Source organism: Pseudophryne corroboree, chromosome 4 (assembly GCF_028390025.1).
Source record: "Pseudophryne corroboree isolate aPseCor3 chromosome 4, aPseCor3.hap2, whole genome shotgun sequence".
NCBI lineage: Eukaryota > Metazoa > Chordata > Amphibia > Anura > Myobatrachidae > Pseudophryne > Pseudophryne corroboree.
In genome coordinates, this window is record NC_086447.1 from 653,317,932 (window position 1) to 653,606,289 (window position 288,358).

Consider the following 288,358-nt stretch of genomic DNA (forward strand, 5'->3'; position numbering starts at 1 on the left):
TATTAAACCCACAGTACTCGTGGTGAAGTCCAGCAGGGGGATAAGGCTTTAACATGTAGCCCCTCCCCCAGCCCCAGGGCGCCATTTAGAGTAAATGTTCCCACCCTGGAGCTGCATATCTCTCCCTCACTCCCTGTCAGCATTTGGGCGCCATTATAGTAAGCAGAGCTGATCCTGGAAAAGAAATGAGTACTGGCGCCGGCTGAGATTCAAATATACATCAGACAACTGAATCAATACATAAAATATAAAATTTAAATATTGCTTTTAATAAACTTTCATAAAGGAGATTGTCTTACTCCTCAAGAATAAAAACAATTGCTATAGCACAATGAAAATTAAAAATGCCACAAGTACCCTTCCAGACACAATGTCCACAATCCCTGGCTAGGACATGAATCCACACTTGCCCACAAGTTCATTAGGTTGTAAATGTATTTTACCAGACGTATTTCCGGATAAGGTCCCCAACGGTAAGTTCTTATCATAACGTATATATTCTGATGCGGTTGGGCGTGTTGTGATCTCTGAGATATCTGTGCTCGCTAAGATGTTTGTTTTTTGCAATATATATGCTCCAAATTCCTACTCAAAAAGTTTCTTTCAGCGACTTTTGTCTAAATGTACAAGAAAGAGGCTCTTCCTCCCCTGACTGCACGTCCCTGGTCTGTATGTCCCATTTGTCTATGGTACATGTCAGAGCAGGGACGAATAATAGTCCCTTCCCCTTTGAGCCTGAAGAACTGCCACTATTACTCCTGACTGGAGGAGTGATTAAACCACATTTTGCAGTATCCGTGACTTTTCTGTGTCTGATGGAAGGCTCATGCTAAAATACTGCTGAGGGGGACGTCCTTTGAAAGAAATGGCGTACCCTTGAGTGACTACCTCTAGCACCCAAGCATATGAAGTGGTCTTGATCCAGACTTGTGCGAAGTGAAGAAGTCGGCAACCCACCCTGAGGTCCCACGGGCTGTGGGTTTATCAGGTTTTGCTGGGGGTTGCACATGGCTGCTTAGTCTTGGGCTTAGTAGACTTTGAGGCATATGATTGCCTAGGAAACGCTTGTCCTTTCGCTTTCCTTGTGGACGAAAGGTAAGAAAATTGGAGCTCTTAGGCCGTGGTGTAGAAGCTGATGGGAGAAAAGCTGTTTTGGCAGCCACTAAGAATGCCTCTATTTTGTTTAGTTCTTCTCCAAACAGAATATCTCCCGTAAAGGGTAGTATTCCAGAGTTTCCTTGGAGTTTAAATCTGCTTTTACAAGAGCGTAACCAAATAATGCGTCTTGCAAGCACTGATGTTGCCAACCCCAGCATCAAATAGTGCTTATCTAATGTAAGAAGTCACTTTCTTGATACAATCCAAATATATTCTGCACTCTTTTGATATAACTAGAGGCAATTACTCCTCTATTGCCAGCAAGCAAGATTCAATAGCTTTTGCTGCCCACGAGCCTGCTATTGTAGGACTATTTACAGCACCCATCAGTAAAAAGATAGACTTGAGGCAATTTTCAATGCTTCCATCTCTGGGTTTCTTTAATGATGAAATGGCTGTGATAGGTAAAGTAGATGTTTTTACCAAATGTGTGAAATGAGAATCTCCACTGGAGGAGGAGTCTCCCACCTTGCCCTTTCATCCAAAGGAATAGGATAGAGAGATGAGAGTTGTATAGACAGAGGAATCTTTTTACCAGGGGTATTCCAAGGTTCCTGTCTAATTTCCATCACATGGTCAGAATGTGGAAATTCTGATCTGATCATTTTTTGTCTAAATACATCAGTTTTCCTAGCAACAGACACAGGTTCATCTTCAGATAACTGAAGGATCTGTTTAATTGCATCTATTGATGCCAGTACATCTACAGCAGGGGTGGGGAACCTTTTTTCTACCGAGGGCCATTTGGATATTTATAAAATCCTTCGGGGGCCATACAAAAATTCTCAACTTAAAAAATTACCCTGCCGCCCAGCAGGTCTGCCCCATAGAGGTACTGTGTGTGTGCGCCGGAGGCGCGCGCGCCCAAAAAATGGGTGTGGCCAATTAAAATGAGACGTGATACACATGCCCCCAATAGTGCAGTGCCAGATATACAAATGCCCCTCACAGTGCCAGGTGTACAAATGCCCCTCACAGTGCCAGGTATACAGATGCCCCCACAGTGCCAGGTATACAGATGCCCCTCACAGTGCCAGGTATATAAATGCCCCCACAGTGCCAGGTGTACAAATGCCCCTCACAGTGCCAGGTATACAGATGTCCCCACAGTGCCAGGTATACAGATGCCCCCCCCACAGTGCCAGGTATATAGATGCCCCCCACAGTGCCAGGTATACAAATGCCCCCCCACAGTGCCAGGTATACAAATGCCCCCCCACAGTGCCAGGTATACAAATGCCCCCACAGTGCCAGGTATACAAATGCCCCCACAGTGCCAGGTATACAGATGCCCCCACAGTGCCCCCCCCCCCTTCCGTGCTACTTACCGCTCCTTTCGGGCGGGACACGGAGGAGAGCGCGGCTATGTTGGGCGGCGGCGTGTAGGACTTGAAACCAGCCGCCGGTTCGAGAGCCAATCAGAGCTCGCGGACCAGCAGCCGCGGCTTCTGATTGGCTGCCGGTCCGCGAGCTCTGATTGGCTCACGAACCGGCGGCTGGTTTCAGTTCTACACGCCGCCGCGCTCTCCTCCCTGTCCTGACACTGACAGCTGAGACACGCTGCCGCCGGACTGAGCGGCGACGTGTCTCACTGGGAGAAGCGGGTGGTCCGGAGCAAATGGCTTCGCGGGCCGGAGGTTCCCCACCCCTGATCTACAGTAATAGAAGCTTCCTCCTTTGCTACACATGAATTTGTGACAGAGAGAGTATTCTCTTCACCTTACTCCTCAGATGAACTCGTTTGAGTCTGATATGATAGTGGACTGAAAGGAAGATGTAGTATTTCTAGTTAACCAAGAATGCTGTTTGTTTCTTGGCAACATCTTTTGAAAAGCTGTAGGTGTCTGTGCCAGACTTTGAACTAAACTTGCCAGAGTTTCCACCCAGGGTGGATTTGTATCTGGTACTGGCATAGGGGGACCCATGGCTGGTGTAAGTCTGTCCACCAGAGTACCCAATAACTGTGTAAAGGAAGCCCAAGGAGATTCCTGTATAGGTACAGGTGTAGGTAACTGTCCAGAAGGTGTATAACATTTAACACAGAGTCCATCTTGTACAACATCCTGTGCAGATAACCCCACAGAGCCCATTTTACATGAAAGCAATAAAGGGGTTTCTGACTGTTAGCGACCTTTTGCCTTGTTAGACATAACTGCGTTGCACTCACACACTTTTGTGGCAACAGTAACTACTGTATATAACCAAGTGTAGTATGTGATATAATTTAGCAATTTAACTGCTGCTCAGAATAACCCTGTAAGCACCTGTCTCACAGGGTATAAAGAAAAGTGATATATATATATATATATTGCTATGTATATATATTTGTGTGTGTATATATATGTAACCTAGTTAAGTATTTATTAAGTATTTATTGCTATTATTAATATAATGAATATAGTGGCTTTAAACAATGTATAAATAATATAATTGTATTTAGTAGCTTTATTGTCACTGTTATAAATTAGAAGAAGAGAGAGTATAGATAAATTAATCAACCACCACGATGGATGGCTAAGAGAAACTTCTGGATCTGGAGTCACGCGGAAGAGAAGGGAGCCACGAGCCGGGCAAGGAGAGATGGGGAGCGAGGACAAAAGAAAAAAAAAAGGTTTCACGAGCTGCAGGGGGAGAAGCTATAAGAGGCACCCACAGGCGGCGGTTGAAAGAGGAGAGCCGTTGGACGCGAGTGCATGGCAGGATCGTGAGAGCCGGGAGGAGCCGAGGTCCGTCACCGCTGAGCTGAAGTAACTCACCGCTCAGCCGAGGTCTGTCACCGCTCGCCGGGAGGAGCCGAGGTCCGTCACCGCTGAGCTGAAGTAACTCACCGCTCAGCCGAGGTCTGTCACCGCTCGGTGGGCGTCATCGCTGAAGTCCGTCACCGCTCAGCCGAGGTCTGTCACCGCTCGGCGGGCGTCATCCTGACGGGGATCGATCATCTCTCCTCTAAGCAGCCACGCCAGAGCCGCTGGAGAGAGCAGAGACAGACGACGGAGCTGCTGATCACCGTGCCTATACAGACGACGGAGCTGATCCCAGTGCGGCTACATTAACACTGCCGGAGAGAGAGGAAGAGCTGCAGTGCTAGTGACGTGACGGTGCGGTAAGCGAAATAAATATTTACCGCTATATAGAAAAGGGCCCAGTAACTCCCACTATAAAGAGGCGTCCACACACCAAAGAGAAACCGGCTGGGGACAAATACTTTTAAAGGAGAGAGGAGAGCTGCTATACTGCTCCAGAGGGACAAGTAGGTGCCTAACATATTATCAAAGGAGAAACTAGCCTATTAAATCTACTTAAATACCTGTTAGACATCAGAAAGATAGAGTGACGCACCATAATATCCCCTCACATCAGAGAGACAGAGTGACGCATCATAATATTCCCCTCCTCTCACATTGAAAGCAAGAGTTGATAATTGACAAGGAGGAGTGTCCCATAAACTGTTGCTGCAGGGTCGGGGGAGTATAGAGAGAGTATAGCATTATATTATTCAGCTAGAGTCAAAAAGCGAAAATACCATAATGCACACTCTATGCATACTTTTGAGAGTATCTAAATACTACAATAACGATGGAGATTAAGGATTTATCGGCAACCTTTAAAAGATCCCTTGACTTATACATAATTATATAAGGTTTGCTCCAAAATTAAAGAGAAAAGAAGAGAATTGAGGAAGTGTTATCGGGAGAGGAGAAATTACAAGAATTTATTTAGGTTACCATTACTACGAGAGAACATTATATTATTCAAGGACTCAGTCACAAGTTACTTCAGTCACATTAGCATAAGGAAGAACCATTATACACATAAAATAGACCGTGGATAAATTTACATTATCTTCAGTCCAATTAAGTTCTACATGAACAAGAGGAAGATAAAAATATCCATCTCTGGAAATGGAAAATAAAGACCAGTTTGACTCAAAGGAAATCTTTAGTATACTTTACTACTATTAATACACAGATACCCAGATGCTAAAATAGAGGAGTAGAGGAAAGCGACAAGTTACCCTAAATTGCCCGGAAGGCTCCAGAAATAGTGATAGTGTAACTACCGTACAGTGACAACTGGAACTTTGTGAACTTTGTGTCACTCTCACTACACCAACACTACACCATCCAAGTGGGAGTATTATTATTCCTATTGAACTAAAATTGTATTGCATATACATGAATAGGAAGTGCACTAATGTATGTGGTATAGTATAATAGGAGTACCCGGGTCACTCTGGCACTTTGAGTGCCCCTTTTAGGAAGATTATTTTTTGTATATTGCATGCACGATATTGTTAAAGTAGAGTTAAATGTAGTAAATTAATTGATATTAATTGATGCAACTGTTATGTTAACAATACATTAAAATATTCTTTGTGTTATACTTACCGTCTCTTGAATCCTAATAAAGATAACAGTATAACAGTCCGGAAACCCTGGAAAAGAGAAGAGACAGGTAATTAATTGAATATGTTTGTACATTTTATAATATATTAAAAATAACAACTCTAACTATGTACTAGGTTAGGCTTACTCAAGCGAGCCTTACCAAACACACACACACTAACTAATGACAAGAAGCTTGAGTGGAGGCACAGTTGTGCCTCCACCCTTTGACAATTTAAGTGATCAAATCCAACCATCAGTCTGAAAGAAGGGTTACATATACATACCTCCGAACTTTTCTATTCTATAAAGAGGGACACACTCCCGAAAAAGGGGCGTGGACCAATAAAAGGGGCGTGGCTTCACGGGGTGCCCCGCGATCGCGAGCCACGCCCCGTTTTAGTCAGTGAGGGGGCATGCCCAGTGCCCTATGAGCCGCTGGCATGCCCTCTCTCCCTCTGACTCAAGTGAATAGACGCTGTGCGCATGCGCCCAGCGTCTATTCACCGCTGCTCTGCTAAGCAGGGCAGCGAGAGACAGAGCCTCCCAACTGCCCCCCCACCGCGGGACACTGTGGCCCGCGAGTGGGACAGCGGGACAGTCCCCCAAAAATGGGACATTTGGGAGGTATGTATATATATATATATATATATATATATATATATATATACAGGTTGAGTATCCCTTATCCAAAATGCTTGGGACCAGAGGTATTTTGGATATGGGATTTTTCCGTATTTTGGAATAATTGCATACTATAATGAGATATCATGGTGATGGGACCTAAATCTAAGCACAGAAGGCATTTATGTTACATATACACCTTATACACACAGCCTGAAGGTCATTTTAGCCAATATTTTTTATAACTTTGTGCATTAAACAAAGTGTGTCTACATTCACACAATTCATTTATGTTTCATATACACCTCATACACACAGCCTGAAGGTCATTTAATAAAATATTTTTAATAACTTTGTGTATTAAACAAAGTTTGTGTACATTGAGCCATCAAAAAACAAAGGTTTCACTATCTCACTCTCACTCAAAAAAGTCCGTATTTCGGAATATTCCGTATTTCGGAATATTTGGATATGGATACTCAACCTGTATATATATATATATATATATATATATACACACATACATACATATATCTATATCTATATATATATATATATATATATATATATACATACATATATATATATATATCAGAAAAAAAGATAAATCAGACAGCAGAACTAGCAGAAGTCACATACAATGCAGATAAATACACAATAATAAAACTGTAATGAGCATTTGAACCAACTACTCAACCTGTTTATGAAAGCAAGTAGAATATAAGTGTTTGTAAAAAGATATTTTTATAGGGAGACTGAGCCCAGCATTCCCGGAGACCTGGCTTGCTGCATGCTGAAGATGGCTACCCTGGTTTCTGAGGGAAAGAAGTAGTGTTGTTAAAAGCTCAACGGAGGGAAATCTGCAGTAAACTGACACCCAAAGCTGGGGGAGGAGATGCAGGTTAAGCACCGCCTCTCCTTGCTGGTCTTCCCCCCAAGGTACTAAAGGTCTTTATAAATTTAGTGTATACACTAAAACCTGTGCCTTATATGCCCTGGTGGTCAAGTAGAATCCCTGACCGGAGCCAGTGTCCACGCTAGCACCGTGGTCTGTCTTATGGGACACGTGGCAGATCACAATTTAAATGCCCCCATATGCCAGCCACGCAGTCCTGGGGTCCCCACAGTGAGCGGTGCTAGACGCGGTGTGTAGCCCCTGCCGCAAGTACCCCTCTTGGCATTGGTTGTGCGGGAGTTTCGGCACCAGCGGGGGTTGTGGAGCTGTAGCGCTGGAGTCTGCAGACTTACAGTGCTGACAAGCTCAGAGAAAAAAAACCTTTTAAAATTAAAAGCATAGGGATGCTATAGCAACCCCCTGTAAAGGTGCAAGCCAGCTTCCGGCTGGCACCAATAAAAAACTGACCTTCCTGAGCATGGAGGCAGGGTTATAGGGGAGAGGAGCTGAGTATTCTGGGAAGCTGGAAACTTTACTGTTTGGTGCCGGACTCTTATCCACCACCTACAACCCTGATGTTCTCCCTGTGGTGCGAATCCCGAAGAAGAAAAATATAATATTCTTCCATACTGATACTACAGGTCCCAGCTAGGCCTGTCATGACCAATTTTAAAAGCTACTGAATTTGAAAATCCTATCATAATAAACACATCCCAAGACCCCTATTTATCCGTTCATTCCTTTGGGAAGAGTCGTCTATAGTCCATGTAGTATCCAGGGGTATCCGTTCAGATGGTCCACCACTAATGGTTGACAGTAACATAGTCAACATGGACAAATGGTCAACACATGAAAAGGTCGCCATGGCTTTTTTTAAAAAAAAATAGATTTTTAACTTTTTCATACTTTACGATCCACGTGGACTACGATTGGGAATAGTAACCTGTGCCAAGCGCAGCGAGGCACCTTGCCCGCAGCATGGCGAGCGAAGTGAACCATGCAAGGGGACGCGGTGCACTAATTGGGGTTCCTGTTCATGTTACAGAAAAAATGACACCAAAAACAGTTCACAAATCCATATCGACTCATATCTGCCCCACCATCAGATTTAGATCACTAAAGATTCCCAGAAGGAGATGTTATGCTCAAAACTTATTAACGCTCCGATGTCTGGGGTGAGGGGCCCTTTATCTATTGATGGTGGCTCTCATGTCTGGGGTGGGGGTCCTATTTGCTGCGGCTGTGATGTCCATGTGGGGGGGGGTTACTTTTGGCGACAGCTGTGATGTCTGAAGGGGGAGGAGGGAGAGAGTTGACGCAGGCCCTTGTAATCCTGGTTACGGACTGAGTTGCCAATTATGTGCATCTGTAAACACTGTAATACTGCACCAGGAAAACTTGCACCAGCCTTGTGACAGGTGCAGATTGTCCATCTGAGTATGGCATCCAACGTGAACAACGGAACGTCTGTGTACACGAATATGTCCATAAGATGGACCACCTACATTCGCCTCACTGCCTAGAAGTTTTTCCAAGACATTTCTGATACTGGGCATCTCAATCTCAAAAGAAGCTTTGAATATACACATAGTGTAACACATGCGCCGTAGTAGGTTTTAGGGATGAATTGCTCACAACTGTGAACATTGGCATTACGTGTGGCACTGAAACAGACCCTATACATGTGAACAAGAATATCATTAAGGTGGCTGCCTCACTACATCGTTTTCACTACTGTATGTACTCTATGTAATGTGGCACTAAGTGCTGTAACTATTTTCTCCTAAGTTTTTTTGTTCTTAACTACTTGCCTGGCATGGTCACATCAGTCAGATACACAGTGTTTGCAGCTTCAGGGAAGAGAAACTTCCCTCTGCTGCTGCTCTTAGAAGGACCGGAAGGTCCCTCTGCCTTCCCGCACCCTCTCCTACTGGTTGCCGTGTTGCTGATCATTGCTGATGTGTCACGAATGTGTTCCTCTATGTCTGTATGTGCTCCTGTATGTCCGTATGTGCTCTGGTATGTTAATAATAAAATGCTAATTTACATATTAGAGCTGATTGGCTGGTGTGTTTATCACCTTGCACATATCACTGGTTTATCACTTCCTTATGCCTTCTCCAGGTTAATACATCTGCCCCATAGATTGTAAGCTCCACTGGTGCAGGGACTGATGTGAATGGCCAAGTATTCTCTGTAAAGCGCTGCGGAATATGTGTGCGCTATATCAATAACTGGTAATAATAATAATGTACAGTAGCAGGATGATGTGGCACTCATGACTTACATATTGAACGACTTGATATGGTCATGTAAAATAATTGAAGAACAATGAAGTCTCTTTGGTAGATTTATTGCATTGTGAAGTTCACAGAGCTCACGATAAAAGAATATCATGAACTGCACATTGACACGTTGATTTCATCTTATATACTTTCATCATAGCATTACATGATCTAATCAAATTAACAAGCCAATCATATACATAGACCAATTACATTTCAAATATCAGAATATATTATAATTTATAAACTCCCCTTATGGGGGATTTCCAATTAATTAGCTCAGCATCTTGTGATTATGACTGTTACATTAAAAATATACTTTTACCTTCAACATACTTTCGACTTCCCTTTTCTATAGGATACTAGCTAACCACAGTCTATGAAATACTGTAAAGCTAGACTAACTTCCTTAATTGCTACTAAAATCAAAGTTTCTGCAAACATATAAGAATCACATTTAAAGCAACAGTTTCTTTTAAGCAATAGACAAACTGACATCCAGCTTCCATTTTGTGTATTCACTTATCTATATCATTCCTCTCTCTGCCAATATACTTGGCACTCTAATACACAAATCAGAAGGTTCAATTTCACAATTTCTAATGAGGGTTAGGTAGACGCACAACATAGGAAAAAGGTAGGTTCACGGGGATGGGCCTGGCGCCAATGCTCACCGCACCGGACGGGAATCCCTGTTCTTTTTATAGGAACCTTCTGGTGTTGGCTAAGAGGGTGTTGACACAGTTAGGTGAAACTCGCTTGTATTTCATGTCTAACATACTCATCCTGATTCATTTCTACCCTGTTATCCAGTCCATAAGTAAAATTAACAAGCTGTGTACTTTCCCTACCTGCCTGATCCTCCTCTAAAGCCTGGTATATGGGCTCAGCTTCCTGGAGTTGTAAACTTTCATAAGATTTGCTCATGTCAGCATATACCACCTGTCTTTCCTGCTGCCCCTGACTTGTTCCCTGAGTCACCTGTTCTAGTGGAACCTCATCATCTACCACCACAATGGTCATTTCATGGTGCACTTTCAACCTTTTAAATCCTTTACCACATTGTACACAGACTACTGGTCCACACTTGATGGTAAGATATATGATTCCTACAATCAGTGCAACAAACACAATGTACTGCAATACTCCAGAAAAAAGCTTTGCAATACTTCCTCCTAGCCATCCAAGTGGATCCCAACCTTCACTAGCACCTAACCTTATCATTTCCTGCTGCAACTCTCCCACCTTGCTCAGATGAGCACTTATTTCAGCTCTGTGATCTTCAATATAAGTACAACATTCTTGTCCTACCACTGCACACGTGCCCCCTTCTGCTGCCAACAGCTGATCCAGTGCCATCCTATTTTGTAAAGCCACTTTTCTTACTTGAGCCAGCTCTTCCACTGTCTGATTGATTGAAACGACCAATTCCCCTACCATCTGATCTAGTACCGTTAAGGTTTGGGACACAGCTTTTTCCACCAAATAGATAGTGGACAGAGGAAACAAAGTTCCAGCCGTACGTTCACCATCAGAAAATCTGAAAGATACATATCCTTTTTTCACTTCTCTTTTACTGAGATGTCTTAAATATGTCAGGTCACTTGGCACCAAGTCATGCTCTATAGGAATACTGAGGAGAGTACACATTGTCCTTTAGCACCTAAGGGAATCCATGAGTATGCCCATTTTCCACAAACCCAATACATACCCTTAGGCAGAGGCATCCCAAAAGTTTTGGTATAAATGAGCCTTATGTATATCATAAAGTACCCTGTGTTATTACCATTGGCATCTCCACATGTGCTGTTATCAAGTGTACACCTTTCTCTGTAGTTGGTATAAAGTATCGTTAGGTGTTAATGCCCCATTTGCATCTATGGAATGCCAACAGGTTTTGAGATTCTTGAGGGAGCATCTACCGGACATCTTTACCACAAATGTGGCTCCAGTATAGTTAGTGTACCCTAGGTTTGGGCTTTTTACCTGTAATATTTTTTCCTTGTACACATATGGGTGGGACTTTTCATTAACACTTAAGCAGAATTCAGGTTTCCCTTTGGCTGCAGATACCTGCAGAGCGGGCGCATACAGCAAGCCTGCATCTAAGACATCCAAATATGGGAAGTCTACTATATTCTGTACTTTAGGTGTCTTATTGGCACAACTGCGACTACCATTCTTTCGCTTATGGCAGGACCAATCTCTGTCTATCATGTCAGCTGTGCTTATGTAATGAGCCAGGAGGGGTATACCTGCATCTACACTGATGGGTAGGTGGGTACAAATCCAACATTTGCTTGTGTTGAGAGCCTTTGCAATTTTACTGTGCATTGCTATCATGGAATTACCTGTAAATTCTCCTCCATAATTATTCTTTTGTAAGGCCCTACACACACGTGTCTTGAATAACGCTTCATTGTAAGATGTTACATTACCTGTTTGACTGGTCACATTGTTAACAGACCCTGGAATGTATATACAACACTCAAGCACAATGAGTATGATTGTAATCAGACATGCCCATGAGAGAATGCACCCCCATAGTCCACGGTCTGGCCTTTGGCCTATCAGCATCATCCTGTTTAGCATTGTCTTTGTTGTCCTTTGATCTTCACAGTACTCTTCTAGGAGTTATGTACCCTCCACAGAGATACTGCGTTGGCAAGTGGCTCAAGGGATTATTATGCCCGAACCACTCACTTGCTGGTTTTACTGGTGAAGTGCAGAGGAGTCTTGGAGAATATCTTCCACATGTGCTGTCTCAGGAGGCGTGACTTTTCTGCAGTGGGTGGAGTAGATCCACAAAGTCTTCTCCTTTATCTTAACAGCAGTTGGGGTTGTCAACAAGACTTGGTAAGGTCCTTCCCACCGGTCTGTCAGCGAGCCCGATCTCAGGAAATTTCTGACCATCACCTCATCACCAGGATGTAGATTATGACAAGCACCTTCCACAGGGATTGGTTGTGTGCTGGTCACAGTAGCTTGGATCTTCTTTAGCTGGTTGCTTAATGAAATAAGATAGTTCACAGTTAAATCATTTGTTTTACTGAGTTCATATGCGGGTGCAATAGCAACATTGGGCAATTTTCCAAACAGTATTTCATACGGAGAAATGTTCAACTCCCCCCTTGGTGTTGTTCTGATCGAGTGCAACACTAATGGCAAAGTTTCTGGCCACTGCAAGCTGGTTTCTTTACATATTTTGGCCAGCTTATTTTTAATAGTCCCGTTGCAATGTTCAATTTTGCTGCTGGTTGGCACATCTTTTTAAACACTAGTCCCATAAAATGTATGCCTTGGTTAGATTATATCACATATGCTATACCATATCACATATGGTATACCTATAAATTCCTGTACCAATTTCTGTGCTGGACTTGATGCTCTACCTAGCCACTGAACCTGTCTACACAAACCAATATATGCTAAAACATCCTAACCTTTGGAAGCTGAATGACATCAATTTGTATAACTTGGAAAGGACCAGTTGTCTGGGGAAGATGTGAAGGTATAGTCTTAACTGTTCTTCCAGCATTCCTCTGCATGGGTCAGTCCATGGGACATCTGTGCCAATGCTGGCAAGAGTGATTTTGGGGCAACAGTTTTACCTTCAGAGCTGTGCCACAAGCCTTCATTGCATTTTCCCTCTTTAGTCCTTTCCTGTAAATAACAAGCTTTTTGCATTTTGATTAATGTTTGTTCATTTAGTATACATATATCTTTAGTAAACATGTAAACATTTTTATTACAATTTATTTTCGTGCTGCTACCTTGGCAGTTATTATCAGCTTAGTCAGGGTATGTTAAGCAAGCACGAGGGGTTACACTTTCCTCCCCCCATTCCTCTCTCTGAAACCCATCAGTTTCATTAACCATTTGTAAAGTAGCAGACTTCAAAATATTACATTTGACCAGGGTAATGGTGGTAGAAATAATGAGGACCAGTTCCCATTCTGGTAAGCGTGCCACAGTGTCATGCCGAGTTTTCTGACAAGTTAGTAGAGCTGCTATTATTATTATTTTGCTTTGCAGGGATTTCTGTTAGCATGGTTTGCTATACAATATGAGGTGAAATTACATTATATGCCTTAATTAAAAACTAATATATTTTATTCTTCTCTGGAACTGTCCTGCCCAGCACGGTCTGCAGGTCAAATTAACAACGTATTATCTGCAGTTGGTTTCTACAGAATTAACAAACAATTTCAGCTCGACAGCGCAAGTATCCAGTTGATCAGACTGGACACCTGCCTGTTTCACGCTGAAACGGTCTATGTCTAGGGGTGGTACCTTTCTGTTGCCCACCCAGCCATATTACCAGTGACTTCAGCAACTTTAACTTGTTTCTAACTTTATTGAACACCAAGTTATCTTCATGGTGTACTGCTAAGGTTGTCAAATCCTCTGGGACTTGTGTGCGCCACAGTAGATCATTAATGGTCAACCAATTTTTGATATGCGATCTAAGACCCTCAACAAAAGCAATGGTCAACATTGTAAAAGGTTTCTTGTGATCAAATATCTCTTTTATTTGTCCATAATTTTGTACTTCTGGTTTGAACCTTACCCAATAATCTCTGGTATGTTTTCTCTGTAGGTCTCTGAGAAACATCTTTTCTTACTCTATTTGTATCCTGTGTGTTTGAAATGGATGTTTTCTCACCCTTCTTCTTTAGTGAGTGCCTTTTATTCTTCAGTTGTTAATAAACCAGTAAACAATTGTACCATAATACTATGTGTAAATGAATGTGTCTTATACAGCCGTACTAGCTTGATTAACTTACTTTGGCTTTCTCCTATAATGGTTACATTTTTCTAGGGTCCAGGGCACATGGATTGACCATAACTTGACCTCATCAGTAGTTACTACTCTTAGTGGAGCACGTAAAAGTGTTTGTTGCTGTGCTACCTTACTTCATGTAATTCCAGTTGCAGTCATGTTATCTGGGTGTATGTTGGCATAATTTGCACCCTTTTTTTTTTTTCCTTTCCCTTTTTAAGTGGAACACATTCATTGTCTTCATTTCTCTCTAAACAATGATATCTGTGCTAAATAGGCAGAAAGGGGAATATAACGAGATGTTTCTAGCCATAATGTATATACCTTCCATTCTTCAGCCTTTTTCCCTTAATTTACTTAATTCTATCCACTTGTCTATGCTAAAGGTTCCTATAAATGATCTATCAAGGTATTTTGCATGCCATCTCCTGAGAAATTTCACAGCCACACTCCCTTGTCTCTGATACATCACACTCGCTGGACTGCCGTGCGGGATCTCTAACATAGAAGAGCCCTTCGGTGTGGACATCTCTTGACCCATTGTAATAGCTAATCTTTATTTTACAGTCCAGCCTCAATGTCCAATACAATGGTAAACAGGGACGCTCCCCTTGTTTAGAGAGATATTACTCCACTTAGGAAACCTCACCACCTCGTCAGGTGCCACGGCTCTGAACAGGCACACGTGTTCCACACTCTGCTAAGCTTGGCCTTATAGTGTACAAGGTGCTTTTCACAGTGGGTGAGTATCCCTGATACTATCCAGCATAGGAGAGTTTAACCGGAGCCTCTCTCCTACCTGGGCCCTGTCCAGAATCTGCCGGCGTAAAGCCTCGGCCAATCACACTCATAATCACTCACAGACTTCACGCTTAATTTAGCAAGATATGGCAGGCAAAAGATCCCATAAAATCATTAAATATGATAATGACAGAAATTACAATCTTAACACTCTATACTAATCACTGCATCTGGTAATAAAATGCAGTTAAAATCAATTTGGTTCCATACTCACAATCTCCAAAAAGACTTCAAGGAGTTACAAGCCAACAATAACACACAAAGTCAGCAGACCGAGGCAGGGACACATGGAGCAGAAGTAAGATAACAGCTCTTACCTGTGGCCACTGTTGGTTCAGGTGTCCCGGCTCCAGCCCACCTTCCTTCTTCGTGTGTCAATGTTGGGTTGATCTCGGTGGCACAGACCTCCAAAATGATATGGTCATGTAAAATAATTGAAGAACAATGAAGTCTCTTTGGTAGATTTATTGCATTGTGAAGTTCACAGGGCTCACGATAAAAGAATATCATGAACTGCACATTGACACGTTGATTTCATCTTATATACTTTCATCATAGCATTACATGATCTAATCAAATTAACAAGCCAATCATATACATAGACCAATTACATTTCAAATATCAGAATATATTATAATTTATAAACTCCCCTTATGGGGGATTTCCAATTAATTAGCTCAGCATCTTGTGATTATGACTGTTACATTAAAAATATACTTTTACCTTCAACATACTTTCGACTTCCCTTTTCTATAGGATACTAGCTAACCACAGTCTATGAAATACTGTAAAGCTAGACTAACTTCCTTAATTGCTACTAAAATCAAAGTTTCTGCAAACATATAAGAATCACATTTAAAGCAACAGTTTCTTTTAAGCAATAGACAAACTGACATCCAGCTTCCATTTTGTGTATTCACTTATCTATATCAGACTCTTAATCTTGTGTCAATCTTATGTACCTATGTCTGTATGTGCTTCACTATGTCCATATGTACCTATGTCTATATGTGCCCCTCTATTGGTTGGCGGTCATCCTCACTTCTTGGTAAGTAAACCAATACTACCTCTTACCCTCTCGCTAACGCCCTCCTCATGCAATCGAACTCTGACCTTCCCCTCCCACAGCCAAATTCTAAGAGAGAGAAGATGGAGACAGAGACAGAGAGAGAGAAAGAGAAGGGTGTAGATACAGAGAGAGAGAGAGGGGGGGGTGAGAGAGAGAGAGAGAGAAGGGGAGACACAGAGAGAGAAGGGGAGAGAGGGGTGATGAGAGAGGGGGAGAACGGGAAGAGAGAGAAAGGGGATACACAGAGAGAGACAGAAAAGGGATAAGACACACACACACAGAGAGAAGGAGGAGACAGAAAGAGAGAGAATGGGGAGACACAGAGAGAAAGAGAAGGGGGAAGATACAGAGAGAGAGGGGGAGAGGTGTGTGTGTGTGGGGAGAGAAAGTGAGAGAGAAGGGGGAGGCAGAGTGAGAAGTGGGAGACAGAGAGAGGGGGAGATGTGTGTGTGTGTGCGTGTGTGTGCGTGTGTGTGTGTGTGTGTGTGTGTGTATGAGAGGAGAGAAAGTGAGAGAGAGTAGGGGGAGACATGGAGAGAGAAAAGGGGAAGGCAGAGAGAGAAGGGGGAGACAGAGGGGTATATGCAATTCACGGCGAATCGCGGCAAATTATCGCCGTTTTTTAATTCGACACAATTCGACAGGTGAATTCCGGCAGGTGGCTGCCGGAATTCACCATATTCAATGAAAAACGGATTCGACAGTCCCGCGGGCGAAAAACGGCCGATTTGCCGGATTTTGCCGCGAATTTAAAAAACGGGAAAAAACGGGAAAAACACGGAAAAAAATGGCGTGGGGTCCCCCCTCCAAAGCATAACCAGCCTCGGGCTCTTCGAGCTGGTCCTGGTTCTAAAAATGCGGGGTAAAAATTGACAGGGGATCCCCCGTATTTTTAAAACCAGCACCGGGCTCTGCACCTGATGCTGGTGCAAAAAATACGGGGGACAAAAAGAGTAGGGGTCCCCCGTATTTTATACACCAGCATCGGGCTCCACTAGCTGGACAGATAATGCCACAGCCGGGGGTCACTTTTATACAGCGCCCTGCGGCCGTGGCATTAAATATCCAACTAGTCACCCCTGGCCGGGGTACCCTGGGGGAGTGGAGACCCCTTCAATCAAGGGGTCCCCCCCCCCCAGCCACCCAAGGGCCAGGGGTGAAGCCCGAGGCTGTCCCCCCCATCCAATGGCTGCGGATGGGAGGCTGATAGCCTTGAGTAAAATGACAAGAATATTGTTTTTTCCAGTAGTACTACAAGTCCCAGCAAGCCTCCCCCGCAAGCTGGTACTTGGAGAACCACAAGTACCAGCATGCGGGAGAAAAACGGGCCCGCTGGTACCTGTAGTACTACTGGGGAAAAAATACCCAAATAAAAACAGGACACACACACCTTGAGAGTAAAACTTTATTACACACCTGCCGACACACACATACTTACCTATGTTGACACGCCGACTGCCACAGTCTCCGACGATCCGGGGTACCTGTGAAAAAAATTATACTCACCTCAATCCAGTGTCCGGGAGATAATCCACGTACTTGTTAACAAAAAAAAACGAGACCTTTCTGTGACAGCTGTCACTCTGAGAGGTCTCTCTGCATTCGGGGATAGGGGTCCCATGTGTAAGCATGGGACCCCTTTCAGTCCGTTGGTCGGGTGTCCGGTTTTTTTTTTTTAACAAGTACGTGGATTTATCTCTGGACCCTGGCTGAGGTGAGTATATTGATCTTTTCTTTTCAGGTATCCGTGGATTCTACTTGGAGAAGAGGACCGATGTCGGCGTGTGAACATAGGTAAGTATGTGTGTGTCGACGTATGAAATAAAGTTTTACTGTCACTGTGTCTGTGTCCTGTTTTTATTTGGGTATTTTTTTCCCAGTAGAACTACAGGTACCAGCGGGCCCGTTTTTCTCCCGCAGGCTGGAAAAAACAATATTCTTGACATTTTACCAAGGCTATCAGCCTCCCATCCGCAGCCCTTGGATGGGGGGGACAGCCTCGGGCTTCACCCCTGGCCCTTGGGTGGCTGTGTGGGGGGGACCCCTTGATTGAAGGGGTCTCCACTCCCCCAGGGTACCCCGGCCAGGGGTGACTAGTTGGATATTTAATGCCACGGCCGCAGGGCACTGTATAAAAGTGACCCCCGGCTGTGGCATTATCTGTCCAGCTAGTGGAGCCCGATGCTGGTTTTAAAAATACGGGGGATCCCCTGTCAATTTTTCCCCCGCATTTTTAGAACCAGGACCAGCTCGAAGAGCCCGAGGCTGGTTATGCTTTGGAGGGGGGACCCCACGCCATTTTTTTCAGGGATTTCACCATTCCATCTATTAAAAAAAAAATATATATATATATATATATATATAATTTTTAAAAATATATAAATAATACTTGTGCCTCCAAAAAAGACAAACCAAGTACCTAATCCCTTCTAATATAAATAGATCTGATATTACCATGAAAAAAAAAACACAAAAAAAAACATGTTTTAAAGTTTTTTTATTGGTTTCACCCTCCAAAGTGTGGCGGATTGAAAATGACGAATTTGCTGTCTAAAAGCACTGCTGTCGAATTTCCAAACTTGAATTGAATATGCTTTTGTCGAATTGCAGCACTTGTATCATTGCAGAAAAGTCGAATTTGCAAAAAGTCGAATTTCAAAAAGTCGAATTTTGAAAGTCCGTTTTTTTGACGGAAAGCACTGAATTGCATTGACAATTTTTTTTTTTTTTTGGCGAAAATGACCCGAAATTCGACAATTTCGGGAATTCGACCGCAATTGCATATACCCCAAAGACAGAAAGAGAAGGGGGAGCACAGGGAGAGAAGGGGAGGATACAGAGAGAAAGAGAGGGGGCAGAGAGAGGGGGAGAGTCAGAGAGAAAGAGTGGGGAAGAGACACAGAGAGAGAGAGAAGGGGGGAGACAGAGAAAGAGTTGAGACAGGCATCCCCTAACCACCACCACTACCCCACCCCCCCCACCCCTCTCCCCATACAACTCCTCTCTCTCCCTGTACAGGCAGGACTTTGTACCTTCAATAGCAGTTAGTCCCCCTCATTAGCGCTGGCAGGAGCGGGTCCCCGTCATTTGGTTTTCGCAGCGCTCAGCCCCAACAACAGCACACAGCAGCATCAAGCCTCTTAGCACTGGATACATACAGAGGCGCAGGGAGTGCATTCTACTGCACTGCACTACTGGAGTGTATGTGGGCACTAGATGGGTTGGAGGGGGTGAGGAAGGGAGTGGGCGGGGATTCGGTCACTGATGGTGACAGAAAAAAATTCACTGGCACTTGATATGGCTTCCCTGTTTGAATTCTTGACTGTGCTGAAGCCCCGCCTCTGGAACTTCCACTGTTTCCCATATAAAAGTCACCCATATGAACACTACTAAATAACCAAATATTGGATTCTGATGTTATGAATTGGTTCCAAGCCCTAGAGAAAGGCTGATGTTCTGTCTTGGGAACCCTTGGGATTCTATTCCCTGTGAATCAATTTGGGAGATGGGCTCTTGCTCAATTATATAGATTTTAATGCGGCCATAGGTGATTCCATGGGGAGCCATTTGTGATGCCTCTAATGTAAAGGTTGTTTTGGTGACCCCTTCTATGACCTGGCACTGCCAGAGGCCTCTCATACTATAAGGATGTACACCTATTGGTAAAGAGCTATAAGTTAACTAGGAGATTAGAGACTCTAGGTGCATGATTACTGGGAGGGAAGACTTGTGATTCATGATGTCACTACACACACACACACACACACACACACACACACACACACACACACACACACACACACACACACACACACACATTAAAGTGTGGGGGGGGGGATGAGGTGGAACTGAGTTCCACCACCTGTAATGGTAGGGGGAACTAGTCCCACCATCTCCATTGCCCTGCACAGTAATTCCAACAGAAGAGCCCATCCCATCATCTGCGTCAATCGATGATACAGTCGGCACTAGTGTTGCTGATGAGCTGCAGCCACCTGTCCTTCCTCCATGAGTTCCACCACCTCACCAGGACCACTTTAAGCCCTGTATATACAGTGTGTGTATATATATATATATATATATATATATATACAGTGGGGCCAAAAAGTATTTGGACAGCCAACGATTGTGCAAGTTGACCCACTTAAAAACATGAGAGCAGTCTGTAATGACAGATCTAGAGAACATCTGCGTGGAAGACTGGGCCAAAATACCTGCTACAGTGTGTGCAAACCTGGTCAAGAACTACAGGTAACGTTTGACCTCTGTAATTGCCAACCGAGGTTATATTACAAAGTATTGCGTTAAACTTTTTGATTGTCCAAATATTTATTTTCCACAAGAATATACAAGTAATTGTTTAAAAATCATACAATGTGATTTCATGTATTTGTTTTTCTTTCAGATTCTATCTCTCACAGTTGAAGTGTACCTATGATGGAAATTACAGACCTCTCTCATCTTTTAAAGTGAGTCAACTTGCACAATCGGTGGCTGTCCAAATACTTTTTTGCCCCACTGTATATATATATATATATATTTTTTTTTAATATATATTTTTTAATGAACATACATACTGTATATAAAGCATAGCTTTAATATCTTTATATCTATACCACTCAACACCTCTACCTCCTCCATTTACTATTCCTGATCCACCTCCCATCTCTTTATCATGTGAGCTGTAAAGGACAGGGTCCTATTCCCTGTTGTTCTCTACCCAACAATAGCCATGTCACCAGTGCACCGACTCGTCTCCTGCTCCTCTTCAGTGACTTTTCTCTCCCATATGTCAGGTTGGGTGTGAATGATTAGATCTACACTAATAGCTCTACCACTAATGGTAGACATGCATTAGACCAACAGGGTCAAAAGGTCAACATGGAAATGGTCGGGTACAAAACAAGGTAGACACAATTTTTATATTTATTTTTGGGGTGTTTTGTCACTTTTCTGCCACAAACAAGCTCCATTAGTGTACCACGTCCACTCGCATAGATCGCTTCACTCGCCATGCTTCGCGCAAGGTTCCTTGCTCTGCTACTGCTGCGCTCGGCACAGGCTACTATTCTCAATTGTACTCCATGTAGATGGTAAAGTACGAAAAAGTTGAAAAAAACAATGAAAAAACTTTTGTCCACCATTTGTATGTCTACCATTGTCATGTTGATCTTTTGACCCTATCTTCCTTTTGATCCTGTCAACCTTTTGAACTGTCTGCCTTTTGCATGTTGACTTTTTGACCCTGTCGACCTAATGCATGTCTACCATTAGTGGTCAACCTATTGACTTTAGACCTTTTTAGTGTAAACCTATAGACCAGATACCCGTTAGGTTCAGGATCATTGAGTACTGAATTGGCTCTCCCTCCTGCAACGCAATACTGTTTGCTCCTCCATAGTACAGCAAGATGCTCTCTGCATGCCCTTGATCTTTGACCTACACTGACTGTGGCGTTATAGGGCCTAATTCAGACCTGATCGCAGCAGCAAATTTGTTAGCTAATGGGCAAAACCATGTGACCTGCAGGAGGGGCAGACATAACATTTGCAGAGAGAGTTAGATTTGGGTGGGTTATTTTGTTTCTGTGCAGGGTAAATACTGGCTACTTTATTTTTACACTGCAATTTAGATTTCAGTTTGAACACACCCCACTCAACTCTAACTCTCTCTGCACATGTTATATCTGCCTCCCCTGCAGTGCACATGGGGGGTCATTCTGACCCGATCGCATGCTGCAGTTTATCGCAGCGGTGCAATCGGGTCAGTACTGTGCATGCGCCGGCGCATGCCAGACTGCCGAAGGCCGTCATTGCCCAGCGATCGCCTCTGCCTGCCTGATTGACAGGCAGAGGCGGTTGCTGGGCGGGAGGGGGCTGTATGGCGGCGTTAAGCCGCCATTTAAGGGGCGCGGTCCGGCCAATGCAGCTGCTATGACCCTGGCATCAAAGAGGTTCTCCCGGCCAGCTGCAGGAGCTGCTCTGGCCGGGAGGTACTCCTGAAATGCTGTGCAATGCTTTTGCACTTCTGCGGGGGGCGGCACTGACATGCGGGGAGGACTAGCCCTGTGCTGGGCGTCCACCCACTTGTCTGAGTGCCTGATCGTATCTGTGCTAAATTTAGCATAGCTACGATCAACTCGGAATGATCCCCATTTGCTAATAAATTTGCTGCTGCGATCAGATCTGAATTAGGCCCATAGTCATTTTTGTACTTATATAATTATTGTTAGCTGTTGTGTATTGTACAAATGCTCTGTTAGTTATTCTGCAATTTTTGATGTTGTACTCCCTGATACAGGACTATAGACTTGTGGAGATTTTTAAATAAGAATGTATAATAATTATTATTAATAATAATAATAATAATAATAATAATAATACCTATATACATCATATTATGTTTTTATTACATGTGAAATTATTTCTTGTTAAACTTTGTCAATATTTCAGAAACCTAAAAGTTTCTTAAAGAATATGCTGCATTGCAAGACAGAATAACAAATACACCTAGCAGATGACTGGGCAATATACTTATTCTTTATGGCTTGTTAGCTTGAGTAGGAAAATATTGTTGTCACAAGACTGGGTTTTGATGTTCCCGGAGGTTCTTCAGATGAAGAGATGGAACTGGAGTGTAGGATTAGAACACTTGTCTTAAGTCTGAGGCGACTGACATTTAGGATGAAACTGGATTAATAATAGAACAAACTCCGTGAGGTAGACTTGATTAGTACTGTATCAGCTGGTACTGGAGAAGGCAGAATTGATATATAGGAACTGAAAACTGGACTAAAGTGCTGACTGGACTGGAACAAGGATGATGTCACTTACTGCATAGACTGGAACTGAAGTGAAGTGGAACCAGACTGTAACCAAACTGAAGTGCTGACTGGCTGGAACCAGAATGATGACACTTCTTGCATGAACTGGTACTAAACTGGAGTAGAAACAGACTGGAATGCATTGGGACTGGGTTTGGAATAATGCTGAACTGGCTGGTACTGGGAGTATTGCTGGACCGACTGGAATCGGGAGTATCACTGGACTGTGTGGAACTGAGAGACTGGACCGACTGGACGGGGAGACTGGTCCGGCTGGTACCAAGAGACTGGACCGGCTGGGACTGGGAATACAGCAAACAGCACCACTTGTAGGTAGTTGTTCTGGAGCTAACAATGCTAAACCGAGACCTGGAAGTGTAGCAGGCAGCGACGTTGTTGAGGCCATCTGCTAGTACCAGTTGTCGAAGTCAAAACTATTACATAAAAAGAATATACAAACTACACACATTATGAGTCGCTATACTTGCATATACGCGCAGCGAGCACAGCAAAATATGGTAACACACGCATTTACACGGACATGCCACAGAGATGGATTCGACGCTTATTTCATACAGTACATAATTATAATAATATCAAGCGCCAGACATCATGATGATTTAAAATTATATAATGAAGTAATGTCATGTATGTGTATTATTTGAACGAAGCAAGATAGACCTGTCATATTTACTATTAAAGCAACCAGATTAATGTGTAGATTAATTTGATACTTGTTATTAAGTTGTAGGACATTGCAACAAATAGTTATGATTAAATGTATGAAAGGTAAAATCACTTTTATTAGAACAATAGATATTCCAAACAGGTAGTGGACATGAAGCTTAGGCCAGCCCCTTTGGATGTCTTCAAGGCTGAACCTGTTGAGCATATACAAATAGACTAGTGACTCATCATGAATGAGAAAGTCCCCTCCCCCAAAAACTAGATAACACATTGCTGAGCACACAGGAGGCAGTTGCTGTTTTGTCCCAGAGGATGATGGAGTTGCTGCCAGACCAGTTCCTGTATTTATTTGCTGAAAGGGAGAGATATAAGATGCATTGAGGGAATGGTATTGTATAGCTGGCCTGTAACTGTATGTAACTGCATGTAACTGTATGTATTAACTGCTTACTGTGTGAGTTGTAACCATGTAATTATGTGTATATTGTACATTGTAATATATTGAATCCATATCCTTTTAATAACAAATATATACATAAATGAGCTTTGGAACTCAGATAATGTGTGGGTGTATTGTTTTCTCTAATGAGATGCAGTGTTTTGCTATGTATAGCGCACATTCATGGCACATGGTAATAAGAGGTGCAGGCGTTTACAATATATATTAGAGCGGGCATGTTAAATATTTTTAAGGAAACAATTTGGCATTCACACAGTGAAGATCCTTTTTATTGCTATGCAGTAATAGGACAGCTGAGTCAGCTGACTGGACTGAGGCCTGCAGTTGGTGAGATACATGCTGGAGATCATGAGGTGCAGCAATGACAGATAATATCACAGTACTGCACACAGGTGCTTGCGTAAACTTGAGGCGCACAAATAGTTAACAGCTGGTCTGTGATCACTGCTGCAATCTGTAGTCTGCACAGGTGCAAAATTAGCCTGGGAAAAGTGCTGCCATAATAATAAAGTCTTAAGGTGGGTACACACTGGCCGATATATCGGCCGTTCTATTTAACGGCCGATATATCGCGGGTCCGTCGGCCAGTGTGTATGGGTGATATGTCTGTGAACTCCGTCGTTCACAGACATATCGCATCGGCCTCGCAGCACAGCCGACGACCAATATATCTTCTGATATACTGGCGCATCGTTGTGTGTGCACGGACGACCAGACGGCCACCCAGGGGCGCCAGAATGATTTCACGCTGGGGGGGACCAAGTTAGAATTTAATTTTGGCGCCCCTGCTGCGGTGCCGGTCTCTCTCCTTCTACCCTCCCCTCCCCCCTGTCAGTGTGGGGGAGCGCTTACTTCTGCATCCCCGTGGGCGGCGTCTACTTAAAAAGTAGTTTACTGTATCAGGCAGGGTGCGGTGTCCCTTCTTTACTAGCTGGCTGTCTCTTCACTGATGTATTACTGGGAGGAAGCGTGACATTCTGGGGCTACAGCCACGCCTCCTCCCAGTAATACATCAGTGTGAAGAGACAGCCTGCCAGTAGAGAATGGACACCGCACCCTGCCTGCTACAGTAAGCTACTTTTGAAGTAGAAGCCGCTCATGGGGATGCGGAAGTAAGCGATACCCCGCGCCTCCTTCATGTTTGGGGGGGTCAAGCTGCCCCCTTGCCCCCCCTGTTCCGACGCCTCTGCGGCCACCCGTACACATGCTGCGGCAGCCGGCGATGATTGACAGCTGAACTGGCTGGGCGTGTGTACATGCCCGCCCAGTTCATGACGTCAGTCCCCGATGGATCGGGCAGTGTGTATGCACAGCACACTGCCCGATCCGTCCATAGATATATCTGCAGATCAATTGATCTGCAGATATATCTATCAGTGTGTTCCCACTTTTACACAGAAGGTACAGCAGCTTGAAAACTAGAATGCTCAGTATGTACTGGAGTCAGAGAATGAAACAAAAAGTCAATAAGGAATTCTGAAGCAAGGATGAGTGATCTGAGGAAATCCTGGCCTGAAGGACAGGAGGCTGAGGTAAGTCACAGGGCTGGTTACTACAACATAGGAGATTTAAGTCAGGTTCATGACAATTGGCATAGCCTTGTTGTGTGGTGCCGATGCCATCTGCTGGTGTATGTAACAATCACACGTACCACTTTGGTATATAAATAACTGTATTAAAGGTGAGTTGACTACAGTTCACCATATCTGGGTGCCTTTTCCCTGTTGGGAAGAGTCTGTGTAGCTTGAATTTTCTGGGATTTACTATATAGGACAAAAAAACATTTCTGCATGATGTAAGTATCCCAGCTATGTATAAAAGGGTTAATGGAGAATATAACGTCAAAGATATTCTTCATTAATGCCAAAATTCTACAACATCACATTGTAGAGCGCAAGCTATTGCTCTGCATTATATGATGCAGTTCTTTATTCCAGTCGAAAACTGCAGGAACAGATGGATCTCGTCCAGTCAGTCTTTGCAGGCGAATGAAGCGCCTCACACTCTCCTCCCCTCATTTGGCAATTAAATTGCCTGTGTTCTTGGCAGTGTAATTACAAAACTTTGTAAAACATATTTATATATATATATGGTGGACATATGTATATGTGCAGGGCCTCCATCGGTGGGGATTGCAGTACCTGGCCCTGACAGAGAGGGGACCCACCTCTGCAGCTGTGAACAAGGATATCTATATAGAAATGTTTTCAACAAAATGGCTGATGCCACAGAGGAGACAAAAAAAAACATGACAATATAGATGAACAAATACATAGGAACAAGGAAGCATCATGTTTAACATAAGTCAGAGAGAAGGCACACCAGGATTGCACACCTGCAATGGAGCCGCCTCAGATGATCTGAGGCGGCTCCATTGCAGGTGTGCACTCCTGGAGTGACTAGATGATCCGTCCGCCTAGTCATGCTGGGAGTGCACAGAGACGCTCCCATTCTGAGTGTCTCTGTCCGGGCACGCGGACGGAAACGCCTTCCATTGACACGACTAGCGTAGCTCCATCTGTATGTTTGCAGGATCATGGCAGACCAAGACGCACACTGGGAAACTCCAGATGACAGTGGTTAGGCAGGGCTACAGTATATATATGTGTCATAGGGAGGTTGCAGGGGAATATGTGTGTGAGAGGTAGGTGGCTGGAACAGGGCATATATGCAGGGGCGGATTGGGATGCCACATCAGCACCCGTTTGACTGGTCCCGACATCCCCTCAGTGACCTTCACGCTCCCCTTCGCCAAGCTCAATGGGGATCAATGGGGCCCGCCCCCCTTACTGCAGGCTGCGACCACCCCCTGCCTTTCAATGCGGAGGTGAAGCCCCATCCCCCTTACCACAGGCCGTGGCCACCCCTGTGTCCAAACTCCTTTGGACCATGCAGGGAAGAGACGGGTGAGCTGCTGGAGGACAGGGACCCATCATTTACACACAGACTGTCCTTCCTGTGTGAGCCTGCATTCAACATGGAGGGATTGACGGCAGCCGGGACCCAGGAGCTGCATCGAGGAGGAGGTGAGATCCTTGTTCCAACTTATTTTGTTTGAATGAGTCCCTTCCACTCCCATCCTAACCACTTCTTCCCACCACTACTCCCATCCTGCCCCCCCTGCTTCCCCCTTCTATTACTACCAGCCTGCCCCCTTGCTCTCCACCACTACTACGTTCAGTCTCCCCCCCGCTCTGCACTACTCCCATCCTGCCCCCTGCTTCCCCCTTCTATTACTACCAGCCTGCCCCCCTGCTCTCCACAACTACTACCCCAGTCTGCCCCCCGCTCTGCACTACTGCTACTCCCATCCTTTCCCCCTGCTCCCCCCTTCAGTTACTCCCAAACTGCCCCCTGCTATCCACCACTACTACTTACAGTCTGCCCCCTCTGCTTTGCCCCCATTGTAACTCCACCCCCAGGGAGCTCTGCCTATTTTGTCAGTTCTGGGCCCCACAATTTCTGACGGCAGCCCTGTATATGTACACTGTATATAGGGCCTAATTCAGTAAGGATAGCAAATTCAGCATAATTTGCTATTCTTTTGCATGCATGCTGGGGGCCGCCCAGTGCTGGGCAAGGCCGCCCAGCATGCTGACCCGCGCCTCCCCCCCCCCCCCCCCCCCCCCCCGCTACAAGCAGAAATTGCTATCACCTCGCAATTTCTGCTTGTCAGCAGAAACTAAGGTTGAATCCTGCAGGCACAGCTTAGTCCCGGTGCCATCTTACCTGTCATGGCGGCTGCCCCCGACACGCCCCCATTCGGCGCACACAACCCACCATTCAGGTTGCCCCCGCAACGCTCTGTTTCCTCCCTGAAAACGGAGCATTGCCGCCCCCCTCCCGCCTCTGCCTGATTGACAGGCAGAGGCGACCGCATTTTCTGCACACCCCCCCTCCGCAGAAAATGCGGACGCATGCGCAGTAGGGCACACTGTGCATGCACCCGTGGCACCCCCGCAATAATTCTGGGTGGATCGCGATTTGCGATCCAACCTGAATTAGCCCCATAGTCCTTCCCAGCGCTGGTCTCCCTTGTATTCATGTTGCTTGCTCCCACATATTTTTTCTTTTTCTTTACAAGACTAAGAAGGTAATTAGGGGGTTAATGTACAGAAAATATTTCATGATGTCAGGGCTAAGTAATAATGGAGATTATAAAAGTAATTTTTGTAAAGGGGCTAATAATATTAATTACATTCAATTAGGTTGTTACATCGATGCTGAAGTAATCATTTTTAATAAAGGTTTAATTGTTGCTGAAGGAATATTTTAATACAATCAAAAATTCTTTTAATTTTAAGATGGTCACATTCCTATTATATTATATGGAAGTCACTGTGATGCTCTCTGCTTTATATGGTGGTCATTATGATGTGCTCTGCATTTTATAAAAATCATATAGATAGAGGGTGTCCTTCCATGTTATATACATAGCATTATCTAATGGTTGTGTCTATGTTTCCTTCGTGCAAAGGACCTGGACGTGACAAAACGAGTGGGCAGGAGACAACTTCCGCCCTTACAGCTCCTAAATGTTTTCTTCGTTCTCCGTTCGTTTGGGGTATTTTTTTTTTTTTATGCAGCACTGGACCCTCGCGGGCTCGCTTCGCTCACCACGCATCGGGCTCGGTGTCTCGCTTCGCTCGCCACACTTTTCTATTCTAAATAGATTGTGACATTGACCCAGGGGGTTATGGGAAAGGTCCTCTGCACGAAGAGAATCTAGACGCAACCATTATCTAATGTCGGAGAGAAAGACAGACTGCCTCAGAATGGTATAAATTTGGAATAACATGGGTTCCTAGCAGAATGTTTGTTACTGCCAGCTAGAAAACTAAGAATCTTGAAACACATTAGTGATAATATTAAGAGGGACTGCATCTGTAGAAACGTACGTAATGCTTAATTCAACAAATAAGAGTGAACTTGGAGAGCACAGGGCTAGGTGTTCCTGAAAAATGCTTGTAGCTGGGGTGCCACTGAAACCAGAAGTCATAAATTTGTACGTAAATACTTATAAAGGGACGGGTTAAGTCTGCAAGCTGCTCTGTGCCACTCCACTTCCTCTCAGTGCACCGCCCTCTAATTCCCGTAGCTATTCTTTTTTTTTTTTTAGTAATCTTTATTGTTTTCTTAATAAAAAACTTATAATAATAAAATTTGAATGGCTTTATAGGTTAGCAATTTTACATATGCACACGTTTTATCATCTTGACATTATCACATATCTTCATTTGGCATACTTAGTAGTCCCATTGGGTGTTCTTTGCATGTAAACTTCTTTGGATCTTTTTTTTTTTTTTTTCATTTTTATAGGACATCTCCTTCATCTACTGATTGTATTTATTAATTAATTCCAGGAGGCCAATATATATTCTGTTTTCATTAACATGTTTTGTGTGTATCCTGCTCTGCTTTCTCTATAAGTGATACTATAAACTATACCATTGTGCACGATTTGTGTTTTATTGTTTAATTATATATTGTAACCGTTGGTATATATATCCATTGTAGTCCATATATGTGAATAATATCAGTGTCTTCAATAAATATTTATTTATTTCTATTGTGTAAGTGCTCATTTGCATTTGTGAAAGAAAGATAAAAAAGAAAAGTTTAATTATGTGTTGTTTAACAAATTATGTGTTTAATGTTTCCTCTTTTTTTATTATAATTTATATTTATATAATTTATTATTTAATTAAGTGAATATATGTGTATGAATATATATGCGCAAGAGCCAGGATAGAATATATATGGCCTCCCTTATAATAATATTATCAAACACATTAATTAAGCTACAGTATTTCATAAAAGACAAAAGATTATCTTATTTCTGCAACAGAACACCCAATTCAAGTATACACATAATGCATATTAATAATTTTAGTGTTTTGTCAGCTACCACCCTTTTACTCCAATGCAGTGCGAAGGTATGCTAACCCCTCCTAGACAGACAAACCTTACATCCAAATACAAATTAATATACTCTTACTGATTCCACAAATTACCTTCTAGTGTATTGTATCTACGATCAATCACCTCACAAGTATGTTCTATATTGTGGCACCCACGGTAAAATATGGAGATTCCATCCACTTCGACAATATTTTATTAAATTTAGTGCTAGCGTTCCTGCACATGTAAACATATCGCTCATATTTAATTGAAGACTTAGTTAATGCCCAAAAGGAGGAAAACTCCGGACCAGCAGGCGCCATCAATGCACGTGCAATGATTATTTTAGCCAGTGCGGATACATTTTTAACATATATCACATCCGATCAGGCAAAAACTCCTTCTACATCGGCTCCTACCACGCACATTTTAGGTGCCAGTAGTATGGGTGCAATCCCAGTAGATTCTAGTGCCCTTTTTATCTCAATCCAAAATTTCTGAACGTTCACGCAATCCCATATTAGATGACATAAGGTACCCACTCCATATGTGCATTTAGGGCAGATGTCCTCCATATCTAGCCATCCTCACTGTTGAAATCTAACACAGGTAGTGGCTACATGGGGGAGTTCTCTAGCCGCAGACCACTCATCATCATTCTTAATGCCTAGATCTTGCTCTCATTAAGCACGGATAGCTGCTAGGGAATCCGTATGTCGGTTGTTTAACAATAGTGAATACATTAGAGAAACAGCCTTCTGCTGTCCAAGTGCAGACAGTAAAATACGAATGGGGGAGGGAGTCAGATTCAGAGGGAAATCCCCAAACTGAGCCTGAATCGCGTGTCGAATTTGCAAGTACCGAAAAAAGTATGATTGGGGTAAAGCATACTCATCTTTTAATTGCTGGAAGGACTTCAGCACCCCCAGCAGACTATAATTGACCCACAGAGTATATACCCTGGGCCCTGACTCCCCACACTTGATTACCATCCATGCCTTGCAGCTCCGTTAGCTGGCTTGAATACCAAAGAGAAGTCTCTGGATCCATTTCAGAAAAGCCAACTACATCCTGTGCTTTCTGCAAAAATTTTAATGCCTGAGTAGGAGGACGTCGAGGAGGTGTCTTATCGCTTAATAGTAATTGCAGATGAGTGCAGCCTGGTACCAATTGTTGTATAAAAACAGAGTGAAGAGAATCAGCACTATTATCCTGGATCCATAGTCTAACATGTGCAAGATGCGCAGCATAATAATATAATTTAAAATTAGGGAGGGCTAATCCTCCATCAACTTTAGATCTAGTTAAGGTATCTAGCTTAATCTGGGGGCGTTTGTTAGCCCATATAAGTGAACTAAGCATGCTGTTCAGTTTCCTAAAGAAAGAAGAGGGAAGGTACACCAGAGACTGCTGCAAATGTATAGAAGTTTAGGGAGTACCACCATTTTAATTAAATTGAATCACCCTGTAACAGTTAATGGGAGCTTAACCCAGGTTTTGGACCTATCCTTGATGTATGATAATATTGGTACGAGATTAAGTTCGTAGTAGTCATGAGGGTTGCTATTGACAGTACGGTAATTCCAAGATATTTAAATTGGGATACCCAACTTAGAGGAAGAGAAACCATGGGTGACGCAGTAGGGGGTCCTCTCAGTGGCATAATGGCCAATTTACTCCAATTGATAAACCCGAATAATTGCTATACTCCTCAAAAATTGATAACACTAATGGCATCGATACCCTATAGTCCTTAAGAAGAAGGAGAATATCATCAGCATATAAACCTACAGTGTCCTCTCTAGAGTCTCTTTCTAGACCCCTGATACCTGAATGATTTCTAATAAGGCAAGCCAATGGTTCAATTGCTAATCCGAACAGTGTAGGAGACAGGGGGCATCCATGCCCAGTGCCTCTAGCTAAAGAAAAAGAAGAGGACGTAAAGCCATTTACAGCTATTCTAGCTCTAGGTTGTTGATAAAGTAACTGTACCCACTTCAGGAATATAGGGCCAAATCCCATACATCTCATTACCTCCCACAGGAAGGGCCACTCAACAGAATCGAATGCCTTATTGGCATCCAAGATACCAAAACAGAAGTGGACTCCCCCCGCTGTGTGAGGCCTGAAAATGGGTATACGCCCGACGGAGGTTGGTGCCAGTAGACATCCCTGGCATGAAGCCAGTCTGATCTGGATGTATAACAGATTGTAAGCTTGCGAGCAGGGCCCTCCTACCTCTATGACTGTTTGTTTATTACCCAGTTTTGTTTTATCATTGTGTCCAATTGTAAAGTGCAACAGAATTAGCTGCGCTATATAAGAAACTATTAGTAAATAAATAAACAGAAAAGATTACAGAATTTAGATGAATAGCCAGTACCTTAGCTAAAATTTTAGTATCCGTAGGAATCAAGGATATAGGCCTATTTGATTCGGGCAGTTTAGGATCTTTGCAATGTTTAGGCAGCACAACAATAATGGCCTCCGACATAGATGTTTGAAAAATCCCTTCCTCAAGTATATTATTAAATAAAACAAGGAGCCTAGGGATCAATACCTCTGTACTCAACTGGGATGCCATCATAGCCAGGTGCCTTACCCCCTGGAATGGTCGCCAGAGCGCCTTGCACCTCCTCCACTGTAAATCGGGCATCCAATAGATCTTTCTCGCTAAGCGTAAGCTGCATTAATTGTGCAGAAGCCACAAACAACTGCAGAGCCTCTAAAGTACACCTTAGACGGGATTTATATAAATCCCTACAGGAGAGAAAAACATCTGCTATATAGCTGGAGTAGTAAAAACTGAGTTCCCTGTTTGATTTACCAATTCCTTAACTGTCGCATCCTGCCCCTCCACGGAACAAGATACGCTAGGAAACTACCTGTTCTATCAGAATGCATATAAGATTTGTGAGAGTTGAATGTCAAACTGCGCATATTGCAATCAGACTGAAACTCTAGCCAATTAGATTGGGCCGTAAGCCATCTATCCCTAAAGGTAGTGGTTCCATCTAATATATAGCTCGCATCTAGTCTTTGATGCTCTGCCTCCAGCTCCTGCCCTCTCTTCCTGCTATTTGCTTTTAAAGGAGCAATACGCTTTATTAAAGTGCCTTGTAGGAAAGCCTTGAATGCATCCCATACTATAGCTTTATAGGTAGTACCCTCATTATCCCCAAAGTAACCCTCCCATTGGGCCTCCACTTCCTGATCTGCCCCCATCTGAAAGAGCAATGCCGGGTGCAGTTTCCAAAATATCTGGCCTCTCTGGCTCTCCATATTAACCTTCATGGATAAAGGTGAATGATCTGCCACTCCCCTGGATTCATAATGAACATCTTGTATCCTAGGAACCAAAGATGTGGATACTAAGGCAAGGTCAATTCTAGAAAAGGAATTATGAGTATTAGAAAAACAAGAGAATTGCTTATCCTGCGGATTTGCCATCCTCCATACATCATTAAGGGGTATATGCAATTGCGGTCGAATTCCCGAAATTGTCGAATTTCGGGTCATTTTCGACCAAAAAAAAAAATTCGCCTATGCAATTCAGTGCTTTCCGACCAAAAAACGGACTTTCAAAATTCGACTTTTTGAAATTCGAATTTTTGCAAATTCGACTTTTCTGCAATGATACAAGTGCTGCAATTCGACCAAAGCATATTCAGTTCAAGTTTGGAAATTCGACAGCAGTGCTTTTAGACAGCAAATTCGTCATTTTCAATCCGCCACACTTTGGAGGGTGAAAACAAATAAAAAAATTTTAAACATGTTTTTTTTTGTGGTTTTTTTTTTGGGAATAGCAGATCTATTTATATTAGAAGGGATTAGGTACTTTTTTTTTTTTTTTTGGAGGCACAAATATTATTTATATATTTTTAAAAATATTATTTTTTTTTTTTTTTTTTTTTATTGCTGGAACGGTAAAATCCTAAAAAAAAATGGCGTGGGGTCCCCCCTCCAAAGCATAACCAGCCTCGGGCTCTTCGAGCTGGTCCTGGTTCTAAAAATGCGGGGAAAAAATTGACAGGGGATCCCCCGTATTTTTAAAACCAGCACCGGGCTCTGCGCCTGGTGCTGGTGCCAAAAATACGGGGGACAAAAAGCGTAGGGGTCCCCCGTATTTTTAACACCAGCATCGGGCTCCACTAGCTGCACAGATAATGCCACAGCCGGGGGTCACTTTTATGCCGTGCCCTGCGGCCGTGGCATTAAATATCCAACTAGTCACCCCTGGCCGGGGTACCCTGGGGGAGTGGGGACCCCTTCAATCAAGGGGTGTCCCCCCCAGCCACCCAAGGGCCAGGGGTGAAGCCCGAGGCTGTCCCCCCCCATCCAATGGGCTGCGGATGGGGGGGCTGATAGCCTTTTGTGATCATGAAAAGAATATTGTTTTTTCCAGCAGTACTACAAGTCCCAGCAAGCCTCCCCCGCAAGCTGGTACTTGGAGAACCACAAGTACCAGCATGCGGGAGAAAAGCGGGCCCGCTGGCACCTGTAGTACTACTGGAAAAAAAATACCCAAATAAAAACAGGACACACACACCGTAGTAAAAAGTAAAAAAGTAAAACTTTATTTCATACGTCGACAAACACATACTTACCTATGTTCACACGCCGACATCGGTCCTCTTCTCCATGTAGAATCCAGGGGTACCTGAAAATAAAAGATCAATATACTCACCTCAGCCATGGTCCAGAGATAAATCCACGTACTTGTAGAAAAAAAAACAAAACGCAAATACCCGCTCCATGCCGGACTGAAAGGGGTCCCATGCTGACACATGAGACCCCTATCCCCGAATGCAGAGAGACCTGTCAGTGACAGCTGTCACAGAAAGGTCTCTATAGCCAATCAGGAAGCGCATCGCACAGCCCAGTCCATTATATTCAATGGTGGGAACTTAGCGGCTAGCGGTGAGGTCACCCGCCGGTCAGCGGCTGACCGCGGGTTAACCCCACCGCTACCCGCAAAGTTCCCACCATTGAAAGTAATGGAGCGGCTTTGCGATGCGCTGTCACAGCACAGACAGCGCACAGCCAATCAGGTGAGCGCCACGGAAGTAGCGCTTCCTGATTGGCTGAAGGGACTTCAGTGACAGGAGTCACGTGATGTCCCGGGATTCGGGAGAAAGGGGTCTGATGTGAAAGCATGGGACCCCTTTCTTAGTCCGGTATGGATCGGTGTTCGTTTTTTTGTTTTGCCAAGTACGTGGATTATCTCTGGACCTGGATGTACCTCTGGACGCTGGAAGGTGAGTATAATTTTTTCACAGGTACCTCGGATCGTCGGAGACCGTGGCAGTCGGCGTGTTAACATAGGTAAGTATGTGTGTGTCGGTAGTGTGTAATAAAGTTTTACTATCAAGGTGTCTGTGTACTGTTTTTATTTGGGTATTTTTTTTCCAGTAGTACTACAGGTACCAGCGGGCCCGTTTTTCTCCCGCATGCTGGTACTTGTGGTTCTCCAAGTACCAGCTTGCGGGGGAGGCTTGCTGGGACTTGTAGTACTACTGGAAAAAACAATATCTTTTTATTATCACAAAAGGCTATCAGCCCCCCCATCCGCAGCCCATTGGATGGGGGGGGGGGGACAGCCTCGGGCTTCACCCCTGGCCCTTGGGTGGCTGGTGACAATACTAAATTCTTTTGTCGTATAAACAACCCTTAATGAAGTCTAAGAACACTGTACGCTGTTCACTTAAGAAGTACCGGAAGGGTACGCTAGTTGCGTAACGATCGCTCAGCCGTAGGCGAGACGCTCAAGCGTCACGTTCGCTCACGGCCCAGTGATCACAGGACAGTACGTTGTTGGCTATGACTAGAGAAATGATTCGCTATGGCGTAGCGGACGCTCGAGACCACGAGGAGATCACCAGCGGCGCAGACGCTCACAACGCTATACCTTTATGTCTAAACCTTTTACCAAGGAAATACACAGAATACCTTAATGTGAATACAGGGTGTAAGTGCAACCTTGTGTACCCTGACTAACTACAAAGCTGCTTGAGCGTCACCGACGCTCAAGTGAACACAACACTATAGGAAATACACAGATACGGGTTTAGGGTCCAAAGCCTATTAACTGTATTATATCTAATATACTTGTAAAAGAGAATAACAGTACAAACGATACACTACAATATAACAGATTCTTCCTAACCAATATACAATACTATCTAATACAATTCAATACTAGTCTAGGGGAGATGTGAGAGAAAAGAGAAAGGAGAGAGAGAAATGGAAAGAGATGAGAGAAATTGGCTCACAGTAAGACAATGATTACGGAGAGAAAACTTACGCACAAAGGGTATGATCGCATGCGCCTCGATATCCAGCTCCCGATTATCAGCAAGAAAACCGTTGATGAGAGTGAAGTTGGATATGGTCGGCCTGCCTATTTATGCCCCACACACAATGCAATCTCATAGTCCCTACAATCCCATTGTCCATTGGATGAAGGAATTCGGCCCCGTATCATAACAAAAGGTCATAGGTTGATTCATACAGGTGGGCTGTGACGATTTCCAACAGCTCAGGTGGGTGGGAAACTGGGTTTCCCGCCGCATACCTGAGTATGAGTAAATAATAGAAATGGACATAAACTTCTTATGTCCATAACTATCCGCACGAGCGATTTAATACGCTCCAAACCAACACCGGAATATTGTTAATTAAATACTCTTCCGATGGGTACCAAACACTGCTATATGATTCCTGTTAGACCCTTCGTACAATACAAAGAGGGATTCCTCCGTTCAGGGACGTTCTATATTAACCAAACTTTCAGGAACTATTAAAAGGATCATGATCTATAAACTACATTAATTATGAAAATGTATAACGAATGAGTCGCACGCTACGACTACATAAACTCTACCGTAAATACGCATACCGTGCGCCCGCGGGTGCACGCTATTGCGGGTATGCGCCTTCACGGGAGAGCGTACGCATGCGCAGCGCGGACCAGCGTGAGGTGCAAATATGGCAGCATGTATAGGGATATTTTTCTGACTTTGACAGTCCACCCTTTGGCAGTCAATAATAACTGCCACCTTCTAAAACATTTCAAAAGGAGAAAAATATATGTCAGGGGTTAATTCATTTCCATGGTTGGGTAGGGGAAGAGAGAGGAGTAGGTGTGAAGAGGGTATGACCTAGTGAGATAGCAGAAGCATGTGTGTATGAGTCCATGTTTGGGGGGGGGGTCATGTATCATCGTGCCGTACGTGTTGTAAATCAAGCTTCGAGGTATTGCGAAGTATACATTTGAATTCCTTCTTATCCTGTGGTACAGGTCTGTGGATGGGCTGTCAAACTTTACCGAGCTCTTTTCGGATTTTTGAACAAAATGGGGAGCACATTTTAGTTGATGATACATGAATGGGGGAATATGTGATTGCTGATATCTGTGCCTGTATTCCCTATACTATGTGTGTTATTACCTGAGGGTTGTAGAGATGAAGATGAAGAACACTTATGGAAAATGCAATGATATTCTATGTCAGGTAAATGTACATCTGTCGTCGAAGTTTTGTTCGGTATCAGTTGAAAGTCGTCTTCTTTGCGCTGTTTTGCTCCTTAGGCATGAGCAACAAGCTTTGTCAGTGCCATCAGATTTACAAAAAATGTTGGGCTAGCGTGAGTTTAAAAATACTAGGGAAACTGGGGATCCATGGCAAAGTTCATCAAGTGTCCATTTCTCAAGTGGTCAAAACTCTTTCTTTGGTCCATCCGTTGTCTGTATAGCGTCTCGTCAACTTCCTCGTCCAAGGGGGTCTTGTTATCTTGGAGAAAAGCAGAAAAACAGGTGAAAGAAACGGACCGTATAATCGCATTTTCATCACATCCTGGTTTCTATTATTGGGTCATAAATCAAATCCAGGTTAATTACGGTTTCCTCACTCCTCAAGCTCATCACTTTTGTACTTTGTTTGCACCTCATTAAAGCCTGCCCGCATCTAAATATCAATCCAATAGATATAACAACACCCAAGATACATAGTAGAAACTTTCCAACATCCATTATGACTCCTTGAGCCCAGTCTCCTAAACCGGAGAACCAATTTCGCGGGTTCAACCATGACACCCAACCAGTCAGCTCATTACCTACAGCAGCAAGAGTGAGATTGTGTTTTCGGCGAAATTCCCACTTCAATTGGAGAATATCGTCCATCTTTTGGTCTATGACCTCTACCGGATCCTCGGTGCTATTTGTGATATACGTGCAACACTTCACGCCGTACTGTGTTGCCAATGTAACACAATATCCTCCTGTCACTGCTGTGAGGTAATTAAGAACCATTCTATGCTGTACCAGTTCTGTTTTATAAGCTTGGAGTTCTCTTCCAGTGTATCTAAACGTGTCATCATACATTTCAGTGATATTATCTAACAAATTGGCGAGTGCGGAAATGTATCTATAATTCATCACTCCTCGAGCGGTGCGAGTGAAATCTAACGCTACCAGAACCTGAATCCCGGTGGATTCATGGATAAGATCAGAGGCCGGATGCTCTAACCTTTCTGACAGTTGTCTTTTAACTCGGTGCTCGTAATGGGTGTGAGTATAAGGAGCTTGGGCACCACGGTGTATGTCCTTCATTTTGTCATGTGTTACAGTCATCACTTCAGGCAATACTTTTCCAATATAACACAATCCTTCAGAGTTTGGGGCAAGCCACTTGTACGCCTTTCTCCCGCATATGAAATATGCATCATCGGGGAGGACATATGGGACGGAGAAGGACATTACCATGTTACACACCTTCCAGGTGAACTCTCCTGACCCTAATTCTTCCATCTGCTTAATGCACGTATCAGTTTGTACGATATGTGCACAGTATCCTGGTGATACCTCTCCAACTCTAGTAATCCTATTTCCTAAGGTATATCGATACCGGAAAGATTTTCCTCTACTGGCTATGTGGCGTACAAGCTCTGTATCTGTAGGCATTCTATCTGCTCTATGCGAAAAGGTCATGGTAAGGTTGCTCCATGACACTTCCCAATTTCCCGGCTTACGGGGATTGGAGATATTAAAACATAAGAGGGACCTATCCACATGGTATTGGTGGAGCTTCAAACTAGGAGGGCTGGAGATGTTAAACCTCCGGTCCACCGGTCTCCCACCACTTAGCTCAAGTACCTCCCCTAACGTTAAAGGAAATGGTACTAGCCCTGATTTGCTATGACCCTGAGGTACTTGAGAGCATACCCAACAATCTGTTTGGTTTAATACGTTACCCACTAAGGAGTGATAGTCACTCAATGGATGCCGGTCCATATGGATATTAAAACTGGATTGGCATTTCTTTATGCATCCATCTTCAATCAAATTGTCACAAAGCCTACAGATACAGTTTTCTTCAGCTAACAATCCGTCACAATTCCTTCTATGATCAATGCTATCGGATCGTTTTCTGATACTCGCCTTTGCTTGTTGGTTTGGTTGATCTTGGAAAACTACGCCTCCATCACCATAATCGGAACCCATTCCAGAACCTCTTTCGACCTCTATGGTACTCTCGCCGGAACAGACTGCTCTGGTCAACATCATGGTTAACATCAAAATCCGGATCACAGTCTCTTGGGGCAAGTCCATCTTTGAGGGGAAAATAGAGAAGAATGAGAAGGGGGAAAAATAAATTTCAAGGAAGAGGGGATGGGAAGTGGAGAAAAACAATAAAAGGGATTGGGGAGTCGACAACTGCTTTCGGTCTTCAAGGCTCAGGTGCCGCCTCAGTCCTCCTGGAACAGACACTCCAGTGATACAACCTCTACCGTCTGTTCCTTATCACGGGACTTCTCTGGATCAGCAACCTTCTTGCAGTGGGATGAATGGACCCAAGTCTCTCTCTCAGCAACCTTCAATGCTGTGGTGCTAGTCAATAAGACCTGGTATGGTCCTTTCCATCTATCAATAAGACAACCTGAGCGTAGAAAATTTCGTATCATTACATAATCCCCAGGTTCAATGTCATGACAATTACTATCTGGTAAATCAGGAATCACCAACTTCAGATTATCATTTTGATTCCTCAACTGCTTACTCATGTTAATCAAGTATTTTACAGTTACTTCATTGTTACATTTCAAATCATCCTGAGGGTTAATCATGACATGCGGTTGTCGACCAAACAGAATTTCAAAAGGGGACAGGTTAAGAGGGGACCTGGGAGTGGTTCTGATGCTATACAAAACAATGGGTAAAGCTTCTGGCCACGTCAATCCTGTCTCTGCCATTACTTTACTCAATTTATTTTTAATAGTGCTGTTCACTCTTTCGACCTTCGCACTCGCCTGTGGACGGTACGGAGTGTGCAGCTTGCTATCAATTCCCATCAACTTACACATTCCTTGAAAGACATCACCTGTAAAATGGGTACCCCTATCACTTTCGATTATCCTATGGATACCATATCTACACACAAATTCCTGTACAATTTTCTTAGCTGTAAACATAGCGGTATTTGTAGCTGCTGGAAATGCTTCGACCCAATTCGAGAAAACATCTATACAGACAAGTACATATTTCAAATTTCGACATGGGGGTAATTGAATGAAGTCAATTTGTATTACCTGGAAAGGGCCGCCGGCAGGTGGGATATGGGATGGTTCTGTAGGTATTGCTTTTCCAATATTCTTTCTCAGACAGGTAAGGCATGACATTGCTCTTTTACTCGCATGAGAGGAGAATCCTGGGGCGCACCAGTATGCTCTTACCAATTTGCACATCCCCTCCTTGCCTAAATGAGTTAGCCCATGAGCTGCTTCAGCCAGACATGGAAGGTATGCCCTGGGGGCCACTGGTTTACCATGTCCATCCGTCCAGAGCCCTGAGGACTCCTGGCCATATCCCTTTGCCTTCCAGACTGCTCTTTCCTGTGTGGAACACAAATTCTGCATCTCACACAACTTCTGTGTGTTGATGGTATTAAATACCATCAGTTGTGTGGTGTCTGTCTGTATGGGGGTAGCAGCTGCAAGCTTTGCGGCTTCGTCTGCTCGGCTGTTACCAAGGGATATTGGGTCTTGACTATATGTATGTGCTTTACATTTGATAACAGCCACTCTGTCGGGTTCCTGTATCGCTGTTAGAAGCCTTTTTATATAAGCTGCATGCGCTATCGGTGTACCAGCTGCCGTCATGAAATTTCTGAGGCGCCATAGGGCTCCGAAATCATGTACTACCCCGAAGGCGTATCTAGAATCGGTGTAGATATTGGCTGACTTACCCTTAGCCAATTCACATGCTCTGGTTAGGGCGACCAGTTCAGCAACCTGGGCTGAGTGAGGTGGGCCTAGCGGTTCCGCTTCTATGGTGTCTTGGTCATCTACGACTGCGTATCCAGTACACAAGTCTCCCGAGTCTGACTGTCTATGACAACTACCGTCAGTGTAGAACGTGAGTTCTGCATCTTCCAGTGGATTGTCACTGATGTCAGGCCTTGCGGTAAAATTTTGGGTCAAATATTCCATACAATCATGTGTATCTTCCTTTGTATTAAATCCTCCTTCCCCATCACTCTCACCTTCCACCCTTTGTGTCTGACCAGGCACACCTGGGAGAAATGTTGCAGGATTTAATGCGCTGCATCTCCTTATGGTGATGTTTACTGGGGCCATTAATGCCAATTCCCATCTTGTAAACCTTGCTGATGAGACGTGTCTGGTTTGGGCAGAATTCAATAAGGCAGATACCGCATGTGGTGGAAGGAAATGATCTACCGAGGTAGGGATGGCGCTGACATGTGTTGTAGGTCCTCAAGCAGCTGAATTGAAGAGGGTTAGTCAAACCCTTTTAATGGGACAATAGAAGGAGATGATTCAGCGCTAGTGACTAGTTCAAATATATTTAAAATTTATTAAGAACATACATTTCATTGTATATATACATACATTACACTGTTGCAACAGGTGAAAAATAGTGGTACCACAAAACAATTAGAAAAAATTAATTTAAAAAAATTATTAAAAAAGAAAAAAATTAAATAATAAAAAGATCCAAAGATATGGGCCTGAATCAACACTGCTTATTGGTTGAAGAAATTCTTGAGTTGCTGGGTATATAGCATAGTTTATAGCAAGGTGCCTTATCCTAGGGAAATAGGTGGACGGTGTATTACCAGATAGCTGTAGTGAGTCCTCCACTCGGTTAGCACTCCGTAATCATGGGGTTTTTTTCTTTCTCACTTGTTTGGTCGTCCTGTGCAGGAATGAATGTGGGAGATGAACCCTGGCAGGTCCTGAGGCAATGTCCTCCCAAAAGTTATTCCATGCAAATCACCTTTCCCAATGGTGTAAGGCCAGCAGGTCTTGTAGTTTAAAAAACCCAGTCTTGGTCACCAACGCGTTTCACTGCTAGGTGCAGCTTTCTTACACCATTGGGAAAGGTGATTTGCATGGAATAACTTTTGGGAGGACATTGCCTCAGGACCTGCCAGGGTTCATCTCCCACATTCATTCCTGCACAGGACGACCAAACAAGTGAGAAAGAAAAAAACCCCATGATTACGGAGTGCTAACCGAGTGGAGGACTCACTACAGCTATCTGGTAATACACCGTCCACCTATTTCCCTAGGATAAGGCACCTTGCTATAAACTATGCTATATACCCAGCAACTCAAGAATTTCTTCAACCAATAAGCAGTGTTGATTCAGGCCCATATCTTTGGATCTTTTTATTATTTAATTTTTTTCTTTTTTAATAATTTTTTTTAATTAATTTTTTCTAATTGTTTTGTGGTACCACTATTTTTCACCTGTTGCAACAGTGTAATGTATGTATATATACAATGAAATGTATGTTCTTAATAAATTTTAAATATATTTGAACTAGTCACTAGCGCTGAATCATCTCCTTCTAGATACCGCATGTGGTGTATGGATTGTGAGGTTGTGGCCTAGCACGACATCTTCGCTTTTTGTCACTAGCAATGCTATCGCCGCAACGCTACGCAAGCATGTGGGGAGGGATCGCGCTACCGTGTCTAGCTGAGCGCTGTAGTATGCAACTGGCGTGCTGGCGTCACCGTGTTTTTGGGTTAGTACACCTGCTGCGCAACCAGCACTTTCTGTTCCGTATAGTTCAAAGGGTTTCCCATAGTCTGGCATACCTAGTGCTGGCGCCTGCGTTAGGCACTGTTTGAGTCTCTCAAATGCTGTTTCGGATTCGTCAGTATGCGAAATCCTATCAGGTTTGTTTGAGGAGACCATTTCCTGCAAAGGTAACGCCAATATGGAAAACCCTGGGATCCAATTACGGCAATACCCACACATTCCTAAAAACGTCCTGATCTGTTGCTGGGTTTGTGGTAGAGTCATGTCTCTAATTGCTTGGATTCTATCAGCGGTCAGGTGTCTCAGTCCTTGTGTTAGACAGTGTCCCAAATATTTTACCCTAGTTTGGCATAATTGCAACTTGTCTTTGGAAACCTTGTGACCTGTGTCTGAAAGATGAAACAGGAGCTGTTTCGTATCCTTCAGGGATGCTTCCAATGAATCAGAACACAGTAGTAAATCATCCACATACTGTATCAATACTGATCCACTCTCTGTTTGGAAAGACTGTAAACAATCATGCAAAGCCTGAGAAAATATGCTTGGACTATCTATGAAACCTTGGGGTAACCGAGTCCACGTGTATTGGACTCCTCTGTATGTGAATGCAAACAAATATTGGCTGTCAGGGTGCAGAGGTACCGAAAAGAAAGCGGAGCAGAGGTCAATAACAGTGAAAAATTTGGCAGTGGGAGGAATTTGCATTAGGATGACAGCTGGATTAGGCACTACGGGGAACTGACTCTCAACTATTTTGTTAATCCCCCTTAGATCCTGCACGAGCCTGTAACCCCCCCCCCCACTCTTTTTAACAGGGAAGATGGGACTATTTGCTGTGCTGGACGTTCTTACTAGAATGCCCTGTTGTAGCAAGCGTTCTATTACTGGGAAAACTCCTAACTCCACCTCTGGCTTCAGAGGATACTGTGGGATTTTTTGGAGCTATCCTACCATCTTTTACTTGTACAACTACTGGAGCTACGTTTGCCATTAATCCAGTGTCCTGTCCATCTTTTGTCCAAAGTGACTCTGGTATCTGAGATGTCATCTCTTCTACTTGGGATGGATTCCTATTTGTCATAATGGTATGTGACATTAATTTTGATGGGGAGTCTAACATGTCTCGCACTTCCTGAGCGTGATTCTCAGGGATGTCCAAGAATACACCTTCAGGAGTACAATAAATGACGCAACCCATTTTACATAGTAAGTCTCTACCCAGGAGATTAGTTGGTGCAGATGCAGCCAGCAAAAAGGAATGCTTGGTATGCAAAGGCCCTATTGTAATCTCGGCTGGTTTGCTAACAGGGTAGTGCTGGACTACTCCTGTTACTCCCATGGCTGGAATGGTCCTACCAGTGGTTCTCATGCCCACTGTCGAATTTATCACTGACTTGGCCGCCCCTGTGTCTACAAGAAAATTTAAAGTTTTACCTGCCACGTTGATTGCAATCTCTGGTTCACTTCCAAGACTGGCAATCAATTTAACTGGTTGCAGATTACAGGTATGGCCACACCCCTATTGGGTATGCTGACCTCCCTGAATCCCGCTGGCAGCAACTACTTGTGAGGGAGTTAGTTGGGAACTACCAGAGGCATGCCAGTCTCTGTTCGGGGGATATCTTTTTGTTTCTCCTGTATGTGGCTCAAAACTCCGCCTCTGTGGACCCTGCTCCCAATGTCGTGTGTCGTGTCGTTGTCTAGGGGGTTGAAAAGATCTTTGTACACTCTTTGTTCTACAGTCTCGTGCATAGTGTCCCTGTCTGTTACAAGAAAAACATGTTATTACACTTGCCTTACCCACAGGATTCGGTGGTACATACGCAGGCTGCCTTGTGGTCAGCGCCTGTATACTTACTGACATCAACTTATCACTTTGCGACTCCCTGTGCCTAGTGATGTTTCTGTCGTGATCAATAGCAGCCTCTCTCAATGTGGACACCGACAGACCTCGCCAACATGGTTGCGTGGTCTGAACCCTAGTCTTTAATGTTTCCTTTAAACCATCCATCAGTACAGATACTGCTACGTCTTGATGGTTTGGGTTGGTCTTAATGTCTTCTATTCCAGTGTACTTTGCCATTTCTAATAGTGCCCGGTGGAAATATTCTGCTGCCGTTTCGGACTCTTTTTGTCTAATGGAGAATATCTTGTTCCATTTAACAACGGCTGGGAAATACTCCTTTAGCTGTAAATTTATCCTTTTTACATTATCCTTGTTGTACACGTCTGTAAGCGGTACATCTTTATCCAATGCACAGTCAGCTAAGAATTGAGTTGAGTCGACATTGGAAGGTAAACAAGCTCTCAGCAGTATCTGCCAATCCTTGTTGTTGGGTTCTACAGTGTTACCTAGATCCCTGATGTATTTTTGGCTAGCAACTAAGTCTTTCCTGGGGTCAGGAAATTCGGACACTATTGTTCTTAATTCCATTCGGGAAAATGGAGTGTACATGGCAATGTTCCTTATGGGAGTGGCTCCAGACACATCTGTTTTTCCATTGGGAACTGCTATTACCCTTACAGGAGCAATTCTAACAGCCTCTTCCTGTGTAGATTCTACAGCTTGTTGTGGTACAATTGTTTCAGTGTAGTGCATGGTGCCGTACTTACCCGTTGACACGACCTCACCTATCCCTCCGCTAGGGGCCTTCGCTAATCTCGTGGGTGTTGCTGTGCCTACTGTGGTCTCTGCTATAGTGGCTGCGAGAGAGAGAGCTGAAATTGTTGCTGAATCGTCTTCTTGATCACACTCCTGAGGAAAGTTCAAAACAGGGTACAACTTGCACGGGTTAATAATTGCATGAGTTACTTGGTTAACATCATTAACATTTACAGGGTTACTAAGTGTTTGTGTTTTACAACCCAGTGCGTTTCTCTCCGCAATCAACTTCTCTCCTGCTATATATGGTGGTGGCGGGGCTGTGGCAATCAATTTTCTGTTAGGGCCAGCCCCCGCCGCCAGAGCCAAACCTCTCTGTATCTCACCTTCCTGGTGCCATAACTGTAAATAATCATGATGCTGAATTCGTCTCTTTGTTGATTTTATGAGACATATCCTCCTCCTTAAATTTTGTAACACTTCTGGACTGAAGCTACCTATTCTTGGGAATTTGTCCCTGTCTTGTACAGTCATTCTCTCCCATTCATCACATAAAACCTCTGTGTGACTTCCGTATTTTTCACACATGATGTATCTTGCCGACCCGACTGGTCGGTTCTCTGAATCAACCCGAACCGAGGTTGATCGCCCCCTACCTGAACAATTGGCCCCCATAATCTGCAGGTGTTGCTTACTACTCCTTTGATCTTTATATCACGGTCTTCAGCAAACCCTTACAGCAAACCAAATTATTCAGAATAGGCCGGCGGTGGCGGTTTACCGAGTACCCCACTCACTCGCCCACCTCGACCAATACGACCTGATCACACCGACATGGTGCTGGCGTACTCGATACAGGGCCCTACCAGAAAGAACCTTCTGTTTACTGGAACATATGAGGGTTACCCGCAGGACACTTACTCTTTCCAGTAAAGGTGGGGTTGTTAGATAGTTCCTGAGTGACCAGCGAACTTCCCTTTAAAAATAAAAAATTACACAAATCACGTCAGAATGTACAAATAGCGTTTGTGACCACTTTACTCTAATGGTATTAGGTCAGATTACTAACTACTGCACACAATTACGTGCGGTACAATCGTTCAGTACATAAGCACTACCTGTTATGTACTGAGAGATCAGTGGAATCGATGTTTCCGGCCGCGATTCCTTCAGCAAGAGCTTATGGCCTATATGGGTTCTGCACCAACCCCCGGGGTTGTGCCTCTTGTACCTTTATAGCGGACCTCTTTGTCTCCTTATGACCTCCTGGTCTTGTCTGTACGACCTCCTGGTCTGACCTCCTGGTCTTGTACTGGTCCGCTATACTCTAATGCTCAAATATTATGTTTAACCAGGGATGCCTCCCTAGCCACCGTGTATGTCACTTACACGTGTGTCCTACCCGATTTCTTTTGGTTCAACCTCTAAGTTGTATAAACTTGTATACAAAAAAAAAACACACTCACTCAACACATGTACACTTTCATTTATATATCTATTTCTGCGCAGAAATTTTTCTTCAGCCCAGCTGTGTTACCAATTAGGAGCAGGATCTATTAAACTAAATTTCAGATTTTCCAAAAATAGATTTGCGTTATTTACCGCGTCGCGTTATCTATCGCTGTGCGTTAATTATCGCTTTGCATCAATTATCGCTTTGCGCTAATTCGACTTTTCGTGACTTTGAGCTACGTGGGCGTAACCGGACGCTACGTTGCGTAATGTACGCTGCGTGCGTCTGCCTTTGGATTGCGTACGCTAGTCTTTGTTAGAGACACGTGTACGCAAAACAAAGATCCACCGTAACACAATTTCTACTTTTATCAATGTAGATGATCCCTGATCATCTACCGCCCACCACACTGACTGCCTTATCTCCCAGACAAGCCGTGTGTTGGTCTATACTTTAACTATTACCTCTATTATGAAATAACAGCAAATCTCTTTTAGCACTTTCTATCAACTATAAAAAATTGGCAAACAGGAATAGTGATATACGAATTTGAAAAAGAAATGCAGATATATGTATGCGTGCGTGTATACGCAAGACAGAAGAGAAATAAACAGTTTTAAAAGACACAAGCGTTTTGTTCTTACTTCCGGTTCCCGGATTCCTTCAGCACTCTTTATCTAAGCGAAGCAGACGCTTATCCCGTCAGCACTGCGAGACAACCTCCCACCCTTTGCTGGGGGATAATGTCTGCTGATCTACCTAGTGCAGATGTGAGAAGGACAGGACGAGTCCCCAATTGACAATACTAAATTCTTTTGTCGTATAAACAACCCTTAATGAAGTCTAAGAACACTGTACGCTGTTCACTTAAGAAGTACCGGAAGGGTACGCTAGTTGCGTAACGATCGCTCAGCCGTAGGCGAGACGCTCAAGCGTCACGTTCGCTCACGGCCCAGTGATCACAGGACAGTACGTTGTTGGCTATGACTAGAGAAATGATTCGCTATGGCGTAGCGGACGCTCGAGACCACGAGGAGATCACCAGCGGCGCAGATGCTCACAACGCTATACCTTTATGTCTAAACCTTTTACCAAGGAAATACACAGAATACCTTAATGTGAATACAGGGTGTAAGTGCAACCTTGTGTACCCTGACTAACTACAAAGCTGCTTGAGCGTCACCGACGCTCAAGTGAACACAACACTATAGGAAATACACAGATACGGGTTTAGGGTCCAAAGCCTATTAACTGTATTATATCTAATATACTTGTAAAAGAGAATAACAGTACAAACGATACACTACAATATAACAGATTCTTCCTAACCAATATACAATACTATCTAATACAATTCAATACTAGTCTAGGGGAGATGTGAGAGAAAAGAGAAAGGAGAGAGAGAAATGGAAAGAGATGAGAGAAATTGGCTCACAGTAAGACAATGATTACGGAGAGAAAACTTACGCACAAAGGGTATGATCGCATGCGCCTCGATATCCAGCTCCCGATTATCAGCAAGAAAACCGTTGATGAGAGTGAAGTTGGATATGGTCGGCCTGCCTATTTATGCCCCACACACAATGCAATCTCATAGTCCCTACAATCCCATTGTCCATTGGATGAAGGAATTCGGCCCCGTATCATAACAAAAGGTCATAGGTTGATTCATACAGGTGGGCTGTGACGATTTCCAACAGCTCAGGTGGGTGGGAAACTGGGTTTCCCGCCGCATACCTGAGTATGAGTAAATAATAGAAATGGACATAAACTTCTTATGTCCATAACTATCCGCACGAGCGATTTAATACGCTCCAAACCAACACCGGAATGTTGTTAATTAAATACTCTTCCGATGGGTACCAAACACTGCTATATGATTCCTGTTAGACCCTTCGTACAATACAAAGAGGGATTCCTCCGTTCAGGGACGTTCTATATTAACCAAACTTTCAGGAACTATTAAAAGGATCATGATCTATAAACTACATTAATTATGAAAATGTATAACGAATGAGTCGCACGCTACGACTACATAAACTCTACCGTAAATACGCATACCGTGCGCCCGCGGGTGCACGCTATTGCGGGTATGCGCCTTCACGGGAGAGCGTACGCATGCGCAGCGCGGACCAGCGTGAGGTGCAAATATGGCAGCATGTATAGGGATATTTTTCTGACTTTGACACTGGGGGGGGGACCCCTTGATTGTAGGGGTCCCCACTCCCCCAGGGTACCCCGGCCAGGGGTGACTAGTTGGATATTTAATGCCACGGCCGCAGGGCACTGTATAAAAGTGTCCCCCGGCTGTGGCATTATCTGTCCAGCTAGTGGAGCCCGATGCTGGTGTTAAAAATACGGGGGACCCCTACTCTTTTTGTCCCCCGTATTTTTGGCACCAGCACCAGGCGCAGAGCCCGGTGCTGGTTTTAAAAATACGGGGGATCCCTGCCCAATTTTTCCCCTGCATTTTTAGAACCAGGACCAGCTCAAAGAGCCCGAGGCTGGTTATGCTTTGGAGGGGGGACCCCACGCCATTTTTTTTTCCGGGTTTTTCCCGTTTTTTCCCGTTTTTTAAAATCGCGGCAAAATCCGCCAAATCGGCCGATTTTAGCCCGCGATTCTGGCGAATCCGTTTTTCATTGAATATGGTGAATTCCGGAAGCCACCTTCCGGAATTCACCTGTCGAATTAAGTCGAATTAAAAAACGGCGAAAAATTGCCGCGATTCGCCGTGAATTGCATATACCCCTAAGACCGATACTATGTATAAATGCAGCAAAAAACAATGGTCCAGTGAGAGCTTTAGGGTCAGAGAACCCCCTCCATTTATCAAGGGAGTAATCCATCAAATTATTAAAATCGCCCAAACAAATAACAGGAGTACCCAGTGATAAAGCCATAAATGCTGCAGCTTTCTTAAGAGTTTCATAAGAAAAAGGGGGAGGGACTTACCTGGCCATAATGAGAAAATGGCTAGAATATAGTCTGCAGGAAATAAATACATATCTTCCACACGGGTCAATCACCACCGAATCCATCACAAAAGATACTTTTTAATCATAACAGAGACTCCCCTGGAGTGTGTACTATAGGCAGCATGGTATGTCCACCCCACGTATGGCCTTTGTAACAACAATAATGTACTGCCTTCTAAGTGTGTTTCCATAAGGCAAACCACATCTGCTTTATATTGCCGAAGCATTTTAAACACCAATGGGCGCTTAATTCTGTCATTCAAACCGCGGACATTCCACGTCAAAATAGTTAACTGCAGCATGTTGCGAGATGAAAGGCAGAAAACCAGAATAGTGAAGAAATCAACTTATAATCATGTTGGATAAGCATCACAACTTCAATACAAATCAGCAAGAGCACATTATACGTACAACACAAAAACATAAACCTTCCATCCCACCCCGCATACCTCCCCCTTCCTAGGTACGCTCATTCCCCCCCCCCCCCCCTAGCTAACAATAAAACCAGAGGGCAATCTATGTACCAGCCACCATGCCGCGGGAGCCCCCCAGTCCCAGTCCACATCTTGAAATCACATCTCGGTGCTTAATGGATAATCATTACTCTCTCAAGCTAGGTCACTCATTTACATATATTACCCAATGCGAATATATCCAATTATAACAGCATAGCGTATGGCAAATTTAAAGCTTGGAGCCTTCGTTTTATAGGGATAAATTGTGCTCGATCCTTCTGGACCAGAGCAACAAAGTCCGGGAAAGTTGAAACACGCACCCCGTTCCACATTAGAGGGCCTTTAATATGCCCTAACCGTAATACAGCATCTCTGTCTTTGTAGTGTAATAGCTTTGCAATCAAAGTGCGAGGTGGAGCACCCGGGGGCGGTGGGTGGGTTGGAACCCGATGGGCCCGTTCCACTGCAAACTGCGGTGTGAAGGTGTCCCTTCCATATAACTCAACCAGCCACTTTTCCAAGAAAGATTCTGGAGATGTACCCTCCTTCTCTGGCAGGCCAAGAAATCTGATATTATTTCTGCGCAAGCGACCTTCCATGTCCAAAAGCTTACTCTGTATGGTTGCAACTTGAAAATTTTATGTAGACACGTTTTCCTTGAGCGAGCCAATTGAGTCGTCAATATTGGATATACATGTCTCGACCTCCCCCACTCTCTCACCGATGCGCTGGCCATCTTGGCGTAGTAAAGATAAATCACTTTACACCTGATCTATTTTATCTGAATCTGTTTTTCACTTCCAGCTATCGCCTCCATCACTTGTTGCAAAGAAATAGTGGGTGGTTATACAGATTCAGCAGTGGTAAAGGAGGTGAAGGCCCCTTGAGAGGGTGTCCTGGGCTCAGAAATTGGTGCCGTATTCTGGGCTGCAGACCCACGAGAGAATCTCTCCAATCTAGCAGCAGCTTCTGCAGCCTGCTGCTGCGTCTTCCCCATAATACCCAATGGGAGAGGGGGCTTTCACTGCTTTATCCTATTTTCAAAATTATTATACACACTAATTGAACAACCCACAGTTAGCAAGGAAATACTGTGTACTTATTCTCCTCCAGTTATCCCCCAACAGGAGAGCAAGCAGGAGAGCAGATGCAGGAGGTTACAAAGTTTCACAAATTCAAGCTCACTTATCCCTTGTGTCTGCAAGGTAATATTTATATATAAAATACAAGTACTCACGAGCATATATGCCTCATAGGAAAAGCAAATGCAAGAAGGGCACTACCGCGGCTCCCTTGAGACTTCGGCCCATGCTTGTCTCCACGCTCCTCTCACAAGCTTGTATTTATATCATCCTGTTTCTCCACAGGCTATCAACAAAAGGCTCTCCCGCCATGCATAGCATCAATGCGGCCTCCAACGATGTTTATCTCATGCCGGTCGGCTCTCTCACAGTCGCACCGGCAGTGTAATCTCCCATTTCAGGGCTGAACGGTGACCGCCACCATGTGTCCAAGCAGGCGCTCGCTCGTCTCCCGCCGGGCGGCTCTCTCACAGACGCCCTGGAGCGGGGCCAGCAGGAGCAAAGAGTCACAGTGCTCTATCGAGCAGTATCAAGGGCAGCTCCCCAGAAAGTCACGCAGCCTCTCACAATCAGACGACCCCCACCAGCAGAGTAAGTATGAACCCAGCGCTGCTGCGACACATCTCAGATACTAATCACCAGATATCTGTCCGCAGCTCGTGCTCGGCCGCCGAACACAGTGGGAAGAATTACCAAATGCCGGGAGTCGCCGGGCACGGTTTAAATGTCTCCAAGTTCCTCCCGAGTTTACAGCGTGTAGTCAAACTCCTCAGAAGGATGCTCCTCTCAGAGGTCTTTAGGGCCCCATACACTATAGCGATAATGCCTGATTTCATCCAATTTCGGGCATTCGGGTGAAATCAGGCATTTTGGAGGCGTTTCCGATCCGCGTTCCTGTGAGAGTATGTGTCGGGTCCAATAGGTCGCTAGTGCTGCACTCGTGATATATCGTAATCGCCTGGAATCGTATGGAAAAAGGTGTATTTTTTGTGCCTGCGATATATAGCCTGCAATATATCATAGAAACATAGAAGCATAGAATTTGACGGCAGTTGGCCCATCTAGTCTGCCCCTTTTTTTTTATCCTTTAGGTAATCTCAACCCTTTTGGAACCTTAATTAATTCTTTGTAAGGATATTCATATGCCTATCCCAAGCATGTTTAAATTGCTCTACAGTCTTAGCCTCTACCACCTCTGATGGGAGACTATTCCACTTATCCACTACCCTTTCTGTAAAATAATTTTTCCTTAAATTTCCCCTGAACCTGCCTCCCTCCAATCTCAGTGTATGTCCTCGAGTTCTAATACTTCTCTTCCTTTGAAGAATGTTTCCCTCCTGAACTTTGTTAAAACTCTTGGTATATTTGAAAGTTTCTATCATGTCTCCCCTTTCTCTTCTCTGCTCCAAACTATACATGTTAAGATCTTTTAGCCTTTCCGGGTACGTTTTGTGATGTAGGCCATGCACCATTTTAGTTGCCCTTCTTTGCACACTCTCTAATGTATCGTAGGAAGTTTGACTGGCATTCTCAGGACACTCCCATCAGCGGCAGCAGCAGCAGCGACGCAGCAGGAGAGCTCATCAGATAAATCCAATCAAATCTGATATTTTATTAGCCCAAGTATGTATTCCCACACTGACCACCAATCACTGTCCACCTAGCACACTGTCCACTAATGTAATCACACTGACCACCAATGTATTATAAGTTGTTGTTCACATTTTATTTATTTCGGTGTTTAAAAACTAATTTTAACCCCCAAATGGCCATGTGTTTTCACCGCCACTGTACCCCCATGCTGCACCTTGTGTTTCTGTGTCCAAAAAGTAATTTTAACCCCCAAATGGCCATGTGTTTTCACTGCCACTGTACCCCCATGCTGTACCATTGATGTTTGTGTAATGAGGAAAGTATTTACAACATTTTTTTTATTTAATAAACATATATTATACAAATTTAAACACCATTTAATCAAATTTTTTTTTACCATATAACCATATACCTTAAGTAAAACCAAAACATAACAGTTTGTGCACCACTTTTTTTTCATTATAGCATACCTCCCAACTTTGCCCTTGCAGTAAGTGGGACACACGTGCAAAGGGGGTGTGGCTTTGCGGAGGACCCGCAATCGTGAGCCACGCCCCATTTTCGTCACTGAGGGGGCATGCCCAGCGCTCTGTGAGCCGCTGGCATGCCCCCTCTCCCTCTGTCTCCAGTGAATAGACGCTGTGTCTCTCTGCTAAGCAGGGCAGCGAGAGACAGAGACTCCCAACTGCCCCCCCCCCCACCGCGGGACACTGCGGCCCGCGGGTGGTACAGCGGGACAGTCCCCAAAAAATGGGACTGTCCCGCGAAAATCGGGACAGTTGGGAGGTATGTTATAGATATGTCTCTAGATTCAGACATAGACTTCATCACCGGCCTACTAGAAATGTACCGTGGACTGGAGTGTTTATGGAAGATCAAAGCCTAGGGCTATTCTGATAAAGGCCCTCATTCCGAGTTGATCGCTCGCTAGCTGCTTTTAGCAGCAGTGCAAACGCTAGGCCGCCGCCCTCTGGGCGTGTATCTTAGCTTAGCAGAAGTGCGAACGAAAGGATAGCAGAACTGCTACAAAAAAAGATTGTGCATTTTCTGAGCAGCTCGAAACTTACTCCTTCCTTGCGATCACTTCAGTCTGTTTAGTTCCTGCTTTGACGTCGCAAACACGCCCTGCGCTCGGCCAGTCAGTCCCCCGTTTCCCCAGGCACGCCTGCGTTTTCACCTGACACGCCTGCGTTTTTTAGCACACTCCCGGAAAACGGTCAGTTACCACCCAGAAACACCCACTTCCTGTCAATCACTCACCGATCAACAGAGCGACGAAAAAGAGTCGCTAGTCCTTGTGTAAAAATGCATAGTTTTGTGTGAAAGTACGTCGCGCGTGCGCCCTGCGGCCCATACGCATGCACAGTTTTGCATTTTTTTAACCTGATCGCTGCGCTGCGAAAATTGGCAGCGAGCGATCAACTCGGAATGAGGGCCAAAGTGCGACGGTGTGCGGCCTTGGAGGAGCTAGTGAAGTACTGCAGGCCCTTTGTGTCCGCTGCTGACAAAGAATGGGTCAAGAAAAAGACACAGAACCTGCGTACTTTGGGGGTCATGTCAAGTTGATCGCTCGCTAGCAGTTTTTAGCAGCCGTGCAAATGCATAGTCGCCGCCCACGGGGGAGTGTATTTTCGCTTTGCAGGAGTGCGAACACCTGTGCAGCAGAGCGCCTGCAAACACATTTTGTGCAAAACAAGACCAGCCCTGTAGTTACTGATCCTGTGCAATGATTGCTGCGACGAGTGACACGGTAATGATGTCATATACCCGCCCAGCCACGCCTGCGTTTTTCCAACTACTCCCAGAAAACGGTCAGTTGACACCCATAAACGCCCTCTTTCTGTCACTCTCCTTTCGTTTGGCTGTGCGATTGGAATCGTCGCTAGAACCAGTGCAAAACCACAAAGGCCTTCGTACCCGTACGACGTGCGTGCGCATTGCGGTGCATACGCATGCGCAGATTAGCTGCTTTTTTTTAATGATCGCTATGCAGTAAACAACGGCATCTAGCGATCAATTCGAAATGACACCCTATGTTCCTGAAAGAACACAAAAAAATGGAACAGTCCAAAAGGTCTGGAGCAGGTTCTTCCCAGATTTACAAGACCTCGCTCTGGTACTACCCCATGCTGGAGTTTGTCCTGGACCAGGAGGCTACCCAGACAGGTTTCAGCCCTCAGACTGCCACACCAGAGCCTGAAGACTGTGACCTATCTTTGTCTGCATCTGTAAGTATATTTTTTTGAATACGTTTTTAAGTATTGCAAGTTCCATCATCAGTCCAACACAGTACACTAATTAAATGTGGGCCTCCTGCCAATCGACTGTACTCACCCCGTAAAAATAGGCCAGGTACTCATCTCGGACCTGTTTTGCCTGTAGACTCGCCCTAAAATGGAGTGGAGGTGGTTCCACAGAGGAAAATGGTAAAGTCTTGTCTGGGTGTTCAGGGTTTGGGTCTCCTGGTGAATCTCTGGGCAGTGTCCTATGCTGGATGGTTTTGCTGCGCAAATAGTTATGCAGGACACAGCACACAGTGGCGGATCTTGCCACGGGCAAGCAGGACTTTTGCCCGGGGCGCCGCCTTCCGGAGGGCGCCGGCGCCATCCGGAGGGCGCCGCACCATGGCAAGATCCTCCACTGTCAGTGTGCGGCCCAGCAGTGTCCCCCCGCTATGCCCCCCCTCCCGCTGTGAGAAGGGAACCCCTTCGTGGCGCTGGTCCTCCCCCGCTCTGAAGGGAATCAGACGCTAAGCGTCTAGTTTTCCTTCATGGAGAGGACCTTTGGTGTGCGGTGCGCGATGACTTCATCGCGCACCGCACAGCATTGTGGCATAGACGCTAGGGGTCATAATTGACCTCTAGCGCTTATGCTGTGCTATGGGAGAGACGTCATGACTGACGTCTCTCCCATAGATCCGAGGAGAAGAGCGGTGCCGGTCTGCAGGGTCTGGAAACAGGAGCGGGGTACAGTAAGTATACTTTTTTTTTTCTTTTCTTTTTTCCCCCAGCGGCGCTACAAATGGGGGGCGTGACTGACCACGCCCCCATGTTAAGCCACACCCCTAAATTTTGCCCGGGGCGCCGAAAGGGCAATAACCGTCCCTGACAGCACACAGTCACCACCCAATCTATAGCTATTAGGAATATGCGGAAGCTGCTAGACAGGATGCCAAAAGTGTTCTCTACAATTCGTCGTGCCCGGGATAGCCTATAATTGTAGATCTCCTTTGTCAGGTGCCTTTGGGGGTACGGCTTCATAATGTTCTCGTGGAGTGCGAATGCCTCATCAGCCACGAAAACAAACTTGGGGCCGTGCTGGTTTTGCTCCCTAGATGGCAAGTTCAGGGTCTTTGTGGTGAGCCACTCATAGAAGGTGGTATTCTTCAGCGACCCACCATCTGATGCAATCCCCGAGTGCCGGATACCTATTGGGAAGTGTGTATTATATATATATATATATATATATATACATACATACACACATATACACACTTCCCAATAGGTATCCGGCACTCAGGGACTGTATAAGAGAATGCTGGAGACGCTGGTGGCAATCAACATTTCAGGGGGTTAAACCCTTTATCAAGACCCTTGATAAAGGGGTAAACACCCCAAAACGTTGATTGCCACCAGCGTTTTCTTATACAGTCCCTGAGTGCCGGATACCTATTGGGAAGTGTGTGATTGCAGAATCAGGGCACCGGGGCACGTTGCTTTAGCTGTTAGAGTGCTGGACAATAAAGATTTTATATATATATATATATATATATACATATATATATATATATATATATACATACATACATATACATACACACACACAGTTGCAAGAAAAAGTATTTTCTTCCTGGATTTGTGCATAAATTGGTCATAGAATGTGTTCTGATCTTCATCTAAGTCACAACAATGAACAAACACAGTCTGCTGAAACTAATACCACACAAACAATTATATATTCTCATGTTTTTATTGACCACACCATGTAAACATTCACAGTGCAGAGTGGACAAACTATGTGAACCCTTGGATTTAATAACTGGTTGACCCTCCTTTGGCAGTAATAACCTCAACCAAACATTTCCTATAGTTGCATATCGACCTGCACAATGGTCAGGGGAATCGTTCTCTTGAGGTCATGCCACAGCATCTCAATCGGTTTGAGGTCAGTACTCTGACTGGGCCACTCCAGAAGGTGTATTTTCTTCTGTTGAAGCCTTCTGTTGTTGATCTACTTCTGTGCTTTGGGTTGTTGTACTGTTGCATCACCCATCTTCTGTTGAGCTTCAATTGGTGGACAGATGGCCTTAAGTTCTCTTGCAAAATGTCTTGATAAACTTGGGAATTAATTTTTCTGTCGATGATAGCAATCTGTCCAGGCCCTGAGGCAACAAAGCACCTCCAAACCATGATGCCCCCTCCACCATACTTCACAGCTGGGATGAGGTTTTGATGTTGGTGTGCTGTGCCTTTTTTTCTCCACACATAGCGTGTGGAGTAACTCAACTTTGGTTTCTTTTGTCCACAGAATATTTTGCCAGTAGTTGAATATTTAGGTGCTCTTTTGCAAACTTCAAACGTGCAGCAATGTTTTTTTTTTTGGACAGCAGTGGCTTCCTCCATGATATCCTTCCATGAACTCCATTCTTGTTCAGTGTTTTATGTATGGTAGATTCGTCAACAGAGATGTTAGCATGTGCCAGAGATTTCTGTAAGTCTTTAGCTGACACTCTAGGATTCTTCTTCACTTCATTGAGCATTCTGCACTGTGCTCTTGCAGTCATCTTTACAGGACACCCACTCCTAGGGAGAGTAGCAACAGTGCTGATCTTTCTCCATTTATAGACAATTTGTCTTACCATGGACATCAGGGCTTTTAGAGATACTTTTGTAACCCTTTCCAGCTTTATGCAAGTCAACAATTCTTAATCTTAGGACTTTTGAGAGCTCTTGTCTGCGAGGCATGGTTCACATCAGGCAATGCTTCTTGAGAATTGCAAACTCAAAACTGGTGTGTTTTTATAGGGCACGGCAGCTTTAACCAACACCTTTAATCTCATCTCATTGATTGGACTCCAGGTTGGCTGACTCCTGACTCAAATTAGCTCTTGGAGAAGTCATTAGCCTAGGGGTTCACATACTTTGTCCACCCTGCACTGTGAATGTTTACATGGCGTGTTCAATAAAAACATGAGAACATAAAATTGTTAGTGTGGTATTAGTTTCAGCAGACTGTGTTTGTCTATTATTGTGACTTATATGAAGATCAGAACACATTTTATGACCAATTTATGCACAAATCCAGGAAATTCCAAAGGTTTCACATACTTTTTCTTGCAACTGTATATATCTCCAAGTTGTGATATTTTTTTTTACATTTTTATGTGCCATGTTGGCAAATAATTGCATAAAGTTCTATGTGCCATGTTGGCAAATAATTGCTAAATTTGCACAGTTGTTTTAAAGGAAAAAAAACAACCTTTCTTCTATAAACAGTTTAAAAGTAACTAAACAGGTGTGGTGTGTATTTTATTTACCTTTAAATACTGGTCCTGCAGCACCTACACAATGGCCTTGCAGGTGTCAGGGAAGATCCGACCCAAAGCCGGGGGGAAGATGAGGGTCCCAAACTTCATGTCCTCCAACGACCGTCCTGTAGCCGGGAACCTCAGAGTAGCAGTCAGCCTCTCCTCAGCAGTGATGGTCCTCCGCATCTTGGTGTCCTGCCTCTCGATGTAGGGAGTCACAAGGCCCAGCAACTCCTGGAGGGTAGCGTCATCCATTCGCAGATAGTTCTTATAGTCCTCGGGTTGTTCTGCCTAATCTCGGTCAGGAGCGACATGTGATCTCTGCCTTTTTCGTTTCAGATCCCTGTCACGTTTCAGCTTCAGATAGCCATAGGCTAACAGAAGTGAATACCTTTAGGAATCCATCACAGAACAGGATAAAAACCAAACAAAGCAAAGCACACTAGCAATGTGGAAGGTATAAACCTGCCTCACTAATCACAGAGCAGCAGTGTGCACATGGCTAAAATGGCTGCTGTTTATATGGCTATTTGGCCCACTCCAGCCAATCACATATTCTATAGCAGCAGTGTGCACAGGCTAATGGCTGCTGCTATTTATATGCCTATTAGAGCCAGCCCCCCGAGCACCCTAATCCAGCCCATCAGATATATCTTATGGTACATGTGAATGCATTGCAATAAATCGCCTGCGATATGTTGCCGCATGACATATCGCGTGCAAAAAAAAGTCACACATGTACCAAATCGTTTGAAATCGTATGGAACCACTCCCGGGAAGCTCCAAGGAGAGTTCAAGGAAAATCGCCTCCGACTTCAGCCTCAGACATATTGCTGTAGTGTATGGGGCCCTTTGCTCTCTCTCACACTGAGCGAGCAGACACCGGGGCAATGCTGCAGTAGCGTCTGTCAGGTTTTCAGGTGTCCCAGAGTGTAGGAAGGCATCCAGCAGAGCGGCACACGGCAGAGTATCACTCTCCCCCCACACATGGTGCGAGCGGGCAGGTGGTGGAAGAATGCAGCAGCGGCACCTGTCAGCGTATGCCGCCACATGTCTCCGCAGTCCTCCCCCTTCTTCCTCCGGCCAGTTCTCCTCAACACTCCGGCAGAAGCTGGCTCTCAGGCTCCGGCGGGAGCTGGCTCTCAGGCCACCAGACAGCTTGAATACAGCGCTGGATGAAATCCAAAGTGGTTTTAATCAGGATGTGGGACCAGGGAGCTCGCACACCCGTGTCCTACGTCCTCGCTGCCATGGTCACGCCCCCCACCCCCCCTCCCGTGGCTATGCTTACCTTACCCTTCCACAGCAGGTCTACTCCAGCTAGGGTCTGTCCTGTCTCCTTAGTAACACATGTTGGAGACGGGACAGACCTTTGGAGATTATATAGATCTTTAGAATTTGATAACCAATTATATATTTTTTAAGATTACCTGAATGGTTCACGTGCCTATAGGTTTATGCACTTGGCTTTAATTTTTTTTTAAACGTTTTAACGGTTTGCAACAGGTGACTGACAGGTCCCCTAGAATCAAGCTAGACTACATAAGGGATAATCTGGCCCATTATGAATGTAGACAAACCAAACCCAATCATTTTTTAGTCGATGCTATGTTACACATTATGGGCCTCATGCGGACTTATTAGCAAAGGGGGGGAAAAAAGCAACTTACCTTATCAGTACCATGTGGCACAGCATGGAGGCAATTTTATAATGAGCATATAGATTTAAAGTTGCGAAGGGTGTGTCCAACTACTTAGTTCAATTCTAAATTTTACGATAAAAACAAAAGCTACCCAGCTTGTGTTCTACATGCAGAAACAGCCAATCACTTCCCTGCATGGTAACATTTGGGGTGGGGTTTGAGGTCTTAAAAGATTTTTTATTTTTTTATTACAAGGCCTGATTAACGAGCTAGGTGTAAACCCAAGAGCTCTTACTATACATCTGCTTATTTTTTAATAATAAGCAAACTTTTGTAGTGATTCTTTAATTAGCATATAGACAAGGAAGAGTAACCAGTCTATTCATAAAGAAGTTTTTATAATATAGTATCAGTTTTACCTACTGCGAACTAAGGTTTGATATTTGTTATCTTTGCTATTTATGTACATTGGTAGAAGTATTTAAGTGCTTTTTATATTTCCTATGAACATGGCAGATTGTCTTTTTGATTTAACAGAATCTTTTTTTTTTCTTCCATACTATTGATTAGTGCCACAGTTGTTATTATCTTGGGTTCTGTATTTAATTAGCATGCTTAATCATGTTTAAAGTATAATTAAGCATAACATTAACTATAAACAAACATTGTATTTGCATTCTGCCATCTTGTGGGAGCAAGTCTGTCTTGACTACTACCCATACTTATTACCAATTATTTAGGCTGAACTAATAACAAGCCACACCAGATTCCATTGCATGGTTTATATATTTAACTTGCCAAACACTTACTGTATACCTCTTTAACACCAAAAACCCAGGTTCAACCTGTTTTCGACACTGTTTCAACCTTGGTCAGACACAGTTTGCACTGGATATTGATCCCGGGTTATTCCCAGGTCAGCCCTGCATGTCACTCATGGTACCTCCCTTAAGGCGGACCTCTGCACACACAGCTAATCAGCAGCTTTTAAGCATAACTAGGGGTAGAGATGTTTACACTGCATTGTTACCAGGGTCGGATTCCTTGGTCACGCGACCTGGGTTATTTTTCAAGGGCCCTTTAACACCAAGCAACCTGGGTAGACCCAGCAATAACCTGGGTCAAAAGCTTGGTGCATTGGGGGTAGTACTGTAGGATCCAGCATGGTCACTTTCATTCGGACAATACCAAGTTATGAGACACATGACAGTCATGAAAAAGCGCTGCTCAATCTAAAAAAAAAAATATTCTTTAATTTTTTTTTTATTAAAACAGACAAAAAAAAACCACATACATACAAAAACATTGTTTTAGACAAATACCCGAGGCTAATTGCCGTAAAGATGTTAATTATATCCTTCTAACACAACATTTAAGTATAGCATGCGATTTTTAATAGGGTCAAACACAGTCCAATTCTCATATCATGCGTGTTAGATGTTAGTTTGCATAAAGCTTTGTTAGGCATATGCTATCCCCACTTTGTCAGGAATGTATTATCATTTTTTTATATAGCGCAGCATATTACGTTGCGCTTTACAATTAGAATTGATGTTCAATGTCTTTGGTGTTAGATAATCCGATAAAATAAAAATAAGATTTCTCTGACGTCCTAGTGGATGCTGGGAACTCCGTAAGGACCATGGGGAATAGACGAGCTCCGCAGGAGACTGGGCACTCTAAAGAAAAGATTAGGTACTATCTGGTGTGCACTGGCTCCTCCCTCTATGCCCCACCTCCAGACCTCAGTTAGAATCTGTGCCCCGCCAGAGCTGGGTGCTCCTAGTGGGCTCTCCTGAGCTTGCTAGAAAGAAAGTATTTTTTAGGTTTTTTATTTTCAGTGAGATCTGCTGGCAACAGACTCACTGCTACGAGGGACTGAGGGGAGAGAAGCAAACCTACCTGCTTGCAGCTAGCTTGTGCTTCTAAGGCTACTGGACACCATTAGCTCCAGAGGGATCGAACACAGGGCCCGACCTCGATCGTCCGTTCCCGGAGCCGCGCCGCCATCCCCCTTGCAGAGCCAGAAGAAGCGACGAAATCGGCGGCTGAAAACTCCTGTCTTCATTAAGGTAGCGCACAGCACTGCAGCTGTGCGCCATTGCTCCCACTGCACACCACACACTCCGGTCACTGTTGGGTGCAGGGCGCTGGGGGGGGGGGGGGCGCCCTGGGCAGCAATTAGATTACCTTTTGGCACAAAATGCACATAATACAATTTATAAAACTGTATATGTGCAAAAAAACCTGCCATTAATATTATACAAAATGCGGGAGAAGCCCGCCGCTGAGGGGGCGGGGCCTTCTTCCTCAGCACACCAGCGCCATTTTCTCTTCACAGCTCCGCTGGAAGGACGCTCCCCAGGCTCTCCCCTGCAGTATCCATTACATCAAGGGTAAAAAGAGAGGGGGGGCACATAAATGTAGGCACAATTGTGATAATAAGCAGCTATTGGGAAAAATCACTCTTTTTAGTGTAAATCCCTGTGTTATATAGCGCTGTGGTGTGTGCTGGCATACTCTCTCTCTGTCTCCCCAAAGGACTTTGTGGGGTCCTGTCCTCAGTCAGAGCATTCCCTGTGTGTGTGCGGTGTGTCGGTACGGCTGTGTCGACATGTTTGATGAGGAGGGTTACGTGGAGGCGGAGCAAGGGCAGATAAGTGTGGTGTCGCCCCCGACGGGGCCGACACCGGATTGGATGGATATGTGGAAGGTTTTAACCGACAGTGTCAACTCCTTACATAAAAGGTTCGATGACGCAACAGCGTTGGGACTGCCGGAATCTCAGCCCGCGCCTGCCCAGGCGTCTCAGAGGCCATCAGGGGCTCATAAACGCCCGCTAGCTCAGATGGTAGACACAGATGTCGACACGGAGTCTGACTCCAGTGTAGATGAGGATGAGACAAATACACAGTCTACAAAAGCCATCCGATGCATGATTACTGCAATGAAAAAATGTATTGCACATTTCTGATATTAACCCGGTTACTACCAAGAAGGGTATTATGTTTGGGGAGAAAAAGCAGCCAGTGACTTTTCCCCCATCTGATGAATTAAATGAATTGTGTGAGGAAGCGTGGAGTTCCCCCGATAAGAAACTAGTGATTTCTAAGAGGTTACTGATGGCGTACCCTTTCCCGCCAACGGACAGGTTATGTTGGGAAACATCCCCTAGGGTGGACAAGGCGCTCACACGCTTATCAAAAAAGGTGGCACTGCCGTCTCAGGATACGGCCGCCTTAAAGGAGCCTGCGGATAGAAAGCAGGAAGCTATCCTGAAGTCTGTGTATACACACTCAGGTACTATACTGAGACCTGCTATTGCTTCAGCATGGATGTGTAGTGCTGCAGCCGCATGGTCTGATTCCCTGTTAGACAACATTGATTCCCTCGACAGGGATACTATTTTGCTAACCGTAGAACATAGAAAAGACGTCGTCTTATATATGCGGGATGCACAGAGGGACATTTGCCTGCTAGCATCTAGAATTAATGCGATGTCCATATCTGCCAGGAGAGTATTATGGACTCGGCAGTGGACAGGTGATGCTGATTCTAAAAGACACATGGAGGTGTTGCCTTATAAGGGTGAGGAATTGTTTGGGGACGGTCTCTCGGACCTCGTATCCACGGCAACAGCCGGGAAGTCAACTTTTTTACCTCTGGTTCCCTCACCGCCTAAGAAAGCACGGTATTATCATGTACAGTCCTTTCGGCCTCAGAAAGGCAAGCGGATCAGAGGCGCATCCTTTCTGCTAAGAGGCAGGGGTAGAGGAAAGAAGCTGCACCAGGCAGCCAGTTCCCAGGAACAAAAATCCTCCCCCGCTTCCTCTAAATCCACCGCATGAGGCTGGGGCTCCACAGGCGGAGCCAGGTGCGGTGGGGGCGCGTCTCCAAAACTTCAGCAACCAGTGGGTTCGCTCACAAATGGATCTCTGGGCTGTACAAATTGTATCTCAGGGATACAAGCTGGAGTTCGAGGCGGCTCACCCTCGCCGTTACCTCAAATCAGCCTTACCAGCTGCTCCCAGGGAAAGGGAGGTAGTATTGGCGGCAATTCACAAGCTGTACCTCCAGCAGGTGATAATCAAGGTTCCCCTCCTTCAACAGGGACGGGGTTACTATTCCACAATGTTTGTGGTACCGAAACCAGACGGTTCGGTGAGGCCCATTCTGAATTTAAAATCCTTAATCCTTGAACACTTATATAAGGAAGTTCAAGTTCAAAATGGAATCGTTCAGGGCGGTTATTGCAAGCCTGGAAGAGGGGGATTTTATGGTGTCGCTGGACATCAAGGATGCTTACTTGCATGTCCCCATTTACCCACCTCACCAGGAGTACCTCAGGTTTGTGGTACAGGCTTGTCATTACCAATTCCAGACGTTGCCGTTTGGTCTGTCCACGGCACCGAGAGTATTTACCAAGGTAATGGCCGAAATGATGATACTCCTTCGGAAGAAGGGAGTTATAATTATCCCGTACTTGGACAATCTCCTTATAAAGGCGAAGTCCAGAGAGCAGTTGTTAGTCAGCGTAGCACTTTCTCGGGAAGTGTTGCAACAGCACGGCTGGATTCTGAATATCCCAAAGTCGCAGCTGATTCCTGCGACGCGTCTGCTCTTCCTGGGCATGATTCTGGACACAGAACATAAGAAGGTGTTTCTCCCGGTGGAGGAGACCCAGGAATTGTCATCTCTGGTCAGGGACCTCCTGAAACCAAAACAAGTGTCGGTGCATCACTGCACGCGAGTCCTGGGAAAGATGGTGGCTTCTTACGAAGCAATTCCCTTCGGCAGGTTCCATGCAAGGATCTTTCAGTGGGATCTGTTAGACAAATGGTCCGGATTGCATCTTCAGATGCATCGGTTGATCACCCTGTCCCCAAGGGCCAGGGTGTCTCTGCTGTGGTGGCTGCAGAGTGCTCATCTTCTCGAGGGCCGCAGATTCGGCATACAGGACTGGGTCCTGGTGACCACGGACGCAAGCCTCCGAGGATGGGGAGCCGCCACTCAGGGAAGGAACTTCCAAGGACAGTGGTCAAGTCAGGAGACTTCACTACACATAAATATACTGGAACTAAGGGCCATTTACAACGCCCTGAGTCAAGCAGAGCCCCTGCTTCAAAACCAACCAGTGCTGATTCAATCAGACAACATCACGGCGGTCGCCCATGTAAACCGACAGGGCGGCACAAGAAGCAGGATGGCGATGGCAGAAGCCACAAGGATTCGCCGATGGGCGGAAAATCACGTGCTAGCACTGTCAGCAGTGTTCATTCCGGGAGTGGACAACTGGGAAGCAGACTTCCTCAGCAGGCACGACCTCCACCCGGGAGAGTGGGGACTTCATCCAGAAGTCTTCAAGCAGATTGTAAACCGTTGGGAACGGCCTCAGGTGGACATGATGGCGTCCCACCTCAACAAAAAGCTAAAAAAATATTGCGCCAGGTCAAGGGACCCTCAGGCGATAGCTGTGGACGCACTAGTGACACCGTGGGTGTACCAGTCGGTTTATGTGTTCCTCCTCTTCCTCTCATACCCAAGGTACTGAGGATAGTAAGAAAGAGAGGAGTAAGAACTGTACTCATCGTTCCGGATTGGCCAAGAAGAACTTGGTACCCAGAACTACAAGCAATGATCTCAGAGGACCCATGGCCTCTGCCTCTCAGACAGGACCTGTTGCAACAGGGGCCCTGTCTGTTCCAAGACTTACCGCGGCTGCGTTTGACGGCATGGCGGTTGAACGCCGGATCCTAACGGAAAAGGGCATTCCAGATGAAGTGATTCCTACGCTGATAAAGGCTAGGAAAGATGTGACAGCACAACTTTATTACCGTATATGGCGAAAATATGTTGCTTGGTGTGAGGCCAGAAAGGCCCCTACAGAGGAATTCCAGCTGGGTCGATTCCTGCACTTCCTACAGTCAGGAGTGACTATGGGCTTAAAATTTGGATTCATAAGAGGTCCAGATTTCGGCCCTATCTATTTTCTTTCAAAAAGAACTGGCTTCACTGCCTGAAGTTCAGACGTTTGTTAAGGGAGTGCTGGATATTCAGCCCCCTTTTGTGCCTCCAGTGGCACCTTGGGATCTTAACATTGTGTTGGATTTCCTGAAATCCCACTGGTTTGAGCCACTTAAGACCGTGGAGCTTAAATATCTCACGTGGAAAGTGGTCATGCTATTGGCCTTAGCTTCGGCTAGGCGTGTGTCAGAATTGGCAGCTTTGTCATGTAAAAGCCCTTATCTGATCTTCCATATGGACAGGACAGAATTGAGGACTCGTCCCCAATTTCTCCCTAAGGTGGTATCAGCGTTTCATTCGAACCAACCTATTGTGATGCCTGCGGCTACTCGGGACTTGGAGGACTCCAAGTTACTAGATGTAGTCACGGCTTTGAAAATCTATGGTGCCAGGACGGCTGTAGTCAGGAAAACTGACTCGCTGTTTATCCTGCATGGACCCAACAAGCTGGGTGCTCCTGCTTCAAAGCAAACTATTGCGCGCTGGATCTGTAACACGATTCAGCAGGCTCATTCTGCGGCTGGTTTGCCGCATCCTAAATCAGTAAAAACCCATTCCACAAGGAAGGTGGGCTCTTCTTGGGCGGCTGCCCGAGGGGTCTCGGCTTTACAGCTTTGCCGAGCTGCTACTTGGTCGGGTTCAAACACATTTGCTAAGTTCTACAAGTTTGATACCCTGGCTGAGGAGGACCTTGCCTTTGCTCATTCGGTGCTGCAGAGTCATCCGCACTCTCCCGCCCGTTTGGGAGCTTTGGTATAATCCCCATGGTCCTTACGGAGTTCCCAGCATCCACTAGGACGTCAGAGAAAATAAGAATTTACTCACCGGTAATTCTATTTCTCGTAGTCCGTAGTGGATGCTGGGTGCCCGTCCCAAGTGCGGACTCTCTGCAATACATGTATATAGTTATTGCTTAACTAAAGGGTTATTGTTATGAGCCGTCTGTTACTGAGGCTCAGTTGTTGTTCATACTGTTAACTGGGTATGGTTATCACGAGTTGTACGGTGTGATTGGTGTGGCTGGTATGAGTCTTACCCTGGATTCCAAATCCTTTCCTTGTTGTGTCAGCTCTTCCGGGCACAGTTTCCTTAACTGAGGTCTGGAGGAGGGGCATAGAGGGAGGAGCCAGTGCACACCAGATAGTACCTAATCTTTTCTTTAGAGTGCCCAGTCTCCTGCGGAGCCCGTCTATTCCCCATGGTCCTTACGGAGTTCCCAGCATCCACTACGGACTACGAGAAATAGAATTACCGTTGAGTAAATTCTTATTTTTACTCACCGGTAAATCTATTTCTCGTAGTCCGTAGTGGATGCTGGGGACTCCGTAAGGACCATGGGGAATAGACGGGCTCCACAGGAGACTGGGCACTCTAAGAAAGAATTAGTACTACTGGTGTGCACTGGCTCCTCCCTCTATGCCCCTCCTCCAGACCTCAGTTAAGGAAACTGTGCCCGGAAGAGCTGACATTACAAGGAAAGGATTTTGGAATCCAGGGTAAGACTCATACCAGCCACACCAATCACACCGTATAACTCATGATAACATACCCAGTTAACAGTATGAACAACAACAGAGCATCAAACAGATGCCAACATAACATAACATAACCCTTTTATTAAGCAATAACTATATACACGTATTGCAGAAAGTCCGCACTTGGGACGGGCGCCCAGCATCCACTACGGACTACGAGAAATAGATTTACCGGTGAGTAAAATCTTATTTTCTCTAACGTCCTAGTGGATGCTGGGGACTCCGTAAGGACCATGGCGATTATACCAAAGCTCCCAAACGGGCGGGAGAGTGCGGATGACTCTGCAGCACAGAATGGGCAAACACAAGGTCCTCCTCAGCCAGGGTATCAAACTTATAGAACTTTGCAAAGGTGTTTGAACCCGACCAAGTAGCTGCTCAGCAAAGTTGTAAAGCCGAGACCCCTCGGGCAGCCGCCCAAGAAGAGCCCACTTTCCTTGTGGAATGGGCTTTTACCGATTTTGGATGCGGCAAACCAGCCGCAGAATGAGCCTGCTGAATCGTGTTACAGATCCAGCGAGCAATAGTCTGCTTTGAAGCAGGAGCACCCAGCTTGTTGGATGCATACAGGATAAACAGCGAGTCAGTTTTCCTAACTCCAGCCGTCCTGGCTACATAAATCTTCAAAGCCCTGACTACATCAAGCAACTTGGAGTCCTCCAAGTCACGAGTAGCCGCAGGCACCACAATAGGTTGTTTCAAATGAAAAGATGACACCACCTTCGGCAGAAATTGCGGACGAGTCCGTAATTCTGCCCTGTCCATATGGAAAACCAGATAGGGGCTTTTACATGACAAAGCCGCCAATTCTGACACACGCCTAGCCGAAGCTAAGGCCAATAGCATGACCACTTTCCACGTGAGATACTTTAGCTCCACGGTCTTAAGTGGCTCAAACCAGTGAGATTTCAGGAAACTCAACACCACGTTAAGATCCCAAGGTGCCACTGGTGGCACAAAAGGGGGCTGAATATGCAGCACTCCCTTTACAAACGTCTGAACTTCAGGAAGCGAAGCCAGTTCCTTTTGAAAGAAAATGGATAGGGCCGAAATCTGGACCTTAATGGACCCCAATTTTAAGCCCATAGTCACTCCTGACTGTAGGAAGTGCAGGAACCGGCCCAGCTGGAATTCCTCTGTAGGGGCCTTCCTGGCCTCACACCAAGCAACATATTTTCGCCATATACAGTGATAATGTTTTGCTGTCACGTCCTTCCTAGCCTTTATCAGCGTAGGAATAACTTCATCCGGAATGCCTTTCTCCGCTAGGATCCGGCGTTCAACCGCCATGCCGTCAAACGCAGCCGCGGTAAGTCTTGGAACAGACAGGGCCCCCGTTGCAACAGATCCTGTCTAAGAGGCAGAGGCCATGGGTCCTCTGTGAGCATTTCTTGCAGTTCCGGGTACCAAGTCCTTCTTGGCCAATCCGGAACAATGAGTATTGTTCTCACTCCTCTTTTTCTTACGATTCTCAGCACCTTGGGTATGAGAGAAAGAGAAGGAAACACATAGACCAACTGAAACAACCACGGTGTTACTAGTGCGTCCACAGCTATCGCCTGAGGGCCTCTTGACCTGGCGCAATACCTTTGTAGCTTTTTGTTGAGGCGGGATGCCATCATGCCCCGGGTGGAGGTCGTGCCTGCTGAGGAAGTCTGCTTCCCAGTTGTCCACTCCCGGAATGAACACTGCTGACAGTGCTTGCACGCGATTCTCCGCCCAACAAAGAATCCTGGTGGCTTCCGCCATCGCTACCCTGCTTCTTGGGCCGCCCTGGCGGTTTACATGAGCCACTGCGGTGATGTTGTCGGACTGAATCAGCACCGGTTGGTTGCAAAGCAGAGGCTCCGCTCGACTCAGGGCGTTGTATATGGCCCTTAGATCCAGGATATTGATGTGCAGACAAGCCTCCTGACTTGACCACAGCCCTTGGAAATGACTGCCCCCCATCCTCGGAGGCTTGCATCCGTGGTCACCAGGACCCAGTCCTGTATGCCGAACCTGCGGCCCTCGAGAAGGTGAGCACTCTGCAGCCACCACAGAAGAGACACCCTGGCCCTGGTGGATAGGGTGATCAGCCGATGCATCTGAAGATGCGATCCGGACCACTTGTCCAACAGATCCCACTGAAAGGTCCTCGCATGGAACCTGCCGAAGGGAATGGCTTCGTATGACGCCACCATCTTTCCCAGGACTCGCGTGCAGTGATGCACCGATACCTGTTTTGGTTTTAAGAGTTCTCTGACCAGAGTCACGAGCTCCTGAGCCTTCTCCGCCGGGAGAAACACCTTTTTCTGGTCCGTGTCCAGAATCATGCCCAGGAAGGGCAGACGAGTCGTAGGGATCAGCTGCGACTTTGGAATATTAAAAATCCAGCCGTGCTGTTGCAACACTTCCTGAGAGTGTGCTACGCTGATCAACAACTGCTCTCTGGACCTCGCCTTTATGAGGAGATCGTCCAAGTATGGGATAACTGTGACACCCTGCTTTCGAAGGAGCACCATCATTTCCGCCATTACCTTGGTAAATATTCTCGGTGCCGTGGAGAGACCAAACGGCAACGTCTGGAATTGGTAATGACAGTCCTGTACCACAAATCTGTGGTACTCCTGATGAGGTGGATAAATGGGGACATGCAGGTAAGCATCCTTTATGTCCAGAGACACCATAAAATCCCCCTCTTCCAGGCTTGCAATGACAGCTCTGAGCGATTCCATCTTGAACTTGAACCTTTTCAGGTAAATGTTCAGGGATTTTAAATTCAATATGGGTCTGACCGAAACGTCCGGTTTCGGAACCACAAACATTGTGGAATAGTAACCTCTTCCCTGTTGAGGGAGGGGAACCTGTACCACCACCTGCTGGAGATATAATTTGTGAATTGCCGCTAACACTACTTCCCTTTCTATGGGGGAAGCAGGCAGGACTGATTTTAGGTAACGGCGAGGGGGAGTCGCCTCGAACTCCAGCTTGTATCCCTGAGACACAATCTGTATAGCCCAGGGATCCACCTGTGAGCGAACCCACTGGTGGCTGAATTTTCGGAGATGCGCTTTCTTAGGCTGTGAGCGAATATATGGCAAAAAATTTTACTTCCCAGCTGTAGCTGTGGAAACTAGGTCCGAGAGACCGTCCCCAAACAATTCCTCACCCTTGTAGGGTAAAACCTCCATGTGCTTTTTAGAGTCGGCATCGCCTGTCCATTGCCGAGTCCACAGGACCCTTCTGGCAGAAATCGACATTGCATTTATTCTAGAGCCCAGTAGGCAAATGTCCCTCTGGGCATCCCTCATATATAGGACAGCGTATTTTATATGCCCCAGGGTCAGTAAAATAGTAACCTTGTCCAAGGTATCCAGTTCCTCAGACAGTGTATATGTCCATGCTGCTACAGCACTACACATCCAGGCCGACGCAATTGCCGGCCGCAGTATGGTACCTGAATGTGTATAAACAGACTTCAGGATACCTTCCTGCTTCCTATCCGCAGGATCCTTTAGGGAGGCCGTATCCTGTGACGGCAGGGCCACCTTCTTAGATAAGCGTGTCAGAGCTTTGTCTACCCTAGCGCATCCTGTCCGTTGGCGGGAAAGGGTACGCCCTAAGTAACCTTTTGGAAATCAGCACTTTCCTATCAGGAGAATCCCAAGCTTTTTCACATAACTCATTTAACTCATGTGAAGGGGGAAAAGTCACCTCTTGCTTTTTCTCCCCAAACATATAAACCCTCTTGTCAGGGACAGGGTTTACCTCTGATATGTGCAATACATCCTTCATAGCTACAATCATGTAGCGGATGGCTTTAGCCATTTTAGGTTGCAATTTTGCATCATCGCCATCGACACTGGAGTCAGAATCCGTGTCGATATCTGTCAACAATATGGGATAGTGGGCACTTCTGAGACCCTGACGGCCTCTGCGCTGTAGGATCAGGCATGGGCTGAGACCCCGACTGTCCCAAGGCTTCAGCTTTATCCAACCTTTTATGCAAGGAGTTTACATTATCATTTAACACCTTCCACATATCCATCCAATCAGGTGTCGGCGCCGTCGGCGGGGACACCTCATTCATCTGCACCTGCTCTGCCTCCACGTCAAACATGTCGACACAAGCGTACCGACACACCACACACACAGGGAATGCTCTATATGAGGACAGGACCCCCACAAGGCCTTTTGGAGAGACAGAGAGAGAGTATGCCAGCACACACCCCAGCGCTATATGACCCAGGAATCACACAGTAACTTAGTGTTTACCCAGTAGCTGCTGTATATATGATTATTGCGCTAAATGTATGTGCCCCCCCTCTCTTTTTACCCTCTTTCTACCGTGAGTCTGCAGGGGAGAGCCTGGGGAGCTTCCTCTCAGCGGAGCTGTGGAGAGAAAATGGCGCTGGTGAGTGCTGAGGAAGAAGCCCCACCCCCTCAGCGGCGGGCTTCTGTCCCGCGATTTGGTGTAAAAAATGGCGGGGGCTCATGCATATATACAGTGCCCAGCTGTATATATGCTGCTTTTGCCAGGAGGTACTCAATTGCTGCCCAGGCCCCCCCCCCCCCTGCGCCCTGCACCCTACAGTGACCGGAGTGTGTGGGTTAGTGTGGGCGCAATGGCGCACAGCTGCAGTGCTGTGCGCTACCTCAAGTGAAGACAGGAGACTTCTGCCGCCGATTTTGAGGTCTTCTTGCTTCACTCGCCGGCTTCTGTCTTCCAGCTCTGCGAGGGGGACGGCGGCGCGGCTCCGGGAACGGACGACCAAGGTTAAGTTCCTGTGTTCGAACCCCCTGGAGCTAATGGTGTCCAGTAGCCTAAGAAGCGGAACCTAGCCGCAGTTAGTAGGTTTGCTTCTCTCCCCTCAGTCCCACGTAGCAGAGTCTGTTGCCAGCAGAAGCTCTCTGAAAATTAAAAAACCTAACTAAAAAACTTTCTTAATAGCAAGCTCAGGAGAGCTCACTAAAATGCACCCAGCTCCTTCCGGGCACAGATTCTGAGGTCTGGAGGAGGGGCATAGAGGGAGGAGCCAGTGCACACCAGTAGTACTAATTCTTTCTTAGAGTGCCCAGTCTCCTGCGGAGCCCGTCTATTCCCCATGGTCCTTACGGAGTCCCCAGCATCCACTAGGACGTTCGAGAAAAGTATTTAGGACTTCCGTTAGGTCAGTTTGGGTTAAGGAGGGGTTAATGTGATTTTAATACGGAAATGTCCTGTTAAAAATGTGCATATATACTCTCAGTTCCTTAATAAAAAGATATGAGGAATATTCTCCTCTTTTGCTGCTGGTCACAGCACTTTTGTAGAACAAAAAAAAAGGAACAGCTGTTTTGTTGGCATAAGATTATATCTCACAAGTCTGCTTCTGGTGCTGCCAGGCTTTGCAGTTTGATAAAGTTGGCCAGGGCTTCCCGCACTTACAGGACTTATCTGTGAACAATTTAGGGCATTAAAATCTCCTTCCTCCATTTCCCAGTTTAGATGACATTCCTGAAAAGGCAGAGAAACGCGTTAACGGCTTCCTCAGATCGTTTTTCCATCTCCTCTGGTGCCCTTTTTATAGCACCCTCCGTGCTCCGGTTCGCACATGTGCTGTTTACGCTATGCTTTCCAAGCTTCAGTTGCAGTCTCACCCATATATAAACTTTAGTGGCAGCCATCTTTGATTGCAATTCAAGCCTCTAGTTCAATCGCCAATGTAAATAGATGTTGCGGCGGCCATCTTAGAATAAGGCTTGGACAAAAGAGTATGGAATATACGGCAGCCAACTTTAAGGGCCCCATACACTACTGAGACATGTCCATCCCACATGTAGCAGGAGATCATCCCGGCAGCCTCCTGGGTGGCAGGATCGTCCAAGATACATCGTATGCTGTCCTTTTGCATACGATATATCTTGGGCGATCCCAGCCATGCCGCCAGGTCGGACCTGATTGAATGTGCAGCACATTCAATCTGGAAGATCCGATGCTCACGGGGGCCGCGCATCGGATCGGATACACAGCCAAAGTGCCCGATTTCACCCAATATATCGGCCTGAATTGGGTTGAAATCGGGCATAATCGTTCTAGTGTATGGGGCCCTTTAGTTCTAATTCAATCCTCCATAAAGATGGCTGCCGTATATTCCACACTCAGAACGGGATTTGAAAGAATTTTTTTTAGATTGATTGAGCAGCACTTCATGGCTTACTTTTTGTATCTCATAACTTACTTACAAGGAGGTCCACGATTACCTCCAAATAAAAGGAGCAGCAGCCCAATTAATATAGTATTCATTGCTGTCAATAAGTGTAATTTACCACCACCCAGGTAAAATTCTGTTTGTGGTATTTACATTCTTGTTTGCCTGGTCTCACACTGAACTCATCTCCATTGCCATTACTTGGCATCATGTATACTTAATCTAGGATTGTGTTTTAGATTCTTGATACTGCTACTTTATCTGTGTTTACATAATCTTTGATTAATCATTGCTGGCACATGCCTAATTATCCTCCAGTGGCTGGCAAAATGGGTGTAATTTAGTAAATTTAATATGGAAAAATGCAGACAGAAATAGCGGTATCACAAATATGTAGAGATGTAAGTACCTACGCATCGGTAACATGAGTGCTAACAGAAAAATGTAAACCCCAAAATATAAAGATTCATTGTACCATTTAACATAAATAAATTGCATCCAAACATATCAAAATAAATTGCTCAGTTGGATGAATGAAAAATGCTCATATTTAAAGTAACCAAATTCATCTAACAATCTAGTTTGAGAAACTTTAATCTGTGCTCCTAATGTATATAAACAGTCATTTTATTTGACAAAGAAGGTGGACTTGACAGCGCAATAAGTAATTAACCCCATATGAGCAAAAGACCACTGCACTTTCTGCCAGAACTAGTGTGTCCTGATGATCTTGCAGTAACAAGCGGCCAGCAAAGCATACAGTAGCTGCATCATTCCTACACAGAGTTCAATATAGAATGGCAGATCTCATGAAAACTTTGCTGAAAATCACCACTGGACTTCCATAGAGAATGTATGTAGTAGAATCCAAACACTACTGCACAGTGTCTTCTCCTTCACTGCATACTGTGTATTAACATACTGCAAGACTAGATGATGAACATATGGAAATTTTATTGTTAATGAAAATCTACCCATAGTGAATTTTTAACATCCACACAAACCCTATATTATAATACATATATATTATATGGTATAATGTATATTTATTTATTTATACACACTATATACATATACACAAAGTATAATCTAGAATAAAGTACACATACTAGATGCTGTAGAATGAATTTAATATATTTGTGGGGTTACAGTAAAAATGACAGGTAAGAGCATTTCTCTCCTTTTTGTACATTTACAGTATAATACAAAAGTAAAAAGATGTAACACTTTGTTACCAAAGGGAAGTACAAGTTGTCCCGGAAAAACAAGAAACTTTAAAAGTATCTTGGTAGACCACAAAATTAGTAATTCTGGTTGAAAGTAACCTATAGAAAAAAAAATTAATACTGGGATGGTAATATAGAGTAAAACACAAAGTGGTGATTATATCGGGAACAATTTTCAGAAACAAAAAAATAGAATGTTGTAGATTGAAGGACTATTTTTTCAGACTTATTTTATTCTTACAGGTGCAAGCAAACACCACCGTTCACATGATTAGCACGGCTACCATACATTGGTCAATGGCATGACTTCAAATAGGGCCCCCTGTTTGGAGTTTGTAGTAAGTAGGTTTCCTCCAAATTAACTCTAGTTTGTATGTGTCCATGCAATAGGGAAAATGGATTGTGAGCTCAGCTGGGACAGAGAGAAGAAGATGTACAGTACTATAGCAGCATAGGTCTTCCTGTTTCGCCTCTTATTGAAGCAATAACGTTGAGATGTACATCTCGGCCACCAGAGTAGGACGACAGAAATGTTTCCCATCTGGCGATCCACCTACCACCAATAGTGCATCAGTCTAGTGCCTATGGGCAGTGTCTTGCCTCCAGGCTGGCCCCACTGTGCATGTGCAAGATCTCACAAACATTACAAGATCTCATATGCAGCCCAGACCACCAAAAAGGGATGTACACAAAAGTGCGCTAAATATTTTTAACAACATCTGAATAATTGTTTTACTTTTGTATGGTGATGGCAAAATTGTTAAATCTTTACCAATAACAGAGAAAAATGATTTTCTCTATTTTATCTGCTTTCTTGCATACCAAAGTTCATGGTGTAAAACAGCACTGGTTGTAATAAATTTGACACTTCTTACAAAATATTGTCTTTAAAGCGCTGCAGTTGTGTGCGTGCTATATAAGTGTTAAGTTAAAAAAAAAAAAAAAAAAGTTAAATGTTCAACTATTTTCTATTAAAAAGGGGATTATCTATTGCAATACAAATACGTGGTCTGATTCTGCCACTTGCATGAACACCAGACAATTTTACAAACATCCACTTTGGCCACACACTTCAAATGTGACTGCGGCCTGCCAGTTTCCATGACAGGCCATTAACAGTACGTGGTCATCCATCTGTCTGAAAAACCTGATTGATAAGGATTTAATAGATTCAAATTGCAATATTATTAGGGATCTTTGCAGTGTAGAAGCTGAAAATGCTGCCATACTAAGCACATGACTTTGGTTGCAGTGTTGAAGCGTGGCCAGCATTGCATTAGATTTCATTAATAAAGTGTATTTTACTACAAAAGTACTGCAACTAGATAAAAACCAGGTAATATGCAGAATTAGACCAAAGAATAACATTAGCAATTCAACAAACTGAAGAAAATATCAATAATTTAAAATAATGCATTTTGTAATAAAAAGTTATTAAAAGGAGTTCAGCACAGGCACTTCAAGTTTATATGCACATTTCATTCTAGCATTCTTCATCATCAATGGCTCAAGAACTATGCCCTTACATTACTACCTAGCAGACAAAGAAATAATCTTTGTACTATGTCATGACACTAAAGGACCAATAGTTTTAAACAGCAAGTCAATTCATTTACTCTAAAAAGGACTATTTACATATGCTCTATGCTTAAAGTGAGTACAGCAACTATTCACAATCTGCAATATCCATCCACTTTCCAAACTGCTCTTATAAATGTAGTATATACCATTTTAAATTTTAAAGTTATTTGAGGCCTGTCAGCAAATGTACATTTGCTGTAACTATTAAATGCATTTCCCCATATGCCTATTTTACAGATCTTGCAGTGCACTGTCTGCTAAACACCATAGGGCTATGAAATGGTGTCATTATTAGTGCTTTTTTGATCATGTAACCTCAATATTCCATTACCACAATCTGAACACACTATCACACAGGTCCTCAAACTCGGTCTTCAGGACCCCACACAGTACATGTTTTGCAGGTCTCCTCACAGAATCGCAAGTGAAATAACTGGCTCCACCTGTGGACGTTTTAAAATGTGTCACCGAGTAATTAATACACCTGTGCACCTGCAAAACATGCACTGTGTGGGGTCCTGGGGACCGAGTTTGAGAACCACTGCACTATCATAAAGTAGATGCAAAGCTGGGTAAAGACTCCAAGATTCTGTCCAATCTGGCTGGAACAAAAAAACCTGGTAATGTATGTAAGCAAAATAACAATCGATCATTTGCTCCTAAACATCGGATAAATTGGTTGAATCAAACTTATTCGAACGATCGGTTTTGTCAGTTTCAGTGTTTGGGAGCAAATGGGTTGATTGCCATTTGCTCCTATCTATACATTACTAGTTTTTCATTCCAAGCAGCCGGATTGGACAGAGAATCTTAGGGTGAGTACCCATCTTAACCTTTATGCCGGGGTGTTAAGACATTTAAGCAGAGTTTACATTTTTGTATTAAAAAGTCTACTCTAGGTTTCAAATCATCACAAGGCATTTTACCTTAATGTGTACCTTATAACAAAACAAATGGGTACAAATAGATTTTAGAGTTACTTTCAGGAGGATAATTCGTAAAAAACAAACAAAAAAAAAACCCCAAACATTTCATACAAGAGTCCCGTTTCATAAAAGCATTGGCAACACTGGTCTATGTGCAGCAGACCAGTGAATAATTCTATGTTTACTGATTTGGTACATCATATTATAGAATCATACATATACTTTTATCATTATTTACATTCACAACATAATACAGCCCAGACTCAGCATACACTGTTATCAGGACATATACTTTATACATATAAAAAGTAACTAGAAGCACTGCTGGTTCAGATCTTTCAGCAGACTTCTTTCACAACTTCATCAGATGACTTGTTCAGCTCAATTCTCACAGACTTTTCACCTAAAAAATAAATAAAAATATATAGTAATATGTAAAATTCTTTAAATAGCAACTCAAGGAACAATGGTCCAAATAGGAAAGAAGGAAAGAAAGAAAGAGAAAAGGAAATGAAAGGAATCAACTCCTGTCATTTTTATTTAAACAGAGCCTGTTACATGGCAGTTAGGAAGCCGATTGGCTGGTCACTTATCACTCTTTATCCACCTCATCACTTTTTAAGGCTTAGACCCAAATGTATTAAGCCTTAACAAGAGAGATGGATAAAGAGTGATAAATGACCAGCCAATCAGCTTCCTAACTGCCATATCACAGGCTGTGTTTGAAAAATGGCAATTAGGAGCTGGTTGGCTGATCATCTATCACTCTTATCCGTCTCCACTTTGTCTCTTGTTGGGCCTTAATACATTTGGGCCTCTGCGTTAATAGGCACTTTTTTGTACATACCTTATATTATACTAGTTATATTCTATTAAACCCTTTATCAGCTAATGTATGCTATGGCTACAGTAGTCATTTTGTTAAAATCACGTTTGCAAACATATAGGGGTCGATTCAATTGTTGCCATCGCCCCTGCTGGACATCTATGCTAATGGACGTCTATCAGCTATTGAATGGTTTCTCCGATAGACGTCCATTAGTACTTAATGTGCCCGAGAGATCTGGTTTTGCAACCTGTCTAACAGCACCTGATTGGGTGCCCAAAGCTAGACTTTTGACGCCCCAAACTATGTACTTTAACATTTTTTTCCCCTTTCACCTCTGTAGGCTGCGACAACAAATGTGAATGTCGCGACTAATGGGCATTTGTTGGAGGAACAATTGAATAGCTCAGATAAAGGACCATTAGCACAGACGTCCAGCAGGGGGCACCGGCAACAACTGAATCGACCCTGTAGACCACATCTACAAACATATAAAATATTATGCTCATAAATATGAACCGATAACATTGACATAAAAGAACATGGTAAACAATGCAACTTTACATCTGCAGCCTGCATGCAACTCCAGCTAATGAATAAATTCCCCTTGCAGTCCAATAGTCAAGCCTGTAGTAGATGAGATGCAGATTAGGAATCCGCAGTACAGATGCAATTTTCTGTTAATATTATGCGCCAATGAAAATAAGAATTTACTTACAGATAATTCTATTTCTCATAGTCCGTAGTGGATGCTGGGGACTCCGTAAGGACCATGGGGAATAGCGGCTCCGCAGGAGACTGGGCACATCTAAAGAAAGCTTTAGGACTATCTGGTGTGCACTGGCTCCTCCCCCTATGACCCTCCTCCAAGCCTCAGTTAGGACACTGTGCCCGGACGAGCGTACACAATAAGGAAGGATTTTGAATCCCGGGTAAGACTCATACCAGCCACACCAATCACACCGTATAACCTGTGATCTGAACCCAGTTAACAGCATGATAACAGAGGAGCCTCTGAAAGATGGCTCACAACAATAATAACCCGATTTTTGTAACAATAACTATGTACAAGTATTGCAGACAATCCGCACTTGGGATGGGCGCCCAGCATCCACTACGGACTATGAGAAATAGAATTATCGGTAAGTAAATTCTTATTTTCTCTAACGTCCTAAGTGGATGCTGGGGACTCCGTAAGGACCATGGGGATTATACCAAAGCTCCCAAACGGGCGGGAGAGTGCGGATGACTCTGCAGCACCAAATGAGAGAACTCCAGGCCCTCCTCAGCCAGGATATCAATTTTGTCGAATTTTACAAACGTATTTGCCCTGACCAAGTAGCTGCTTGGCAAAGTTGTAAAGCCGAGACCCCTCGGGCAGCCGCCCAAGATGAGCCCACCTTCCTTGTGGAGTTGGCATTTACAGATTTTTGGCTGTGGCAGGCCTGCCACAGAATGTGCAAGCTGAATTGTACTACAAATCCAACGAGCAATAGTCTGCTTAGAAGCAGGAGCACCCAGCTTGTTGGGTGCACACAGGATAAACAGCGAGTCAGATTTCCTGACTCCAGCCGTCCTGGAAACACAAAATTTTCAGGGCACTGACAACATCTAGCAACTTGGAGGCCTCCAAGTCCCTAGTAGCCGCAGGCACCACCAATAGGTTGGTTCAGGTGAGACGCTGAAACCACCTTGGGGAGAAACTGAGGACGAGTCCTCAATTCCGCCCTGTCCAAATGGAAAATCAGATAAGGGCTTTTTCAGGATAAAGCCGCCAATTCTGACACGCGCCTGGCCCAGGCCAGGGCCAACAGCATGACCACTTTCCATGCGAGATATTTTAACTCCACAGATTTAAGTGGTTCAAACCAATGTGACTTTTGGAACCCAAAACTACATTGAGATCCCAAAGTGCCACTGGAGGCACAAAAGGAGGCTGTATATGCAGTACCCCTTTTACAAACGTCTGAACTTCAGGGACTGAAGCTAGTTCTTTTTGGAAGAAAATTGACAGGGCCGAAATTTAAACCTTAATGGACCCCAATTTCAGGCCCATAGACACTCCTGTTTGCAGGAAATGTAGGAATCGACCCAGTTGAATTTCCTCCGTCGGGCCTTACTGGCCTCGCACCACGCAACATATTTTCGCCAATTGCGGTGATAATGTTTTTGCGGTTACATCCTTCCTGGCTTTGATCAGGATAGGGATGACTTAATCTGGAATGCCTTTTTTCCTTCAGGATCCGGCGTTCAACCGCCATGCCGTCAAACGCAGCCGCGGTAAGTCTTGGAACAGACAGGGTCCTTGCTGGAGCAGGTCCCTTCTTAGAGGTAGAGGCCACGGATCCTCCGTGAGCATCTCTTGAAGTTCCGGTTACCAAGTCCTTCTTGGCCAATCCGGAACCAAGAATATAGTGCTTACTCCTCTCCATCTTATCAATCTCAGTACCTTGGGTATGAGAGGCAGAGGAGGGAACACATACCCTGACTGGTACACCCACGGTGTTACCAGAGCGTCTACAGCTTATTGCCTGAGGGTCCCTGGACCTGGCGCAATACCTGTCGAGTTTTTAATCATGTGGAAGACTTCTGGGTGAAGTCCCCACTCTCCCGGGTGGAGGTCGTGCTGAGGAAGTCTGCTTCCCAGTTGTCCACTCCCGGAATGAATACTGCTGACAGTGCTATCACATGATTTTCCGCCCAGCGAAGAATCCTTGCAGCTTCTGCCATTGCCCTCCTGCTTCTTGTGCCACCCTGTCTGTTTACGTGGGTGACTGCCGTGATGTTGTCCGACTGGATCAACACCGGCTGACCTTGAAGCAGAGGTCTTGCTAAGCTTAGAGCATTGTAAATGTCCCTTAGCTTCAGGATATTTATGTGAAGTGATGTCTCCAGGCTTGACCATAAGCCCTGGATATTCATTCCCTGTGTGACTGCTCCCCAGCCTCGCAGGCTGGCATCCGTGGTCACCAGGACCCAGTCCTGAATGCCTAATCTGCGGCCCTCTAGAAGATGAGCACTCTGCAACCACCACAGGAGGGACACCCTTGTCCTTGGTGACAGGGTTATCCGCTGATGCATCTGAAGATGCGATCCGGACCATTTGTCCAGCAGGTCCCACTGGAAAGTTCTTGCGTGGAATCTGCCGAATGGGATTGCTTCGTAGGAAGCCACCATTTTACCCAGAACCCTTGTGCATTGATGCACTGAGACTTGGCTCGGTTTTAGGAGGTTCCTGACTAGCTCGGATAACTCCCTGGCTTTCTCCTCCGGGAGAAACACCTTTTTCTGGACTGTGTCCAGGATCATCCCTAGGAACAGAAGACACGTCGTCGGAACCAGGTGCGATTTTGGAATATTGAGAATCCAATCGTGCTGCCGCAACACTACCTGAGATAGTGCTACACCGACCTCCAACTGTTCCCTGGATCTTACCCTTATCAGGGAATTGTCCAAGGAAGGGATAACTAAAATTCACTTCCTTCGAAGGAATATCATCATTTCGGCCATTACCTTGGTAAAGACCCGGGGTGCCGTGTTCCATACGGCAGCGTCTGAACTGATAGTGACAGTTCTGTACCATAAACCTGAGGTACCCTTGGTGAGAAGGGTAAATTTTGACATGAAGGTAAGCATCCTTGATGTCCCGAGACAACATGTAGTCCCCTTCTTCCAGGTTCGCAATCACTGCTCTGAGTGACTCAATCTTGAATTTGAACCTCTGTACGTAAGTGTTCAAAGATTTTAGATTTAGAATCGGTCTCACCGAGCCGTCCGGCTTCGGTACCACAACAGTGTGGAATAATACCCCGTTCCCTGTTGCAGGAGGGGTATCTTGATTATCACCTGCTGGGAATACAGCTTGTGAATGGCTTCCAAAACTGTCTCCCTGTCAGAAGGAGACATCGGTAAAGCCGACTTTAGGAAACGGCGAGGGGGAGACGTCTCGAATTCTAATTTGTACCCCTGAGATATCACCTGAAGGATCCAGGGGTCTACTTGCGAGTGAGCCCACTGCGCGCTGAAATTCATTGAGACGGGCCCCCCACCGTGCCTGATTCTGCTTGTAAAGCCCCAGCGTATACTGAGGGCTTGGCAGAGGCGGGAGAGGGTTTCTGTTCCTGGGAACTGGCTGATTTCTGCAGCCTTTTTCCTCTCCCTCTGTCACGGGGCAGAAATGAGGAACCTTTTGCCCGCTTGTCCACGAAAATACTGCGCCTGATAATACGGCGTCTTCTCATGTTGAGAGGCGACCTGGGGTACAAACGTGGAATTCCCAGCTGTTGCCGTGGCCACCAGGTCTGAAAGACCGACCCCAAATAACTCCTCCCTTAATAAAGCAATACTTCCAAATGCCGTTTGGAATACGCATCACCTGACCACTGACGTGTCCATAACCCTCTACTGGTAGAAATGGACAACGCGCTTAGACTTGATGCCAGTCGGCAAATATTCCGCTGTGCATCACGCATATATAAAAATGCATCTTTTAAATGCTCTATAGGCAAAAATATACTGTCCCTATCTAGGGTATCAATATTTTCAGTCAGGGAATCCGACCACGCCAACCCAGCACTGCACATCCAGGCTGAGGCGATTGCTGGTCGCAGTAGAACACCAGTATGTGTGTAAATACCTTTTAGGATACCCTCCTGCTTTCTATCAGCAGGATCCTTAAGGGCGGCCATCTCAGGCGAAGGTAGAGCCCTTACAAGCGTGTGAGCGCTTTATCCCCCCTAGGGGGTGTTTCCCAACGCACCCTAACCTCTGGCGGGAAAGGATATAATGCCAATAACATTTTAGAAATTATCCGTTGTTATCGGGGGAAACCCACGCATCATCACACACCTCATTTAATTTCTCAGATTCAGGAAAACTACAGGTAGTTTTTCCTCACCGAACATAATACCCCTTTTTTTGGTGGTACTCGTATTATCAGAAATGTGTAAAACATTTTTCATTGCCTCAATCATGTAACGTGTGGCCCTACTGGAAGTCACATTCGTCTCTTCACCGTCGACACTGGAGTCAGTATCCGTGTCGGCGTCTATATCTGCCATCTGAGGTAACAGGCGCTTTAGAGCCCCTGACGGCCTATGAGACGTCTGGACAGGCACAAGCTGAGTAGCCGGCTGTCTCATGTCAACCACTGTCTTTTATACAGAGCTGACACTGTCACGTAATTCCTTCCAACAGTTCATCCACTCAGGTGTCGACCCCCTAGGGGGTGACATCACTATTACAGGCAATCTGCTCCGTCTCCACATCATTTTTCTCCTCATACATGTCGACACAAAAGTACCGACATACAGCACACACACAGGGAATGCTCTGATAGAGGACAGGACCCCACTAGCCCTTTGGGGAGACAGAGGGAGAGTTTGCCAGCACACACCAGAGCGCTATATATATACAGGGATAACCTTATATAAGTGTTTTTCCCCTTATAGCTGCTGTATAGTTAATACTGCGCCTAATTAGTGCCCCCCTCTCTTTTTTTAACCCTTTCTGTAGTGTAGTGACTGCAGGGGAGAGACAGGGAGCTTCCCTCCAACGGAGCTGTGAGGGAAAATGGCGCCAGTGTGCTGAGGAGATAGGCTCCGCCCCTTTTTCGCGGACTTTTCTCCTGCTTTTTTATGGATTCTGGCAGGGGTTAAATGCATCCATATAGCCCAGGAGCTATATGTGATGCATTTTTTTGCCATCCAAGGTGTTTTTATTGCGTCTCAGGGCGCCCCCCCCCAGCGCCCTGCACCCTCAGTGACCGAAGTGTGAAGTGTGCTGAGAGCAATGGCGCACAGCTGCAGTGCTGTGCGCTACCTTGTTGAAGACAGGACGTCTTCTGCCGCCGATTTTCCGGACCTCTTCTGCCTTCTGGCTCTGTAAGGGGGCCGGCGGCGCGGCTCTGGGACCCATCCAAGCTGGGCCTGTGATCGTCCCTCTGGAGCTAATGTCCAGTAGCCTAAGAAGCCCAATCCACTCTGCACGCAGGTGAGTTCGCTTCTTCTCCCCTTAGTACCTCGATGCAGTGAGCCTGTTGCCAGCAGGTCTCACTGAAAATAAAAAACCTAATCTAAAACTTTCACTAAGAAGCTCAGGAGAGCCCCTAGTGTGCACCCTTCTCGTTCGGGCACAGAGATCTAACTGAGGCTTGGATGAGGGTCATAGGGGGAGGAGCCAGTGCACACCAGATAGTCCTAAAGCTTTCTTTAGATGTGCCCAGTCTCCTGCGGAGCCGCTATTCCCCATGGTCCTTACGGAGTCCCCAGCATCCACTTAGGACGTTAGAGAAAATACAGATACAAATGCATAATACTATGAATACTACTATACATGATGATGAAGTTAAAAGGATTCTACCAAGATGATTTGTTTAATTTAGAGCGTCAACACTTACATCCCAGTTCCATCATCGGTTCTGCCTCTCCAAGCACAAAATGTGTGAGACTCTATTGGGTCGATTCAAGTCAGCAACAGTTGAATAGCGCCGGGAATTAGCTCCTGGCGCTATTCAATACAGCGACTAGGTACCCTCAATTGTTGGGAATTCTTCTCTCAGCCCCGGGGGGTGAGAGAAGAAAACCGACAAAAGAGCTGCCGCGCGGCCGGCGCGAGGCTGATTCTGTCGGGAATCAGCATCGCCGTGGGTAGTTAAGTCGGAGAATGCTCGTTCTCCTGACAAAACTACCTGTCAAGTCGACGAGAACGGGCATTCTCCGACTTAACTTTAGCTGAATTGAATAGCGTCGGGAGCTAATTCCCGGCACTATTCAACTGTTGCTGAATTGAATCGACCCCTATAAAGGCATAGATGCGTACACTTTCTTTGTTTAAAAAAAAAATAATAATATAGCTTTCCATCATAAAGATCATGGGTATCCGGTCTCCAGGTCCACAAGACTTAAGCCGACAGTGTCTAGGTCGACAGTAAGTAGGTCGACGTGAGTTTTTCAGTTTTTTCCCCATTTTATGACCTTTTTCATACTTTACGATCTACGTGGACTACAATTGGGTACGGTAACCTGTGGTGAGCGCAGTGAGGCACCTTGCCCGATGCATGGCGAGCAAAGCGAGCCATGCGAGGGGTCACTGTGCACTAATTGGGGTTCCCGATCACTGTAGGGAGAAAACAAAAAAAATTAAGTGAAACGCCTCATGTCGACCTTATGTCATGTCGACCTACAACACGTCCTACTTACTGTCGACCTAACTCTTGTTGACCCTCCATACCACACCCAAGATCATGATATTCGAAGTCACTAGCTTAATGAACTTTTCTATTAGTTTGCGACAGTGAACTGAAAGTCATCCTTTCCTCCATGTAGTGTAAAAATATTTACGAGCATCTGGGGATTTTACCAATTAATATGGGATTTGATTGGATGCACTAACAAGAGTTCCGTGAGGGGAGGTTCGCTAATTTTGGCGGTGAGGTGGCAATGTTCTGACCATGACAACAACAGCAGTTTGCTGGCATCGCCTGGAATTTAATTACCAGCTAACCGGTTCAGAAAGTTTGCATTACACTGGCATAGTACTCCTTTGGGCAAGCATCTGCTTTTATCTTTAAACAGTAATTGTTCTGTGATCACTAGTACAGCCTATAGCTCTGGGCATGGTCATCCTGCAACAATCCAATCCTGCCAACGCAGAAGAAGCAAGAATTTCGGCATAGGAGAAAACGTGCTACAGTTCTCATCACCAGGTTTGGTATCATTACAGACAGTATGTTACAATAATATAATATAACAGAAACTGGAGGTGGTGCATCCTAGGAGTCAAATGAGCATATACAAATCATCTAAGTTTGTACGACACATTCATATAAAAGTTGATGAATGACTCATATGACCTTTGTTTTCTTATGTTTGCAAGACTAATGCCTGTATTCCTCACTGTACTCACTAAATTAGTATACTTTGGTTGCTACACAACGTATGCTCCTCTAAAGTTCTTTATGATATCTCACAACTTATATCAATGGCTCTCAAACTTCCTCCTCGGGACTCCACACAGGTCACCCAGCAGCTGCACTGTGTATCACCAACTGTCACATTTTTAAAATCCACAGGTAACCTGCAAAACATGAACCGTGCGGGATCCCAAGGACAGAGTTTGAGAACCTATGCTAGATCATTCAGAACAATGCATGTACTTCACCCCAATAGATTAGAAAACACTCAAATTGGTAAAGAGGAGAGAAAACGAGTGGGCACAACCCACTTAGAATACACTCCATACTCCCCTCAAGTATGGAGACACCTATAACCCAAAAAAATAGAGTGCTTCCAATATCATCAAGCAAATCTGCATAATGATGAGGCTGTCACAACTGTGTAAACATGATACAATGGCGTCCAGGGGAACAACCACTTTTCTGCACTACAAAAAAAAAAACAAAGCTAGGGCTGCCTATTTATTTCTGATAAGAAAATAAGTATTTCTTCCTGCACTATATGGAAAGTCTAAATAGAAGGCACTGATGTTTTAGCATGCATATTGGAGGTCATATCTATAAAGACCACATTGTCAATACTTAAATCTGGCTGATTAAATGCTTGCAGCTCTGACGACTGATGTACAGAAAGTATTTCTGCAGAAATGTTTACACACATTTAAACACTTTATTAAATAGGATAACTTTAAAACCAGGGTTAAAGTGCATTTAATGTAATCTCTCTCTCTATCAATGAAGATCCAATCCATGCCAAAGAACCCCAACCACCACTGAGTTTCCCCTTAGCTATGCCTTGCAAGAAACCTATTTATGAATCACAATGGGGGGCATACAGGGACATACCATATAACAACTGCAGGAAACGCACAGAGTGCTTACCATGGACTCAAGGGACTACTGCTGAATCTCATCCCACCAATCTGTAATTATTCAGTGAACACATAGCCTCACAACAGAAGTTCACTTCCTCCTGCATATGCTAGCAAGACTACTGAACAATGCAACATTATATATAAAAAATATACACACTATTTAACAAACATACCAAAAAAGAAAAACCCAGTCAAGACCAATTATAAGCAGTTCTAGTGTTGTCAAAGCCGAAAAAACACAGTCCGAATTGAGCATCACAAAAGATTTTCTGAAGCCATAACCGTAAGTCACACAGCAATTATCACTGATGACATCACCAGAATATTTAAAACATTAAATTTCAGCAATGAAAAGACAACACACAATCCAGTTATTAATCGAAATTAGCAGTTTAAATGTCTCATGTATACTAAAATGAAAGCATAGCAAACCCCCCCCCCAAAAAAAAACAGAATTGTTTTGTGCAGCAAAATGTATCTAACCTTTTGACTCAAAAGTAGCCATCTTTTGCAGAAATTTACTAAAGGCCCGTACACACTGGTCGATGTATCGGCCGTTCTCTTGAACGGCCGATACATCGCGGGACCGTCGGCCAGTGTGTACGGGCGATACGTCTGTGAACTCCGTCGTTCACAGACGTATTGCGTCGGCCGCGGAGCACAGCCGACAGCCAATATATCTAACGATATACTGGCGCGTCGCTGTGTGTGTACGGGGCGGCGGCCGGCGGTGATTGACAGGTGAACTGGCAGTTCATGACGTCAGTCCCCCGACGAATCGGGCTGTGTGTATGCACAGCACACTGCCCGATCCGTACATAGATATATCTGCAGATCAATTGATCTGCAGATATATCTAATAGTGTGTACCCACCTTAACTCACACATTGGTGGCATTCTTTAAAAAAAATGGAAATCAAATAAGGTCAGACTTGATGGGCCTAGAGGTTCTTATCTGCCGCCAAATTCTATGTTTCTGTTTCTATTGTTTGGGAGTTTTTTCCCCAACACTGCTGCAGACGTTCTCACAAATGTGACTGCAGGCCATTCCATGATTTGAAGCCAACTGTCTTGTTCTTTTCCTCAAAGGTAGTTTGGACATAGCCTCGAGGTATGTTTTGGATCATTATCGCACAAACTAAAAGCTAAACTTAAGGCCAGTGCTCACCGGCAGATGTGGGGAGAGATGTGTGCTGAGCGGTTCGCTCAGCACACATCTCTCTCCCCGCTCAGCACAGCACGATGTGTGCTGAGCGTGCAGGGGGAGACGGAGATTTAAAGCAGCGATCGCTCCGTGAGTACCCCCCTTTAGGTTGCCAGACAAACAAAATGCCAGCCCTGGGCTTCTGGCTAAGGAAATAGGCAAAGAGAAGGCAGCAGCCCCTCTTGCAACCAGGAGCAGCACTGGCCACCACGGGCACAAAACGTACTCACCTGATGCAAAGGAAAAAGTTGAACCTCCAAAGAGAAAGACGCTATAAAATGTCTGAAGAGCCCTAGTCACATTACACAGCTGACCCTGTGCTAGCAACTGTGGGTGGCTATAAAAAAATAAATAAAAAAATAAACAAACATTTCAGACAACACCAAATATGGTGTCAAGTCCAATATCCATAACCTAGTATGCAACGTGGCTGTATTGCATGACATGCAGATTTCCATATATATTTAGTGTTTGACTCCATATCGCATGTATCTGCACTAGCCCCATTCCAGGCACAGAAAATATGCCTGGAACGTACAGATCTTTGTGTAGGTTTACTTCTTAATAGGTCACAATTAGGTCTACATGGCCAAGATATGCTCATGCCACACAGACACTGAATCAAGTCCTTTAATGGTATATTTACTAAAGCGCCCGTTTTCAAATGTGGAGATGTTGCCCATAGTAACCAGATTCTAGCTATTATCTTCTGTGGCTCTCTCTTTATTCAAATGTGGCTCCCAACAATCAAAATCATGTGACCACAACAGATACAGAAACCACTGCACTCCAGCCAGACACGCAGCACCACTACAGGGACAGAAAACTGAAGGAGCCAGATACTAGAGGTGAGACACCCACCAGCAAATAGAGGACACATTAGGGGCTGCTGCAATTGCACGAGTTGGTGGGTGGGCTGTAGTGATACATGACAGTGGGCTAGAGTGACACATGGCAGAGCAGGCTGGAGACACACAGGAGGGTCCTGGCAGGAGTGACGTGGGAGGGTGCTGGAAGTAGTGACACATGGGAGATATGGCTGGAGTGACATAAGAGGATGGTAGCAAGCAGGGGTTAAAGTGGGCCGGAACGGGGCGGAACTGCGTTCCGGCACTTGTAATTGGAGGCGGAACGCAGTTCCGCCGCCGTCCCGGCCACCTTTTCCAAGTAGCTGTCTACAAAACAGTACTAACAGCAGCACTCGTACTGTGTACTGTCTGTCACTGTTCTGCCGCGCGCGCCCCCCCCTCCCCCCGCAAAGTGTACTAAGTGAGCTGCACTGCACTCACAGTCAATCAGGGGCAGGGCTGCTGCTTATGGTCACCACGGATGCGATTCACTGTCCTGGCTGGCGCCCGTCCCCCATCACCGTCTTACTGGCTGACAAAGTTCCCGACTCCGCCCCCTTCTCTCTCTGCTTACTGTTGCTGCGGGCGCTGATAGTAGCCGTAAGGACATAGGATAGTCTCATAAGCAGAGAGAGAAGGGGTCGGAGACGAGCACTTCTGCAGCCAGTAATGCGGGGAGAGGGGACAAAGTAATACAGGGGCCGGAGTTGGGCACTGTGGCAGCCAGTAACACGGGGAGAGGGGGCGGAGTAATACAAGGGGCGGAGATGGGCACTTCGGTGCTTCACTACCACGGGGCTGGGGTTGCGGGCGCCAGGGTGATGAGGTGAATCGTGTTCGTGCATGGTGAGCAGCACTGAGTGACTGTGACTGCTCATCTCACTGTCTCAGCCTGAGACAGCAAATGAGCTGTATATAGTGTCTGTGTCATTTTAACTTTGCGCAAGCTAAGGCTGGCTTCTTCTTGGTGGGCTACCGTTGATGCTACATTCAAGTGGCCTAAGAGACCTTTTACGCCACGGGGTGGAGCCACGACACAAGGTTGAGGAGCTAGGCCAGCGGGATAGGTCCTCTACTATCCACGCCACCAACTATTACCTTTAGTAATCAGGTGGCGAGCGAAGCGAGCCTGTGTGGGTACTTTTCAGGGTACCCTGTTCGCCCGTATCTCCTCCCCTAGTGACGTCAGAATGTCCCTTCTCCCACTCCGATTTAGAACAAACCTTACCATTATGGCTGTGCTGTGGGTCTGCCCGCTCATGTCACTAGACGTGGTGAGAGGGGGTGGGCGGTACTAAAGATTAACCCGCCCCACCTCTAGTCCCTTTCTGGTGGCGGGAAAGAGACGTGATGTCATCACGTCACCTCCTCACGTATCCTTGTCTCCTGATGTGAGGAGAGAGAAAAGCCACACCACCCTTACTGAGAGTGCCCATGCAGACGCTGAATGAAGGGCGAGAGACTGGTAAAAGTTAAAACCAGGGGTTAAAGCGAGCCGGAACGGGGCGGAACTGCGTTCCGTCAGTTCCACTTGGAGATGGAATGCAGTTCCACCTCCTCCGACTCACCTCACCCGATGTTAGCCCGGCGCTGCAGGAAGATGCCGAGCACCCACTGAGAGTGTTTTACAAGCGGGCGCCCAGCTCCCTCTCCACAGCAGAAGCCAGAGGCAGGAGCTCACTACTGAGCTCCGGCTTCCGGCTCTGTCAGTGTGCGCTATGGGAGAGATGTCATGACGTCTCTCCCATAGCGCTGAAGAGCGGACACCCAGAGGACTGCAGTGGTCGGACGCGGGAGCGGGGCACGGTGAGTATGGTGTGGGGTTGTTTTTTTTGTTCATATGTGTAGCGGCGCGTCTACTGGGGTTAACTACTGGGGGCAAACTACGGGGGGGAATTACTACAGGGGCATTACTACTGGGGGCAAAACTATAGGGGCATTACTACAAGGGGGAAAGCTACTGGGTGGCATTACTACAAGGGGGCTAAACTACAAGGGGGCTAAATTATTGGGGGATTACTACTTGGGGGCATTACCAGTGGGGGCTAAACTACAAGGGGGCATAATTACAGGGGCTAAACTAAAAGGGGGCATAATTACAGGGGCTAAACTACAAGGGGGCAAACTACTGGGGGCATTACTAATGGGGGCTAAACTACAGGGGCTAAACTACTGGTGGCATAACTGCAGGGGGCATTACCACTGGGGGCTAAACTACATGAGGGCTAAACTATGGGGGGTATTACCACTGGGAGGCTAAACTAAAGGGGGGTAAACTACTGGGGTCATAACTGCAGCGGCATTACCACTGGGGGATAATAAAGCCAGCCTAGTCCCAGATCTGCTGCAGCAGCACTCAGCCTCCTTTGCCGTCCTCAGACCTCTGCACGCCCACAGCCTCCTCCTCTGCAGTATCTCCGAGTCCCACAGCCTCCTTCACCCCACGCCTACCACAGCCTTCTCATCCAACGCAGACCACTGCCGCTACTAAACAGGTAATCTTACCCTGCTGCTTTTCTCTCTCCCTAGGCCCTACTGTATGTCCTCGCCCCCACTCTGTCACTCTCCCTGTCCCTGCTGTCACTTTCCATGTCCCTGCTGTCACTCTCCCTGTCCCTCTGTCACTCTATAATGTGAATTTCGGCTCATACTGTGTGCTATAATGTGAATTTCAGCTCATACCATGTGCTATAATGTGAGTTTTCGGCTCATACCGTGTGCTATAATGTGAATTTCGGCTCATATCGTATGCTATAATGTGAATTTCGGCTCATTCTGTGTGCTATAATGTGAATTTCGGCTCATACCGTGTGGTATAATGTGAATTTCGGCTCATACCGTGTGCTATAATGTGAATTTCGGCTCATACTGTGTGCTATAATGTGAATTTCGGCTCATACTGTGTGCTATAATGTGAATTTCGGCTCATACTGTTGGGTATAATGTGATTTTCGGCTCATTCTGTGTGCTATAATGTGAATTTCGGCTCATACTGTGTGCTATAATGTGAATTTCGGTTCACTCCGTGTGCTATAATGTGAATTTCGGTTCACTCCGTGTGCTATAATGTGAATTTCGGTTCACTCCGTGTGCTATAATGTGAATTTAGGCTCATACTGTTTGGTATAATATGGAACAGGCACCAGTAAGGGGTCCTACTATTGTGGTGCATAATGTGTTTAAGGCGTATATGGCGTGGTAAACTACACGGAAGGACACGCCCCCTTCTGAGTGGCCACGCCCCCTTTTCCAGAGCGAGCGCGCCTTCGGCGCGCACATAATTACAGCCTTCACTTGTCCATACTCGCACTTCAAAATTTCCACCTCAACCACTGGGTGCTACTACTGTGGACATTATTACTATTGTGTGACCACCTTACTATTGTGTGACCACTACCTTTATTGCATGGGCGCCGTGGGTGGTGGTGGGGGGGGGGGGGTGAGTTCCACCACCTCTCTATGACCACTTTAAGCACTGGTAGCAAGAGTGACACATGGGAGAGCTGGCTTGAGTGACACAGCAGGGTCCTGGCAGTAATGACACATGGGAGAGCTGGCTGGAGTGACATAGGAGGATGGTAGCAAGAGTGACACATGAGAGCTGGCTGGAGTAACACAGCAGTGTCCTGGCAGTAATGACACATGGGAGAGCTGATTGGAGCGACATGGGAGGGTGGTAGCAAGAGTGACACATGGGAGAGCTGGCTGGAGTGACACAGCAGGGTCCTGGCTGTAATGACACATGGGAAAGCTGGCTGGAGCGACACAACGGGGTCCATGCTGTAATGACACATGGGAGAGGTGGCTGGAGTGACACAGGGGAGTGCTGGCAGAAGAAGTGACTCATGTGAAGCTGGCTGGAGTGACATAGGAGCGTTCTAGAAGGAGTGACACATGGGGGAGCTAGCTGGAGTGACAGCAGGGTGTTGGCTGTAGTGACACACGGGGGAGCTGAAGTTTATTATGTGAATCTGGCTTTTTCAATTATTTTATGTGAAAGTGGCTTTTTTAATGGATATGGCTTTAAAAAATGTCTTATGTCATTCTGGCTTTTTCAATGTATTTTATACCAGGGGCGTGGTAAGGGGTGTGGCAAGCACAAGGCCACATTCCATTTTTTGTATGCGCGCCTTTGGCTCAATGTGGGCTCTTTGACGTACCTAACAAGGTTTATTGGCTCCTTGTCATTGACTGGTTGGCCACCGCTGTTCTAGAAGGTGCTAGATAAATGGTAAGTAAGTAGAATCTTATTGGTTGCTATGGGCAACTTCTCTACACTTGAAAACCTCCACTTTAGTAAATATACCCCGTAGTATCCATCAGAGTTAGAATTAGTCAGGACAAGTATAGAGAACACAGAAGCAAAGAGTACTGAGCGTTTTGACAACCAGTGTCCAGCATTAATGAACATAGGGCAGTGGTTCTCAAACTGTGTGCCGTGGCACCCTGGGGTGCTGTGGGACACTTGTATGGGTGCCTTAGGTTGGTGGTCCAGGATAAAGTCAAACTATTTATTGTCCATGTAATAGGCTAAACCTAAACCAGCTGGTGGCTGCCAATCATAAAATATGTGGACAAGCAGAAGCAAATCTTGCACCTTACCACATACTTGAACCTAAAGGATGACAAACATAATTTACTTATTTTAATATATTTCTAAATTTCTCAAAAAGAAACTTGGCCTAGGGGTGTCGTGAAAAAAAAACGGGGGCGCAGCGATTCAAAAAAAGATCGAGAACCACTGGCATAGGGATATTTCTCTTACGTCCTAGAGGATGCTGGGGTCCATTTTAATACCATGGAGTATAGACTGTTCCACAGGGGCCTTCGGCACTTTAAGACTTTTTAACAGTGTGAACTGGCTCCTCCCTCTATGTCCCTCCTCCAGCCCTCAGTTTAGAAAATGTGCCCGGTAGACTGGATGCACACCAGTGGAGCTCTACAGAGTTCTGCTGGAAGAGACTGTTAGGTTTTTTAATTTTACAGGGAAGCTGCTGGCAACAGCTTCCCTGCTTCGTGGGACTTAGGGGGAAGGTAGGGAGGGAGGGGGGGGGGGGGGGGGCGGGGGGAGTAGGAACCAACTTCTCAGTTAGTTTAATGGCTCTGCTTCCGCTGACAGGACACCATTAGCTCCTGAAGGGCAGTGAACACAGCCCTTGACTGGCTGCTGCTCACTCCCACAGCACTGCCGCCACCCCCTAACAGAGCCAGAAGGCTGGTAAGTATTTACCGGAGACCTGCAGAGAGGGGCCCTCCGGTCATCATGGCGGCATAAAGGTACCAGCGCAGGGGAGCCGCTGGTGTACATACCCCTGCCAGTATAAATATTATATTACTGTGGCTGAACCGCGCCATTACAGGGGGCGGGGCTTCTCCTCAGAATTACTTGTAACACTTAAATCGGCGTCTGTGAGAAAATTGCGCACGAGCGCTGATCCTGAACGCTGCTTCTCCTCACACATCGCTGATACAAGTACCAGGGTGTCAGAGGGGAGGGGAGCACATCATTTATTGAAGTCTGTGGGCTTCAGATTGGATATAAAGCGCTGTGTTGGTATATATTATATATATTTTCATTGTATGCAATACATATAGGGCGCGTGGTGTGGGCTGGCAATTCCCTCTGACAGACATTAGTGTAGACCTGTCCCTATTAGTTCCCATGTGTGTGAGAGTGTGAGAGAGTGGTGTGACTGTACACGCGTGTACCATGTCTAGAGAAAGCTCTTCCCCAGAGGAACCCATTTTAGAGGCACAAGAGTGTTCTGAGCCTGTGTGGGTGAGAAAGCTGCAGAGTAATATGGCTAAACTAGCGACGGAATTCTCTGAGTCTGAGGAACAGACAAAGCATTGGACACAGTCTGTGGAAGATGCTCTATTTGCTGATTGTTCCACATCATCCACTCGGGACCCCTCCAGTTCCCAGAATAGGTCCCTGGCCCAAATTATGCAAAGGGACACTGACACAGATTCCGACATCGACACTGGGGATTTGAGGGTGGTAGACCCCAAACTGGCTAAGAGCATTCTATGTATGATAGTCGCTGTTAAAGAGGTGTTGGAATTTCCTGATCTCCACCTGAGGAAAAAGATTTAAAAAAAAAAAAAAAAACAGGTGGTGACTTTTCCTCCGTCTAAGGATTTAAATACATTTTTTGAGGAATCCTGGGCTAACCCAGAAAAGAAATTTGCTATCCCTAAAAAGGTTCCCTGAAGAGGATAGGCGTAAGTGGGAGTCACCCCCAATAATAGACACCTCAGTCTCAAGGTTGTCAAAGAAAATCATTTTACCTGCCCCAGGGTCAGCTTCATTAGAACCTGCTGACCGCAAATTAGAGACGACTTTAAAGTCCATCTATGTTGCTACGGGTATGTTGCTCAAGCCCACAATTGCTTCTGCGTGGGTAGATAACACAGTTGATTGTTAATATTGACATGGTCGATAAAGATGACATGCAGCAAATTCTAGGTCATATCAAAGATTCTGCAGGTTACTTGGTTGAGGCTATGAAGGACGTAGGCTTACTGGGCTCACGGGCCTCTGCTATGGCGATTTCAGCCCGCAGGGCGCTCTGGATACGCCAATGGATTGCTGATGCAGAATCCAAAAGAAATATTGAGGCGCTCCCCTACAATGGTGAGGCCCTCTTTGGAGAGAAACTAGATGCCACGATATCAACTACTACATCTGGCAAATCAGCATTTCTGCCGTCAGCAGCTACACCGGCTAAAAAAAAAAAAAAAAGTATATCATTCTCATACTATGCAGTCCTTTCGGCCCAACAAGTACAAAAAGGCTAAAAGTACCCCTTTTTCTTCACAGGAAAAGGGAGAAGAAAATAAGAATTTACTTACCGATAATTCTATTTCTCGTAGTCCGTAGTGGATGCTGGGGACTCCGTCAGGACCATGGGGATTAGCGGCTCCGCAGGAGACAGGGCACAAAAGTAAAAGCTTTAGGATCAGGTGGTGTGCACTGGCTCCTCCCCCTATGACCCTCCTCCAAGCCTCAGTTAGGATACTGTGCCCGGACGAGCGTACACAATAAGGAAGGATTTTGAATCCCGGGTAAGACTCATACCAGCCACACCAATCACACTGTACAACCTGTGATCTGAACCCGGTTAACAGCATGATAACAGCGGAGCCTCTGAAAAGATGGCTCACAACAATAATAACCCGATTTTTGTAACAATAACTATGTACAAGTATTGCAGACAATCCGCACTTGGGATGGGCGCCCAGCATCCACTACGGACTACGAGAAATAGAATTATCGGTAAGTAAATTCTTATTTTCTCTGACGTCCTAAGTGGATGCTGGGGACTCCGTCAGGACCATGAAGATTATACCAAAGCTCCCAAACGGGCGGGAGAGTGCGGATGACTCTGCAGCACCGAGTGAAAGAACTCCAGGTCCTCCTCAGCCAGGGTGTGTCCCTGACCAAGTAGCAGCTCGGCAAAGTTGTAAAGCCGAGACCCCTCGGGCAGCCGCCCAAGATGAGCCCACCTTCCTTGTGGAATGGGCATTTACATATTTTGGCTGTGGCAGGCCTGCCACAGAATGTGCAAGCTGAATTGTACTACACATCCAACTAGCAATCGTCTGCTTAGAAGCAAGAGCACCCAGTTTTTTGGGGTGCATACAGGATAACAGCAAGTCAGTTTTCCTGACTCCAGCCGTCCTGGAAACCTATATTTTCAGGGCCCTGACAACATCTAGCAACTTGGAGTCCTCCAAGTCCCTAGTAGCCGCAGGTACCACAATAAGCTGGTTCAGGTGAAACGCTGACACCACCTTAGGGAGAAACTGGGGACGAGTCCGCAGCTCTGCCCTGTCCGAATGGACAATCAGATATGGGCTTTTGTGAGACAAAGCCGCCAATTCTGACACTCGCCTGGCCGAGGCCAGGGCCAACATCATGGTCACTTTCCATGTGAGATATTTCAAATCCACAGATTTGAGCGGTTTAAACCAATGTGATTTGAGGAATCCCAGAACTACGTTGAGATCCCACAGTGCCACTGGAGGCACAAAAGTGGGTTGTATATGCAGTACTCCCTTGACAAACTTCTGGACTTCAGGAACTGAAGCCAATTCTTTCTGGAAGAAAATCGACAGGGCCGAAATTTGAACCTTAATAGACCCCAATTTGAGGCCCATAGACACTCCTGTTTGCAGGAAATGCAGGAATCGACCGAGTTGAAATTTCTTCGTGGGGCCTCCTGGCCTCACACCACGCAACATATTTTCGCCACATGTGGTGATAATGTTGTGCGGTCACCTCCTTCCTGGCTTTGACCAGGGTAGGAATGACCTCTTCCGGAATGCCTTTTTCCCTTAGGATCCGGCGATCAACCGCCCTGCCGTCAAACGCAGCTGCGGTAAGTCTTGGAACAGACAGGCCATGAGTCCTCTGTGAGCATCTCTTGAAGTTCCGGGTACCAAGTCCTTCTTGGCCAATCCGGAGCCACGAGTATAGTTCTTACTCCTCTACGTCTTATAATTCTCAGTACCTTAGGTATGAGAAGCAGAGGAGGGAACACATACACCGACTGGTACACCCACGGTGTTACCAGAACGTCCACAGCTATTGCCTGAGGGTCTCTTGACCTGGCGCAATACCTGTCCAGTTTTTTGTTCAGGCGGGACGCCATCATGTCCACCTTTGGTCTTTCCCAACGGTTCACAATCATGTGGAAGACTTCCTGATGAAGTCCCCACTCTCCCGGGTGGAGGTCGTGCTGAGGAAGTCTGCTTCCCAGTTGTCCACTCCCGGAATGAACACTGCTGACAGTGCTATCACATGATTTTCCGCCCAGCGAAGAATCCTTGCAGTTTCTGCCATTGCCCTCCTGCTTCTTGTGCCGCCCTGTCTGTTTACGTGGGCGACTGCCGTGATGTTGTCCCACTGGATCAATACCGGCTGACCTTGAAGCAGAGGTCTTGCTAAGCTTAGAGCATTGTAAATTGCTCTTAGCTCCAGTATATTTATGTGGAGAGAAGTCTCCAGACTTGATCACACTCCCTGGAAAATTTTTCCTTGTGCGACTGCTCCCCAGCCTTTCAGGCTGGCATCCGTGGTCACCAGGACCCAGTCCTGAATGCCGAATCTGTGGCCCTTTAGTAGATGAGCACTCTGCAGCCACCACAGAAGAGACACCCTTGTCCTTGGAGACAGGGTTATCCGCTGATGCATCTGAAGATGCGATCCGGACCATTTTTCCAGCAGATCCCACTGAAAAGTTCTTGCGTGAAATCTGCCAAATGGAATCGCTTCGTAAGAAGCCACCATTTTTTCCCAGGACCCTTGTGCAATGATGCACTGACACTTTTCCTGGTTTTAGGAGGTTCCTGACTAGCTCGGATAACTCCCTGGCTTTTTCCTCCGGGAGAAACACCTTTTTCTGGACTGTGTCCAGAATCATCCCTAGGAACAGCAGACGTGTCGTCGGAGACGGCTGCGATTTTGGAATATTGAGAATCCACCCGTGCTGTCGTAGAACTACTTGAGATAGTGCTACTCCGACCTCCAACTGTTCTCTGGACCTTGCCCTTATCAGGAGATCGTCCAAGTAAGAGATAATTAAGACGCCTTTTCTTTGAAGAAGAATCATCATTTCGGCCATTACCTTGGTAAAGACCCGGGGTGCCGTGGACAATCCAAACGGCAGCGTCTGAAACTGATAGTGACAGTTTTGTACCACGAACCTGAGGTACCCTTGGTGAGAAGGGCAAATTGGGACATGGAGGTAAGCATCCTTGATGTCCAGGGACACCATATAGTCCCTTTCTTCCTGGTTCGCTATCACTGCTCTGAGTGACTCCATCTTGATTTGAACCTTTGTATGTAAGTGTTCAAATATTTCAGATTTAGAATAGGTCTCACCGAGCCGTCTGGCTTCAGTACCACAATATAGTGTGGAATAATACCCCTTTCCTTGTTGTAGGAGGGGTACTTTGATTATCACCTGCTGGGAATACAGCTTGTGAATTGTTTTCAATACTACCTCCCTGTCGGAGGGAGACGTTGGTAAAGCAGACTTCAGGAACCTGCGAGGGGGAGACGTCTCGAATTTCCAATCTGTACCCCTGGGATACTACTTGTAGGATCCAGGGGTCCACTTGCGAGTGAGCCCACTGCGCGCTGAAACTCTTGAGACGACCCCCCACCGCACCTGAGCCCGCTTGTACGGCCCCAGCGTCATGCTGAGGACTTTGGCAAAAGCGGTGGAGGGCTTCTGTTCCTGGGAATGGGCTGCCTGCTGCAGTCTTCTTCCCTTTCCTCTATCCCTGGGCAGATATGACTGGCCTTTTGCCTGCTTGCCCTTATGGGAACGAAAGGACTGAGGCTGAAAAGACGGTGTCTTTTTCTGCTGAGATGTGATTTGGGGTAAAAAAGGTGGATTTTCCAGCTGTTGCCGTGGCCACCAGGTCCGATGGACCGACCCCAAATAACTCCTCCCCTTTATACGGCAATACTTCCATGTGCCGTTTGGAATCTGCATCACCTGACCACTGTCGTGTCCATAAACATCTTCTGGCAGATATGGACATCGCACTTACTCTTGATGCCAGAGTGCAAATATCCCTCTGTGCATCTCGCATATATAGAAATGCATCCTTTAAATGCTCTATAGTCAATAAAATACTGTCCCTGTCAAGGGTATCAATATTTTCAGTCAGGGAATCCGACCAAGCCACCCCAGCGCTGCACATCCAGGCTGAGGCGATCGCTGGTCGCAGTATAACACCAGTATGTGTGTATATACTTTTTAGGATATTTTCCAGCCTCCTATCAGCTGGCTCCTTGAGGGCGGCCGTATCTGGAGACGGTAACGCCACTTGTTTTGATAAGCGTGTGAGCGCCTTATCCACCCTAAGGGGTGTTTCCCAACGCGCCCTAACTTCTGGCGGGAAAGGGTATAACGCCAATAATTTTCTATCGGGGAAAACCCACGCATCATCACACACTTCATTTAATTTATCTGATTCAGGAAAAAATACAGGTAGTTTTTTCACACCCCACATAATACCCTCTTTTGTGGTACTTGTAGTATCAGAAATATGTAACACCTCCTTCATTGCCCTTAACATGTAACGTGTGGCCCAAATGGAAAATACGTTTGTTTCTTCACCGTCGACACTGGAGTCAGTGTCCGTGTCTGTGTCGACCGACTGAGGTAAATGGGCGTTTTAAAGCCCCTGACGGTGTTTGAGACGCCTGGACAGGTACTAATTGGTTTGCCGGCCGTCTCATGTCGTCAACCGACCTTGCAGCGTGTTGACATTATCACGTAATTCCCTAAATAAGCCATCCATTCCGGTGTCGACTCCCTAGAGAGTGACATCACCATTACAGGCAATTGCTCCGCCTCCTCACCAACATCGTCCTCATACATGTCGACACACACGTACCGACACACAGCACACACACAGGGAATGCTCTGATAGAGGACAGGACCCCACTAGCCCTTTGGGGAGACAGAGGGAGAGTTTGCCAGCACACATCAAAACGCTATAATTATACAGGGACAACCTTTATATAAGTGTTTTTCCCTTATAGCATCTTAATATATATAATCATATCGCCAAATACGTGCCCCCCCCCCCTCTCTGTTTTAACCCTGTTTCTGTAGTGCAGTGCAGGGGAGAGCCTGGGAGCCTTCCCACCAGCATTTCTGTGAGGGAAAATGGCGCTGTGTGCTGAGGAGAATAGGCCCCGCCCCCTCTTCGGCGGGCTTCTTCTCCCGTTTTTCTGAGACCTGGCAGGGGTTAAATACATCCATATAGCCCCAGGGGCTATATGTGATGTATCTTTTAGCCAGTATAGGTATTTCATTGCTGCCCAGGGCGCCCCCCCAGCGCCCTGCACCCTCAGTGACCGCTGGTGTTAAGTGTGCTGACAACAATGGCGCACAGCTGCAGTGCTGTGCGCTACCTCATGAAGACTGAAAAGTCTTCTGCCGCCGGTTTCTGGACCTCTTCACTCTTCGGCATCTGCAAGGGGGTCGGCGGCGCGGCTCTGGGACCGGACTCCATGGCTGGGCCTGTGTTCGATCCCTCTGGAGCTAATGGTGTCCAGTAGCCTAAGAAGCCAATCCATCCTGCACGCAGGTGAGTTCACTTCTTCTCCCCTAAGTCCCTCGTAGCAGTGAGCCTGTTGCCAGCAGGACTCACTGAAAATAAAAAACCTAACAAAACTTTTACTCTAAGCAGCTCTTTAGGAGAGCCACCTAGATTGCACCCTTCTCGGCCGGGCACAAAAATCTAATTGAGGCTTGGAGGAGGGTCATAGGGGGAGGAGCCAGTGCACACCACCTGATCCTAAAGCTTTTACTTTTGTGCCCTGTCTCCTGCGGAGCCGCTAATCCCCATGGTCCTGACGGAGTTCCCAGCATCCACTTAGGACGTCAGAGAAAAGGTAGAAAACCTACAACACCCTCAGGCTCCCAGGAGCAGAAGTCAGCAACTACTTCTGCAAAAGCCACAGCATGACGCTGGGGCTCCTCTGTGGGAGTGCGATCGGGTGGGGGCACGTCTACTATTTTTCAGCCAGGTCTGGTTTCGCTCAGACCTGGATCCTTGGATTTTACAAATAATATCCCAAGGTTACAAGTTGGAATTTCAAGACCTTCCCCCATGCCGATTTTTTAAACCAGCCTTGCCAGTTTCTGCTCAAGACAGCACAAATGTCCTGAACGCAATACACAAATTATGTCAAGACAAAGTAATTGCCTTGGTTCCTGCCGAACAAAGGAATCAAGGCTTTTATTCAAGCCTGTTTATAGTACCGAAGCCGGATGGCTCGGTCAGACAGATTTTAAACCAAAAATCTCTGAATCTTTATTTGAAAAGATTCAAATTCAAGATGAATCCTTGAGTGGTGATTTCCAGCTTGGAGGAAAAGGAATTTCTGGTGTCAGTGGACATCAAGGATGCTTACTTGCATGTCCCCATTTACCCACCACATCAAGCATACCTGAGGTTTGCAGTTCAGGATTGCCACTACCAATTCCAGACATTACCATTTGGGCTCTCCACGTCTGAGAATATTCACCAAGGTGATGGCGGAGATGATGGTTCTCCTTCGCAAACAAGGAGTCAACACGGTTGAATCATCAACTTTCCAAAATATCAGTTGGAACCGACAATGAGGTTATTATTTTTTGGGAATGATACTGGACACCGAGGTACAGAGAGTATTTCTACTGGTGGAAAAGGCTCAGGAGATCCAGAGCATGGTCAAACAACTTTTGAGACCAAGAACAGTATCAATTCATCAGTGCATTTGCCCGTTGGGGAAAATGGTAGCGGCTTACGAGGCGCTACAATATGGCCGATTCCATGCCAGGGTCTTCCAGTGGGACCTACTGGACAAGTGGTCCGGGTCGCATCTCCACATGCATCAAAAGATAATCTTGTCAGCAAAAGCCAGAATTTCGCTCCTGTGGTGGCTACAAATATCTCACCTCCTGGAGGTACGCAGGTTCGGGATTCAGGCCTGGATCCTGGTGACCACGGATGCAAATCTCCGAGGATGGGGAGCAGTCACGCAAGGCGAAAGCTTCCAAGGAAGGTGGTCAAGTCAAGAAACTGGCCTTCACATAAACATTCTGGAGTTGAGAGCTGTGTACAACAGTCTTCATAATGCGGCACACCTTCTTCAAGGTCGTCCCATACAGATCCAGTCAGACAATGTAACGGCAGTAGCTTACATAAACCGTCAAAGGCGGAACAAAAAGCAGAGCGGCAATGGCAGAGGTGACAAAGATACTCCTCTGGGCAGAAAGACATGCAAAAGCTCTGTCGGCAATTTTCATTCCGGGAGTGGACAACTGGGAAGCAGACTTCCTCAGCAGACACGATCTCCATCCAGGAGAATAGGGCCTCCACCCAGAAGTCTTTGCGGAGGTGGCAAGTCGTTGGGGCGTTCCTCTAGTGGATATGATGGCATCACGCCTCAACAAGAAGCTTCAGAAATATTGTTCCAGGTCGAGAGACCCACAAGCAATAGCGATAGATGCACTGGTGACCCAGTAGGTGTTTCAGTCGGTGTATCTGTTCTCTCCACTTCCACTTATTTCAAAAGTTCTCAAGATCATCAGAAGAACTGGAGTTGGAGCAATACTCATTGCTCCAGACTGGCCAAGGAGGGCTTGGTTGGTATCCAGATCTTCAAGAGTTATTACTGGAAGATCCTCAGCCTAATCCTCTTTGCGAGGACCTGCTTCAGCAGGGGCCGTTAATTTATCAGGACTTACCGCGGCTGCGTTTGACGATATGGCTGTTGAGTGCCAGATCCTAGCCCGTAAGGGTATTCACAATGAAGTAATTCCCACACTTATTCTGGCCAGGAAATGGGTAACGTCCAAACATTACCATCGTATTTGGAGAAAATATGTATCTTGGTGTGAATCCAAGAAGTCTGCTGCGGTGGAGTTTCTATTAGGACGACTTCTCCTATTTCTACAGGCGGGTGTGGATGCTGGATTGAGATTAGGATCTATCAAGGTTCAGATTTCGGCCTTGTCAGTTTTCTTTCAGAAACAATTGGCTTCTCTTCCTGAGGTTCAGACGTTCGTGAAGGGGGTTCTGCGCATCCAACCTCCCTTTGTGCCTCCTGCGGCAACATGGGATCTTAACGTGGTGTTGCAGTTCCTTAAATCGGACTAGTTTGAGCCTCTACAAGAGGTAGAGTTGAAGTTTCTCACTTGGAAAGTGGTCATGCTGTTGGCCTTGGCCTCAGGAAGACGAGTGTCTGAGTTAGGAGCTCTGTCACAAGAGTCCTTACTTAATATTTCATGAAAATAGGGCTGAACTAAGAACACGTCAGCACTTTCTTTCGAAGGTTGTGTCTTTTCATATCAACCAACCAAAGGTGGTGCCAGTGGCGTCTGACACCTCAGCCGTCTCAAAGCCTTTGGATGTCGTCAGAGCGTTGAGGACTTATGTTGCAAGAATGGCTAGGAAAAGGAAAACAGAATCTTTGTTTGTCCTCTATGACCCCAACAAGATAGGGGGTCCTGCTTCTAAGCAGACTATTGCGCACTGGATCAGGGGTACCATTCAGCACGCTCATTCCACGGCAGGATTGCAGTTACCGACTTCGGTAAAAGCCCACTCTACAAGGAAAGTGGCTTCGTCCTGGGCGGCTGCCCGGGGTGTCTCTGCTTTGCAAATCTGCCGAGCTGCAACTTGGTCAGGTGCAAACACGTTTGCGAAGTTTTATAAATTTGACACCTTGGCTGCTGACGACCTAAAATTTGGTCAGTCAGTTCTGCAGGAACATTAGCACTTTCCCGCCCGTACTGGGAGCTTTGGTACATCCCCATGGTACTAAAATGGACCCCAGCATCCTCTAGGACGTAAGAGAAAATAGGATTTTAATAACCTACCAGTAAATCCTTTTCTCGTAGTCCGTAGAGGATGCTGGGCGCCCGCCAGTGCTAATTTTTTCCTGCTGATTACGTTTATCTTTTTGCACACGTGTTTAGATGATTAACAGCTGTTGCGTTATACATGCTGGTTGGCAGGAGTTATGTTAAAGGCCATGTTAGCCGACATGTTGTTTGGTGTATGGTGTGAGCTGGTGTAAATCTCGCCACAAGTTTATTAGTAATTCCTCTCTCGAGAATGTCCATCTCCTCGGGCACAGTTCCTATACTGAGGTCTGGAGGAGGGGCATAGAGGGAGGAGCCAGTTCACACTGTTAAAAAGTCTTAAAGTGCCGAAGGCTCCTGCGGAACAGTCTATACCCCATGGTACTAAAATGGACCCCAGCATCCTCTACGGACTACGAGAAAAGGATTTACTGGTAGGTTACTAAAATCCTATTATTTCTGATCAGAGGCTCAAGTCCTAGCTGAAGCAGCTATCCCACAAATCATTTCTACTACATCCAGTTTACATTGGATCAATTAGTTAAAAAATGGTGACATTTGTCTGATAATTTAATATTTGCAAGTATTTATACATTTTGGCTTATTTGTACATTAATAACTCGCATTCAAGTTTCACTTAATTCTAGCACACAATATTTACAAAACGTGAGAATCTCGATTTTCATCATCCTACATAAAAGGCTAACGCTGCTCCTCACCTCTATGGGTGGGGTGGGGGTGTTAAGTGTTTTGCACGCCAGAACCCACTAGATGGTGCCCGACGGAGCAACGTAAGTGTTGCTCTATTTAGGTGTGGACAGCTGCCTGCACCGACATTACTGTTACGTTGTTCCATCATTTTGATGGGCTGGTAACTAGTATTTTATAATATAATTATATCATACTCCCATGGCCATTCAATATCTTCCACTGCATGGTGAAAAAGTTCTCAAAAATCCACTGTTTGCTACAATTATATAGGGACAAATGGCAGATTACAATGGACAGGGGTAACTCGTATGCCATTGTGAAAGATTATATACTTGAGTAATTTTTTTTTTTTTTTAACTCTTTATTTATACCAGGAGAAACAAAAAGTTAAACATTACTGACATAGTTGTACATGAAAGGAAGAGATACAGTCTCCATGGAAATTTTTCGTTCAAATAGTTTTACGTAATTAACAAAACAATCAAAGATGACCCCTATACGGGGACCTTATACATAAAAGAAAGAGAAAAGAGAAAAAAAAAAAAAAAAAAAACACGGAAGAGGAAAGAGGGGGGAGGGGGAGCAGAAAGAGAAAGAAGAGGGGCAGATGCAGAAAAAAAAAAGAACAGAGCCGATCTATGACATGGGAAGGGAAGCACAACGAATGATTCTAAGAACAATGCATACACATTACAATAACGAAATATACATTCGGGCTAGACATCGCTCAGTAATCAATAAGGATCAGGGAGGGCGTGGCGACGCCCGGAGGGAGGATCCAGGTACAACACGGTCAGGAACTCAGAGGATGGGGACAAAGGAAAAAACGGTTTGAGCATCAAGTTGGAGGAGACATCATAAGCAGCCAGGGGCCCCAAACCAGTTCAAATTTGTGAGGACAGTCATGTAGGTAATAAGTGATCTTAACCATATTAGCAACGAACCAAATATAATTATTCAAAGCTGGAATAGTAGGAGCAGCGGAGGACTTCCAATTTTTGGCTATTAATGATTTAGCAGCTACCAATATGTGCGAGAATAGTTTATTCAATAGAGGGTCAAGATCTGGGTGTGGGCAGGCCAATAAAAACATCCACGGGTCAAGTTCGATTGCTAAACCAGATATGGAGTTTAATATGTCACGTACTCTATTCCAGAAGTGAACAATACGTGGACAGGTCCACCAAATATGGAAGAGAGTTCCACGTTGGCCGCATCCCCGCCAACAGACCGGGGTGGCAGAAGGGAACATCCTAGACAGTTTATCCGGGGTATAATACCACCTATAATATAGTTTATAGGATGTTTCCTTGAGTCGGGTAGAGATAGAGCTTTTAGCAATACCCTCCCGGACTTCCTCCCAACAGGCATCGTCTGGTGGGGGACCCAGGTCCCTCTCCCACTCCCGCTTGAGTAATTATTGAAGATTACAATACAATGAACATAACCACCGGTAAATAAATACATGAAATTGGGGCATTTTCAATTAGGATTGGATTTCTTAACGTGGAGTTTAAAAAACAAAAAGAAACCCTTGTAGAACACCTAAAGTAAACAGTTGGTATTAAAACTGAACATCTCTTGTAGTTGTAAAACCAATGCAAACTAAGGCAGTTTGGGAACAGCTTTTCATTATTCATTAAATAACTGCTCAGTCACATTACTCTCTACCAGATATACTTGGCAAGAGAGTCATGTTCTATATTAAAAATTGACATCTTTCAAAGTTAAAAAAAAAAACCCATGGAGGAGAGTAAAAAACTCTTCTGTAGCTAGGTGGAAAAATGTAAAAATAAGATTTTACTTACCGGTAAATCTATTTCTCGTAGTCCGTAGTGGATGCTGGGGACTCCGTAAGGACCATGGGGAATAGACGGGCTCCGCAGGAGACATGGGCACTTTAAGAAAGAATTTAGATTCTGGTGTGCTCTGGCTCCTCCCTCTATGTCCCTCCTCCAGACCTCAGTTAGAGAAACTGTGCCCGGAAGAGCTGACAGTACAAGGAAAGGATTTTGGTAATCCAGGGCAAGATCCATACCAGCCACACCAATCACACCGTATAACTTGAGATAAACATACCCAGTCAACAGTATGAACAACAACAGAGCAACAGGTCCACCCTGATGCAATCATAACATAACCCTTATTTAAGCAATAACTATATACAAGCATTGCAGAAGAAGTCCGCACTTGGGATGGGCGCCCAGCATCCACTACGGACTACGAGAAATAGATTTACCGGTAAGTAAAATCTTATTTTCTCTAACGTCCTAGTGGATGCTGGGGACTTCGTAAGGACCATGGGGATTATACCAAAGATCCCAAACGGGCGGGAGAGTGCGGATGACTCTGCAGCACCGATTGAGCAAACACAAGGTCCTCCTCGGCCAGGGTATCAAACTTGTAGAACTTTGCAAAAAAGTGTTTGAACCTGACCAAGTAGCCGCTCAGAAAAGTTGTAATGCCGAGACCCCTCGGGCAACCGCCCAAGAAGAGCCCACCTTCCTAGTGGAATGGGCCTTAACTGATTTTGGCAGCGGCAATCCAGCCACCGAATGAGCCTGCTGAATCGTGTTACAGATCCAGCGAGCAATAGTCTGCTTTGAAGCAGGAGCACCAAACTTGTTGGAAGCATACAGGATAAACAAAGATTCTGTTTTCCTGACCCTAGCCGTTCTGGCTACATAAACCTTCAAAGCCCTGACTACATCAAGCAACTCGGAATCCTCCAAGTCCGTAGTAGCCACAGGCACCACAATAGGTTGGTTTATACGAAAGGATGAAACCACTTTCGGCAGAAATTGTGGACGGGTCCGCAATTCTGCTCTATCCGCATGGAAAACCAGATAGGGGCTTTTATGTGACAAAGCCGCCAACTCTGACACACGCCTAGCCGAAGCAAAGGCTAATAGCATGACCACCTTCCACGTGAGATATTTCAACTCCACCGTTTTGAGTGGTTCAAACAAGTGGGATTTCAGGAAACTCAACACCACGTTAAGATCCCAAGGTGCCACTGGATGCACAAAAGGGGGCTGAATATGCAGCACTCCCTTTACAAACGTCTGAACTTCAGGTAGAGAAGTCAACTCCTTTTGAAAGAAAATGGATAGGGTCGAAATCTGGACCTTAATGGACCCCAATTTTAGGCCCAAATTCACTCCTGACTGTAGGAAGTGAAGGAAACTGCCCAGCTGGAATTCCTCCGTAGGGGCAATTCCTGGCCTCACACCAAGCAACATATTTTCGCTATATACGGTGATAATGTTGAGCTGTCACGTCCTTCCTAGCCTTTATCAGCGTAGGAATGACCTCATCCGGAATGCCTTTATCTGCTATGATCCGGCGTTCAACCGCCATGCCGTCAAACGCAGCCACGGTAAGTCTTGGAACAGACAGGGCCACTGTTGCAACAGGTCCTGTCTTAGAGGCAGAGGCCACGGGTCCTCTGTGAGCATTTCTTGCAGATCTGGATACCAAGTCCTTCGTGGCCAATCTGGAACAATGAGTATTGTTCTCACTCCTCTTTTTCTTATTATCCTCAGCACCTTGGGTATGAGAGGAAGAGGAGGAAATACATAGACATACTGGAACACCCACGGTGTCACCAGGGGGTCTACAGCTATCGCCTGAGGGTCTCTTGACCTGGCGCAATACCGCTGTAGCTTTTTGTTGAGGCGGGATGCCATCATGTCCACCTGTGGCAGTTCCCACCGACTTGTAGTCTGTGCGAAGACTTCCTGATGAAGTCCCCACTCTCCCGGGTGGAGGTCGTGTCTGCTGAGGAAGTCTGGTTCCCAGTTGTCCACTCCCGGGATGAACACTGCTGACAGTGCGCTTACGTGATTTTCCGCCCAGCGAAGAATTCTGGTGGCTTCCGCCATCGCTACCCTGCTCCTTGTGCCGCCTTGTCGGTTTACATGAGCCACTGCGGTGATGGTGTCTGACCGAATCAGAACCGGTTGGTCGCGAAGCAGGGTCTCCGCTTGACGTAGGGCGTTGTATACGGCCCTTAGTTCCAGGATGTTTATGTGAAGGCAAGTCTCCTGACTTGACCACAGACCTTGGAAATTTCTTCCCTGTGTGACTGCTCCCCACCCTCGGAGGCTTGCATCCGTGGTCACCAGGACCCAGTCCTGAATGCCGAATCTGCGGCCCTCGAGAAGGTGAGCACTCTGCAGCCACCACAGGAGAGACACCCTGGCCCTGGGGGATAGGGTGATTAACCGATGCATCTGAAGATGTGATCCGGACCACTTGTCCAGTAAGTCCCATTGAAAGGTCCTCGCATGGAACCTGCCGAAGGGAATGGCCTCGTATGATGCCACCATCCTTCCCAGGACTCGAGTGCCGTGATGCACTGACACCTGTTTTGGTTTTAATAGGTTCCTGACCAGTGTCATGAGCTCCTGAGCTCTCTCTATCGGGAGATAAACCCTTTTCTGGTCTGTGTCTATAATCATGCCTAGGAAAGGCAGACGAGCCGTAGGAACCAACTGCGACTTTGGAATATTTAGAATCCAGCCGTGTTGCCGTTACACTTCCAGAGAAAGTGCTACACTGATCAGCAACTGCTCTCTTGATCCCGCTATTATGAGGAGATCGTCCAAGTATGGGATAATTGCGACCCCTTGCTTCCGCAGGAGTACCATCATTTCCGCCATTACCTTGGTAAATATTCTCGGTGCCGTGGAGAGACCAAACGGCAACGTCTGAAATTGGTAATGACAATCCTGTACCACAAATCTGAGGTACGCCTGATGAGGTGGATAAATGGGGACATGAAGGTATGCATCCTTTATGTCCAGAGACACCATAAAATCCCCCCCTTCCAGGCTTGCTACGACCGCTCTCCGCGATTCCATCTTGAACTTGAACCTTTTCAGGTATATGTTCAGGGATTTTAAATTCAATATGGGTCTGACCGAACCGTCCAGTTTCGGGACTACAACATGGTCGAATAATAACCCCCTCCTTGTTGAAGGAGGGGAACCTTGACCCCCACCTGTTGAAGATACAATTTGTGAATTGCAGTTAACACTATTTCCCTCTCGTGGGGGGAAGCCGGCAGGGCCGTCGGTGAGGGGGCATCTCCTCGAAGTCCAGCTTGTATCCCTGAGACACAATATCTATTGCCCAGGGATCCAACAGGGGGTGAACCCACTTGTGGCTGAAATTTCGAAGACGTGCCCCCACCGGGCCTAGCTCCGCCTGTGGAGCCCCAGCGACATGCGGTGGATTTTGTAGAGGCCGGGGAGGACTTCTGTTCCTGGGAACTAGCTGTGTTGTGCAGCTTCTTTCCTCTGCCCCTGCCAAGAAAGGACGCACCTCGGATTTTGTTTCTTTGTGATCGAAAGGACTGCATTTGATAATGTCGTGCTTTCCTAGACTGTGCTGGAATATAAGGCAAAAGATCAGAATTACCAGCTATAGCTGTGGAGACCAGATCCGAGATCCCTTCTCCACACAATCCTCAGCCTTGTAAAGTAAACCTTCCATATGCCTCTTAAGTCGGCATCACCTGTCCATTGCCTGTTCCACAGGACACGTCAAGCAGAAATACACATAGCGTTGACTCTAGAACCCAGTAGACTAATGTCTCTTTGGGCATGTTTTATATCTATATATATATATATCTATATATATCTATATATATCTATATATATCTATATATATCTATATATATATATATATATATATATATCTATATATATATATATATCTATATCTATATATATCTATATATATATATATCTATATATATATATATCTATATATATATATATCTATATATATCTATATCTATATATATATATATATATATATATATATATATCTATATATATATATATATATATATATATATATATATATATATATATATATATATATATATATAAGATTTTACTCACCGGTAAATCTATTTCTCGTAGTCCGTAGTGGATGCTGGGACTCCGTAAGGACCATGGGGAATAGCGGCTCCGCAGGAGACTGGGCACAACTAAAGAAAGCTTTAGTACTACCTGGTGTGCACTGGCTCCTCCCACTATGACCCTCCTCCAGACCTCAGTTAGGATACTGTGCCCGGAAGAGCTGACACAATAAGGAAGGATTTTGAATCCCGGGTAAGACTCATACCAGCCACACCAATCACACCGTATAACTCGTGATACTATACCCAGTTAACAGTATGAAATATAACTGAGCCTCTCAACAGATGGCTCAACAAAAACCCTTTAGTTAAGCAATAACTATAAACAAGTATTGCAGACAATCCGCACAGCATCCACTACGGACTACGAGAAATAGATTTACCGGTGAGTAAAATCTTATTTTCTCTGACGTCCTAAGTGGATGCTGGGACTCCGTAAGGACCATGGGGATTATACCAAAGCTCCCAAACGGGCGGGAGAGTGCGGATGACTCTGCAGCACCGAATGAGCAACCTCTAGGTCCACCTCAGCCAGGGTATCAAACTTGTAGACTCTTGCAAAAATGTTTGAACCCGACCAAGTAACAGCTCGGCAAAGTTGTAAAGCCGAGACCCCTCGGGCAGCCGCCCAAGAAGAGCCCACTTTCCTCGTGGAATGGGCTTTTACAGATTTAGGGTGCGGCAGTGCAGCCGCAGCTTGTGCAAGTTGAATCGTGCTACAGATCCAGCGAGCAATAGTCTGCTTAGAAGCAGGAGCACCCAGCTTGTTGGGTGCATACAGGATAAATAGCGAGTCAGTTTTCCTGACTCCAGCCGTCCTGGAAACATATACTTTTCAGGGCCCTGACTACGTCCAGTAACTTGGAATTCTCCAAGTCCCAAGTAGCCGCAGGCACCACAACAGGTTGGTTCACATGAAAAACTGATACCACCTTAGGAAGGAAGTGGGAACGAGTCCTCAATTCCGCCTTATCCATATAAAATACAGATAAGGGCTTTTGTATGACAAAGCCGCCAATTCTGATACACGCCTGGCCGACGCCAAGGCCCACAGCATGACCACTTTCCACGTGAGGTATTGTAGCTCCACGGATTTAAGTGGCTCAACCCAATGCGACTTCAGGAAATCCAACACCACGTTGAGATCCCACGGTGCCACTTGAGGCACAAACGGGGGCTGACTATGCAGCACTCCCTTAACAAAAGTCTGAACTTCAGGCAGTGAAGCCAGTTCTATTTTGGAAGAAAAATCGATAGAGCCGAAATCTGGACCTTAATGGAACCCAATTTTAGGCCCATAGTCACCTCTGACTGTAGGAAGTGCAGAAATCGACCTAGCTGAAATTTCTCCTTTGGGGCCTTCCTGGCCTCACAGCACGTAACATATTTCCGCCATATGCGGTGATAATGGTTTGCGTTCACTTCTGTCCCAGCTTTAAATAGCGTAGGGATAACTTCCTCCGGAATGCCCTTTTCCTTCAGGATCCGGCGTTCAACCGCCAGGCCGTCAAACGCAGCCGCGGTACGTCTTGGAACAGACAGGCCCCCTGCTGCAGCAGGTCCTGTCTGAGCGGCAGAGGCCATGGTTCCTCTGAGATCATTTCTTGGAGTTCTGGGTACCAAGCTCTTCTTGGCCAACCCGGAACAATGAGTATAGTTCTTACTCCTCTCCTTCTTATTATTCTCCTTACCCTGGGTAAGAGAGGCAGAGAAGGGAACACATACACCGACTGGTACACCCACGGTGTTACCAGAGCGTCCACAGCTATCGCCTGAGGATCCCTTGACCTGGCGCAATATCTTTGTAGCTGTTTGTTGAGGCGGGACGCCATTATGTCCACCTGTGGCCTTTCCCCACGGTGTACAATCATTTGGAAGACTTCTGGATGAAGTCCCCACTCTCCCGGGTGGAGGTCGTGTCTTCTGAGAAAGTCTGCTTCTCAGTTGTCCACTCCGGGAATGAACACTGCTGACAGTGCTAACACATGATTTTCCGCCCATCGGAGAATCCTTGTGGCTTCTGCCATCGCCATCCTGCTTCTTGTGCCGCCCTGTCGGTTTACATGAGCGACCGCCGTGATGTTGTCTGACTGGATCAGCACCGGCCGGTGTTGAAGCAGGGGTCTAGCCTGACTTAGGGCATTGTAAATGGCCCTTAGTTCCAGAATATTTATGTGTAGGGAAGTCTCCTGACTTTTCCATAGCCTTGGAAATTTCTTCCCTGTGTGACTGCCCCCCAGCCTCGAAGGCTGGCATCCGTGGTCACCAGGACCCAGTCCTGTATGCCGAATCTGTGGCCCCCTAGAAGATGAGCACTCTGCAGCCACCACAACAGCGACACCCTGGCCCTTGGAGACAGGGTTATCCGCCGATGCATCTGAAGATGCGACCCGGACCACTTGTCCCACAGATCCCACTGGAAGATCCTTGCATGGGACCTGGCGAATGGAATTTCTTCGTAAGAAGCTACCATCTTTCCCAGGGCTCGCGTGCATTGATGCACCGACACTTGTATTTGTATTAGGAGGTCTCTGTCTAGAGACGACAACTCCTTGGACTTCTCCTCCGGGAGAAACACTTTTTATCCTGTTCTGTGTCCAGAACCATACCCAGGAACAGTAGACGCGTCGTAGGAACCAGCTGCGACTTTGGAATATTCAGAAACCAGTCGTGCTGTTGTAGCACTTCCCGAGATAGTGCTACTCCGACGAACAACTGCTCCCTGGACCTCGCCTTTATAAGGAGATCGTCCAAGTACGGGATAATTATTTCGGCCATTACCTTGGTAAATACCTCAGGGCCAGGGACAGACCAACGGCAACGTCTGGAAATGGTAATGACAATCCTGTACCACAATTTTGAGGTACTCCTGGTGAAGAGGGTAAATAGGGACATGCAGGTAAGCATCCTTGATGTCCAGTGATACCATGAAATTCTCCAGGCTTGCGATAATCGCCCTGAGCGATTCCATTTTGAACTTGAACCTTCGTATATAAAAGTGTTCAAGGATTTCAATTTTAGAATGGGTCTCACCGAACCGTCTGGTTTCGGTACCACAACATTTTGGAATAGTAACCCCGGCCTTGTTGGAGGGGTACCTTGATTTCACCTGCTGGAAGTACAGCTTGTGAATTGCCGCCAGTACTACCTCCCTTTCTCAGAGGGCAGCAGGCAAGGCTGATGTGAGGTAACGGCGAGGGGGAGTCGCCTCGAACTCCAGCCTGTATCCCTGTGATACTACTTGCAGAAACTAGGGATCCACCTGTGGGCAAGCCCACTGGTCCCTGAAGTTCCCGAGACGCGCCCCCACCGCACCTGTCTCCACCTGTGGAGCCCCAGCGTCATGCGGTGGACTCAGAGGAAGCGGGGGAAGATTTTTGATCCTGGGAACTGGCTGTCTGGTACAGCTTTTTCCTTCTTCCCTTGCCTCTGTGCAGAAAGGAAGCGCCTTTGACCGGCTTGCTTTTCTGAAGCCGAAAGGACTGTACCTGAAAATACGGTGCTTTCTTAGGCTGTGAGGAAACCGGAGGTAAAAAATTTTCTTCCCAGCTGTTGCTGTGGATACGAGGTCCCAGAGACCCTCTCCAAACAATTCCTCACCCTTATAAGGCAGAATCTCCATGTGCCTTTTAAAGGCAGCATCACCTGTCCACTGCCGGGTTTCTAATACCCTCCTGGCAGATTGGACATTGCATTAATTCTGGATGCCAGCCGGCAAATATCCCTCTGTGCATCCTTCATATATAAGACGACGTCTTTAATATGCTCTATGTTAGCAAAATATTATCCCTGTCTAGGGTATTAATCTTATCTGACAGGGTATCCGACCACGCTGCAGCAGCACTATTTATGCTGAGGCAATTGCAGGTCTCAGTATATAACTTGAGTGTGTATATACAGACTTCAGGATAGCCTCCTGCTTTTTATCAGCAGGCTCCTTCAAGGTGGCCGTATCCTAAGACGGCAGTGCCACCTTTTTTGACAAACGTGTGAGCGCCTTATCCACCCTAGGGGATATCTCCCAACGTGACCTATCCTCTGGCGGGAAAGGGTACGCCATCAGTAACTTTTTAGAAATTACCAGTTTCTTATCGGGGGAACCCATGCTTCTTTACACACTTCATGCATTCATCTGATGGGGGAACAAAACACTGGCTGCTTTTTCTCCCCAAAAATAAAACCCCTTTTATGTGGTACTTGGGTTCATGTCAGAAATGTGTAACACATTTTTCATAGCCGAGAACATGTAACGGATGTTCCTAGTGGATTGTGTATATATCTCAACCTCGTCGACACTGGAGTCAGACTCCGTGTCGACATCTGTGTCTGCCATCTGAGGTAACGGGCGTTTTTTGAGCCCCTGATGGCCTTTGAGACGCCTGGGCAGGCGCGGGCTGAGAAGCCGGCTGTCCCACAGCTGTTACGTCATCCAGCCTTTTATGTAAGGAGTTGACATTGTCGGTTAATACCTTCCACCTATCCATCCACTCTGGTGTCGGCCCCACAGGGGGCGACATCCCATTTATCGGCCTCTGCTCCGCCTCCACGTAACCTTCCTCATCCAACATGTCGACACAGCCGTACCGACACCGCACACACACAGGGAATGCTCTGACTGAGGACAGGACCCCACAAAGTCCTTTGGGGAGACAGAGAGAGAGTATGCCAGCACACACCAGAGCGCTATATAATGCAGGGATTAACACTATAACTGAGTGATTTTTCCCCCAATAGCTGCTTGTATACATATATTGCGCCTAAATTTAGTGCCCCCCCTCTCTTTTTAACCCTTTGAGCCTGAAAACTACAGGGGAGAGCCTGGGGAGCTGTCTTCCAGCTGCACTGTGAAGAAAAAATGGCGCCAGTGTGCTGAGGGAGATAGCCCCGCCCCTTTTTCGGCGGACTTTTCTCCCGCTTTTTTATGGATTCTGGCAGGGGTAATTTATCACATATATAGCCCTGGGACTATATATTGTGATGATTTGCCAGCCAAGGTGTCTTATATTGCCCTCAGGGCACCCCCCCCAGCGCCCTGCACCCATCAGTGACCGGAGTGTGAGGTGTGCATGAGGAGCAATGGCGCACAGCTGCAGTGCTGTGCGCTACCTTGTTGAAGACAGAAGTCTTCTGCCGCCGATTTTCCGGAACACTTCTTGCTTCTGGCTCTGTAAGGGGGCCGGCGGCGCGGCTCCGGGAACGAACACCAAGGTCGGGTCCTGCGGTCGATCCCTCTGGAGCTAATGGTGTCCAGTAGCCTAAGAAGTCCAAACTACCACCTGTTAGGTAGGTTCGCTTGTTCTCCCCTTAGTCCCTCGCTGCAGTGAGTCTGTTGCCAGCAGATCTCACTGTAAATTACAAAAACCTAAATATACTTTCTTTCTAGGAGCTCAGGAGAGCCTCTAGTGTGCATCCAGCTCAGCCGGGCACAAGATTCTAACTGAGGTCTGGAGGAGGGTCATAGTGGGAGGAGCCAGTGCACACCAGGTAGTCCTAAAGCTTTCTTTAGTTGTGCCCAGTCTCCTGCGGAGCCGCTATTCCCCATGGTCCTTACGGAGTCCCAGCATCCACTTAGGACGTCAGAGAAATATATATATATATATATATATATATATATATATATATATATATATATATACACACACACACACACACACACACACACACACACACACACACACACACACACACACACACACACACACACACACACTAGGGTCTCAATCTCTGCTGATAAGGTATCTGTCCACGCTGCTACAGCGCTATAAACCCATGCCGACACAATCGCCGGTCTGAGTAGTGTCAAAGTACTTTTACTGCATGCTATCTGCAGGATCCCTGAGGATAGCTGTTAAGTCAGCGCTACCTTTTGGGCAAACGTGACACCCTAGGGGAAGATTCCCATCGTATCCTGGCCCTAGTAGGGAAAGGATACTCCCTGAGAATTCTTTGTGGGAAGCTGCAGCTTCTTGTCTGGAGATTCCCGCTCTTTCTTCATGAGAGGAGGGAAATTTACCTCAGCTTTCTTCCCCTTAAACATGTGTACCCTTGTGTCAGGGACAGATGAGTCATCAGTGATATGCAAAACATTTTTTATTACAATAATCATATATTGAATACTTTTCTGCCAGTTTTGCCTGTAACTTTGCATTATTGTAGTCGACACTGGAGTCAGACACCGTGTCGATATCAGTGTCTATTATTTTGGATAGTGAGCATTGTGAGACTCTGAAGGTCTCTGCGACATAGGGACAGACCTGTGTAGATTCACTGTCTGTTCTCTAATCTTTTGTGCAATAAATTTACCTTAGCACTTAATTTCACATATCCAAACAGGTGTCGGCGTTGTCGACTGAGACACCACTCACACACACATTTGCTCCATCTCCTCCTTAGGGGAGCCTTTTACCTCAGACATGTCGACACACCCGTACCGACACACCACACACTCAGGGAATGCTCATCTGAAGACAATTCCCCCACAAGGCCCTTGGGAGAGACAGAGAGAGTATGCCAGCACACACTCCAGCGCTATAAACCCAGGAATAACACAGTAACTTAATGTTAACCCAGTAGCTGTTGTTTATATAGATTTTTGCTCCTAATTATGTGCCCCCCCTCTCTTTTTACCCTCTTCTACCGTGTATCTGCAGGGGAGAGCCTGGGGAGCTTCCTCTCAGCGGACCTGTGGAGAAAAAATGGCGCAGGTGAGTGCTGAGGAAGAAGCCCCGCCCCCTCAACGGTGGGCTTCTGTCCCGCTTAAATATACATTTTCTTGGCGGGGGCTCATACATATATACAGTGCAGGGACGGATCTAGACTTTTCTTTAGGGGGGGCGGTTTACTGTTTAATCTTGACTCCTCCCTCTACAGTCCCAACTCCTCATCAGCAATCCTAACTCCTCCTCTCTAAATTCTGATAACTATTTAGGTGAGACTGAGATAGAGCTTTGTGCTTGTTCTATGTACATGTGACTGTGCTATGGGGTAATTGCATTTATTAGCCCTAGTACCCACACACCAGCAAGTGAGGGGCAAATGCTCTGTTACCCTTGCTCTCCTGGCTCCTCTGTGCTGCTGTGTTATAAGCTGCAGCACATCGTTCTGCTTCAGGCTCTACCAGGAGAGCTCTCTTCTGCTCAAAAGTGGGCGTGGCTATGACTTCGCCGCCCCCCCCCCCCCCCCTTAGATCCGGCCCTGATACAGTGCCCAACTGTATATATGTGTACTTTTGCCAAACGAGGTCCATATGCTGCCCAGGGCGCCCCCCCCTGCGCCCTGCACCCTTACAGTGACCGGAGTATGTGAGGTGTGTGGGAGCAATGGCGCACAGCTGCAGTGCTGTGCGTTACCTCAGTGAAGAACGGAGTCTTCTGCCGCCGATTTCGAAGTCTTCTTGCTTCTCATACTCACCCGGCTTCTGTCTTCCGGCTCTGCGAGGGGGACGGCGGCGCGGCTCTGGGATCAGACGGCGAGGTTGAGATCCTGCGTACGATCCCTCTGGAGCTAATGGTGTCCAGTAGCCTAAGAAGCAGGACCTAGCTTCAGAGAGTAGGGCTGCTTCTCTCCCCTCTGTCCCATAATGCAGGGAGTCTGTTGCCAGCAGAGCTCCCTGAAAATAAAAAACCTAACAAAATACTTTCTCACAGCAAGATCAGGAGAGCTCACTGAAAAGCACCCAGCTCGTCCGGGCACAGATTCAAACTGAGGTCTGGAGGAGGGACATAGACGGAGGAGCCAGAGCACACCGGAATCTAAATTCTTTCTTAAAGTGCCCATGTCTCCTGCGGAGCCAGTCTATTCCCCATGGTCCTTACGGAGTCCCCAGCATCCACTAGGACGTTAGAGAAATAGCAGATATCTAACTATAGTTTTAAGCATCAAAACTCCCTATCATACTACCCTATTTTTCATACAGGCTGAGTCTCTCATATCCAGAATTCTGAAATCCAGAATATTTTGAGTGCAACAGAGTGACTCCTTTGCTTTCTGAAGGTTCAATGTACACACACTATTTCTTGCACAAGATTAAGAATAATTGTATAAAAATCACCTTCAGACTATGTGTATATGAAACATAAATGCATTGTGTGTAGACTTGTGTTGCATCCGCAAGACATTAGGTAAGCAGATATTCCAAAATATGGAGACTCATGGGAGACTCAACCTGTATAATGAAATACTGATTGGCTTCTGCTTCACTTGGCCTCCTCTTGCATACTGACGGGATGACATGTATAACAACCAATTGGAAAATGAGGTAGAGATGAAGAGGAATACAATAGGCATTGCGTGGTCTCCCTCTCTCCATAAATGGGGGGGGAGCAGTAGGACTGAGAGGCAGATGTATTAAGATTGGAGAAGTGATAAAGCAGTGATAAGTGCAAGGTGATAACGCACCAGCCAATCAGAACCTAGCTGCCAATTTACATATTGAAGCTGATTGGCTGGTGTGTTATCACCTTGCACTTATCACTGTTTTATCACTTCTCCAGGCTTAATACATCTGCCCCCGAGTATTATATGGAGGAGTTTTGGATTACATGTGACATGAAAGAGCTTAGACATGTGCAGGTCTTCTGGAGCACTAAGGACTTGAGAACTACTGCAAGTGGCAAATGGCGAAATTTTAGAGCATGTGAGCTATGTGGATGAATGATTGGGGTCAACCAGATCGTTTTGGGGCTAATTTTAAAATATTAAACTTAAGGTTGATGTGTTTCCATTTGAAGCTTGGATGGGCCACACATGCAGCTCTTGAAGTATATCAGGTTCTCTCACCACACATTTGGAGACTGTATACTTATCAGAAGGCATTACAGGAAAACAAAATAAAAACTTTTTTTTTTTTTTTTTTAAATACTGATGACGTTTCATAGATGTGCTCATTTCCACTAAAAAAACAACTTTGCAACAAATTGAATTAAGGTGTGAATGAATGCTATGTTTCTATAAACCCTGGATAACACTAGGAATAGCTACAGATAACAGTGCCCATCAGCGCCTCTACAAATACCATAGTAGTCAGGCTGAAATTTGCGTTCATGAGGTTTGTTGCTCATAAGGTTTCATCTGGGACCAATCTACATGCATTTAATGTACTTCCGCAAATCATGAACCCAATACTATACTGAACCACCTTTAGAGCAATAAATCTGAGCAGGAGTCATAACTGTGTAATAAATCTTTAAAAGGAGCAAAAGAAAAATCACTATACAGCCACAACAATTCTCCACACTTTAACAAACCACTTCCCCATAGCCACAATTATACATCCTGTGTTTTGGAGAAAGTATGTCAGACAGGAAGTGTGTGTTTTCTCTAAGCTGGTTGCACGCCACGCTGCTGGGTGATTTCATTAATGCATGAAAGCTTTCCTGCATTAATGAATACAGTCTGAGCATGCTTTGAAGGAGTCATCAATGCTCTCTTAAAAACAAAGTATCATGCTTTAAACAGTGGTTAACCAGAACTGCTTGCACCTTTAACGCAACAGATGAACCTCAAAATTGCATAGTAGTCACATTTTTCTTCATTTTGCATTTATTTTATCTGAATGGAAGACAAGTACCATTTTGATAATGGGATACAATGACAACTATACTTTTAAGGAGGATTGGTTATTCCTTTATGTTATGCCCCCTACACATTAGGAGACCCGCCGCAGAGCTGCGGCAGACGGGCGACCCAGCAGCCGAGGGGAAGGGGTGGGCGCTCACCCGGCTCCATAGCAGTGCATGCCAATATGGACGAGATTGTCCATATTGGCCTGCATGCATAAGCGACACGGCACCAATGATGAACGAGCACGGGGCCGCGCATCGTTCATCGTTGCTGCCTACACACTGAACAATATGAACGAGTTCACTTAGATCTTCAAGTGTGTAGGGCCCCTTACTGGTCGCACATAAGACAGAAGGAATTTATGCAGTATACATTGTGAAACCAAATTGTGAACAACTAAATATTCTCCATTAAGTGCATTAGCCTTGTATCAAAATAAATAAGGCCCCCTCCAATTTGTAATCACAGCTGTTGCATTTTAAACACAGGTCCTTCATTTATTATAGCTGAAGTGACTGAGGAAGGAGATGCCAAGAGGAAGCAGTGCTAGCATGGCCGAAAATATCCCCAGACAGCAGAGAATAAAAAATAAATTAGCGTCAGCTTCCCTAAGCCGACCGCCAAGTCCCATACTTTAGTCACCATGGTAACCTTGTTGGTTAATGGCTTAAATAACCCCTCATGTATATGCTTTCTTGAGGGGAGGGTGTAATAGTTATCTGAAATAGAAGTGAACAACTGAATCAAATGTTTAAAATAGGGGAATTTTTACATTCAAAAGTTTTTAAAAATGTTATGATTATAGTGTACAAATAAAAGCTACCCAGGATTTGTGAGCTACATACAAAAGCAGCAAGTATTAAGCCTGCATGCAAAGAAAAAAAAAGTGCACCCCTTGTATTGCAGCATTGCTTTTTTTTTTTGCTATGCTTACAACAAAGGCCCCGATTCAGATCTGATCGCTGTTGTGCAAAATCGCACTGCAGACGATTATCGAACGACTGCGCATGCACCGCAATGCACACATCGCCAAACAGCGACAGGATTGTGCCAAAATTTTGATTCCACAGACGTTCGCAAGGTGATTGACAGGAAGAGGACGTTTATTGGTGGTAACTGACCAATTTCTGGGAGTGTCAGGAAAAACGCAGGTGTTCCCAGTCGGGTGTGCGACATCAGCTCCGGACCCGATCAGCCTGATTTTTTCACACTGGTGGAGTAGCTAAGCACAGACTGGGAAAAACATTCGATGGCGAGTGTGATGCGAACGATTTTGCAACTGTCCGTTGACTGAGGGGTTTTTCGCACAGCGTACACATGCAATCGCACACTTGACCGGGCAAATTTTCACTCCCCCTGGGCGGCGACTATCTGATCGCAGGACAGCAATCATGTCTGAATCGGGCCCAAAGCCTCATGACGGCATGAAAGGGAGGAGAAGTGAACAGAGGGAGATGGAGGGCACAAGTGTGTGGCAACTAAGGTTGGGAATACGGGCTGCAACCTTAAAAGATTTTTATTAAGGTTTACATGCAGATTTATTTTGATAGATTTGAAATGTTGTTAATTTGCTAAACAGTATTCAACTTAACCAGAAAAAGAACACAAATGGTACAGTAATAGGTTATACTCTTTAGAAGAGAATGCGCTCAAAAAGGACTAGTGGACAATACATTTTGGCCCAGGACAGGTTCAGGAACGCAGCTGCTGATTACAGTATATCATAGTTAATGAGAGGTCCAGGAATAGAGCTCCTGCTGCACAATAGCATTGAGTGTAGTAAAGGAGAAGTGATATGTTTGTGTGAGGACAGAGGTGAGAGAGAAGGGAGAGGAGATGTTGCCACAGGCTCCATCCTAGAAGCCAGTATTCCACAACAGACTCATTTGTTTGCTCTTCTCATTCTTTATGTAGCATACCTCCCAACCATCACGAATATGGTGGGACAGTCCTACTTTTCAGGCATTGATTGGGTGGGCGCCTAGGTCCCAATTGCCACTTCATAAAAGTTAGCATTTATGCTTCTGTTTAAATCCTTCACCACCTGATGTCGTCACGAAAAACATGTTTTTGCTGCTGTGATCCTCAAAGAGGGATCAATGTACTGACATGGATGTTGTTATTGTTGTAGCCAACACCACACATGTATGTTTTTCAGCAAAGATTCCACATTATCCATGTTAAATCTCTAAAGAATTTACATTTTACCATCTCTCCTCACTAGTGTAATCTTCCACTACCCCTAAGAGTTAACTTTCTGAATCAAAATATCTATTTTCCACCTCCACATTTGACCAGCCTGCCCTCATTTTCTCCTCAACTCCAAGCAGCTGAAGTGTGTCCGGTGCCTCATGCAACATCACCCAGGGCACGTGCCCTGCTTGCACCTCAATCTTGGCTTGTAACATCACACGATGCCTCAACAATACCATGGGTGTATCTATAATGGATGCAGTACAGGATGTGTGGTGCACACAGACTTCTGGGTACAGGAAAGCCCAGCACCCAGACACTGCTGTCACAAATGCCAGCAAGCAGTCCCCTTGGCAGGCTTCACCATCTTTAAGTTTCAACTTAGCGTTTAGGCTGAGCTTTAGTCACACATGTAACTGACAATTACCTGTTTGATACTTTTCTTTAGCCCGTGCTCTTTCGTCTGCATCAAAATACCAGACAGTTATTGCGTACCTAGATAGAGAAGAAAGCACACACGAACATCAGTAAGACTTCTCACAGTGCTGAAGAGATACAATAACACGACTAATGTAGACTGTAGCCAGTGAGTAGCATCACTGTTGGACCATGGTGACTTTTGTGATGATCTAAAGTTTCCCACTATAATTATCCTATGACTGGTCAACATCTCCCAACATGATACCACACAGTGTCCAAATGCAATAATGCACAGCACAATAGGGGTGTGTTTTTTTTTCTGCAGCTGATCATACTATCAAAGTTACATTGCAAACCATTCAGAATTATTAGGTAGTGATGTAGGACCTACATGATACAGCATATATTATATAGACACCCCTCTGGTGTCTACTGCCCAGATGGCTCTTGGCTGCAGAGGTGGTGGTGATGACATGCTAGAGGTCTTGAATGGTCATTTACTGACCAAAGCCAACAGACTGTTACGTGACAACTCTGCCTTCAATGCTTTACTGTAGTTAGCTGACGATATAGGCACAATGAGTGCCCTTTTGCCTAAATAAAATTTTTATATATATTATAACATTATATACATTATATACATATATATACATATACATACACACAGGCTCTGGAAACAGCAGTGATAGGATTAGACATTTTTTGTGGAGCCTCCTCTACTAACCGTTAAGAGACGGGGGTGGGCTGGGTTTGCGCCTGCCCGCTGGGGCAATACCAGCTCCCCTGTCTGTCTCAAGACGCCAGTGGGGCACAGACCTCATGTTTGCAGCCATTAACAGACCAGTACTTTGTGCAGTGGCAGACTCAAGTCAGATCAGCTCATATTCCTGGTGACAGACTGATCGGCAAACAAAACGTTTTGTGCTTGCACCCCAGGCTAAACTTTGACAGCCAGCCCCGGCATGTGTTGACCATTTGAACCTGTTGACCATATGAATGTCGAACATTTGATGTCGACCTCTCCACTGTCAACCTATCATCCGGATACCCTATGAAACTGGCAAGGTCTAATAAATCTCTTTACATGTAAATGGCTGGAACTATAGCACAGTCAAAGAAAGACCACACTTCACCTCAAAGAGATAGACAGTAGAAATTTGAGGAACAGCACAACCCTAATAAATCCTGGACAGGATAACAGACCTGACCCAGCACTTCTACCCAACAAAAAAAAAAGTGCAAAGTATTATACGTGGGCCTGATTCAGAGTTGTACATGCCTCCTTCCGTGATTTGCTGTTGCATCTCCAGATGCACCATCAGATCACGCACAAAATTTGCATACATTTTTTGAAGACCTGGCAACTTTGAAAGCCAGAAATCAGTTAACAGGTGATCTTTAAACCAGGTAAGCACACTTGCGTAGTTGTTTTGGTGACTGTCTCACCTTTAAAAGCCATAAGTGTGGCAGGTAAGCTTTAAACCAAGTAAGCACATTTTCTCCCATGAGAAAGTTTCCAGGTGTCAAAAAAATCTGTGAAATTTTATGTGATAAGAGTAGGACTCGCAGTGAAATTGGGTCCCGTGGAGTGGGCTGTAAACTTAAATGCATTGTACAATTCATGAACTAAAAGCCCATTGGTTTATCCAGTTGTATATTAAAGCATTACAGTGAATGAAACTACTAAAGGAGTGCAGGGTTCTCTGTATATGTATATTTGAGTAGGTGGTCACAGACCACCACACCCCAGCCAAGGGGTGGGGAGTACGTGAGTGCACCCCTCTCCTGGGAATGGCGACTGCTATGTATGTATGTATGTATACAAAATACTTGGAATACATGTATGTTTTAGGTTTCTTTTGTTAATCAGTTAAAAAACAAACTAAACATTACTCAATTTAAAAATAATAAATAAATGAAAACTGGCAAATAAAATAAATTTACCTTGTAGCAAAGGCGGGCTGAACTTCATGAGGGTTGCGACGATCCGACCAAAAAAACAATAGTCTATCAAATTTTGGTTCAATATCAGCAAACTGAGACTTGCCTTCAGGGAAAATTCTCAACACACCTCCATTTACCTACATAAAAAGGAGTGAATTCAAGAACAAAACTAGTTAAATACATGTAGTAATATAAGTGCTATTTTCTATGGTTTTAACATTTACTTCATCCACGGTCAGTGATTTAACCAGATTTGAAAGGTCAATTTTATTAAAACCTAGAAAGTTTTGCAAGAAAATTGCCATTTTCTGCAGCAGGGTACATTGGTTTCCACAGGTAAACATTGGGGTGTAGAAATGGTTCTGGATCCCGGCACCAACAGGCTAAAGCGTTAGACTGTCCCAGGATGCATTGGGGCCTCTATAACCCCGCCTCCAGGCACTGTGAGCTCAGTTTCGAGTTGGTGCCCGGCAGAGCAGGTTCCTTAACAGGGGGGCTGCCCTGAAAAAGCTTTATATATTAGAAGACTTCAAGGGCGGCAGCACTTATATGTCAGAGTGACATTCTGTGCTGCGGCTCAGTCACCACCCCAGCGGCATCGCATACTCCCGCTGGCTCAGTTCCTGGGTACTTGTGGCGGGGACGCTCCGGCATTGGTCGCAGCTCGCGTGGCTGCTACAAAGGAAGGTGGTAAGAGGGTCCCCCAGGTGGGACCTGGCATTAAATTGTGTTCCGATCGCAGTCTAAAGGACCCCACTATATTCATCAGGACATAGGAGTACAGGTCGAGTGTACTAATGCCCACTTTAATAAGACTCCATAGTACCAGGTGGCGAGGACCAGCATAGGGGAGACGCTGCTTGACCTGTAGCCCCTCACCAAGGCGCCATCTACTACTGGTATTCCCGCCCTGGAGCTGCCTCACTGTCCCTCACTCCCTGACTGAGATGCTGGGCGCCATCTTCTAAGTATAGCTACGACTGGTCTCTGGGACTGCAGGGCAAGGTCTCCCCTGTAAATCTGCCTGTACATCAGCGCTGTGATAAGTATTCTACATGTCGCTATAAAGACAGCGTTAGTTAAGAACAAGTGTACCTGTGCAAGAATATATTGTACTAGTATTCTGATATATACATCTGGTCTCAGACCGCGCTTTGTGTATCCCAGCTTTAGCCATCACTGTATTCTGTACACTAAGGGACTACGTGCGTCTGGGTCACATATATAGTGCTTCACAGTATTCACCGTTAAGTGTATTTTACTGTGTACTCAGTCACATAATACCGGATTTATTCACTGGTGTTGTGTACTGTGGGGGTAATTCCAAGTTGATCGCAGCAGGATTTTTTTAACAATTGGGCAAAACCATGTGCACTGCAGGGGAGGCAGATATAACATGTGCAGAGAGAGTTAGATTTGGGTGTGGTGTGTTCAATCTGCAATCCAATTTGCAGTGTAAAAATAAAGCAGCCAGTATTTACCCTGCACAGAAACAAAATAACCCACCCAAATCTAACTCTTTCTGCACATGTTATATCTGGCCCCCCTGCAGTGCACATGGTTTTGCCCAATTGCTATCAAAAATCCTGCTGCGATCAACTTGGAATTACCCCCTGTGTACGCAGTCACATACTAGGGGATTTATTTGCAGGTATTGTACTCTGTCTGGCTGTATCGTACTAATACGCTCTGCTGTTATATATCTGAAAATGTCTAACAAAAAGGGCGGGAAATCAGAATGCTTCTGCATCATGCAGTGCATGCGCCAAGGATTTGCCTGAGGAGGAAGTTTTGTATGAGGGTCTGTGTACTACGTGCCATACATCTCCCAGTCAGTCCGCAGCTCCTGTAGCCAATCAGGAGCCACCTTGGGCGGCGTTCTCATCCATGTTAAAAACGCTTGTGACACGCCTTAAGCCCCCTATGGGACCTCCTGTTCCATTACAGTCGCATATTGTTTCTATGGTAAATCCGCCTTGGGTGGATAATTTGTCTACCCAGTTGCAGCAATTGAATCAATCCTTGGTTAGACATAAGACTGCCTCAAGTCACTCATCATGTCACGGAGTCATCCAAGCAGGCTACTTCCTCCTCAAAATCCACTAATCTCTCAGAAGATTCTTCTGATGACGATGGGGAGCATACTGTCCCGTCAGACACTGACAGCTGCTTATGACGAGGAATCTACAACACAGGTTGATGTCCCTGACGATGATTCCACTACAGTGTCTAAGAAACCCGATAAGTTTAAACGTCAGAAGGGAATTAAAACATTGTTACCACATTCTGACCATTTAGTGGACGTACAACGAGAACCCTGGATTACTCCAGGGAAGAAATTCTCCCCATCTAAAAAGATGGTAGCTCGCTATCCTCTCCCTGCAGAGTTGTGTAACAAGTGGGAAAATTCACCGCCGTCGGATTCCCATGTCACCCGCTTGGTGGTGTCATTTACTCTGCCTGTCACCTCACTAAGGGCACCGACAGATAAGCGTGTGAAGGGATGCCTGAAGTCTATTTACTCCCTTACAGGTGCTGTACACAGACCCACTATAGTAGCCTCCTGGGCTGCAAAAAGGTATTGAAGCATGGGTTCAGGCATTAGAGGATGAGTTGCCCCTGGATATATCAGACAATGCCAGACAATTCCTGTCTCATATTACCACCGCCGCCTATTACATACAGGAGGCGTCCTCTGAGGCAGGTGTATTGGCAGCAACTACGTCCAACCTGGCTCGCCGTATTCTGTGGTTGAGGTCATGGAAGGTGGATCTGGACTCCAAAAAGACCTTGGAGGTACTACCTTTTAAAAGGGAGACCTCTTATTTGGGGAAGACCTCAATACAATTGTGGCTGACTTAGTGGCTGCTAAAGACTGCTGTTCTCCCTAATACTACTCCTTTGACACAGAGGGCAAAAGGTACCACTTTTTGCTCCTTTCGACCTCAAGGGAAAGCAAAAGGTCAGGCATACCCGAGACATTCTCGTGCTTCCAAAACCATTAAGCCCAAGGCAAAACAATCTTGGGAAACCAGTCAGCCTGCTTCTAAACACAACAAGCTTGCCGCATGACGGGGCGGCCCTCCCCCTGGGGGAACCCAGGGTGGGAGGCCGACTTGTGATTCACCCAGGTCTGGTTACAGACCACTTCAGACTCTTGGGTGCGAGAAGTTGTCTCTCACGGGTACGCAGTCTCTTTCAAGAGGAGTTTCCCTCGCCAGTTTTGCACCACGGTTATCCCTTCAGATCCATTAAAGGCACAAGCTCTACAATTGGTTGTGCGTTCCCTCCTGGAGACAGGAGTGGTGGTGCCGGTACCTCTATCCCAGACAGGTAGAGGATATTACTCGACCCTGTTTCTAGTACTGAAACCCAACGGGTCTTTCCGGCCTACACTCAATCACAAATCACTGAACAAGTTTGAGAGAGTGTCCAAGTTCTGTATGGAAAACCTGCACTCTATTGTACTGGCCACGGAACCTGGTATCCCTGGATATACAAGATAGTTACCTGCAAAATCCTATTGCCATATCGCATCAGCAATATCTGCGGTTTGCTATTGGCAACCTCCACTATCAGTTCCAGGCTCTGCCATTTGGACTGGCCACGGCTCCTCGGATCTTCACAAAGGTTATGGCCGTGATGACGGCTCATCTCCGTCGCCAGGGACTTAGGATGTACTCCTCAGTCATCTACAACTGACGGTAAACTTTCTACAAGCCCACACGTGGCTCAAACTTGAAGAAGTCCTCGCTGGTCACAGCTCAAAGCATGGTGCACCTGGGGACACTGCTGGACACACGCAGTCAACGGCTGTTTCTCTCTCCAGAGAAAGTCCTGAAGCTTCAGGACAGGATCTGATACTTCCTCTCTTGCCCAAGAGTGTTGATACACTTGGTGATGCAAGTACTAGGCCTAATGGTGTCGGCTTTCGACATGGTAGAGTACGCTCAATTTCATTCCCCACCCTCTGCAGAGGTTAAGCCTTTCCAAATGGGATGGCCAACCTCATCGGACCAGGTCTCAAATGATCTCCTTGACTCCGGGGGTTCGTCTGTCGCTGACCTGGTGGCTACAGGACCAGCAGTTGAGCAGGGTCTGTCCCTTCTGGATTCCCAACTGAGTCCTACTGACTGTGGATGCCAGTCTGAGGGGTTGGGGCGTGGTGTTGGAGCAACACTCTTTCCAGGGTCGGTGGACCAAGGAGGAAAAACTCTCCCTGATAAACATTCTGGAATTGCAGGCTGTGTTTAACGCTTTGTCTCTCGCCCTGCCTCTGCTACAGAACAGGCCTGTTCAAGTACGGTTAAACAACGCCACCACGGTGGCATACATAAACCATCAAGGAGGCACTCGAAGCCACATGGCAATGATGAAAGTGTAAAAAAATCCTTTGTTGGGCAGAACACTATCTACCAGCAATATCGGCAGTGTTCATTCCGGGAGTCCTCAACTGGGAAGCGGATTTCCTCAGTCGTCAGGACGTGCACGCCGGAGAGTGGAGTCTTCATCAGGAAGTCTTTTCAACTCCTAGTGGACAAAGTGCCTACCAGATCTAGACCTGATGACATCTTGACACAATCACAAAGTTCCGATCAAGGACCAGGGATCCTCAAGCAGCATTCGTGGATGCACTGGCAATTCCATAAAACTTTCGGCTGCCCTACGTGTTCCCTCCAGCGTCTCTCCTGCCCAGAGCGCTGTGGAAGTTCAAACAAGAAAGAGGAATACTACTTCTAGTCACACCAGTGTGGCCCAGACAGCACTGGTTCTCAGACCTGCAGGGTCTATCGATGGAGCGTCCTCTTCTACTTCCTCAACGCCCAGACCTCCTTGTTCAGGGCCCTTGTGTCTACCCGGACCTGCCCAGACTGGCTTTGACGGTGTGGCTCTTGAAGCATCACTCCTGAAGGCCAAAGGATTCTCCAAGGCGGTTATCCAAACTATGCTGAAGGCCCGCAAACCGGCATCTGCGCGGATTTATTACAGGGTCTGGAATTCTTACTTCACCTGCTGTGCTGCTTAGAATTATGATGCATACAAATTCAGAACTTCCAGACTTCTGGCTTTTCTGCAACAAGGCCTGGACTTAGGCCTTCGTCTGGCCTCCCTCAAAGTTCATCTCTCTGCCTTGTCGGTGTGGTTTCAGAGAAAAATTGCGTCTATTTCTGACGTTCATACTTTCACTCAGGGCGTACTGTGGATTCAGCCTCCCTCTGTCCCTCCTGGGGCTCCATGGGATCTGTCTGTTGTCCTGCAAGAGTATCCATTTGACCCTCTTGAGTCAGTGAACCTTAAATGGCTCACACTCAGTCTTATTCCTACTGGCTATTGCCTCTCCTAGGAGGGTGTCAGACCTAGGCGCTCTGTCCTGTCGTCCACCGTGACCAGACTGTTTTTTAGAACTCACCCTGGTTATTTGCCTAAAGGTGGTGTCATCTTTTCACCTTAACCAAGAGATTGTGGTTCCGGCCTTCATCTCTTCTGATTTGTCCTCTAAAGAGCAGTCTTTGGAAGTGGTACAGGCTCTCTATTAGGAGGTCAGATACCCTTTTTGTACTTTTTAGTTTTTACAAACGTGGCTGGCCTGCGAATAAGCAAACCTTGGCCAGATGGATTAGAATGGTGATTGCACAAGCCTATGTGCAGGCTGAACTTCTGCTTCTATCAAAGCCCATTCTACTCGGTCTGTTGGACCTTCTTGGACGGCGCGTCTGCTGAACAATTGTGCAAGGCAGCTACGTGTTCCTCAGTGAACACGTTCATTAGGTTCTACTCCTTCGATACTTACGACTCCCAGGATACTTCCTTTGGACGCCGGGTTCTCATACCAGCTACGGTGCGCCCCTCCCATGAGGAACTGCTTTAGGACATCCTCGATGTTTCCCTGTGGAAACCAATGTACCCCGCTGCAGAAAAGGAGATTTATGGTAGACTTACCATGGTTAAAATCTCTTTCCGCGAAGTACATTGGTTACACACAGGGAACACACTCTTACGCACCTAGCTTCTATGGGTTTGTATAGCATTAGCCGCTGGTCACTTCTCCTGTCGTGAGAACGTGGTTCTATGTGACCAAAATCTGCCTTCTCTTACCTGTTCCTGCTTGGACTGGTTAACGAAACTGAGCTCACAGCGCCTGGAGGCGGGGTTATAGGGGAGGCCTTAATGCATACTGGGACAGTCTAAAGCTTTGGCCTGTTGGTGCCTGGATCAAGATCCATCTCTACACACCGATGTTTCCCTGTGAAACCATTGTACCACGCAGAAAGATTTAATATATTTTAAACACCTGCTGGGATAATCAATCATGATAATAATCCAATAACAAATATAATTTGTAATTTCATGGTCACCAAATAAAGTTAAACAGAACACATGTCAACAGAGACATTGTAGACTCCACCTATTGAGTATTACTTCATTATAGTAAGACCTGTAAAGTCAATAGCAACAGGTATATTGCAAGTAGAATGTTAGCGTTACTGAGGAACACCCTGATGTTTGCAGCAGCAGTAGAGAGGAGTCTATTAACTGCAGTGTTACATGTAGCGCTATATAATATATCTATAGAGATATTCTCCATTAATACACTCCACCAAGGACTCCTCATACATGAGTAACAAGGTGGGGGGAAATAAAATATTATCATAGTGTATGATTTGTCCCTGAAGACGGGGTGTAGTCCCCGAAACGGCGTAGGACTCTAATAAAGCCATCTTTATTTCATCAATCCGTCTGCTGAGTGCCGCTGACTTCCTCTTCACATTGCATGGATCTTGCTACAGATCGCAGAGGGCACCGCAGCAAGTATTTTGTTATTTACCCATTTGAGTGCCGAACCTTACCGCTACATAAATAAATATATATATATATATATATATATATATATATATATATATATATATATATAGTGTTATTTTTTTATTACAGAAAATTTTTTTTCTATGATTTCAACTTTTGTTTAAAACATTAATGCAAAGAGGTAAAAAAGTTTTAATGAATAAAATATATTTATTTATTTATTTATGAAATCCTGCATTAATGCTTTCTAACAGTCTTTGGTTTGATTTATTTTACGTCTTTCAAGAAACCCCATTTTTGAAAAACGTATCATTTCTATTACATCTGAATGTATGTAGATAGACTAAACATTAATACATAATCGCTTGTGACCGATTTTTATAGTAAATCCTGTAAAACATTTTTCCTTTGCTTTCTATCCTCCTTTTGTACCTTAAAACCCATGCTATCTGCCACTCAGGGTAACAGCATATTACATGCTTTTTCTTCGCTAACTTAGACTATCTTCTACATCATACTACTTATAACGGAACCTAGCCCTCGATTTCAGCTACCCTGATGCTTATATCAGCATCATGTCCATTGATGCAGAAATATTTATATACCTTGTACTTGTCCTATATTGTCTTGTACTGTAAGTCACTGTTCTTGTTTTGCTCATTTGTTTATGTACTTTGTTAGGCACTGCGGAGCCCTTGTGGCGCCATATAAAAAAAAAAAAAAAAAAAAAAAAAAAGAATACATACAAAGTACAGAGATAGTTTAAAATTGAAACCCCCCCCACCCCCCCCCCCCCCCAAAAAAAAAAAAAAAAAAGTTAATGTTAATTATGTTAATTAAAATCGGAGTAGTAACAAGAAAATGCAAAAGCATTTTTTTATTATTTTTTTTTAGAGAAACACACGCACAAAAAGGAGGAGTTAAACATTAACCTGGGCATGCCATTGGAATTAAACACTTTGAATAAAACCACTAGTTTAGTGCTTTTTTACAGAACTCACAACATAATAAAAAAAACAAAAAAAACACATTTGGCTTAAACCACCCATCCCTGATGGATAACCAGCATACTACTTCAATGCAGAAAGACTTTAATCCATTAGGGAGGCATCATGAAAATTATATTAACCCCCCATCCCAAAATGCCATGATATCAATCATAAAAACGTAACTGCAGTCAGCAATCTGGCTTTAATAAATCACCCATCTACAATACTCACAATTCCATAGTCAGACGATATAATTTTGATTATACTGGATTTTTAACGCAAACACTTGTTTACCTGTAGGTTTCTTATATTTTTATAAAAATTGTTTACTGAATGGACATCATTGCCATGTCACCATGGTGTGTTGGACCTGAGAATCTGCCTGGTTGAGGTGAGGCTGTTCTCTGGCTTTGTCCACCCATTGTGTCTGGCTGCCACATCGCTTCCGCTTGCCGCGGTTAAGCCATTGCTTCACTTATGGCAGCATGATGCACACTGTGCTCCCACAGCTGTGGGATGTGCGCTTTGCGTTCCACGTGCTGGAAGGAGATGGGCAGCTGTTCTTATATAGATTTTCAGTGCATTGCACAGAGCTCTGACTGGTTTAGTTAATGTGTGTATTGGATTGGTTAATAGATTAATTAATCCAGGTGTTATTCATACCCATTATTGCTATACATTGGCCCTCTATTGGTATTTTGTTTAAGCAGTCCTTGAGGAATTGTGACAATTCTTAATGGAAGACTGTTAAACTCAGATTGCTGATGCAAATTAATTATAAATTATATGCCATTTGCATTTGTTTTGTTGTTTTTTTTATGCCATTTTTGGGGTGCCTAACTAATGGATTAAAGTATTTTATACATTGAAGTGGTATGCTGGTTATCCATGTATGATGAGTCCATGAATACAAGCTCCACCAGGGGCTCATCTATATACAGTGCATCTGGAAAGTATTCACAGCGCTTCACTTTTTCCACATTTTGTTACATAACAGCCTTATTCCACAATGGAATAAATTCATTTTTCCCACTCAATTCTACACACAATACCCCATAATGACAACATGAAGTGTTTAAGATTTTTGCATATTAAAAAAAAAAACCCCAACAACTAAGAAAATCACATGTACATAAGTATTCAAAGCCTTTGCTCAATACTTTGTTGATGCACCTTTGGCAGCAATTACAGCCTCAAGTCTTTTTGAATATGATGCCATAAGCTTGGCACACCTATCTTTGGCCAGTTTTGCCCATTCCTCTTTGCAGCACCTCTCAAGCACCAGCAAGTCGGATGGGAAGCGTCGGTGCACAGCCGTTTTCAGATCTCTCCAGAGATGCTCAATCGGATTCGAGACTGGGCCACTGAAGGACATTCACAGAGTTGTCCTGAACCCACTCCTTTAATATCTTGGCTGTGTGCTTAGGGTCGTTGTCCTGCTGAAATATGAACTGTCGCCCCAGTCTGAGGTTAAGAGCGCTCTGGAGCAGGTTTTCATCCAAGACGTCTCTACACATTGCTGCATTCATCTTTCCCTCTATCCTGACTAGTCTCCCAGTTCATGCCACTGAAAATCATCCCCACAGCATGATGCTGCCACCACCATGCTTCACTGTAGGGATGGTATTGGCATGGTGATGAGCGGTGCCTGGTTTCCTCCAAACATGACACCTGGCATTCACACGAAACAGTTCAATCTTGGTCTCATCAGACTTTCGTTTCTCATGGTCTGAGAGTCCTTCAGCTGCATTTTGGCAAACTCTAGGTGGGCTACCATGTGCTTTTTTACTAAGGAATGGCTTCCATCTGGCCACTCTACCTAACAGGCCTGACTGGTGAATAGCTGCAGACATGGTTATCCTTCCAGAAGGTTCTACGCTCTCCACAGAGGAATGCTGTAGCTTTGACAGAGTGACCACCGGGTTCTTGGTCACCTCACTAACTAGGGCACTTCACTCCCGATCGCTCAGTTTAGACGGCCAGCCAGCTCTAGGAAGAGTCCTGAAGTTCTGAACTTCTTCCATTTATGTATGATGGAGGCCACTGTGCTCATTGGGACCTTCAAAGCAGCAGATATTTTTCTGTACCCTTCCCCAGATTTGTGCCTCGAGACAATCCTGTCTCGGAGGTCTACAGACAATTCCTTTGACTTCATGCTTGGTTTGTGCTCAGACATGCACTGACAAGTGTGGGACCTTATATAGACAGGTGTGTGCCTTTCCAAATCATGTCCAACCAACCGAATTTACCACAGGTGGACTCCAATTAAGCTGTAGGAACATCAAGGATGATCAGTGGAAACAGGATGCACTGAGCTCAATTTTGAGCTTCTGGCAAATGCTGTAAATACTTATGTACATGTGATTTCTTAGTATTTTTAATAAATTTGCAAAAATCTCAAAAAACACTTTTCACATTGTCATTATGGGGTGTTGTGTGTAGAATTTCTTCTAATTTGGAATAAGGCTGTAACACAGCAAAAATAGGATTTAAATTACCTACCGGTAAATCCTTTTCTCATAGTGCGTAGAGGATGCTGGGGTCCACATTAGTACCATGGGGATGTACCAAAGCTCCCAGAACGGGAGGGAGATCGCAGAGGCTCCTGCAGAACCAATTGACCAAACTTAGGTCCTCAGAGGCCAAAGTATCGAACTTGTAGAACTTTGCAAACATGTTCGACCCCGACCAAGTAGCTGCTCGGCAAAGTTGTAAACGCTGAGGAAGAACCCACCTTACGAGTAGAGTGGGCCTTAACAGACGTAGGACACGGCAAGCCTGCCGTAGAATACGCATGCTGGATAGTGAACCTGATCCAGTGAGAGATCGTCTGCTTAGAAGCAGGACACCCAATGTTCTTGGGGTCATACAGGACAAACAGAAAGAGTCCGATTTTCTGTGACGAGCAGTCCTCCTCACATAGATTTTTAGAGCCCTTACAACATCTAAGGACTTTGATGAAATTGAGGAGTCAGTCGCAACTGGCACCATAATAGGATGGTTGATATGAAATGTAGACACAACCTTCGGAAGAAACTGCTGACTTGTCTGAAGCTCAGCTCTGTCTTCAGGAAAGATCAAGTATGGGCTTTTACATGACAAAGCCCCCAACTCCGACATACGTCTAGCAGAAGCTAAGGCCAACAAAGGGACAGCCTTCCACGTGAGAAACTTGACCTCAACCTCCTGTAGGAGTTTCAAACCAGTCCGACTGGGGGAACTGCAATACCACGTTATGATCCCAGGGTGCCGTAGGCGGTACAAAGGGAGGCTGGATGTGCAGAACTCCCTTCAAAAAAAGTCTTAACCTCAGGGAGGGCAGCCAACTGTTTCTGGAAGAAAATGGATAGAGTCGACCTTTATGGATCCTAACCTCAGGCCCATATCCACACCTGCTTGCAGGAAGAGGAGAAAACGTCCCAGTTGAAACTCCACCATAGGAAACTTCTTGGACTCACAACAAGACACATTTTTTCCAAATACGATGGTAATTTTTAGACATTACTCCTTTCCTAGCCTGTATCAGGATAGGAATAACCTTGTTTTGAATGCCCTTCCGAGCTAGTATCTGGCGTTCAACCTCCATGCCGTCAAACGTAGCCGTGGTAAGTCTTGATAGGCGAACGGCCCCTGCGGCAGCAGGTCCTCCCGAAGAGGAAGAGGCCTCAGCTCTTCTAGCAGTAGATCCAGAAGATCCGCGTACCAAGCCCTTCTTGGCCAGTCCGGAGCAATGAGGATTGCCTGAACTCTTGTTCTCCTTAGGAGTTTGAGAACTCTTGGAATGAGTGGAAGTGGAGGAAACACGTACACCGACTGGAACACCCATGGAGTCACTAGGGCGTCCGCCACCGCTTGCGGGTCCCTCGACCTGGAACAATACAGCTGAAGCTTCTTGTTGAGACGAGAGGCCATGTCGATTTGGGGTACGCCCCATAGATCTGTTACCTCCTTGAACACCTCCGGATGGAGACCCCACTCCCCTGGATGGAGATAGTGTCTGCTGAGGAAGTCCGCTTCCCAGTTGTCTACTCCCGGAATGAAGATTGCTGACAGCGCCAACGCGTGTTTTTCTGCCCAGAGGATGATTCTTGTTACCTCTGACATTGCAGCTCTGCGTTCCGCCTTGTCGGTTTATGTAAGCCACTGTCATTACTTTGTTCGACTGTACTTGAACGGCCCGATTTATCAGAAGACGGGCCGCTTGGAGAAGACCGTTGTATACGGCTCTTAGTTCCAGAATGTTTATCGGCAAGCCGACTTCCAGACTTTACCACCTTCCTTGGAAGGTTTCCACTTGAGTGACTGCGCCCAGGCCCGAAGACTTGCATCCGTGGTTCGAAGGATCCAGTCTTGAATCGCGAACCTGCGGCCCTCCCGAAGGTGAGGTAATTGCAGCCTTCAGAGGAGTGAAATCCTGGCCTTTGGCAACAGACATATTCTCTGGTGCATGTGTACATGGGATCCCGACCACTTGTCCAGGAGATCCAGTTGGAAGGACCGAGCGTGAAACCTCCCATACTGCAGAGCCTCGTAAGAGAGGCCACCATCTTCCCCAGAAGGTGAATGCACTGATGAACAGACACCCGGGCTGGCTTCAGGACATCCCGGACCATTGATTGCATCACCAATGCTTTTTCCTCTGGAAGAAACACCCTCTGCACCTCCGTGTCGATGATCATTCCCAGAAAAGACAACCTCCTGGTTGGTTCCAAATGTGATTTTGCGATATTCAGGATCCAACCATGTTCCTTGAGAAGATGGGTCATGAGAGCTATTGACTGAAACAGCTTCTCCTTGTACGATTCCTTTATCAGCAGATCGTCCAGATACGGAATTATGTTCACCCCCTGTCTGCAGAGGAGAACCATCATTTCCGCCATCACCTTGGTGAAAACCCTTGGTGCTGTGGAGAGGCCGAATGGTAGGGCCTGGAACTGAAAATGACAGTCCAACAGAACGAATCAGAGATAAGCTTGATGCGGCAGCCAAATAGGAATGTGGAGGTATGCATCCTTGATATCCAGGGATACCAGGAATTCCCCCTCTTCCAGACCTGATATCACTGCCCTTAGAGACTCCATTTTGAACTTGAACTCCCTCAGAAAGGGGGTTTAGTGATTTTAAGTTCAGAATGGGCCTGACTGAACCATCTGGTTTCAGTACCACGAAAAGGTTTGAATAGTAACCTGTGTTCTGCAATTGAGGGACTGGTACAATGACCTGTGCCTCCACCAACTTCTGGATGGCTCCCTGTAGGGTAGCCCTGTCTGCCAGCAAAGCTGGCAAGCCCGATGTGAAGAACCGATGAGGGAGATCTTGAAATTCCAGCTGGTACCCCTGAGACACAATATCTAGTACCCAGGGATCCAGGCCGGACGACACCCAGACGTGAGTGAAATGTCTTAGTCTCACCCCCACTGGCCCTACTTCCAGGCTGCGCTGTCCACCGTCATGCGGAGGACTTTAGCGCACCTGAAGCAGGCTTCTGTTCGTGGGAAGCTGCCACAGCAGGTTTCTTGGATTTTGGTTGAGCCCCTCCAAAGAAGGTGTTGGCCGGTTTGGTCTTTCTTGGTTTAGAAACCCGAAAGGACCGAGATGCAGGTGAGGAAAAAGGTTTCTTCGTAGCAGGAGCTGCTGAGGGAAGAAAAGGGGACTTACCCGCTGTAGCCGTGGAGATCCACGCATCCAATGCTTCCCCAAAGAGAGCCTGACCTGTGTAGGGTAGGGTCTCCACGCCTCTCCTGGATTCTGCGTCGGCAGAACACTGGCGCAGCAACAGTCCTCGATGAGCTGAGATGGACATGGAAGAAATTCCTGCTTCCATTGAACCCAGGTCTTTCATGGATTCCACCATAAAACCTGCAGAATCCTGAATGTTACGGAGAAACAATTCAATGTCACTCTTCTCTAACGAATGCAAATCCTCAAGTAACGTGCCTGACCACTTTACCATAGCTTTGGAAATCCATGCACAGGCAAAAGTAGGACGGAGTATCGCCCCTGAAGCAGTGTATATGGATTTGAGCATAGTATCAATCTTGCGATCAGCCGGCTCCTTTAAGGTGGTTGATCCTGGGACAGGTAAAACCACCTTTTTTGAGAGTCTGGATACAGACGCGTCCACTATGGGTGGGTTTTCCCATTTCTTTCTATCCTCCTCCGGGAAGAGGAAAGCAACCAGAACCCTCCTAGGGATCTGGAATTATTTCTCTGGATTTTCCCATGTTTTTTCAAATATAGCATTTAATTCTTTGGACGCAGGGAAGGTTAGCGAGGCTTTCTTATTGTCCGTGAAGTAAGCCTCCTCAACCTGTTCAGGTGTTGAGTCAGTAATATTCAACACATCTCTAATAGCCTCCATCAACTGCACCCCTTTTGCAAGAGATGCGGCCCCCCCTGAGCAAGTCCCCATCACCATCTGCCATGTTAGAGTTGGTATCCGTGTCGTCTTGCATAATCTGGGCAAGAGCATGTTTGTGGGAACCCACAGAGGGGGGGGGGGGGGGGGCTGAGGTAACAGAACCAGACCACACAGCCATAGAATTCTGTAAGACCTGAGTTGCAGATTCATTCTGAGCAACCCTAGCAGAAATCTGAGAAATCATAATTTTGATAGAGGATAACCACTCCGGCTCCCTTGCTGGGATCTGCGCTACAACAGTGCATTCCTGATTACATGGAATGAGATCATCCTGAGAGGACATGTCCTCAGCTGCATATGACACAGAGTCCCTGGACATAGCTGACTGGAGACACCAAACCACACACACACACACACACACAGGGTAGGTTAGACACACAGTTTTCCCCCTGAGAATGGCAAGAGAGACACAGAGATCAAAGCCAACCCACTCACAGCGCTGTTATATATAAAGGACACCCCTTATCAGCACCCACTGTGTACTGTAATATTTGCACAGATCTAATTCACCGCCTCCCCCCCCCCCCCTTCTACAACCCCCTGGTACCGCACAGGATAGCTGGAGTTGCTTGGACGGATTGCTCTGTCAGCGTCTGCGTACGGGAACTGCAGGCAGGAAAATGACGCTGAACGCTGCTGGGTCCGCTCTGAGGAGAAGCTCCGCCCCTTGAAGATGGTGCGTCTTCCCGCACAAATTCTTTATACTGGCCTAAGGACTCAGTCGCAAGGCGGGGGATTCCGTCCCCTGTTGAGCGTCCGAGTACGGAGGATTGTGGCGCTAGTCTGGGGATTCAGTCTCCGGTTAGCGTCTGTGACCAGTGCAGGGTATTAAGTCGCTGGCTCAGGACGCCCCTCAAAGCGCCAACACTGTGCCGCTGAGACTTCCCGGAGCGCAGCCGCACAGAGCTGCGGCTCCTACCCTTGTGCCGCCATATCTCGCCTCTTTTGATCTTCTGGCTTTGTAAAGGGGTGGCGGCATGCTGCCGGGGTGAGCGATCCCCTGTAGCGGGGAACGTTTGATCCCCTCAGGAGCTCAGTGTCTTGTCAGCGGAGATCGTGGCTCAGACCACGCAGGGCGGACACTACTCCCCACCCTTAGTCCCTTGAAACAGGGAGGCTGTTGCCAAAATAAAACTTACTAAAGAAGCTCTGTAGAGCTCCCCTAGCTGTGACCGGCTCCTCCGGGAACATTTTCTAAACTGGGTCTGGTAGGAGGGGCATAGAGGGAGGAGACAGCCCACACTCTCAAAGTGCCAATGGCTCCTAGTGGACCAGTCTATACCCCATGGTACTAATGTGGACCCCAGCAACCTCTAGGACGTAAGAGAAATGTGGAAAAAGTGAAACTCTGAATTTCTGGATGCACTGTAAACATATACTATATGACCAGCATTCAGTGTATATAATACACATATACAGTACTGTGCAAAAGTACTAGGCAGGTGTGGAAAAAATGCTGCAAAGTAAGAATGCTTTCAAAAATAGAAGTGTTAATAGCTTATGTTGATCAATTAACAAAATGCAAAAAGTGAATGAACAGAAGACAAATCTAAGTCAAATATAATATTTAGTGTGACCACCCTGTGCCTTCAAAACAGCATCAATTCCTCTATCTACACTTCCACACAGTTTTTGAAGGAACTCAGCAGGGAGATTGTTCCAGACTAACCACAGATCTTCTGTGCATGTAGGCTTGCTCAAATCCTTCTGTCTCTTCATGTAAACTCAGACAGACTTGATGTTGAGATCAGGGCTCTGTGGGGCCAATATCATCACTTCTGGGACTACTTGTTCGTCTTAACACTGAACATACTTCTTATACTCCTTTCAGACGCAAGACCCAGGAAATACCCATGTCTATCAACTCGGGATTTTCCCAGGTCTCAGTTTGAGACCCCAATTCACACATCAAAAACCCAGGATATTCCCAGGTTGGATGTGTTCACACTGAACCCGGGTCTGCCCTGGAATCTGAAAAGTATTTAAACGTGAAACTTTCACGTGTATTATTCAGCCTTTGCTATTTGTTAATGGCAAATATGTTGATTTCCTATTTAAAAACATTTTTCTTTCAAGCTGTGCTACTTTCAAGTAATTATTTAATTACCAAAGGTGATACCATTTACATTCCCCCTCTCACACCCAGCTATCAGCCAGAATAACCAATCCTCAGTGTCAGATCTGCCTCTCTCATGTGTGAGCTTCATGTAAGTATACAGCATTTGCATAGTCTGCTGTGTAATGGTTTAAATTTAGCTGGATTATGTTATAGCCATTAGCCGAACAGCCAATAATACCCCTTTCACACCGCACAAATAATAAGATTTTACTTACCGATAAATCTATTTCTCGTAGTCCGTAGTGGATGCTGGGACTCCGTAAGGACCATGGGGAATAGCGGAAGCTTTAGGATCAGGTGGTGTGCACTGGCTCCTCCCCCTATGACCCTCCTCCAAGCCTCAGTTAGGATACTGTGCCCGGACGAGCGTACATAATAAGGAAGGATATTGAATCCCGGGTAAGACTCATACCAGCCACACCAATCACACCGTACAACTTGTGATCTGAACCCAGTTAACAGTATGATAAAACGAAAAGGAGCCTCTGAAAAGATGGCTCACAACAATAATAACCCGAATTTTTGTAACAATAACTATATACAAGTATTGCAGACAATCCGCACTTGGGATGGGCGCCCAGCATCCACTACGGACTACGAGAAATAGATTTACCGGTGAGTAAAATCTTATTTTCTCTGACGTCCTAAGTGGATGCTGGGACTCCGTAAGGACCATGGGGATTATACCAAAGCTCCCAAACGGGCGGGAGAGTGCGGATGACTCTGCAGCACCGAATGAGAGAACTCCAGGTCCTCCTTAGCCAGGGTATCAAATTTGTAGAATTTTGCAAACGTGTTTGCCCCTGACCAAGTAGCTGCTCGGCAAAGTTGTAAAGCCGAGACCCCTCGGGCAGCCGCCCAAGAGGAGCCCACTTTCCTTGTGGAATGGGCTTTTACCGATTTTGGCTGTGGCAGGCCTGCCACAGAATGTGCAAGCTGAATTGTACTACAAATCCAACGAGCAATCGTCTGCTTAGAAGCAGGTGCACCCAGCTTGTTGGGTGCATACATGATAAACAGCGAGTCAGATTTTCTGACTCCAGCCGTCCTGGAAACATATATTTTCAGGGCCCTGACAACGTCAAGCAACTTGGAGTCCTCCAAGTCCCTAGTAGCCGCAGGTACCACAATAGGTTGGTTCATGTGAAATGCAGAAACCACCTTAGGTAGAAATTGAGGACGAGTCCTCAATTCTGCCCTGTCAGAATGAAAAATTAAGTAAGGACTTTTATATGATAAAGCCGCCAATTCTGACACACGCCTGGCTGAAGCCAGGGCTAACAGCATCGTCACCTTCCATGTGAGATATTTGAAGTCCACAGTGGTGAGTGGTTCAAACCAATGTGACTTTAGAAAACTCAACACAACATTGAGATCCCAAGGTGCCACTGGAGGCACAAAAGGAGGCTGTATATGGAGTACCCCTTTTACAAATGTCTGAACTTCAGGCATTGAAGCCAGTTCTTTCTGGAAGAAAATCGACAGGGCCGAAATTTGAACCTTAATGGACCCTAATTTTAGGCCCATAGATAGTCCTGTTTGCAGGAAATGGAGGAAACGACCCAGTTGAAATTCCTCTGTAGGGGCCTTCTTGGCCTCACACCACGCAACATATTTTCGCCAAATGCGGTGATAATGTTTTGCGGTTACGTCCTTCCTGGCCTTGACCAGGGTAGGGATGACTTCATCTGGAATGCCTTTTTCCCTCAGGATCCGGCGTTCAACCGACATGCCGTCAAACGCAGCCGCGGTAAGTCTTGGAACAGACAAGGCCCCTGCTGGAGCAGGTCCTTTCTCAGAGGTAGAGGCCACGGTTCGTCCGTGAGCATTTCTTGAAGTTCCGGGTACCAAGTCCTTCTTGGCCAATCCGGAGCCACGAGTATAGTTCTTACTCCTCTCCTTCTTATGATTCTCAGTACCTTTGGTATGAGAGGCAGAGGAGGGAACACATACACTGACTGGTACACCCACGGCGTTACCAGGGCGTCCACCGCTATTGCCTGAGGGTCCCTTGACCTGGCGCAATATCTGTCTAGTTTTTTGTTTAGACGGGACGCCATCATGTCCACCTTTGGTTCTTCCCAACGGTTTACTATCAGGTGGAAGACTTCTGGGTGAAGTCCCCACTCTCCCGGGTGGAGGTCGTGTCTGCTGAGGAAGTCTGCTTCCCAGTTGTCCACTCCCGGAATGAACACTGCTGACAGTGCTATCACATGATTTTCCGCCCAGCGAAGAATCCTTGCAGCTTCTGCCATTGCCCTCCTGCTTCTCGTGCCGCCCTGTCTGTTTACGTGGGCGACTGACGTGATGTTGTCCGATTAGATCAATACCGCCTGACCCTGAAGCAGGGGTTTCGCTTGACTTAGGGCATTGTAAATGGCCCTTAGTTCCAGAATGTTTATATGAAGAGATGCTTCCATGCTTGACCACAAGCCCTGGAAATTTCTTCCCTGTGTGACTGCTCCCCAGCCTCTCAGGCTTGCATCCGTGGTCACCAGGATCCAATCCTGAATGCCAAATCTGCGGCCCTCTAGTAGATGAGCACTCTGCAGCCACCACAGAAGAGACACCCTTGTCCTTGGCGACAGGGTTATCCGCTGATGCATCTGAAGATGCGATCCGGACCATTTGTCCAGTAGATCCCACTGAAAAGTTCTTGCATGGAATCTTCCGAATGGAATCGCTTCGTAAGAAGCCACCATTTTTCCCAGGACCCTCGTGCACTGATGCACTGACACCTGGCCTGGTTTTAGGAGGTTCCTGACTAGCTCGGATAACTCCCTGGCCTTCTCGTCCGGGAGAAACACCTTTTTCTGGACTGTGTCCAGAATCATTCCTAGGAACAGTAGACGTGTCGTAGGAATCAGCTGCGATTTTGGAATATTTAGGATCCACCCGTGCTGACGTAACACTACCTGAGATAGTGCTACTCCGACTTCTAACTGTTCCCTGGACCTTGCCCTTATCAGGAGATCGTCCAAGTAAGGGATAATTAAGATGCCTTTTCTTCGAAGAAGAATCATCATTTCGGCCATTACCTTGGTAAAGACCCGAGGTGCCGTGGACAACCCAAACGGCAGCGTCTGAAACTGATAATGACAGTTTTGTACTACAAACCTGAGGTACCCTTGGTGAGACGGGTAGATTGGGACGTGGAGATAAGCATCCTTGATGTCCAGAGACACCATATAGTCCCCTTCTTCCAGGTTTGCTATCACCGCTCTGAGTGATTCCATCTTGAATTTGAACCTCTTTATGTAAGTGTTCAAGGATTTCAGATTTAAAATTGGTCTCACCGAGCCGTCCGGCTTCGGTACCACAAACAGCGTGGAATAATACCCCTTTCCCTGTTGTAGGAGGGGTACCTTGATTATCACCTGCTGGGAATACAGCTTGTGAATGGCTTCCAAAACTGCCTCCCTGTCGGAGGGAGACTTTGGTAGAGCAGACTTCAGGAACCGGCGAGGGGGAAACGCCTCGAATTCCAGTTTGTACCCCTGCGATACTACCTGTAGAATCCAGGGGTCCACTTGCGAGTGAGCCCACTGCGCGTTGAAATTCTTGAGACGGGCCCCCACCATGTCTGAGTCTGCTTGTAAAGCCCCAGCGTCATGCTGAAGACTTGGCAGAAGCAGGGGAGGGCTTCTGCTCCTGGGAAGCGGCTGCATGGTGCAGTCTTTTTCCCCTTCCTCTGCCCCGGGGCAGGAAGGAATGGCCTTTAGCTCGCTTGTACTTATGGGAACGAAAGGACTGAGTTTGAAAAGACGGTGTCTTTTTCTGCTGATGTGAAGTGACCTGGGGTAAAAAAGTGGATTTTCCAGCCGTTGCCGTGGCCACCAGGTCCAATAGACCAGCCCCAAATAACTCCTCCCCTTTATACGGCAATACTTCCATATGTCGTTTGGAATCCGCATCACCTGACCACTGTCGCGTCCATAACGCTCTTCTGGCAGAAATGGACATAGCACTTACTCTTGATGCCAGGGTGCAGATATCCCTCTGCGCATCACGCATATATAGTAATGCATCCTTCAAATGCTCTATAGTTAACAGTATATTGTCCCTATCCAGGGTATCAATATTTTCAGTCAGGGAATCCGACCACGCGACTCCAGCACTGCACATCCAGGCTGAAGCGATTGCTGGTCGCAGTATAACACCAGTATGTGTGTATATACTTTTAAGAATATTTTCCAGCCTTCTATCTGCTGGTTCCTTGAGGGTGGCCGTATCAGGAGACGGTAACGCTACTTGTTTAGATAAACGTGTGAGCGCCTTATCTACCCTAGGGGGTGTTTCCCAACGCGTCCTAACCTCTGACGGGAAAGGATATAGTGCCAATAATTTTTTAGAAATTAGCAGTTTTTTGTCGGGGGAAACCCACGCTTTATCACACACCTCATTTAACTCATCTGACTCAGGGAAAACTATTGGTAGTTTTTTCACACCCCACATAATACCCTTCTTTGTGGTACTTGTAGTGTCAGAAATGTTCAATGCCTCCTTCATTGCCGTGATCATGTAACGTGTGGCCCTACTGGACATTACGTTTGTCTCCTCACCGTCGACACTAGACTCAGTATCTGTGTCTGGGTCGACCCACTGAGGTAACGGGCGTTTTAGGGCCCCTGACGGTGTCTGAGACGCCTGGACAGGCACTAATTGATTTGCCGGCTGTCTCATGTCATCAACCGTTCTTTGCAAAGTGCTGACATTATCACTTAATTCTTTAAATACGATCATCCAGTCAGGTGTCGACACCCTAGGGGGTGACATCACTAACCCAGGCAATTGCTCCGCCTCCACATCATTTTCCTCCTCATACATGTCGACACACACGTACCGACACACAGCACACACACCGGGAATGCTCTGATAGAGGACAGGACCCCACAAGCCCTTTGGAGAGACAGAGGGAGAGTCTGCCAGCACACACCAAGCGCTATATATATATATATATATATACAGGGATAACCTTATATAAGTGTTATTCCCTTATAGCTGCTGTTTATATAATTTTTAGCTGCCAATAGTGCCCCCCCTTCTCTTTTTTACCCTGATTCTGTAGCAAGTCTGCAGGGGAGAGTCAGGGAGCCGTCCTTCCAGCGGAGCTGTGAGGGAAAATGGCGCTTGTGTGCTGAGGAGATAGGCTCCGCCCCTTCACGACGTCCTTATCTCCCGCTCTTTTCTGTAAAAATGGCAGGGGTTAAAATACATCCATATAGCCCAAGAGCTATATGCGATGTATTCTTTTGCCAACCTAAGGTATTATCTGTTATATTGCGTCTCAGGGCGCTCCCCCCCAGCGCCCTGCACCCTCAGTGACCGGAGTGTGAAGTGTGCTGAGAGCAATGGCGCACAGCTGCGGTGCTGTGCGCTACCTTAGTCTGAAGACAGGATCGTCTTCTGCCGCCGATTTCACCGGACCTCTTCGCTCCTCTGGCTCTGTAAGGGGGCCGGCGGCGCGGCTCCGGGACCCATCCAGGCTGAACCTGTGATCGTCCCTCTGGAGCTAATGTCCAGTAGCCTAAGAAACCCAATCCACTCTGCACGCAGGTGAGTCCGTTTCTTCTCCCCTTAGTCCCACGATGCAGTGAGCCTGTTGCCAGCAGGACTCACTGAAAATAAAAAACCTAAAATACACTTTTATTCTAAGCAGCTCAGGAGAGCCACCTAGCCTGCACCCTTCTCGTTCGGGCACAAAAATCTAACTGAGGCTTGGAGGAGGGTCATAGGGGGAGGAGCCAGTGCACACCACCTGATCCTAAAGCTTCCGCTATTCCCCATGGTCCTTACGGAGTCCCAGCATCCACTAGGACGTCAGAGAAAACCCAGTATTGACCCGGCATATTGCTGGGTCGACACGGGGCGGTGTGAAAGGGCCATGGTCGAACTCCCGAGTCTCCTGACCCGGTAATTCATCCCAGGAATAAAGCAGTGATCTTCCCGGGTTGAATACCAGGTCAGTGGCAGCATGAACGGGCTCCCGGGTCGCATCCCGGTCACTACATAGGGAAGAAAAGGCGCGGAGATGAGCTCATCTCCCAGCACCGCCTCTGCCCCCTGTCGCTAAGGCAACCGGCCTGGCATACTGCTGGGTCGGTGAAGCCAGCAGTTAGGTCCAATGCCGGATCCCACCCAGGAAGGATGCGTTTCCAATTCCCGGGTGGGATCCGGCATTGGCAGTGTGAAAGACACTTTTTCCAACCCGGGTCTAAAAACCTGGGTTGGATGCATTCACACTAGAGGCGAGCAGGGTTGTCGACCCGGGTTGTTTCTGTTCACACATAGCAAAAACCAAGGTTGAAGCACGTTTATGGGCAACCCAGGTTTTTGCTGTATGTATGAAAGGTGAATTATTGACATTTCCTGTATATTTGGGGTCATTGTCCTGCTGCAGAATAAATTAGGAACTAATCAGACTCCTCCCTGATGGTATTGCATGATTGATAAGTACCTGCCTGTATTTCTCAGCATTGAGGACCCCATCAGTCCTAACCAAATCCCCAACTCCATTTGTTGAAATGCAGCCCCAAACTTGCAAGGCTCCTCCACCATGCTTCACTGTTGTCTGCAGACACTCATTACTGAACCACTCTTCAGGCCTTGCGAACAAACTGCTTTCTGTTAAAGACGTTTCCAGAACACCTGCTGCCATTTTTTCTGCACCCCAGTACCTATGTTTTGGTGCATAGTTGAGTTGCTTAGCCTTGTTTCCATGTTGAATGTATGGCTTTGTCTCTGCATTTCTTCCATGAAGACCACTTCTGACCAGATGTCTCCGAACAGTAGATGGGTTCACCTGGGTCCCACTGGTTTCTGCCAGTTCTGAGCTGATGGCACTGCTGGACATCTTACAATTTTGAAGGGCAGAATGATGTGTCTTTCATCTGATGCACTAAGTTTCTTCGGCTGAGCAATGCGCCCACGGTCCTTAATGTTGCCTGTTACTTTGTGCTTCAATGCTGATAAATACAGGCATATACTTTTCCATCATGCAATACCATCAGGGAGGCATTTGATTGACTCCAAATTTATTCTGCAGCAGGACAACCTCAAACATACTGCCAATGTCATTAAGAACTATTTTCAGTGAAAAGAACAAGGAGTCCTGGAAGTGATGATATGGCCCCTCACAGATCCCTGATCTCACCACCGAGTCTGTCTGGTATACCATGAAGAGACAGAAGGATTAGAGCAAGCCTATACCCACAGAAGATCTGCGGTTAGTTTGGAGCAAGCTCCCTGCTGAGTTCCTTCAAAAACTGTGTGCAAGTGTAACTAGAAGAATGGATGCTGTTTTGAAGGCAAAAGGGAGTATTTTTCCTACACATTTGCATTCCAAAACAATGTAATAATATAACATATATCCACATACAAATACAAGGTGTGCATTAAGTTTACAGATACACACAAAGGGGGGAATTCAAATGTTTGAAAAGTCGGTTGGGTGTCTGTTTTTTTTTTCTGTCTATTAGAAAACAGACACACAAATGACTTTTCAAACATTTGAATTTCCCCCAAAGAATTACATTTACAAAGTGAAAAAAAAAAATTTTTCTTCAAAGTATTTGCCAGAGGAGTTTATGCAAAGCTGTGTATGCCGGAACAACTTTGTGAAGCAGCTGGACCAGTCCAAAGCAGGTATATCTTCTGCATGTTAAATGAAAGGTCTCCACTACAACTTCCGGTGACTCAAAAAGCCCACGTATCTTGCGCTTGATTTGTGGGAACACAGAAGTTGCAGGGGGTCAGATCTGGACTGTACAGTGGATCACCAAGCTACTGGATGCGTTCACAGCCAGAAAATCCACCACTTTCCTGGGCTTGTGGGCAGGTGCAGTGTCGTGATTGAGAAGGGCACCATGAGTGCAAGATCCCGGACGGCGCCTGGAAATTACTTCCAGCACATGCGGCAGGCCCTGGTTGGCATACCAGTCCCCAGTGACTGGTGCACTACTACATAAGTGAAATAGCTACATGACCAGTCTTGGCCACAAAAACAGCTACCATCTGCCGGACCATGCTGCACTCACATCAGAACTTCTATGGTGGTGCACCTTCAACTGGGGTCCACTGAGCCAGCTGTTTAGTCTCAGGGTCAAAAGGTTTCCAAGTTTCCTCTCCACTGATGATCTTCCAAACAGAGTTTGAGCGACCACCATCAATCCTGGTCAGCATGTTGCGGCACCAAGTCACCTGAGCACTTCTGCTCTTGTTAGCTGCTGGGTCACCCAGCGTGCAGAAACCATGCTCAGGCCAAGCTTTTCATGTAGTATTAAGTGGGTAGATCCCAATGAGTGCCTATATCCTACTCTAACTGGACCACAGTCACCCAAGTATCCACCTCAATGATCCACCCAGGAGCAACGTTGTCCGCTGTGATTGCAGAAATTCAGCAAACCACTCAAACACTGTGGTTCGGTACGGCGCTTCCTCTCTAAAAGCAGCTCGTAGTCGTTCAACACTCTCCTGCTGCCACAGACCACTTCTGTGGTTCTAGAAGACCATGGATCTCCAGTGGCCTCTGTTGAGTTCCATAACGAGTATGTGCCCCTTTTCCAATAGACTGCACATCTGTTAACTTATTGCACACGCTATATATATATATATATATATATATATATATATATATATATATATATATATATATATATATATATATATATATATATATATAAATAAATAAATAAAAAGTACAAGGAGCAATTAACAGGATCATTCTTGTAACTGGCTGGACAAGCTCAACTCACAGATCACGACTTATAAAAAGGAACTGGTAGCTTTTAAAAAGCGAAAATTTGAAAGATTCAATCAAGACTATACAGAAATGAGAGTGTATACAGATGGCTTTCAGGAAGTCAGGAAGGAAATTATACTGGAAAGAGATGGCCTAACAATCGAAGAGGACGAGGGTTTAAAGAACGTACCACTTTCAGTGAAATACCTTCCTCTTCAGGTGAAGACTCTGACATTGATGGGCCGTCAACATCTGGTGGAAAGCCCCCTTTGGGAGTCAAAACCTGTGCTGGACACGGGGGAAGAGGAAACACACGAGGAGGGGAGGCCAATGCAGGCAGAAAAGGAAAAAAGAACAACAAGTTGAAGAAGTAGTCTTCAAACTTTCGAGGCATGTATTATCTGAAGCCGAAAAATCTGTACTCAAAAAAGGACTGGGTTTTGTGCCCACAACCCCATTTGAGCCACTTGAATGGAAGGTGGATCAGTTCAGATTGGGCAGACAACCGAGACTGAGGGAATTTTTTTTAATGACAAGGATAATCCAGAAGATCCTGATAGAGGGTTCACATTCAGGAGGAAGTCACAGTTTGACCCTACATCCAATAGCATTGCTATACAAAGCTTCATGAAGTTCTTAGATACACAGGTGGTAAATGATCAGAAGATGCCCAAACCCCATAGAAATAACCTGACCAAAGAAGAATGGACAGCATTAAAGGGACTTAGCAGCAATAACAGTATTGTAATCAGAGCTGCAGATAAGGGGGGAGGGGTGGTATTGATGGACGTTGATAAATATTGTGAGGAGATTTATAAGCAGTTATCTGTAGAAAGTGTCCATCTGCCATTATCTTCTGATCCCACCAACCAATACAAGGCAGATATAGATGCTATTTTGGATAGGGCCAAGAAGGATGGCATCATTGATACTGACACTTGCAATTTTTTGAAAGTGGATACACCGAGGGTGCCGCTCCTATATACGCTCCCTAAGATCCACAAGAGTATGTGTGATCCGCCTGGACGGCCGATTGTTTCTGCAAGGGATTCACTATTTAACAACATATCAAAATTTTTAGATCTTATCTTCAGCCTTGCTTCCAAGCTGGTAACACATACTTAAAGGATACTGCAGATTTATTGCTCAAACTGGGAGAATTAGGAGAATTGCCTCAGAATACATGGATGTGCACCTTAGATATTAATAGTTTGTATACTAGCATCCCTCATTCAGGAGGTCTTGAGGCAGTAAGGATGCTACTGAGGGAAAACCCATTATATGAGGGTCCGGATTTAGATTTGTTTCTTGAATTATTGGAATTAGTTCTTAAGCGTAACTATTTCTATTTCAATGGTCGGTATTATAATCAATGCTCTGGGTGTGCCATGGGATCTCCCGTGGCCCCTGTGTATGTCAATGCTTTTATGTCAGTATTGGAAAAAACTTTGTTCTTTAACCGAGAGGTAAGGGATTGGATAGTTTTACAAACGCTATATAGATGATGTGATTTTATTTTGGAACGATACCTATGCAGAATTACAAAAATTAATTGAACAAATTAATGGTTTAGACTGTCCCATTAAATTCACCTATACTATCAGTCGTGAAGAGATCACATATCTTGACGTTAGAGTTAATTTAGATATTGATAATATCCATACAAAAAAAACGGACAGGAATACGTTATTGAGAGCTGATAGCTTTCACCCTCAGGCCACCATTAACAGCCTTCCATACTCTCAGTTCCTGAGAGCTAGAAGAATCACCAGCGATGAAACTGTATTTGAACAGAACCTGGAGATGACTAAAAAATTTAGAGGGCGTGGGTATAGAGAGGACATCATTAGATCTGCCAGAACTAAAACCAAGATACAACCTAGGGAAAGTACTTTGAAGAAAAAAATTAAAGGATAATTCTAACAAAACTTTGAATTGGGTACATAGGTATACTGTAGCGCACAATAAGATCAGAGAAAGCAGCACCAATTTGTGGCCGGTAGTTCAAAGTGACATCAAGAGTCTTAAACACTCCAACATTAGACATTGTTCTCAAAGAGGTAAGAACATTCGTGATTGGTGATGTCGGCATGTACCGTCCAAACAGTTACAATCTCTAGATGGTGTGAGCAGACGCAGTAACGGTTGCCACAAGTGCACTACCTGTGGCCATATGACAGCGGGGGAAATATTTTTTCCATCCGCACACTGGCAGCAGATATGAAATCAGACACGCTCTCACATGTACCAGTTCATTAACATTTATTTGATTAAATGCCCCTGCGGGTTATGTTACGTGGGGAAGACCATACGGACATGTCGTGAGCGTATGGCCCTGCACAGGTCCGCCATTAGAGCGGCACTGGGTGGCAAAGGATCTGATCAACCCATCGCCAGACATTTTAAAGAGTCCAAACATAGTATGGCCAACTTGCGTCACATGATCATTGATCATGTTCCAGATGATGGAAGACAGGGTGACAGACACAGAAACTTACTGCAATGTGAAGCCAAGTGGATTCACCTTCTAGATACAGTGAAACCAAAAGGGCTCAACGATCAATTAAACCTAAGTGTGTTTCTTTGATGTGTCTTAATAGATAGAATTGTTTAGTGATGAACATCAGTATAACCGGTTCTGTATACTATTTTTTGCCTTGATTAATGAGTTTCCTCAATTAGTGACAGAGCCGAGTGTTATTTTATGTTTTGTAATGATTTTAACATGTTTGTTTTTTGTTTCACGTTATTTTGGGGTGTTTTATGTTCTCCTTAGACTCCATGGATCTCCTGATCCCGTTGACGAGTGGGATGTCTGTCGACACTGGGGTACTGTACTGGGACACACTGACATGATCACTGCGGGCAGTGCAGGAGGACCAGTGCTTCCGGCAACGATCGTGGGTCACCATAGCAACGTGCAGTAATTGGAGGCGGTGTGAGCAGAGCGCTGCACCCGGAAGACGGAGGGAGTCCGTGGCGTCGTGGAGAGAGGTAAGGGTATTTAAGCTGTACACTTATGACTGTTAAACTGTGTTTGTTATTACGCTTGACAAAGGCTATTAAAAGCCAAAACGTCGCTGCAAGCTTCCTGGGAGCTGTGTTTTATTGCCTGAATGAGACCGTAGAGTGCCATGACTTGATTAGATATAGATAGATATAGATATAGATATAGATAGATCTATATCTATCTAAGAGATTTTAAACCTACCGGTAAATCTTTTTCTCCTAGTCCGTAGAGGATGCTGGGGACTCCGTATGGACCATGGGGAATAGACTGGCTCCAAAAAGAACTTTAGATATGGGTGTGCACTGGCTCCTCCCTCTATGCCCCTCCTCCAGACCTCAGTTAGAGAAACTGTGCCCAGAGGAGACGGACAGTACGAGGAAAGGATTTTTGTTAACCTAAGGGCAAGATTCATACCAGCCCACACCATCCACACCGTATAACATGGAATATACGAACCAGTTAACAGTATGAAACAAAACAGCATCAGCCAACGACTAACCCTTATGTAAGCAAAAACTATATACAAGTCTTGCAGAAGATAGTCCGCACCGGGACGGGCGCCCAGCATCCTCTACGGACTAGGAGAAAAATATTTACCGGTAGGTTTAAAATCTTATTTTCTCTTACGTTCTAGAGGATGCTGGGGACTCCGTAAGGACCATGGGGATTATACCAAAGCTCCAAAACGGGCGGGAGAGTGCGGATGACTCTGCAGCACCGATTGAGCAAACATGAGGTTCTCGTCAGCCAGGGTATCAAACTTATAGAACTTTGCAAAGATGTTTGAACCCGACCAAGTAGCAGTTCGGCACAGCTGTAATGCCGAGACACCTCGGGCAGCCGCCCAAGAAGAGCCCACCTTCCTAGTGGAATGGGCCTTTACAGAATTTGGTAACGGCAATCCAGCCGTAGAATGACCCTGCTGAATCGTGTTACAGATCCAGCAAGCAATAGTCTGCTTCGAAGCAGGAGCGCCAACCTTGTCGGCTGCATACAGGAAAAACAATGCCTCTTTTAATAACCCGAGCCGTTCTGGCCACATTAATTTTCAATGCCCATACCACATCAAGGGACTCGGAATCCTCCAAGTCCCGCGTAGCCACAGGCACCACAAAAGGCTGGTTCATATGAAAAAGATGAAACCACCTTGGGCAAAAATTGAGGACGAGTCCGCAACTCCGCTCTACCCACATGGAAAACCAGATAGGGGCTTTTGTGAGATAAAGCCACCAACTCAGACACTCGCCTAGCCGATGCCAAGGCCAACAACATGACCACTTTCTAAGTGAGATACTTTAATTCCACCATTTTAAGTGGTTCAAACCAGGGAGACGTAAGGAACCGCAACACCACGTTAAGGTCCCACGGTGCCACTAGAGGTACAAAAGGAGTCTGGATATGCAGCACTCCCTTCACAAAAGTCTGTACTTCTGGGAGAGAAGCCAATTCCTTCTGAAAGAAAATGGATAGGGCCGAAATCTGAACCTTAATGGAGCCTAATTTTAGGCTCAAATTCACTCCAGTCTGTAGGAAGTGAAGGAAACGGCCCAGATGGAATTCTTCCGGAGGAGCATTCCTGGACGTGACAAGATACATACTTCCGCCATATACGGTGATAATGGTTTGCTGTCACGTCTTTCCTAGCCTTTATCAGAGTAGGAATGACCTCATCCGGAATGCCCTTTTCCGCTAGGATCCGGCGTTCAACCGCCATGCCGTCAAACGCAGCAAGTCTTGGAACAGACAGGGCCCCTGTTGTAACAGTTCCTCTCTGACAGGAAGAGGCCACGTATCTTCTGTGAGCATTTCCTGCAGATACGGATACCAGGCCCTTCGCGGCCAATCTGGAACAATGAGAATTGTCTGTACTCCTCTTTGTCTTATGATTCTCAATATCTTGGAGATGAGAGGAAGAGGAGGAAACACAGACCGACTGGAACACCCACAGTGTCACCAGGGCGTCTACTGCCACCGCTTGAGGGTCCCTTGACCTGGCGCAATGCCTCGGTAGTTTCTTGTTGAGGCGTGACGCCATCATGTCTATCTGAGGCAGTCCCCACTGACTTGTAATCTCTGCGAAGACTTCCTGATGAAGTCCCCACTCTCCTGGATGTAGATCGTGTCTGCTGAGGAAGTCTGCTTCCCAGTTGTCCACTCCCGAAACGAAGACTGCTGTCAGAGCGCTTACATGATTTTCTGCCCAGCAAAGAATCCTGGTGGCTTCTGCCATTGCCACTCTGCTCTTTGTTCCGTCTTGGCGGTTTACATGAGCCACTGCGGTGATGTTGTCTGACTGAATCAGTACCGGTAGGTCGCGAAGCAACTTCTCCGCTTGACGAAGGGCGTTGTATATGGCACTCAACTCCAGGACGTTGATGTGAAGACAAGCCTCCTGGCTTGACCAGAGACCCTGGAAGTTTCTTCCCTGTGTGACTGCTCCCCAACCTCGGAGGCTCGCGTCCGTGGTTACCTGAACCCAGTCCTGAATGCCGAACCTGCGACCCTCTAGAAGGTGAGCACTCTGCAGCCACCACAGGAAAGATACCCTGGCCCTGGGGGACAGGGTGATCATCTGATGAATCTGTAGATGTGACCCGGACCACTTGTCCTGAAGGTCCCATTGGAAAGTCCTCGCATGGACCCTGCCGAATGGAATGGCCTCGTAAGACGCCACCATCTTTCCCAGAACTCGAGTGCAGTGATGCACAGACACCGTTTTTGGCTTCAATAGGTCCCTGACCAAATTTATGAGTTCTTTGGCCCTTTCCATCGGAAGATAAACCCTTTTCTGGTCTGTATCCAGAATCATGCCTAAGAAAGGTAAACGAGTCGTTGGAACCAACTGTGACTTCGGGATATTGAGAATCCAGCCGTGCTGTTTCAACACCTTCAGGGAAAGTGATACTCTGTTCAGCAACTGCTCTCTTGATCTCGCTTTTATTAGGAGATTGTCCAAGTATGGGATAATTGTGACACCCTGCTTGCGCAGGAGCACCATCATTTCCGCCATTACCTTGGTGAAAATCCTGGGGGCCGTGGAAAGCCCAAACGGCAACGTCTGAAATTGGTAATGACAATCCTGTACAGCAAACTTCAGGAACGCCTGATGAGGTGGATATATGGGAACATGAAGGTATGCATCCTTTATGTCCAGGGACACCATATAATCCCCCCCTTCCAGGCTGGCGATAACCGCTCTGAGCCATTCCATCTTGAACTTGAACCTTTTTAAGGATAGGTTTAAGGATTTTAAATTTAAAATGGGTCTGACCGAACCGTCTGGTTTCGGGACTACAGACAGGGTTGAGTAATACCCCATCCCCTGCTGAAGCAGGGGAACTTTGACCACCACTTGTTGAAGACAAAAATTTTTAATTGCATTTAAAACTCTCCCCCTCTCTGGGGAAGAAGCCGGTAGGGCCGATTTGAAAAACCGGCGAGGAGGCACCTCTTCGAATTCCAGCATGTAACCCTGGGAAACCATTTCTATTGCCCAGGGATCCACCTGTGAGTGAACCCAGACGTGGCTGAAAAGTCGAAGACGTGCCCCCACTGGGGCGGACACCCTCAGCGGAGCCCCAGCGTCATGCGGTGGATTTTGTAGAGGCCAGGGAGGACTTCTGCTCCTGGGAACTAGCTGTGGTTGGCAGCTTTTTTCCCTCAGCCCTTACCTCTGGCAAGAAAGGAAGATCCCCGTACTCTCTTGGGTTTATGCGACCGAAAGGACAGCATCTGATAATGTGGCGTTTTCTTAGTCTGTGAGTAAACATAAGGCAAAAAAGTTGATTTACCTGCCGTAGCTGTGGAAACTAGGTCCGTGAGACCTTCCCCAAACAATTCCTCACCCTTGTAAGGTAAAACCTCCATATGCCTCTTCGAGTCGGCATCACCCGTCCATTGTCGGGTCCATAGTGCTCGTCTAGCAGAAATCGCCATAGCGTTGGCTCTGGAGCCCAGTAGGCCAATGTCCTTCTGAGCATCTCTCATATATAGAACAGCATCTTTAATATGACCCAGGGTCAATAAAATGGTTTCCTTATCCAGCGTATCTATATCAGCAGATAAGGTATCTGTCCACGCTGCTACAGCGCTACAAACCCAAGCCGACGCTATCGCCGGTCTGAGTAAGGTACCAGTATGTGTGTAAATTGACTTCAAGGTAGTCTCCTGCCTGCGATCAGCAGGATCCTTGAGGGTTGCCGTATCTTGAGATGGCAGCGCTACCTTTTTGGATAAGCGTGTCAACGCTTTGTCCACCCTTGGGGAGGATTCTCACCGTATCCTGTCCTTAGCCGGGAAAGGATACGCCATAAGAATCCTTTTGGGAATCTGCAGTTTTTTGTCTGGAGATTCCCAAGCCTTTTCAAATAACTCGTTCAGCTCATGAGATGGGGGAAAGGTTACCTCAGGTTTCTTTTCCTTATACATGCGCACCCTCGTGTCAGGGACAGAGGGGTCATCTGTGATATGCAACACATCTTTTATTGCAATAATCATAATGAATACTTTTAGCCAATTTTGGCTGCAACTTTGCATCATCATAGTCGACACTGGAGTCAGAATCCGTGTCAGTATCAGTGTCTACTACTTGGGATAGTGGGCGCTTTTGAGACCCAGAAGGTCCCTGCGACATAGTGAAAGGCAGGGCTCGACTCCCTGTACATTCCCTGGACTCTGCTTTGTCCAACCTTTTGTGTAATAAATTCACATTTGCATTTAAAACATTCCACATATCCAACCAGTCAGGCGTCGGCGTTGCTGACGGAGACACCACACTCATTTGCTCCACCTCCTCCCTAGAAGAGCCTTCCGCTTCAGACATGCAGACACACGCGTACCAACATCCCACACACTCAGGGAATTCTCTATCTGGAGACAGTTCCCCCACAAGGCCCTTAGGAGAGACAGAGAGAGTATGCCAGCACACATCCAGCGCCAATGACCCTGGAAAAAATACCCAGATAGCGCTTTTATTATATTATATTCACTGCGCCAAATTATGTGCCCCCCCCTTCTTTAAAACCCTCTGTCACCGTGTTCAGCAGGGGACAGTCCGGGGAGCCAGCTTCTCAGCGGTGTGCTGTGGAGAAAATGGCGCTGGTGAGTGCTGAGGGATCAAGCTCCGCCCCCTCAGCGGCAGGCTTCGGTCCCGCTCGATTCCTTTTAAAAACTGGCGGGGGATCTCCAATATACAGTGCAGAGCCTATATATACTTTTTTTGCCAGTCCAGAGGTTTAAATTGCTGCCCAGGGTGCCCGCCCTGCACCCTTACAGTGCCTGCCGTGTGTGTGTTTTGTGTGGGAGCAATGGCGCGCAGCGTTACCTCAGTGAAGATCTGAAGTCTTCTGCCGCCTCTGAAGTCTTCTTATCTTCTCATGCTCACCCGGCTTCCATCTTCCGGCTCTGTGAGGACGGCGGCGGCGCGGCTCTGGGACTAACAGCTAGGAGAGACCTGCGTTCCGACTCCCTCTGGAGCTAATGGTGTCCAGTAGCCTAAGAAGCAGGGCCTAGCATTTAAGAAGGTCTGCTTCTCTCTCCTCAGTCCCTCGATGCAGGGAGCCTGTTGCCAGCAGGCTCCCTGAAACTAAAAAAACCTAACAAAAATTATTTATTTCAGGAAACTCAGGAGAGCTCCCTGTAATGCACCCAGTCTCCTCTGGGCACAGTATCAAACTGAGGTCTGGAGGAGGGGCATAGAGGGAGGAGCCAGTGCACACCGGATATCTAAAGTTCTTTTTAGTGCCCATGTCTCCTGCGGAGCACGTCTATTCCCCATGGTCCTTACGGAGTCCCCAGCATCCTCTAGGACGTAAGAGAAATAAATAATATATATATATATATATATATATATATATATATATATATATATATATATATATATATATATATATTTTTTTTTTTATTTTTTTTTTTTTTTTTTAGGATTTTGATACCTACCGGTAAATCCTTTTCTCCTAGTCCGTAGAGGATGCTGGGGACCACATCAAGACCATTGGGTATAGACGGGATTCGCAGGAGACATGGGCACTCTTAAGACTTTTCATTGGGTGCGAACTGGCTCCTCCCTCTATGCCCCTCCTCCAGACCTCAGTTATAGGAACTGTGCCCAGGGAGACGGACATTTCGAGGAAAGGACTAACTTTGATACAAGTGGTGAGATACATACCAACTCACACCCTCAACCATGATTCTGCAGCACCGATTGACCAAACTTTAGGTCTTCATCGGCCAAGGTGTCAAACTTGTAGAACTCAGCAAATGCGTTTGACCCTGACCAAGTAGCTGCTCGGCACAGTTGTAATGCAGAGACCCCCCCGGGCAGCCGCCCAGGATGAGCCCACCTTCCTGTGGAATGGGCCTTCACAGACGTCAGTAACGGCAATCCAGCCGTAGTATGAGCTTGCTGAATCGTATTTCTGATCCACCGTGCAATAGTCTGCTTGAAAGCAGGACACCCAATCTTGTTGTGAGAATACAGGACAAACGGGGCCTCTGTTTTCCGTATACGAGCCGTTCTAGCAACATAGATTTTCAAAGCTCTAACCACATCTAGAGATTTTGATTCAGTGAATGTGTCAGTAACTACTGGCACTGCAATAGGTTGGTTTATGTGAAAAGATGAAACCACCTTAGGAAGGAAATGTTGTCGAGTTCTTAACTCTGCCCTATCTTCATGGAAGATCAGGTATGGGCTCTTGTGAGACAAGGCTCCTAATTCAGACACCCGTCTTGCAGATGCCAAAGCCAAAAGCATTACCACTTTCCAAGTGAGAAACTTCAACTATCTTTTTTAGAGGCTCAAACCAATCCAATTGAAGGAACTGCAATACCACGTTAAGGTCCCATGGTGCCACTGGAGGCACTTATATAAGCTGGATGTGCAGAACCCCTTTCACGAAGGTCTGAACCTCTGGAAGAGAGGCCAATTGTTTTTTGGAAGAACACTGACAAGGCCGAAATCTGAACCTTGATTGATCCCAATCGGAGGCCCGCCTCCACATCATCCTGCAGAAAAAAAAAAAAATAGAGGAAATGCCCTAAGTGAAACTCTTCCGTAGGAGCTTTCTTGGATTCACACCAAGACACATTTTCTCCAAATACGGTGGTAATGTTTCGACGTTACTCCTTTTCTGGCCTGAATAAGGGTGGGGATGACTTCCTTGGGAATACCCTTCCTGGCTAGGATACGGTGCTCAGCCATGCCGTCAAACGTAGCCGCGGTAAGTCCTGGTACACACACGGCCCCTGCTGCAGCAGGTCCTCTTGAGGAGGAAGAGGCCGAGGATCTTCTATGAGCAACTGCTGAAGATCTGGGTACCAAGCCCTCCTCGGCCAGTCTGGGGCAATGAAGATTGCGCGAACCCTTGTTTTCCTTATGATCCCAAGTACTTTTGAGATCAGCGGAAGTGGAGGGAAGACATACACTGACAGGAAAACCCACTGGGTCACCAGTGTATCCACTGCTATTGCTTGAGGGTCTCTCGACCTGGAACAGTATCTTTGAAGCTTCTTGTTGAGGCGAAGACGCCATCATGTCTATTTGAGGAACTCCCCAAAGACTTGTCACCTCTGCAAAGACTTCTTGGTGGAGGCCCCACTCTCCTGGATGGAGATAGTGTCTGCTGAGGAAGTCTGCTTCCCAGTTGTCTACTCCCGGAATGAATATTGCCGACAGAGCCTGTAGATGTTTTTCAGCCCAGCGGAGGATTTTTGTCGCCTCTGCCATTGCCGCTCTGCTTTTCGTTCAGCCCTGCCTGTTTATGTACGCGACTGCTGTTACACTGTCCGCCTGGATCTGCACGGGACGGTCTTGAAGAAGATGTACCGCTTGTTGAAGGCCGTTGTAAATGGCTCTTAGCTCCAGCACGTTTATTTGAAGGCAGACTTCCTGATGTGACCAACGTCCCTGGAAGTTTTCTCCCTGAGAGACTGCTCCCCAGCCTCGGAGACTTGCATCTGTGGTTACCAGGACCCCGTCCTGAATCCCGAACCTGCGTCCCTCTTGCAGGTGAGAGCTGTGCAACCACCACAGGAGCGAAATCCTGGTTTTTGTCGACAGGATTATCTTTCGGTGCATGTGTAGGTGTGACCCCGACCACTTGTCCAACAGGTCCCACTGAAATACTCTGGCATGGAACCTGCCAAACTGTATGGCCTCGCAGGCTGCCACCATCTTCCCCAACAACCGCATGCACTGATGGATCGACACACTCAATGGTTTCAATATCTGTTTTACCATTTTCTGGATTTCCAGAGCCTTTTCCAGCGGAAGAAATACTCTGAAATTCTGTGTCCAGAATCATGCGGAGGAAAGACAACCTTGTCGTCTGTTCAAATTGTGACTTTGGGTAATTTATGATCCACCCGTGTTGTTGGAGTATTGACAGAGAGTGATATGTTTTGTAACAACTGCTCCCTGGATCTCGCCTTTATCAGGAGATCATCCAGATAAGGAATTATATTGACTCCTTTCTGACGAAGGAGGACCATCATCTCCGCCATCACCTTCGTGAATACCCTCGGCACAGTGTAGAGACCGAAAGGTAACGTCTGGAACTGGTAATGGCAATCCTGAACAGCGAATCTCAGATAAGCCTGGTGAGGAGGATAAATGGGAACATGCAGGTAAGCATCCTTTATGTCCACCGACACCAAATAGTCCCACTCCTCCACACTGGCAATCACCGCCCGAAGTGATTCCATCTTGAAGGAAGCAATTCAGGTCTTTTAGATTTAGGATCGGTCTGACCGAGCCGTCCGGCTTCGGAACAACAAAGAGGCTTGAATAAAAACTCCGCCCTTGTTGTGACAACGGTACCAGGACTATGACCTGGTCTTGACATAATTTTTGGATTGCCACTGTTACTGCCTCTCTTTCTGGCGGAGAAACTGGCAAGGTCGATTTGAAAAATCGGCATGGAGGAACAACTTGAAACTCCAGTTTGTATCCCTGGGATACTGTTTGCAACACCCAGGGATCCAGGCCAGACCGAATCCAACCCTGGCTGAAGAGTTTGAGACGTGTCCCCACCCGAGCGGCCTCCCGCAAGGGAGCTCCAGCGTCATGCTGAGGATTTGGCAGAAGTAGGGGTAGATTTCTGCTCTTGGTAACCTGGAGCCGCTGTGGGCTTCTTTCCCCTTCCTCTTCCCCTACCTGCAAAGAAAGGGGAACCTCTCGTCTTTTTGTATTTATTGGGCCGAAAGAACTGCATTTGTGGGTGATAGGTCTTTTTTTTGCCGGCGCAGAGGGCAAAAATGTTGACTTACCTGCAGTAGCCGCCGAGACTAACGCATCCAGGCCATCGCCAAATAAGGCCTCACCTTTATATGGGAGCGCCTCCATGTTTCTTTTGGAATCTGCATCCGCGTTCCACTGGCGAATCCACAGCGCCCGCCTAGCCGATACTGCCATGGTAGCGGCTTGTGAACTCAAGAGTCCAATATCCTTCATTGCTTCCAGCATGTAGGCGGCAGCGTCCTTAATATTCCCTAACTTAAGGAGTATCTCATCTTTATCAGTCGTGTCAATCTCTGATGACACGCATTCTGACCATTTTTCAATAGCGCGACTCACCCATGCGCAGGCAATAGTGGGCCTGAGCAGCATACCATTGGTAACAAATGGATTTCAATGTCATTTCCATTTTGCCGTCTGCCGGCAAAATCTGTCAGAGGGACACAGTATAGGAGCAGCCAGTTCACAATCCTAGCGCCAGTATGCTATGCCTGTGAACACAGAATGCCCACAGCCAAACAGCGCTTTTAAAAAACAGTAATTCACACTATTAATTGCACCACAATCGCTTTGTGCCCCCCTTTAATAGCACCCTGTACTTGTCAGAAGTGGAGGAGAGGACCAGCGTGTTCTCTGCAGCCTGAGGAGACAGAGAAAATGGCGCTGAGTAATGTGCGGTCTGCCTGAGGAAGAAGCTCCGCCCCCGCAATGGCGTGTCCTTACACTCAGCATACAGCATGATATTTATACTGGCGGGGGTAGGGCTGTGCCAGCGGCATCTTATGCCCCCTTTTAGCCAGTTTGAGGTATATTTCTTGCTGCCCAGGGCGCCCCCCCCCCCCGCGCCCTGCACCATGCAGTGCCTGTGTGTGTGTGCAGCAATGGCGCGCTGCGCTCCTGCCAGCCGCGCCGTACCTCAGCCGTCACTTACTTGATAGAAGCTCATTCTTCTCATACTCGCCTGTCTTCTGACTTCTGGCTCTGCGAGAGGGGTGACGGCGTGCTGTGGGAGTGAGCATCTAGACACGGCTAGCGTTCAGTACCCTTCAGGAGCTAATGGTGTCTTGTCAGCCAGAAGCAGAGCCATGAAACTCTTTAGGAAGTTGGTTCTGCTTCTGCCCCCTCAGTCCCACGAAGCAGGGAGTCTGTTGCCAGCAGTTCTCCCTGAAAATAAAAAACCTAACATAAGTCTTTTCAGAGAAACTCAGTAGAGCTCCTCAGAGTGCATCCAGTCTGCCTGGGCACATTTCTAAAACTGAGGTCTGGGAGGAGGGGCATAGAGGGAGGAGCCAGTTCGCACCCAATGAAAAGTTTTAAGAGTGCCCATGTCTCCTGCGGATCTAGTCTATACCCCATGGTCTTGATGTGGTCCCCAGCATCCTCTAGGACGTATGAGAAATTTATATACACACACACACAAATATATACACACACACACACACACACACGTGGCCTAAAAAAACAAAAACAAAAAAAAACTCCACCACACACACACTAAAAACACAGTAGATCTCAACAACATTAAGAAAAATTAAGGTACAAGTCATTAGAAGTAGCATGCATCAAACATACCTTTGCATCCCAGTTAGCATTCAAATAGTATATACAAGTAACACATCTTCCATCTGCATTAGGGTTGTCAACATGTCGCACATAGCCAGTTCCTTTGCCCGGGTAACAAGCCACCATCGCCTGCAAAGAAACAAAACGCTTATTACCGTGAAGCCTTCTCATACAGTTTACCATAATCTTTTATGCTTTGCTTCAGCTGTTAACTCCTGCTGAAAGATGCCACTTCAATGTGCAAAGCTGCAGAGTTCCAGGTCTGAAGTGAGGACGTCTGATAACTGGAGCTTCTATGCAGCACTCATCATCTGGACTAGCAACGACAGAGCAAGCTGATTTTTAGATTTCTTCTTGTAATACAGTATTTACTTTAGTAGTGCACAAGAGACATCAGCTTCATAAGTAGACTTTTAATCTGTTACCATCTATGGTCTCCTGCTTTTAATATATGCCAATGGTTCCCAAACAGGGTGCCTAGGGGCACTTGCAGGGATGCCCTGGGATGGTGGTCCAGGACCAATAAAAATGTTATAGTTAATGTGATAGGCTTTGGCTAATCCAGACTGTCAGACCACTTCCATCACATTGGGGGTTATTATGGAGTATTTTTTCCTAATCGGAGACTGGCCTTGGAGAGGCTGCATATTGTGGAATTTAATCAGAATCATCTACTAAGCCCAGACTGTGGACCTAGAGCAGTCCCTTTTCCAGCCACAGTGTAGAGTGTCAGGGGCTGCCACATTGTGGGTTGTTCCCATTAAACCTCACTATCTGTGGTGGTATGCAGGTGGGCTACATCCTTTGCACAGTCTGAACGGGGGACACCGACTTTTGTATACTTGTTCTTTCTTATTGTAAACACTGACCTATCTGCTTGATGCATGTATGCTAGAATGTGGTCCGTGTCATATTTATCATGTCTTTTGTCTACTGTATTGTTTCTGCTTCAGAATTAATAAAAACAATTACAAATCTACACACTGATCTGTACTCCAGGAAAACTCAGTGAAACCTCATTGCTTACAGCCCTTGCAGATAATCTGTATTTCATTTAATTAAGGATGCTGGTTTCAGCTTCTTTCTGCTTATTTGTGTATCAAAAGACTAAACCATGGGCATGTTCTTAATATTATATGTCCACCCTAATGCAAAAGGTAAATATGTACATTTAAAACATCGAAAGACAAACTCCAGTAAGGCCGGCTACTCACCAGAACCACCTGCAATCGGGCTGAGTTCTCTTAGCACCGGACCATAACAGATCGCCAGTACACATCAGAAGACTTAAGGTTCATATACACTGACCGTTTTTGGCCAGCGTGTATGAACAGCGATGATCGCTGGCCTGAAAAGCGCTCAGTGCATATACACCGAGCGCTTTTTCATGCTGCCCAGAGATGTCAGCATGGGTGAGCGGCTTTCCATAGCAGGACGCTATGGAAAGCCGCTCTCCCCCGCCGTTCATCTACTGGTAATACCAGTAGATGAACGGCGGCCGCCAGCGATGAAGCGGGAGCGTGCATCAGCGCTCACCGCTCGTTAGGGCATACACACTGGGCGGCTTAAAGCAGCTCAAAACACCAAAAGTGAGCTGCTTTCAGCTCAAAATCGCCCAGTGTGTATGGGCCTTTATACAGCTTTCAAATGGCAATGCCAGGTTGCACCCGGGAATATTGGAAATGGGTCCTTCCCGGGTGCGGCCCATCACTGGACTTTTTCAGGCTGGCTTCCCGAGGTCAGATTGCCATCACGGACTGAGGAAGAGGGTGAAAGGAAGAAGGAGGAGGCTCCCTGCCAAAATACACACACACTATATATATCTATATCTCCTGTATATATCCAACATAAGATGATCCAACGGAGGTGCCTGAATTAAATATGGATGCCTGATCCAAAAGCGTGTCTCCTGTCAATATCTGCAGAACTGGTGTGCAGAAAAAGAAAAAGGGGCTATCAGTACCTCTGGAAAACCAAAACAGGTCAATAACCCACCCATGGTGTATCGGTCACTGCAGTTAAGAAAAAGATGATGTCATCTTTCAGAGCCCAGGGGAGCGTCCAGGAAGCGTTTGAGGAAGGCAGCATGGCTACTTGGACAGACCAGGAGGTGAGAGAGTTGCTGAGCATTAGGGGAGAGGAGGAAATTATGAGGCAGATCACAGGCACAGTTAAAGATGCAGTGATTTATAAAAACATCTCCAAGATGCTGGAAGCCAGAGGAATCATCCGCACACAGCAGCAAGTGATCAACAAAATGAAAACTCTTAAAAAGCATTTCATGAAAGTGCATGACAACAACCGGAGAAAGAGCAGGTTTGGCCGTATCGACTGGCAGTACTATGACATCTGTGCAAATATCTTTGGACACACAGCTCTCTGCAGTCCGGTGAGTGTCTTCCAGTTCACAATACACTGCTACAGAAGGCACTCCAGAAAAGACACAGACAAGCAGTGACGTCTGCCCGTCATCACCGTTGTTAATTGACGACACACCCGAGGACAGCGACATATCCTCCCACCCGTCCATTAACACATCTAGAAACGACGACAGCATAACTGCAACCATTGAAGAGGTCGTGGATGCTCAGACCAGTGACAGTGGGACTGTACAAAGCGTCGTCACAGTCACCCCAACTTTGCAGAAAAACAGTAAGTACATGTTTACAATTGATAAAGCTGATTTATATACAGGAATGAAAAGCTATACCTTCAATACACTTTAACCTGAAGCCGCTGCGGCCTTTGTACACCGTTTGCGTACAGAGTCCCGTACCGTGTACGGACTTTGTGTACAAACGCCACGCTGGGGGTACAAAGTACACACAGCGCTACACACCCAGAGTAGCTAGTCGCTCATTTTGTATTTCTTCTCTTCACAGTTTACAACGTACCGCCTAGAAGGAAGAAAGTGAGCAAAGCGGAGCAAGTGGCTAAAGCCATGTCAAATGTCATTGTTGACCAACTCCGAGAGATGGACGCTGCAATGTCCGCACAGGAGGATGCAAGGCTCGACAGGTTTCTAGAGGCAGAACGCCAAATGCATGATTCATTTCTTACCCAAGTCATGACAATGCAGGAACGCATGAGTAGAGAGCAGTGTGAACGTCACAGGGAATTGCACCAAATGAACATGGCGTTCTTTGAGCAATACCTCAAGAGCACCAACCCAACACCACAACTCACAATACCCTGAGCAGGGTTTTTCCTCATTTAATCCTGGCCCATACTATGCCCCAAATACTGCACCATCTAGCGCGCAAACCTCAGTTTACTGTATTGCGCAATTTGCCCTGAAACACAGTGAAAGTTCTTTTGTTGTTAAATAACCACAGTGTGGTCAGTGTTTATGCACAACTGTTTGTGCATTCTTTAATTGTTTTTCTATGTTCTGTTCTGTTTTGTATAGTGTCTACATTAAAGCACTTTTTATTTATTTTTGACACAGTAATAATATATTGCAGGGACACTGTAGTTTATGGTGTTGTTTCTACAAGCCTACCAGTGTTTTTTTTTATTTTATGCCAATCAAAACTTGATTGCAAATCTATGCATAACATAGCCAAATGTGCGTAACAGTAGACCATGTTTTCAGTGTTTTCTACATTGTTTCTCCATATATACACAGTTGCTGGCAATGTGTTTTTTTGGGGGGGGAAATCATAAAAAATGAAACCAAATATCAAAGGTGAAATAAAAAAATTTAATTCGCCAAACAGGTTATGTTGATTCTTCTTCACCCCTCCCTTTGTTGACTAGTGTGACCTCACCTATGTGTGCCAGAAAAAGGCCATTTCTAATTACATACATATGCATTTGCAGGGATATCCCGGGATCAGTGTGAATGGGGCTGTCCCGGGTCGATCCCAGGTCTTAGTGCAGTGTGAAAGGGGTCAGTCCCGGGAATGCATCCCGGGAAGCATCCCGGGAGTGACCCGGGAGTGCGAGTGTAAAAGGGGTATAAGAAACGGCGGGCCACCGGTTGCTCGCTCTGACCAGTTTCTAGTGCCAATTTGATAGACTAACGATGAGCTGCCATGTGGTCTTTAAATTTGCATTGAGTTTTCCCTATATAGGAAAGTCCGCATGGATAAGTTATTTGGTAAATAACATACATGCTCTCACATGTCAGATGATACGGAATTACATATTTCTATCCACTGTGTGGATGGTGGAAAGTGTCCCCACTTATGTATCTGCATGTAGTACAGGAGCATCTGGTGTTCCCTCTAATTTTCCTAGGGATAATCTGTTTCATCCTCACATTAGTAGAAACAGAGAGGTCGTTTTTCACCAAGATTCCTTGGCCCCAATTTATCAACTAGTTTTTTTGCTGGAAACTCGTTTTAGGTGGTAAATGGGACCAATTGCTATTTATCAAGGTGAATAGTGCTGCTAACTAGCAGCGCTATTAGCCTTTCATTTTCCCTATACTGCTGCACAATAAAGTGGATTTAACAACGAGCGCTATTTCTGAAATAGCGCTTGCTTACCTATACTAGCCGCGCCTGCTCCGAGCAGACGTTAGGACATCGCTGCAGAAGAGTCCGTCCAGCTCCCCCCCTCCTGTAGCAATCCCGGCATGCATCACAGCAGCCGGGATGCTACAGAGACAGGACTCCGCTGCAGCGTTGTCCATCCTTCGCTCCGACTCCCCCGTCCCGCAGCAATCCAGCCATGCATCACGCCTGCTGGGTTGCTATAGAGACGAGTAAACAAAAATGGCCACCGCACCCGGAAATTACTTCCGCACATGTGCCGGGAATTAGCATAAACCTGCGCATGCGCGGTAGGAGGCCGATCCGGGTACACAGTACATTCATCAGCGCTGATGTAAGGTAAACATCAGCGATGACGCTGCAAATACAGCATTCGCTCACAGTGGCATAAGCTCTTCTTAAATAGAAGAGTGCGATGCCACTATACCACGGCGAGTGAAAATAGGATTTTAAATTACCTACCGGTAAATCCTTTTCTCGTAGTCCGTAGAGGATGCCTGGGTCCATATTAGTACCATGGGATATAGATGGGTCCACCAGGAGCCATTGGGACTTTAAGAGTTTAACAGTGTGGGCTGGATCCTCCCTCTATGCCCCTTCCACTAGACTCAGTCTAGAAACTGTGCCCAAGGAGACGACATACTTCGAGAAGGAAATACACAGATAGGGGCGAGATTCATACCAGCTCACACAACAAGGCAAATCCAGCCAACAGGCCAGAGAACTCAGCAACAGCTGAAACAGTACTGAAAACAGGAACGAACACAGAACTTACCTAGGAACCAGAAAGTACTGAACCAAATAACCACTGCAGGATAAAGAAGCGCTGGGCGGGCGCCCAGCATCCTCTACGGACTCCGAGAAAAGGATTTACCGGTAGGTAATTAAAATCCTATTTTCCCTTACATCCTAGAAGATGCTGGGGTCCATATTAGTACTATGGGGATGTACCAAAGCTCCCAGAATGGGAGGGAAAGTGCGCAGGCTCTTACAGAACTGCCTGACCAAAGTGGAGGTCAGAGGCCAAAGTATCGAACTTGTAAAACTTAGCAAACGTGTTCAAACCAGATCAAGTAGCTGCTCGGCAAAGCTGTAAGGCCAAGACACCACGGGCAGCCGCCCAGGAAGAACCCACTTTACGAGTAGAGTGGGCCTTAACTGATTTTGGACACCGCAATCCTGCCGTAGAATAGGCATGCTGGATGGTGAAACTGATCCAGCAGGAAAGCGACTGCTGATAAGCCCAATTTTCTTGGGATCATAGAGGACAAACAGAGTCAGATTCCCTGAGAAGAGCAGTCCTCTTCACATAAATCTTCAAAGTCCTCACAACATCCAAGGCCTTTGATGCAATTGAGGAGTTAGTAGCCACTGGCACCACAATAGGTTGGTTGATATGAAAAGCAGACACAACCTTAGGAAGGAACTGTGGACGAGTCCTGAGTACCGCCCTATATTCATGGAAGACCAGATAGGGACTTTTACAGGACAAAGCCCCCAATTCCGACACACGTCGAGCAGAAGCCAAGGCCAACAAAGTTCTCTTTCCATGTGAGAAACTTGATTTCAGCCTCCTGTAGAGGCTCAAACCAATCCGATTGCAAGAACTGCAACACCACATCAAGATCCCATGATGCAGTTGGCGACACAAAACGGGGCTGGATGTGCAAAACCCCTTTCAAAAAGGTCTGAACCTCAGGGAAGACAGCCAATTGTTTCTGGAAGAAAATGGATAAAGCCGAAATCTGGACCTTGATGGAGCCCAATCTCAGGCCTAAATCCACACCTGCTTGCAGGAAAAGAAGAAACCGTTCAAGTTGAAACTCCACTGTAGGAAACTTCTTGGATTCACACCAAGACACATTTTTTCCTAAATGCAATGGTAATGTTTAGACGTTACCCCCTTCCTAGCCTGTATCAGGGTAGGAATAACCTCGCTCAGAATACCCTTCCGAGCTAAGATCTGGCGCTCAACCGCCATGCCGTCAAACATAGCCATGGTAAGTCTTGATAAGCGAACAGCCCCTGTAGCAGAAGATCCTCCCGAAGAGGCAGAGGCCTTGGATCTTCCAGCAGTAGATCCAGCAAGTCCTCCTTGGCCAGTCCGGAGCAATGAGGATTGCCAGAACCCTTGTTCTTTTTACAAGTTGTAGAACTCTTGGGATAAGAGGAAGTGGAGGGAACACCTACAAGGACGTGAACACCCATGGCATTACTAGTGCGTCCACCGCCACTACCTGTGGCGACAGACGTATCTCCTCTGGTGCATATGTAGGTGAGATCCCGACCACCGGTCCAAGAGATCCAGCTGAAAGGACCCAGCATGAAACCTTCCATACTTCAGAGCCTCGTAGGAGGCAACCTTCTTCCCCAGAAGGCGGATGCACTGATGAACCGATACCCAGGCCGGCTTCAAGACATCCCGGACTATTGTTTGAATCACCAAAACTTTCTCCACTGGTAGAAACACCCTCTGCACCTCCGTGTCGAGGATCATCCCCTGGGAAGACAGCCTCCTTGTCGGCTCCAGATGAGACTTTGGAAGGTTCAGGATCCAACCGTGCTCCTTAAACGGATGCGTCGTGAGAGCAATGGATCTTAACAACTTCTCCCTGGACGATGCCTTGATCAGCAGGTCGTCCAGATACAGAATTATGTTCACCCTCTGCTTGCGGAGAACCATCATCTCTGCCATCACCTTGGTGAAGATCCTCGGTGCTGTGGAGAGACTGAATGGCAGAGCCTGAAACTGATAGCGATCGTCTAACAGTGCAAACCTGAGATCAGCCCGATGCGGCAACCAAATGGGAATGTGGAGGTACGCATCCTTGATGTCCAGGGACACCAGGAACTCCCCCTCAGTCAGTCCTGAGATAACCGCTCGCAGAGACTCCATTTTGAATTTGAAGTCTCTGAGATAAGGGTTCAATGATTTCAAGTTCAGAACTGGCCTGACCGAACCATCCAGCTTCGGTACCACAAAAAGGTTCGAATAGTAACCTTTGTTCAACTGATGAGGTGGAACTGGAACAATGACCTCTGACAATACCAATTTTCGGATAGCATCCAGTAAAATAGCTCTGTCTGCCAGCAAAGTCGGCAAGCCTGATTTGAAGAATTGGTGCGGTGGAAGAGTTTGAAACTCCAGCCTGTTCCCCTCGGGACACAATATCCTGTATCCAGGCCGGACGACACCAAGACGTGGCTGAAATGCCAGTCTCGCTCCCACCTAACCTACTTCCAGGCTGTGCGGTCCACCGTCATGCTGAGGACTTTGGGGCACCAGAAGCAAACTTCTGGTCCTGGGAACCTGCGGGAGCAGGCTTTTTGGATTTGGTACGACCACCTCTCAGGAAGGTGAGAGAGGGATTGCTCTTTCTAGTCCTACTGGGCCGAAAGGACTGCGACGTGTTGGGAGAGAGAAAAAAAAAAAAGCTTCTTCGTAGCCGGTGCAGCTGAGGGGCAAAATGGAGACTTACCCGCTGTAGCTGTGGCAATCCACGCATCTAGTGCCTCCCCAAACAGAGCCTGACCTGTATAGGGTAGGCTCTCCACACTTTTCCTGGATTCCACGTCCGCAGACTATTGGCGCAGCCAGAGACCCCTGCAAGCCGAGACAGACATGGAGGAGATTCCAGCAGCCATGGAACCCAGATCCTTCATGGATTCCACCAGAAACCCTGCAGAATCCTGTGTGTTACGTAAAAACAAATCAACGTCACCTTTATCCATCGTAGTCAAGTCCTCCTGCAGAGTGATTGATCACTTTGCTATTGCTTTTGAAATCCATGCACAGGCAATAGTAGGCCGCAGTATCACCCCTGAAGCCGTATATATGGATTTGAGCGTAGCATCCACCTTGCGATCCGCTGGGTCTTTCAATGCAGAAGATCCCGGGACAGGCAAAACCAGTTGTTTTGACAGACTGGAAACAGAGGCGTTAACTATAGGCGGGGACTCCCATTTTTTTTCTATCAGCCACCGAGAAGGGAAAAGCAACCAGAACCCTTTTAGGGATCTGGAATTTTTTTCTCCGGGTTTTCCCAGGCCTTTTCAAAAATGGCATTTAATTCCTTAGAAGCAGGGTAGGTGAGAGGGGCTTTCTTACAGTCTGTGAAAAAAGCCTCCTCAACCTGCTCAGGAGGTGTGTCAGAAATATTTAACACATCCCGCATGGCCTCAATCATCAACTGCACCCCCTTAGCAAGTGATGCCATACTCCTTGACACATCCCCATCACCGTCTGCTGTGTCAGAATCGGTATCTATCATCCTGCGTAATTTGGGCAAGAGCACATTTGTGAGAATGTATGACAGGGGGCCCCGGGGGAGCGGTATCGGACCATACTGCCACAGAGGACTGCAATACCCGAGTTACATGCTCAGTCCTTGCAACCCTTTCAGAAATCTGAGAAATAGCCCCCCTTAGAGAGGCTAACCACTCCGGTTCCCTAGCTGGGATCTGCGCTACCACAGTGCAATCCTGATTACATGGGATGGGATCTTCCTGAGAAGATATATCCCCTGCAGCATATGAGACAGAGTCCATAGACATGGTTGCTTGCACATGCCACATACACACAGGGTAAAGGGCAGACAGAGTCTCTCCCCCCCCCCCCCCAAAAAAAAAAAAAAAAAAAAAAAGGTAGAGACACAGATTGGAGCCAACCCACTCACAGCGCTATACAGGTATAGGGAGACCCTTAACCAGCGCAGACTGTGTCCCTTAATAAGGGACACAGTCTATACACATACTCCCCTCCCTTCTACAACCCCCTGGTAACGTACAGATAGCTGGAGTTGGTCTGGAGGGACTGCTCTTCACAGGCAGCGTGTCTGCAGGCAGGAAAATGGCGCTGAACGCTGCTGGGTCTGCTCCGAGAAGCTCTGCCCCCTTAATGGCGCTGTCTTCCCGCTCTTCCAAGATTATACTGGCCTGAGGATTTTCTGCTGGCTGAGATCAGAGGACCCCAACAGGCTTTCTGGTCAGTGTAGGGTTAAGGCGCCGGCTCAAGGCGCCGCACCATGTACCGCTGAGCCACCCGGAGCGCAGTCAGTACTGCGCTCCCTACCCTGTAGCCGCAATATTCATATCGGCTCCCCGCTTGATGACTCACTCGCCACACTTCAGCTCTGCAAGGGGGTGGCGGCATGCTGCAGGGGTGAGTGTTCCCCTGTGGCGGGGAGCGATCTATCCCCTCTGGAGCTCAATGTCCAGTCAGCGGAGACAGTGGCTCAGACCCCGCAGGGCAGACACTGCTCCCCCACTCAGTCCCTCGATGCAGGGAGGCTGTTGCCAGCAGCCTCCCTGTAAAACAAACTGTAAAAAAACCTTTTACTAAAGAAGCTCTGTATAGCTCCCCTAGCTGTGACCGGCTCCTCTGGGCACATTTTATAAACAGAGTCTGGTAGGAGTGGCAAAGAGGGAGGAGCCAGCCCACACTATTAAACTCTTAAAGTGCCAATGGCTCCTGGTGGACCAGTCTATACCCCATGGTACTAATATGGACTCCAGCATCCTCTAGGACATAAAAGAAAACTGTATTTACCACTTCACTTAGTACTTCTTGATAAATAGGGGCCCTTGTTTGAAGGATTGCACATTGTGTATGCACTATATTGATTGTTCTGGGGATGAAGGGAAATTGGGACGAGTATTGCGCTGTTTGCATTTAGTCTAGTGTGTACCCAGGGATCAGTATGAAATACCTACAATCAAAATCCCAACAACCATTGACAGACTGTCAAAATCCCGACATTTAAAATGTCGTCAGGTCAAAAAGTAGACGCGAGTTTTCATTGTTTTTTGGTGTGTATGTCGATATAGGTTGACATGGACAACGTATAAGTGTATGGCTGTGTTCACCATGCTTCGGGCACGGCAACTATTATATTCCCCCACCAGGACCACTGGGATGGTAAAGTATGAACACTTAGTTCATCATGATTTTTTAATTGAAACCGAATTGACTTTTTCACCTGGCGACATTTTAGATGTCAGTATTTTGACCTTGTCAGTATTTTAAATGTCGGTATTTTGACCGTTGGTCAATGGTTGTTGGGATTTTGATTGTAGGTAAATTGACTGCATCCCTGTACCCAGCATAAAAGGAGGAAAAGCAAACATACATTCACTTAACATGGCCATTTACTATGTTACGGAGACTGGCCTAACTATTAGATAACTTGTGCATGAAGGTCACTTTCTAACCACACTTACAGGCTCCCGTTGTCATGGAGCTCATGTGTGAAAATTCATATAAACTTTATCGCTATCACTATAGATCTCCATGGGGAATGGCAGAATAAGGTGTTTTGTTTTTTACGCTAGGTAACACTATTCTGAGATGGCTTTCCCTATGCACAGCAACGGAGACAAGTTAAGCAAGGAGAGGCTTTGCTGGATCTCCGGCCGTGCACCTCATATTAAAATGCCGCAAACACACCTAGTCAGCCGTGCAGTGATTGCTGGCCAGCTGATAGCAGCCTTATCCAAGTATATACTGCTGCGAGAAGCAGCCACACAAAATGAAAAAGGTATCACCGGCTGGGGATTATAGGGTCGACACAACACCAAGTAACTTTGTACCTTGGCAAACCACATTGCACCAAAGGTTAGGAAGACTTAAAATATGCAGATATATGGGATTTGAGAGGGGCATTCCCCAGCCCAAATCTAAATTGCAGTATAAAATTAAAGCATTTCAGCATTTGTAGGCTACAGTCAAAAGCTGTCAGAATTTACCTTGCACGCGCAAAAAAATAAATAAATAAATATAGATATATATATATATATATATATCTATCTATCTATCTATCTCTCAAACGTATAACCGGCACTCACACTTCTGTTGCCATCCTGCCGAGGTGCACATTGGTAAAAATCAACATGTAATCCAAAAGTACGGCACTCTACGGACTTATTCAACCAAATAAATGATTCAAATAGTCTTGCTTATCTTAGCAACGTTTCGGCTTTTTTATTAGCCTTTTTCAAGCAGCTGCTTGATGCTGCTTGAAAAAGACTAATAAAAAAGCCGAAACGTTGCTAAGATAAGCAAGACTATTTGAATCATTTATTTGGTTGAATAAGTCCGTAGAGTGCCGTACTTTTGGAATATATATATATATATATATATATATATATATATATATATATATATATATATATATATATATATATATATATATATATATATATATATATATATATATATATATATAATGCAACAAGTCCGGCACTCACTGTTACTTGATATACTGTCCCCGTTGCCTTCCGCAAGATACAGCTCACACTGTTATGTAAAAAGGGTTGGGAACGGCGGCACTCAGGAATAAAGACACAACCACAGCCAGTAGTATATATATCTGCTGCGGTCCGGAACTCCGTGTAAGCCTTGGAAATTATCTGTCGCTGGTGCCCTCACAACGATTAATCAAATAGCCATTCCATGGTGCGGCACTCGTGCTGGTCTCAGTAATAAATGGACCTTAGTCCTTCTTGCTTCAACGTTTCAATTTATTTACATTGTCATCAGGAAGTCCTGATGACAATTTAAATAAATTGAAACGTTGAAGCAAGAAGGACTAAGGTCCATTTATTTCTGAGACCAGCACGAGTGCCGCACCATGGAATGGCTATGGCACTCCTCCTACTGGACTCAGTTGCTCCGGTGCCTCCAGAACACGTGTAATGTAAACGGGCAAAAAAAGGCTGCGGCACTCGGAGGCTTGATGCAACAATTATGGTGTATTGAAGGAGGAGTTTAGGTGATATTTTCAATACACCATAATTGTTGCATCAAGCCTCCGAGTGCCGCAGCCTTTTTTTGCATATATATGTATGTATGTATGTATGTATGTATGTATGTATGTATGTATGTATGTATGTATGTATGTATATATATATATATATATATATATATATATATATATATATACATACACACATACACACATACACACACATATATATATATATACATACACACACATATATATATATATATATATATATATATATATACATACATACACACACACATATACATACACACACATATATACATATATATATATATATATACATACATACATACATACATACATACATACACAGTTGTGCTCATAAGATTTTTGTCAGAGAATATGAATGACTCAAACTTTTCTTTTAATCATGGTTCGTAGTTAGGTGAAAGCATTTGTCAAACAACTGTGTTTACTCTTTTTAAATCATGACAACAGAAAGTACCCAAATGACCCTGATCGCCGCCCAGGACGAACCCACTTTCCTTGTAGAGTGGGTGTGGAATGAGCGTGCCGAATGGTACCCCTGATCCAGCGCGCAATAGTCTGCTTAGAAGCAGGACCCCCAATCTTGTTGGGTCATAGAGGACAAACAAATATTCTGTTTTTCTTATCCTAGCCATTCTTGCAACATAAATCCTCAACGCTCTGACAACATCCAAGGATTTTGAGACGGCTGAGGTGTCAGAAGCCACTGGCACCACCATTGGTTGGTTGATATGAAAAGACGACACAACCTTCGGAAGAAAGTGCTGACGTGTTCTCAGTTCAGCCCTATCTTCATGAAATATTAAGTAAGGACTCTTGTGTGAGAGAGCTCCTAACTCAAGACACCCATCTGCCTGAGGCCAAGGCCAATAGCATGACCACTTTCCAAGCGAGAAACTTCAACTCTACGTCTTGTAGAGGCTCAAACAAGTCCGATTTAAGGAACTGCAACACCACATTAAGATCCATGGTGCTGCAGGAGGCACAAAGGGAGGTTGGATGCGCAGAGCCCCTTTTACGAACATCTGGACCTCAGGAAGAGAAGCCAATTGTTTTTGAAAGAAAACGGACAAGGCCGAAATCTGAACCTTGTTCGATCCTAATCTCAATCCAGCATCCACACCCGCCTATAGAAATAGGAGAAGACGTCCTAATTGAAACTCCACCGCAGGAGACTTCTTGGATTCACACCAAGATACATATTTTCTCCAAATACGATGGTAATTGTTGGACGTTACCCCTTTCCTGGCCAGAATAAGTGTGGGAATGACTTCATTGGGAATACCCTTACGGGCTAGGATTTGGCGCTCAACAGCTATGCCGTCAAACGCAGCCACGGTAAGTCCTGATAAACTAACGGCCCCTGCCGAAGCAGGTCCTCGCGAAGAGGAAGAGGCCGAGGATCTTCCAGTAATAACTCTTGAAGATCTGGATACCAGGCCCTCCTTAGCCAATTTGGAGCAATAAGATTTGCACGAACTCTTGTTCTTTTGATGATCTTGAGAACCTTTGGAACAAGCGGAAGTGGAGGGAACAGATACACCGACTGAAACACCCACTGGTTCACCAGTGCATCCACTGCATTTGCTTGTGGGTCTCTCGACCTGGAACAATATGTCGGAAGCTTCTTGTTGAGACAAGATGCCATCATGTCAACTTGAGGAACGCCCCAACGACTTGTTACCTCCGCAGAGACTTCTGGGTGGAGGCCCCATTCTCCTGGATGGAGATCGTGTCTGCTGAGGAAGTCTGCTTCCCAGTTGTCCACTCCCGGAATGAAAATTGCCGACAGAGCTTTTGCATGTCTTTCTGCCCAGAGGAGTATCTTTGTCACCTCTGCCATTGCCGCCCTGCTTTTTGTTCTGCCTTGACGGTTTATGTAAGCTACTGCTGTTACATTGTCTGACTGGATCTGTATGGGACGACCTTGAAGAAGGTGTGCCGCTTAATGAAGGCTTTTGTACACAGCTCTCAACTCCAGAATGTTTATGTGAAGGCGAGTTTCTTGACTTGACCATCTTCCTTGGAAGCTTTCTCCTTGCGTGACTGCTCCCCATCCTCAGAGACTTGCATCCGTGGTCACCAGGATCCAGGCCTGAATCCCGAACCTGCGTCCCTCCAGGAGGCGGGAAATTTGTAGTCACTACAGGAGCAAAATTCTGGCTTTCGCTGACATGATTATCCATTGATGCATGTGGAGATGCGACCCTGACCACTTGTCCAGTAGGTCCCACTGGAAGACCCTAACATGGAATAGGCCATATTGTAGCGCCTCGTAAGCCGCTACCATTTTCCCCAACAGGCGAATGCACTGATGAATTGATACTGTTCTTGGTCTCAAAAGATATTTGACCATGCTCTGGATCTCCTGAGCCTTCTCCGCCAGTAGAAATATTCTCTGTACCTCGGTGTCCAGTATCATTCTCAAAAATGATAATCTCATTGTCTGTTCCAACTGGGATTTTGGAAAGTTGATGATCCAACCGTGCTGTTGAAGCACCTTCAAGGATAATGCTATGTTCTGGAGTAGCTTGTCCCTGGATCTCGCTTTTATGAGGAGATCGTCCAAGTATGGAATTATGTTGACGCCTTGTTTGCGAAGGAGCACCATCATCTCCGCCATCACCTTGGTGAATATTCTCGGAGCCGTGGAGAGCCCGAACGGTAATGTCTGGAATTGATAGTGGCAATCCTGAACCGCAAACCTCAGGTATGCTTGATGTGGCGGGTAAATGGGGACATGCAAGTAAGCATCCTTGATGTCCACTGACACCAGAAATTCCTTTTCTTCCAAACTGGAAATCACGCTCTCAAGGATTCCATCTTGAATTTGAATCTTTTCAAATAAAGATTGAGATTTTAGGTTTAAAAATCGGTCTGACCGAGCCATCCGGCTTCGGTACCACAAACAGGCTTGAATAAAAGCTTTGGTTCCTTTGTTCGGCAGGAACCAAGGCAATTACTTTGTCCTGACAATTTGTGTATTGCGTTCAGGACATTTGTGCTGTCTTGAGCAGAAACTGGCAAGGCTGATTTGAAAAATCGGCATGGGGAAGGTCTTGAAATTCCAACTTGTAACCTTGGGATATGATCTGTAAAATCCAAAGATCCAGGTCTGAGCGAAGCCAGACCTGGCTGAAAAATAGTAGACGTGCCCCTACCCGATCACACTCCCGCAGAGGAGCCCCAGTGTCATGCTGTGGCTTTTGCAGAAGTAATTGTTGACTTCTGCTCCTGGGAGTCTGAGGGTGTTGTAGGTTTTCTACCTTTTCCTGTGAAAAAAGGGGTAGTTGTAGCCTTTTTGTACTTGTTGGGCCGAAAGGACTGCATTGTATGAGAATGATATACATTTTTTAGCCGGTGCAGCTGCAGAAATGCTGACTTGCCAGATGTAGTAGTTGATATCATGGCATCTAGTTTCTCTCCAAAGAGGGCCTCACCATTGTAAGGGAGCGCCTCAATATTTCTTTTGGATTCTGCGTCAGCATTCCATTGTCGGGTCCAGAGCGCCCTGCGGGCTGAAATCGCCATAGCAGAGGCCTGTGAGCCCAGTAAGTCTACGACCTTCATAGCATCAACCAAGTAACCTGCAGAGTCTTTGATATGACCTAGAATTTGCAGCATGTCATCTTTAATCGACCACGTCAATATTAACAATCAAGTTATCTGCCCACTTTTCAACTGAGTTACCAACCCACGCAGAAGCAATTGCGGGCCTGAGTAAAGTACCCGTAGCAACATAGATGGACTTTAAAGTAGTCTCTAATTTGCGGTCAGCAGGTTCTTTTAATGAAGCTGACCCCGGGGCAGGTAAAATATTTTCTTTGACAACCTAGAGACTGAGGTGTCTATCATTGGGGGTGACTCCCACTTACGCTCATCCTCTTCAGGGAAAGGGTATGCTACCCACAATCTTTTAGGGATAGCAAATTTATTTTCCGGGATAGCCCAGGATTCCTCAAAAAAAGGTATTTAAGTCCTTAGACGGAGGAAAAGTCACCACCTATTTTTCATTTAATTTAAAAATAATCTTTTTCCTCAGGTGGAGGTGTTGTGTCAGGGAATTACAAACACCTCTTTTATAGTAACTATCATACATTGAATGCTCTTAGCCAGTTTGGGATCTACCCCCCTCAAATTCCCAGTGCCGACATGTGTCGGAACTTGTGTCAATGTCCATTTGCATAATTTGGGCCAGGGACCTTTTCTGGGAACTGGAGGGGTCCCGAGTGGATGTTGTAGGTGAATCAGCAGATAAAGCATCTTCCACAGACTGTCTCCAATGCTTTGTCTGTTCTTCAGACTCAGAATTTCCTTGCTAGTTTAGCCACCCACACAGTCTCATAACACTCTTGTGCCTCCAAAATGGGTTCCTCTGGGGAACTACTTACTCTAGACATGGTACACGCGTGTACAGTCACACTACTCACACACACGGGAGCTAATGGGGACAGACCTACACTTATATCTGTCAGAGGGACCCAGAGGGAATTGGGGTTTATACCACGTGCCCTATATGTATTACATACAGTGAATATACATATATACTAAGACAGCGCTTTATATCCAATTATGTAAATCCCGGAGAATTCAACTTGTATCAGCGATGTGAGGAGAAGCAGCCTGTAGCCTCGGCGTCTGAGGAGAAAATGGCGCCAAATGAGTGTTACAAGCAATTCTGAGGTGAAGCCCCGCTCCCTGTAATGGCGCGGTTCAGTCACAGTAATATGTATACTGGCAGGGGTAGTGTACATCAGCAGCTCACATGTATGTACATTTTGCCAGTGAGTGTAAGGATTCATCATGCCCCTCAGAGCGAGCGAGCGGCGCCCCCCCCCGCGCCCAGTGCTGAGACACATGTTGCTGCGCAGCGTCCTGGTACCTTTATGCCGCCATGATGACCCGAGGGCCCCTCTCTGCAGGTCTCCGGTTAATACTCACCAGCCTTCTGACTTCTGGCTCTGTTAGGGGGTGGCGGCAGTGCTGTGGGAGTGACCAGCAGCCAGGCAAGGGCTGTGTTCAGTACCCTTCAGGTGTCCTGTCAGCGGAAGCAGAGCCATTAAACTAACTGAGAAGTTGGTTCCTACTTCCCCCACTAAGTCCCACAAAGCAGGGAAGCTGTTGCCAGCAGGTTCCCTGTAAAATAAAAAACCTAACAAAGTCTTTTTCAGTCAAACTCAGTAGAACTTCACTTATGTGCAGCCAGTCTCCCGGGCACATTTTCTAAACTGAGGTCTGGAGGAGGGGCATAGAGGGCGGAGCCAGTTCACACTGTTGAAAAGTCTTAAAGTGCCGAAGGCTCCTGCGGAACTGACTATACCCCATGGTACTAAAATGGACCCCAGCATCCTCTAGGACGTAAGAGAAAAGTCTTTATATAAAAACAATTTTTAATCCATAGTCATAGATTGATAGAATGACAAGTCAATTAATTGGACACACACCAGAATGCTTATGATGGTATAATGGAGATCCCTCCTCACCTTAACGGTGTGAGCTCTAGGAGGAATCTTTGAAGTAAAGGGATAGTGTACAATAATTATTGGTAAACCCTACGTGTTTCATCTCCCTTCCTGACTGCTGCTTACAAACGCCTAACTGATTCGCTGAATTGACAATACTTCAAGTGTCAACCACTGGATTTTTTATCTTATATCATTGGTCCTGTATGCAAATCAGTTTATTGAGACGTGTCAAAAATAGGTTTCTGATTTTTCCTATTTTCGGTTTTATTCTCGATACTGGTTGCCACCAGTTACTTTGGATTTGTTGTTTCTATAAACGGTGGTTAATTGTCTCCACATTAATTATGGCCTCAAACACACCAACTCTCATTTAGATTTAATGCTGTTCACATCCTTAATTTGGATCCAAATTACGTATGCGATATACTGATTCCTAGCGAATTATCTCCAATAATCACGAGTTCCTTTAGTGGAATCCAACACGTCACACTTTTAGACATTTTTTACCCCTGAAGAAGTCCGACTGGACGAAACGCGTAGGGTTTACCAATTGTTGTACACTATCCCTTTGCTTCAAAGATTCCTCCTAGAGCTCACACCGTTAAGGTGAGGATCTCCATTATACCATAAGCAGCATTCTGGTGTGTGTCCAATTAATTGAATTGTCATTTTATCAATGTATGACTATGGCTTAAAAATTGTTTTTATATAAAGACTTTATTAAACTGTGATTTCTTTCTGGTGAGAGGGTTTCTCTATAGGCCCCAATCAGGAGCCCACTAAAAGGGAAAAAACACAAGAGAAGCTCCTCCTACCAATCTGGAATTGATCAATTTTCAACCAGTTTTATTGTTACAACGCACTCCGTATTTATTGTTTGTCTCTATTTTTAAGTTTCTACTAACAGGGGAGCTTTCAGTAGTGCGGCTCATTCTCAGCGCAGGAAGGGTATTGTGTTTCTGAATAGAGATAGATAGAGAGAGATATAGATTATATATATATATATATATATATATATATATATATATATATATATATATATATATATATATATATATATATTTTTATTTTTTTATTTTTTCATTCTATCCAAAAGCAGTCGTCACTCGTCAAAAACAGCGCCAGTACACCATGAGCGCGGTGCTGGTCACCATGGAAACACATCATTGCGTTCCACACTGCTCCACTTCCGCGTTCCATGTGTCCAGCTACAGCGTACTACCCTATGGGAGCACTCCCCCACTGCAGGCAACAGGAGTGTGAAAACTAGACATAAAAACCATATACAAAAAGACGTAAAAAAATTATGCAACAAATACAGAGGAAAACAATAAAGCAGCTGACAAAACATCACAATTAGACATCCAACAAATATATAGTTTGCACAAAAATTACAGCATATTCCAATTTATTTTCTCTTACGTCATAGAGGATGCTGGGGACTCCGTAAGGACCATGGGGTATAGACGGGCTCCGCAGGAGACATGGGCACTCTAAGACTTTAGAATGGGTGTGCACTGGCTCCTCCCTCTATGCCCCTCCTCCAGACCTCAGTTAGATCCTGTGCCCAGAGGAGACTGGATGCACTGCAGGGGAGCTCTACTGAGTTTCTCTGAAAAAAGAATTTTGTTAGGTTTTTTATTTTCAGGGAGCACTGCTGGCAACAGGCTCCCTGCATCGTGGGACTGAGGGGAGAGAAGCAGACCTACTTAAATGATAGCCTCTGCTTCTTAGGCTACTGGACACCATTAGCTCCAGAGCGTCGGAACACAGGTGTCGTCCTCGCTGTTCGTCCCGGAGCCGCGCCGCCGTCTTCCTCACAGAGCCAGAAGATAGAAGCCGGGTGAGTATAAGAAGAAAGAAGACTTCACAGGTGGCAGAAGACTTCAGATCTTCACTGAGGTACCGCGCAGCGGTCACGCTGCGCGCCATTGCTCCCACACTCACACACACATAAGGCACTGTAAGGGTGCAGGGCGCAGGGGGGGTGCCCTGGGCAGCAATAATAACCTCAAGGGACACTGGCCAGCATAATAGATACTGCGGAGGCAGTATATTACAAAACCCCCGCCAGTATAAAGAATTTGAGCGGGACCGAAGCCCGCAGTTGAGGGGGCGGAGCTTGATCCTCCAGCACTAATCAGCGCCATTTTCTCCACAGCAAGCTGCAGAGAAGCTGCTCCCCGGACTGTCCCCTGCTGAACACAAGTACAGAGGGCAAAAACGAGGGGGGGGGGGGCATTTAATTGGCGCTGTAAGTGTATTATATATCTATAAAAGCGCTGTACAGACTGGGACTTTGTTCCAGTGTCCAGTGGCGCTGGGTGTGTGCTGGCATACTCTGTCTCTCAAAGGGGCCTTATTGGGGGGCTGTCCTCCTATTTGTATATCCCATTGTGTGTGGGCGTGTCAGTACGTGTGTGACGGCATGTCTGAAGCGGAAGGCTCGTCTAGGGAGGAGGCAGAGCAGATGATTGTGGTGTCTCCGTCGGCACCTGATTGGTGGGACATGTGGAATGTTTTAAATGCAAATGTGACTTTATTACATAAAAGATTGGACAAAGCAGAGTCCAGGGAAAAAGCTGGGAGTCAATCCATGGCTTTGACTGGGTCACAAGGCCCTTCAGGGTCTCATAAACGTCCCCTTTCCCAGATAGCAGACACTGATACCGACACGGATTCTGACTCCAGTGTCGACTATGATGATGCGAGGTTACACCCAAGGGTGGCCAAGAGCATTCATTATATGATTATTGCAATAAAAGATGTTTTGCATATCACAGAGGACCCCTCTGTCCCTGACACGAGGGTCTGCATGTTTAAGGAAAAGAAACCTGAGGTAACGTTTCCCCCATCTCATGAGCTGAACGCCTTATATGAAAAAGCTTGGGAAACTCCAGACAAGAAACTGCAGATTCCCAAGAGAATTATTATGGCGTATCCTTTCCCCTCACAGGACAGGTAATGATGGGAATCCTCACCCACGGTGGACAAGGCTTTAACGCACTTGCCCAAAAAGGTGGCGCTACCATCTCCAGACACGGCAGCCCTCAAGGATCCTGCTGATCGCAGACAGGAAACTACCTTAAAATCAATTTATACGCATACGGGTGCCTTGCTCAGACTGGCAGTAGCGTCGGCATGGGTGGGTAGCGCAATTGCTGCATGGGCAGATAACTTGTCATCTGACATTGACACCCTAGATAAGGATAGCATTTTGTTGACCTTGGGTCACATTAAAGACGCAGCGTTAAATATAAGAGAGGCTGCGAGGGACATTGGGCTGTTGGGTTCAAGAGCCAATGCCATGGCAATTTCTGCTAGACGGTCCCTGTGGACCCGCCAATGGATGGGAGATGCAGATTCAAAAAGACATATGGAAACTTTACCTTACAAAGGTGAGGCTTTATTTGGGGAGGGCCTCGCGGACCTGATTTCCACGGCTACCGCGGGTAAGTCTTTTTTTGCCTTATGTTCCCCCACAGCAAAAGAAAACACCTCAATATCAGATGCAGTCCTTTCGGTCGCATAAGTTCAGAAAGGGTCGAGGCTCTTCCTTGATCGCCAGAGGTAAAGGTAGAGGGAAAAGAATGCCTGCTACGGCTAGTTCATAGGAACAAAAGTCCTCCCCGGCCTCTACAAAATTCACCGCATGACGCTGGGGCTCTGCTGAGGGAGTCCGCATCGGTGGGGGCACGTCTTCGACTCTTCAGCCAGGTCTGGGTTCAGTCGGATTTGGATCCTTGGGCGATCTAAATTGTATCCCAAGGCTACAAGCTGGAGTTCGAAGAAGTGCCTCCTCGCCGATTTTTCAAATCGGCTTTGCCAGCTTCTCCCCCAGAGAGGGAAATAGTTTCAGCTACCATTCTAAAGCTCTGTCAACAGCAAGTGATCATCAAAGTTCCCCTAATGCAACTGGGAAAAGGGTACTATTCAACCCTGTTTGTGGTCCCGAAACCGGATGGCTCGGTCAGACCCATTCTGAATCTAAAATCCCTGAACCTGTATTTGAAAAGGTTCAAATTCCTAGACATAAAGGATGCATACCTTCATGTCCCCATTTATCCCCCTCATCAGGCGTACCTGCGATTCGCTGTACAGGATTGTCATTACCAGTTTCAGAAGGTAATGGCGGAAATGATGGTGCTCCTGCGCAGGCAAGGAGTCACAATTATCCCATACTTAGACGATCTCCTGATAAAAGCGAGATCGAGAGATCGATTACTGAAAAGCGTGTCGCTCTTCCTGAGAGTGCTGCAGCAACACGGCTGGATCCTAAATCTACCAAAGTCGCAGTTGTTTCCAACGACTCGGCTATCATTTTTGGGTAGGATTCTGGACATGGAAATGAAGAGGGTTTTTCTCCCAATGGAAAAAACCCCAGGAACTCCAGAACATGGTCAGGGACCGGCTAAAACCAAAAAAAGAGTGCCAGTTCATCAATGCACTAAAGGGGTTCACTACGGCTGGCCGGCGGTCGGGCTCCCGGAGACCAGCATCCCGGCGCCGGGAGCCCGACCGCCGGCTTACCGACAGCGTGGCGAGCGCAAATGAGCCCCTTGCGGGCTCGCTACGCGCGCCACACTATTTTATTCTCCCTCTATGGGGGTCGTGGACCCCCACGAGGGAAAATAAGTGTCGGTATGCCGGCTGTCGGGCTCCCGGCGCCGGTATACTGAGCGCCGGGAGCCCGACCGCCGGCATACAGAAAACCACCCCACTAGAGTATTGGGAAAAATGGTGGCGGCCTACGAGGCCATCTCCTTCGGCAGGTTGCATGCGAGATCGTTTCAGTGAGACCTTCTGGACAAGTGGTCGGGGTCCCATCTACAAATACATCAGAAAATAAGCCTGTCCCCCAGGGCCAGGGTGTGTCTCCGGTGGTGGCTTCAAAGTGCTCACCTCCTAGAGGGTCGCAGGTTCAGCATTCAAGACTAGGTTCTAGTCACCACGGACGCGAGCCTCCGAGGATGGGGAGCAGTCACACAAGGAAGACATTTTCAGGGACTGTGGTCAAGCCAGGAGGTTTGTCTACACATCAACGTGCTGGAATTAAGGGCCATATACAACGCCTTCGACAAGCAGAGAATCTTCTTCGCGACCTACCCGTTCTGATTCAGTCAGACAATGTCACAGCCGTGGCGCATGTAAACCGCCAGGGCGGGACAAGGAGCAGAGTGGCAATGGCGGAAGCCACCAGGATTCTTCGCTGGGCGGAAAATCACGTAAGCGCGTCGTCAGCAGTCTTCATTCTGGGAGTGGACAACTGGGAAGCAGACTTCCTCAGCAGACACGATCTCCATCCAGGAGAGTGGGGTCTTCATCAAGAAGTTTTCGCAGAGATAACAAGTCGTTGGGGACTTCCCCAAATAGACATGATGGAATCATGCCTCAACAAGAAACTTCGGATGTATCGTTCCAGGTCGAGGGACCCTCAGGCAGTAGTGGTGGACCATGGGTTTTTCAGTCGGTATACGTGTTCCCTACACTTCCGCTCATCTCAAAAATATTGAGAATCATAAGACGAACAAGAGTGCAGACAATACTCATTGTTCCAGATTGGCCTCGAAGGGTCTGGTATTCAGATCTTCAGGAAATGATCGCAGAAGATCCGTGGCCTCTTCCTCCCAGGGAGGACCTGTTGCAACAGGGGCCCTGTGTGTTCCAAGACTTACCGCGGTTATGTTTGACGGCATGGCGGTTGAACACCAAATCCTAGCTAGGAAAGGTATTCCGGGGGAAGTCATCCCTACTCTGATCAAAGCTAGGACGGAGGTAACGGCGAGGCATTTTATGTGTCTTAGTGTGAAGCCAAGAATGCTCCGACGGAAGATTTTCAGCTGGGTCGTTCTCTCCATTTTCTACAGACAGGAGTGTCTTGGTGTGAAGCCAAGAATGCTCAGACGGAAGATTTTCAGCTGGGTCGTTTTCTCCATTTTCTACAGACAGGAGTGGATATGGGCCTAAAGTTAGGCTCCATTAAGGTGCAGATTTCAGGCTTATCTATATTCTTTTAGAAGGAATTGGCTTCTCTCCCAGAAGTCCAGACTTTTGTAAAGGGAGTGCTGCACATCCAACCTCCTTTTGTACCCCTCCAGTGGCACCGTGGGACCTTAACGTGGTGTTACAGTTCCTTAAGTCACACTGGTTTGAACTAGAGATGAGCGGGTTCGGTTTTACTCGGTTTTACTCGGTTCTCAAAACGGCATCTAATTGGCTCACGGATGTCACGTGTTTTGGATAGCCAATAAGGGTCGGTTTTGAGAACCGAGTAAAACCGAATCCGCTCATCTCTAGTTTGAACCTCTTCAAACAGTTGAATTAAAATTTCTCACTTGGAAAGTGGTCATGTTGTTGGCCTTGGCATCTGCGAGGCGGGTGTCCGAATTAGCGGCCTTGTCTCACAAGAGCCCCTTTCTGATTTTCCATTTGGATCGAGCGGAGTTGAGAACTCGTCCTCAATTTCTACCTAAGGTCGTTTCATATGAACCAACCTATTGTGGTGCCTGTGGCTACGGGTGACTTGGAGCATTCCAAGTCCCTTGATGTAGTCAGGGCCTTAAAAATTTATGTAGCCAGGACGGCTCGAGTTAGGAAAACAGAGGCACTGTTTGTCCTATATGCGGCCAACAAGGTTGGCGCTCCTGCTTCTAAGCAGACTATTGCTCGCTGGATCTGTAACACGATTCAGCAGGCTCATTCTACGGCTGGATTGCAGTTACCTAATTCGGTAAAGGCCCATTCCACTAGGAAGGTGGGCTCTTCTTGGGCGGCTGCCCGAGGCGTCTCAGCATTACAGCTTTGCCGGGCAGCTACTTGGTCGGGTTCAAACACTTTTGCAAAATTATACAAGTTTGATACCCTGGCTAATGAGGACCTCATGTTTGCTCAATCGGTGCTGCAGAGTCATCTGCACTCTTCCGCCCGGTCTGGAGCTTTGGTATAATCACCATGGTCCTTACGGAGTCCCCAGCATCCTCTAGGACGTAAGAGAAAATAAGATTTTAAACCTACCAGTAAATCTTCTCCTAGTCCGTAGAGGATGCTGGGCGGAAATTCACACATTCAGATGTTATATGTGAATTTCACTAGGCCATCACCCAGGTTATGATTCTCCAGCAGGGTTATCAACTCCTGCTTCTGCCCCTGCCAAAATATCAGCAGGTCATCTATAAATGGTGTATAAAATACGATATGACTGGCAATCTGTGGGCATGAAAAAAAGGTTTGCTAGCTTTAACACTAATTTACAGTGAAATTCACATATAACATCTCTGATGAGTGTGTGAATTTCTTGGATGTATCCATCAGTATTTGTGAAGGCACCATTCAAACAAGTTTATACACTAAGGATACAGATAGGAATAATCTATTACACTACAATAGTGCCCATCCTAGAGCACTTGTTAGAGGTCTACCATATTCACAAATGTTGCGGACCAAACGCATCACAACTGACATGAAGCTTGCAGAGCAACAGATCAATACCTTGATTGATAAATTCCTTAGCAGGGGGTATCATCTTAATGCACTATTGGAAGCCAAGGAAAAAGTATTGCAACACTCTGGGTATAGTTATGTGAAAGAACGGGAGTCACAGAGTATACTACCATGGGTAAATAGATATAATCAAGCTAGTCCTAGCATCACTACAAAAAGTAAAAAAATGATGGCCCATTATACAATCTGACCCTGAGTTGCCACTAGCGACCACTAGAATTATGCCTTGTTATACTAGGGGAAGAAGCCTCGGGGATATATTGGTCAAAGACGACATCTCCAAGATCCAGGGATCTGATGCGCTTAGTGAGGTACGGCATAAATTTGGATGTATACGTTGTACCTGTACCACTTGCCAATTTATGCTAGCTGGTAGTACATTTAATCATCCTCTATCAGGAAAAAAAATAAGATTTTACTTACCGGTAAATCTATTTCTCGTAGTCCGTAGAGGATGCTGGGACTCCGTAAGGACCATGGGGAGTAGACGGGCTCCGCAGGATAAGGCACTTTAAGAAAGCTTTGGACTCTGGGTGTGCACTGGCTCCTCCCTCTATGCCCCTCCTCCAGACCTCAGTTAGGGAAACTGTGTCCAGAGGAGATGGACAGTACGAGGAAGGATTTTTGTAAATCTAAGGGCGAGATCCATACCAGCCACACCAATCACACCGTATAACTTGTGATAAACTACCCAGTTAACAGTATGAACAACAACATAGCCACGGTTCAACCGATAAACTATAACATAACCCTTATGTAAGCAATAACTATATACAAGTCTTGCAGAAGAAGTCCACACTTGGGACGGGCGCCCAGCATCCTCTACGGACTACGAGAAATAGATTTACCGGTAAGTAAAATCTTATTTTCTCTAACGTCCTTGAGGATGCTGGGACTCCGTAAGGACCATGGGGATTATACCAAAGCTCCCAAACGGGCGGGAGAGAGTGCGGATGACTCTGCAGCACCGATTGAGCAAACAGGAGGTCCTCCTCAGCCAGGGTATCAAACTTATAGAACTTTGCAAAGGTGTTAGACCCCGACCAAGTAGCTGCTCAGCACAACTGTAATGCCGAGACACCTCGGGCAGCCGCCCAAGAAGAGCCCACTTTCCTAGTGGAATGGGCCTTAACCGATTTCGGTAACGGCAATCCTGCTGTAGAATGCGCCTGCTGAATCGTGTTACAGATCCAGCGAGCAATAGTCTGCTTTGAAGCAGGAGCGCCAATACAGAACAAACAGAGCTTCAGTCTTCCTGATTCTAGCCGTTCTGGTCACATAAATCTTCAAAGCCCTGACCACATCCAGGGACTCGGAATCCTCCAAATCCCGTGTAGCCACAGGCACGACAATAGGTTGGTTCATATGAAAAGATGAGACCACCTTTGGCAGAAATTGAGGACGAGTCCTCAACTCTGCCCTATCCACGTGAAAAACCAAGTATGGGCTTTTATGTGATAAAGCCGCCAATTCCGAAACACGTCTAGCCGAAGCTAATGCCAACAACATAACCACTTTCCACGTGAGGTATTTCAGTTTTGAGTGGTTCAAACCAAGGTGACTTGAGGAAATGTAACACCACGTTAAGATCCCAAGGCGCCACCGGAGGCACAAAGGGAGGCTGAATATGCAGCCTACCCTTCACAAAAGTCTGTACTTCAGGAAGAGAGGCTAATTCTCTTTGAAAGAAAATGGATAAGGCCGAAATTTGGACCTTTATGGACCCTAATTTTAGGCCCAAAGTCACTCCTGTTTGAAGGAAGTGAAGCAGACGGCCCAAATGGAACTCCTCCGTAGGAGCAGCTCTGGCCTCACACCAAGAAACATATTTCCGCCATATACGGTGATAATGTTTTAACGTCACGTCTTTCCTAGCCTTGATCAGGGTAGGAATGACTTCCTCCGGAATTCCTTTTTCCGCTAGGATCCGGCGTTCAACCGCCATGCTGTCAAACGCAGCCGCGGTAAGTCTTGGAACAGACAGGGCCCCTGCCGCAGCAGGTCCTGCCTTAGAGGAAGAGGCCACGGATCTTCTGTGAGCAACTCTTGCAGCTCCGGATACCAAGTCCTCCGTGGCCAATCTGGAACAATGAGGATTGTTCTGACCCTGCTCATTCTTATTATTCTCAACACTTTGGGTATGAGAGGAAGAGGAGGAAACACCTAGACCGATCTGAACACCCAAGGTGTCACCAGAGCGTCTACCGCCTGAGGGTCCCTTGACCTGGCGCAATACCGCTTTAGCTTTTTCTTGAGACGGGATGCCATCATGTCGATTTGAGGCAGTCCCCATCGATCCGTGATCTGTGCGAATACTTCTTGATGAAGTCCCCACTCTCCCGGATGCAGGTCGTGCCTGCTGAGGAAGTCCGCCTCCCAGTTGTCCACCCCCAGGATGAACACTGCTGATAGCGCGCTTACATGGCCTTCCGCCCAGCGTAGAATCCTGGTCGCTTCTGCCATGCCACTCTGCTCCTTGTTCCGCCTTGCCGGTTTATATGAGCCACTGCCGTGACGTTCAGAACCGGTTTTCTCCGAAGCAATTCCTCCGCTTGACACAGGGCGTCGTATATGGCCCTCAACTCCAGGACGTTGATGTGGAGACAAGTCTCTAGCATTGACCAGAGACATTGGAAATTTCTTCCCAGTGTTACTGCTCCCCAGCCTCGGAGGCTTGCGTCCGTGATCACCAGGACCCAGTCCTGAATGCCGAACCTTCGACCCTCTAGCAGGTGAGCACTGTTCAGCCACCACAGGAGAGATACCCTGGTCCTGGGAGACAGGGTGATCCTTTGATGCATTCGTAAATGGGACCCGGACCACTTGTCCAAGAGGTCCCATTGATAGGTCCTCGCATGGAACCTGCCGAAAGGGATGGCCTCGCATGAAGCCACCATCTTCCCCAGGACCCGCGTGCAATGATGCACTGAAACCTTTTTTGGTTTTAATAGGTTCCCGACCATGGCTATGAGCTCCTGAACCTTTTCGATCGGAAGAAAAACCTTTTTCTGGTCTGTGTCTAGAATCAGGCCCAAAAAGGTCAGACGCGTTGTAGGGACTAGCTGGGACTTCGGTATAATGAGAATCCAGCCGTGTATCTGCAACGTCTTCATGGACAGAGACACGCTGTCCAGCAACTTCTCCCGAGATCTCGCCTTTATGAGGAGATCGTCCAAGTATGGGATAATTGTGACCCCCTGCTTGCGCAGGAGCACCATCATTTCCGCCATTACCTTGGTGAAAATCCTAGGGGCCATGGAAAGCCCAAACGGCAACGTCTGAAATTGGTAGAGACAGTCCTGCACTGCAAATCTCAGGAACGCCTGATGAGGGGGGGGGGAAATATCGGAACATGAAGGTATGCATCCTTTATGTCCAGGGACGCCATCCAACCCCCCCCCCCCTCCAGGCTGGCGATGACCGCCCTGAGTGATTCCATCTTGAACCTCTTCAAGTACAGGTTCAGAGATTTTAGGTTTAAAATGGGTCTGACCGAACCGTCCGGTTTCGGAACCACAAACAGGGTTGAGTAATATCCCTCTCCTTGCTGGAGATGAGGAACTGTGACAATCACCTGTTGAATATACAATTTTTGGATTGCCGCCAACACTAGCTCCCTCTCTGACGGGGAAGCCGGCAGAGCCGATTTGAAAAACCGGCAAGGAGGCAAGTCTTCGAATTCCAGCCTGTATCCCTGAGAAACAATCTCTAATGCCCAGGGATCCACCTGCGAATGAACCCAGACGTGGCTGAAAAACCGAATACGAGCCCCCACTAGATCTGCCTCCCCCCGGGAAGCCCCAGCGTCATGCGGTGGACTTTGCAGAGGCAGGGGAGGACTTTTGCTCTTGGGAACTAGCTGTGTGCAGCTTCTTTCCCCTGCCTTTCCCTCTGGCAACAAAGGACGATCCCCGTACCTTTTTGTTTTTTTGTTTTTATTGGAACGAAAGGACTGCATTTGATAATGAGGTGCCTTTTTTGTATGCTGCGGGGGGACATAAGGTAAGAAATTCGACTTACCAGCCGTAGTGACAAGGTCCGAGAGGCCGTCTCCAAACAACTCCTCCCCTTTGTAAGGCAAGGACTCCATATGCCGCTTTGAAATCGGCATCTCCCGTCCACTGTCGGGTCCACAAGAGCCGCCTAGCAGAAATGGACATAGCATTTATTCTGGAGCTTAATAAACAAATGTCTCTCTGAGCATCTCTAATATGCTCTATGGTCATTTGAATAGCATCCCTATCTAAGGTGTCAATCTCCGTAGATAAGGAATCTGCCATGCCACAACCGCACTACAAACCCAGGCCGACGCCATAGCCGGTCTAGCAATAGTACCTGAATGAGTGTAAATGTGCTTCAAGGTAATTTCCTGCCTGCGGTCAGCAGGTTCCTTGAGGGAAGCCGTATCCTGAGAAGGCAGTGCCACCTTTTTGGACAAGCGTGTCAGCAACTTGTCTACTTTAGGCGAAGATTCCCAGCGTATCCTATCAGTTTGTGGAAAAGGACACGCCATAAGAATCCTTTTGGGAACTTGTGGTCTCCTATCCAGAGATTCCCAAGCCTTTTCGCACAATTCACTTAGTTCAAATGAGGATGGAAAGGTGACTTCAGGCTTTTTCCCTTTATACATGTGTACCCTCGTGTCAGGGACCGGGGGTTCTTCAGTAATATGCAAAACCTCTTTAATGGCAATAATCATGTACCGAATACCTTTTGCCACCTTCGGCTGTAATTTTGCATCTTCATAGTCGACACTAGAGTCAGTATCTGTGTCGGTTTCTGTGTCATCGATCTGGGATATGGTGCGCTTCTGAGACCCCGAAGGGCCTGGCGCCACAGGGACAGGCATGGACTGGCTACCTGACTGATCCCTAGCTTCTACCTTGTCTAACCTTTTATGCAATAGATTGACATTTGCATTCAAGACATTCAGCATATCCACCCATTCCGGTGTCGGCGTTGCCGACATGACATTCAAGCACTCCCCCTCCACATTAAGCGAGCTTCCCTCGTCAAACATGTCGACACGCGTACCGACACTTTACACACACAGGGAACCCCTTTCCTGAAGACAGTATCCCTGTCAAGGCCCTTTGGAGAGACAGAGAGAAAGAGTATGCCAGCACACACCCCAGCGCAATGATCCTGGAGACCAACACAAAATGCTTTTCCCCAGCAGCGCTGTATAATATGTTATCGTCCAATTATGTGCCCCCCCCCTCTCTTTTAAACACCCCTTCACCGTGTGTAAGCAGGGGAGAATCCGGGGAGCTTCCTCTCAGCGGTGCCGTGGAGAAAAAATGGCGCTGGTGAGTGCGGAGGGAGAAGCCCCGCCCCCTCGGCGGCAGGCTTCTGTCCCGCTCAAACTTACAAAAATATGGCGGGGGCTCTTTTATATACATGTACATTGTCTTTTGCCATAAGAGGTGTTTATATTGCTGCCCAGGGCGCCCCCCCCTGCGCCCTGCACCCTTACAGTGACCTGAGTGTGTGAGGTGTATGGGAGCAATGACGCACAGCTGCAGTGCTGTGCGTTACCTCCGTGAAGCTGAAGGCTTCTGCCGCCTGACGACTTCTGTCTTCTGTTCTTCTAGCTCTGTGAGGAGAACGGCGGCGCGGCTCCGGGGGTGGACGCCCAGTAAGAACCTGCGTTCACCCCCTCTGGAGCTAATGGTGTCCAGTAGCCGAAGAAGCAGAGCCTATCTTAGACAAGAAGGTCTGCTCCTCTCTCCTCAGTCCCTCGATGCAGGGAGCCTGTTGCCAGCAGTGCTCCCTGTGAAAAGTAGAAAAAGTAGAGAAAAAATACAAACAAAAATGCTTTCAGGCAGAGAACTCAGGAGAGCTCTCTGCAGTGCACCCATCCTGCTCTGGGCACAGTGTAAAAACGGAGGTCTGGAGGAGGGGCATAGAGGGAGGAGCCAGTGCACACCCAGAGTCCAAAAGCTTTCTTAAAGTGCCCTATCTCCTGCGGAGCCCGTCTATTCCCCGTGGTCCTTACGGAGTCCCAGCATCCTCAAGGACGTTAGATTAGATAGATTAGATAGATTAGATAGATATATATCTCAAAAGTATGGTTGGTGCGCTACTTCCCTTCTTAACCAGTATAGTATATTCAGGAAATGTCTTAGATTTATCAAACTTGCACTCTGGTTCCACAGGATGCCCTGCAGACGGCAGCTCAGTCCTTCAAGGTGTCACTAGGTTTAGTGACAAATAAATCTGGAAAAACAAGGAGGGGACAAGCGCCTAATAGTGCAGTAACTTCACACCAATTTTGGTTATTTACAATGAAGTGTCTATAGGTAATCTGCGTACCGGAAATTTGATTTTTAGTAGGCACATCAAAAATATAGCAGCTGATTCCTCCAATTGATTATCTGCACCACAACTGGTCACCAGGTTGAGCGTCAATGGATATCTCAATGAGGATATCTTCCAGTCGGTCTATTCGCAGGAAAGCGGGTCTGTAATCAACCAGAGCGAGAAACGCCTCTCATAGTGCAGAAATTACTTTTCAAATATATTGGGGCTCACACAAATCGATTGGTGTTTATATTATGGTACGCTTAATACCTAACAGCATTTCATTAAAGGTCTTTTTCAAGAATGATCGTCCTCCATGGAGATAGAGAGTCACAGGCTAAAAAACATAGGTTTTAATTCATATACTAAGAGTGGTCATAAAAATACTTTTAAAAAAGAAAAAAAGTTCATAAAGCTTATCTGGATAATCCAATATTTTTTCAAGCAGTCCGGGGTATGTCCACACTCCTGAGGAAGCCTTGATAGGTGAAACGCGTTGAGGACCTGTTCTGAACACCCCTGACCCGGGCATTCACGGTGGACATACCCCGGACTGCTTGAAAAAATATCGGATTATCCAGATAAGCTTTATGAAATTTTTTCTTTTTTAAAAGTATTTTTATGACCACTCTTAGTATATGAATTAAAACCTATGTTTTTTAGCCTGTGATTCTCATTTATGCACGGCGAATTACGAAGTGTGATATTTTCTATCTCCATGGAGGACGATCATTCTTGAAAAAGACCTTTAATGAAATGCTGTTTGGTGTTTATATTATGGTACGCTTAATACCTATCGATTTGTGTGAACCCCAATATATTTGAAAAGTAATTTCTGCACTATTTTTGATGTGCCTACTAAAAATCAAATTTCCGGTACGCAGATTACCTATAGACACTTCATTGTAAATAACCAAAAGTGGTGTGAAGTTACTGCACTATTAGGCGCTTGTCCCCTCCTTGTTTGTTTAATAATTATATATATATATATATATATATATATATATATATATATATATATATATATATATATATATATATATATATATATCCATACAAAAAAGCACGGCACTCCCAGGACTCTTCTGCAAAAACGCCTTTATTGGCGGTGTTCTATCATAGAACACCGCCAATAAAGGCGTTTTTGCAGAAGAGTCCTGGGAGTGCCGTGCTTTTTTGTATGGATATGTAGATTGCTGCACTAGGCACCTGGATCAGTTGTAACTGCAGCGTGGAGTGCCGGCTGAGTTGGAGCAATATATATATATATATATTATATATATATATAGCATTTGCGACCCTTTGTGTTGCAACAGTCTGTTCCAGGTGCACAGTTAATTGCTTTCATTTCCTTGCTCCCGTCTAAGAATCTGCCCGTATATTGAAGATCCCTACATCATACATTTGAAAGCGATACGAACAGCAATATGTACTAGGGATGGCCATCAGTGAGGTTGGCATCGATGGCATTAACCAGACAGTTTAGCAAATTGAAGATTTGCGCATGTGAAGAGAACTACCTTGGAGAAGGCAATTTTCTTTGCACATGCAGCACTTCCTTATTTCATTTAGGACATGGTGGTCGGGCCAGAGGAGGAGCCTTGATCAGCATCCTGAATCCCTGACACACATACAATATGCTGGCATGCCAATGGCCAGCATTGTTCTAGAGCTGACTTGACAGGCTCAGTTGTCAGTCAGCATCCCTGCACTGCCCACAGCTTCAGCACTAACACACAGCGCAGCACTGTGTAAGGGAAGGGGAATACATAAATACATCAGGCCTACGGCTACCATTGATGGCGGGAATCCATCTGGTTCCCCATCACCAATGGTAAAACTACAGTATTTGACATTGGCCAGTGACCATTGATTATTGCCATCCCTAATATGTACCAAAACTATTCCTCTGACTGGGACCCATTCTGCTCTCTCTCACAGTGAATGAGATGGGAGTGGTCAACTCGCTTATTAATCAAAATTAGAATTAATTTCCAACTGCAAAAACAGCGGAATCCGGTCTTTAGGCCGACACTCATTAGGTCTACCACTATTGGTCGACATGGTCTATAGGGCCACATAGTCACTAGGTTGACATGGACAAGGTCAACCTGGAAAAGGGTCAACATGAGGGTTTCAAAATAATGTTTTTTACTTTACGATCCACGTGGACTACAATTGGGAATCGTAACCTGTGCCGAGCGCAGCAGTAGCGGAGCGAGGCAGCTTGCCCGAAGCGCGAGCCATGCGCAGGGATACAATGCACTAATTAGGGTTCCCGGTCACTTTACGAAGAAAATTTAAAAAAAAAAAAACACCACACACACCACAAAGAAACTCATGTTGACCTTTTTCCATGTCAACGTAATGACCGTGCTGACCTATATCAGGTGCAGACGCTATGATCCACACCCAAAAGCAGCCCACATAAGCTTCTATGTTTGCTGCTGTGCAAGTTGGATTTACTAAGTTTCGGAATGCAATGTATTCTGGAGCTTGGTCCCGGCAGATAACTCCACCTTAAGATGGTGTTTACCCATAGTATACTATGGGCTAACATTTTGCTTAACATACAGGAGAAGGATCCTTTAGAATAGATCCTTCTCAGTCAGCCCCACTGATGTATGCACACCAATGTTGAATTCAGAAGCAAAGTTATAGTGGTAGCGTGAGCAGGGGCAGACCTTTTTTGAAGCCCTGTCCCAGAGCCCCAACTTTGGTTAAATGCAAGTGGTCATTTTCATGACCGCATTGCGAGTTGGGGCAACATTTATTTACAACTACAGTTTATAGGTGGTTGTTTGGAAATATGCCCTAAAACCCCTTAACTAAACAAGGTTATGTCCTCCATACAGTGGCCCCCATTTATCAAGCAGCTAAAAGTGAAGTAGCAAATACAGTTCTCACTCGTCGTGGTATAGTGGCATCGCGCTCTTCTATTTAAGAAGAGCCTATGCCACGGCGAGCAAATGCGGTATTTGCAGCATCAGCGCTGATGTTTACCTTACATCAGCGCTGACGAATGATGTGTGTAAGGAATATGGTAGTTTTCGGCACATGCGCAGTAGTAATTTCCAGACGCGACGTGATGCATGCCGGGATTGCTGCAGGAGGGGGAAGCCGGAGCACAGGACGGACTCCGCTGCAGCGGTGTTATAACGTCTGTTCGGAGCAGGCGAGGCCATTATAGGAAAGCGAGCGCTATTTCAGAAATAGCGCTCGTTCTTAAATACAGTTTAGCGTGCCACAGTATAGGGAATATGAAAGGCTAATAGCGCTGCTAGTTACCTTGTTAAATAGCAATTGGTCCTATTTACCAGCAAGGAAACTTTGATAAATGGGGGCCAAGTATGTTAAAAACAGCAGTCAGTTTACCGCAGTTTCTCATTGTATCACTAACACCATCTATACATGGTGTTATTGGTACAGGCAATGAGAGCAAAGTCCTCCATGCTTTGCCAAGTCTCTGCCGAGTGGCATTGCGATCACATGTGGGTGTATATAATTAAGCACTGTTGGGGAAGGGGGTGACGGGGAGAGAGGGTATAGGCTCCCACCTTGGTTCTGCCGTTTATCCTGAAGTTGCCCAGCTTGCCCCCGCAGTGGCGGATCAGATCGTCCATGCTGTTCATCAGGTGGCCGATGGTCTTGCAGCCCGCCTCCTTGCCCTCCACCCAGGTGATCTGGTCCCCGCGGATGTCCCGGGAGGAGTCGCTCTTCTGGCTGACCAGCTGGCCGTCTGTGAAGCGCCCCGTGCTGTGCAGGGCCCGCACCTCGCCGGCGATCCTCTCCCCCACCTCCGGGCCCAGGAAGTCGTCCAGCACACAGATGCCGTGCTTGTTCATGCAGGGGATGATGTACTCCTGAGCCAGCTTCTGCAGCAGCGGCTTGGTGTGCCCGTTGGGCCTCCCCGCCACCCCCCTCCTGGCGGCGCTGCTGCCCCCTGCCTCGCCCGACGTCTGGGTATAGTCTTCCTCCTTTATCGCCCTCAGGGTGGCTCCGCCGACCACCACCTCCCGCTGCTTGGTGTCGGGGCCTGCAGGCACCGCTGCCGCGTCCGGCCTGCTCGGGGCGGCTCCTGCGGTCACAGCAGTCTCGGCGCCCGACGGTTTCGGGAGCGGGGAGTGCGAGTCCCCGTGTGAGTCTGTGTGTGCGGGAGCCGGCTGCGGGCTGTCACCGGTGGTGCTGCTGCTGCGGGCGGCGGGGCTGTCCCCGGCCGCGGGTCCCTTGCACACCAACTTGTGCTTCTTCCAGTCCTGCCGCTGGTGCTCTTTGCTGCAGTAGAAGGAACTCCGGCAGCGGCCGCAGCGCAGCAGGTTCTCCATCTTGCCGCACAGCTCGCAGTATTGCTGGTCACTCTGGCTGCTGCCCTCCCCGGCCGGGCCACCTCCTCCGGCCATGACGACCGCTCCTTCTCCCCCGCTGCCCGAAACGGCAGGTCGCTGTGCGGGTAAGGAGAGAGTAGCGCCCCGCTGCTGGCCGCTATGCGGATACTGGGAGCAGCGATCCGGCTGCGTCACCCCAGCAGCGGCCGCACACGTGTGCTGCTGCCTGTCACTCCGCCAGGCTCGGAGCGTAGCTCATATCAAGGTACGGGCGCTGCACATAGGAGTAGACCGGGTTCCGTATTAATGCTCTGCTGCTGGCTGTACGGGCCGGGGACTTTCTGTGCTGGGGTCACTGCCCGGGGCCATTACCCGTGATGGGACCCCCCTTGTTGCTAGATCTGCCCCAGTACTACCAGCGAAGACCTTTTGATGACATCAAAGTCATGTGACCAGCTCCCGATCTTTGAACCATGTGACCGCCCCATTATGAAACGCTGTGAAAGTAGCGGACGAATTGAAGAGAGAGAGACGTGCCGCCTCACCTGGTGCAGTGGCAGCAGCAGCGCCTCTGTATATTTACCAAGGCTGCTTATTATTATCGACAGCATATATTTTTTTGTTTAGTGATACTATCAAATATGCCGCTGGCATTTAAGCCTCGGTGAGGTCCTGCAACATGACCCTCTCCAGGAGGGACAGAATGCTCTGCTCCTGGACTGCCCTCTTAATTTATGATTGCCCTCACCTGTGCTGAAACACCTTTGTTATCCATTAACCTGTTCAATACAGGTGAAAACAATCAAATTAAAAGTCTGGGAGCAGAGCATTGTGTCCCTCCTGGACAGGGCCGGTGCAAGGTTTCTCGGCACCCTAGGCAAGACTTCAGGGTTGGTTCTATATCGGAGGGGCTGAAGGGACCTTGTGACGTATTGAGGGGAGGAGCTACGGGCGAACAGGGTACCCGAAAAGTACCCTCGCGGGCTCACTTCGCTCGCCACGCTTCGGGCACGGTGGCTCGCTTCGCTCACCACCTAATTACTAGTAATAGTTGGTGGCGTGGATAGTAGAGGAACTATCCCGCTGGCTTAGCTCCTCCCCCTTGCGTCATAACTCCTCCCCCTTACGGAAAAGGTCCCTTAGCCCACTTGATTCTAGCATCTACCAAGACTTCAGCTTGCCCCCACCCCCCCACCATAACACCTATCAGCCACCACAGGAAAAAATAAAACACATTGGCATCCACAGGAAAAAATAATAACAAACACATTGACCCCTTTCAGGAAAAAAAGAAAAAAAAACACATTGGCTTCCACAGGGTAAAAGAAACACACATTTGCCCTGACAGGAAAAACCAAAACACAATGCTCCCCAGTACATAACTTGCATTTAGCCCTTTATTATTGTCAGAACAGCAAATTAATGAGCTCCTGCTAAGTACAAAGGGAAAATGTGATGGCTTCTCCAACATATGTGCAAGGCCCTATCTTAGTATCAAAATTATTATTTCTCTAACGTCCTAAGTGGATGCTGGGACTCCGTAAGGACCATGGGGAATAGCGGCTCCGCAGGAGACTGGGCACAACTAAAGAAAGCTTTAGGACTACCTGGTGTGCACTGGCTCCTCCCACTATGACCCTCCTCCAGACCTCAGTTAGATTCTTGTGCCCGGCTGAGCTGGATGCACACTAGGGGCTCTCCTGAGCTCCTAGAAAGAAAGTATATTTTAGGTTTTTTATTTTATAGTGAGATCTGCTGGCAGCAGACTCACTGCAGCGAGGGACTAAGGGGAGAAGAAGCGAACCTACCTAACTGGTGGTAGCTTGGGCTTCTTAGGCTACTGGACACCATTAGCTCCAGAGGGATCGACCGCATGGAACCGGCCATTGATGTTCGGTCCCGGAGCCGCGCCGCCGGCCCCCTTACAGAGCCAGAAGCAAGAAGAGTCCGGAAAATCGGCGGCAGAAGACATCAGTCTTCACCAAGGTAGCGCACAGCACTGCAGCTGTGCGCCATTGCTCCTCATACACACTTCACACTCCGGTCACTGAGGGGGGGGGGGGGGCGCCCTGAGCAGCAATAAAAACACCTTGGCTGGCAAAAATATCACAATATATAGCCCCAGAGGCTATATATGTGATAAATACCCCTGCCAGAATTCATTAAAAAGCGGGAGAAAAGTCCGCGAAAAGGGGGCGGAGCTATCTCCCTCAGCACACTGGCGCCATTTTCTCTTCACAGTGCAGCTGGAAGACAGCTCCCCAGGCTCTCCCCTGTAGTTTTCAGGCTCAAAGGGTTAAAAAGAGAGGGGGGGCACTAAATTTAGGCGCAATAATTTTTATACAAGCAGCTATTGGGGGAAAAATCACTCAGTTATAGTGTTAATCCCTGCATTATATAGCGCTCTGGTGTGTGCTGGCATACTCTCTCTCTCTGTCTCCCCAAAGGACTTTGTGGGGTCCTGTCCTCAGTCAGAGCATTCCCTGTGTGTGTGCTGTGTGTCGGTACGGCTGTGTCGACATGTGGGATGAGGAAGGTTACGTGGAGGTGGAGCAGAGGCCGAAAATGGGATGTCGCCCCCTGTGGGGCCGACACCAGAGTGGATGGATAGGTGGAAGGTATTAACCGACAATGTCAACTCCTTACATAGAAGACTGGATGACGTAAAACAGCTGTGGGACAGCCGGCTTCTCAGCCCGCGCCTGCCCAGGCGTCTCAAAGGCCATCAGGGGCTCAAAAAACGCCCGTTACCTCAGATGGCAGACACAGATGTCGACACGGAGTCTGGCTCCAGTGTCGACGAGGTTGAGATATATACACAATCCACTAGGAACATCCGTTGCATGATCTCGGCAATAAAAAATGTGTTACACATTTTTGATATGAACCCAAGTACCACATAAAAGGGGTTTTATTTTTGGGGAGAAAAAGCAGCCAGTGTTTTGTTCCCCCATCAGATGAGTGAATGAAGTGTGTGAAGAAGCGTAGGTTCCCCCAATAAGAAACTGGTAATTTCTAAAAAGTTACTGACGGCGTACCCTTTCCCGCCAGAGGATAGGTCACGTTGGGAGATATCCCCTAGGGTGGATAAGACGCTCACACGTTTGTCAAAAAAGGTGGCACTGCCGTCTTAGGATACGGCCACCTTGAAGGAGCCTGCTGATAAAAGCAGGAGGCTATCCTGAAGTCTGTATATACACACTCAGGTTCTATACTGAGACCTGCAATTGCCTCAGCATAAATAGTGCTGCTGCAGCGTGGTCTGATACCCTGTCAGATAATATTAATACCCTAGACAGGGATAATATTTTGCTAACATAGAGCATATTAAAGACGTCGTCTTATATATGAAGGATGCACAGAGGGATATTTGCCGACTGGCATCCAGAATTAATGCAATGTCCATTTTGCCAGGAGGGTATTAGAAACCCGGCAGTGGACAGGTGATGCTGCCTTTAAAAGGCACATGGAGATTCTGCCTTATAAGGGTGAGGAATTGTTTGGGGATGGTCTCTGGGACCTCGTATCCACAGCAACAGCTGGGAAGAATTTTTTTTACCTCAGGTTCCTCACAGCCTAAGAAAGTACCGTATTTTCAGGTACAGTCCTTTCGGCGGGTCAAAGGCGCTTCCTTTCTGCACAGAGGCAAGGGAAGAAGGAAAATGCTGCACCAGACAGCCAGTTCCCAGGATCAAAAATCTTCCCCCGCTTCCTCTGAGTCCACCGCATGACGCTGGGGCTCCACAGGTGGAGACAGGTGCGGTAGGGGCGCGTCTCGGGAACTTAAGGGACCAGTGGGCTTGCCCACAGGTGGATCCCTAGGTTCTGCAAGTAGTATCACAGGGATACAGGCTGGAGTTCGAGGCGACTCCCCCTCGCCGTTACCTCACATCAGCCTTGCCTGCTGCCCTCGGAGAAAGGTAGTACTGGCGGCAATTCACAAGCTGTACTTCCAGCAGGTGAAATCAAGGTACCCCTCCTTCAACAAGGCCGGGGTTACTATTCCAAAATGTTGTGGTACCGAAACCAGACGGTTCGGTGAGACCCATTCTAAAATTGAAATCCTTGAACACTTATATACGAAGGTTCAAGTTCAAAATGGAATCGCTCAGGGCGATTATTGCAAGCCTGGAGAATTTCATGATATCACTGGACATCAAGGATGCTTACCTGCATGTCCTTATTTACCCTCTTCACCAGGAGTACCTCAAAATTGTGGTACAGGATTGTCATTACCAATTCCAGACGTTGCCGTTGGTCTGTCCCCGGCACCGAGGTATTTACCAAGGTAATGGCCGAAATAATTATCCCGTACTTGGACGATCTCCTTATAAAGGCGAGGTCCAGGGAGCAGTTGTTCGTCGGAGTAGCACTATCTCGGGAAGTGCTACACCAGCACGGCTGGATTCTGATTATTCCTAAGTCGCAGCTGGTTCCTACGACGCGTCTACTGTTCCTGGGTATGGTTCTGGACACAGAACAGGATAAAAATGTGTTTCTCCCTGGGGAGAAGTCCAAGGAGTTGTTGTCTCTAGACAGAGACCTCCTAATACAAATACAGGTGTCGGTGCATCAATGCACGCGAGCCCTGGGAAAGATGGTAGCTTCTTACGAAGAAATTCCATTCGCCAGGTCCCATGCAAGAATCTTCCAGTGGGATCTATGGGACAAGTGGTCCGGGTCGCATCTTCAGATGCATCGGCGGATAACCCTGTCTCCAAGGGCCAGGGTGTCGCTGTTGTGGTGACTGCAGAGTGCTCATCTTCTAGGGTGCCGCAGATTCGGCATACAGGACTGGGTCCTGGTGACCACGGATGCCAGCCTTCGAGGCTGGGGGGGCAGTCACACAGGGAAGAAACTTCCAAGGCTATGGAAAAGTCAGGAGACTTCCCTACACATAAATATTCTGGAACTAAGGGCCATTTACAATGCCCTAAGTCAGGCTAGACCCCTGCTTCAACACCGGCCGGTGCTGATCCAGTCAGACAACATCACGGCGGTCGCTCATGTAAACCGACAGGGCGGCACAAGAAGCAGGATGGCGATGGCAGAAGCCACAAGGATTCTCCGATGGGCGGAAAATCATGTGTTAGCACTGTCAGCAGTGTTCGTTCCCGGCGTGGACAACTGAGAAGCAGACTTTCTCAGAAGACACGACCTCCACCCGGGAGAGTGGGGACTTCATCCAGAAGTCTTCCAAATGATTGTACACCGTTGGGAAAGGCCACAGGTGGACATGATGGCGTCCCGCCTCAACAAACAGTTACAAAGATATTGCGCCAGGTCAAGGGACCCTCAGGCGATAGCTGTGGACGCTCTGGTAACACCGTGGGTGTACCAGTCGGTGTATGTGTTCCCTTCTCTGCCTCTCTTACCCAGGGTAATGAGAATAATAAGAAGGAGAGGAGTAAGAACTATACTCATTGTTCCGGGTTGGCCAAGAAGAGCTTGGTACCCAGAACTCCAAGAAATGATCTCAGAGGACCCATGGCCTCTGCCGCTCAGACAGGACCTGCTGCAGCAGGGGGCCTCCCACTATTTTAGCTTAGCAGAAGTGCGAACGAAAGGATCGCAGAGCGGCAGCAAAAACAAATTGTGCAGTTACAGCGTAGCTTCAGACCTACTCAGCGCTCGCGATCATTTCAGACCATTCAGTTCCGGATTTGACGTCACAAACACGCCCTGCGTTCTCCCAGCCACGCCTGCGTTTTTCCTGGCACGCCGGCGTTTTTTCGAACACACCCTGGAAACGGTCAGTTGACACCCAGAAACGCCCACTTCATGTCAATCACTCTGAGGCCGCCATTGCGACTGAAAAGCAACGCTAGACCTTGTGTGAAACTACATCGGCCGTTGTGAAAGTACTTTGCGCATACGCATGCGCAGAAGTGCAGTTTTTTCACTTAATCGCAGCGTACATTTTAATCTAGCGATCAACTCGGAATGACCCCCATAATCCCAACCCCTCATTGGAAAGTATGCTAACCCTCTCCCCTCCCCTTCCTGCAGTCTAACCCTCCCTTCCTGCAGTCTAACTCTAATTCCCCCCCTGCAACCTAACCCTACCCTGGTGCCTAACCGTAACCCCCTCCCCCCACAGCCTAACTGTAACCCTCCCCGGTATACTTACATTCAGTATGCTGACTCTTGGGATTCCGGCATCGGGATTCTGAGCGTTGTCGGGCAGCTTATTTTTAGTGTGTGCAGTTAGATTTCAGTACTAATAAATGGCAAAAAACATAGAACACGACAAACTGACAAATACGTTTTCTGAGCAGCAGGTACGGATGTCTTTTTCAGCCATACACTATATATCTTGTGATATACTATGTTGGTTCATTGACAACAGTTTTTATGTTGCAAATATAGGGCAAATGTGGCACCCCCTGGAATGTGGAACTGCAAGTCCCAGCATATCCTGCCAAAAAAAGAAGCAGGGCATACTGGACAATGTAGTTTCACACCAGCTACAGCTGACACATGGAAAAAAAACTCCACTACCTACTTGCAAGGAGGAGTAACCATCAGACGGAGAAGCAATCAGTCGGCATCCGTCACAGCCTATGGACCTACAGGTCTTCCGTAGGTCTGTAGGACAAAGTAAAAAAAAGTCTGTAGTAGTATCACATGCTGGTGTTGATCCCACAGTGACAGTTGGATCAGGCTGCAGATGCATAAACCACTGGTCCACTTTCTGTAGATGAGGCGGACCAGGACATAAATGACGGAGCGGCCTAGGGCATATGTGACATTCTGCCCCCCCCCCCCCCCCCCCAGTGCAGCCCGCCTGTTGCTCAGGGGGGGGGGGGGGGGGTGCTCGGTGCTGCCACTGAATCTGCCTATACTCTCAGCAACTGCAGGCCTTTTGTGATACAGTATGTGTGCAGGGAACTTCTTTAACTGGGTGTACTACGGTATGGCAGTGCTCTGGATCCCAGCGCCCAGCATACCGGCGCTGGGATCCTGACCGCTGGTATACCGGCAGCAGGGCGAGCACAAAAGAGCCCCTTGCGGGCATGGTGGCGCTCGTTATTCTCCCTCCAGGGGGATTGTGGACAACCCAAAAGGGAAAATGGTTGTCGGTATGCCGGCTGTCGAGATTCCGGCATCGGTATGCTGAGCGCTGGGATCCCGACAGCTGGCATATCAAATGCCACACCTTTAACAGAGTGTGAGGTATAGCATTACAGGTACTGGATGTTTCCCAGTGAGCCCTGTAACACATACACAACTACTCACACTGAGGTCCACACACACTCATACTGAGACACACACAGTGACACTCATACTGAGACACACACACACACTGACACTCATACTGAGACAGAGGCACACACACTCATACTGAGACACACACACACTGACACTCATACTGAGACACACACACACTGACACTCATACTGGGACGGACACACAGTGGCACTCATACTGGGACGGACACACAGTGGCACTCATACTGAGACACACACACACTGACACTCATACTGAGGCAGAGGCACACACACTCATACTGAGACACACACACACTGACACTCATACTGAGGCAGAGGCACACACACTCATACTGAGACACACACACACTAACACTCATACTGAGGTAGAGGCACATGTACACTCATACTGAGAAACACAATGACACTCAGGGGCGGATCCAGAACAAAATGACAGGGGGGGGCACCATGACAGAGGAAATGAGGGGGAGGTACTTTAGAGCGCACATAAGACGCACATGCTCCATAAAAGTGGGTTTGGCCTTGAACAATAGGTGTGGCTTCAAAGAGAATGCCATATCCATGAGGCAGTGGGTGACGCCACAGAATGTGACATGGGGAGGTTGTTTGTGACATGGGGAGGTTGTTTGTGACATAGTGGATGACAGGGAGAGATAGTGGGTGACAGGGAGAGGCAGACAGGAGGGAGAAGTGATGGGGAGAAATAGTGGGAGACAGAAAGGCAGTGGGTGACAGGGAGAATGTGACGGGGAGAGGCAGTGGGTGATGTCAGGTAGAGAGTAAAAGGCAATGGGTGACAGGAGAGAAAAGTGATGGGGAGAGATAGTTGGAGACAGAAAGGCAGTAGGTGATAGGCAGTGGGATCTATATATGGGACACCGGTCTAGATGGGAATGGGGCAGAGAGATGGTGGTGGGAGGGGGAAACACTAGGCTGTAGAAGGGGTACACTGGGCTGAATGAGGGGAGATGGGGGGCAGGGGGCTGGGAGAGGGGAGACACTGGGCAGGCAGGGTGGTAGATACTGGGATAAGGGAGTTAGTGAGATGGTGGGGGACACTGGGCTGGATTGGGGGGCCCAGGGCACTATGAATGGGGAGGCACTTGGCAGGATTGGAAGGGGGCAGTGAAAAGGGTAACACTGGGCTGGTGAGGAGGGATCAGTATGTCTAGACTCACTGGGGGGTTCTAGATGGGAGAGCAGTGAGATGGGAACAGTGGGCTGGTTGGGGAGGGAAGGGGAAACATTGGGCTGGCAGGATGGGAGATACTGGGGCTGGGGGCAGTAAAAGTGGGGGCACCAGGCTGGAGAAGGGGGCAGAGACTGAGAGAGCACTGGTCTGCTGCGGCTGTTTCTGTCTGGACATGCGAGTGCAGCACCGCACACTCACTCAGTAGCCCTTCCCCAGTGTCCCTGCTTCCACGGTCCCCAGCTCAGCTCCATCACCCCTGAACTGCCAACTCAGGTGCAGGGATCTGTCTCCTGTGGCGGGTCCGGCTGACTCCATCAGGCGGCAGCTTGCTCCATCTAACAGACGGCGGCATTGACGGCTCTCACTCCCCCGCAATCAGCGTTCCGCGGAGCCCCTCCTCCCCCGTGTACTAGTGCAGCCAGGGAGAGGGTGACACTAAAGTCCGGATTAAGCCCAGCCCGCGAATTAGAATGCAGGAGGCGGAGCTGGGCTGTTCGTTCCTAGGTAAGCTGCTACAGGAAGAGACGGCCTCATTGTGCAGTGCAGCATTTAAAAAAAACACCTCCTAAATGACAGGGGGGGGGGGGGGGGGGGGGGGGCACGTGCCTTGGTGCCCCCCCCCCCTGAATCCACGTATGATGACACTGATACTGAGTCAGAGGCACACACACACTGATACTGAGACACACACTCAGACACACACACACTGATACTGAGACACACACTCATACTGAGACACACACTGATACTGAGACACACACACATTCATACTGAGACACACAGATACTGAGACACACACTGATACTGAGACACACACACTGATACTGAGACACACACTGATACTGAGACACACACACATACTGAGACACACACTGATACTGAGACACACACACTGATACTGAGACACACACACACACTCATACTGAGACACACACTGATACTGAGACACACACACTGATACTGAGAAACACACACACTGATACTGAGACACACACTGATACTGAGACACACACTCATACTGAGACACACACTCATACTGAGACACACACTGATACTGAGACACACACACACTCATACTGAGACACACACTGATACTGAGACACACACTGATACTGAGACACACACTGATACTGAGACACACACACACTGATACTGAGACACACACACTGATACTGAGACACACACACACACTCATACTGAGACACACACTGATACTGAGACACACACTGATACTGAGACACACACTGATACTGAGACACACACACACTCATACTGAGACACACACTGATACTGAGACACACACACTCATACTGAGACACACACTGATACTGAGACACACACACTGATACTGTGACACACACACACATACTGAGACACACACACTGATACTGTGACACACACACACACACACTACCACAGTAGTTACCTCCAGCTTATATCACAGGAGCAAGTCTGAAAGAGCAGGCAGCAGAGCCATAGACAGACCCGGCGCCGAGGACCAAGCATACTCGGGGGCGTGGCCTAATCACGGAGGTGTGGCCACACCCCTTTTATGAAAGGGGGGGGAAGCCCCATCAAGCAGCAGGCTATGGAGCCGGCCTGGCAGATGGGGGACACAGGGATGGCCGCGGGGGAAACCAACTCTCTGCTCCCACTGCATAGCGGTGCGGCGGTGAATGAAAGAACTCCGGGTGGTGCATATTGTCTAGCTGCCTGTCAGTCAGCTTAGTTAGCATCGTTGCAGGACTACCCGCAGCGCTGCTATGTGTCTCCATGCCGCTGGGTGCCTTGCTGCTGCTATTGCATGGGGGCTAGTACAGGGCGAAGGGGGGGAGAGCGGGTTGGCGGCTAACTGTCAAAACCACCAGGGCTCCTGACAGCCTCAGCATACCGCCCCCTCAGGTCCTAGCGCCCATAGGCAGCTGCCTAAAGCTGCCTAATGGAAGCGCCGGCCCTGCTCCTGGAGAGGGTCATGTTGGGAGGTATACTGCCATGTCCCTCTTCGTGACCGTTTCTAGCTGCAGGCAGCAATCTGTTGTGTAATGCGCATGTGCAATGGTTGTCTGCACGTGCACATTACCCTTTCACCTGGTGGGGACTCAGCCAAGCCTGGAGGACTTCGCTGAAGCTGGAAAGGTTCCTGAACCCCCATTGCTGGCAAGAACTGCTAACATACCGTTAACGACATCTATACAAGTGTGAGGGATACAGAGTAGATGTAGTAAGTGTCGGTGTGGGGGAGAAGCGGAACATGCGCTCGCTAATACCACTTCTTCCCCGTGTATGAATGCCGCATTGTGTTCAGCCCTTCTGTAGCGGTGCTGCTATCTACAAGATATAGCGCGCCAACGTGATGGGCAAAGTATGAATGGTCAGTGGTACTGCCTGTTCCGACACCTGCTATCCGTTTTGACAGCTGCAGGTGTCGTTGCCTCATCACAGCAGGGACAGCTCTGTCCCTTGCTGTGGTCCTCCGTAAGGACCATGGGGTATAGACGGGCTCCGCAGGAGACATGGGCACTATGCCCCTCCTCCAGACCTCAGTTAGATCCTGTGCCCAGAGGAGACTGGGTGCATTACAGGGAGCTCTCCTGAGTTTCTCTGAAAAAAGAATTTTGTTAGGTTTTTTATTTTCAGGAAGCACTGCTGGCAACAGGCTCCCTGCATCGTGGTACTGAGGAGAGAGAAGCAGACCTACTTAAATGACAGCCTCTGCTTCTTAGGCTACTGGATACCATTAGCTCCAGAGGGAGTCGGAACGCAGGTCTCCCCTCGCCGTTCGTCCCAGAGCGGCGCCGCCGTCCTCCTCACGGAGCCGGAAGCTAGAAGCTGGGTGAGTATAAGAAGAAAGAAGACTTCAAAGGCGGCAGAAGACTTCAGATCTTCTCTGAGGTAACACGCCATTGCTCCCACACACAACACACACGGCAGGCACTGATGGATGCAGGGGGGTGTAGTACGGCTGACCGGCGGTCTCCTGACCGCCGGTCAGCTTACCGACGCCGGGATCCCGGCAGCATACCGACGCCGGGATCCCGGCGGGGAGGGGCGAGTGCAGCAAGCCCCTTGCGGGCTCGCTGCGCTCGCCACGCTGCGGGCTCGGTGGCGACCTGCGGTCGCCACGGGTTCTATTCCCACTCTATGGGTGTCGTGGACACCCACGAGTGGAAATAGTCCCTGTTGGTCGGCATGCCGACCATCGGGACAGTGACCCGTCGGGCTGGTGGAGGAGGTCATGTGACTGTCGGTCAGCTGACCGGCGGTCACATGAATACCACCCGATGCAGGGCGCAGGGGGGGTGCTCTGGGCAGCAATTTTAAACCTCTAGGACTGGCTAAAATGAATATATAGGCTCCGAGGGCTGTATATAGTAAATCCCCCGCCAGTATTTAAAAAATACGAGCGGGACCGAAGCCCGCCGCTGAGGGGGCGGAGTTTGATCCCTCAGCACTAACCAGCACCATTTTCTCCACAGACACTGCAGAGAAGCTGGCTCCCCAGACTCTCCCCTGCTGAACACGGTGACACAGGGCAGAAAAGAGGGGGGCAATTGTAAGGCGCAGTGGGTGTATTATATGCACATAATTATATAAAAGCGCTATTTATCTGGGAATTGGTTTTCCAATGTCAGTTGGCGCTGGGTGTGTGCTGGCATACTCTCTCTCTGTCTCTCCAAATGGCCTTATTGGGGATCTGTCTTCATATAAATATCCCTGTGTGTGTGGGGGTGTCGGTACGAGTGTGTCGGCATGTCTGAAGCAGAAGGCTCTTCTAAGGAGGAGGTCGAGCAGATGATTGTGGCGTCTCCGTCGGCAACGCCGACACCTGATTGGTTGGACATGTGGAATGTTTTAAATGCAAATGTGACATTATTACATAAAAGGATGGACAAAGCAGAGTCCGGGGGAAAAGCAGGGAGTCAATCCATGGCTTTGACTGTGTCACAGGGCCCTTCAGGGTCTCAAAAACGTCCCCAACCCCAAATAGCAGACACTGATACCGACACGGATTCTGACTCCAGTGTCGACTACGATGATGCAAGGTTACATCCAAGGGTGGCAAAAAGTATTCATTATATGATTATTGCAATAAAAGATGTTTTGCATATCACAGATGACCCCTCTGTCTCTGACACGAGGGTACACATGTTTAAGGAAAAGAGACCTGAGGTGACATTTCCCCCATCTCATGAGCTGAACGCATTATTTAAAAAAGCTTGGAAAACTCCAGACAAAAAACTGCAGATTCCCAAAAGAATTCTTATGGCATATCCTTTCCCGGCACAGGACAGGGTACGGTGGCAATCCTCGCCCAGGGTAGACAAGGCTTTGACGCGCTTATCCAAGAAGGTGGCGCTACAGTCTCCAGACACGGCAGCCCTCAAGGATCCTGCTGATCGCAGACAGGAAACGACTTTAAAATCAATTTATACACATACGGGTGCTTTGCTCAGACCGGCAATAGCATCGGCTTGGAGATTGTTGCGCGGTAGCAGCTTGGACAGATACCTTGTCAGCTGATTTTGATACCCTAGATAGGGATACCATTTTATTGACCTTAGGTCACATCAAAGACGCAGTCTTATATATGAGGGACGCTCAGAGAGACGTCGGCCTACTAGGTTCAAGGGTCAACGCCATGGCGATTTCTGTTAGGCGAGCACTGTGGACCCGCCAGTGGACGGGTGACGCCGACTCAAAAAGGCATATGGAGGTTTTACCTTCCAAGGGTGAGGTTTTATTTGGGGAAGGTCTCGCGGACCTGGTTTCCACAGCTACCGCGGGTAAATCTACTTTTTTGCCTTATGTTCCCCCACAGCAAAAGAAAACGCCATAGTATCAGATGCAGTCCTTTCGGTCGCATAAGTCCAGAAGAGGTCGGGGCTCTTCCTTCCTCGCCAGAGGTAAGGGTAAAGGGAAAAGAATGACTGCTACAGCCAGTTCACAGGAACAGAAGTCCTCCCCGGCTTCTACTAAATCCACCGCATGACGCTGGGGCTCCACTGAGAGAGTCCGCTCCGGTGGGGGCACGTCTTCGACTCTTCAGCAACGTCTGGGTTCAGTCGGACGTGGATCCTTGGGCGATGGAAATTGTATCCCAAGGCTACAAGCTGGAATTCGAAGACGTGCCTCCCCGCCCCTGTGTCTACAGCAAGTGATTATCAAGGTTCCCTTAATACAACAGGGAAAAGGGTACTATTCAACCCTATTTGTGGTCCCGAAACTGGATAGCTCGGTCAGACCCATTCTAAATTTAAAAGCCCTGAACCTGTACTTAAAAAGGTTCAAGTTCAAGATGGAATCGCTCAGGGCAGTGATCTCCAGCCTGGAAGGGGGGGATTTTATGGTGTCACTAGACATAAAGGATGCATACCTTCATGTCCCCATTTATCCTCCTCATCAGGCGTACCTGAGATTCGCTGTACAGGACTGTCATTACCAATTTCAGACGTTGCCGTTTGGGCTTTCCACGGCCCCGAGGGTTTTCACCAAGGTAATGGCGGAAATGATGGTACTTCTGCGCAGGCAAAGAGTCACAATTATCCCGTACTTGGACGATCTCCTGATAAAAGCGAGATCAAAGGAACAGTTGGAGAAAAGCGTGTCGCTCTCCCTGAGAGTGCTGCAGTAGCATGGCTGGATCCTAAATCTACCAAAGTCACAGTTGGTTCCAACAACTCGGCTGTCTTTCTTAGGCATGATTCTGGACACAGAACAAAAGAGAGTTTTTCTCCCGATGGGAAAAAGCCCAGGAACTCCAGAACATGGTCAGAGACCTGTTAAAACCAAAAAGACTGTCAGTCCATCAATGCACTCGAGTACTGGGGAAAATGGTGGCGACCTACGAGGCCATCCCCTTCGGCAGGTTTCATGCGAGGACTTTTCAGTGGGACCTTCTGGACAAGTGGTCCGGGTCCCACCTTCAAATACATCAGAAAATAGGATTTTGGTACTTACCGGTAAATCCTTTTCTCCTAGTCCGTAGAGGATGCTGGGGACTCCAAAAGGACCATGGGGTATAGACGGATCCGCAGGAACCTGGGCACACTATAAAGACTTAAACTGGGTGTGAACTGGCTCCTCCCTCTATGCCCCTCCTCCAGACCTCCGTTAGAAAACTGTGCCCAGGAGAGATGGACATTTCGAGGAAAGAATTTATAATTTAACCACAGTGAGTGTTATACCAGCTCACACCACAAACATACCGCCAGACATGGCCTTCAACAGAATACTAGCCCACGGTATGAAAAACTGACAGCACTATGCTGAAAGAACAGGTAACACAACCTGTGTCAACCCAACCAATAATACGAAACCACATGCCATGGCATGAACACCGTCAGCAATAACCTGACAGAGAAGAAACACCACAAAGTGCCACCAAATCAATAACTGCAGACACAGTACGCACTGGGACGGGCGCCCAGCATCCTCTACGGACTAGGAGAAAAGGATTTACCGGTAGGTACCACAATCCTATTTTCTCTTACGTACTAGAGGATGCTGGGGACTCCAAAAGGACCATGGGGTCAATACCAAAGCTCCAGAACGGGCGGGAGAGTGCGTACGACTCTGCAGCACCGATTGAGCAAACATGAGGTCCCCACTGTCAAAGTCGAAAAATATTGTAATCCACAATGCCTTATACTAACCCCAATGCACATGCCCGCTGCTCGTGCATTCAGTCTGCCGTACGTGCACATGTCCGCAAATTGCGTACACTCGCTCCGGCGATTACGCGCGGTATATGCGTATTTACGGTAGAGTTTATGAGCTTGTAGCGGGCGACTCGTTTATAGCATAGTTAACTAATATAGTGCGTTTTGTAGATAATGGTCCCCTTAATAATGTCTGCGAGTATAATTAGTGTAAATTGTTCGTGGACTCAGGCATTCCTCTTTGCATGATACGAAGGGTCAGGCAAAGGTTGAACGGTGGTGTCTAGTATCTAACTGAAGAGTATTTTATTAGAAACATTCCGGTGTTGGTTAGGAAGAGATTAATCGCTCCCGCGAATAGTTATGTTTAAAAGTAGTTTACAGACATTTACTGTATTTGCAGTTCATTATCCATGCGGCGGGAATCCTGTGGATACCTCCCACCTGAGCAGTTTGAAATAGTCACAGCCCACCTGTTCAAATCCACCTATGACCTTTTGTTATAATGCAGAGACACATTCCTGTGTCCAATAAACAATGAGATTGTAGGGATCATTGTATTGTACTGTAGGATGTGTATATAAAGACCACCATAGCTAGACCAGCACTCACTTCTCTCTACAAAGGTTTTCATGGTGAAAAGCTGAGGGCTGGTTTCCAGATAGCGCCTGCGAGTCATTCCCACGTGTGTAAGTTTCTCTGTGGCCATTTCGTTACTCTGTGTGTATGCAATTGTTCTCTTTTTGTTATCCTTTAAGTGTTTGCCATTTATTCTCTGTTTATGTGTATTTGCGATCGTTCGCTATTGTTTATATTTCTGTTTAGTTATTCTGTTTTAGGTATTAATGTTAGGTCTGTAGTGTATGAGCTGTAACTGTTTTCCCCTTTTTACGTACGAAATATCATCTATAAAGGTGTTGGAACCTTAGCAAGCAGTGTGTGTTTCACCAGTCATTATAGAGGGTTTCTGAGCGTCTCAATCGCTCAAACAGCTTTCACATAACAAAGGTTAATCATCGTTACATTGTGGTAATATTACAGTACTAAGGTTTACAGTATAAGCATACCCTTACAGTGTTCATTGAAAAAGGTTTAAAGGTTAACAACTGTGTGTACGCTCGCTGAGTGTATTCCATACACTCAGCGCAGCATGTGTACGCAACGTGCGTACCACGTACGGTTCTTTATACGCAAACTGCGTATAAAGTACGCAGCACGTGCACGTGGTTTAGCGGCCATTATGGCTACACGGTATTAAGTATATAGCTTATGTTAAAGGGTAGATATTTGACTCTATCACCATCATCCAGGGTATCAAACTTGTAGAGCTTATCCAAGGTGTTTGAAACCCGACCCAGCAACCGCTCTGTAAAGTTAACCCGCCGAGACACCTCAGGCACCCGCCCAAGAAGTGCCCATCTTCCTAGTAGAATGGGTCTCCCCCGACTTCGGCAACTGCAATCCAGCCGTAGAACTAGCACAGCGAAACGTATCACAGATTCAGCGTGTAACAGCCTGTAGAGACGCAGGCGCCCCAAACACGCTGGGAGCATACCGGACAAACAGCCTCCGTTTCCCCAAACTGAGCTCAATTGGCGATATAAATCTTCAAAGCCTTGACTACATCGAGAGACATTGAATCAGCCAATACCGAAGTTACTACAGGCATCAACCCAGGCAGGCTTTTGATAAACCCTGAAAACCCTTTTCTACAGAACTACTATTCGAGTTCTCAATTCTATCCACTTGGAATATCAAACAGGGCTCGTGTAAGACAAAGTCGCCACCTCCGATAACCGCCTTGCGGTCGTCCAAACAAAAACATGACCACTCTCCTAGAGAGAAACTTTAACGCAACCTTTTATAAAGGTTCCAATCAGTGTGATACCCTAGCAACGCAACACCAAGTCCAGAGTCCACTGTGTCAATGGTGCACAAATGAAAGGTGGATGTGCAGTACACCTGTCCCGAAAGCCTGAACTTCCAGAGAGGTGGCAAATGCTCTTATAAAGAATATCTATAAGGCCAAACTGCCCTAAAAAAGAGCCTAACCCTAGGCCCGTATCCACCCCTGCTTGCAAAGAGTGGAGCAAAACAACCCAGCTGAAAAACTTCCATAGGAGTTTTCTAGGATGCATACCAAGACACATATATATAAGCCAACTGCAGTGGTAAACCGTTGCCTTTACTTCCTTTCTAGCCTAAAGAAGGGCGGAAATGACCTCACTGGGTAAACCCCGTCAGTTAGAACATGGCAATAAACCGCCACACCATCAAACGTAGCCTCGGCAAGTCTTGATGCACGGCCGAAATTTGCTGTAACAGTTCCACCGGTAGAGGAGGAGGCCACAGAACTACTATGAGCAAACCCTGAAAAACTGGAAACCAAGCCCTCCTTGGCTAGACCGAAGCAAAGAGGATCGCCCGAACCTTTGTTCTTCTTACGTGTAGCACCCTCCGAAAGAGCGAAAACGTAGAGGACGCCAAGACCGACTGAAAACATCCAAGGCATCATGAGGGCATCGCCTGCCATAGCATGCGTGTCCCTTGACCTGGAACAACATCCCCGAGGCCTCCCGTCGATGAAGTCACGAACATATCCAATTGAGGCAGTCCTCCAAGACTTGTCACATCCGTGAAACTTCTCGATGACGGGTGTACTTTTCCCGGATGGAGCTTGCGCCTGCAGGGGAAAGTCATTTCTCCGTCGTTTAACTCCAGAACGACGCCTGCTAATAAAGCGTTTACTGAAATCAAAAAAGTTTATCGCAGACAAACTTCCCAGCCTGACCGTTTTATCTGGAAATACGTCCCATGTCAGGACAGCTCCCTCTAGAAGGTGAGAACCGAGTAGACACCACATGAGCGAAGCCCCGGGCAGTAGGACTAAATTCCGGTGCAAGTGTCGGTGAGACCCGGACCCCATTACCAACTGGACCCTCGAAAAGCACTCTGGCATACGACCTGGTCAACCACAAGGCCCCGTAGGCCGCACCCACCTGCTTCATAAACAGAATCTAATGATGGATTGTCACAATCAAACTGATCAGACTCCGGATCCTCCGACCTCCTTCCACAGGAAAACCCGCAGAACCTTAACCAGTCAGTATCTACCCAGACACCCACTTGTAGACACTGCGTCGCCGTGAACAACAGTCATTCCCTGTGTTGAAGAACAGTCAGGGAGAAACAACTGTCTGCACCCTTTGTTACTTGACCTCGCCTCAATCAGGCGAATGTCTCAGAGCAGAATGACAATGGCTCTTACTATAGAAGGAAAACCACCATACCGCCCACACTCTGGTGAAATGGTAAAGATAATCCTGCATATCAACCCAGGTAGGCTGAACTTTGAGAAAAAACGGATTTAACCCCTTTTCTCTGACGTCCTAGTGGATGCTGGGTACTCCGTAAGGACCATGGGGTATAGACGGGCTCCGCAGGAGACTGGGCACTCTTAAAAGAAAGATTAGGTACTATATCTGGTGTGCACTGGCTCCTCCCTCTATGCCCCTCCTCCAGACCTCAGTTAGTATCTGTGCCCGGCCAGAGCTGGATGCACCCTAGGGGCTCTCCTGAGCTTCCTAGAAAAGAAAGTATTTGTTAGGTTTTTTATTTTCAGTGAGATCTGCTGGCAACAGACTCACTGCTACGTGGGACTGAGGGGAGAGAAGCGAACCTACCTGCTTGCAGCTAGCTTGGGCTTCTAAGGCTACTGGACACCATTCGCTCCAGAGGGATCGAACACAGGCCCAGTCCTCGTTTGTCCGGTCCCGGAGCCGCGCCGCCGTCCCCCTTGCAGAGCCAGAAGAACGAAGAGAAGTTGAAAATCGGCGGCTGAAGACTCCGGTCTTCATTAAGGTAGCGCACAGCACTGCAGCTGTGTGCCATTGCTCCCTTAGCACACCACACACTCCGGTCACTGATGGGTGCAGGGCGCTGGGGGGCGCCCTGGGCAGCAATTAGATTACCTTACTTGGCGAAAAGCACATAATACAGTCTGATAAACTGTATATGTGCATTAACCCCCGCCATTAAAGTACATAAAAGGACAGAAGCCCGCCGTTGAGGGGGCCGGGCCTTCTTCCTCAGCACACCGGCGCCATTTTCTCTTCACAGCTCAGCTGGAAGGAAGCTCCCCAGGCTCTCCCCTGCAGTATCCTGGTACACAAAGGGTAAAAAAGAGAGGGGGGCACATAAATTTAGGCGCAAAACTGTGTATATAAGCTGCTATAGGGGAAAAATCACTCAGTATAGTGTACATCCCTGTATTATATAGCGCTGTGGTGTGTGCTGGCATACTCTCTCTCTGTCTCTCCAAAGGGCCTGGTGGGGGAACTGTCTTCAAATAGAGCATCCCCTGTGTGTGTGGTGTGTCGGTACGCGTGTGTCGACATGTCTGAGGTAAAAGGCTCCTCTAAGGAGGTGATAGAGCGGATAAGTGTGTGGGAGGGTGTCTCCGTCAACAACGCCGACACCTGTTTGGATATGTGTAAGTGCTGAGGTAAAATTATTGCACAAAAGGTTAGGGAACAGAAAGGAAATCTACCCTGGTCTGTCCCTATGTCACAGAGTCCTTCAGAGTCTCTCTATGTTCACTATCCAAAATAACAAAGTATCGACACGGAGTTTAACTCCACTGTCGACTACGGTAATGCAAAGTTACAGCCAAGAGGGCTAAAAGATATTCAATATATGATTATTGGAATAAAAGATGATTTGCATATCACTGATGACTCATCTGTCCCTGACACGAGAGTACACATGTTAAGGGGAAGAATGCTGAGGTAAATTTCCCTCCTCTCATGAGGAAAAAGAGCGGGAATCTCCAGACAAGAGACGGCAGCTTCCCACAAGAGAATTCTCAGGCTGTATCCTTTCCCCACTAGGGCCAGTATGTGTTGAGAATCTTCCCCTTGGGTGTCCTGTTTGCACTAGCTATTCTCAGGGATCCTGCAGATAGTGTGCACATTCTAGTATACTACCCAGACCGGCGATTGTGTCGGCATGGGTTTATAGCGCTGTGGCAGCGTGGACAGGTACCTTATCAGCAGAGATTGAGACCCTAGTATGCATATAAATATTTTAAGATGCTGTCTTAAGTGATAGATATATAATTATAAAGCATGCCCAAAGGGACATGAGTATACTGGGTCCTAGAGACAAAAGCTATGTCGATTTCTGCTTGACGTGTCCTGTAGAATATACATTGGACAGATGATGCCGACTTAAGAGGCATATGGAAGGCTGAGGATTGTGTGGAGAAAGGTTCTCGGGCCTGGTCTCCACAGCTATAGCTGGTAATTCTGATATTTTGCCTTATATTCCTGCACAGCCTAGGAAAGCACGACATTATTAAATGCAGCTTTTCGAATAAAGAAACAAGAAAGTCTGAGGTGCGTCCTTTCTTGTCAGAGCCGTGGCAGAGGAAAGAAGCTGTACAACACAGCTAGTCCCCAGGAACAGAAGTCCTCCCCGGCCTCTACAAAAATCCACCGCATGTCGCTGGGGCTCCACAAGCGGAGCTAGGCCCGGTGGGGACACGCCTTCGTAAGTTCAGCCACAAGTGGGTTCACTCCCTGTTAGATCCCTGGGCAATAGAAATTGTTTCGCAGGGATACAGGCTGGACTGTGAGAAGATGCCCCCTCACCGAGGACCCGGCGGGCTTCCCCCCAAGAGAGGGAGCCAGTGTTAACTGCAATTCGTAAATTGTATCTTCAACAGGTGGTGGTCAAGGGTCCCCTCCTTCAACAAGAGGGTGTTATTATTCGACCATGTTATAATCCCGAAACCAGACGGTTCGGTTAGACCCATATTGAATTAAAATCCCTGAACATATACCTGAAAAGGTTCAGGTTCAAGATGGAATCGCTAAGAGCGGTCATTGCAAGCCTGAAATGAATCGGGACATAAGGGATGCATACCTTCGTGTCCCCATTTATCCACCTCATCAGGCGTACCTCAGAATTGCGGTACGGGATTGTCATTACCAATTTCACCAAGGTAATGGCGGATATGATGGTGCTCCTGCGGAAGCAAGGTGTCACTATTATCACATACTTGGATGATCTCCTCATAAAAGCGAGATCAAGAGAGCAGTTGCTGGACAGCGTATCACCTTCTCTGGAAGTGAAACGGCAACACGACTGGATTCTATATATTCTAAAGTCGCAGTTGGTTCCTACAGCTCATCTGCCTCGCCTAGGCAGGATCCTAGACACAGACCAGAAGAGGGTTTATCTCCCGATAGAGAGAGCTCAGGAGCTCATGACACTGGTCAGGAATCTATTGAAAACCAAAACAGGTGTCAGTGCTTCACTGCACTCGAGTCCTGGGAAGGATGATGGCATCATACGAGGCCATCCCCTTCGGCTGGTTCCATGCAAGGACAATGGAACTTACTGGACAAGTGGTCCGGATCACATCTTCAGATGCATCGGTTAATCACCCTATCCCCCAGGGCCAGGGTGTCTCTACTGTGGTGGCTGCGGAGTGCTCACCTTCTCGAGTGCCGCAGATTCGGCATTCAGGACTGGGTCCTGGTGACCACGGATGCAAGCCTCCGAGGGTGGGGGGCAGTTACACAGGGAAGAAAATTCCAAGGTTTGTGGTCAAGCCAACAGACTTGCCTTCACATCAATATCCTGGAACTAAGGGCCATATATAACGCCCTAAGTCAAGCGGAGTTCCTGCTTCGCGACCAACCGGTTCTGATCCAGTCAGACCGCAGGGGCTCATGTAAACCGCCAGGGCGGCACAAGGAGCAGGGTGGCGAGGGTAGAAGCCACCAGAATTCTTCGCTGGGCGGAGAATCAAGTAAGCGCACTGTCAGCAGTGTTCATTCCGGGAGTGGACACGACCTCCACCCGGGAAAGTGGTGACTTCATCAGGAAGTCTTCACGCAGTTTTGCAAATTGATGGAAACTGCCTCAGGTGGACTACATGGCGTCCCACCTCAATAAAAAGATAAAAAAAGGTTTTACGCTGGGTCAAGGGACTCTCAGGCGATAGCTGTGGTCGCACTAGTAACACCGTGGGTGTTCCAGTCGGTCTATATATTCCCTCCTCTTCCTCTCAGACCCAAGGGCTGAGAATTGTACTAAACGGAGGAGTGTGAACAATATTCTTTGCTCCGGATTGGCCAAGAAGGACTCGGTACCCGGAACTGCAAGAAATGCTCTCAGAGGACCCATGGCCTCTGCCTCTCAGTCAGGACATGTTGCAACAGGGACCCTGTCTGATCCAAGACTTACAGCGGCTGCGTTGGACGGCATGGCGGTTGAACGCCGGATCCTAGCGGAAAAGGGCATTCCGGATGCAGTTATTCCTACGCTGATAAAGGCTAGGAAAGACGTGACAGCAAGACTTTTTCACTGTATATGGCGAAAATAGGTTGCTTGGTGTGTGGCCGGGAAGGCCCTACAGAGGAATTCCAGGGGGGTTGATTCCTGCACTTCCTACAGTCAGGAGTGACTATGGGCCTAAAATTAGGATCCATAAAGGCCAAGATTTCAGCCCTATCCCTTTTTCTCTCAAAAAGAACTGGCTTCACTGCCTGAAGTTCGGACGTTGTTACAGGGGTGCTGCATATTCAGCCCCTTTTGTGCCTCCAGTGGCACCTTGGGATCTTAACGTGTGTTGGATTCCTAAAATCCCACTGGTTTGAGCCACTTAAGACCGTGGAGCTAAAATATCTCACGTGGAAAGTGGTCATGCTTTTGGCCTTAGCTTGGACTAGGCGTGTGTCAGAATTGGCGGCTTTGTCATGTAAAAGCCCATATCTGATCTTCCATATGGAAAGGGCAGAATGGAGGACTCTTCCCCAATTTCTCCCTAAGGTGGTATCATCGTTTCATTTGAACCAACCTATTGTGGTGCCTGCGGCTACTAGGGACTTGGAGGATTCCAGAAGTTGCTGGACGTAGTCCGGGCCCTGAAACTTTATGTTTCCAGGACGGCTAGAGTCAGAAAAACTGACTCGCTATTTATCCTGCATGCACCCAACAAGCTGGGTGCTCCTGCTTCAAAGCAGACTATTGCTCGCTGGATCTGTAGCACGATTCAGCTTGCACATTCTGCGGCTGGACTGCCGCATCCTAAATCAGTAAAAGCCCATTCCACGAGGAAGGTGGGCTCTTCTTGGGCGGCTGCCCGAGGGGTCTCGGCTTTACAACTTTGCCGAGCTGCTACTTGGTCGGGTTCAAACACTTTTGCAAAATTCTACAAGTTTGATACCCTGGCTGAGGAGGACCTTGAGTTTGCTCATTCGGTGCTGCAGAGTCATCCGCACTCTCCCGCCCGTTTGGGAGCTTTGGTATAATCCCCATGGTCCTTACGGAGTACCCAGCATCCACTAGGACGTCAGAGAAAATAAGAATTTACTCACCGGTAATTCTATTTCTCGTAGTCCGTAGTGGATGCTGAGAGCCCGTCCCAAGTGCGGACTCTCTGCAATACATGTATATAGTTATTGCTTAACTAAAGGGTTATTGTATGAGCCATCTGTTGAGAGAGGCTCAGTTATTGTTCATACTGTTAACTGGGTATAGTTATCACGAGTTGTACGGTGTGATTGGTGTGGCTGGTATGAGTCTTACCCTGGATTCCAAATCCTTTCCTAGTAATGTCAGCTCTTCCGGGCACAGTTTCCCTAGCTGAGGTCTGGAGGAGGGGCATAGAGGGAGGAGCCAGTGCACACCAGATATAGTACCTAATCTTTCTTTTAAGAGTGCCCAGTCTCCTGCGGAGCCCGTCTATACCCCATGGTCCTTACGGAGTACCCAGCATCCACTACGGACTACAAGAAATAGAATTATCGGTGAGTAAATTCTTATTTTTCTGCCTTTACAAGCTGGAACTCCTTGGCCTGAAAGATTCCATCCTATAGTTCCCCTTCGTAAGCAGAACTTTTATTTTTTAACGGGGATGGCAGGATAAAGTCCTGAACCGGACGCAGCTCTGATAAGGCGTCGCTTACTACCTCCCCGACCAGAGGGGAATCGGTAAGAACTATTAGAAAAAAAAAAATATTGACGGGAACCTTTGTAACTCAGAATGTCCCCCTATGGATTCTATAATCAACTCACAGGTCTTAAACAATTCCTGGACTAACCGAAACTTAGTCGACGAGACCCCACCGGAGTGGGATCTAGCCAGATAGACTCAGTGACCTGTGGCGGATGCGCTAGAAACAGCAAACAAGATCCGCTTCTGCGAACCAAACAAGGCTGCAGAATTCTTACCTTTTCAACTTCAACTGTCTGCACAGAAAAATAAAAAAGTAACGGTATCGAACGAGTAAACGACTGCATCCTACAAAAGGAATGCGTCCCCAACTGTTGCGAAGGAGACTAACTCACGAAGTTAGACTCACCGGTGGTATTCCCCGAGATTGACTGAACTGAGGTATCGCAAACCGCTTATACCGACCCTCTAGTATCTCTCGGAGGCAACCTCAGCACCTTCCCGGTTACACATCCCGCCGTCACTCGGCAACCAGCTGCAATGTTACAGAGTAAAAACAACAGAGGCAACCTTACCCGCTCTCTGTAAGGTAATTTTATCGGATGTCTTTCCGAACATAACACTCCCCCCTATACATGCAGTGCAACAAGGTATAGAAATAAAATATCACTTAACTTCCCGTGTATGATCCTTAACGACCGGGCTCCGCATCGACCAGGAGTTAACTGCCCCAATGATCTCTCCGCGTCAGGAAGAGAATAAGCCTTCGGACTCCTTGAGAGACTCGAATACCAACTCGTCACAGCCGAACTGGAGCCTAATCAACAGAGCGACCAGCACATGAGAAGAAATACTATTATATCAGCATTCATGGATATACATAATGTAATACACCATATGACACACATATCCGAACTATGCATATATAAATAAATACATATATATATACATATACAGAATTGGATTGTCCAGACCCGTTAGGTCCCCAGTGACAGTAATGTGTTCCGAATGTGCTGACATGCCCCAGATGTGGATGTACCAGGAACGTTATGGCCGACAGAAACTTAGTAGATGTCGACAGCAGGGAATAGTAAGCGGGTAAAAAATAACAACCTTGGAACCCCGAGGGGTCTGAAGGAAGCGTATATAAATTCAATAACACTCCCACTATCTATATCTATAATTACATATACTGGTACCCGGCCATAACATCCTGTCAATCTTTTTACCCAGTAATACCGTTGATGCCGACAGGGCACCCACCAACAACTGTGTCTCCCATGGCGTGTCTACTCTTATAAGCACACAAACACCAACCTTCTACTACTTAATGTCCCCACAGCAGCTTGTAACCAAGCCCTCACACATGTCAACATACAGGTCGACTAACCGATAGTGGGTATTATATATGAAAACACTGAAAATCATAACACAACAAGGATTATGCGACCATTATAAACAGAGTGCTATATATCTGCCATATAGCACTAAAAAACACTGTGCCCCCCCCCCCCCCCCCCCTCCATACTATAAAGCAATGCTTTGGCGGGGAGCTGCAGAAAATGGTGCTGACTCTGTTGTGAGAGCTAAGCTCCGCCCCTAATCGGCGCGCTAAAGCCCGCTCAACTAATATGTCTATATTGAGCTGGGGGGATGTATATATTGCCTCAAATGAGCCATATAGCAATCGCTGCCCAGGGCGCCCTCCCCCCTGCGCCCTTGGAAGCCGTTGGTGTGTGGGAGCAGGGGCGCCGCGGTACACTGGCGGGGGAACATACCCGGCATCCGAGCCTCTAAGTATGCCCCTCCGCCAGCTAAGCACTCCGAAATATGCCCCCAGGGCGCTCCCCCCCCCAGCACCCTGCAACAGGCGCCGGTAAATATGAGCAGGGAGGGCAGCACTACCGCTGCTACTCCCCCCATTCTGCAGCACACTGGCGGGGTGACCATACCCGGTGCCCAGGCACCTAAATCTGACACCCCCCCCCCCAGTGAAATCAACCTCAGCAACATGCTGCCCAGGGCGCTCCCCACCAGCGCCCTGCACCCTCTGAGTGCGTTGGTGTGTGGGAGCATGGAGGGCAGCCTGACCACTGCATGTTACCTCCGTTACTGAAGTCTTCTGCCGTCACTGAAGTCTTCTTTTCTTCCAATACTCACCCGGCTTCTTCTGGCTTCTGTGAGGGGATTGACGGCGCGGCTCCGGGAACAAGCAGCTAGGCGCACCAAGTGATCGAACCCTCTGGAGATAATGGTGTCCAGTAGCCGAGAAGCAGAGCCTTTGAACTAAGAAGAAGTAGGTCCTGCTTCTTCTCCCCTCACTCCCACGATGCAGGGAGCCTGTAGCCAGCAGGTCTTCCTGAAAATAAAAAACCTAACATAAAGTCTTTTAGAGAAACTCAGGAGAGCTCCCCTAGTGTGTGTCCCATCACTCCTGGGCACAAAGTCTAACTGAGGTCTGGAGGAGGGGCATAGAGGGAGGAGCCAGTTCACACCCAGTTTAAGTCTTTATAGTGTGCCCAGGTTCCTGCGGATCCTTCTATACCCCATGGTCCTTTTGGAGTCCCCAGCATCCTCTAGGACGTAAGAGAAAATAACCCTGTCCCCCAGGGCCAGGGTGTCTCTCCTATGGTGGCTGCAGAGTGCTCACCTTCTAGAAGGTCGCAGGTTCGGCATTCAGGACTGGGTTCTGGTGACCACGGACGCGAGCCTCCGAGGATGGGGAGCAGTCACACAAGGAAGGAATTTTCAGGGACTGTGGTCAAGCCAGGAGGCTTGTCTACACATCAACATCCTGGAACTGAGGGCCATATACAACGGCCTACGACAAGCGGAGAATCTTCTTCGCAACCTACCGGTTCTGATTCAATCAGACAACGTCACAGCCGTGGCTCATGTAAACCGCCAAGGTGGGACAAGGAGCAGAGTGGCAATGGCGGAAGCCATCAGGATTCTGCGCTGGGCAGAAAATCACGTAAGCGCTCTGTCAGCGGTATTCATTCCGGGAGTGGACAACTGGGAAGCAGACTTCCTCAGCAGACACGATCTCCATCCAGGAGAGTGGGGACTTCATCAAGAAGTTTCTCTAACGTCCTAGAGGATGCTGGGACTCCGTAAGGATCATGGGGATAGACGGGCTCCGCAGGAGACATGGGCACTTTAAGAAAGACTTTGGATCTGGGTGTGCACTGGCTCCTCCCTCTATGCCCCTCCTCCAGACCTCAGTTTGATACTGTGCCCAGTGGAAACTGGGTGCTTTCAGGGAGCTCTCCTGAGTTTCCTGTAAAAGAAAGTATTTTAGTTAGGTTTTTTATTTTAGGGAGCCTGCTGGCAACAGACTCCCTGCATCGAGGGACTGAGGAGAGAGAAACAGACCCACTTCTCTGAGTTTCAGGGCTCTGTTTCTTAGGCTACTGGACACCATTAGCTCCAGAGGGATCGGTACGCAGGTCTCACCCTCGTCGTCCGTCCCAGAGCCGCGCCGCCGTCCTCGCAGAGCCGGAAGAATGAAGCCGGGTGAGTATGTGAGGAAAAGACTTCAGAGGCGGAAGAAGAAATGATCTTCATAAGAGGTAACGCACAGCAGTGAAGCGGTGCGCCATTGCTCCCATTCACCTCACACACTCCGGTCACTGTAAGGGTGCAGGGCGCAGGGGGGGCGCCCTGGGCAGCAATAAACACCTTAGGTGGCAAATGCACATATATACATGTACAGCTGGGCACTGTACATGTATATAAAAGAGCCCCCACCATGTTATTTGTAAAATTGTGCGGGACAGAAGCCCGCCGCCGAGGAGGCGGGGCTTCTCCCTCAGCACTCACCAGCGCCATTTTTTCTCCACAGCACCGCTGAGAGGAAGCTCCCCGGACTCTCCCCTGCTTAACACAGGGTGAAAGAGGGTTTTAAAGTAGAGGGAGGGCACATAATTGGCGCATACACATTATATATAAGCGCTACTGGGTAAACATTCTGTGTTTTTTCCTGGGTCATATAGCGCTGGGGTGTGTGCTGGCATACTCTCTCTCTGTCTCTCCAAGGGGCCTGGTGGGGAACCTGTCTTCAGAAAAGAGCTTCCCTGTGTGTGTGTGGTGTGTCGGTACGCGTGTGTCGACATGTCTGAGGTTGAAGGCTCACCTAAGGAGGAGGGGGAGTGTATGAATATTAGGTCTCCGTCGGCAGCGCCGACACCTGACTGGATGGATATGTGGAATGTTTTAAGTGCTAATGTTAATTTATTGCACAAAAGATTAGACAAAGGCTAGGGTACAGTCAGGGAGTCAACCCATGTCTGTCCCTATGTCGCCGGGGTCTCAGAAGCGCCCACTATCCCAAATAGTTGACACAGATACCGACACGGATTCAGACTCCAGTCTCTACTACGATGATGCAAAATTGCAGCCAAGGGTGGCTAAGTGTATTCGATATATGATTATCGCAATTAAAGATGTTTTGCATATTACTGAGGAACCCTGTCCCTGACACGAGGGTACACATGTATAAGGGAAAGAAACCTGAGGTCACCTTTCCCTCCTCACATGAGCTGAACAAATTATGCGAAAAAGCATGGGAAACTCCAGAAAAAAAACTGCAGATTCCCAAAAGGATTCTAACAGCGTATCCTTTCCCGTCACAGGACAGAATACGGTGGGAATCATCCCCTAGGGTAGACAAAGCTTTGACACGCTTATCAAAAAAGATAGCGCTCCTGTCCCAAGATACGGCTACCCTCAAGGATCCTGCTGACCGCAAGCAGGAGGTTACCTTGAAGTCCTGATAATGTCGATATTATCTTAAACCATAAAGCTATACCTTTAAACACACGTTTACCATGGAGCCGCTACGGCCGCTAAACTTAATATGCACTCTACGTACCTTTTACGCTATTTGCGTAATGAGTCCCGTACCATGTACGGACTCTGCGTACAAACGCCGCGCTGGGGGTACAAAGTACACGCAGCGCGTACACACTCAATTAATACACTTTTAAACCTTATACAGTTAGGCAATGTAATACACTTTAAACCTTATACAGTTAGGCAATGTAATACACTTTAAACCTTATACAGTTAGGCAATGTAATACACTTTAAACCTTATACAGTTAGGCAATGTAATACACTTTAAACCCTAGCAGGGAAAAGAGGACACAACACCGATTTGTAGTTAATCACTGGGTTCCGACACCACAGAGTAATATTTCTGAAAGGGGGTTTAACATTACAAATAATGCACTACAATACAACAGAGTAAATGGCTACAGTCAATGTACATACGTGAGAATATTCGCATGCGCTTCCCGGTCCGGTCCTCCGCTATCAGGTAGATAACGTTGAGAGTCTTGTGACCGGCCAGGCAGCAACAGGCTTTTTATACAATACTTCCAAAAGCAATACAATGGATACTGTAATCCCTTTGTCCACTGGACACAGGGATGCATCTTTACAGTACAGGAGAGGTCATAGGTTGATTTGAAAAGGTGGGAGATGTCTTTCTCAACTGCTCTTGTGGGTGGTCTCCTCTGGATTCCCGCCGCATACATAATATACAGTAAATACAGTTTATATCTATATTCTGCTTCTGCACATAACTATACGCAGGAACATGCAATCTTCCTCAAACCAACACCGGAATGTTACCCTTAAAATACCCTACAGCTGGATACCAGACACCACCTTATAACCTTAGTCTGTCCCCTCCTATCATGCAAAGATGAATCCCTTTGTTCTGGAATCATTTAAACTGTTGATACTTGCTGATGTGGTGCAGAGGGACTATGTGTATAATGTGCACTATTTGGATTAAATATGTAATGTTTTGATAGCCCTCCATGCGTTCACAAACTCCGCCGTAAATACCCACACCACGTGCAGGACCACGGGAGCGACCGTACGCAAATTGCGGATATGTGCACGCACGGCGGAACAAGTGCACACGCAGTGGGCATGTGTGTGTATTTTATACGTGCTGCGTGTTCTGTAATATTTTTCGACTTTGACAGTCCACCCTTTGGCAGTCAACAGTAACTGCCACTATCTAATCACTAAACAGAAAAATATCAATACAATATCTACAGACGATTGGGTGGTAGGAGGAGAGTTGTAGGCGGGAAATGTATGACCTAGTGGGATAGTAAAAATGCATGTATGTATGAATCCATGTCTGAGGGGCATGTATCATCGTGCCGTATATGTTCTTGATAAGCTTCGAGGTATTGCGAAGTATACATTAATTCCTTCTTATCCCATATTAAGGGTCTGTAAGTGGGCCAACAAACACTACCGAGCTCTTTCCGGCTTCTTGTTCCAACAAATGGGGTGCACATTTAGTTGATGATACATGGAGGCGGAACATATGTGAGTGCTAGTATATGTGGATATCACCTGTCGACTATGTGTGTCATTAACTGAAGGTTGTAGAGATGAAGATGAGACACATATTTAAAATACATTCACATAACATTTTCATAATCATTCTTGGGTATGGTCGATGTCTTTTCCGGATCGGTGTATCTGGGCAGAGGGGGAGACAAAGGAAAAACGGGTGAAAGAAACAGGCCATGGAATTCATTTGCAATTCTTATCATAACACTGTCTCTATGGATGGGTCGTAAATCAAATCTGCTGCTGTAACAATGCCCCCGCTCCTTAAACTCATCAAATTTGTGCCGTGCTTGCGCCGCGTTAGAATTCGCACACACCTAAATATCAAGCCAATAATTATGACGACTCCCAGGATACAAAGGAGAAACTTTCCCACACTCATAATAACATTTTGAGCCCACTCTCCTAATCTTGAGTACCAATTTCGTGGGTTCAACCATGAGACCCAGCCGGTCAGCTCATTACTCATAGCGGTCAGGGTAAGATTGTGTCTCCTCCGGAACTCCCACTTCAACTGCAATATATCATCCATCTTTTGATCGATAATCTCTGTGGGGTCGTCAGTGCTGTTTGTAATATACGTGCAGCACTTCACACCATATTGAGTTGCCAAAGTGACACAGTACCCACCCGTCACAGCTGTGATATAATTGAGGACCATCCTGTGCTGGATCAGTTCTGTCTTGTAAGCTTGCAACTCCCTACCCGTATACCTGATGGTGTCGTCATACATCTCAGTGATATTATCTATCAAGTTCGCTAGCGCATAATAATTTATAATTCCTCTGGCAGTACGGGTGATGTCTAATGCGAGAAGGAATTGAATCCCGGTGGATTCGTGGATCAAATCAGAGGCTACGTGCTCTGTCCTATCTATGAGGTGTCTCTTGACGATGTGTTCATAGTGAGTATGAGTATAAAGAGCCTGAGCACTGCGGTGAACATCTTTCATCTTATCATGGGTTATGGTCATGACCTCTGGCAACACTCTTCCAACATAACACAATCCCTCTGAGTTTGGGGCAAGCCACTTATACGCCTTCCTCCCACATATGAAATAGGCATCATCGGGGAGAACATAGGGGACAAAATATGACATTACCATATTACAAACTTTCCAAGTGAAAAACCCAATCCCTAGTTCTCCTATCTGCTCAGTACAAGTATCAGGCTGGATGATACGAGCACAGTACCCTGGTGATACTTCTCCAACCCACATGGTCTTGCTTCCTCGAGTATACCTATACCGAAAATACCTTCCACTGTTGGCTATTTGGCGTACAAGTTCAGAGTCTATGGGTATCCTATCAGCTCTGTGCGAAAATGCCATGATCTGGTTATTCCATGTCACCTCCCAATTTCCTGGTTTTCGGTGATTGGAAATATTGAAACATAATAAGGATCTATCTACATGATACTGGTGGAGCTTCAAACTAGGGGGCCTAGAAATATTGAATTTCTTGTCCACCGGTCTCCCACCCCGTAATTCGAGTACCTCATATATTGCTAAAGGGTACGGTACTAATCCTGACTTGCTCTGACCTTGAGGTACTTGTGAGCACACCCAGCATTCTGTCTGGTTTAAGACCTTACCCACTAGTGAGTGGTAATCACTCAATGGATGACGGTCCATGTTGATATTAAGGCTGGACTGACATATCTGGATGCACCCATCCTCGACTATGTTCTCACAATTCCTACAAATGCAATTTTCCTCAGCCAATAACCCTTCACAGTGCCTTCGGGCTCCCTGACTACCAGATCGTTTTCTGATACTCGCCTTTGCTCGAGTGATGTTTTGCTCTTGGAATTCTACAAATCCATCCTCGCCATCAGAACCCATTCCAGATCCTTTCTCGACCTCTCTGGGACTCTCACCGAAACAGACTGCTCTGGTCAACAACAGGATTAACAGGAAAACCCGGAACGCAGTCTCTTGGGGTAAGTCCATCTTGTTAAGGGAAGAGAAAGGAAACAAGAAGGGGGAGAAAGGGAAGGAGGAGAGAAGGAGGGTAGTGGGAGATGGAGAAAATAATAAAAAGGAAAAACTGGTGCGACAACCGCCTCTGGTCTTGTTGTTCTCCGCGCTCAGGTGCCGTCTCAACAGTACTGCCTCTCAGCCTTCCCGGAACAGACACTCCAGTGATACGATGTTCTCTACACTCTGCTCTTTGTCACAGGTTCTCTCTGGGTCAGCGACCTTCTTACAGTGGGACGAGTGGACCCAAGTCTCTCTTTCGGTAACCTTTAATGCTGTCGTGCTGGATAGCAAGACTTGGTACGGTCCTTCCCACCTGTCAATGAGGCACCCTGAGCGTAGAAAATTTCGAATCATTACATAATCCCCAGGTTCAATGTCATGACAATTACTGTTCGGTAGGTCAGGAATCACCAGCTTTATATTTCTATTTTGATTCCTTAGCTGCTGGCTCATCTTAACCAAATATTTTACAGTCACTTCGTTATTGCATTTCAAATCATCCTGGGGGTCTATCATTACATGGGGTTGTCGGCCAAAAAGAATCTCAAAGGGTGATAGGTTAAGTGGGGACCTGGGAGTGGTGCTGATGCTGTACAATACTAGTGGCAAAGCTTCTGGCCACAACAATCCAGTTTCAGCCATCACTTTGCTCAGCTTGTTCTTAATAGTGCTGTTTACTCTCTCCACCTTCGCACTCGCCTGTGGGCGATACGGAGTATGCAGCTTGCTATTAATTCCCATCAGTTTGCACATAACCTGAAAGACTTCACCTGTAAAATGGGTACCCCTATCGCTTTCAATTATTCTAGGGATACCATATCTACACACAAATTCCTGCACAATTTTCTTTGCAGTGAACGTAGCAGTATTTGTGGCAGCAGGGAACGCTTCTACCCAATTGGAAAACACATCAATACAGACTAACACATATTTTAAATTTCTACAGGGTGGTAACTGTATGAAATCAATTTGTATTACCTGAAAAGGGCCGTCTGTTGGAGGGATATGGGATGGTTCTGTTGGTATTGACTTTCCAATATTCTTCCTCAAGCAAGTAAGACGTGTCATTGCTCTCTTACCCGCATGAGAAGAGAATCCTGGCGCACACCAGTAGGCTCTCACCAGCTTACACATACCCTCTTTACCCAGATGAGTCAGACCGTGTGCCGCCTCAGCTAAGCTTGGAAGATATGCTCTGGGGGCCACTGGCTTACCCTGTCCACCTGTACAGAGTCCTGAGGACTCTTGGCCATACCCCTTTGACCTCCAGACCGCCTTTTCCTGTGGAGAACACAAATTTAGCATTTCAATTAATTTTTGTGTGTTGATTGTGTTGAATGTCATCAGTGATGTGATATCTGTTTGTATGGGGGTGCTGGCTGCTGATTTAGCAGCTTCGTCTGCCCGGCTGTTACCAAGTGGGATTGGATCTTGGTTGTAAGTGTGTGCTTTGCACTTGATAACAGCCACTCTGTCTGGTTCTTGTATCGCTGTTAGAAGCCTTTTTATGTGGGATGCATGCGCTACAGGTGTGCCAGCTGCCGTCATGAAATTTCTGAGGCGCCATAGGGCCCCGAAATCATGCACTACTCCAAAGGCATACCTAGAATCTGTGTATATATTGGCTGACTTACCCTTGGCCAATTCACATGCTCTGGTTAGGGCGACCAGCTCAGCAACTTGTGCTGAGTGCGGTGGGCCCAGGGGTTCAGCTTCTACGATACCTCTGTCATCTACGACTGCGTATCCAGTACACAGGTCTGTCTATGGCAACTACCATCAGTGTAAAAAGTAAAATCTACGCCTTCCAGTGGGTTGTCACTAATGTCAGGTCTTGCAGTGAAAGTCTGGTTCAGGTATTCCATACAATCATGTGTGTCAGTGTCTGCACTAAATCCTCCTTCACCATCATTCTCATCCTCCACCCTTTGTGCCTGTCCAGGCATACTTGGCAGATAAGTTGCAGGATTTAGTGCGCTGCATCTCTTTATGGTGATGTTTACAGGGGCCATTAGTGCTAATTCCCACTTTGTAAACCGTGCTGATTAGACATGTCTGGTTTGGGCGGAGTTCAGTAAGGCTGATACTGCATGAGGTGTATGGATTGTCAGGTTGTGTCCTAACACTACGTCTTCGCTTTTACTTACTAGCAAAGCTATCGCTGCAACACTTCGCAAGCATGTGGGGAGAGACCGCGCTACGGTGTGCAACTGTGCACTGTAGTAAGCTACCGGCCTGCTGGCATCACCATGTCTCTGGGTTAGGACACCCGCCGCACACCCAGCACTTTCCGTACCGTACAATTCAAAGGGTTTCCCATAATCTGGCATGCCTAATGCAGGTGCCTGTGTTAGGCACTCTTTGAGTCTCTCAAATGCCAGTTCGGACTCATATGTGTGCGAGATCCGATCTGGTTTGTTTGAAGAGACCATTTCTTGCAAAGGTAAAGCCAGTATGGAGAACCCTGGGATCCAGTTTCGTCAGTACCCACACATACCAAGAAAAGTGCGGATCTGTTGCTGGGTTTGTGGCAGAGTCATGTCGCGAATTGCCTGTATTCTATCAGCGGTGAGGTGTCTAAGTCCTTGCATCAAGCAATGTCCCAAATATTTTACCCTGGTCTGGCACAGCTGCAACTTATCCTTTGAAACCTTGTGTCCCATATTAGAAAGGTGAAACAGAAGCTGTTTCGTGTCTTTCAAGGACGATTCGAGTGAATCAGAACACAGCAGTAAGTCATCTACATACTGTATTAGTACTGATCCGCTCTCAGGTTGAAAGGATTGTAAACAGTCATGCAAAGCCTGGGAGAAAATACATGGGCTGTCAATGAAACCTTGGGGTAGGCGAGTCCAGGTGTACTGTACTCCCCTGTATGTGAATGCAAACAGGTATTGGCTGTCAGGGTGCAGAGGGACCGAAAAGAAGGCAGAACAGAGGTCAATGACAGTGAAAAATTTTGCAGTAGGGGGAATTTGCATGAGGATGACAGCTGGATTCGGCCCTACGGGGAATTGGCTCTCAACTATCTTGTTTATCCCCCTTAGATCCTGCACTAGCCTGTAACCCCTCCCCCCACTCTTTTTCACAGGGAAGATGGGACTATTGGCAGTGCTGGACGTCCTGACTAGGATGCCCTGTTGTAGCAAGCTCTCTATGACTGGGTACACTCCTAATTACACCTCTGGCTTCAGAGGATACTGAGGGATTTTTGGAGCTATCCTACCATCTTTTATTTGCACTACTACTGGAGCTACATTCGCCATCAATCCAGTGTCTTGTCCATCTTTGGTCCAGAGGGATCCCGGTATTCGTGAGATCGTTTCCTCTACCTTTGATGGACACCTGTCTATAACAGCAGAGTGTGACATTAGCCTTTGTGGGGTGTCCAACATATCCTGCACTTCCTGAACGTGATTCTCGGGTATATCCAAGAAGTCACCCTCAGGAGTACAATATATGACACACCTCATTTTACACAATAAATCTCTCCCAAGTAGATTAGTCGGAGCCGATGCAGCTAGCAAAAAGGAGTGCTTGGTCTGCAAAGGCCCTATCGTAATCTCCGCAGGTCTACTCAAAGGGTAGTGTTGCACTACTCCTGTTACTCCCATTGCCGAAATTGTTTTACCCGTGGTTTTCATACCTACCGTTGAATTTAACACTGACCTGGCCGCCCCTGTATCTACAAGAAAAGGTAATGATCTACCAGCTACATCAACTGTGACCTCAGGTTCACTACCAAGGCTTGCAATCAACTTCACTGGCTGCAGACTACAGGTGTGGCCCAACCCCTATTGTATATTGTGACCCTACCGCAGCGCACTGGCAGCTACAATATGTGAGGGGGGTAACTGAGAATTTTCGGAGGTCTGCCAGTCCCTCCTAGGTGGGTTCCTCCTTGTTTCCCCTGCATGTGGCTCATAACTTTTCCTATGCGATCCCTGATCCCAATTATGTGTATTATAGTGTGGTACATATCCTGGTCTAGGGGGTCGGTATACCTTATGTGTGTTTGTATACCTACAATTCCGTGCAAAATGTCCTTCCTTCTGACAGTTATAGCATACTACTACACGTGACTTACCATCAGGGGTCTGGGGTTTTGGCTGATGCGGTTTTGTTGTAAGAGCATTTATACTTACTGTCATCAGCTTATCCCCAATGTGACTCCCTATGCTTAATGACGTTCCGATCGTGCTCGATAGCGGACTCTCTTAATGCAGCCACCGAGATACCTCTCCAGTTAGGAAGAGTGGTTTGTACCCTTGTTCTTAATGTCTCTTCCGTCCATTAATACTGACACAGCTACCTCCCTGTGATGTACATTGTCCTTAATGTCCTCGATCCCAGTGTATCTATCCATTTCCTGCAGTGCTCGGTGGAAATATTCAGATGCCATTTCACCTTCTTTTTGTCTTATGGAAAAGATTTTATTCCATTTGACAACAGTAGGGAAATATACTCCTAATTGCAGATTGATTTGTCGTACATTCTCCTGAGTGTACTCATCAGTGAGAGGTACTTCTGCGTCTAATTTACAATCAGTAATGAATTTAGCGGGGTCAGTATTGGAAGGTAAACATACTCGTAGCACTGTTCGCCAATCTTTGTTTGTGGGTTCGGTGGCGTTACCTAACTCTTTAATGAACCTCTGGCATGCGACTAGATCCTTTCTGGGATCGGGAAATTCTGACATAATTGCCCTCAATTCTGTCCGGGACCAGGGACAATGCATAGCAATGTTCCTGATGGGAGTAACTCCCTGAGCGTCAGTCTTCCCATTGGGGACTGCGATCACCCTGACAGGATTTAATTCAATTACGTCATTCTGAGTTGACTCCACAATCTGAGGTGCTATTGTCTCTGCATAATGTATGGTACCGTACTTACTTGTGGACACGACCTCACTTATCCCTCCGCTAGGGGGCCTTACTACTGCTCTTATTGGTTGGGCCATGCCCACCTGAGTATTCTGTATGGTGGCTGCTAGAGAGAGTGCCGATATCGTGCTGGGCTCATCTTCTTGCTCGCAGTCCTGAGGAAAGTTTAAAATGGGATACAATTTGCAAGGGTTAGCGTTAGTACATTTATCAACTATACTCTTATCGGATACCAATATACCATTGTCTGTAGCCACTTTCTCCCCTACAATATACGGTGGTGGTGGTGGTGGTGGTGCGGTTGCCATCATTTTCCTGCTAGGTTTGGAACCTGCTGCGTGAGCTAATTCTCTTTGCATATCGCCCTCTTGCTGCCATAAGTTTAAACAATTTGTGTGTCTGACCCTTTGCTTTCGGGATTTTATCAGACATATCCTAATCCTTAAATTCTGCAATACCTCTGGTTCAAAACTGCCTACCTTAGGGAATGGTTCCCTATCTCCCGCAGTCATACGTTCCCATTCATTGCACAAAACTTCTGTGTGTGGTCCACACATTATGAACCTCGCTGACCCTCTGGGCCGCGGTATGTCAACCTGAACCCTGGTTGAACGTCCCTTACTTGAGCAACTGGCCCCCATATTTTGCAGGTATTGTCCTTTCGGCTAATCCCACAAAAAAAACCAAAATACTCAATATAAGGCAACGGTGAAAGTTCTCTGAGCGCTCTTCACCTGCTCACCGCCCACGTTGGCCAGTACTACCATACACTGTCGATAGCAAAGGCAATGTACCCAACTTAGGGCCCTATGTAACCTCTATTTACTTGAAGTTTCTGGGAATAACTAACCCTTTCCAGTAAATATCAGCTGTTGGAGATTTCCTGAGAGAGACCAGCGAAAAACTCCCTAAACCTTTATTATACACAAATCACGCTTGCGTATGCTATATACAGCGCTAATGATACCGCAATATTACGCAAAGCTCGAAAAAAGGGTATCACGTTGCGCTGAATATTGCACCCACGAACGCGCGGCCCAATCGCACAGCGTATAGGTACTTGTTACTTATCCGCCGTACGACCACTGGAATCGATTTTCAGGCTGCGAGATCTCAGCCGGAGCGTATAAAAAAAAAACTAAATGGGTAAACCTTCGCTAACTCCCTGGGCCGCTGTACTCTAAACCTCGCTGACCTCCTGGGCTCTGCTACCTTGCTCCTTTGTACTTCAATCTATATTAACTTGAGTCAGCTGCCTCACACCACCAAGTCTCCACTCACTTGATGTACCACTCGACGGGATCCCGAATTCCCTGGGTCCACTATGTTCTCTGTTGCGTTTGCTCACTCACGTTCGCTCATTCAAATACACTTTGGTTTTTCTGTACAGAAAATTATCTTTCATTCAGATAAACAGCTTTAGTACCAGAGGCAATACAGTAAAAAAGGTTTTATTTAAACTAAATCTTGGAAACCGAGCAATTTGTGCAAATGTAGCGTGGCTACAGTCCCGCCCCTAAACTAAACAATGCTATTGTGTAATTTGTACTTAGCGGTCGTACCCTTACGCACGTTGCGTAAACACGCGACCGTGTGTATGTCTTTACGTTGCGTACGCAGTCCCGTCCTTTGTCCGAGACACGTGTACACAAAAAAAAACGTACGTCCGCAATAGCACAAATCCCACACTTCTATAAATGTAAGCGATATTACCTATAATCGCTTATTTAACACAACACAGTTTCTTTCTGTATAAACCTGTTTAACTAGGCCAGACTGTGTTTGTGTTTTACGTTTACTTCCTTAATATTTATTCTATATTTTTAACTAAATAGCAACAAATTTCTCCGCACAGGTCTAAATGAATCTAGTAATCAGTACTTATGGCAACAATGTGAGCAGGTATACAGAGTACAGGTGTACGCTTGTGTTGTGTGCGCATTTGGCGCCAAACAGAAATTCACAGACTTTTTTAAATAGCTTTGCGTATTTACTTTACGGGTCCCACCAGCATCCCTACAAACCATGCAGAGCAGACGCCATCTAATCAGCAATAAAATAGGGTTTCCCAGTGTATCCTGCGGCCAGAAAAAGGTTTACGTAGGATACCTGTCCGCCCTTTGCTGATAGATAAAGTATGCTTTAACCTGCTAGGCTGCGGGTATGTGGAAAAACCGGACGATGCCCCCAATTGATAATGTCGATATCTTAAACCATAAAGCTATACCTTTAAACACACTTTTACCATGGAGCCGCTACGGCCGCTAAACTTAATATGCACTCTACGTACCTTTTACGCTATTTGCGTAATGAGTCCCGTACCATGTATGGACTCTGCGTACAAACGCCGCGCTGGGGGTACAAAGTACACGCAGCGCGTACACACTAAATCAATACACTTTTAAACCTTATACAGTTAGGCAATGTAATACACTTTAAACCTTATACAGTTAGGCAATGTAATACACTTTAAACCTTATACAGTTAGGCAATGTAATACACTTTAAACCCTAGCAGGGAAAAAAGGACACAACACCGATTTGTAGTTAATCACTGGGTTCCGACACCACAGAGTAATATTTCTGAAAGGGGGTTTAACAATACAAATTATGCACTACAATACAACAGAATAAATGGCTACAGTCAACGTACATACGTGAGAATATTCGCATGCGCTTCCCGGTCCGGTCCTCCGCTATCAGGTAGATAACGTTGAGAGTCTTGTGACTGGCCAGGCAGCAACAGGCTTTTTATACAATACTTCCAAAAGCAATACAATGGATACTGTAATCCCTTTGTCCATTGGACAGGGATGCATCTTTACAGTACAGTAGAGGTCATAGGTTGATTTGAAAAGGTGGGCGATGTCTTTCTCAACTGCTCTTGTGGGTGGTCTCCTCTGGATTCCCGCCGCATACATAATATACAGTAAATACAGTTTATATCTATATTCTGCTTCTGCACATAACTATACGCAGGAACATGCGATCTTCCTCAAACCAACACCGGAATGTTACCCTTAAAATACCCTACAGCTGGATACCAGACACCACCTTATAACCTTAGTCTGTCCCCTCCTATCATGCAAAGGTGAATCCCTTTGTTCTGGAATCATTTAAACTGTTGATACTTGCTGATGTGGTGCAGGGGGACTATGTATATAATGTGCACTATTTGGATTAAATATGTAATGTTTTGATAGCCCTCCATGCGTTCACAAACTCCGCCATAAATACCCACACCACTCGCAGGACCGCGGGAGCGACCGTACGCAAATTGCGGATATGTGCACGCACGGCGGAACAAGTGCACGCGCAGTGGGCATGTGTGTGTATTTTATACGTGCTGCGTGTTCTGTAATATTTTTCGACTTTGACAGTCCATTTACACTCATTCTGGTACGTTGCTCAGGCCGGCAATTGCGTCGGCCTGGGTTTGTAGTGCTGTAGCAGCATGGACAGATTCTTTATCAGCGGATATTGAGACCCTTGATAAGGATACCATTTTAATGACCCTAGGGCATATAAAAGATGCTGTCTTATATATGAGGGATGCTCAAAGAGACATTAGTTTACTGGGTTCCAGAATAAACGCTATGTCCATTTCTGCTAGGCGAGTCTTATGGACCCGACAGTGGACGGGGGATGCCGACTCAGAGGCATATGGAGTTTTTGCCGTACAAGGGTGAGGAATTGTTTGGAGAGGGCCTCTCGGACCTCGTCTCCACAGCTACAGCAGGTAAATCGAATGTTTTGCCTATTGTTCCCTCACAATCTAAGAAAGCGCCTCATTATCAAATGCAGTCCTTTCGTTCCAATAAAAGCAAAAGAGTACGTGGATCATCCTTTCTTGCCAGGGGTAAGGGCAGAGGAAAAAAGCTGCACAACACAGCTAGTTCCCAGGAACAGAAGTCCTCCCCGGCCTCTGCAAAGTGGGGGCACGTCTTCGACTTTTCAGCCACATCTGGGTTAGCCTTTATTTATTTATATGGCGCCACAAGGGTTCCGCAGCGCCCAATTACAGAGTACATAAACAAATAATCAAACAGGAAAACAGCAACTTACAGTTGACGACAATATAGGACAAGTACAGGGTAAATAAACATAGCTACATCAGCAGATGACACTGGGATAAGTATCAGGTGGCAGAAGACTGCTGGATTTGGTGCAGCTGAAGATTATTAAAGTAAGAAAAGGGTAAGCACATGAGGGAAGAGGGCCCTGCTCGTGAGAGCTTACATTCTAAAGGGGAGGGGTAGACAGACAGGGGTGAGACAGATGGGGTACATAGAGAGCGTGGAACAGAGGTTTAGGATGAGATTTGGCTGGGTTTGGTGAAGAAGTGGGTCTTGAGAGCCGTTTGAAGTTTTGTAGAGAGGTGAAGGGTCTGAGAGGTAGAGGTAGGGAATTCCAGAGAAGTGGTGCAGCACGTGAAAAATCTTGGAGGTAGGAGTGAGAGGAAGTAATCCGTAGGCAGGAGAGTCGGCGAGCATTAGCAGAGCAAGAGGACGGGTGGGAGTGTAAAGCGAGATAAGATCAGAGATGTAGATGGGAGAGGAGTGGGTGAGGGCTTTGTAAGCAAGTGTGAGAAGCTTGAAATGGATTCTGAAAGGGAAGGGGAGACAGTGAAGGTCTAGTAAGAGAGGAGAGGTGGACGTAGTGCGTTTGGTGAGAAAAATAAGCCGGGCAGCAGCATTGAGGATAGATTGGAGTGGAGAGAGGTATTTGTCAGGAATGCCAGTCAGGAGGAGATTACAGTAGTCCAGTCTGGAGATGACCAGTGAGTGGATAAGAGTCTTAGTAGCATCCTGGGTCAGAAAGGGTCTGATCCTGGAAATAATTTTTTAGATGAAAACGGCAGGTTTGTGAGAGGTGCTGAATGTGTGGTTTGAAGGAGAGGGAGAAGTCAAGGATTACTCCAAGACAGCGCACTTGGGGGGTAGAGGAGATAGTAGTGCCATCAATAGATAATGAGATTGTAGGAGGTGAGGTTATGCGGGAGGGAGAGAAGATGATCAGCTCGGTCTTAGACATGTTAAGTTTAAGAAAGCGCTGGGACATCCAGGAAGAGATAGCAGAGAGACAGTTAGAGATACGAGTGAGGAGAGTAGGGGAGAGGTCTGGAGAGGAAAGATAGATTTGAGTGTCATCAGCATAGAGATGATATTGGAAACCAAAAGAACTAATGAGCTTACCTAGTGAGGACGTATAGAGAGAGAAGAGAAGAGGACCAAGGACAGAACCTTGGGGTACTCCTACAGTTAGTGGAAGTGAGGGGGAGGTGGAGTCATAAGAGGAGACCGAGAATGAACGGTCAGAAAGGTAGGACAACAACCAAGAGAGGGCAGTGTCACGCAGACCAATGGAGTGAAGGATTTGCAGTAGGAGAGGATGGTCCACAGTGTCAAAAGCAGCAGAGAGATCAAGTAGAATAAGTAGAGAGTAGTGTCCCTTAGATTTAGCAGCACGGAGGTCATTGCATACTTTTGTAAGGGCAGTTTCAGTGGAGTGGAGAGGATGGAAGCCAGACTGGAATGGGTCAAGCAGTGAGTGTGAGGAAAGAAAGGAAGTAAGGCGGTTGTAGACAATACACTCAAGGAGTTTGGAGGCAAAAGGGAGGAGAGAGATGGGTCGGTAGTTGGAGAGAGTGTTTGGATCAAGGGTAGTTTTTTTAAGAATAGGAGAGATGAGTGCGTGCTTGAAGGCAGAGGGGACAGTGCCTGATGAGAGGGAGAGATTGAGAAGGTGGGAAAGATGGGAACAAGCAGAAGAAGAGAGGTAGCAGAGGAGGTGGGAGGGGATAGGGTCAAGTGGGGAGGTGGTGAGGGGACAGGAACGAATGAGGGCCATGACTTCCTCTCCAGATGCATGGGAGAAAGATGACAGAGTTGGTGCGAGGGATGGGGAGGGTTGGTAAGGGATGGGAGAAGGCTGGTTACTGATGGTCTGGTGTGATGTCCTGACGTATGGAGTCAATTTTGGATGTGAAGTAAGTGGCAAAGTCAAGAGCAGAGAGTGAGGAAGGGAGACGAGGTGGAGGTGGGCAGACGTTTGAGTTGAGAGTGGCAAAGAGGCGCCGGGGGTTGGAAAACTGGGAGGAGATGAGGTTCTTGAAGTATGACTGTTTAGCAAGAGAAAGGGCAGCACTGAAGGATTAGAGCATAAGTTTGAAATGGAGGAAGTCTGCCTTATAGCGTGATTTCCTCCAGTGTCGCTCAGCAGTACGTGAGCATTTTTGCAGATATCTGGTGCATTTGGTGTGCCAGGGTTGAGGTGTTAATTTGCGAGGGTGAATAGTGGTTGGTGGAGCAACAGAGTTAAGAGCAGAAGTAAGGGAAGCATTGTATGTGGAAGTGGCTTGTTCAGGGCATGAGAGAGAGAGAATAGGAGAGAGAAGTGAGTCCAACAGGGAGGAAAGGAATGTGGTGTCAATAGCTTCAATGTTACGCTTAGTGATGGTAGCCTTAGGAGGTAGAGATGGGGAAGTCGAGAGAGATAGGTTAAAGGAGAGCAGGTGGTGGTCAGAGAGGGGAAATGGGGAGTTGGAAAAATCAGAAATATCACAGCGGTGAGTGAAGACCAGATCCAGTGAGCTCCCATTCACATGGGAGGGTGAGGAGGTCCACTGGGAGAGACCAAGTGAAGAGGTGAGGTTAAGGAGTTTAGAGGCAGGGGATTGTGTGGGGATGTCAATAGGGATGTTGAAATCGCCTAGGATAATGGTGGTAATGTCAGAAGTGAGGAAGCCAGGAAGCAAAGTTGTCGATGAATTTGGAAGCAGTGCCAGGGGGGCGGTAAATGACAGCTACTCTAAGATGGACTGGTTGGAAGAGGCGTATGGCGTGTACCTCAAATGTAGAGAATATAAGGGATGGTTCTGGTGGTATGAGTTGGTAGGAGTAACTAGAAGGTAAAAGGACCCCAACACCACCCCCATGGCGACCCCCAGGTCGGGGTGTGTGTGTGAATGTGAGGCCCCCAGCAGAGAGAGCAGCAGCAGAAGTAGTATCAGAGGGCGTAATCCAAGTTTCAGTAATGGCTAGTAGGTGTAGGGAGTTGGAAATGAAAAGGTCATGAGTGGGGACCAGTTTGTTACAAACAGATCTGGCATTCCAGAGGGCACAGGATAGGGGGTATGAGTGTGGGAGAGATGTTAATGAGATTTTCAGGGTTGCTGTAGCGATGAGGTGGGATTAACTTTGAGGGCGGGGATGATGAGAGAGTAGTGATGGTACGGGTGCCTGAGCTAGGAGGGGAAACTGCAGGAGGTGGGCAGGGAGGGAGGTCAGTGTGATTTGGATGGGGGTATGGGGAGGTGACAGGGAAGGGAGAGAGAGAGCAGGGCTGAGTTGTGGGGTAGCAGGACCATGGGGCAGAGGTGAATGAAAGTGGGGTAACAGGAAAGGTGGGGGAAGGAAACAGAGGGATGGAGGGGAGACAGAGGAGGGGAGAGAGGAGGAGGTGTAGGAGACTAGGGGGGAAGGATAAAGATACATTATTAGGTAGACACTGAGTGATGTGGGGAGTATAAGAAAGCTTGACATAGTGTTAAGTAGGTAAATAGGTTGAGGGAAAGTGGAAGTAGGAGAGGAGACTGTAAGGGAATCCGAGCAGAAGAATTGCAGAAATGCAGGTGAGAAAAGCAGTGTAGGCTCAAGGGGTGTAGATTTAGTATGAAATGAGTCAAAAGCGTAGATAAAGTGGGTGCAGAAATGTATTTGGAGTGTAAGAAATGAAAGGATTGTGAGAGGTTTAAGAAGCAATGGTAATTATGTTAGTTTTTTAAGTGTTTGCAGGTAAAATTGCATTGGTGCAGCTGTGCTTAAAAAACAAAATTGCAATATTACCCAGGTTGATCCCTGGGCAATGGAAATTGTTCCCCAGGGATACAGTATGGAATTCGAAGAGGTGCTTCCTCGCCGGTTTTTCAAATCGGCGCTACCAACTTCTCCTCTGGAAAGGGAGATTAAAAAATTGTGTCTTCAACAAGTGGTGGCCGAGGTTCCCCTGCTTCAGAGGGGGAAGGGGTACTACTCAACCCTGTTTGTGGTCCCGAAACCGGACGGTTTGGTCAGACCCATTTTGAATTTAAAATCCCTGAACCTTTACTTAAAAACGGTTCGGGGGGGGGGGGGGGATTTTATGGTATCGCTGGACATAAAGGATGCATACCTGCATGTTCCCATATATCCTCCGGCTGGATTCTCAATATTCCAAAGTCGCAGCTGGATCCTACGACTCGCTTGTCCTTCTTGGGCATGATTCTGGACACAGACCAGAAAAGGGTTTTTCTTCCGGCAGAAAAAGCGCAGGAACTCATGACTCTAGTCAAGAACCTGTTGAAGCCGAAACAAGTGTCAGTGCATCATTGCACTCAAGTCCTGGGAAAAATGGTGGCGACATACGAAGCCATTCCCTTTGGCAGGTTCCATGCAAGGACTTTCCAGTGGGACCTATTGGACAAATGGTCCGGGTCACATCTGCACATGCATCAGCGGAGCACCCTGTCCCCCAGGGCCAGGGTTTCTCTCCTGTGGTGGCTGCAGAGTGCTCACCTTCTAGAGGGCCGCAGGTTCGGCATTCAGGATTGGATCCTGGTGACGGCGGACGCGAGCCTCCGCGGTTGGGGAGCAGTCACACAGGGAAGAAATTTCCAAGGCCTTTGGTCAAGTCAAAAGACTTGTCTTCACATCAACATCCTTGAACGGAGGGCCATATTCAACGCCCTACGTCAAGCGGAGACCTTACTTCGCGACCGACTGGTGCTGATTCAGTCGGACAACGTCACCGCAGTAGCTCAGGTAAACCGCCAAGGCGGCACAAGGAGCAGAGTGGCGATGGCGGTAGCCACCAGAATTCTTCGCTGGTCGGAGAATCATGTAAGTGCACTGTCAGCAGTGTTCATTCCGGGAGTGGACAACTGGGAAGCAGACTTCCTCAGCCGACACGACCTGCATCCAGGAGAGTGGGGACTTCATCAGGAAGTCTTCGCACAGATTGCAAGTCGGTGGGGATTGCCCCAAATAGACATGATGGCGTCCCGTCTCAACAAAAAGCTACAAAGGTATTGCTCCAGGTCAAGAGATCCTCAGGCGGTAGCTGTGGACGCCCTAGTGACACCGTGGGTGTTCCAGTCGGTCTATGTATTTCCTCCTCTTCCTCTCATATCCAAGGTGTTGAGAATAATAAGAAAAAGAGGAGTGAGAACAATACTCATTGTTCCAGATTGGCCAAGAAGGACCTGGTATCCGGATCTGCTGGAAATGCTCACAGAAGATCCGTGGCCTCTTCCTCTAAGACAGGACCTGTTGCAACAGGGTCCCTGTCTGTTCCAAGACTTACCGCGGCTGCGTTTGACGGCATGGTGGTTGAACGCCAGATCCTAGCGGAGAAAGGTATTCCGGATGAGGTCATTCCTACGCTAATAAAGGCTAGGAAGGACGTGACATCTAAACATTATCACCGAATATGGCGAAAATATGTTTCTTGGTGTGAGGCCAGGAATGCTCCTACGGAAGAATTCCATCTAGGCCGTTTTCTTCACTTCCTACAAACTGGAGTAAATTTGGGCCTAAAATTAGGCTCCATTAAAGTTCAGATTTCGGCCTTATCCATTTTCTTTCAAAAGGAATTGGCCTCTCTGCCTGAAGTACAGACTTTCGTGAAGGGAGTACTGCATATTCAGCCTCCTTCTGTGCCTCCGGTGGCGCCTTGGGACCTTAACGTGGTGTTAAATTTTCTTAAGTCACATTGGTTTGAACCACTTAAAACAGTGGAGTTTAAATATATCACTTGGAAGGTGGTCATGTTGTTAGCCTTGGCTTCGGCTAGGCGAGTTTCGGAATTAGCGGCTTTATCACATAAAAGCCCCTATCTGGTTTTCCATATGGATAGAGCGGAATTGCGGACCCGTCCTCAATTCCTACCTAAGGTGGTCTCATCCTTTCATATGAACCAACCTATTGTCGTGCCTGTGGCTACACGGGACTTGGAGGATTCAGAGTCCCTTGATGTGGTCAGGGCTTTGAAGATTTACGTGGCCAGAACGGCTAGGATCAGAAAAACAGAAGCACTGTTTGTCCTATATGCAGCCAACAAGGTTGGTGGCCCTGCTTCAAAGCAGACTATTGCTCGCTGGATCTGTAACACGATTCAGCAGGCGCATTCTACGGCAGGATTGCCGTTACCAAAATCGGTTAAGGCCCATTCCACTAGGAAGGTGTGGGCTCGTCTTGGGCGGCTGCCCGAGGGGTCTCGGCACTACATCTGTGCCGAGCTGCTACTTGGTCGGGGTCAAACACCTTTGCAAAGTTCTATAAGTTTGATACCCTGGCTGAGGAGGACCTCCTGTTTGCTCAATCGGTGCTGCAGAGTCATCCGCACTCTCCCGACCGTTTGGGAGCTTTGGTATAATCCCCATGGTCCTTACGGAATCCCAGCATCCTCTAGGACGTTAGAGAAAATAAGATTTTAAACCTACCGGTAAATCTTTTTCTCGTAGTCCGCAGAGGATGCTGGGCGCCCGTCCCAAGTGCGGACTATTTCTGCAAGACTTGTATGTAGTTATTGCTTTCATAAAGGTTATGTTATAGTTTCGTCGGTTATGGACCGATGATATGTTGTTGTTCATACTGTTAACTAGATTGTATATCACAGGTTATACATACTGTTAACTAGATTGTATATCACAGGTTATACGGTGTGATTGGTGTGGCTGGTATGAATCTTGCCCTTAGATAAACTAAAATCCTTTCCTCGTACTGTCCGTCTCCTCTGGGCACAGTTTCTCTAACTGAGGTCTGGAGGAGGGGCATAGAGGGAGGAGCCAGTGCACACCCAGATCCAAAGTCTTTCTTAAAGTGACCATGTCTCCTGCGGAGCCCGTCTATCCCCATGGTCCTTACGGAGTCCCAGCATCCTCTACGGACTACGAGAAAAAGATTTACCGGTAGGTTTAAAATCTTATTTTTTGCAGAAATAACAAGTCTTTGGGGACTTCCTCAAATAGACATGATGGCATCACGCCTCAACAAGAAGCTTCGGAGGTATTGTGCCAGGTCAAGGGACCCTCAGGCAGTAGCGGTGGACGCCCTGGTGACACCATGGGTGTTTCAGTCGGTCTATGTGTTCCCTCCTCTTCCTCTCATCTCAAAAATATTGAGAATCATAAGACAAAAAAGAGTACAGACAATACTCATTGTTCCAGATTGGCCTTGAAGGGCCTGGTATTCAGATCTTCAGGAGATGCTCACAGAAGATCCATGGCCTCTTCCTCTCAGGGAGGACCTGTTGCAGCAGGGACCCTGCGTGTTCCAAGACTTACCACGGTTACATTTGACATGCCGGTGAACACCGAATCCTAGCGGAGAAGGGTATTCCGGAAGAAGTCATCCCTACTCTGATAAAGGCTAGGAAGGAAGTGACGGCGAAACATTATCACCGTATCTGGAGGAAGTATGTAGCTTGGTGTGAAGCCAAGAATGCTCCTACGGAAGATTTCCACTTGGGCCGTTTTCTCCACTTTCTACAGACAGGAGTGGATATGGGCCTAAAGCTAGGCTCCATTAAGGTACAGATTTCGACCTTATCTATATTCTTCCAAAAGGAATTGGCTTCTCTCCCAGAAGTCCAAACTTTTGTAAAGGGAGTGCTACACATCCAGTCTCCTTTTGTGCCCCCAGTGGCACCATGGGACCTTAACGTGGTGTTACGGTTCCTAAAATCTCACTGGTTTGAACCTCTTCAAACAGTTGAATTAAAGTTTCTCACGTGGAAAGTGATCATGTTGTTGGCCTTGGCATCTGCAAGGCGGGTGTCCGAATTGGCGGCCTTATCTCATAAGAGCCCCTATCTCATTTTCCATGAGGATAGAGCAGAGTTGAGGACTCGTCCTCAATTTTTGCCTAAGGTGGTGTCATCATTTCATATGAACCAACCTATTGTGGTGCCTGTGGCTACGGGAGACTTGGAGGATTCCAAATCCCTTGATGTAATCAGGGCCTTTAAAATTTACGTAGCCAGGACGGCTCGGGTTAGGAAAACAGAGGCACTGTTTGTCCTGTATGCAGCCAACAAGGTTGGCACTCCTGCTGCTAAGCAGACTATTGCTCGCTGGATCTGTAACACGATTCAGCAGGCTCATTCTACGGCTGGATTGCCGTTACCAAATTCAGTAAAGGCCCATTCCACTAGGAAGGTGGGCTCTTCTTGGGCGGCTGCCCGAGGCGTCTCGGCCTTACAGCTTTGCCGAGCAGCTACTTGGTCGGGTTCAAACACTTTTGCAAAATTCTACAAGTTTGATACCCTGGCTGAGGAGGACCTCCTAAACATAGAAACATAGAAACATAGAATTTGTCGGCAGATAAGAACCACTTGGCCCATCTAGTCTGCCCCTTTTTTTTTTTTTTTTTAATATTATTTTTATCTCTAACCTTATTTGATCCTTATTTCTTTGTAAGGATATCCTTATGTCTATCCCATGCATGTTTAAATTGCTCTACTGTCTTAGCCTCTACCACCTCTGATGGGAGGCTATTCCACTTCCCTTTCTGTGAAATAATTTTTCCGCAAATTTCCCCTGAACCGCCCCCCCTCCAGTCTCAGTGCATGTCCTCGTGTCCTATTGCTTCTCTTCATTTGAAGAATGTTTCCCTCCTGGACTTTGTTAAAACCCTTGATATATTTGAAAGTTTCTATCATGTCCCCCCTTTCCCTTCTCTGCTCCAAACTATACATACTGAGATTTCTTAGTCTTTCTGGGTATGTTTTGTGATGTAGGCCATGCACCATTTTAGTTGCCCTCCTTTGTACAGTTTCTAATGTATTAATATCCTTTTGAAGATATGGCCTCCAGAACTGAATACAGTATTCTAGATGAGGCCGTACCAATGACCTATACAGTGGCATTATTACTTATTTCTTTCTGCTGCTGATTCCTCTCCCAATGCAGCCAAGCATCTGACTAGCCTTCCTCATTGCCTTGTTACATTGCTTACCTGCCTTTAAGTCATCTGAAATAGTGACTCCTAGATCCCTTTCCTCCTCAGTAGTTTCCAGTATAGTGCCATTAATACTGTATTTAGCTTTAGGATTTTTGAGACCCAAGTGCATGATTTTGCATTTTTTGGCATTAAACTGTAATTGCCAGACTCTTGACCATTCCTCTAATCTACCTAGATCCTCAATCATTTGTTTTACCCCACCTGGTGTGTCTACCCTGTTGCATACCTTTGTGTCATCTGCAAAAAGGCATACTTTCCCTTTAATGCCATTTGCAATGTCACCAATAAAGATATTAAAAAGCACTGGTCCAAGTACAGATCCCTGGGGTACTCCACTGGTAACATTTCCCTCCTGTGAATGCACTCCATTTACCACAACTCTCTGTTTTCTATCCTTCAACCAAGATCTTATCCATTCAATAATCCTAATATCCAATCCCAAACTTTCAAGTTTATTTAGCAGTCTGCGATGTGGAACTGTGTCAAAAGCCTTACTAAAGTCTATATAAGCTATATCCATGGCTCCACCTTTATCCATCACTTTAGTCACACAATCAAAAAAGTCAATAAGATTTGTTTGACATGATCTCCCCCCAGTGAATCCATGCTGTTTGGGATCCAGTAAATTGCCGGATTTGAGATAATCTGCAACTCTTTCTTTTAAGAGTGTTTCCATCAATTTCCCTACTACTGATGTAAGACTCACTGGTCTGTAGTTGTTTGCCTCTTCCTTGCTTCCACTGTTGTGCAGTGGGACTACGTTTGCTCTTTTCCAGTCCCCTGGAATTACTCCTGTAGCTAATGACTGGTTGAATAATTCTGTCAATGGTGCTACCAGCACCTCTTTAAGTTCTTTTAGTATCCTTGAATGTATCCCATCTGGACCCATAGATTTGTCCACTTTCAGCTTTGAGAGTTCTGTTAGGACCTTCTCCTCTGTAAATGTACTTGTTTCATTTTCCTGAATATCCCTGCAACTTAACTGTGGCCCCTTCCCCTCTCTTTCAGTAGTAAATACTGAGCAAAAATAATCATTACGATGATCTGCTATTAAATTGTCTCCTTCAACAAGACTCCCAGTGTCCGTCTTTAGTTTTATAATTCCGCCTTTTGTTTTTCTCCTTTCGCTTATATACCTAAAAAAAAAGTTTTGCCTCCTTTACCCACTGACTGGGCCATTTTCTCCTCAGCTTGTGCCTTTGCACATCTGATTACCTTCTTTGTCTCCTTCTGTCTAACAAGATGTATCTTTTTGTCTTCATTATTTTGTGTCTGCTTATATTTCCTAAAAGCCTTTTTTTTTGCTCTCACAATATTTGCTACTTCTTTTGCAAACCACACTGGCTTCCTTTTCCTTGTGTTTTTCCCAACAGTTTTGATACAAAGGTCTGTTGCCTTCAATATTGCACATTTTAATGTTTCCCACCTCTCCTGCACTGTTTCCAAGTTCCTCCACTCTGCCAAAGAATCGCTTACACATTTTCCCATCCCTACAAAATCAGCCTTCCTAAAATCCAACACCTTTGTTTTTGTATGGGACGAGTCAGTCTCTGTCTTAATGCTGAACCATACTGCTTGATGATCACTGGATCCCAGGTTTTCACCCACTTTTACGTCCGATAATCTGTCTCCATTTGTAAGTATTAAGTCTAATAATGGGGTATATTTACTAACATTCGTAATTTTCGGTAAAAGGTCAAAGTTCAATCACGAATGACATCGACAGTGTAAAATTGCAACTTTTTGAATTGATTACGACTAATTTACTAAGCTGCCGTATTTTGCCTTTTCGGGTTTTCCGATGTCGATGTCATTCGTCTTTTTTTTCTGTTTTTTTACGGCAGTGATTTGCAAAACACTGCCGACTTTTTCAAAATGAATCTCGGCCGGATCTGTGTGATCCGTGCTGGGGTTCATTTTTTTTCTTTTTTGAAAATAAACACTGTAAAACTTAAAAAAAAATTGCGTGGGGTCCCCCCTCCTAAGCATAACCAGCCTCGGGCTCTTTGAGCCGATCCTGGTTGCAGAAATATGGGAAAAAAAATAACATGGGTTCCCCCATATTTAAGCAACCAGCATCGGGCTCTGCGCCTGGTCCTGGTTCCAAAAATACGGGGGACAAAAAGCGTAGGGGTCCCCCGTATTTTTAAAACCAGCACCGGGCTCCACTAGCTGGACAGATATTGCCACAGCCGGGGGTCACTTTTATATAGTGCCCTGCGGCCGTGGCATCAAAAATCCAACTAGTCACCCCTGGCCGGGGTACCCTGGGGGAGTGGGGACCCCTTCAATCAAGGGGTCCCCCCCCCAGCCACCCAAGGGCCAGGGGTGAAGCCCGAGGCTGTCCCCCCCATCCAATTGGCAGCGGATGGGGGGCTGATAGCCTTTTGTGAAAATGAAAAGATATTGTTTTTAGTAGCAGTACTACAAGGCCCAGCAAGCCTCCCCCGCATGCTGGTACTTGGAGAACCACAAGTACCAGCATGCGGCGGAAAAACGGGCCCGCTGGTACCTGTAGTACTACTACTAAAAAAATACCCAAAAAAAGACAAGACACACACACCTTGAAAGTAAAGATTTATTACATACATCCACACAAACATACTTACCTATGGCCCCACGCAGATCGGTCCTCTTCTCCAGTAGAATCCAAGGGGTACCTGTTGAATAAATTATACTCACCAGCTCCAGGGTCCCAGGCTCCTCGTAGCATCCATTTGTAATCCACGTACTTGAATAAAATAAAAAAACGGACACCCGAGCCACGCACTGAAAGGGGACCCATGTTTGCACATGGGCCCCCTTTCCACGAATGCCAGAAACCCACTCTGACTTCTGCCTAAGTGGGTTTCTTCAGCCAATCAGGGAGCGCCACGTTGTAGCACCCTCCTGATCGGCTGTGTGCTCCTGTTCTGTCTGACAGGCAGCACACGGCAGTGTTACAATGTAGTGCCTATGCGCTCCATTGTAACCAATGGTGGGAACTTTCTGCTCAGCGGTGAGGTCACTTTCGGTCAACCGCAGGGCAGAAAGTTCCCACCATTGGTTACAATGGAGCGCATAGGCGCTACATTGTAACACTGCCGCGTGCTGCCTGTCAGTCAGTACAGGAGCACACAGCCGATCAGGAGGGTGCTACAACGTGGCGCTCCCTGATTGGCTGAAGAAACCCACTTAGACATCAGTCAGAGTGGGTTTCTGGCATTCGGGGAAAGGGGGCCCATGTGAAAACATGGGTCCCCTTTCAGTGCGTGGCTCGGGTGTCCGTTTTTTTATTTTATTCAAGTACGTGGATTACAAATGGATGCTACGAGGAGCCTGGGACCCTGGAGCTGGTGAGTATAATTTATTCAAGAGGTACCCCCTGGATTCTACTGGAGAAGAGGACCGACCTGCGTGTGAACATAAGGTAAGTATGTATGTATGTTTGTGTGGATGTATGTAATAAATCTTTACTTTCAAGGTGTGTGTGTCTTGTCTTTTTTTGCGTATTTTTTTAGTAGTAGTACTACAGGTACCAGCGGGCCCGTTTTTCCGCCGCATGCTGGTACTTGTGGTTCTCCAAGTACCAGCATGCGGGGGAGGCTTGCTGGGCCTTGTAGTACTGCTACTAAAAACAATATCTTTTCATTTTCACAAAAGGCTATCAGCCCCCCATCCGCAGCCAATTGGATGGGGGGGACAGCCTCGGGCTTCACCCCTGGCCCTTGGGTGGCTGGGGGGGGGGACCCCTTGATTGAAGGGGTCCCCACTCCCCCAGGGTACCCCGGCCAGGGGTGACTAGTTGGATATTTGATGCCACGGCCGCAGGGCACTATATAAAAGTGACCCCCGGCTGTGGCATTATCTGTCCAGCTAGTGGAGCCCGGTGCTGGTTTTAAAAATACGGGGGACCCCTACTCTTTTTGTCCCCCGTATTTTTGGAACCAGGACCAGGCGCAGAGCCCGATGCTGGTTGCTTAAATATGGGGGAACCCCTGTCAATTTTTTCCCCATATTTCTGCAACCAGGATCGGCTCAAAGAGCCCGAGGCTGGTTATGCTTAGGAGGGGGGACCCCACGCAATTTTTTTAAAGAAAATAACCACTTTCCCACCCCTTCCCACTGATATACATGCACGGATCTAATGGATCCCTGCATGCCTATACAATCACGGATTAAAAAAGCAGGTCTGTTTTTTTTTAGCACTTTTTTACGAGTTGTAATTTTTCACGGCAGTGTTTTATTTTTTTTTTGCTTTGCACTTTTTAGTAAATTACCGAGATTCATACTTAAACAGCCGCGTTTTGACCGATGGTGTATTCATTCGTAATTTTTTTCTTGGACTTCCAAAAAATTACGAATGCCCTCATCACTGCCGTGATTTGAGTTTAGTAAATTACCGAGATGACACTTTGAAGAAAAAACGGCATCTCGGTCAAAATCGGGACCTTAGTAAATATACCCCATTGTGTCTTTCCGAGTGGGCTCCCTCACCAATTGGTGGAGGGATGCTCCCTGAAGGGAATTTAAAATGTTCCTACTTCTAGTGGAACTAGCAACAGACACCTCCCAGTTTACATCAGGAAGATTAAAGTCTCCCATGATTATTACCTCTCCTTTTAATGCCATTTTAGTTATGTCCTGCAATAGGTTCTTGTCAAGTTCCTCTTCCTGACCTGGTGGCCTGTATATCACGCCAATACGAATAATCAACTTTTCCCCTGTTTCTATGGTCACCCAAAGGGCCTCAGTTTTTTCTTCAATACTTTGTATTAATGTAGTATTTATGGCATTTTTTACATACATTGCTACCGCTCCTACGATTTTTCCAATTCTGTCCTTCCTAAATAAAGTATATCCCGGTATAGCTATGTCCCAGTCATGATTTTCATTGTACCATGACTCTGTAATTGCCACAATGTCTAGATCATCCCTTGTCATTATTGCAGTTAGTTCTGGGATTTTATTTCCTAAGCTCCTAGCATTTGCACACATAGCTTTTAGAGTTTTGTTTGTGCTTTTTCTGTTCCTAGCTATGTTTTTCTCTCTGCCTATTTTTATTTGGTTTGCTCAATCGGTGCTGCAGAGTCATCCGCACTCTTCCGCCCGTTTTGGAGCTTTGGTAGAATCCCCATGGTCCTTACGGAGTCCCCAGCATCCTCTAGGACATAAGAGAAAATAAGATTTTGAACCTACCGGTATATCTTTTTCTCCTAGTCTGTAGAGGATGCTGGGCGCCCGTCCCAGTGCGGACATATTTCTGCATGACTTGTATATAGTTACTGCTTACATAAGGGCATAAGGGTTATGTTACAGTTGAGATCAGTCGTTGGCTGATACTGTTTTGTTCATACTGCTAACTGGTTGCGTATATTTCAGGTTATACGGTGTGGATGGTGTGGGCTGGTATGAATCTTGCCCTTGGATTAACAAAAATCCTTTCCTCTGGGCACAGTTTCTCTAACTGAGGTCTGGAGGAGGGGCATAGAGGGAGGAAAAAGAGAATAAAATATCTCCCAGCGCTTAAGTTTAACAAGTGAGTTCGGTATATTTCCCCTTAGAGTAATCAGAATATATAAATTAATCCAATAAAGGTGTTCAAATGAATATATTTTCTTTATTCAGAATATAGTTTTAAAAACACATCATAAAGGAAATTTTCTCTAACTCTATTTCTATCTAAAATCGTATAGTTGTGAATCCTAATACCGGTATACTTTAACAAAACAAACCAACATAAAACATATATAGTCTGTGTTACGCTTATTACAGCGATAAACCCACTCAGAGTCCACAGCTACAATTCACAAACAAACTCCGATTTCTTTCAGAAGAGTTGAGCTTTTGCTGGGGAATACCAGTTCCTGTATCTCCAGAAGTAAACAGTGTACAGCCAGACCAAAATACTCTGCTTCACACGATATTCAGTCTTATTGTAACATAAGTATCTCCTGATATTAAACAGCGTTCTTCGTCAGGAGTATATCATGCATGACTTACTTCAATGCCACAGGTTCAAAAAGACGTTACACATAGGCACTGTTTTGTGTTGTTTTATGTTATTGTATGTGATTATTTATTATTTATTTATTAACAGTTTCTTATATAGCGCAGCATATTCCATTGCGCTTTACAATTAGAACAACAGTAATAGAACAAAACTGGGTAAAAACAGACAGACATAGAGGTAGGAAGGCCCTGCTCGCAAGCTTACAATCTATAGGGAAATAGGCATAGATACACAAGGATAGATGCTACCTATTGCATAATGGTCCACCAGATTGCTAGGTTCTTAATGGGTTGTATGATGATACCCCACAAAGTTATCCAAGTGTCAGGAGGGTGTGAGACTAAAGAAAGACAAGATATGTGATGTTATGAATACTCTACAGAGGATGTAATTAGATAGGGAAGCACTAAAGGTTATGTGGGTGGGTCTGGAATTTGATAGGCTTGTCTGAAGAGGTGAGTTTTCAGGGAACATTTAAAGGTTTGGAGACTAGAGGCGAGTCTTACTGTGTGTGGGAGGGCATTCCACAGAGTGGGTGAAGCCCGGATAAAGTCCTGTAATTTTGAGTGTGAACAAGTAATGCGTGTGGATGAGAGACGTAGATCTTGTGCAGAGCGGAGAGGTCGGGTAGGGAGATATTTTGAGATGAGTGAAGAGATGTATGTTGGTGCAGTTTGGTTAATAGCCAATGTGATATTTCTGGACAATCAGAATGTGACATTTTGATTGCTGAAATAAGAAACAATGGAGTGCCACATGCTAAGAACAAAGGAGGATATGTGTATATAATAAATTCCGAATATTATTATAACTCCGAATATGTTGGGACTTTGGAAGAGCAGGGGTTGTTATAATAGCTTAAGCTATGGACACTGCCAAATCTACCTAGGATAAGAGGACGGAATTGACACTAAGAGACACTGATAAGTCACTTGGACAAAAAACGCTGTGAACAGAAAGAGTCCAAGTAACCATGACAACCCAGACGAGGAACGGAAGTGACGTGACGCAAGGCGTAACAGTGATTGAGAAGATTCAAGTTACCATAGCAACATAACGCTGGAAGCGGCGGAGTTCTTTACAGGCGGAAGATTCTTGCCGGAAGTGACGTGACGCAGTACACAAGGGGATCCCGGTCGCCATGACAACAGACGCCGAGGAGGGTTTAAAGAACGGGGTAGGAGGTGCACTCGGCCATCCTGAGGAAGCCTGTCTAGGCGAAACTAGTTGATAGCAGAGGCACCAACAACTGTCTGCCGGCAGACACCCGTGTCTTTTTGAACCTGTGGCATTGAAGTAAGTCATGCATGATATACTCCTGACGAAGAACGCTGTTTAATATCAGGAGATACTTATGTTACAATAAGACTGAATATCGTGTGAAGCAGAGTATTTTGGTCTGGCTGTACACTGTTTACTTCTGGAGATACAGGAACTGGTATTCCCCAGCAAAAGCTCAACTCTCCTGAAAGAAATCGGAGTTTGTTTGGAGATTGTAGCTGTGGACTCTGAGTGGATTTATCGCTGTAATAAGCGTAACACAGACTATATATGTTTTATGTTGGTTTGTTTTGTTAAAGTATACCGGTATTAGGATTCACAACTATACGATTTTAGATAGAAATAGAGTTAGAGAAAATTTCCTTTATGATGTGTTTTTAACACTATATTCTGAATAAAGAAAACATATTCATTTGAACACCTTTATTGGATTAATTTATATATTCTGATTACTCTAAGGGGAAATATACCGAACTCACTTGTTAAACTTAAGCGCTGGGAGATATTTTATTCTCTTTTTTCTTGCATATAGTTACGGAGAGGTTAGTGGAGATCCTCTCTCCTCTCCCTAGCAGCTTTGATCTATCAAGTGAGGCAAACAAGCGCAGTCCTCAAATCTGTTTTTTTCACGCATAGAGGGAGGAGCCAGTGCACACCCATTCTAAAGTTCTTTATAGTGCCCATGTCTCTTGCGGAGCCCGTCTATACCCCATGGTCCTTACGGAGTGTCAAAGTCGAAAAATATTGTAATGCATATGCCTTGTACTAACCCCATGCACATGCCCGCTGCTCGTGCACTCAGTCCGCCGTGCGTGCACATATCCGCAATTTGCGTAGGATCGCTCCGGCGATCATGCGCGTGATATGGGTATTTACGGCGAAGTTTGTGAGCGCGTAGAGGGTTATTAGAACATTACATATTTAACCCAAATAGTGTACATTTTAGATATAACTCCCTTGCACCACATCAGCGAGTATTGATAGTTTAAACAGTTCCAGGACTAAGAGATTCGCCTTTGCATGATAGGAAGGGTCAGATAAAGGTTGGAAGGTGATGTCTAGTATCCAGCTGTGGGGTATTTTGAGGGTAACATTCCGATGTTGGTTAGAGAAAGATCGCATGTTCCAGCGTATAGTTATGTGCAAAAGTAGAATATAGATATTAACTGTATTTACTGTATATTATGTATGCGGCGGGAATCCAGAGGATACCACCCACAAGAGCAGTTGGGGAAAGACATCGCCCATCTATTCAAATCAACCTATGACCTCTTCTGTAATGAAAAGACACATCTCTGTGTCCAATGGACAATGAGATTACAGTGACCATTGTATTGTGTATGTAAGTTGTGTATAAAAAGCCCATTGTTGCCTGGCCGGTCAGAAGACTCTGAACGCTTTCTATCTGACTAGCGGAGGACCGGCCGGGTTGCGCTTGCGAACATTCTCACGTATGTACATTCTCTGTAGCCATTATTCTGTTTAGATTTATCTTGTTAGCCTGTAGTGTATGATTTGTACTGTTTTACCTTTTGGAATAATCCACGGTGGCCTTAAAACCCTGTGGTTTCAACTACAAATCGGTGTTGTGTCTTCACTTTCCTGCAAGGGTTTTAAAGTATATTTATCTGTATAAGGTGTATAAGTATTGATAAGGTGTACGCACTGCGGGTACTTAATACCGTCAGCGCTACTTAAGGTTTAAGGTATAACATCATTGCAGTACTTTGCTGCTAAGGGTTTAAAGTGTAATCAAATCATTACATTGTATCATTAACAAGGTTTAAAGGTTATCAATTGTGTGTGCGTGCGCTGTGTGTACTCTGTACACTCAGCGCGGCGTGTGTACGCCAAGTACGTACCACGTGCAGGACTCTGTACGCAAATAGCGTACAAAGTGCGTAGCACGTGCATTCAGTCTAGCGGCCATAGCGGCTCCACGGTAATAGTGTATTTAGAGGTATAGCTTTTCGGTCTAAGGTAATATCGACATTATCAATTGAGAGCTCGTCCGGTTCTTCCTCATACCCGCAGCCTAGCAGGTTTACGCAGACTTTATCTATCAGCAAAGGGCAGAAAGGTATGCCCCGTAAGCCTTCTCTTGGTCGGTGGATACACTAGTGCTGATAAGATAAGCGTCTGCCCTGCATGGTTTGTAGGGATGCTGGAGGGATCCGTAAGGTAAGAACGCAAAGCTAGTTTTAAAGTCTGTAAATTTCTGTCTGGCGCCAAATGCGCACACAACACACGCATACACCTGTATTTTGTACTTTGCATATCTGCTCGCATTATTGCCATAAGCATCGATTACTAGATTCATTTTGACCTGTACTGAGAAAATTTGTTGCTATTTAGTTAAAATATAGAGTTAATAGTTAAGGAAGTAAGTGTAAGACGCACTCGCAGCCTGGCCTAGTTGTAAAGGTTTATACAGTAGAAACTGTGTGGTGTGTTAAGTGAGCGATTATAGTTAAATATCGCTTACATTTATAGAAGTGTGGGATTTGTAGTACTGCGGACGTACAGCCTTTATACACGTGTCTCGGACAAGGTACGGGACTGCGTACGCAACGTAAAGGCATACACACGTGGCGTGTTCACGCAACGTGCGTAAAAGTACGACCGCTAAGTACAAATCACGCAATAGCATTGTTTTAGTTTAGGCGCGAGACGGCAGCCACGCGATAATAGCACAAATTGATCAGTTTCCAATATTTAGTTTAAAAACCTTTTTTACTGTATTACCTCTGGAATTAAGGCTGTTTTATCTGAATGAAAGTTAATTTTCTGTACAGAAAAACCAAAGTGTATATGAGTGAACGAGCGTGAGTGTGCAAACAATAAAGGTTTTGTGGACCCAGGGAATTCGGGATCCCGTAGGAGACCACACCAGGTGAGTGGACACTTGGTGGCGTGAGAGTGGCTTGCTCACGTTAACATTGATTAAGGTACAAAGGAGCAAGTAGTAGATAACAGCAGACCAAGAGGTCAGCGAAGTCAGAAAACCGCTGACAGTCAAGCGAAGCTCTGAATACCGCAGACCAAAGGTCAGCGAGGTTTTTGTTTAGAGAGCGCAGCCCAGGTGGTTGGCGTAGAACCCATATAGGCCCGTTCAGATACGCTCCGGCTGAGGTTTCGCAACCTGAAAAACGATTCCATTGGTCGTACGGCGGATAAGTAACAGTTACCTATACGCTGTGCGATTGGACCGGGCGTTCGTGGGTGCAATACTTAGCTCACTGTGATACCCTTTTACGAGTTTTGCGTAAAATCGCGGGATCATAAGTGTAACACACGCAAACGTGATTTGTGTAACATTTTTTTGGTTTTAAGGGAGTTTTCGCTGGTCACTCAGGAAATCTCTAACGACCAATATTTACTGGGAAGGGTAAGTCACTCCCATATACTCTCAGTAAATAGAGGTTACACAGGGGCCCTAGGTTGGGTACATACCGGCGCTGACGACAGTGCTTAGGTGTATTGGCCAACGTGGGCGTGAGTGGGTGAGAGCACTCGTTGAACTTTCACCATTGCCTTATAATTGAGTATTTTGTTTTTTTGTAGGAATTAGCTGAGAAGGCAATACCTGCAAAAGATGGGGGCCAGTTGCTCAAGTAAGGGACGATCAACCAGGGTTCAGGTTGATATTCCGCGGCCCAAGGGGTCGGCGAGGTACATAATGTGGGAGAAATATGGATCACACGCAGAGGTTTTATGCAATGAATGGGAACGTATGACTGCGGAAGATAGGGAACCATTCCCTAAGGTAGGCAGTTTTAATCCAGAATGTTGCAGAATTTAAGGATTAGGATATGTCTGCTAAAATCCCGAAAAGAAAGGATCAGACACACAAACCGTTTAAATTTATGGCAACGAGAGAGTGATATGCAAAGGGAACTAGCTCACGCAGCCGGTTCCAACCCTAGCAAGAAACTGATAGCAACTGCACCACCACCACCGTATATTACAGGGGAGAAAGTGGCTACAGACAATGGCATACTAATATATGATAAGAGTGAACTTGATAAATGTATTAATGCTAACCCGTGCAAGTTGTATCCCATCTTAAACTTCCCTCAGGACTGCGACCAAGAAGATGAGCCCAGCACGATATCGGCACTCTCTCTAGCAGCCACCATACAAGACACACAAGTGGGCACGGCCCAACCAGTAAGAACAGTAGCAAAGGCCCCTAGCGGAGGGACAGGTGAGGTCGTGTCCACAGGTAAGTACGGTACAGTACATTATGCAGAGACAATTGCACCTCACATTGTAGAAGCAACTCAGAATGATGTAATTGAACTAAATCCTGTCAGGGTGATCGCAGTCCCCAATGGGAAGACTGATGCTCAGGGAATCACTCCCGTCAGGAACATTGCTATGCATTGTCCTTGGTCCCGGACAGAGTTGAGAACAATTATGTCTGAATTCCCGATCCCAGAAAGGATCTAGCCGCATGTCAGAGGTTTATCAGAGAATTAGGTAACGCCACCGAACCCACAAACAAAGATTGGCGGACAGTGCTACGGGCATGTTTGCCCTCCAATATTGACCCTGTGAAATTCATTGCTGATTGTAAATTAGACGCAGAAGTACCTCTCACTGATGAATACACTCAGGAGAATGTACGACAGATCAATCTGCGATTAGGAGTATATTTCCCTACCGTTGTCAAGTGGAATAAAATCTTTTCCATAAGACAAAAAGAAGGGGAAACTGCTTCTGAATATTTCCATCGAGCACTGCAGGAAATGGCTAGATACACTGGGGTCGAGGACATTAAGGAAAATGTACATCAGAGAGGTAGCTGTGTCCGTATTAATGGACGGCTTAAAAGAAACGTTGAGAACAAGGGTACAAACCACTCAACCTAACTGGAGAGGTATCTCGGTGGCTGCAATGAGAGTCCGCTATCGAGCACGATCGGAACATCATTAAGCACAGGGAGTCACAGGGGGATAAGCGGATGACAGTAAGTATAAAAGCCCTGACAACGAAGCCACATCAGCCAAAACCCCAGACCCCTGATGGTAAGTCGTATGTAGTAAAATGTTATAATTGTCAGAAGGAAGGACATTACGCACGGAATTGTAATTATAAAAGCACACATAACGTATATCGACCCCCTAGACCAGAACATGACTCACAGCATAACACACGTAATTGGGATCAGGGATCGCACAGGAGGAATTATGAGCCACACGCAGGGGAAACAAGGAGGTACCCACCTAGGAGGGACTGGCAGACCTCTGGAAATTCTCAGCTAGCCCCCTCACATATTGTAGATGCCAGCGCGCTGCGGGAGGGTCACAACATACAATAGGGGTTAGGCCACACCTGTAGTTTGCAGCCAGTGAAGTTCATTGCTAGCCTTGGAAATGAATTCGAGGTTAAAGCTGATGTAGCTGGTAGATCACTACCTTTCCTTGTAGATACAGGGGCGGCCAGGTCAGTGTTAAATTCAACGGTAGGTATGAAAACCACGGGTAAAACAATTTCAGCAATGGGGGTAACAGGAGTGGTGCAACACTACCCTTTAAGTAGACCAGCGGAGATTACGATAGGGCCTTTGCAGACCAAGCACTGCTTTTTGCTAGCTGCATCGGCTCCGACTAATCTACTTGGGAGAGATTTATTGTGTAAGATGAGGTGTGTCATATATTGTACTCCTGAGGGTGTCTTCTTAGATATACCCGAGAATCACGTTCAGGAAGTGCAGGATATGTTAGACACCCCACAAAGGTTAATGTCACACTCTGCTGTTATAGACAGGTGTCCATCCAAGGTAGAGGAAATGATCTCCCAGATACCGGAATCCCTCTGGACCAAAGATGGACAAGACACTGGATTGGTGGCAAATGTAGCTCCTGTAGTTGTGCAAGTAAAAGATGGTAGGATAGCTCCAAAAACCCCACAATATCCTCTGAAGCCAGAGGTGGAATTAGGAGTGTACCCAGTCATAGAGCGCTTGCTACAACAGGGCATCCTAGTTAGGACGTCCAGCACTGCCAATAGTCCCATCTTCCCTGTGAAAAAGAGTGGGGGGAGGGGTTACAGGCTAGTGCAGGATCTAAGGGGGATAAACAAGATAGTTGAGAGCCAATTCCCTGTAGTGCCAAATCCAGCTGTCATCCTCATGCAAATTCCCCCTACTGCGAAATTTTTCACTGTCATTGACCTCTGTTCTGCTTTGTTTTCGGTCCCTTTGCACCCTGACAGTCAATATTTGTTTGCATTTACATACAGGGGAGTACAGTACACCTGGACTCGCCTACCCCAAGGTTTCATTGACAGCCCAAGTATTTTCTCCCAGGCTTTGCATGACTGTTTACAATCCTTTCAACCTGAGAGCGGATCAGTATTAATACAGTATGTAGATGACTTACTGCTGTGTTCAGATTCACTCGAGTCGTCCTTGAAAGACACGAAACAGCTTCTGTTTCACCTTTCTAATACGGGACACAAGGTTTCAAGGGATAAGTTACAGTTGTGCCAGATCAAAGTGAAATATTTGGGACATTGCTTGACGCAAGGACTTAGACACCTCACCGCTGATAGAATACAGGCGATTCGCGACATGACTCTGCCACAAACCCAGCAGCAGATCCGCACTTTCCTTGGAATGTGTGGGTACTGCCGAAACTGGATCCCACGGTTCTCCATACTGGCTTTACCTTTGCAGGAAATGGTCTCCTCAAACAAACCAGATCGGATCTGTCACACAGATGAGTCCGAACTGGCATTTGAGAGACTTAAACAATGCCTATCACAGGCACCTGCATTAGGCATGCCAGATTATGGGAAACCTTTTGAGTTGTACGGTACGGAAAGTGCTGGGTGTGCGGCAGGTGTCCTAACCCAGAGACATGGTGATGCCAGCAGGCCGGTAGCTTACTACAGTGCACAGTTGGACACCGTAGCACGGTCTCTCCCCACATGCTTGCGAAGTGTTGCAGCGATAGATTTGCTAGTGAGTAAAAGCGAAGACGTAGTGTTGGGACACAACCTGACCATCCATACACCTCATGCAGTGTCAGCCTTACTGAACTCTGCCCAAACCAGACATGTCTCATCAGCACGGTTTACAAGGTGGGAATTAGCACTAATGGCCCCTGTAAACATCACCATAAGGAGATGCAGCGTACTAAATCCTGCAACTTATCTCCCAGGTGTGCCTGGACAGGCACAAAGGGTGGAGGATGAGAGTGATGGTGAAGGAGGATTTAGTACAGACACTGACACACATGATTGTATGGAATATCTGAACCAAACTTTCACTGCAAGACCCGACATTAGTGACAACCCACTGAAAGGCGTAGATTTTACTTTTTACACTGACGGTAGTTGCCACAGACAGACGGACTCGGGAGACTTGTGTACTGGATACGCAGTCGTAGATGACAAAGGTATCATAGAAGCTGAACCCCTGGGCCCACCGCACTCAGCACAAGTTGCTGAGCTGGTCGCCCTAACCAGAGCGTGTGAATTGGCCAAGGGTAAGTCAGCCAATATATATACAGATTCTAGGTATGCCTTTGGAGTAGTGCATGATTTCGGGGCCCTATGGCGCCTCAGAAATTTCATGACAGCAGCTGGCACACCTGTAGCGCATGCATCCCTTATAAAAAGGCTTCTAACAGTGATACAGGAACCTGACAGAGTGGCTGTTATCAAGTGCAAAGCCCACACTTACAGTCAAGACCCAGTGTCACTTGGTAACAGCCGGGCAGACGAAGCTGCTAAATCAGCAGCCAGCACCCCCATACAGACAGATATCACACAACTGATGGTATTCAATACCGTCAACACACAAAAATTAAGTGAAATGCAAAATTTGTGTTCTCCACAGGAAAAGGCAGTCTGGAGGTCAAAAGGATATGGCCAGGAGTCATCAGGACTCTGGACAGATGGACAGGGTAAGCCAGTAGCCCCCAGAGCATATCTTCCAAGCTTAGCTGAGGCGGCACACGGTCTGACTCATCTGGGTAAAGAGGGTATGTGTAAGCTGGTGAGAGCCTACTGGTGTGCGCCAGGATTCTCTTCTCATGCGGGTAAGAGAGCAATGACATGTCTTATCTGCTTGAGGAAGAATATTGGAAAGTCAATACCAACAGAACCATCCCATATCCCGCCAACAGACGGCCCTTTTCAGGTAATACAAATTGATTTCATACAGTTGCCACCCTGCAGAAATTTAAAATATGTGTTAGTTTGTATTGACGTGTTTTCAAATTGGGTAGAAGCATTCCCCGCTGCCACAAATACTGCTACGTTTACTGCAAAGAAAATAGTGCAGGAATTTGTGTGCAGATATGGTATCCCTAGGATAATTGAAAGCGATAGGGGTACCCATTTTACAGGTGAAGTCTTTCAGGTTATGTTCAAACTGATGGGAATTAATAGTAAGCTGCATACTCCGTACCGCCCACAGGCGAGTGCGAAAGTGGAAAGAATAAACAGCACTATTAAGAACAAGCTGAGCAAAGTGATGGCTGAAACAGGATTGTTATGGCCAGAAGCTTTGCCACTTGTATTGTACAGCATCAGAACCACTCCCAGGTCCCCCCTTAACCTATCACCCTTTGAGATTCTTTTTGATCGACAACCCCATGTAATGATCGACCCCCAGGATGATTTGAAATGCAATAATGAGGTCACTGTAAAATATATGGTTAAGATGAGCCAGCAGTTGAGGAATCAAAACAGAAATCTAAAGCTGGTGATTCCTGACCTACCGAACAGTAATTGTCATGACATTGAACCTGGGGATTATGTAATGATTCGAAATTTTCTACGCTCAGGTTGCCTCATTGACAGGTGGGAAGGACTGTACCAAGTCTTACTAACCAGCACGACAGCATTAAAGGTTGCCGAGAGAGAGACTTGGGTCCACTCGTCCCACTGTAAGAAGGTCGCTGACCCAGAGAGAGCCCGTGACAAAGAGCAGAGTGTAGAGGAAATCATATCACTGGAGTGCCTGTTCCGGGAAGGATGAGAGGCAGGACTGTTGTTACGGCACCTGAGCACGGAGAACTACAAGACCAGAGGCGGTTGTCGCACCAAATTTCATTTTCCTTTTTATTATTTTCTCCATCTCCCATTACCTTCTTTTCCCCCTTCCTTGCGCCCTTTTCTTTCCCCTTAACAAGATGGACTTACCCCAATAGACTGCATTCCGGGTTTTCCTATTGACCCTGTTGTTGACCAGAGCAGTCTGTTTCGGTGAGAGTACCAGAGAGGTCGAGAAAGGATCTGGAATGGGTTCTGATGACAAGGACGGATTTGTAGAATTCCAAGAGCAACACATCCACCGAGCAAAGGCGAGTATCAGAAAACGATCTGGTAGTCAAGAAACTAGGAGGCACTGTGAAGGGTTATTGGCTGAGGAAAATTGTATTTGTAGAAACTGTGAAAACATAGTTGAGGACGGGTGCATCCAGAGATGTCAGTCCAGCCTTAATATCAACATGGACCGTCATCCATTGAATGATTATCACTCATTAGTGGGTAAGGTTTTAAACCAAACAGAATGCTGGGTGTGCTCGCAAGTACCTCAAGGTCAGAGCAAGTCAGGACTAGTACCGTATCCTTTAACAATAGATGAGGTACTTGAATTATGGGGTGGGAGACCGGTGGACAAGAAATTTAATATTTCTAGGCCCCCTAGTTTGAAGCTCCACCAATATCATGTGGATAGATCCTTAGTATGTTTCAACATTTCCAATTCCCGAAAGCCGGGAAATTGGGAAGTGACATGGAATAACCAAACCATGGCATTTTCACACAGAGCCGATAGAATACCCGTAGACTCTGAACTTATACGCCAAATAGCCGACGGTGGAAGGTATTTTCGGTATAGGTATACTCTAGGAAGTAGGACCATGCGGGTTGGAGAAGTATCACCAGGGTACTGTGCGCATATCATACAGCCTGATACGTGTACTGAATAGATGAGAGAGTTAGGGATATGATTTTTCACTTGGAAGGTTTGCAATATGGTAATGTCATATTCTGTCCCATATGTTCTCCCCGATGATGCATATTTCATATGCGGGAGGAAGGCGTATAAGTGGCTTGCCCCAAACTCAGAGGGATTGTGTTACATTGGAAGAGTGTTGCCAGAAGTTATGACCATTACCCATAATAAGATGAAAGACGTTCACCGCAATGCTCAAGCTCCTTACACTCATACTCACTACGAACACATTATTAAGAGACACCTTATAGATAGGACAGAGCACGCAGCCTCTGATTTGATCCACGAATCCACCGGGATTCAATTCCTACTCGCGTTAGACATCACCAGTACCGCCAGAGGAATTATAAATTATAGGTATATCCACGCGCTAGCGAACCTAATAGATAATATCACCGAGATGTATGATGACACCTTCAGGTATACAGGGAGGGAGTTGCAAGCTTACAAAACGGAACTGATCCAGCACAGGATGGTTCTCAATTATATCACAGCGGTGACAGGCGGGTACTGTGTCACCTTGGCAACTCAGTATGGTGTGAAGTGCTGCACGTACATTACAAACAGCACTGATGACCCAACCGAGGTCATAGATCAAAAGATGGACGATATCTTGCAATTGAAGTGGGAGTTCCGGAGGAGACACAACCTTACCCTTACTGCTGTGAGTAATGAACTGACCGGCTGGGTCTCATGGTTGAACCCACGCAATTGGTTCTCAGGTTTAGGAGAATGGGCTCAAAATGTTATCGTGAGTGTAGGAAAGTTTCTCCTTTGTATCATGGGAGTTGTCATAATGATTGGTTTGATATTTAGGTGTGTTCGAATTTTAACGCGGCGCAAGCACGGTACCAAAGTGATGAGTTTGAGGAGCAGGGGCATTGGTACAGCAACTTATGACCCATCAATAGAGACAATGTTGAGAAAAAACGTGATTCCACGGTCCGTTTCTTTCACCTGTTTCTCCTTTGTTTTCCCTCAGCAAAAATACACCCATCCGGAGAAGACTTCAATCAACACCCAAGAATGATTACGAAAATGTTATGTGAATGTATTGTACATATGTGTCTTATCCTCATCTTTACAACCTTCAGGTAGTGACACACATAGTCGACAGGTGATATCCACATATTAGCATTCACATATGTTCCCCCTCCATGTATCATCAACTAAATGTGCACCCCATTTGTTGGAACAAGAAGCCGAAAAGAGCTCGGTAGTGTTTGTTGGCCCACATACAGACCCTTAATACGGGATGAGAAGGATGTAATGTATACTTCGCAATACCTCGAAGCTTATCTAGAACATATACGGCACGATGATACATGCCCCTCAGACATGAATTTCATACATACATGCTTTTACTATCCAACTAGGTCATACATTTCCCGCCTACACCTCTCCTCCTACCATCCAATTATCTATGGATAATGTATTGTATATTTTTATCCAACCATCTGTAGATATTGTATTGTATATTTTTCTGTTCAATGTTTAGATAGTGGCAGTTATTGTTGACTGCCAAAGGGTGGACTGTCAAAGTCGAAAAATATTGTAATGCATATGCCTTGTACTAACCCCATGCACATGCCCGCTGCTCGTGCACTCAGTCCGCCGTGCATGCACATATCCGCAATTTGCGTAGGATCGATACGGCGATCATGCGCGTGATATGGGTATTTACGGCGAAGTTTGTGAGCGCGTAGAGGGTTATTAGAACATTACATATTTAACCCAAATAGTGTACATTTTAGATATAACTCCCTTGCACCACATCAGCGAGTATTGATAGTTTAAACAGTTCCAGGACTAAGAGATTCGCCTTTGCATGATAGGAAGGGTCAGATAAAGGTTGGAAGGTGATGTCTAGTATCCAGCTGTGGGGTATTTTGAGGGTAACATTCCGATGTTTGTTAGAGAAAGATCGCATGTTCCAGCGTATAGTTATGTGCAAAAGTAGAATATAGATATTAACTGTATTTACTGTATATTATGTATGCGGCGGGAATCCAGAGGATACCACCCACAAGAGCAGTTGGGGAAAGACATCGCCCATCTATTCAAATCAACCTATGACCTCTTCTGTAATGAAAAGACACATCTCTGTGTCCAATGGACAATGAGATTACAGTGTATTGTGTATGTAAGTTGTGTATAAAAAGCCCATTGTTCCCTGGCCGGTCAGAAGACTCTGAACGCTTTCTATCTGACTAGCGGAGGACCGGCCGGGTTGCGCTTGCGAACATTCTCACGTATGTACATTCTCTGTAGCCATTATTCTGTTTAGATTTATCTTGTTAGCCTGTAGTGTATGATTTGTACTGTTTTACCTTTTGGAATAATCCACGGTGGCCTTAGAACCCTGTGGTTTCAACTACAAATCGGTGTTGTGTCTTCACTTTCCTGCAAGGGTTTTAAAGTATATTTATCTGTATAAGGTGTATAAGTATTGATAAGGTGTACGCACTGCGGGTACTTAATACCGTCAGCGCTACTTAAGGTTTACGGTATAACATCGTTGCAGTACTTTGCTAAGGGTTTAAAGTGTAATCAAATCATTACATTGTATCATTAACAAGGTTTAAAGGTTATCAATTGTGTGTGCGTGCGCTGTGTGTACTCTGTACACTCAGCGCGGCGTGTGTACGCCAAGTACGTACCACGTGCAGGACTCTGTACGCAAATAGCGTACAAAGTGCGTAGCACGTGCATTCAGTCTAGCGGCCATAGCGGCTCCACGGTAATAGTGTATTTAGAGGTATAGCTTTTCGGTCTAAGGTAATATCGACATTATCAATTGAGAGCTCGTCCGGTTCTTCCTCATACCCGCAGCCTAGCAGGTTTACGCAGACTTTATCTATCAGCAAAGGGCGGAAAGGTATGCCCCGTAAGCCTTCTCTTGGTCGGTGGATACACTAGTGCTGATAAGATAAGCATCTGCCCTGCATGGTTTGTAGGGATGCTGGAGGGATCCGTAAGGTAAGAACGCAAAGCTAGTTTTAAAGTCTGTAAATTTCTGTCTGGCGCCAAATGCGCACACAACACACGCATACACCTGTATTTTGTACTTTGCATATCTGCTCGCATTATTGCCATAAGCATCGATTACTAGAATCATTTTGACCTGTACTGAGAAAATTTGTTGCTATTTAGTTAAAATATAGAGTTAATAGTTAAGGAAGTAAGTGTAAGACGCACTCGCAGCCTGGCCTAGTTGTAAAGGTTTATACAGTAGAAACTGTGTGGTGTGTTAAGTGAGCGATTATAGTTAAATATCGCTTACATTTATAGAAGTGTGGGATTTGTAGTACTGCGGACGTACAGCCTTTGTACACGTGTCTCGGACAAGGTACGGGACTGCGTACGCAACGTAAAGGCATACACACGTGGCGTGTTCACGCAACGTGCGTAAAAGTACGACCGCTAAGTACAAATCACGCAATAGCATTGTTTTAGTTTAGGCGCGAGACGGCAGCCACGCGATAATAGCACAAATTGATCAGTTTCCAATATTTAGTTTAAAAACCTTTTTACTGTATTACCTCTGGAATTAAGGCTGTTTTATCTGAATGAAAGTTAATTTTCTGTACAGAAAAACCAAAGTGTATATGAGTGAACGAGCGTGAGTGTGCAAACAATAAAGGTTTTGTGGACCCAGGGAATTCGGGATCCCGTAGGAGACCACACCAGGTGAGTGGACACTTGGTGGCGTGAGAGTGGCTTGCTCACGTTAACATTGATTAAGGTACAAAGGAGCAAGTAGTAGATAACAGCAGACCAAGAGGTCAGCGAAGTCAGAAAACCGCTGACAGTCAAGCGAAGCTCTGAATACCGCAGACCAAAGGTCAGCGAGGTTTTTGTTTAGAGAGCGCAGCCCAGGTGGTTGGCGTAGAACCCATATAGGCCCGTTCAGATACGCTCCGGCTGAGGTTTCGCAACCTGAAAAACGATTCCATTGGTCGTACGGCGAATAAGTAACAGTTACCTATACGCTGTGCGATTGGACCGGGCGTTCGTGGGTGCAATACTTAGCTCACCGTGATACCCTTTTACGAGTTTTGCGTAAAATCGCGGGATCATAAGTGTAACACACGCAAACGTGATTTGTGTAACATTTTTTTTGTTTTAAGGGAGTTTTCGCTGGTCACTCAGGAAATCTCTAACGACCAATATTTACTGGGAAGGGTAAGTCACTCCCATATACTCTCAGTAAATAGAGGTTACACAGGGGCCCTAGGTTGGGTACATACCGGCGCTGACGATAGTGCTTAGGTGTATTGGCCAACGTGGGCGTGAGTGTGTGAGAGCACTCGTTGAACTTTCACCGCTGCCTTATAATTGAGTATTTTGTTTTTTTGTAGGAATTAGCTGAGAAGGCAATACCTGCAAAAGATGGGGGCCAGTTGCTCAAGTAAGGGACGATCAACCAGGGTTCAGGTTGATATTCCGCGGCCTAAGGGGTCGGCGAGGTACATAATGTGTGAGAAATATGGATCACACGCAGAGGTTTTATGCAATGAATGGGAACGTATGACTGCGGAAGATAGGGAACCATTCCCTAAGGTAGGCAGTTTTAATCCAGAGGTGTTGCAGAATTTAAGGATTAGGATATGTCTGTTAAAATCCCGAAAAGAAAGGATCAGACACTCAAACTGTTTAAATTTATGGCAACGAGAGAGTGATATGCAAAGGGAACTAGCTCACGCAGCCGGTTCCAACCCTAGCAGGAAACTGATAGCAACTGCACCACCACCACCGTATATTACAGGGGAGAAAGTGGCTACAGACAATGGCATACTAATATATGATAAGAGTGAACTTGATAAATGTATTAATGCTAACCCGTGCAAGTTGTATCCCATCTTAAACTTCCCTCAGGACTGCGACCAAGAAGATGAGCCCAGCACGATATCGGCACTCTCTCTAGCAGCCACCATAAGACACACAAGTGGGCACGGCCCAACCAGTAAGAACAGTAGCAAAGGCCCCTAGCGGAGGGACAGGTGAGGTCGTGTCCACAGGTAAGTACGGTACAGTACATTATGCAGAGACAATTGCACCTCACATTGTAGAAGCAACTCAGAATGATGTAATTGAACTAAATCCTGTCAGGGTGATCGCAGTCCCCAATGGGAAGACTGATGCTCAGGGAATCACTCCCGTCAGGAACATTGCTATGCATTGTCCTTGGTCCCGGACAGAGTTGAGAACAATTATGTCTGAATTTCCCAATCCCAGAAAGGATCTAGCCGCATGTCAGAGGTTTATCAGAGAATTAGGTAACGCCACCGAACCCACAAAGATTGGCGGACAGTGCTACGGGCATGTTTGCCCTCTAATATTGACCCTGTGAAATTCATTGCGGATTGTAAATTAGACGCAGAAGTACCTCTCACTGATGAATACACTCAGGAGAATGTACGACAGATCAATCTGCAATTAGGAGTATATTTCCCTACCGTTGTCAAGTGGAATAAAATCTTTTCCATAAGACAAAAAGAAGGGGAAACTGCTTCTGAATATTTCCATCGAGCACTGCAGGAAATGGCTAGATACACTGGGGTCGAGGACATTAAGGAAAATGTATATCATAGAGAGGTAGCTGTGTCCGTATTAATGGACGGCTTAAAAGAAACGTTGAGAACAAGGGTACAAACCACTCAACCTAACTGGAGAGGTATCTCGGTGGCTGCAATAAGAGAGTCCGCTATCGAGCACGATCGGAACATCATTAAGCACAGGGAGTCACAGGGGGATAAGCGGATGACAGTAAGTATAAAAGCCCTGACAACGAAGCCACATCAGCCAAAACCCCAGACCCCTGATGGTAAGTCGTATGTAGTAAAATGTTATAATTGTCAGAAGGAAGGACATTACGCACGGAATTGTAATTATAAAAGCACACATAACGTATATCGACCCCCTAGACCAGAACATGACTCACAGCATAACACACGTAATTGGGATCAGGGATCGCACAGGAGGAATTATGAGCCACACGCAGGGGAAACAAGGAGGTACCCACTTAGGAGGGACTGGCAGACCTCTGGAAATTCTCAGCTAGCCCCCTCACATATTGTAGCTGCCAGCGCGCTGCGGGAGGGTCACAACATACAATAGGGGTTAGGCCACACCTGTAGTTTGCAGCCAGTGAAGTTCATTGCTAGCCTTGGAAATGAATCCGAGGTTAAAGTTGATGTAGCTGGTAGATCACTACCTTTCCTTGTAGATACAGGGGCGGCCAGGTCAGTGTTAAATTCAACGGTAGGTATGAAAACCACGGGTAAAACAATTTCAGCAATGGGGGTAACAGGAGTGGTGCAACACTACCCTTTAAGTAGACCAGCGGAGATTACGATAGGGCCTTTGCAGACCAAGCACTCCTTTTTGCTAGCTGCATCGGCTCCGACTAATCTACTTGGGAGAGATTTATTGTGTAAGATGAGGTGTGTCATATATTGTACTCCTGAGGGTGTCTTCTTAGATATACCCGAGAATCACGTTCAGGAAGTGCAGGATATGTTAGACACCCCACAAAGGTTAATGTCACACTCTGCTGTTATAGACAGGTGTCCATCCAAGGTAGAGGAAATGATCTCCCAGATACCGGAATCCCTCTGGACCAAAGATGGACAAGACACTGGATTGATGGCAAATGTAGCTCCCATAGTTGTGCAAGTAAAAGATGGTAGGATAGCTCCAAAAATCCCACAATATCCTCTGAAGCCAGAGGTGGAATTAGGAGTTTACCCAGTCATAGAGCGCTTGCTACAACAGGGCATCCTAGTTAAGACGTCCAGCACTGCCAATAGTCCCATCTTCCCTGTGAAAAAGAGTGGGGGGAGGGGTTACAGGCTAGTGCAGGATCTAAGGGGGATAAACAAGATAGTTGAGAGCCAATTCCCTGTAGTGCCAAATCCAGCTGTCATCCTCATGCAAATTCCCCCTACTGCGAAATTTTTCACTGTCATTGACCTCTGTTCTGCTTTGTTTTCGGTCCCTTTGCACCCTGACAGTCAATATTTGTTTGCATTTACATACAGGGGAGTACAGTACACCTGGACTCGCCTACCCCAAGGTTTCATTGACAGCCCAAGTATTTTCTCCCAGGCTTTGCATGACTGTTTACAATCCTTTCAACCTCATTAGTTTCAAGTTTATTGTCATCAGCCAAAACAAGTTGACAGACGAAATTACATTGTACAAAGCATCAAGTAGTAGCAGGCGACAACATAAAACAGACATAAAAATGAATCATTCATTTAACATACGTACAGCAGATGGAATAAAACTAACCCTAAACCGGTTGGTACGAGCTATCAGAGAACGAAATCTCTTTAGCGAAGGAAGTTTTACAAAAAGCATATTAAAAGGATGCACACTATCTAGTAAAATACACCTGACTTTGCTTAAAACCCTACTCCTGTACAAGTCATCAAAGCTAGGCAGTGGCATACCAATGATTTTACTTGCCATTTTCCTTATTCTTTCTAATGCCCATCGATCTTTTAGAGTACAACCACCATACCAAGCCACGATCCCATAACTAAGAATGCTCTCTATCGAGCACCTGTAAAAATTTAACATGGTCTGAGCACCAACACCTGCGGCCCTTAAACGCCGCAGGAAGAAAAGTCGTTGTTGAGCCTTTTTCCCTATCAATAACAGGTGCTCAGACCAAGTCAAACATGACGAGATCTGAATGCCTAAAAAACGGAATGAGGTGACCATTTCCACTTCCTGATCACCAACTAACACTGGTGACTTCGGCAGCTGCCTTCTCCTAAAATCAATAATCAGTTCTTTAGTCTTCCCGCTATTTAAAAATAAATGATTTTCATTACTCCAATTGACTAACTTTGCAACTTCCGTCCTATATGCCAGCTCATCATTACCACTAATTAACCCAACTACGGCAATATCATCCGCAAATTTAATCAATTTGACTGATGCGTCCGCTGATACACAATCATGAGTAAACAATGAATATAAAAAAGGACTAAGAACACAAACCTGAGAGCGGATCAGTATTAATACAGTATGTAGATGACTTACTGCTGTGTTCAGATTCACTCGAGTCGTCCTTGAAAGACACGAAACAGCTTCTGTTTCACCTTTCTAATACGGGACACAAGGTTTCAAGGGATAAGTTACAGTTGTGCCAGACCAAAGTGAAATATTTGGGACATTGCTTGACGCAAGGACTTAGACACCTCACCGCTGATAGAATACAGGCGATTCGCGACATGACTCTGCCACAAACCCAGCAGCAGATCCGCACTTTCCTTGGAATGTGTGGGTACTGCCGAAACTGGATCCCACGGTTCTCCATACTGGCTTTACCTTTGCAGGAAATGGTCTCCTCAAACAAACCAGATCGGATCTGTCACACAGATGAGTCCGAACTGGCATTTGAGAGACTTAAACAATGCCTATCACAGGCACCTGCATTAGGCATGCCAGATTATGGGAAACCTTTTGAGTTGTACGGTACGGAAAGTGCTGGGTGTGCGGCAGGTGTCCTAACCCAGAGACATGGTGATGCCAGCAGGCCGGTAGCTTACTACAGTGCACAGTTGGACACCGTAGCACAGTCTCTCCCCACATGCTTGCGAAGTGTTGCAGCGATAGATTTGCTAGTGAGTAAAAGCGAAGACGTAGTGTTGGGACACAACCTGACCATCCATACACTTCATGCAGTGTCAGCCTTACTGAACTCTGCCCAAACCAGACATGTCTCATCAGCACGGTTTACAAGGTGGGAATTAGCACTAATGGCCCCTGTAAACATCACCATAAGGAGATGCAGCGTACTAAATCCTGCAACTTATCTCCCAGGTGTGCCTGGACAGGCACAAAGGGTGGAGGATGAGAGTGATGGTGAAGGAGGATTTAGTACAGACACTGACACACATGATTGTATGGAATATCTGAACCAAACTTTCACTGCAAGACCCGACATTAGTGACAACCCACTGAAAGGCGTAGACAGACGGACTCGGGAGACTTGTGTACTGGATACACAGTCGTAGATGACAAAGGTATCATAGAAGCTGAACCCCTGGGCCCACCGCACTCAGCACAAGTTGCTGAGCTGGTCGCCCTAACCAGAGCGTGTAAATTGGCCAAGGGTAAGTCAGCCAATATATATACAGATTCTAGGTATGCCTTTGGAGTAGTGCATGAATTCGGGGCCCTATGGCGCCTCAGAAATTTCATGACAGCAGCTGGCACACCTGTAGCGCATGCATCCCTTATAAAAAGGCTTCTAACAGCGATACAGGAACCTGACAGAGTGGCTGTTATCAAGTGCAAAGCTCACACTTACAGTCAAGACCCAGTGTCACTTGGTAACAGCCGGGCAGACGAAGCTGCTAAATCAGCAGCCAGCACCCCCATACAGACAGATATCACACAACTGATGGTATTCAATACCGTCAACACACAAAAATTAAGTGAAATGCAAAATTTGTGTTCTCCACAGGAAAAGGCAGTCTGGAGGTCAAAAGGATATGGCCAGGAGTCCTCAGGACTCTGGACAGGGTAAGCCAGTAGCCCCCAGAGCATATCTTCCTAGCTTAGCTGAGGCGGCACACGGTCTGACTCATCTGGGCAAAGAGGGTATGTGTAAGCTGGTGAGAGCCTACTGGTGTGCGCCAGGATTCTCTTCTCATGCGGGTAAGAGAGCAATGACATGTCTTATCTGCTTGAGGAAGAATATTGGAAAGTCAATACTAACAGAACCATCCCATATCCCGCCAACAGACGGCCCTTTTCAGGTAATACAAATTGATTTCATACAGTTGCCACCCTGCAGAAATTTAAAATATGTGTTAGTTTGTATTGACGTGTTTTCAAATTGGGTAGAAGCGTTCCCCGCTGCCACAAATACTGCTACGTTTACTGCAAAGAAAATAGTGCAGGAATTTGTGTGCAGATATGGTATCCCTAGGATAATTGAAAGCGATAGGGGTACCCATTTTACAGGTGAAGTCTTTCAGGTTATGTGCAAACTGATGGGAATTAATAGTAAGCTGCATACTCCGTACCGCTCACAGGCGAGTGCGAAAGTGGAAAGAATAAACAGCACTATTAAGAACAAGCTGAGCAAAGTGATGGCTGAAACAGGATTGTTATGACCAGAAGCTTTGCCACTTGTATTGTACAGCATCAGAACCACTCCCAGGTCCCCCCTTAACCTATCACCCTTTGAGATTCTTTTTGGTCGACAACCCCATGTAATGATTGACCCCCAGGATGATTTGAAATGCAATAATGAGGTCACTGTAAAATATATGGTTAAGATGAGCCAGCAGTTGAGGAATCAAAACAGAAATCTAAAGCTGGTGATTCCTGACCTACCGAACAGTAATTGTCATGACATTGAACCTGGGGATTATGTAATGATTCGAAATTTTCTACGCTCAGGTTGCCTCATTGACAGGTGGGAAGGACCATACCAAGTCTTACTAACCAGCACGACAGCATTAAAGGTTGCCGAGAGAGAGACTTGGGTCCACTCGTCCCACTGTAAGAAGGTCGCTGACCCAGAGAGAGCCCGTGACAAAGAGCAGAGTGTAGAGGAAATCGTATCACTGGAGTGCCTGTTCCGGGAAGGATGAGAGGCAGGACTGTTGTCACGGCACCTGAGCACGGAGAACTACAAGACCAGAGGCGGTTGTCGCACCAAATTTCTTTTTCCTTTTTATTATTTTCTCCATCTCCCATTACCTTCTTTTCCCCCTTCCTTGCGCCCTTTTCTCTCCCCTTAACAAGATGGACTTACCCCAATAGACTGCATTCCGGGTTTTCCTGTTGACCCTGTTGTTGACCAGAGCAGTCTGTTTCGGTGAGAGTACCAGAGAGGTCGAGAAAGGATCTGGAATGGGTTCTGATGACAAGGACGGATTTGTAGAATTCCAAGAGCAACACATCCACCGAGCAAAGGCGAGTATCAGAAAACGATCTGGTAGTCAAGAAACTAGGAGGCACTGTGAAGGGTTATTGGCTGAGGAAAATTGTATTTGTAGAAACTGTGAAAACATAGTTGAGGACGGGTGCATCCAGAGATGTCAGTCCAGCCTTAATATCAACATGGACCGTCATCCATTGAATGATTATCACTCATTAGTGGGTAAGGTTTTAAACCAAACAGAATGCTGGGTGTGCTCGCAAGTACCTCAAGGTCAGAGCAAGTCAGGACTAGTACCGTATCCTTTAACAATAGATGAGGTACTTGAATTATGGGGTGGGAGACCGGTGGACAAGAAATTTAATATTTCTAGGCCCCCTAGTTTGAAGCTCCACCAATATCATGTGGATAGATCCTTAGTATGTTTCAACATTTCCAATTCCCGAAAGCCAGGAAATTGGGAAGTGACATGGAATAACCAAACCATGGCATTTTCACACAGAGCCGATAGAATACCCGTAGACTCTGAACTTATACGCCAAATAGCCGACGGTGGAAGGTATTTTCGGTATAGGTATACTCTAGGAAGTAGGACCATGCGGGTTAGAGAAGTATCACCAGGGTACTGTGCGCATATCATACAGCCTGATACGTGTACTGAACAGATGAGAGAGTTAGGGATATGATTTTTCACTTGGAAGGTTTGCAATATGGTAATGTCATATTCTGTCCCATATGTTCTCCCCGATGATGCATATTTCATATGCGGGAGGAAGGCGTATAAGTGGCTTGCCCCAAACTCAGAGGGATTGTGTTACATTGGAAGAGTGTTGCCAGAAGTTATGACCATTACCCATAATAAGATGAAAGACGTTCACCGCAATGCTCAAGCTCCTTACACTCATACTCACTACGAACACATTATTAAGAGACACCTTATAGATAAGACAGAGCACGCAGCCTCTGATTTGATCCACGAATCCACCGGGATTCAATTCCTACTCGCGTTAGACATCACCCGTACCGCCAGAGGAATTATAAATTATAGGTATATCCACGCGCTAGCGAACCTAATAGATAATATCACCGAGATGTATGATGACACCTTCGGGTATACAGGGAGGGAGTTGCAAGTTGCAAGCTTACAAAACGGAACTGATCCAGCACAGGATGGTTCTCAATTATATCACAGCGGTGACAGGCGGGTACTGTGTCACCTTGGCAACTCAGTATGGTGTGAAGTGCTGCACGTACATTACAAACAGCACTGATGACCCAACCGAGGTCATAGATCAAAAGATGGACGATATCTTGCAATTGAAGTGGGAGTTCCGGAGGAGACACAACCTTACCCTTACTGCTGTGAGTAATGAACTGACCGGCTGGGTCTCATGGTTGAACCCACGCAATTGGTTCTCAGGTTTAGGAGAATGGGCTCAAAATGTTATCGTGAGTGTAGGAAAGTTTCTCCGTTGTATTCTGGGAGTTGTCATAATGATTGGTTTGATATTTAGGTGTGTTCGAATTTTAACGCGGCGCAAGCACGGTACCAAAGTGATGAGTTTGAGGAGCAGGGGCATTGGTACAGCAACTTATGACCCATCAATAGAGACAATGTTGAGAAAAAACGTGATTCCACGGTCCGTTTCTTTCACCTGTTTCTCCTTTGTTTTCCCTCAGCAAAAATACACCCATCCGGAGAAGACTTCAATCAACACCCAAGAATGATTACGAAAATGTTATGTGAATGTATTGTACATATGTGTCTTATCCTCATCTCTACAACCTTCAGGTAGTGACACACATAGTCGACAGGTGATATCCACATATTAGCATTCACATGTTCCCCCTCCATGTATCATCAACTAAATGTGCACCCCATTTGTTGGAACAAGAAGCCGAAAAGAGCTCGGTAGTATTTGTTGGCCTACATACAGACCCTTAATACGGGATGAGAAGGATGTAATGTATACTTCGCAATACCTCGAAGCTTATCTAGAACATATACGGCACGATGATACATGCCCTTCAGACATGAATTTCATACATACATGCTTTTACTATCCAACTAGGTCATACATTTCCCGCCTACACCTCTCCTCCTACCATCCAATTATCTATGGATAATGTATTGTATATTTTTATCCAACCATCAGTAGATATTGTATTGTATATTTTTCTGTTCAATGTTTAGATAGTGACAGTTATTGTTGACTGCCAAAGGGTGGACTGTCAAAGTCGAAAAATATTGTAATGCATATGCCTTGTACTAACCCCATGCACATGCCCGCTGCTCGTGCACTCAGTCCGCCGTGCATGCACATATCCGCAATTTGCGTAGGATCGATCCGGCGATCATGCGCGTGATATGGGTATTTACGGCGAAGTTTGTGAGCGCGTAGAGGGTTATTAGAACATTACATATTTAACCCAAATAGTGTACATTTTAGATATAACTCCCTTGCACCACATCAGCGAGTATTGATAGTTTAAACAGTTCCAGGACTAAGAGATTCGCCTTTGCATGATAGGAAGGGTCAGATAAAGGTTGGAAGGTGATGTCTAGTATCCAGCTGTGGGGTATTTTGAGGGTAACATTCCGATGTTGGTTAGAGAAAGATTGCATGTTCCAGCGTATAGTTATGTGCAAAAGTAGAATATAGATATTAACTGTATTTACAGTATATTATGTATGCGGCGGGAATCCAGAGGATACCACCCACAAGAGCAGTTGGGGAAAGACATCGCCCATCTATTCAAATCAACCTATGACCTCTTCTGTAATGAAAAGACACATCTCTGTGTCCAATGGACAATGAGATTACAGTGACCATTGTATTGTGTATGTAAGTTGTGTATAAAAAGCCCATTGTTGCCTGGCCGGTCAGAAGACTCTGAACGCTTTCTATCTGACTAGCGGAGGACCGGCCGTGTTGCGCTTGCGAACATTCTCACGTATGTACATTCTCTGTAGCCATTATTCTGTTTAGATTTATCTTGTTAGCCTGTAGTGTATGATTTGTACTGTTTTACCTTTTGGAATAATCCACGGTGGCCTTAGAACCCTGTGGTTTCAACTACAAATCGGTGTTGTGTCTTCACTTTCCTGCAAGGGTTTTAAAGTATATTTATCTGTATAAGGTGTATAAGTATTGATAAGGTGTACGCACTGCGGGTACTTAATACCGTCAGCGCTACTTAAGGTTTAAGTTATAACATCGTTGCAGTACTTTGCTGCTAAGGGTTTAAAGTGTAATCAAATCATTACATTGTATCATTAACAAGGTTTAAAGGTTATCAATTGTGTGTGCGTGCGCTGTGTGTACTCTGTACACTCAGCGTGGCGTGTGTACGCCAAGTACGTACCACGTGCAGGACTCTGTACGCAAATAGCGTACAAAGTGCGTAGCACGTGCATTCAGTCTAGCGGCCATAGCGGCTCCACGGTAATAGTGTATTTAGAGGTATAGCTTTTCGGTCTAAGGTAATATCAACATTATCAGGAGTCCCCAGCATCCTCTACGGACTAGGAGAAAAAGATTTACCGGTAGGTTTAAAATCTTATTTTATTACTGACTGTTAAATACTGAATTGAGGACATAACTGTTTTAGCAAATGCTGAAGGAGCAGAAACGTGCGGTGGGGTGAGGCAGAGCCTTTCCTGTCATACTAACATTTGTTCCAGAGTTTTGACTGTATAAAGTATATGAAAAATACAAAGAATTTGTTACAAATATCTTTGTATTATTCTAATTATTTTAATAGTCAAAATTCTGGAGTGAAAAGTCTATGGCAGGTGAGGCAGTACTTCCCTTGTCTACCTTTTCCGCATACCTCTGATCATAACTCATCAAATTTCCAGGAGTTTATACTGCTGCACCTGTGTATAATGCCCACATGAACCCTTTAGGTCATATATTGTGTGTAAATCTAACTCTGGTACTAGCCCGTGCCTCCTCAGTCACTTACTTCAACGCACATCCCTGTGAAGTGGATATGTGTCAACAAATGGAAACCTCAGGGTCATGATGTTTTAGGGGTAATATAGTGGAATACTTTAACAATGCAAAAATAATAAACGTAGCCTTAATCAGACTAAAGGCTCCATTTATCATTTAAAATAGTTGCTGGCGGTACAATTAGTATCACTGCTTCTCACGGGAGGATTCTGCGAAGCCAGAAAGGTTTTGCTGGGTGCCCTTTACCAGCACTGGGGACTGTACCACCAACAACATCATCTATAAATTGCATCATCATCTTAACTAAAACAACGGTAACAGTATAACATTCCTCATACCCAGGTATGGAGAAGCTAGGATGAGGGGTAAGTAGGAGACTGGCCATAAATCCTCGAATTCTTGGCGGAATCCCCTTTGTTACGTTTCAATAGCCTGTGTTATCATTCATTCTTATATAGAGCCCCAAGGGCCCGATCTGAACACTTTTTATGATTTTTTATATAATTAATATACTTAATAAAAAGTCAACCTATTACATAGCACAGTGCTTAGAACGGATCAGTATACAAATACCATACAATGACAAGAAACCAAAGTTAATGTGACTTGTTATGTTTAACAGCAGAAGTATACAGGTTTTGTACAACAAAATAAGTGTTCTGGATTTTTTTGGTGTCTCCGTGTTGTAATTTGCACTATAAATAAATCTTGAAATTTCAAATTTATATATTGTAAGCAGGACCCTCTTACCTCTTTGTCTGTTTGTTATTATCCAGTCTAGCTTTAGTACTGTTTTGTTCCCAATTGTAAAGTGCAACAGAATATGTTAGCACTATGGTGGTCATTCCGACCCGTTCACACGCAGCGGTTTATCGCTGCGGTGCGAACGGGTGCAGAATGCGCATGCGCGACGGCCGCAGTGCGCGACGTTGCCCGGCGACAGTGGTCGCCGGGTTACGTCGCGGCTTAAGAAAGTGATTGCAGGACGGGCCGCAAAGAAGATTGACAGGAAGAGGGCGGTACAGGGCAGATCCGGACCGTTTGGAGCAGTTTTCGGGGAGTGGTGAGTAAAACGCAGGCGTGCCTAAGAGAACGGAGGGCGGAGGAATGACGTCAAAGCCGAGCCCATCATCGCTGAATCCATCCCACAGGGTAAGTAGGTATAGGCCTTGTTTTGTTTTGTGTGAATATTTTTTAGCTTAGCAGGGCTGCACAAGCGATCGCAGCCCTGCTAAGCTAAAATACACTCCCCCACAGGCGTGGGCTAGTTGATCGCAGCAGCAGCAGCAGCAAAAAGTTGCTGGCTGCGATCGGAATGACCACCTATGGGCGGTATCCTATTAGGTTTATAAAGGTTTATTGCACAAAATTTCCCACAGTCACAAAAAAAAAAAAAAGCATTAAGAAGAAAGGTGGACATATGCAGAGATGAAAAATTACTTAAAAAAGTACAGTCCAAAAAAGAAAAAAATATACATGCACTCATCTCTCCTATTCTTAAAAAACCTACCCTTGATTCAAACACTCTCTCCAACTACCGACCCATCTCTCTCCTTCATTTTGTCTCCAAACTCCTTGAGCGTATTGTCTACAACCGCCTTACTTCCTTTCTTTCCTCACACTCACTACTTGACCCATTCCAGTCTGGCTTCCGTCCTCTCCATTCCACTGGAACTGCCCTTACAAAAGTACGCAATGACCTCCATGCTGCTAAATCTAAGGGACACTACTCTCTACTTATTCTACTTGATCTCTCTGCTGCTTTTGACACTGTGGATCATCCTCTCCTACTGCAAATACTTCACTCCATTGGTCTGCGTGACACTGCCCTCTCTTGGCTGTCTTCCTACCTCTCTGACCGTTCACTCTCGGTCTCCTCTCATGACACCACCTCCCCCTCACTTCCACTAACTGTAGGTGTACCCCAAGGTTCTGTCCTTGGTCCTATTCTCTCTCTATATGTCCTCACTAGGTAAGCTCATTAGTTATTTTGATTTCCAATATCATCTCTATGCTGATGACACCCAAATCTATCTTTCCTCTCCAGACCTTGCCCCTGCTCTCCTCACTCGTATCTCCAATTGTCTCTCTGCTACCTCTTCCTGGCTGTCCCAGCGCTTTCTTAAACTTAACATGTCGAAGACCGAGCTGATCATCTTCCCTCCCTCCCACATAATCTCACCTCCTACAATCATTATCTATTGATGGCACCACTATCTCCTCTAGCCCCCAAGTGCGCTGTCTTGGAGTAATCCTTGACTCCTCCCTCTCCTTCAAACCACACATTCAGCACCTCTCACAAACCTGCCGTTTTCATCTAAAAAATATTTCCAGGATCAGACCTTTTCTGACCCAGGATGCTACTAAGACCCTTATCCACTCACTGGTCATCTCCAGACTGGACTACTGTAATCTCCTCCTGACTGGCATTCCTGACAAATACCTCTCTCCACTCTAATCTATCCTCAGTGCTGCTGCCCTGCTCATTTTCCTCACCAAACGCACTACGTTCACCTCTCCTCTCTTACTAGACCTTCACTGGCTCCCCTTCCCTTTCAGAATCCATTTCAAGCTTCTCACACTCGCTTACAAAGCCCTCACCCACTCCTCTCCCATCTACATCTCTGACCTTATATCCCTTTACACTCCCACCCGTCCTCTTCGGTCTGCTAATGCACGCCGACTCTCCTGCCTACGGATTACTTCCTCCCACTCATAACTCCAAGATTTTTCACATGCTGCACCACTTCTCTGGAATTCCCTACCTCTCCCCCTCAGACTCCACCTCTCTATAAAACTTCAAACGGCTCTCAAGACCCACTTTTTCACCAAACCCAGCCAAATCTCATCCTAACCCTCTGTTCCACGCTCTCTATGTACCCCATCTGTGTCACTCCTGTCTGTCCTTTAGAATGTACTCTCTCACGAGCAGGGCCCTCTTCCCTCATGTGCTTATCCTTTTTCTTACTTTAATAATCTTCAACTGCACCAAATCCAGCAGTCTTCTGCCACCTGATACTTAGTCCAGTGTCATCTGCTGATGTAACTATGTTTATTTACTCTGTACTTGTCCTATACTGTCATCAACTGTAAGTTGCGGTTTTCCTGTTTTATTATTTATGTACTCTGTAATTGGGCGCTGCGGAACCCTTGTGGCGCCATATAAATAAAGGATAATAATAATAATTAAAAAAAAAAATGAAAACCTTCAAATCCGGATTATTCACAATACAAAAAGATTGGCAATAATGCTTTTTTTGTGACTCCCATGCTTGCGTTTTACCTGGCATGCCTGCGTTTTTCTGAACACTCCCTGAAAACGGTCAGTTGACACCCAGAAACGCTCACTTCATGTCAATCACTCTGCGGCCAGCAGTGCGACTGAAAAGCTTCGCTAGACCTTGTGTGAAACTGCATCAGCCGTTGTGAAAGTACGTCGCGCGTGCGCATTGCGCCGCATGGGCAGATGTGCCTTTTTTTTGCATCATCGCTGCGCAACGAACATTTTTAGCTAGCGATCAACTCGGAATGACCCCCTATGAGTGGTACATCAGGACAGCACACTAGGATTTATCCAGTTGCCTGGTTCCAACTAGTGCAGGTGGATGTGTCAGGCCATAGTAAGCAGTTTTGCCCCACTTTCGTGGACCTACATTTCAGATGGTGTCTCTATCCAAATCTGACTAAACTAAGCGACTATTTATAGCAGACCTCTCCAACTGTTGTGAAACTACACATCCCAGCATGCCCTGCCAGTTTTAGCATTCCATAATAGCAAAACTACAGCAAGGCATGCTGGGACTTGTAGTTTCTCAAATTCTGTAGAAAGACAAGTTGGCCAGGCCTGATTTATAATATTGCCGGCACTCGGCTGCAAATTGTAAGAATTATATATGATCTGAAATGGTTTTCCTAGTTCAGTGAGTTCAAATGCGGACCTCCATCCACTGCAGAATCCCACTACTGGCATTCTCTGCCACAGTGCTGCTATTAGTGAATGCAAAAACTAAAGCAGGGCATGCTGGGATGTTCAGCCCCACAACAGCCGGAGAGCCGCACTTTTAACATTCCTGTTAAGTCTATCAAATCCTCACCTTATGTACCCAAATGCCTGTACTCCACTACATGCATATGCTTTTTAATACATTTGGGTGGTAAAATCATATCTTACAATGCGTTTTTGGGCACGGCTATCGTGACCTCATTGCATTGCAAATATGATTGTTGACAAATGGGCCCCTTAGACTTTATTATAGGTAGATCACTGATCACTTCTTGTGAGGGCAGCCTCAGGGGATGATGGACATCTGACTAGAAGGGATGTTTGTATATAACTGAGCTTACTTATTTAGAATTTCTATTTCATCTTTAAGGTACTGCCACCAGAGAATCAGGCACCCCCAGTACCCTGGGCAAGGCAAGCATTCCCACCATAGAGGCATGCACCACCACTGGAGAGGCATGCACCCCCTACCAGCACCGGAGAGACATGTAGGCCTCCACCACCAGAGAGGCATGTGTGCCTACCACCACCATTGGAGGCATGCGCACCCACAACCAAAGAGTCATGTGCCCCCACAAATACTGGAGAGGCATGCACACCCACCATCATTGGAGAGGCATGTGCCTCCACAAACACCGGAAAAGCATGCACCCCACCATCGCCAGAGAGGCATGTGCACTCCACAAACACCGGAGAGGCATGCGCTCCATCATAACCAGAGAAGCATGCGTCCCCACTGCCGCTATCAGAAAGGCATGCGCCACCACAAAAACCGGAGAGACATGCACCCCACCATCCCCAGAGAAGCATGTGTGCTCACCACTACCGCCATCGGAGAGGCATGCACCCCCACCATCAGAGACGCATGCTTCCCTATAACCGCCATCAGAATCACATCACCAACATCTTGCAGACACAATGTATTAGTTGCAAATACAATTTTTTTATTAAAAGATTTGTTGCATAATGATACTCCACTCTCTCTCTGTTTGTTTTTCCAATTGGAAGGTCTATATGCTGAATGAATCTCTGGGAGCTACTGTGTCATTGGAAGCATGGTTAAATGTGTCAGAGAAGCACATATACATTATTTTCCAGCACAGGCACACAACTTTCATATTGGAAATTAAGATGCATTTGAGGGTGTCAGGTAACTAGCCTTATAACCGATTGCCAGTTCTGTAATCTTAGAACCAATTACATGGTGTGCTTTCATATAATTATGCATTTGTGTTTGTTTTTATTTCAGTCTTTACTATGTCTCAGTAAGGTTCTACAAGTTGGGCTGCCACTCGAATAAATTGGATAATGTTTTCATGCAAACTGAAGGTTAAAAAACATTCAAATCATCGGGAAGAGTTAATTTGCTGCCCGCCCCCCAAAAATACTATTTTCTGGGAAAATAACCCCCAAAACCTAAAAACTGCTTTTGTGCGGCTCACTTTACATTAAAAGATACAAGGTCTCATGTTAGGTGTCCTTTCACTGCACATTTTACCCTGGCTGTTTATAAACATATCCTGCAGGCACAAAGTCCATATTTTCCTGACCAATTACGGACTCCACAGGGAGAGCGGAGCCATGCCAGAGA

At 46.3% G+C, this 288,358-nt stretch overlaps 2 protein-coding genes across 2 annotated transcripts; both read right to left on the minus strand.

The window, feature by feature from the left end:
• Window positions 1-9,442: 9,442 nt before the first annotated feature.
• On the minus strand, window positions 9,443-14,086 carry LOC134910110 (uncharacterized). The gene is made up of 2 exons (XM_063917776.1): window positions 12,791-14,086; window positions 9,443-12,354 (listed from the first exon to the last, which is right to left on the minus strand). Exon 2 carries the CDS (start codon window positions 10,995-10,997, stop codon window positions 10,092-10,094), a length of 906 nt encoding a protein of 301 aa, XP_063773846.1. The 5' UTR covers window positions 10,998-12,354; window positions 12,791-14,086; the 3' UTR covers window positions 9,443-10,091.
• A 61,029-nt stretch (window positions 14,087-75,115) lies between these two features.
• On the minus strand, window positions 75,116-200,849 carry EGLN1 (egl-9 family hypoxia inducible factor 1). The gene is made up of 5 exons (XM_063917777.1): window positions 199,585-200,849; window positions 164,477-164,596; window positions 125,587-125,723; window positions 123,650-123,717; window positions 75,116-78,138 (listed from the first exon to the last, which is right to left on the minus strand). The coding sequence occupies exons 1-5, from the start codon at window positions 200,425-200,427 to the stop codon at window positions 78,074-78,076; spliced, it is 1,233 nt and encodes a 410-aa protein (XP_063773847.1). The 5' UTR covers window positions 200,428-200,849; the 3' UTR covers window positions 75,116-78,073.
• Between the last annotated feature and the right edge of the window lie 87,509 nt (window positions 200,850-288,358).

What these genes read in the sequence shown, in the direction of transcription:
- LOC134910110 (XM_063917776.1), bottom strand. Translation starts at nt 10,997, where the DNA reads ATGTGTACTCTCCTCAGTATTCCTATAGAGCATGACTTGGTGCCAAGT.
- EGLN1 (XM_063917777.1), bottom strand. Translation starts at nt 200,427, where the DNA reads ATGGCCGGAGGAGGTGGCCCGGCCGGGGAGGGCAGCAGCCAGAGTGAC. An exon ending in CAGCCCGCCTTTGCTACAAG is followed by an intron (nt 123,718 to 125,586) that starts GTAAATTTATTT and finishes TTCTCTATCTAG; the next exon opens with GTACGCAATAACTGTCTGGT. An exon ending in TAAAGAAAAGTATCAAACAG is followed by an intron (nt 78,139 to 123,649) that starts GTAATTGTCAGT and finishes TTTATTTTTTAG; the next exon opens with GTGAAAAGTCTGTGAGAATT.